At 43.6% G+C, this 288,358-nt stretch overlaps 1 protein-coding gene and 2 pseudogenes across 2 annotated transcripts; 2 read left to right on the forward strand and 1 right to left on the reverse strand.

The window, feature by feature from the left end:
* Positions 1-34,768: 34,768 nt before the first annotated feature.
* MPPED2 (metallophosphoesterase domain containing 2) lies at positions 34,769-205,411 on the reverse strand. Of its 2 annotated transcripts, none has more exons than XM_066583232.1 (7): positions 205,219-205,411; positions 165,343-165,586; positions 150,576-150,757; positions 124,762-124,987; positions 54,386-54,501; positions 41,145-41,258; positions 34,769-36,079 (listed from the first exon to the last, which is right to left on the reverse strand). In XM_066583232.1, the coding sequence occupies exons 2-7, from the start codon at positions 165,468-165,470 to the stop codon at positions 35,961-35,963; spliced, it is 885 nt and encodes a 294-aa protein (XP_066439329.1). In that variant the 5' UTR covers positions 165,471-165,586; positions 205,219-205,411; the 3' UTR covers positions 34,769-35,960. The 2 variants fall into 2 exon arrangements, with proteins under 2 accessions (XP_066439329.1, XP_066439330.1); XM_066583233.1 differs by lacking the exon at positions 205,219-205,411 and adding an exon at positions 203,118-203,204.
* On the forward strand, positions 192,359-198,002 carry LOC136581771 (octapeptide-repeat protein T2-like; annotated as a pseudogene).
* LOC136581772 (RNA-binding protein 25-like) lies at positions 198,893-201,578 on the forward strand (annotated as a pseudogene).
* Positions 205,412-288,358: the final 82,947 nt, after the last annotated feature.

The raw sequence follows: 288,358 nt of genomic DNA on the forward strand, positions 1-288,358 counted from the left end.
ACGCTGAACAGGCAATTTTTCTTAGGGCCACAAGGCTCAGTCATATAATTTTTCTAAACAATTTTTAAAAGTTTCAATGCTCTTAAAAGCGTTGAAACTTTAACTTGAACCCATTTTTCGTTACACTGGGCTGCCTCCAGGCCTAGTTACCACTTAAGCCACATTAACCAAAGCGATTAATGGGTTTCACCTGCCCTCTTGGTTGGCCATGGCCAATTTTTTGGATGTACATTAGTACTGTTGATACAGCAATTGTTGTGGGCCCTCGCCTACAGTGTAATCAAATGAATTTTTAGCCCACCTGCATTACAGCTGACGTTACATCCGCTGTGTTGGGCACGACATTACTACCTCAGCTGTGTTGGGCAATGCAATGGGATATTTTTATGTACCGCCGGTGGGTTCCAGGGAGCCACCCATGCTGTAGGTGCACACGGAGTTTAACCTACATGTGTCCACTTGTAAAGAACCCCAGTCTGACTGGGCCATGCAGTGTGGGCCGAAGCTGACCTGCATTAAGCACGACATTACTACCTCAGCTGTGTTGGGCAATGCAATGGGATATTTTTATGTACCGCCGGTGGCTTCCTGGCACCCACCCATGCTGTGGGTCCACAGGGAATTATAAATGCATCTGTTTCCACTTGTAAAGAACCCCAGTCTGACTGGGGCATGCAGTGTGGGCCGAAGCCCACCTGCATTAAGCATGACATTACTACCTCAGCTGTGATGGGCAATGCAATGGGATATTTTTATGTTCCGCCGGTGGGTTCCAGGGAGCCACCCATGCTGTCGGTCCACAGGGACTTCACAATAGGGAGTTGTACCTGCCTGTGTCTATGAATTAAAAACCGCGGTCTGACTGGGGCATGCAGACACCTAGACAGAATGAATAGTGTGTGGCACATAGGTTCCCCATTGCTATGCCCACGTGTGCAGCTCCTGATGGCGGTGGCACAGGATTCTATTTCTCATTGCTTCTGTACAGCATTGTGGGCTATCGCCCCGCCCCTTTTAAAGAGGGTCGCTGCCTAACCGTGCCAACCCTCTGCAGTGTGTGCCTGCGGTCCCTCGTCATGGCAGACGCACTTCTAAATAGACATGAGTGTGGCGTGGCATGAGGGCAGCTGAAGGCTGCGCAGGGACACTTTGGTGTGCGCTGTGGGGGGGGGGGAGGGGGGGCGGTTGGGCAGCATGTAAGCCAGGAGAAGTGGCAGTGGAGTGTCATGCAGGCAGTGATTGTGCTTTGTTGGAGGTAGTGTGGTGCTTAGCTAAGGTATGCATTGCTTATGAGGGCTTTTCAGAAGTAAAAGTTTTTGGGAGGGGGGGGCCCACTCTTGCCGCTATTGTGGCTTAATAGTGGGACCTGTGAACTTGAGATGCAGCCCAACATGTAGCCCCTCGCCTGCCCTGTCCATTGCTGTGTCGTTCCCATCACTTTCTTGAATTGCCCAGATTTTCACACAAGGAAACCTTAGCGAGCATCGGCGAAATACAAAAATGCTCGGGTCGCCCATTGACTTCAATGGGGTTCGTTATTCGAAACGAACCCTCGAGCATCGCGAAAAGTTCGTTCCGAGTAACGAGCACCCGAGCATTTTGGTGCTCGCTCATCTCTAATCGTTATTATATTTTTCAAATATGTGTTCTCAAAGTCTGACTCCCCCCAAACTATGAGACTGCACTTTCCAGCAGAGCACAGAACACATATGTTCTACATGTGGTCCATGGAACCATTCATATGACGTCAGACACTTTCCATCAACTTTTGGCTGATGCAGCAGTTTCTGCTATTGGCAAAAATGCTTGAATATGGAATATTCATTCACTTTGTAAATACATTATATTATTTATCTCTCGTTATAGTCTGTATTACTGTTTTGAGTTGCAATCATAACTCTGCTGGCTTCAGAGCAGAAATCTTCCAGCATGTCTCAGGCATCTAGTATCTCTATATACAGGAGGTAGACAAAAATATAGAAACACCGCACAAAATGCTTGGAGTTTTATTTATTAGCATTCAGCTGCCCTTTTGACCCCTACTTGGCTGAGAGCTTTCCCACCAAATTTGTATTTACTTCACCTCTTGCCCTGCTCTGAGTGGCTTTGGTAACAACAGTTGAGTGGCTCAAACCCCTAACCAATGGAACCTTGTTTTTCAGGCAGATGTTTACTTCTGCCCGGCACCATCTGTGTCATATTACCTCCACTTAAAATCAGTCTCTATGTGTTTTATTGAAATATGATTTATAATTAGAGATGAGAGAGCATACTCGTTAAAGGGGTTGTCCCGCGCCGAAACGGGTTTGTTTTTTTTTCAACAGCCCCCCCGTTCGGCGCGAGACAACCCCAATGCAGGAGTTAAACAAGAACACCGGACAGCGCTTACCTGAATCCCCGCGCTCCGGTGACTTCTTACTTATCTGCTGAAGATGGCCGCCGGGATCTTCTCCCTCGGTGGACCGCAGGGCTTCTGTGCGGTCCATTGCCGATTTCAGCCTCCTGATTGGCTGGAATCGGCACGTGACGGGGCGGAGCTACACGGAGCTACACGGAGCCCCATTGAGAAAAGAAGAAGACCTGGACTGCGCAAGCGCGTCTAATTTGGCGATTAGACGCTGAAAATTAGACGGCTCCATGGAAACGAGGACGCTAGCAACGGAGCAGGTAAGTGAAAAATTTCTGATAACTTCTGTATGGCTCATATTTAATGCACAATGTACATTACAAAGTGCATTAATATGGCCATACAGAAGTGTATAGACCCACTTTGTTTCGCGGGACAACCCCTTTAAGGCGATTTACTAGAGAGAGAGCATCACCTTTTTCGAGTACCTGCTGGCTCGTTCCTGAATATTCAGGGGAGGGGTGCTGCGGGGGGCGGCGGAGGGGAGCGGGGTAGAGAGTCAGAGAGATCTCTCTCTCCCTCCCGATCCCCTCCGCAACCCCCCGCTCACCCCCATGACCCCCCCGAATCTTCAGGGACGAGCCAGCACGTACTCGAAAAAGGTGATGCTCTCTCGAGTAAATCGCCTTAACGAGTATGCTTGCTCATCTCTATTTATAATCCCAAGTAGCTTGAGGCATGCATTTTCTACAGTGTTTCCATATTTTTGCCCACCCCCTTTGACTTTTTTTTTTGGCTCTACTGGGTTCGGTGGGGTTAGGTATGTTTTATTGAAATATGATTTATAATCCCATGTCAGCTAAGGCATGCATTTCGTAAGGTGTTTCCATATTTTTGCCCACTACTTGTAGCTCACTCTGTTGATTTACATTATAGCCAGTGATGTAGGAGCTGATTATTCTACTACATTATTCAGCTAAGCTGTTATGCCCCATCTACATGGGACGACTGTCGTCCAAACGAGCGCACGAGTGGGTGACGCTGCCGCTAGTTGTTTGCGTTCGGTCAGATCATCGTTGGGAATCGCTAACGTCTTGCTCAGCGCTTCCCATTGTATGTGAAACACTGAATGAGGAGCGTTTAGACGCGGCGAGAAGTGAGCGAACCAGCGATGACTTTTATGCAGGCTGGAACTAAGCAAAAAATGAACAGCAAACGACTATTTCGCGATGGCTCGTGTTTAGACATAACGATTATCATGCATTTTTGTTCGTTTTAAGAAATTTTGCGCGACAATCGTTATGTTAAATAGGCCATTAAGCATGTGTGTTATGAACAAGCTTGTCAACTGTTTCCAGTAACAACCAGCTGACTTATTCGTATGACTATAGGTAACTATTACAATGCAGGCTATCTCCATACTATAGTTCAGGGTTTGGGGGGGGGCCTAGCTGCACCAGATCCCCGGAGTGTTTCTTTAGGAGTTGTCCGGTTACCAGTCAATATTTCCTCAATAGGGCCTACTATGCTTAAATACCAAAAGGAGCTTACTTACCCTTCCTCTACCGCCCCAATCCTGTGCTGCAGCCCTGGCGTTGCCCCAGTATTTGTTGTGGCAGATGATGCCACCACAAGTCACCTGACCATTGCAGACTATCAGAGGCATCAGCTCTTACATTCCGGGCAACATGATGCCAGGAGTTCTGAATGGTGATGCTGAACATCACAAGCCATATAGATGGCATATATCATAACAAATTCATCATAATCCAAGCTGATACATTTCAAAATCCTTTGCTTAATTAAGTTTATTGTCCTACCAGTAACAAGAGAAATAGTTATGTCTATAGGGTTAGGCTAATACTAAAAGCCCAGAGCAACCATATCTGGGTCTATAGGACTTAAACAAAGTTACTTCAATATATTCAAAAAGCAAAAAAAACAGGTTCTAATATGTTCCTCCCCAGTAGGTTCACCAGGAAGCCAACAGTACAAATGTAAAAAAACATCAATATACAAACTTGATACTTATCACAGCAATCCCTGTGATAAATGGATCGCCAGGCAGATTGGATTAAACTCCACCAAGCACCATGGTTAGCCATGCACATTAGACTAAAGTAGGCCAAACCTTACAATTTTGGTAGAACTGGCCAACCATCCAATGTGTGTTAAAGGGTTGTCCAATTACCAGACAACATTGCTGCTATAGCAGTAAGTGTCTTAAAATAAAAAAAGAGCAGTACTCACCGGTACTCAGCCACAGGGATCTAGTACCGTTTTCCTGCTGTCCTGTCGGTGATTGTTGTAGAAGAAGACATTGTAGAAAGTTACCTGACTACTTCTGCCAATCACAGAGAAGTCCCAGCAGTGACACTCCCTTCCCCATTGATTCAGTGTAAGCACTTATCATGTGATAAAAGTCAATTCTGGTACAACCCCTTTAACCCCCCTCTTTTACCTTAGGCTGCCAAAGAAGGAAGCATTACGTTGGACCACCAAGGGATCAATATTAGCCGACCTGCCTACCATAGACCACCAAGGACATTACTTTAGATCACTAAGGAATCATATATTAATACCCCCTCCCATAACTCTGGGCCACCAGAATTGGTTATATTAACCACTACCTTAGACTACCATTTTGTGGCATCCACCTATCACAGGAAAAAAAATGTAATATATATTACACTGATTGGTAGTCTGCCTGTATTCGGCTTGCTAGATAGCTGCATACCCACACCAGAACAGCTCATTGAACTATACCAGAACCAAGCTTATAACATAAATACAGCTCTAGGACCAAGCTAATAATATAATTATAGACACCAAAATCAAGCTCAGTACATGGATACAATACCAAAACCAAGCTCATAACATAAAGACTCACCAGAACCAAGCTCATAACAAGAATATAGTAGCAGAACTAAACGATTGTGTTGAAGGAGTGTAAATCGGCTGATGATGGCGCCTCAGAGCATTAAAGGCACTGGCATTACTGTAGAGGATGCAGTTGCACCTGGGCCCAGGAGCCTTAGGGGGTCCATAAAGCCTCTCCTCTCCATATAGAGATCCCAGTACTATCAATAAAGCATTATAGTTGGGGGCCTTGATACCGATTTTGCATTAGGGCCCAGAAGCTTCAACTTATGCCTCTGATCAGAGAGGAAGAGACAGAGCCAGGAGGAGGATGATTCATATAGCTCCCCAAGACACTATCACATTAAGGAAGCATATCATCTAACGGTGGACAAAGGGGGGCAAGCGTCCGCAATCCACATCTGCCTACTGCTTCCCCTACAATCTGACGCCCGGTGCCTTGTGTGCCAGGCGAAATATTAAGAACTGTAACATTTTTTGTCTTACTTTTTGTTTATCAAACTTGGCTGGGGTCGAATAATCCTAAAACTACATTCTACCTGCCGACTACCTTGGAAGAAAAGGAAGGAATGAGTTAGGGAGGATTAAATTACCCGATGTATCCTTCCTTCATGCTCGGTGATACGAGTATTTTTTTTCGCAGGTCCCTCACGCAGTACATCATAGAGTTTCTGTTACATGCTCATCCATATTTCATAGAAAATACAAACACATCCACCAAGAATATGCCGCATCCTGTAGCTCGAAAGTTCAAAGAGTCAAACCAGTAGCACAATAGCTGACAGCTCACACAATGTCCTCCGAGCATGTGACGGCTTTATTGATGGCATGAATACCAGTTCAAGGCTGGTAGTTTCCATTCCCTCACAAAATAATTTGGCTTTATTCTGCTCTCGCCTTGACCTAAAATACACCATCCTCGCTCTCTGGGCTAAAATCTAAAGAAAATACAGGCAAATATAAATAACTTCTATAAAGCCGAATGACTATTCCCACTGTGTCCTACAGATAGCGTCATGCAGAGGGGAAATTGTTCTATCAGCCGCTGTGTTAGATTCATGACCCTACCGCAACCTTGAATTGGCCTTTAGTTGTTGCTGATGGAAACTGAGGAACAGCCACTGTCGTCGTGATTGCTGCTCTCCAATGAATCAGAACTTGCAGGGCACAGAGCAGCACATTAAACTGGAAACAGGAATATATCACCGTTCTTTTATAGAGATGTATGGCTCTAGCCGCACACATAAATGATTGGGCCATCCGGACTCGCGCTCTCTATTTCTCTCGTTTTTTTTATTCCAAGGTCTATAAATTAAAAATAAGCTAAGGGGTTTGAAATTATGCTGCCTTCCTTCCACCACTTAGATATATCATGGCTCGTGTAAAACATTTATAAGCAATTTTGCCGCTGCCCTTATAGCGCTGACCAGAATACTTCTGTAATCATTAAATATAAGATTTTAGGCCTTAAATCCCCTCAACAGTTTGATGTTTCCACGAGGTGTCACAGAGCTGGTCTAGAACCTACTATGTATGTAGGTCATTGTTTTGGGAGTTAACAGGTCAGCAGGTTTGGAAAATACAATGGATTGTAGGCCAGATATTATGTTATTAGTTATGCTTCTTTAAGGCCTTCCCAATATCTATTGTATATGTATGGAGGTAGTCGTAAAATATGGGATCAGGAATTGAGACAACTTCATACATGATGTGTTACACAGCTTACACCTACATGCAGAGTCTGGGATCAGAGAAAAATCCATTCCTGGCTGTTTAACCACTTAGATGTTACTGGCAATGCTGACCGCGGCATCTAAGTGGCTAGACAGAGGAAGGGGATCTCTCAATCATCTGATTGCCCCAACCCATGGATTGTCAAGATGTCATGGCAGCCTAGTGAAGGCTTGTAAGTGTGCCATTATACTACAGGCCCACCTTTGGCAGGGTGTAATAAGATGACAGACCAGGCACAGTGCACTGCAATACATAAGTATTGCAGTATATTGTACTAGTAATTGAATGATTGAAAGTCCCCTCGTGAAGCTAAACATTTTTTTTTTAAGAAGTCTGAAGGTAGAATCCAGTGCAGGTCTTCCTGGTAGGTTTAAAAGGCTCAGTCACACGGGGTTTTTTACACGCGTTTGTTAGTCGCGTTTGCGGTCTGCATCTATATAGGACCAATGCTTTTCAATGACAGCAGTCACGTGCGAATTTTACATGCGCATGAAATTTGCACGTGCAAAAGATAGAACATATGGGTGGCAATGAACGTGGTCACGCGTTTTTTTTACGTGCGCAGTGCGCACGCAAAAACGCCCGTGTGACTGAGCCCTTAGGCAGTGTGTGTCAGTGAGTTGAGGAATGAGGTCATCACAGGAAGAGCTCCTGACCTGGTGGGAGTAAAGTTTACCCTTCTGCCCAGCTGCGCCCTAGTGGGCAGGTAATTAAACATTTTCCAGGTGTTCTGATCTAAAGTCTGTTTTATCGTGTTTCTGCGGCAACCTGCTGTTACCCCTGTTGTTAGAATAAACTGATTTATTCTTGGAGGACTTTCTAGCCTTTATGTCATTTCTGCCCCTCCCCTACCAGAATATATATATATATTCAAAAACCACATCCATTGCCACCCATATAACTTATCTTTTGTAGGTGCGAATTTTATGTGCATGTAAAAATCGGACATGTAACCGCTGCCCTTGAAAAGCATTGGTTCTATACAGAAGTGGGTCCGCGTTATTCGAGTCGAGCTTTTCCTAACATTCGAGAGCTCTACTCGAGTAACGAACCCCATTGACTACAATGGGAGACTCGAGCATTTTTGTATGTGGAACGCCGGGTGCCGAGCTTTTTTTTTTGTTTCTTTCTTGGTTCGTGGTTTTTTCTCTCTCTCTCTCTCTCTCTCTCTCTCTCTCTCTCTCTCTCTCTCTCTCTCCCCCTCTCTTCCCTCTCTCTCTCTCTCTCTCCCCCTTCCCCAAAACAGGCACATCACAGCGGGGAGGGGACAAAAGCTGGGGTGGGGTCAAACGCGATTTGATGCTCGTTCGAGTAACGAGCACCATCGAGTACGCTAATACTCGAACGAGCATCAAGCTCGCCAGAGTACGTTCGCTCAACTCTACCCCCATCCAACCATGCAACTAAAACTTAACTAAATGATCAATTTCTTGCCCACGGACAGCTAGACATCAGCCCATTCATTGACACCTTAGGCTGTCTATGGTAAGACAGTGCAGGACACAACTTCACTAGCATGCCAATCAGGGCTTCATCCGACTTTAATAATACTTGATTGACATTTTTGGTTAATATTCTACACTATAATAATAATCTTTATTTATATAGCACCAACATATTCAGCAGCGCTTTCAAGACAGGGGGTACAGAAACAAAACCATCTAGTAATCAATTGATTGAAACAAAACCACAGTTACATGTAGTAATCAATTGCTGAGGGTCTTGCTCCAACGAGCTTACATACTACAAATAATGGGATAATGGGGTGATACATAAGGTAAAGGGGCTGGAGATGTGCCGGTATGGCAAGGTGGAGAGTGAGGGATGCTATACACATAAACAAAAGTCAAAATGAGCCGAATAGTGACCGAATCGGTATGACTGCAGGGGCAGTTGATGGCGGCTAGCAGGGATTGCAGTCAGTAGGTCAGGGAGCATGTTATCAGGCGGAGTACAGACGGGTTTGGTTTAGGATATAGACCAAACATTCAGGTGAAATCCTGTTTGAATGTGGAATGATGAACGAGTTTACTGAGATCAACACTTGAGTTTAGATATTTCTGAGCTTGGTAATGACTGTTTTATTAGCAGTAGGCATAATATACAAAGTTTGACTTATTTTCTCTTTTAATAGCATCCGTGAGTCATAAAACTCCTTCCCTCGTTCAGTATGGTGCCTTGGTGACAGATTAATTTTGGATAATCACTACTCAAAATTAAGTGGAAAGAAATTAACAGCTAGGGCTCGCGTAGACGGGTGTATTATGGCTCTGCGCAACCACCGAGTTACAGCCTATGCAGCAGGTTTGTATCTCCTCATGCCTCCAATTTCATATGGAAACTTACAAAGTTGGGCCAATATGGAATCCCCCAAAAATTGATGAATGTGAAGGTCTAGTTCGAAAAAAATAGGTCCTGCTCTATCTTTCTGCATATTGCATAGCAAAAGCCAGCATAGAAATTTATAGGTAGTGCGCAAATTCACGCAGAAATGTGCGATACACTGTGTGATTCCGTGAAAACCAGAACACATTGGGACCTCATTAAATAGCCTTTTAAATCAGAGTTGGAGTATATTGTGCGCAAATGTGAACAGGCCCTGCATATGCGCAAAAAGTACAGTACTATGCACTGATACACACGCAAATCTACCTTGGTCACTGCCCAAGTACACAGCGCTTAGGCATGCGCAAATGCTCATGTGAAGCTGGCCTAAGTGAACAAGTCAGCTAGGATTTGTATGCCGGCATTAGATGAATGACAAACATAAAGTGAACAATTATAATGGCGGTGTAATATTGAAATTAAATAGTTTATAGTGAAAAGACGACCCGATGGGCAAAAACGAATGCCATTTTCAGAATCTACGACCCAGGAATATCCGAAAAATGTTCTAACATCCTAGGCGCCAGAAGTTGGGTTTCCTATTGTTCATCGTTGTATCTAAAAGTGACTTAAAAGGGGAGAGCATTGTCCCACTTCCGTCTTATTGGAGATAAGTGGCCTCCTTCTACTACGATAGGGGCGGATCATCCAAGAAGTAAATTACCGTCGTCTGCAGGGGATCCATATACCGATCCGTGTTGAGGATCCCTGGCAGGGGCGTAACTATAGAGGATGTAGGGGATGCAGTTGCACCCGGGCCCAGGAGTCTTAGGGGGCCCATAAGGCCTCTCTTCTCCATATAAGGAACCCAGTACTATGAGTAAAGCATTATAGTTGGGCGCCCTGTTACAGGTTTTGCACTGGGGCCCAGGAGCTTCAGGTTACACCTCTGATCCCTGATATGAACGTCGGCTCCATGCATGTACGGTAGCAGAAGGAGGCCGCTTACAGTACGCTTGCCTTACTGCAGTCATAGCCGCGGTCTCACGGGGCTTGGAGAGACGTGGAACATGGATTTCTGCTTCTCACATACTACTCTTCAACTTTACAATTGGGTCTCACATTCTTACAGGGGCCACAACACAAAATTGAAATCGCCGATACAGCACACCATTGTGTAGCGCACCCATGCCTTCCTAGCCTCGCGCTATTGTCATTTCAATATAGGTCACCGGCATTCATATATAGCGTTGGATCCGTCTTTTTTTTTTACTATATCCTCTAAGAAGATTCACAATGATATAAATGATTCATCTTGGAAAAAGTCAATGGAAAATAGATTTACACACAACAGCTTTCAGCACACAGCCGGGACGCTATAGAGGCCGGCATGTCGGTTATTGTTAGATCCGGGGTAGAGCTTGCGTGCACAAGTGTCGTTTTATCCATTTTGCCTCCATTTACTTTTTGACAGTTCAACGGAGGAGAGGCGATTGTTCACATGGAGAGAAAATAGGACAAGCTCCGTTGCTCTCCTTTGTCATACATTGTGGTAAAGAATGCCATGTGCACTGAACCCAGGCCTGTTCCTACTGATCAATGATGTCTATGTACACATCTGTCTCTCCTGTGTTCAATAGCGCAAGTCGAAAAGGAATTAAATAGATATAGTGATGGGGAGCCTACTAAGACTCATCAAAGTATATACTTTATTATAAAGTACATAAACACTTCAAAAAGTATAAATGGACCTATAGATTCATGATGACAGAGCCCTCCAACGTTCCTTCATATCTTTATTGAGTTTCGGATGAAAGGGATTTTCCGGGCTTTTACCATTCCCCATTTAGATGGAGCTTTCGGGATGCACCGTCCTTGGGATTCTTGGAGGGGTCGCTGAGGTTGGATCACCACCGATGATATTAATCCTCTATTTGTTGGTTGGGGGATAAATTATTTTGGTAGTAAAACCCCTTTAAGCCACTCCACCACTAACTAAATATCATACATAACAATATGAGGGGGTACCCAAAAGAAGCAGGAATCTTCTGGGGGTCGAGGTGTTACTAGTAGAGGCTTCTGTTGGCAGGTGAATGTCTGCAGAACCCTTCTGAGGCCGAATGCCAGCTGACGTTGATGAGGAAGGTTGCGTTCGGCTACAGTGACTTTTTTTTAACAAGTTGTTCAGTTTTTCATCTATTTTGTGATGGCTGATTCATAAGAACAACGTGTGGGAAATTTTGTTTCCTTTTCTACTGCTCAAAGCAGTAATAAAAAAAGTGCACGGAGCGAGATTGGGTGAATACGGAGGGTGAAGCAAGGGTGGCATGCCTTTTTCGTCAACAATTGTTTAACATTTAGTGTTGCGTGGGCAAACTGGTCACTGGTTCTTCCATCATGGCATCATACTTGCCCACACCGCGCTAAGTGTATATAGACACTGCAAGCCACTAAAGGGCTTGCCTGGGACTTTTACTATTGATGGCCTATTCTCCTATCCAGAGGCGTAACTTGAAGCTTCTGGGCCCCAATGCAAAACCTGTAACACGGCCCCCAACTATAAAGCTTTATTCATAGTACTAGGCTACCTATATGGAGAAAAGAGGTCTTATGGGCCCCCTAAGGCTCCTGAGCCAGGGTGCAACCGCTTCCCCTATAGTCACGCCAGTGCTCCTATCCATTATACTTTTGATTAGATGATCAGTGGAGATCCAGAGCATCAAACCTGCTCAAGTATTGATGACCTATCTTGAGATAAGGTCATCAATAGTAAAAGCTCAAAAAATGACTTTAAACTATAGTTCAAGCACTTGAGTGGCAGTACCAGGTAGAGCCACACATGAATGGATGTCATTGTGCCAGGTGCTGCAGTACACATCACTGCCCTTATATTCTACTGATTGATGGGTGTCTAATCGAGTTGATAGGCCAATAATATAATATCCTAAAGAAACCTATTTCATGATCTTCAGAAGATTTCCGTGTTCTTGCACACATTTAAAAAGTTCCTGTGCGGCGTGTGCGTTAGACAGAGTGATCTGGTTGGCAGGCTAGACCGTCTCTTCTCTGCACGCTTTCTTCTTAAAGGGGTTGTCCCGCGCCGAAACGGGTTTTGTTTTTTTTAAACCCCCCCCCCCGTTCGGCAGCTAGACAACCCCGATGCAGGGACTTAAAAAAAAAAATGCACAGCGCTTACCTGAATCCCCGCGCTCCGGTGACTTCTTACTTACCGGTTGAAGATAGCCGCCGGGATCTTCTCCCTCGGTGAACCGCAGGGCTTCTGTGCGGTCCATTGCCGATTCCAGCCTCCTGATTGGCTGGAATCGGCACGTGACGGGGCGGAGCTGCACGGAGCCGGCATCCTGCACGAGCGGCCCCATTGAGAAAAGAAGAAGACCCGGACTGCGCAAGTGCGGCTAATTTGGCCATTAGACGCCGAAAATTAGTCGGCTCCATGGAAACGAGGATGCTAGCAACGGAGCAGGTAAGTGAAAAACTTCTTATAACTTCTGTATGGCTCATAATTAATGCACAATGTACATTACAAAGTGCATTAATATGGCCATACAGAAGTGTATAGACCCACTTGCTGCCACGGGACAACCCCTTTAAGTCCTCCCCTCTCTTCTCATGCAGAGATTTTGCAGCGCTGCATGAAAAGAGACGTCGGCACTTATAGAGAAAGCCTGTAGTGAAGAAAGACAGTCCAGCCTGCCCCCCTGGACCACTTTACCTAATTTACATACCGCACAGCAACTATTTAAATGGCGATTCTTAAGGTATGGATTTATACAGAAACATGGGAAAATACATTTTCTAACCAGGTGTAAGTGATAATTCTTGCACTGAGCTTAGTTTAGTGTGGTACAAAATTCTGTAAGGCTCCCTTTAATGTTATCCTTTTATACCCCTTGCAAAATATCTCAGTCCACAAATAGAAGGGGTTCAGGCGATAGTCACTTGGTAAGTCTGATTTACACAGGTTGGCCTTTCTTCCCTGCAGCAGGCCTGCTGGCTAACTATTTTAACCTTCTTTGGTGTGCGCACCCAGTGTGCCTTCTGAGGCTGGCCTCACTTACGGTTTTGATATGTGGGAATTGGCACTACTACTGGCCCAAGAGATGCTGCTGCATTATCTTGGTTTGGGAGCACTACTCTCTGCTTTTCTCTGCACCTTTCTCTACTGGTGAATGGCGATCCTGCTCCTCTCATGATCTAAATGTCATGCCACCTCAACTCTGTTGTCTTTGTTAGGCCTTTTCCTCTGCCATCCCTGTGCACCTTCACCTCACAGATAACAGACTCTTCTTACTCAATACTATACTTTCTCAGCCTCAGAAGCAGCGAGAAAGTATCCCTCTTTATGTAAGAGCGTCAGCCAATAAGCAAACATCCAATAGGCATGCTTAGATATACTGCACCAAAATTTGGTGCAACACATTTTTTAAGTCCATCTTTATGGCATATTTCACCCCTTAGTGTGAATCCCCTATATATGCCTGTGCACTGCTGCTTCATTCACCTGGGGGATTCAGTTTGCATCGGTTGAACCCCAGCGATCATACATTTATTGCCTAGGATTGTGTGAAATTGTAGAGATAACTGAAACAGAGGAGCGACTCATTACATTAATCTAATTCAGTACTGCAATTGTAGGCAGACTTCTAACAACCACATACAGGCATTTAAAGGGGTTGTCCCGCGGCAGCAATGGGGTTATACACTTCTGTATGGCCATATTAATGCACTTTGTAATATACATCGTGCATTAAATATGAGCCATACAGAAGTTATTCACTTACCTGCTCCGGTGCTGGCGTCCCCGTCGCCATGGTGCCGTCTAACGCTGTCTTCTCCTTCCATTTAGACGCGCTTGCGCTGTGCGGTCTCCTGCTGTGTTCAATGGAGCCGCTCCGGCGTGCTCACGCCGGAGAGCTGGTCTGCGCATGAAGAAAGGTAGGGTCCAATTAGGGTTGCCACCTGGCTGGTTACTCACTTGTCCGGCTGGTAATTAAATGGAAAGGCCAGTGCCGATATTTATTTTTTATCCGCCAGTGCAACAGGATGTGCAGGATGCAGACGCCAGGAGGAGAGGTCAGGGGGAACAGCTGTAATCATGGGAGTTAGAGAGAGAGAGGGTGAGTGAAATCCTTTATGCTGTGAGGTGGCAAGCTGGCCAGAGGTTCAGGATGGGAGGGCACAAAGAAAGGGACTTAATACTACTGGGGACACTACTGTGTGACACTATTACTACTAGGGACACTATTACTATTGGGGCCACTACTATGGGCACTGTAATTACTGGGGGCCCTATTACTACTGGGGACATGGTTACTATTGGCACCACTACTGAGGACACTGTAACTACTGGGGGTGCTATTACTTTTGGGGCCACTTCTGGGGGCACTATTACTAACTGGGGCCAGTAGTAATTGGGAGACAATTACTAATTGCAGCTATTTTGAATAATAGAGATAAAAACAAAAGTTGTAATAAGCCATGCCCTAAGCCCCACCCCCAAACCACACTTTCTTTTACCTTGGTCAGCATGTTTTTGTGACAAAGGTGGCAACCCTAGGTCCAATCCATGATTGTTGCCCAGTCAGGCCGATAATAACTCCAGTGGTGATTGGAAAGACTATTTTGTCTGACTATGCATTTTAGAGTCATCCTTTGTCAAGTAAGTATACTTAATAGCAATGCCATGAAGAGCTATACATGTGCGCATACGGTAAAAATGATGCGTATTAAAAGGTAAGTGTATGATGAATCATCAGGAAAAGTTGCTCCCGTATGATGGAGAATGAGGTGGCAGAGGCCACTAAAATCGTAAAAGCCTACTGTCATTTTGCTCATGTTATAATTCAGCCCTTATATTAGCAATATTTATACATATATACACTAAATGGTCACTTTATTATAGACACTGGCCCTTTCTTGATTGGTGCTCCCCTGTACGGAAATTAGACCCGTGACCCCGGCATACTGCATAAAATCAAGTAAACAAGTTTTTCGTGGATCCGTTTTAGTGTGAATCCACATTAATTGGGACAATCTAGTGATCTGAGTGACTTCCAATGAGGTCTGGTCATCAGTGCTAGACTAGCCGGGGCTTCACTGCTGACTTTTTGGGATTTTTTCATGCAATTGTAGTGGCCTAGAATTAGTGGGGCCCCTCCATAATGTTATATGTCTGTCTTGTGCTAATTGTCTTGTTAGTGTCTTATATGTAGTGTGCATTTGGTATGTGTATTGTACCTCTGCAGCACTGAATGGGTTAATATCTGGGTTATGTCTGAAAAATGTATCATGTTGTATGTCATGTGACTCTGGTTGATATATGTGTTTGCAAGGATGCTATGCAAGGCAGTCTGCTTCTGTTTTTTCTTGCAAGAGCTAGTTGGCAAGGGAGAGAAGTCAGTGAGTGAGCCACACAGATACTGATAGATCTGTGAGTGGAAAATGGAGGAAGCCAAGCGATTCCTTTCTGCTTGGCCTGTGCCTACTCTACCCGGGATATGTCAGTGCTACCACTAAGCACTTGGAGAGAGAAAGAAGGACCGCTGCTTGAGAGAGAAAGGCACCAAAAGTGTGAGTGCTGACCGGTAGAGTGTTGGAGAGAGAGTCGCCGGGAGCGCAATCAAACAGATAACTAAGACTGTGGATTGTCCGGATTACCCCGAGAAGTCCTCCCTGTCACACCACCTTCTATGAGTGTAATTGTGCCGAACTGCTGTTGTTAATTGGAAGTTGCCAAAGTTTCAGTAAATGGACACTACTAACCGTTCTCGGTTTTGTCCAGAAAGTTTCCCTGTGTGTCGACTGAGGTATTGTTGTCATCCAGATTCACCACAGAGGTGTCACGAGTGACTCTAAGGTAACTCCTAGTTACTTTTCCCTGTGACCTCCTCCAGCAGAAACTTGGACGGGTCCCAAGCCACCCCCAGGAGAGGAGGTGGTAGAGCCACTGTGACATATTTATCCTTATCTACCCCATCTCCTCAGCTGTGGGCCTGCTCCTCAGATGCTGCACAACATACTGAGAATAGAATGATCGAGGAAAGACAACCAGCAATATGGGATCCTGTAGACATGAACAACTCGACAACAAAAGGGATCAGAGGAGGATGTCAACATTTTGACGAAGAAGTGAAACACAGTCAAGAAAATTCCAGCCGACTGCATCTAGCGTTGCCACCTTTGTGACAAAAGGGCTAAATTAAAAGGGGCATGGTTTAGGGTGTGGTTAAGGGTGTGGCTTACCACAACATATGTTTTTCAGCTCCAACTAGTATTTGCCCTCCTCAGTGGCTCCAATAGTAATACTGCCCCAAGTAGTGGCCTCGGTAATTATAGTCACCCCAGTAATAATAGTGCCTTTTAGTTGGCCCAGTAGTAATAGTAACCCTCTTAGTGGCCCCAGCATTAATAGTGTCCCTCTTAGTGAACCTCCGACCTAGCAGCAACCCGACACCAGCAATCATGCATTTAACTCATTCTGTAACTCCAGTCCCTCAGCAGCTGCTACTGTAATTAGACTGTGATCCCTGACCTCTCCCCCCAGCATCTGTGTTCCTGCACGCAGACACCATCCTGTATGCAGCACAAACGCTGGTATCAGAGAGGTCGGGGATCACAGTCTGATTCAAAAAAGAAATTCTAGCTCATAAAATGGGAAAAATTTACAAAAACACTGAACTTTAATTTGATATGCTTCTAAAAAAATAATGTCGTGTAGACGAAAAATGACCATAACGCCCGAATCATCATGCAAGCTTCATTGTTGGTCTACACGACATTATTCTTTTAGAAGCATGTCAAATAAAAGTTTAGTGTTTTCATAACTTTTACCCATTGGATGAGCTGGACTTCATTTTTTTTTGCAATGCGCCTGGTTCCGTCATCTGGTGTTTTTTCTTTTGTATTATCACAGTCTGATTGCAGCAGCAGCGGCCATCGGACTGGAGCTACAGATGGAGTGAGTTAAATGCATGATTGATGGTGTCATGTTGCTGCCTGGACGGCTCGCAGCTGACAATTATTTTTTACCGGCCGGTAAAAAATAAATACCAGAACCAGCCTTCAGACTTAATTACCGGCTGGGCCGGCGACTCACTGGCCAGGTGGCAACCCTACGTACAGTGCTGGTATTCTAACACACAATTTGTGTTCCTTAGCACGAATGGACTGTAACAGAAGATGACTGGTTCCAGCACAACTAATAGAAACGGAAGCAAAACTCCAGGGGTCAAAAGAGTGCAAAAACTGGAGCAGTGGAGAAATATCACCTGTTCAAGTGAATCCAGATTGCTGCTGCATCATGCTGATAGGAGGGGAATTTGCAGCAAGTAGCATGAATTGATGAACCCTTCCTGTCAGCTGTTCAGAGCAGGTCAGTACCTTCATCTAATTTGCTGCAACTACTATACAAGAACCTTTCTGTCCACATGGCCCAATATTTCAGCAGAGCAATTTAGGCACCTATCATGTTTCCCCCCCCCCAAAAGACCCACCCTGAGCAGCCGCTTGGTCAATTCATAAATCCCGCCTCCATTAAGCGATGGCTGTGATTGGATGAGCAATGCTCGAAGGAGCAATCACAGCCAGCGCTTTGTATAGGCGAGATTTGTGAATAGGCTGAGCCAAGGTTCAGACAATTCATAAATCCTGCCTCGATGGTTGTTATTGATTTATCGAGCGCTGTGACTCAGCCAATCAATGCAGTGCTTGCTTGAAGGACCAATCACAGCGATTACTTCGAAGAGGCGGGATTTCTGAACTGACTAAGCTGCGGCTCAGCCAATTCATAAATCCTGCCTCTTCGAAGCGATGGCTGTGATTGGTCCTTTGAGTGCTGCTTAGCCAATTACATTCAGTGCTTTATGGAGGCGGGATTTATAAATCCTGTAACCAGGAAGTGATCCTGTGTGGACAGGTGAGAACTGTGCCGGCCTCTGGAAAGCTGCAGAAAGGACCTGGACCGAGCTGGCTGGGTAAGTAAAATTAGACATTCCCCAAAAATAAGACCTAGTGCCTCTTTTGGGGCATAAATGAACCCTTTCCAATCCACTGTCTGGCATCTTCCTACATTCTGATTGAAGCTAGTACAGCTCCAATGTCAGAAGACGGCCGACAAGGTATTCTTACTGTCTATTGCCACCCACTCTGCTGTCGGAGCCACTCTGGCGCACACACACTGGCTTTAGCCAGCAGATGGCACTGTTGTATAACAGCAAAAAGAGAAAGCCTTTTAGGAACCCCCGAATCCAAAATTGATTTGGAAAAGGTTAATATAAGGCAGTGTCTTATTTTATGGGAAACACAGTAGTAGAATCTATGCTGTGATAAAATGCTGCAGCTCTGAAGACCAAAGGAGTCCAAGGTGCTACTAGATGGGGGTCTCTAATAAAGCGGCCATTCACTGTATAATCATTGTACTGCCCCAGTCATGTACTTGTACCCCCCTCCTGGATCAGAATATTAGTGATTAGTGTCAAACACAGCAATCAGCATTTTGTAAGAGGAGGATGGAGAAGCCTTTAAAATCTTCTTTTTTTTTTACAAATGTGCAAATCCCGTTCTATAAATGTGAAGCGATATTCCGTAGCTTCATCTTACTTATCCGTATTATTAAAACCCACATGAGGACAACCGAGGGTCAAGACTGGAATTATGCGGCTGGCAATCCTCCAGCCTCTGCTAAACATATAGTACTTCACTTGTACGAACCAGAGTATACAAACTCACCCGTGCGGCCGTGAATTATTTAATACGCTGCTATCTGCTGCTCAGTCCTGAACCAGATACATCAAAACAGTCCTTTCAATTGACGGACCCGGTTGGGACTTGGGAATAAATGAATGTAAACAGGATCGGTTATGTAAGAAGAGCTCGTCAACGGAGCCGTTTTTGTGAGTGTCATAAGTAGAAGACGTTATTAACCCCTTCGCCTTTCTAGATGTTTAGTTTGATGCATTACAATAGCTTGAAGCAGATTACTGCATCCCCCAATTAGGGAAGTTTTAAAAATATTTCAATAATTGCCTTTTTTTTTCTGAAGGTTTTTATACCAGAAAAAGTAAGTGAACCCTTTGGAATTACTTGGATTTCTGCATTGATTACTAATAAAATGTGGTCTAATTGTTATCTAATCAGGAACGGCGTGAGCACCCAGCAAACCCAGGGCCCGACTGCTGACGGAATATGTGTCACGGGGGGGCCTAGACTGTTGGGTCAGACACAGCAATAGGGCCCCCCTTATTGTAATTTGAAGGGTGTATCATTAAAAATATATATAAAATGTCCATGCTCGCCTCCTGTGTTGCTTTGCAGCAGCTCTAAATTCGACTTCCACATTGTGCAATCATGTGGCAATCAGATGATCACTGTAATCAATTACAGCATTAGTTGAGGCAGGGGGAGGATGGCAGCGATCATGTGATTGTCACATGATCGCATAATGCGAAAGTGGAAGTCAGTGGCAGACAACGGCGCCCTTTATAGTTGCCGGGGAGCGACACAGGAGGTGAGTATGGACTGTTTGTTATTTTATTATATAAAAAAAGACATTGGGAGCAATTTTCTGAAAGTGGGCATTATTTATGAAAAGGGTTAAAAGGGGGCATTATATCTAAAAGAGGACATTTTTTTTTTTTTAAAAAAGGGCATTATTAGTGAATTGGACCAAAATGGGGTATTTCTGAGTGTGGGCCCTTTTACTATGTGAGGGTCACTTACTGTGTGGTTCCTACTGGGAGCACAAAAATGGGGAGTGTGCTACTAAGTGAGGTACCACAGGGGGCATTATTACTATCTTGGATACTATAGAAGGGGAGGATTGTGTGAAGTGTAGATAGTGTAGGGAGGGTGATTGAAAAGCGAGTAGCCAAAGATGTCTGGGTATCAAATTCCACACAGAGACGTTGTTGTCAGGAGAAGTATTGATGGCGGAGTGGGCCAGATAACGAAGAAAAGGAAAACTAAAGGACTCCAGTCAGAGAGAACATCACTTGTGATCACTCGATATAATGGAGCTGCAATCACTTATACGGTTTAATGCTGATCAGTAGCACCACTCCAGGGATAAGGAAGCCTGGCCCTAACCTAGCAGGTAGGTGAAGGGCCCCTGCCTAAAAGCAGAGTCATCGCCTCGAAAAAGGCAGCTCCACTGTCTTCTTCCTGGGCCCTGAGTGTCCCTATAGGAGCCCAGGAGCCCTATGGAGAGATGAGTCGACACATCAAAGCAATACAAAAATGGAAACAGAAATACAACTGATAGGAAACCGCAAGACTTATCTGGATTAGGAGCAATTCACCCAGCATAGAAGAACACCACTCTCCAACTACTCCTCTATGGATCTGAATCCATAGCAGCAGTAAGCAAAAGGGACGGGTGAGAATATAAGGCTCTCCACACCTGATGATTGGCAGAGCAACTAGAGAACCACACCTCCAACCTTCTCCCAGGAATGACTAATCCAGCATGCATCCATGCAGCATAGATAGACAGCAACCAGCACTATCTGCACATGGTGCATTGACCCTTGTCCTGCATAACAAGGTGACAGGTCTTGGCCTGTGTCGAGGCCACCATGCCAGGATGCTGTCGCGACCAACAAGCTGTGACCCATGTGTCATGACACACTGCAAAGGGGCCCGCTGAGACTTTGTTGTCCATATAAACTTAGAGCCGCCCTGTATCTAAGTCACAATTATAAACAAACACATTCTAACTAATAGCACACAAACAGTTGTACCGTTCATTTCTTTTACTAAGCATATCCATAGTGCAGGGAGAAAAACTAAGTGAACCTCTGTGTTAAAGAGTAAATAAACTTTTTTTTTTACATATCAACAATAAATGGGTTATTAAGAAAACTAGCAATATGCTTTATTACGGAAATCTGCATCTAGTCTGTTGACATTGCCAGCCGAGGTTCCATTCCAGCATTCTCTACCTGCTTCTTCTACTTGCAGGTTTCTCTTGTTGCCAGGTGAAGTCCGTACACCATTTTATAGTCAAGCAAAATGGGTCCTACAGCAGAATAATGACCCAAAGCTCACAGAAAAATGGACAGTCTTAAACTGGTCAACAATGAGTCCGGATCTCAATCGAAGTGAAAATCTTTGGAGAGAACGGAAATCTGCCATTGGGAGAAGGGACCCTGAGCTTGAGAGAATTGCAGTGGAAGAAGCTACCAGTAGATGGGTGCAAGAAGCTGACAGGTGGCTACAGATAAGTTTGGAGACTGTAATGCTAGAGGTTGTGAACCAAGTATTAAGGAAGGTGTCTTTAGTCCTGTCCATGTCATATACTAGGTTTATTCCTTATTTCTCATATATGGTGATAGGGAAACGTTTTCTTTGAATGTATTTGGATGTGCTATAAAATCTTCCAATGATACAAAGTTACTACATCTCTACTTATTACTGAAGGTATGGACTTTTTTATACTAAACAAAGACACTAATAATGTTCACCACAACTGTATCCTGCAAAACCCCTTTAGGTCTATCAGCTGTGTGAGTGAAGCCTATACAGCCGCACACGGAGTTCCAACAGTTCAGTGGTGGATTGGCCATTGACTCCTCCGGTAGTTTTCCTTGTGCCGGTACAGAAATAGACATACCACGTATGCAGTCAGCCCCCTGAGTTAAACTTTTTGCAGGAAAGTAAAGTTCATAAAATAAAAAAAGTACCAGTACTTAAATGTGCCGCTCCTCCTGGCCTCTGCAGTCTGGGGCTGTAGTCCCTCACTGAATTCTGGGTCAGACAAGCACATGGTAACAAGTACACATGATTGCTGCGGTCAATTCTCATAAAATACCTCATCCAGATTGGATGTAATATATTGTCCTAAAAGTACGAATATACACAACAATATACTACTGTGGATAATACAATTCATATATCTATATATAACCTAAAAGTAGGGAAATATGACTCTAACCTACTAATGCAGGAAGACCCTACCAAAAGGCGGAGCACTCACCCTGATGAGGACAACCCTACACCAGGAACCTAGTGTGACCCTGACTTTCCTGAGTTGACAACAAGGATAATGACTGCAAAGAATTCACAACAGTGTATGCAAAGTTAGATATTTCATGAGCACACCATGAACCAGGTGTTACACAAATGCATAAACAGCCAATAGTCAGGAGATGTAATAGCACCCCAGATTACACTTGAAGCCAAATAGATTTACCTGAACTGAGAAGCTTGACCAGAAACACCTTCAGACTAGAAGAATAATCAGCGTCCTCTGCGAGGAGGAGCCAGAATAAATGTATACGGACACGCCTCCCAGCCAACCAATCCATTCACACCCCGGCAGAGAAGTGCTCTTGCAAGCGTCCAGTGCCAAAATGACATTGATCATGCACCGGCATGTAGATCACAGGGATCAGGGCTGATGCCGTGATGTCTCTCACGTCCAGCGAGTCGTAACAGGAGGTCACATTTGGAAACACCTATGGCGCCATAAGGATTTAATGCATTTAAATCTCACATCTAATTGGCAAACCCCACACCATGTAAAGCCATTACCACCCAAAACCATACCCCCTTTTTACCTGCGTAAACTGGTATTGTTTGGTACAAAAGTTGGCAACCCTTGTGCCAGCCTTGATGCCCCCATAGATACTCTATACGTGTACATGAGCCTTTACCGCAGTGCTCCAGATTCCCTTAGTAAGTACAGGATTCTTTCTTTCCTTAGATTGAAAAGTTAAACTTCCACTCTTCCCGGACAGGGGAGTCATTCATCAGAGGGAAGTATGTTTAGATGTGTGAAAGAAGGCCTCCTGCCAGGTCTCCGAACTCCCATTTTCTCGCTCCCGCGGCAGCTGAGGGTGCATTTTCTGGCACTCATCAGAAGCATTAAGTCATAAAAGAGATGGATCTTGCAAAGATGAGAGGGCAGGGGAGAAGTAGAACAAAATCAGTCTCTGTGAAAGACAAACTCAGTACAAAGGGCTCATTAAGAATACAAAGAAAGTCATAGGTTGTAATGGATAGGATTCTGATAGAGAGGAAACATCGTACAATAGACATTACAAGCACAGAAGAGCCACTCTGCCAACCGGTCCACAGCAAATAAAATCTACAAACGGACACGCTCTATTATTTCTCTATGTCGTTAAAGGGACTGCTTGCTATAGACAACCCCTCGCTATGGGCACGCTCCCCTCTTAGATTCGGATCATTCCGCAGAAACTCACTGAGATCAGTTAATATAGCGGATCACGTTCCAAAAACAACCATTTATAGATTCATCAGAGTTTGTCATTTGGCACACTGCGACTTATTTACGAAAACTGTCTAAAAGTTAGGGCTCACACCCACTGGTGGTAAGACTTCCCTGCGATTGGAGAGTGAGTGAAAACGCAGGATTATGAAACCAATGATTTTCAATGGTTTCATTCTCATTAGCGATGTTCTCACTATAACCTCACATCGCAAAGAAGAATCAGTGATATCGCCCATTGTTTTCAATATGGCCGGCAGCAGTGGCGCTAGCCCCATTGAAAACATAGGGAGTACATTGCGCTCCCCTGACACAGCTGTGACAGCTATGGCAAGGGATTCCTTCATCACTGCGAGGATGAAGAAATGCCCTGTCACAGCTGTGGCAGAGATCCACGATGCTATCCCATTGCATTCAATGGGGCCGACGTTGCTGCATCCCCCTTGAAAGCAATGGAATGAAGGCCACCACCACGGTGATGATTTTCGGGGAAGGGCTTGAAATATAAGCCCGTTCCTGAAAATCATGCCTAGCTGTAAAAAAAAGTTAAAAAAAAAACTTTACTCACCTAGAAGAGCTGTCCAGCTCTTCTCTCCGGCCACAGCAGTCTTCTGTCTTCTGGTGGCGGGGGATTAAAAAATCCCCGCCTCCAGAAGGCGCTGCCTCTGATTGGCTGAGCACTGTGGCCAATCAGAGGCAGCGCCGAGCCGTCATTGAATGCAATGGGATAGCATCATGGACCGCTCTCTCAGCTGTGGCAGGGCTTTCCTTCATCCCCGCGGTCCCATATTTAAGCTGCGTTTAGACAAAGCGATTATCGTTCCAAAAATCATTCAAGCGAATGAAAGTGAATGACAATCATTGAGTTTAAATGCAAGCCAATGACTGAACAACAAACGAGAATCATGCGCTTCTCGTTCGGTTTCATAAAAATTATCGTCGGCTTGTTGGCTTCTTGCTGCATTTAAACACTGATTGTTCAGTGTTTCACATAGGGATGTAAATAAGGAAAATGGAAATACATCACTGCAGCGCCACCTATAGGATGGCGGTATTCCTGCAAGTCAATGCCTGATCCTTTATACAGGTCTTTATGACACAATACCTCTGCCGATCGCGGATTCCTCAATAGCAATCCGCCCGTGTGAAACTGACCTGTGAAGTACAGCTGTAGCTTACCTATTAATACATTAAAGGGATATTCCAGGACTTAAAGAAAAATTTCTATTGATGATCAGCAGGGACCTGCTGCTTGGATCCCTGCTGATCAGCTGATTCTCTGGGCCTCTGTTACAGTGATCAGCGCAGAAAGTAGAAAGAGCTGACCATAGCACAGAGGCCAAGGCTGATATTGCAGCCACAGCCCCTGTTGACTTCAATGGAAGCTGTGCTGCATTTACAACCTGGGCCGCTCTAATATGGTTAGTTTTCTGTTTCTGGGCAGTGACAACGGCCCTGGGAATCAGTTGATCGATAGAGAGGCGGGTCCCTGCCAATCATCTATTGATGACCTGTCAGTCACCAATAGAGAAAATAAAAATAGACCCTGAATTCACCTTTAAAGGCGGTTTTACATCCGCGTTGGAACCTTCGGTAGGAGTTTCCATCGCAGATCCGGCTCAAAATACCGTAAGAAAAAGTGCTCATGCAGCGCTTTTTTCTGACTAAAAGCCAGCCAACTGAGCGGTAATCGAGCGGTCCCCATTCTAGTCAATGGAGTCCATTCGGCGCTGTTGCATTCCGACCTAGACAGAGCCATTCAGCCAGGGGATTCCCTTTTTCTGCTCCCCGAATGGGGACTCAGGTGTGAACCATTGCAAGGTAATATTCGGTGCCACAATTTGTTTGCCCTTTCAATAGCTACCAATAGCTTTTTAATGGCTTATGATAAGAGAACTTGTCGCAGAAAGTCAACTTAAGCTTGGCTCCCTCCGTTGTCCGGCCACTGAAACGTGTCGCCCCGCAAGGGTTAGAAGCACCATGATAGATTCCTGATAGAAAGCCCGAAAACTGCAAAGTCCAGGACATGACATCATGATTTATTATATTCAATACGGACCAATCAATACAGAGCGCGGTTTATAATTTCACGTACCGTCAATCATTAACGATGTAATTATGAGTTGGGTCGTTAGCCGACGTACAAACTTTATCAGGTGCTGAAAACAAAGGGTTACGTTGCAAAAATATGATTCCATCAGCGCTATTGAAGGGATTTACGCTCTGCGATGAGGACTGCGCTATGTCCAAGAATGCGGGAGATGCGATGGGCTCAGCTGGCAGCTGAGTGGCATTAGATATAACCAGCTGGAGACACTGTTACCTTCTGAAACGATTCCCGGTTCACCATGGTTCCCCATCCACTTGACGCCCCCCAATAGTCAGCGGCAGACACATTATGGCGAGGGGACGATAGAGTCTCCTAAAGCAGCTGGTCTCTTAAGAAGCTCAGCTTTGCCGGGTCTCACACAATAACCCAGAATCCTCCTAATCCCAAACTTTCTTTCTCCGTATAATAGGCTTTGGCAGGAACAGCGGAGAGATGAATATGGAACAAGTTCGTCAAGCACCTGCCATGTCACTCAATGAGAAAGCCCAGCAAGAGTGGAAGAAAAGGATTTCAATCCGAGATTCTTCAAAGGTAAAAAAGTAAGCTGATGCAGAAGTGGAAATGTTCCGCCGACACGTCTGTAAATAATATCTGTATAAACAGAGTCTTTTCGGAGATCAGCGGCACTACGCATACACCGCTTATCTCTTCCGGTCACTGATCATCTTTGCAGGAAATTCCTTCTACAGTTTCATTTACACACTGGTGATATGTAGTGTAATTGATCATTAAGGGGGTTGTCCCGCGCCAAAACGGGTTGTTTTTTTTTTCAACCCCCCCCCCCCCCACCGTTCGGCGCGAGACAACCCCGATGCAGGGACTTAAAAAAAAAACCGCACAGCGCTTACCTGAATCCTCGCGCTCCGGTGACTTCTTACTTACCGGTTGAAGATGGCCGCCGGATTCTTCTCCCTCGGTGGACCGCAGGGCTTCTGTGCGGTCCATTGCCGATTCCAGCCTCCTGATTGGCTGGAATCGGCACGTGACGGGGCGGAGCTACACGGAGCTACACGGAGCCCCATTGAGAAAAGAAGAAGACCCGGACTGCGCAAGCGCGGCTAATTTGGCCATTAGACGGCGAAAATTAGTCGGCTCCATGGAAACGAGGACGTTAGCAACGGAGCAGGTAAGTGAAAATCTTCTTATAACTTCTGTATGGCTCATAATTAATGCACAATGTACATTACAAAGTGCATTAATATGGCCATACAGAAGTGTATAGACCCACTTGCTGCCGCGGGACAACCCCTTTAAGGGATTCTTCATATGACCATATGTGCAAAAATACTCACCCCAGTGCGACATATTTGCGCACAAACAAGTGGGGTTGATTTGCAGGCATTTATTCGCATAGTACTATACTTTTTTGCGCTTGCAGAACCAGTTCACATAGCGCGATGCACACTTTCGATCGATTAATAGGCTGTTAGCCTAAAGGAGTTCTTCAGTAACGGCAGTGTGTACAGCTGTAGCAAACATTAACTTGACACTTAATGCATGAAATACATAGTTGCCATAAACCTTAAAGGGGACTTTTACTGTTGATGGCCTTACCTAAGGATAGGTCATCAATAGTTGGTCAGCAGTGTTACAGTAGGCATCGTGCCCATTGATTTCAATAGGAGTGAAGCCGTCTGTTGAACTCCCGTCCCTTATCATCAATAATGATGTCTGTCCTCCTGCATGACAGTGGGCTGGATGATCAGCTGATTGGTGGGGATACTGACGGCAGACCTCTACCAATCAACTATTGATGACCCATCCTGAGGAAAGGTTATTAATAGTAAAAGTTCTGGAATATCCCTTTAAACATGACTTTTCCAATGGCTCTTGTTGTGTTAGTGCAGCGTCCCATAGGGTGACCCCGGATACAGGGCGTACGTTGAGGAGTTGGGAGGGCAAGATGCTGGCTTGTCACGGTGGCACCTACCATGCTCCCTCCCGGAGGGACACACGTAGCCTCAGCCAAAGCAGTGCTGTGCCTCTTCCAGACACCCCTAGGATAGGGATGCCCAATAAACTGGAGAGCAGGGATAGCAGATGTCACGGGTGACGCCACCATTCCTTTACCCACCGGAAAGACCCTCGGCGGAAAATAAATGAGCCGCAGACAGAAGTAACGTACCTCAGGTCCCTGGGAATGGTCAGGGCTAGGCAGAATTTAACAGGAACAACTTCTTGTATACAAGGCACAAATGACAATGATTTGCAGTGCAGGTATTAGACAGACTTGAGAGTACCTCCACCCGGTGATCCCAGACTTCAGGATGGCTGGATATGACAAATAAAGAAGCGTACCTCTACTCGGTGATCCACTAGATCTGGACGGCCGCGTAGAAAAAGATGAATAAAGAGTACCTCTGCACTAGGCCTTGGAAGTCGCACTTACTTCTTTGCTCAAGCTCTCACTCTCTTCAATTGGGGCTCACTTCTCTCTCATCTCTGGAACATACACTCTCAGGGAACCTCTCTTCTTCCCCCATTCTTCATCACATGGGAGTTGATGGTACCCCCATGTGGCTGGCACTCTCTCTCAGGAACCCAGAAGAAATGGAACTCCCTTCCCACTCTCAAACACTCACATTTATAGCCTCACTCATACCACGTGACAGGACATAAATTGATAGATTTACAGGCAATCCCTAGGCTTTTGCAGACACTTAACCCATCACACGCTGCAGCTGTACAATACATAAACTGGTATATAAACTGGTCAGTTTCAGATAGTCTGAGATCTTGTATGTAGTCGAGGTCAGGTGGAGGGCTGGCAGGCCACTCCGGAATCGAGCCCACTGGGGTGTTCACCTGTTCCCCAGTCCAAGCCTGCTCAAATAGTGCTCAGGTCTCCCATGTTTACCAGCAACGGATTAATAACTACTCATTTCGGCTTGTTGATATGACGGTGTCAGATATCCTCGCGGTGCGAGGTGGTTTGTATGACTTCACAAGAAGTGACACCGTTAAATAGTCCCCAAGAAATCCTGAGATCTTTCTGCTGAGTCTCTCCCTCTACTCTATAATCAGACGAGACGTATGTGGGTGCAGAAATCACAGTAATGTCTGACAATTGGAAAGAAAGCAATTTCTGGGGAGGTAATTGTGGAGCAGCAATATGTGCAAGTGTGTTTTTCAACACATTTGTTACATTATGTCCCATTAAAATGTCATTGTGACTTCTTGTGGTTTTAGCAAAAACCAGATGATTGTTTTAGAGTTAACCCTTCCCAAAAAAGAAGGATCTCTGGAGGCCGGACCGTTTTAATACCTTAGTGCAGAGGCGTAACTTAAATATTCGGGCCCCCAATGCAAAACCTGTAACAGGGCCCCCAACTATAATGCTTTATTCATAGCACTGGGCTCCCTATATGGAAAAGAGAGGCCTTATGGCCCCCCTAAGGCTCCTGGGCCCGGGTGCAACCGCATCCCCTGCACCCTCTATAGTTACTACGAATGACTGACGGGCGAGAGCTGCCTGTGATGGGCTGAGCACCTCAGCCAATCACATTCAGCTCTTTCAGCAGGCAGGGATTTTAAATCCCCGCCTGTTGATAGATCAGCACCACAGTGCAGGGGACAGCAGGAAAGAACGCGGCTGAGCCCCCGCAGCTGAAGGGAGGTGAGTACCTATTTTTTTTGCATTGGTTTGAGGATATGGATTTTCCTCGATTAGACCGGCTGCACAGAATCCTGACCTGAACCCCAATTCATCTTTGGAATGAACTGGAATGTGAGTTCAGGAAATATGAACATTGCCCATCTTCTTTAAGAGAACTTTCCAGATGTTTGCAGGATGGATGGAGGGAAATATCAGCTGAAATGTATCAGACATTAGTAGAAAGTATACCCTGGAGAGTATCCAATGTCATTAAGGCCAAAGGAGCCCCACTAAGTATTAACATATGGAAATAAATACTGCTTTTTCTTCTGGCTCAGGTGTCCAATTACTTTTGATAGCATAGTGTATACATCATATAATAGTCAGATATAGTCTTATTTCCCGTAGACGTGACGGCTTGTACTGGAAAATCACCTTGCAGTGTGGGTAGGCTTGAAATACATGCAAAAATGCAGACACGTCTCATGCCAAGAATTTAGGGACGTTTTTGACAATGCAATTGGATAAGCTTATAAGAGCCAAAAAATGCAATTAGAAAAAAAATAAAAGCCGAGACAAGAAAATAATATACTAGTACAGCTGTTTTTTAACCCAGCAAATTGTGCTCCATGGTTGATTTCAGCATGGGAATAAGATAATTTTATGCAGAACAACAAATTAATTATTTTTTATTCCTCCCTGCGTAGGCACAACAATTCAGTCATCTGTGATAATGGAAGCCCAATCCTAACTAGCTCCGACACAAATACACATATTTATACAGGATACTGCTGATTCTACACTTGTTAGCGGAGACTTGCTTTTATGCCAGGCTGAGTCACACAGTGTATTTCATTTCCCTGCCCGCGTGTAGTCATAACATGGTTCATAGCTTATTACTCAAGTGCCCCTGAGCAGAGAACGGCAGCCGAGACCAACTGTAAACTGGCGTGACATCCACATCAAACACAAAGGCCTCATGTAGGCAAAGCCAAACGTTGAAGATGCTTTATGTCAATGCACAGTAGGTTCAGTGGGAAGGGCTGAATGAATGACAGGCGAGAGCTGCCTGTGATTGGCTGAGCGCCTCAGCTAATCAGAAGCAGCTCTTTCAGCAGGCGGGGATTTTAATTCCCCGCCTGCTCAAAGAACTGCATTGCAGAGTCGGGACAGTGCAGAGAGGACGCGGCTGAGCCCCGGCAGCTGAAGGAAGGTGAGTATGTGTTTTTTTTTTTTTTCACACTAGCTTGCTTTGTTTTTCAGGGAAGGACTTATATTTAATGCCCTTCCCTAAAAAACAATTAAGGGGTGCCGGTAGACCATTGCCTCCAATGGAGCCGTCAGCAGCAGCCACGGCTCCATTGAAAGCAATGCGCACCTGCATACACACGTGTTTTTGCGTGTATAGGGGTGCGCACCTATGTACGCACAAACACACGCTCGTGTAAAGGTACCCTAAAAGAGAAGGAAGAAGCGGTTAAACACTGCTTCTGTCTTCTCCTCTGGGTTCTCAGCTGTGAGCAAGAGTTGAGTACCCGACCTACTCCTGCTACATTGCAGGAGCAGGAGCTTGAATCTTGCATTGTACTTTTACTATCAGTCGGGATTAAAGCCTAGGACCAAATGCCATAAATTAACTTTACGGGTTAAAATCTGCAACGCAGGTAAATTCATGCTGCAGAATTTTTCCTGCCGGTGTAGTGGCCCAGTACATGCTTTCCTGGCCCCCTCCATAATGTCATACATGTAATGTCTTGTGTTGATGCGCTGTGCAAAATTGTCTTGCCATTCTGTTTTGTGTATTGCACAGCTGCAGCATGTGATGGGTTAAGTATCTGCAAAGCATGGAGACTGTCTGCAAATGTAATAATTCTGTACTGTCACGTGGGGTGAGAGAAGGTATAAATGGGAGTGCATGAGAGCGGGAAAAATCCATATCTTCTGGGTTCCTGTCAAAGAGTTCCAGCTACATGGGGGCACCTTCAGCCCTCATGTAGTGAAGAATGGAGGAGGGAGAGAGATTCTAAGCACACCAACAGAAATGCTGCTACAGGAGTGAGCCCCCCAAAAAGAGAGAGAGCATAAGTTGAGCGTGTGTGTTCTTGTGGCAAGGCCTAGTGCAGTGGTACTCTTATCTGATCAATTCACACCCACGCATCCTACAGTCTGGGATCGCGATGTGGAGGTACTTCAGTCTCCTTGTTCACACTCAAGCATCCATAAGTCAAAGTTCTGCAGAGTGGAGGTAAACATCTTTATTTAATCACACACACATGCAGCTTAAAATCTGGGTCTGTCATGTGGAGATACTTGGTTTCATCTCACTCCTGCACATTCTAAACTTGTCCTTTGTGCCTTGTACTGCTGAAGTTTCAAGTAAAAGTTATTCCAGGACCTGATCGTTTCCAGGGACCTGAGGTACTATACTACTGTCTATGGATTGTTTATTTCCTCGTCGATCTTCATGGCGGTGGGTGCCAGAACGGTGGCGTCACCCATGACAACCCCTTCACCTGTCCTAATGTTTATTGGGCTTCCCTATGCTAAGGGTGTCCGGAAGAAGCCCAACGCTGCCCTGACCTTGGCTGCGTGTGTCCCTCCGGGAGGGAGCGTGATAAGTGCTGCCGTGACAAGCCAACACTTTACCCTCCCAGCTCCTCAGCGTATGTCATGCGTCTGGGGTCACCCTTCAGGACGCTGCACAGAGTGTACATTTCTTGAAATCCCATCCACATCGTACTGTAACATGGTACGCTTGTGTTGGAAAATGCTGCAGAAAATCTGTAGCATTTCCACAACATGTGAACATATGCTAAAAGGTAGGACAAGCTCATGTATGTTACACAGTAGGACATGTAGAGATCATAGAAGTGTTGAGAGCCAATGCAAACAGTGACTCTCGCTCTAAAGGATGCAGCATTATTACTTATTACATGGTCATGCATTTATCTGGACCACATGTAATACTAAATTTCTCCGACATGTTTCAGCTTCTAGACTGAGGACAGATCAGCTTTTCACTAGTGGGTTCTTGTAAAAAGAACATGTTCACATGTCCATGTTTAACAGGTGCGTGCCTGTAAAGATAGGACATGTGTGCACAATAGGGAATGCACGCATTGTCTTCAATGGTAGCCACGGCTGCTGCGAGAGCTGCCTCTGATTGGCTGAGCACAGGGACCAATCAGAGGCAGCTCTCAGCTGTCATTCAATAGCTGAGAGCTGCCTCTGATTGGTCACAGTGCTCAGACAATCAGAGGCAGCCCATTTAGCAGGCAGGGATTTTAAATTCCCTTCCTGCTGAATACTCCTCAGAGCAGTGCAGGACAAGAGCCGGCTGGACGCGGCTGAGCCCCAGCAGCTAAAGAAAGGGGAGTATTTTTTTTTTTTATCACCATCTTTTCTTCTTTTTCAGGGAAGGGCTTATATTTAAAGCCCTTCCCCGAAAAACAATTACAGGATGCCGGCAGCTGAATCCCCCACCGCAGCTGTCATCTGTGACAGCTGTGGTAGGAAATTCTTTATTCCCCGCTGGGATGAAGAATTCCCTTGCTGCATCTGTCACAGATGTGGTAGGTACAGCAGGGAATTCTTTTTCCTCGCGGGGATGAAGGAAACATCTGCCGCATGTAGCAGATGTGTTCTTCATCCACACAGGGACACGACAGCGGCTGACAGGTAAGTATTTTTTTTTTTTTTTACACTAAAATTCTTGCTTTTCAGGGAAAAGCTTATATGTCAAGCCTTCCCTGAAAAACAATTCAGGGGTGCAGGCAGACCATCAATGGAGCCGCCGGCAGCAGCTGCGGCTTCATTGAAAGCAATACACGGACCTGCATTGTGTTCTAGACATGCTCTGTAAGCTGTGCAGTGAGGGGGAGGAGGTGAGCTGTGACCATCACATATTGTGACTAATGGATCTTGTGTTATCTGTGTATATAGCTGTTGCCTTTCATTGATATCCTCTTTGTGATGATAATGCGATGACTGCTGAGAAGTGATGTCTATACAATAGGAAGTGTCAGAATATTATTATGCCCCATTTATAGGGCACGACTGTCAGCTAAACCATCTGCACTGCTAGTTTGTTAGTGCTCGATTTATACAGTGGGTCATTTTCTGACAACGCATTCAAATGAAAGCCCTCAGAACATATTACAATTGATGGCCCACCCTTACAGAGGTTGTCCAACTTCTAGCTGTTTTGCTGCAGGAAGCAGATAACTCTATTCACTTTAATAGTACTCAGCCTGCAGTACCGAACTGGGCCACTGCACAATGTACAAAGCTATCTTCTTCCTGCATAGGATATAAACCATTAATGTTTGATCGATGGATGTCCGACCCCCCAAATGATCCTCAAAATAAAGGAGCTGCAGTAGTGTTGAATCCTCTTCATGGTGGCTGGTGCTTGGTACTGCAGGTCATCCCATTCAGGAGAAGCTCCTGGACAGCTAATACAAGTGACTTGCTATTTCATGGTACTATTTAGTGGTATTTATCATCGTCCATGAAGTTTTTGGAGAACATCGGTATCTGAAAACAAAGTCATGCTCCATATTTAAAAATCTTGCAATTTTATTTGCATAAAAAGGCGCTAGATATATATCACAATAAATGTAAAAGAAACAAATGGTTTTCTAAAGTCCATTAACAAGGTAGCAAAAAAAAAAAAAAAAGAAGAAGAAAAGGAGGACAAGCCCTGGAAAAAGCATTTACAGAGGTCAACGGAAAAGAGCTATTCGCGTCAATATTTTTGTGCTAGCAAGATTGCATTTACACACAGTGCAAAATAAGGAAAGGAAAGAGTTAATGGGGAAGAGGAGGAATTCGAGAATGCTTAAAAAGAAAGAGCTACACAGCCCTTCTCATCGATTGTATTCATTTAATTTAATACATGCCTAAAAACGCACACGAATACTCCGAAGAAAATGACACTTGCAGATGCGTCCCATTCTTCATAATTTAGGTTAGCCGTGTGCAACATTTTGATTATTTTTTTGTTTTTTTTTTGCAGTTGCCTATCCTGCCAATAATAAATCCGACATTTTGTTATAACACAGAAAAAATACTTATATATATAAATCCATATTTAAAAGGAGTCTTGCATTTACATGTTTTAATGTATGGCATACCATTTCTTTACAGCTGTTTCAGCCCCATACATAATAAAGATAAAAAATAATTTAATTAAAAAAAAAACAAGCACAAAAAGTAATGGATTAATAATAACATCAACAACAATAATAGGCGTACAAAAGTTTTTATTAAAAGGGGTTGTGCCCCTGTTCATATGCTCTGTTAGAGCATATGAACTTCATAGAGTGGTTGAGACTAGAGATGAGCGAGTATACTCGCTAAGGCACATTACTCGAGCGAGTAGTGCCTTATCCGAGTATCTCCCCGCTCGTCTCTAAAGATTCGGGGGCCGGCGGGGGGGCGGGGAGCGGCGGGGGAGAGCGGGGAGGAACGGAGGGGAGATCTCTCTCTCCCTCTCTCCCCCCCCCCCGCTCCCCGACGCAACTCACCTGTCACCTGCGCTGGCCCCCGAATCTTTAGGGACGACCGGGGAGATACTCGGCTAAGGCACTACTCGCTCGAGTAATGTGCCTTAGCGAGTATACTCGCTCATCTCTAGTTGAGACCCTTCCCTCTATGTCCCAGAATGGAAAGCCACTCTGTAAGAGCGGCCCGGTGGGCCTTCTACCGTCCTGGCATCACAGGATGACCATTCATGTGACTATGGAACAAGAAAAAACAGTGCTCTAATGTGTAGGGTACCAAAAGATGACTTGAGAAGGTGCCAGCAAAAAAACTCTCTTGGTAGAGTTGTGCACATGGCACAACACGCAGAAAAACTATCAGTAGCAGCCATCTCCATACGGATGCAGAAGGATCTCTGTGTACAAGGGGCAGTCTAGTGAGAAATAAGGATGACCATGGCGCTCCAAACAGTCAAGGCAAAGACAGACGGGACTGAGGAAGGAGTCATTCCAACTCGGAAATGCGTTGCTCGAATAAAGATTGCCTATCTGCCATGGTTCTCCCTATTCCTCACTTAGCTGGCATTCACATGACTGGCCGTCCTGTAGTACTACACTTCCCCTGTAGGGGAAATATGTGGCTGGTTGCGGCTTACCCCAGCAAAATGGTCTTGATTGCTAGAGGAGCCGAGAACGGAACACTAGGTGATCAGTTATTCACACCGGTCCTAGCATTCTTAGAGAGGTTGAGTTTGTAGGCACAACCCCTTTAATTAAAAATATGAACTAAAAATGGGAGAGAAAGAAAAGCAATGGAAAATGCATCTTAAGGTGATAGAAAAAGCACACAAATTCAATAACCGTAAAAAAAAAAAATTTACAATACACACAATACAAATAATATTAGGTTGTGCAAATCCCGGTGGTTTAAAAAAAATAGCTTAATATTTTTTTTTTATTTTTTGTTTTTTATTAATGTAATGTTATGTATAGTTTGGTGACCCTCCTGGGATATGTACAATTTACAACAGCGTTCCGAGGACACAATAATAACTGATAAATTAAAAGTAGAATAAAAAAAAAATCTTTTTTTGTACCAAAACTCAACGGAAGATGAGGAAAAGCGACTTTAAATAGTTACAAAGACCAATAGAGTTGTTTTATTATTAAAATGAAAAAAAAAATGCAGTTTATTATCAGTTTATAGACCCATTTTTTTCCCAATGTGCAAAGGGTCTTCATGATCCTTGGGGATTGGGAAGGTCAAAAATAATGGGAGGGTTGGTTGGTTGAAAGCTGACTGTACACGTTGAGGCATTGACGTACGTTGTGTAACCATCAGTCATAATCCCATAACCTGCAAGAAGAAGGTTATACTGTAATATAGGCAAGTGGTGTGGAACAATTGCACAAGCTCTAAGCCTGAATGCTATAAGCTACGGCATGAAAATAAAGTCGAGCCATAATCCTCTTTGCACAGAGTAAGGAGATTTCATTTTCAGGTTCTTGCAAACACAACATGCAGTCTAAATAAGCGGAAAAATAATCACCACCGTTTGCTTTTACTGAGCTATTGTCAAGTTATTCAAGATATAATGTCCTCCTACCTAGTAAACCGGCAAATCGGCATGTTCAGACCCCCCACTATGGAGAAGACCATATGGCCATGGAGAAGAATAGACCATTCAGTCATAAAGAGTTCTTCTAGATCAACAGTAACTATTCCATATACATGGATGATGTAGTGACCAGCATTCTATGTAAGGAATAACATATGTTCTTCATTCGGGGGTCATATGAGTCTACAGGATATAAGCCATTTTATCAAACTGGTCTTTAACTCTGGCAATAGCTGTCCGTGACATGGACAGAAGATGACTACAGAAGTTAGCTAGTTGAATTAGTATTAATGAAGCTCTTTTTATACTGGTGTTGAGTTCCCTTCCATCCAGTGTCAAAAAACACCCAAACCATAATGGACACCATTACGAGTCAATGTGACCCATCAAGAGTAGAGATGAGCGCGCATACTCGCTAAGGGCAAATACTCGAGCGAGTATTGTTCTTAGCGAGTACCTGCCCGCTCGTGAGAAAAGATTCTGGTGCCGGCGTGGGTGAGCGGTGGGTTGCGGGAGTGAGCAGGAGGGAGTGGGGGGAGGGGAAGTGAGAGAGATCTCCACCCCGTTCCCCCCCCCCCCCGCGCGCGCGCCGCTCCCCACTCCCCACTCCCCGCCGGCACCCGAATCTTTTCTCACGAGTGGGCAGGTACTCGCTAAGGACAATACTCACTCGAGTATTTGCCCTTAGCGAGTATGCTCACTCATCTCTAATCAAGAGTCATTGAGATCCGTTTGAGAATGGATCCAGAATAGTGGTCTTCGCTCTGTTCAGACCAAAAGCCATGATGTTAGTCTGAGCAGAGCTTCTTTCATCTACTCTAGTTACTCACCTATGGAAGAAATATTTATTTCCATGTTAAAGGTTTTTTTTAATTAAATGTACTTAAACTGTGATAGATTTTGCAATATACTGAGCTTTTTATATTCACACGTCTTTACACTGAGCATTTGGTGTTGCGCCACTTAACGAGGTCGGTCAATTGCTGCTGATTGATGTGATATCACTTTGGACAAATTATCACCATATGGGATGACAATTATCTATAGTGGTCAGATAACCTATGTATGTAGTCATCATGTCACACATAAATAGCAAGAACTGGGCAGAAATGCTATGTCACCCAAATGGTTATTGTAACACAAAGCCCTTTTATTTTTACATTTTAAGGCCAGCTCTTTTAGCAACCCCTTAACGGTCTCTACAGACATGCAGTTATTGGGTATAAATTGGCTGGGCCTCCTTAAAGTAGCACTAAAGCTAGAAATAAATAATGAACGTAAACAGATAAAGACTTCCAAAAAGTGAGGGAAATAATATTTTCAACAGGTTCCCAAAACAAGTAGACCATCTAGAAATTCTGCAGAGGACATAGAGGTTAATCTCCTGCTGTTCTGGTCCATCTATAGCTGAAGACCAATTGAAGGCCGGAGATTAGTCAAGGGGTGGGGCCTGACAGTCTTTTTGTTCTACTGCAGATGGGAGAGGCTCCAGCTGCAGACAGTGGTCAGGCATAGAACAGTGAGGAGGCTTACCTCCTTGTACACAGGAAAGACTTATTTAGACTTGATGGGACATTTATTAGCTTCCCTGAATTTTCTTTGCTTAGTGGTCCTTTAACTCAAGATATTTATCTAGTTCATTTCTAACCATGTTCAAGAATAGGAACATGGAGGCTATTCTATTTCAAATGGCTGATCATTGATTGTAGACGAACATGTTTATACCACAACATCAGCACTAACCAAGACATATTGTTTAGTATACTTGTGTTCATAGTTTGGAATAACACATCATATTACAATGGTTTCAACTACAGAATTATTATGATGCAAAAACAATGCAGTTCCTAAAAACTGGACAGCTCATGTTCATGTGCCTCATAGCATAGGAACAAAATAAAGGGAGGACCTCTCTTGGCATCTTCCTGGACACGCCAGGATGAAGAGCCACTGCAAAGAGTTCCCCCCCACCCCCCACTTTGGAGGACCTAGCAGTGCCATGTACTACATGCAGCTGATTGCTAGAAGATCCCCCAGTAGAGAAGGGGTTGTTCAAATGGGCAACTCCTTTATATGGACAAATAAACTCTGCCACATCTACAACCCATATTCCCAAAAAAGTTGGAGCTGTGTAAAATGTAAAGAAAAAAGAATGCAATGATTTGGAAATCTCATATGACCATATTTTATTCACAACAGAGTAGACCACAAATCAGAAGGGAAAGTGAAACATTTTTTCATGTCATTTAAAAAAAATAACTCATTAAGAAATTGATGGCAGCAACACATCTGAAAAAAGTTGGGACGGGGTTAATAAAAGGCTGGAAAAGTAAGCGATACTAATGAAAAACAGATGGAGGGACAATTTTCTACTAACTCACATGACTGTGTATAAAAAAGAGCAGGTTAGAGAGGCAGAGTATCAGAAACAAAAAAGTTCTGAGGTTCACCAATCTGTGAAAAACTAGTCTAGAAATTGTGAAACAACTTCAGAAAAATGTTCCTTAATGTTGCCAATATGGTTAAATTCACTGAAGTTGGGGATCCCTTTCATAGCTTTTGGACTATAATTATAAACTCATTTCTACCCTTTCATTACATGTCTACTTGGGTCTCGTCCATAACCCCTTAATGATACATGACATATAGGTATGTCTTGTACATTCAGTGTTTGTATGGAGGATTATCGGGAGCCGATCCCACTCCATACAATGTGGGTACCGGCTGTTTCTTACAGCCGATACCTGCCGGCAACAACCGGGTTGTTAATCCTTTAAATGCTGCTATCAGAACTGATTGCCTATTAAGCCATGCCTGTGGTGTGGCTTCGTAAAATGCTTGCCAGATCACGATACCATAAAATATTATGCTATTACATTGTACTGCGTGATCGCAAGTTCAAGCTCCCTATGGGGACTAAAAAAAAACGTTTTTATTATTAGAAAAAAAAATATATGGAAATCATAACCGGCTTGTCCCCCAGAATAAAGTTGTGTCACTTTTACCACAGTGTGTACGCCATAGAAACAAGACCCACCCAAAGATGATAGAATTACATTTTTTTCCATTTCACTCAATTTAGAAATTTTTAAAAATTAATCAATACATTATATGGTACATTATATAGCACCATTGAAAAATACAACTCGTCCCGCAAAAAATAAGCCTTTTGCGGGACGAGTTGTGTTTTCCAATGGTACCATATAATGTACTGATACATTTAAAAAAATTTCTAAATGGAGTGAAATGGAAAAAAAATGTAATTCTACCATCTACGTCGATGGATAAGTAAAAGAGTTATGATTTTTTTAAGGGGACAGAAAAAGACAAAAATAAAAAAAAAGGGGGTCCTTAAGGGGGAAATGTTTCTCTTTAGGGCTCCCACCCACTGGCGTTTTTTTTCACTGCGAAATTCGCACGTTTTTTTTTTCTACAGGGGGTCTATGGGACTTGTAAAGCTAAAATCGCGATCGCGCAAAATCGCGATTTACCGCGAAATCGCGATTTTGCGCAATCGCAATTTTAGCTTTACAACTCCCATAGCCCAAAGACCCCTGCAGAAAAAAAAAAAACGCTGCGAATTTCGCAGTAAAAAGACGCTAGTGGGTGGGAGCCCTTAGGATGTTTATGCTTCTGTGATGCAATACTTTTATCAAATGTTCAATGTTGAACGGTTTCAGTACTGCATACTTTATGTTAATTTCTGTTAATTACTTGAAAAACATTAATCTTGTTAATTACTTGAAAAACCTTAATCTTCAATAAAGAAGCAGTTAAATAAAAAAAAAAAAGCTGTATCCTGCAAAACAGAAGCCGTATATCAACATAATCTAAAAATGCCGGCATCTTCTCTGGGCCAAACCTTGATTAAAATGGACTGAGGCAAAATTGAAAACCAGTCTGTGGTCAGATGAATCAAAATTTGGAATTCCTTTTGGCTTCGCAGAAGAAGAGTCCAGGGGCTGAACCGGCCACCTGCAGCACAGACCTTTCAGCAATAGAAAACATTTGGCACATTATGTAACGAAAAATCCGGCAAAGACGACCCAGGACTGTTGAGCAGCTAGAATGCCACATCAGACAACAAAAAGACAACATTCCTCTCCCAAAACTCCAGCAATCATTTTCCTCTAGAGTTGAGCGAACGTACTCTGCCGAGCTTGATGCTCGTTCGAGTATTAGCGTACTCGATGGTGCTGGTTACTCGAACGAGCATCAAATCGTGTTCGACCCCGCCCCAGATTTTGGCTCCTCCCTGCTGTAGCACGCGTCATTGGCAAATTTTTTTGTCTGGCAGGAAGGGGAGAGAGGGAGAGAGAGAGAAAACACGAACCAAGAAAGAATTTTAAGAAAAAGCTTGGCACCCGGCATCCCACATACAAAAATGCTCGAGTCTCCCATTGTAGTCAATGGGGTTCGTTACTCGAGTAGAGCTCTCGAATTTTACGAAAAGCTCGACTCGAATTACACGGACCCGAGAATTTGGGTGCTCGCTCATCTCTATTGTCCTCACTTCCCAGATATTTACAAACTGATATATAAAGAGGGAATCCTATACAATGGTAGACGTAGCTCCGCCTCAACTTTTTTGAGATGTGTTGCTGCCATCAATTTCTACATGAGTTCATTTTTTAAAAATGGAATGGAAAAATGTCTCCCTTTCACCATCTGATATGTTCTATGAATAAAATATGGTTATATGAGATTTCCAAATCATTGCGCCTCCCAACTATTTCGGAATTGGGGTTGTACAAGGAAACAACTGAAAACAGCCATCTGTGCATTGATTGATTTTCGACTTACCTTCATGGATTCCACCAAATACATGTAACTTGGGCCTGACCCTCCTTTGCACCGTATTGAGAAGCTCTACACACCCGACCCTCTGTAACTCTTTAGGGACCCAGTCCCGGAAACCTGATGCACATAAAAAGAGAAGAAAAGACATCATCGTACTTAATATTCCATAAAAAAGGTGGTTCCTCCTTCTAGTCGTCTTTTGCTGGAAACCATAATTCATGTAAAGGTTTATTACAATATCTGTAATAGAACACCGGCCATTAAACGCCAGCAGAGTGCTTTTAAGGAGCCTCCACTCTATCTCTGTCAGAACGTTCCATTTTTGGGGTCTTTCTAAGATAATGAACATTTTCTTTTCCCACCAGTTTGATTTATAAAAGCGAGGGTGATGGAATTAACTTTATTCCTCGGAGTTCCTCTCCGGTTTTTCCCGGCAGTAACCTAATTATTTAGCCGTTCCCTTATCCTCTTCTCTCATTTCTTTTTTTTTTTTGTATTCAGGCTCTTACTTAATTGCATTTTTTTTCTCATTTAGCTGGGAAAATATTAGAAAGGGTGTTTAATATCTCAGCTTTATCATGTACCCAATGATCTGCTGCTTTTATCTATCCTTACGAGTCACAGGTGGACCGCCGCCCTCTGCTGCAGATACCATTACTCCAGAATACTTAACTGCTCTGCAAAAAGGATGTGCTGGGAACGGAAATGGTGTCTCGGAATGAAACATTTTCCTACATCAGTGATGTGATAGGATCTAAAAGAGTTATCGCAAGGATGACACCGATACTCATTAACAGGCTAAAAGCTTCTAATAGTTGATATAATTGGTAATAGTCATTGACTGCCTGACACACTGACAGTTTGACCTTTACACAGTCTCTAGAGACGGAAGATAACGTGAGGAATTTACTGTGTCAGATATTTATACACTAAGATATATTTCAGTAACAGATTCAGATAGATAGATATGAGATAGATAGATATGGGATAGATAGATAGATATGGGATAGATAGATAGATAGATAGATAGATAGATATGGGATAGATAGATAGATAGATAGATAGATAGATAGATAGATAGATAGATAGATAGATAGATAGATAGATAGATATGGGATAGATAGATATGGGATAGATAGATAGATAGATATGGGATAGATAGATAGATAGATAGATAGATAGATAGATATGAGATAGAAAGATATATATGAGATAAATAGATAGATAGATATGAGATAGATAGATGATAGATAGATATGAGATAGACAGATAGATAGATAGATAGATAGAGGATAAAAAGGTAGATATGAGATAGATAGATGATAAATAGGTAGATATGAGATAAATAGATAGATATGAGATAGATATGACATAGATAGATATAGATAGATAGATAGATAGATAGATAGATAGATAGATAGATAGATAGATAGATATGAGATAGATAGATAGATAGATATGTGATAGATAGAGGATAAATAGGTAGATATGACATAGATATGACATAGATAGATATGAGATAGATAGATAGATAGATAGATAGATATGTGATAGATAGAGGATAAGTAGGTAGATATGAGATAAACAGATAGATATGAGATAGATAGAGGATAAATAGGTAGATATGAGATAGATAGATATGATATTATATAGATAGATAGATATGAGATAGATAGATAGATAGATAGATAGATAGATAGATAGATAGATAGATAGATAGATATGTGATAGATAGAGGATAAATAGGTAGATATGAGATAAACAGATAGATATGAGATAGATAGATAGATAGATAGATAGATAGATAGATAGATAGATAGATAGATAGATAGATAGATAGGAGATAGATAGATAGATATGAGATAGATAGATATGAGATAGATAGATAGATAGATATGAGATAGATAGATAGATAGATAGATAGATAGATAGATAGATAGATAGATAGATAGATATGAGATAGATTGATAGATAGATTGATAGATAGATAGATAGATATGTGATAGATAGATAGATAGATAGATAGATAGATAGATATGTGATAGATAGAGAGAGAGAGATAGATATGAGATAGATAGATAGATAGATATGTGATATATAGATATGTGATAGATAGATAGATAGATAGATAGATAGATAGATAGATAGATAGATATGAGATAGATAGATAGATAGATATGAGATAGACCGACCATTTAAGTAACAATTTAACTTTTTCTGCTGATGAAATAACATTTCTTAATGAGTTTACCTGTATGTATTCCTACCTAAATCCACAGTTAAAACTATTCTGCAGCTTCAGCTAAAAACTCAACTCTGCTGTATGTGGACTTTATGGGTCAAGGAGAGAGGACTTTATTAACCAGAGGGCTAAAAGTAGGGGGGAAAAGGGGGATAGATATGTTGTTTTTTTTAGGTTACAATTCAATATTAGGCAAGTATATCGCTACTGCCTAAACTGCCCCTTTAGAAGCCGTTCCTGGTCCTCTTAATGCAATCAACATTGTAGAATCATTCTCTGTTGGACTTATATTCTCAGAATGCAAAATGAGTAAAATTCAGTTAAGGGTCCTTTTAGACGTCCCAATTATCGTTTGAGCGAGCGAACAAGCAAGTGACGTCATCGCTAGCTCGTTCGCTCTCGTGCAGACTGCTTAGACAAGCAGATGCATTGTTGGCTCGTTCAACGACAATTATTCACAATCACTCAGTCTTTCACATTCATATTATAAGCAGATGTGATTCGGTCATTGGTTTGTGTTTAGACCAGGTGATATTCGTCTGAACGATTTTTTGAATAACCCGGATCCGCCTAAAAGCGCTTTGATACAGTAAGAATGCTATATAAAGTCCTGGAAATTTAATTGTTTGTGCCTCCAGTATAAAGTCAGTGAGACCAAACTTACTAAATATCTGTTGGGGTGTATACATAGTGGAAGATTACGATATAGACTCACCTACAGAACTAGGGTTACGATTAAGGTCATTTCATCCGAAATGAGTCAGCTGTCATCACTTGGTGACATTTATGGCTTTTACAAATATTGTATGGAAATTTCCATTCTTTTGACATCACACTGGACACTAGTTTTTTTGTCTACATGCTTGTACCGTTGAATGGAGTGGAGTCCCTGCATGTTGAGTGCAGATTAGAGCTCCGGTTACAGCTAATGCCCCGGTTTTGCTTTGCTCACATATAGAACACATTGACCAGCATGGCAAGAGATGCAAGCGGACAACTTATGGAAGCAGAAAACGGATGCATACAACCCATACGGCTGCAATTCAGACATACAAATTAAAATTAGTCCATTAATCATGGACCAAAATTATGCATGTCAAGAATGAAAAACTACTGTTCTACTATGACAGGCCATCAATGGATGATTGGCGGGCTTTCCCACATAAGATCCCCATGGATCAGCTGATTTTTGATGCCACTGTCAATGTGGTCAGTGCTGGGTGCAGATAGCGCTAAAAACATTGCACCAATCCAGTTTGGTACTGCAGGCACAAGTCCCAAAGGTGTGTCTGCAATACCTACCTGGACCTCTGCACTAGGACAGTGCAATCTGCTTCCTTTGCAGTCTCTGCTGACAGCAGCACTAGGAATCAGCTGATCGTTAGGGATACTGAGTGGCAGACCCCGCCTGAGGATAGGTCATCAATAGAAAAAACGCCCAAAGTCACAGACAACCGCTTTAAAATAGAGGAGTCCCTCATTGAGGACTTCCATCATTTAGCGCAGCTACAAAAACCATCTCTCTATCTGGAGATCTTAGCATGTTCATGCACAGAATAGGCAGCCCATTTTGCTGTGTGTGATGCTTTATGTTACCTGCGGAGGCGCTGCAGGAGAACTTAACAGGTTTTTCTTCAATTCGCAAAGGGTTGGGCAGTGAGGCACCCTGTGGCTCATTATTTGAGAACCCTTCCAGCACATAGATTTGAGCACTGAACTAATTCTTTATCTGAGGGCAATATATGATCCTGGACTCAAATTCCAAAGTACGTTGAGTCTACGGCAGTGTTAAATTCACAGAAAATGTACTGCCAGGAGTGATTGAACTAGAAAGTCTTATGAACATGGCAGCACAAAGGTTAAAATCACAGACTTTCGGAAACTTAAATGAATGCCTAGCAATGAAGTCACCACTAATTGATGGCTCTTAGAGTTTAAGAGCCACTTAGTTCTACAGTTAATGTAGAGAATCCATAAAAGTGAACATCAATTACCTCCCAAACTGCCCAAATAGAAGTGAGAAGAAGGATTAGAGATGGAGCAGGTGAGGCGCGGTACATATATGTAAGTCCATGCAGCACAATGACACACGGTGTCTACTGAGCAGATGGAAGCATCATGCCCACAATTCCATCATTGTAGCGTCTTGACCTGGACTAAACACTGAATGCTTGCTTGCACAGAGGAATCCGACCTTGTGCCTGGCCTGCGACCGCTGGTACCTGTCATTTCTCTTCTCTGTACTGCGGATGGCTGAAGCGGGCCGCCATCAAACATGCCGCCATCAAAGATACGCAGCACAGCAGGTCGTATGTCAGAGCAGAATATGTCCAATTTATTATGGTGATCGCCTCTCAATATATTTAGCACATATTTTGGTCGCCCTTTACACCAGAAAAGCAATTCACTATTTGTAGGTGATTTGTGTAGTGTCCCAGAACATCATCCTGGTCCCCTCCATAAATGTCATACATGTTTGTCCTATGTAGATGCACTGTGCAAGCTTGTCTTGTCATTTCCAGTGTGTGAGTTGCACAGCTGCAGCGCTTGAGAGGTTAATTCTAATAAAATCCAAGTCTGCCTGTAAATGTATCAGTCTGTCATGTATAAACAGTAGTGATTGACAACGGGAAAGAAGTTTCATCAAATGTTCTGGTTCTAGTTCCATCTTGTACATAAGAGTTCTAAAACAGAGCCACATGGAAGCACCTTCAGCTTCCTTGTGGTGAAGATGGAAGAGGCGGAGAGATATCCCATAGCGACTGAATTCTGGATGTGAATGGAGTCAACCCCAAATAAGAGAGCGAGCATTTGTGAGTAATCACTTTCGTTGACAAGGCCAATGCAGAGGTACTAAATACTTTTACAAGTTGTCCTACGTGGCTGTCCAGAGCCAGGAACACTGCGTAGAGGTACGCTCCTTAATTGTCACACCCACGTGTCTCCAGAGTGGGTGCAAATACTGAAAGTCAATAATTGTTGCCAGATTGTCTGTGGAGTGAACCCTACCCCCTTTCCTCCTCTGGAGTGTTCCCTTTCCAGGAGTGGTTCCTGACAGATCACATAGACTGCAGGACCGGTGTCATCCTGTGTTTCCTCCCTGACCGCTCTTTTCTTGCCTGCACTGCATAGACTGTCCCTAGATTGCCTTGTGATAATTGTTTACTGCAGAATTACAAAAGTAAAGTTTATATAGGCCCTAGCCGTTCCTGGGGACCCAAGGTAGTAAAAGACTGTGCCTGTGATTATTCTCCGCCGTGTATCATACCGGTGTGTAGTAACGGTGGCGTCACCTATGGCAACTACTACCCCCATCATTCTGTTTATTGGCATTCCCTATCCTAGGGGTGTCTTTGGTGGCCTGCAATTGTACTCTGGCTTTGGCTGCGTGTCATCCCTCTGGGAAATGAGTCTGGTAAGTGCCGCCATGACAAGCCAACACTTAACCCTCCCAGCTCCCCTTGCATGTCAGTTTTGCTGCCCTATTGTTTTTGCAATGTAATATATATATATATACTAGCTGATATACCCGGCTTCGCCCGAGTTAATTTGGTACTGGTGTTTATCTGGTGTTCACACGGAAAATCTTATGAAGTCGTGGTTACTTTAGAGATATTGAGGAAAAACATATGTTCACCATTTTGCATAGTTCTCTGCGTTACCCAGGAAACACCCCGGGGAGGTAACCATGCGACGTTTCCTTTATATAAAATGACATCAGGAAGTGAGAGAATTAGATTACGTACATAAAATTTGGACGCTAATTCTTTTGCGCATAGAATTGAATAATCGAGTTGGGACCCATTAACTTTTCCTATTTATGACATATTCAATGCTCGTGCCAAATTTCCCGTTTCTATGACACCAGAAAGTGAAAAAATTACATTCCGCACGTAAAATTTTGACGCCAATTCTTTTGCGCTAGAATTGAATAATCGAGTTGGGACCCATTAGCTTTTCCTATCTATGACATAATCAATGCTCGTGCCAAATTTCACGTTTCTATGACACCGAAAAGTGAAAAAATTACGTTACGCACGTAAAATTTTGACGCCAATTCTTTTGCGCATAGAATTGAATAATGGAGTTGGGACCCATTAGCTTTTCCTATTTATGACATAATCAATGCTCATGCCAAATTTCCTGTTTTCTATGACACCGGAAAGTGAGAAAATTAGATTCCGTACGTAAAATTTGGACGCTAATTCTTTTGCGCATAGAATTGAATAATGGAGTTGGGACCCATTAGCTTTTACTATTTATGACATAATCAATGCTTGTGCCAAATTTCCCGTTTCTATGACACCGGAAAGTGAAAAAATTACGTTACGCACGTAACATTTTGACGCCAATTCTTTTGCGCATAGAATTGAATAATGGAGTTGGGACCCATTAGCTTTTCCTATTTATGACATAATCAATGCTCATGCCAAATTTCCTGTTTTCTATGACACCGGAAAGTGAGAAAATTAGATTCCGTACGTAAAATTTGGACGCTAATTCTTTTGCGCATAGAATTGAATAATCGAGTTGGGACCCATTAACTTCTCCTATTTATGACATATCCAATGCCCGTGCCAAATTTTAAGTTTCTAAGGCATTGGGAAGTGACAGATTTAGATTATGTACGTAAAATTTCTACGCCAATTCTTTTGCGCTAGAATTGAATAATCGAGTTGGGACCCAATTACTTTTCCTATTTTGTAGATAATCTATGCTTGTGCCAAAATTCATGTTTCTACGATATCGGGAAGTTGGAGAACTTTTGGCGAGTCAGTCAGTGAGTCAGTGAGGGCTTTCAGCTTTATATATATAGATATATATATATATGTATGTGTGTGTGTGTGTATATATATGTATATATATATTTTTTTTTTAAATTAGTAAGCGGTTAAAAACTGCTTCTGCCTTCTCCTCTGGGTCCTCGGCTGTCACTAACAGGCCAGGACCAAACCTCCTCCTGCAGGAGCTTTCATATATAATAATAATCTTTATTTGTATAGCGCCAACTTATTCCGCAGCGCTTTGACCATTGGTCAAGATTAAAGCCTAGAGCCAAGCGTCGTAAATTTACGATGCTTGGTCCTGAATGGGTTAAATTCCCCTCTTTGTGTTGTAATTCCAGATCTCTGCTTCATGTCACTGAACGAAAACATTATTAACATTTAGATGCTGAAAACCTATTTGGACATAATACTTCTCAAGGCTGAAAGGTTGCTGCAATTGTATCTAGTCTCGGTGAATCAATCCCATGCGAACACGTCCGTAGGGTGTGCCGACACGCAGCTGATCTGCAGTGGGGGAAATATGCAGCAAATCCGCGTCAAAATCCGCACTGTTTCGCTGAATTTAAGTGGTGAGATCTGCACCAAAATCTGCATCAAAACCCACAGCAACCGGTGCGGACTTGCTACAGATTTTGTCCGCTGCAGAAAATGTGCAGCAAATTCGTCACTCGTGAACGCAAGCCTAAATGGTTTTCTCTCTCATTCAATGACAGCAAGCAGAGATGTTGCAAATGCTAATAAAAGTGACAGGAAGCGGAAATGCTATTTTATTAGTTTTCCCCATCATCTAATGATTTTTAAAAAAAGGTGAAAAAAAATAATAAAAAATGCCTTTAGTGCAAAACCCTGACAAACACAGCTCTACTAGACCACACAAACTCGGTTCTGCTACACCTGCAGCAGAGAAACAGGCAACTTCGTTCCAAAAGTATTAAGGATGTGAACCCTCCTTTACCCATAAAAGCTTCCTTTTAATTCAATTTGCGCTAAAACAACTAAAGACTGTTTTTTTGTTTTCTCTTCCCATTAACCCTTTCATTACCGGTGCGCCCCCGCAGGTATAAAATCTCCAATTTTACAGCATGATTTTTATATGAAACATACAATATGAGTATTAACTCCAGCCGACCAGCCGTGCGCAGCCTTATTAACCCCTGCCATGCCGACACAAGACAACGAGAATCCTAGACTAGTCCAAAAAGAGGTTAAATGAAACTCAGCCATGTAGTTTGTCGCAACCTCGCGAAATCTCAATTTACACAGCGGGGATTCTTCAATAAAAGTGTAATTAAGAGAGATTGTGCTTTTAAAACCCCACAAGAAAAACTTGTTACACTACATTGCTTTATGCAGATTGTTTTTAAAAGATAGAAATGGAATCCGGCAATAAGAAGCAGCGTCGGCCTTCTAGGGGGCCCGGGAGGAAGACAGAACGCTGCCGCAAGATCCCCGCGCCGAAGTGATACATCCCAAGATTATTTATGTGTGTATGCAGCATATCTGTGAGCTCAGCATTACCATGGAGATCAGCCTCCCGCAGCCAAATCCAGCTTCCCACTCGCCTGACGGGAGCCGACATGTGGCTCTGCGCACTTCTGTGTCATCTATAGAATGACTGGCGCCGGTGGCTGCTCCCCGGCTTTGGCTAAAGCTCCAAACATTTGGATTTCAAGTCGGTTCTAAGGATTGCAATCTGTCCTACATATTATCGTTCCCTACATTCAGGCATTAAAGTGACCCTCCGGTCTGAGACCAAAGAGGGAGGGAGGTGGTGATGGCGAACTCGATAAGAGCGGCCCGGACGCCCTTCTTGAGCGTTACACTGTTACATGTTATATAACTGTTGGTTCGGGCAGGAGTGTAGCGAAAGGCTCATGGGCTTGGGTGAAAAAGTTTATCTTGGGGCCCCCCAACTTCTCTTAACACAAAGGCTTAACTTGAAGCTCCTGGGCCCCAATGCAAAACCTGTAACAGGGCTCGCAATTATAATGCTTTATTCATAGTACTGGGCTCCCTATATGGAGAAGAGAGGCCTTATGGGCCCCCTAAGGCTCCTGGACCCGGGTGCAACTGCATCCCTGCATCCCCTATAGTTACGCCAATGGGTCTGAGGATTATTTTGAATGCCAGATTGGAGTTGAGAAGGAATTCTTTTTCCTTGAATGGTGAAAATTGGCTTCTACCTTGTTGGGTGTTTTTTTAATTCCTCTGGATCAACATTGGGGGTAATAGGCTGAACTGGATGGAGGTGTGTCTTTTTTTTGGTTTGCCGTTCTTCTCCTTTTCCGTCCCTCAAGTTAGGGGTCCGGTTTTTGGCCCTACAAGATGGTCACTGCAATCTTCAGACTACCTATTAATTCCCCACAGTGCATTGCACAACATCTGTTCTCCGATTGGCCACAACTCTTCATGTGATCAGTACTGGCTAATCCGAGAGCAGTGCATAGTGTATACTAGAAAATCGTCGCAGCCATCTTGGATGGCCAAAAACTGAACCCAAAACCAGCAGATAAGAGGAGCGGCAGAGAAGAACAACTGCAGGTAATATAACCCTGCCCTCCTGTCGTAGGACAAAATATTGTTCTGAAACTGGAGGTTCGCTTTAAAAAGGGAACCTATTATGACCTTTAAGCCCCATGAACTACTTTATGGGGCTCAAAAGTCAGGAACAGGCAGTCTGGAAGTGGTGTTGATACTCATTGAGCGCCCCAATCCAGCACCATGCCCCTGCAAAGTTCACACAGCGGCGCTCTTCTGAGCCCGCTCGGAGCATGCACTCTCCCGTTCATCTCTATGCGCACAGAGCGAGCAGAGAAGTGTCATATTGGGTGCGCGCATAGACTTTGCAGGGTTACAGCACTGGAATGGAGTGCCCAGTGAGTATCATAACAGTTTATAGGGCTCAAAGGTCATGACATGGGAAAAAATACTTTGAACTCACCCAGGGACAGCGAAGGGGATAGTGCTGGGCGACAGAGCAAAAGAGGTCTGAAGAACCGGAGCTCCATGACAGCAGCACTCGTGTACGGGCCGAGGAAGGGAAGAAGCTGATTGGTGGAGGCGGGGGAGCAGAAGCACTTCCCGCTGATGTTCCCCACCAATCAGCGGTACATAAGGGGCGGCAATGCAAAGGTGAGGGAACTAGTAAACAATCGCACCTTTGTTTGCAAGATCATGAATTTGTTTGCGCCATTCTCACTGTAGAGGCGAGATTTGGTATTACAAGTAATATTCCCACTAAATTGGATGGGGACTTTGCCTGTAATACCAAGCCTGGCCACTGTAGCGGGAACAGAGCTGTCTTCTTCCAGCAGAAATGAGCTCAGTGATCGTCATGATCCTGGCTCTTATTTAGGGTTGGTAGTCAGTGCCACATGTGTAGGTTGTAGGGTCTGCACTTAAATATTAAAGCCACTATGTTCAGCACAAAGGATATCAGGCAGATGCAAGGACCATGATAATTTGGATAAGCATTAGAGATGAGCGAGCACGCTCGGATAAGACAGTTACTCGAGCGAGCATAGCTCTTCTCTAGTAACTGCATTCTTGTCCGAGCAGGCTCGGGGCGCGGCGGGGGGGGGGGGGGGGGAGCGGGTGGAGAGTGAGAGAGATTTCTCTTCCCCCCGCACCCCGCTCAACCCCTTTTCCCCGCCCTTTTCCCCGAGCCTGCTCGGATGAGAATGCAGTTACACGAGAAGAGCGATGCTTGCTCAAGTAACTGCCTTATCCGAGCGTGCTCGCTCATCTCTAGTAAACATGCTTTGTAGAGCCACTGTTTTCACAATACTGGAAGAGTCTGTGGGAAGGCAGTGCACAAATGGGGCTTAAAGGGGTTGCCCAGTTGTAAAACCATTGATCTACAAAAACAGGATAGGCTATCAATAGTAGATCACTGGAGTTCCACCACCCAGGACTGATCAGTTGTCCGCCAGGGCAGCAGAGTCATGCACCAGACAGTTTTGTACTCTCTCGTGGCCAGGCTTGGTATTGCATTCAAAGTTCCACATTCAATTAAAGAGAAACTTTACCTGCAATTCCAAGCCTGGCCACTGCAGTGAGAATGGAGCTGTCTGCCTCCTGCAGATAAAGTCACTGATACGGCAAACAGAAAATCGATGGTGTTCCCATGTGGCAGACCCCCACAGATCCACTATTCATAATGTAACCTAATTATAGGTCTATAATGGTTTACAACTAAAGAAGGCCTTTAAGGGAGGTCCATTAGTAGTTCTTTGTAAAGGTACTTTTACATTGGGCGAATATCTTCCGAATAATGGCTGGAAACAGCAATTTCAGGCAATATACGTGCGGCTTCCGACTGGGCATGAAGTGAGAAATCGCTCACGTGTCAGAGTCGCTTGGTTTTCTAACACAACTATAAACCAAGCAACTATCAGCGGGTGTAAACAGCAGATTATGGACGACTCCGACTAGCCCCACCTCCATTCTCTGAAGACTATTGCTCCTGTGTGGAAGCAGAGCAGAGATAGTCTGCTGTGCGACAGCTGTTGGGCACTTATCTGCCCGTCCGTCATCCCATGGAAAGGTACCTTAAAGCCACCCTTAGTAAATATATACATCCCAAAGTGGCTTTTGTGACAGGCCATGCCCCCTTTATACAAAGCCACATCCTCTATTTCCTATAACAGTGCCTCTGAGGGACCCCCTTTCAGTAATAATAATGCCCCTCATGGGCCCATTTAGTAACAATGCCCCATTTCCCCTCATGCCCCACTTAGAAATAATACCTCCCTCGTGCCCCACTTACAAATAATACCTCCCTCATGCCCCATATAATAATGCCCCTCATGGCCCAGGTTTAATTATACCCCTCATAACCCTGCTTAATAACAATGACCCCATTGTCCCTCAGGCCCCACTTAAAAATAATACCCCCTCATGCCCCATTTACTAATAATGTCCCACTTGGTCCAATTTATTAATGACGACCTGCATGCCCCATGTAATTAAAAGATGCTCCCTTGTAGCTGAGAAAATAAAAAAAAACAGCTATACTCACTCCTCCTTATCCCCCTCCACTCCTGGCCTCGGCAGTCCACACAACTGGTTCCCAGCATGCCTCAGGGTAGACAAATCATGTGACAAATACATTCTCCTGTGATCGCTACGGCTATACCGATCATGTGTGAACATGTTTGTCACATGATCTGTCTACCAAGAAGCACTCTCAGGACCAGCTGTGTGGACTGCCGAGGCCAGGAGTAGCAGGAGCAATGTAGAGGTTGGGAAAATCTCTTATTTTTAGAATATACTCCCTGCCACCTGGGACTGCAGGACGGTAACCAGACATCACCGAGTTGATTAGATCATAGAATTGATATGGCACTATGTGAGAAGAAGCCACTATGTAGATCAAATGCAATCTTCTCAACAAGGCAGGTGGCAACAAAAAATATCTGCCCGTCTTACGGCTTTGCGCAACCTTTGTATGGAGCCGTAACGTATACTTCTACGGGGCCTTACTTTACGAAACTCTCTATGCTATGAGTCATGCTCCATCGAATGCTATATTACGGAGCACCATATGGCAGCCCAGAGAGTGCCTATGGCTCCGTAGTTGGAAGCTGCAGGGACCCGGTGCACACAGCCTTGCCATGTGCTTGAGGCTTTAGTACTTCACTCTTAATATGCTTTGTTCTAGACTACATTTTTGCAATGCCTGCATACCCCATTTGCTCCGGCGGTGTAATATTTCACCCCATTCCAATGCGTTACCAGAATTAATTTACATTTAGGAGCTTTTGCCTTGCCACTCATGCTTTACCGGTACCCCACAAAAGAATGGCGGAGGGTGCAGCACATGGGCAGCAGATGGAGCTAGTGCCAGACTTAAAAAGAAGCTCTTAGATTTCAGCCCTTCGACTAAACCCATAAAACCTCAGAATTGGGAGCTGTTACCTGTCAGATAAATACAGTTAATAAAACAAATGACCGAGCTGGAAGAGCTGCAGAACTGCTGTGGATATCCATTTAATTCTCCCTGGCTCCAGTAAATCAGAAAATTTAATTTAAACAACACCTAGGAACTCTCCAGATCTGCTGGGTTTAATTATCATGCCGGGCTCCTGTAAAGGCATCAATTTTTTTTTTTATTCATTGCTTTGTGTGCAAAGGAAAAGCCGGGAAGATTCATGCCGCTTACATTAAAGGCCTCTCCTCTGTGTGTGTAAGGTGACAGCGCGTCTTTAACTTACCGAGGGGAGGTCCGTGAGTCATTAGAATGTCGATGCCCTCTGGGATAAGGTTCCACTTGTCAAGTAAAGACTGGCCTCTAGGAAGATTAAAGCCCCATCCATTAAACCATGGTGTCCTGTTGGAAAGAAGAGTCTTTTATCAGTAATAGGTTGGAAATTGACGATTTGTTACTTGCTATGTAGTAATTTATGTTTGTTTTTGTGCTAAAATAGAAAAAAAAAACCAAAAAATAGTAATTACACTCTTGCAAAAGTAGATGCGCTACAGAATAGGTTGATGCAAAATAAAAATTAATTTTTCAAAATATTTTCAATTTATGATTAGCATTTTTCTGGTGTAAATTCTGCTCAAAAAATTAAGGAAACACTTTGGGTGGATTCACATCTGCGCTCCGAGGTCATAGAATCATAGAATGGTAGAGTTGGAAGGGACCTCCAGGGTCATCGGGTCCGACCCCCTGCTCAGTCCAGGATTCACTAAATCATCCCAGATAGACATTTGTTCAGCCTTTGTTTGAACTCTTCCATTGAAGAAGAATTCACCACCACCTGTGCTAACCTGTTCCACTCATTGATCACCCTCATTTCTGCTTTCCTGATCCGTTTGGGCAGCAGGAGAGGGGAAGCCTTACAGCCGAATGGCTCCGTCTCAGGACTGAACCGAACAGTGCCGAATGGACCCCATTGACTAGAATGGGGTACGTTCTGTTTCCGCTCAGCTAGCCGTTCCGCTCAGTTGGACGTTGCATGAATGCTTTTTCCTCTGGTATTTTGTACCGGACCTGCGATGGAACCTCCGTCAGAGGGTTGCAACACAGATGTGAAACCAGCCTTAAATCACATCAGATCTCAATGAATAAAAGACATGTGCTCAGTGTGAACCTGCTGTCATCTATGAAGAGAACTGGGAGCCACTGGCGGACCTGCCAATTCTGATGTTCTCTGGCAAATGCTGTGCCATCTGCATGGTACTAGAGACTGTCAACACAGGTCCTACTAGAGGATGTTGGATCCCCATGACACCCTCATGGACACTAAGAGTTTGGTCACAAACATGCAGACCAGCAGCAGCCCACTGGAGGGCATTTTGTAGGGCTCTGGCAGAGCTTCCCCGGTCCTGCTGCTGGCTGATGCCCTTCTACGGGCTGTCCAGTTATCCTTGTGTAATGACCCAAGTCCTGGTATCTCCTTCATGCTCTTGAGACTGTGCTGGGAGACACAGCAAACCTTCTTGCAACAGCACGGATGGAGAAGCAGGGCTACTTCTTGGGCTGCAGGTAGTATTTTATGCTACTAGTAGTGACATGGGCAATAAAGGGGAAAAAATTACCAACATAGAGCAGAATCACTGAGGAAAGATGATAAGAGCGTAATAGTCTATGGTCACCACCTGTAAAAACCTCCCCCTTTTTGAGGGCTACCTTGCTGTTGCCTCTCTAGTGCTCCTGTTCTCACTTCGTTTACAAAGAGCAGATGAAACGGATTCACAATGGCTTTTGCCTCCCAGCAAGATAGTTTGATATCCTTGATGTTTAAGTGACTTGGAGTTATACAGTGATTCTAAAGGGTATATACACATGCTGAAATCAGACAGTTTTTTTCTGCTCGGATTCCACCTCTAAAAACTACAACAGAAATCTGTGGCTGAGCCACTAATTTCTGCCACGCATTCTGATGCGGAATAAGCCCTCTTATAGAATGGTAGAGCTGAAAGGGACCTCCAAGGTCATCGGGTCCAACCCGGTGACACTAAATCATGCCAGATGTCTGTCCAGCCTTTGTTTGAAGACTTCCATTGAAGAGAACTCACCACCTCCCGTGGTAACCTGTTCCACTCATTGATCCCCCTCACTGTCTAATATCTAATTTGTGTCTCCTCCCTTTCAGTTTCATCCCATTGTTTCTAGTCTTCCCTTGGCTCAGTTCTTATACAATTCAATGTGGATTCCTGTCAAGAAGACATGTCGTCTCGTTGGCAAGGAATTGTGTTGAAAATTCAGCGCAGAACTTTTTGCCTATTTACAGGGCTACATTTCTGTGTGGATCTGTAGCAAAATAAGCGGCAGAAATTTGTGACTTAGTCACGGATTTTTGCTGCTATTTTTAAAGGAGGAATCCATTCAGAAAAACCTTCTTTGAATTCCGTCATCTGAATATTCGCTGAATGTTCTCAATTTTTTTAAGCATTTTTTTTATACAATGTATCACTTAAAGGGGTTTTCTGGGCATTTGCTATTGATGATCTATTTTCAGGTTAGGTCATCCATCAATAGCTGACCGGCGGGGGCCTCCACTCGGGATTCCTTCTGAACAGCTGATCCTTAGTGCACCCGAGTTGGACTTTAACATCAGTGGTCAGAGTCGGAAGTATAATAGAAGGCTTTACACCCAATTATGACTTATTCTAGAACACCATACATTACCAGGTCCAAATGCACTGGAGACTATGACACTAGTCCACTTTAAATTGAAAAGCAAACTCATTACTGTGCGGATACCTGTCATATCACCAAAAGGGCCTCATAGACTATTTGTAAATTTACCCCAAAAAACTAATGGACCACAGCAGCGAATGTTTGATGGTCACCTTCAGATATGGTTCGTCTGCTGGAGCTCTTTTGTAGCAAAACCCTGATGCTCCATCATAACCCAGGCTGACTGATTCTGATAATAAGTGACAATGCAGAACATTCTGAGAACCCAAAGGACCTGACTATATCAAGCCCTGCTCAGTCACCTTCCTCTGATTAGACATTAATGAGCTGCAGATGGATAGAGTGGGATTATGCAGATGAAAAACAAAAAGTTTTCAGATAGGCTAGTGCGATGTCAGAGCAAAGCATGGGGATTTGTCACGGCTGCTTAAACATTGGTGCAGTGAGTGATCTGACAAGGGTGGAAGAATGTGCGAGGACAATTCCTTGACTCATCTTTAACATGCATGGCTGAGAAAGTTTTCAAGAGTTGCCCCTACTATGAGCTACAGAGCAAATGTTGACTCCTTCTAAAATAATACAGTATATCGTTTACCCATACAACATAAAACAGTCAATGTCATTTTTCTTGCACATGAACAAACTCCAAAATGTAATTTATGATCCTCTCACATCTGCATTAGAATCTCCGGTTGGAGGATCCATCGCAGATACGGTACAAAATACCGGAAGAAGACACAAGCACTGCATGCAAAAATTTGGGAAGCTAAGCAGAATCCGAACAGATTCAAATGGGCTCCATTCGGTGCTGTTCACTTCTGTCATAAGACTTGAAGCAGGAAACCGGAACCCCCGATGCAGATGTGAAACCACCCTAAGTTGAGAAGAACATGAACAAGTTACATATAGAAGATTGCCCTTTTGGTGAAGTATCTATTGCAAGAGTTATACTGGCTTGGTGGCCTAATGGTTGGCAATGCTTTCTTGTAGAACTAGTCTGAATCCAAAAATGGCGCCTCCATGGGGTACCTGGGTTTTATATTTCCACATTATAGTCATACATAGCCTATTACCATGCGTAGAGAGTCAGCTGTCCATCAGTGGCTAGAGAGCGAGGTGGGCTCATGGAATGTCAAGGACTACTTCCTGTAGTCATCTATGTGCTTCTACTGATAAAATCTAAGCGTCTGACAAACTGCTTCACATATACATAAGACAGACACATCGCTGCAATCAGCAAGTCTGTCACTAACTTATGCTACCCTCAGATAAAGCAGCAGAGAGGTGGTGACAGATACCCCTTAACCACTTCCCAACTGAATCGCATAAATACACATCATGCAGTTACAAAGAGTGTATAGAACGGTCTTGGGAACTGAGCTCTCTCCATACCCGGTGGCTACTAACTTTTTCTGACAGCCGCCTACAATGGCTGCCATCAAAGTGAGCTCCAATCAAGGTCATTAACTATTTAGATTCTGCAGTCTAAGCTGACTGTGCATCTAAGGCAACCAGACAGAGGGGAACTTCTCTAGCGCCATGTTTCCATTGGTACAAAAACAAGCCCTCATACAGCTACGTCGATGGAAAAGTTAATTTATGGCTCTTGGAAGGGAAGGATAAAATAAACATAGTGAAAGACGTACCTCCTTTATGCGCAAGACCATTCTATAACAAAAACTCTGCAAGTCTGTGAACATTTAAAATTCCCAACCATTGCCTTGAGGTGAAATTCTTAACTAATCCCTGCAAACTATGGATGCCGCCCACTTATTTTTATCCTAATGTACTAATGGGGACTTTGTTGCCGACCCTTGCAGGACAACAGTAGCCATTTCAAACTCTATCCAGACGAGCCAACTATTATTATATGCTTGTAATATTGAAGAGGTTCTCCGGTTACTAGACAACCCCTTTTTTATAATACCACTACTGGCATTGAAATGATAAACTGAACCATAGCTGCCCCCCCACCCCCCTCGGCCATTAGGATCCAGCACTGAAGCTTACTGTGATCCCAGTGATTGTTGTGACATATGATGTTACAGGAAATCACGTGACCACTGCAGTCAATGAGAGGCTGCAGCATCACGTTCTTGAAATCCTGGCATCATGGCGCTCAGGATGTGAGTGCTGATGTCAGGAGAACTAGCGGTGATGCAGCAGCCACTGATGTCAGCGATCACAACAACCACTGGGAGCACAGCGGGGCTGCATTGCTAGATCCCGGTAGCTGCGGAGGTGTAAGTATGTTTCAATTTATTATTTTAATGTCAGGAGTGCTTCTAAAAAAGGGGTTGCCTGGTAAATGAACTACCCCTTTAGGATTCCAATAATATATAATAAAGTCAGGGTGCTTTTGCATCTGTGTTAGGGGTTCTGTTCTGAATGGAGCAGGAAAGGGGAATCTCTTGGCCGAACAGTTCTGTCTTATGACAGAGCCGAATGGACTCCACTGACTATAATGGGCTCCATTTGGTGTGTCCTCAACTGCCCGGCATTCTACTGTAAGAAGAAGAGCTGCATGCACACTTTTTGTGCTGGATGTGTGACAGAGGTCCAACGGAGATGTAAAACCACCCTCACTCCAATCATTTTATTCATCCAAGTCACTTCAAACCAGACTTGCACTATGCAGAACACAATTCCTCTGTTTTGCCGCCAGTGTTCCTACAAGCTCTAATCATATTACGACTGCTCTTCTGACTCTGACCAAGCAGAATATTAGTGCTTACATAGAATAACTTTTCAGTTTCTGAATAACTTTAATTCTATCAGTCCTTGGTAGCGGAGTAACTAAATTACAGCACTGTCATTCAGGGATCACAAAGCTGTCAATGATCATCCCCGATCCCCCCAAATACCTCGGACAGCTCATTCCCACCGCAGTATCATCATTAGAGAAAGAAGGCAGGGTGCCGTGTGGATGTCACTCTCAATACTCTAAGAGTCAAGTCACATGGCTTTCTTTTACCGCCTCTTGACGTCTTCTCGTAGATCAGAGATATCCGCCGTCCCACAGGGACTTGCCTGACAAATCATGTCAAATGGTCTTGACTTATACAAAAATATGTCTCATTACTCGTTTCAAAGGTGACCACAAGAGGTCAATGCGGTGTCTTTGCGGTGTCTTCTCCGAATATCCTTTGAGGGATGATATAGGATTACTTCGAGAAAATACAGCAGGAGTGCAACTCTACACCCAGAAGGAATGTATATAGAGTAATAATGGGTTATGTGTTAACCCCTTAATGACGTGGCCCTTTTTTTTTCTTCCTTTTATTACTCATAAGTCTTATTTATCCATCAATGTTGTAGTCTGAAGACTTGTCTTTTGTAGGACAAGTTGCATTTTTCAGTTGTACTATAATCACCAAATATGTATTTTTTTTGCTTTGATATTTTTATTAAAAAGTTTTTATTTATGTCTATCAGCTTTTATCTTTTTCTAATAATTGATAAACTTTTTTTTTTTTGCATTTTTTTAGTCCCCATAGGGGACTTGAACTTGTGGTTGTTTGATCGCTCACACAGTATAATATTATACTGTAGTATTCTGACAGACATAGGCATGGTTTCATAGGCGATTAGTCATGGCAGAGCTGGGGGCCTTTAGAAGGCACCTCGAGATCTCATTGCGGTGGAGCGTTTGAGACCCCCGAATTGACAGTGACATTTAAAGAGTAAATAGCCACAATCAGCGTTCACGCTGACCACTGCTATTAAGGGCAAGTGTCAGATGTCAAAGACAGCCGCCACCCACTGTATATAGAGCGGGATTGACTCTAGAGCCTATCCTGCTCCACACAAACTCCATACACCCAGGGTGTAAATGTACTCCCTGGGGAATGAAGGTGTTAAAATAGATTGTTTGCCGACCCTAGGTTAGGTGTGGAATTTTTTTTGCGCCTTCCTAATTATAGCGTAATATATATTGTTTTTTTTCCCCAATAGGCAGTCTGCCTGTTCTTTGCTTGTCCAGAAAGTAGCAAGATAACAGCATACCCAGAACATACTGTACTGGAACCAAGCTCATTACAAATACAGCATCAGAACAAACGTATAACATAAATACTGCACAAACCAACCTCAGTACATAAATACAGCACCAGAACCAAGCTCATAATATAAATACAGTACCAGAATTAGGACTAATTCCCACAGGCGGATTTCCGCCGTCTAATAGTTGCCCTGCACCTATTAGGTTCTATTGAACCTAATAGCGCAATGCTCACGGTACGGAATTCCACCGTCGAATTCCGCCCTGTGAATTCTCCCGTACTCACCTGCGGCATGTTCTATTTGCCACGGGCGTACGCGCGGACGGGTTCCATTGCAGTCAACGGAAGCCGTCCGTCAAGCTATCTTCTGCTGTGGGCGTGTCATATGACGCTGCCAGCACGTCACAAGACACTGCCGGCGCGTCATGCGCTCTACTGCGCATGCGCGCCGGAGTGTCATGCGGGACGTCGGGCAGCGGATCGGGAGGTAAGTATGGGGTCTCTGGGGGGGGGGGGGGCGCCGTGATGGGCTCCACTGCGGTTTTCCGCTTGCGGAGCCCGTCACGCCCGTGGGCATTATTAAGCGCATACCATAAATACAGCAGCAGAACCAAGCTCATAAAATAAAAACAGCACCAGAACAAACATCATAACATAAGTACGGCAACAGAATCAAGCTCATACCAAAAAGACAGCAACAGAACCAAGTTAATAACCTAAAGACAGTAGCAGAATCAAGTGATCGTGTTGCAGGGCTGCTAATGGGCTGACTCTGAACAGCAGAAGGGAGGAGACACAGCCAGGAGGATGGTGACTGATGCAGTTCCACAAGACAATGCCACATGGAGGAAGATGATCATCTGCCCAGGCAGACCTAAGAGGGGTGATCACCCTCTACCTACATCATCCTGGTGCCCTCTGTACAAGCTGGTGGCCGACGCCATGTGCGAAGAAGGCTGGCCATCTTGCCTTCAGTACATCAATTACTATTTCTACATTCAATATGCAAGTTTGGTGGACTGTTGCAATAGTGGTTACGGAGTTTCACTCCTGTCTATGGACTGCAACTACAGTGCAGCAATACCAGACAGCGCCTACGGACAGAGATGGTGGTGGTGTTCCAGGGGAAAAAAAATCTAATTATTTTTCCTAATACTGGATAATCCACTTAATATTCTTATTAATTCTCTTATTTAAAAAAAAAAAAAGACTTCATACGACAGAAAGGAGTTATTCAACTTATTAAAAAACATTTAAAATCTCTGGAAAGGTTAAAAAACAAAAAAGAAAGCCCACTCACCTCTTGTTTCCCGTGGATATCTAGGACCACAGCTCCGACAGTCCATCTGTATACAAGCGGACAGCATGCAATGCTTACATCTAATCAATAGCCACCGTGGTCATGTCCTGTACTGCTAGAGGAGCCAGGTGATACGGCACAAGACCACCATTGTGGCCAGTGATCGGCTGCAGCAGCCATATGTCATCTGCTGGCAGTTTAACCCCTTACATGCCACAATCAATAGCAACTGCAGCTTGTAAACAAATGACAGGAGGAGGGAGTTCTTTCTGTCACCCACTGACACCCCACAATGCAATTGCGAAGTACCAATGGGTTCCCATGGTAGTGAGAAGCCTGACAAAGGTCTCCATGTCTGCCTGTAGAGTCTAATAGGTTGCTGTCATAGGTTTAGTAGAATGCACTACATAAGTATTGCAGTGTACTATTCTAGTGATCGAATATTTACAACTTCAAGTTCTCTTCAGGGACTAAAAAAATAGTGGCAAAAAAATTCAATCAACTTTGATTTAAAGAAAAAAATAATCCAGTCCCCCCCCCCCCCAAAAAAAAAACATTCTAAACTAAGCCCGAACTGCAGGAAAAAAATTTAAAATTAAAGGGGTTGTCCCGAGAAAGCAAGTGGGGTTATACACTTCTGTATGGCCATATTAATGCACTTTGTAATGTACATTGTGCATTAATTATGAGCCATACAGAAGTTATTCACTTACCTGTTCCGTTGCTGGCGTCCTCGTCTCCATGGTGCTGTCTAATTTCAGCGTCTAATCGCCCGATTAGACGTGCTTGCGCAGTCCGGTCTTCTCCCTGGTGAATGGGGCCGCTCGTGCCGGAGAGCTGGTCCTCGTAGCTCCGCCCCGTCACGTGTGCAGATTCCAGCCAATCAGGAGGCTGGAATCGGCAATGGACCGCACAGAGCCCACGGTGCACCATGGAAGAAGACCCGCGGTGCATCGTGGGTGAAGATCCCGGCGGCCATCTTGCTAAGGTAAGGAAGAAGTCGCTGCAGCGCGGGGATTCGGGTAAGTACTATGCGTTTTTGTTTTTTTTTAACACATGCATTGGGTTTGTCTCGCGCCGAACGGGGGGGCTATTGAAAAAAAAAAAACCCGTTTCAGCGCGGGACAACCCCTTTAAGTATTCATCACCTAGGAGCTCTGTCCGGGGCTCCGCTGCAGCTTCTTCCTGGTCCCCAGCATTGGACTTCTTCATCTCTTCTGGCTGGCAATTGAAAAATCCCCACCTCCTGGCTGGCTATGACTGGCTGACACTTAACCAATCAGAGCCAGCGCTCGATGAATGCCTGTGATTGGTTCACCGAGAGCTGGCTGTAATTGGCTAAGCGTTAACCAATCAGAGGCAGCGCTTCCTGGAGGTGGGGATTTTTCAATCCCCGGCCAGAAGAGATGAAGGAGAATAGTGTCGGGGACCCGGGGAGAAGATGCAGCCGGGCTGACAGCGCTTCTAAGGTGATGTATACTTTTTTTTACATTTTTTCCCTGCAGCTAGGGCTTAGGTTATGGCATTGACAGTAGGATTTCCTACTGTCAAAGTTGCATCGCACCGAATGAAAACATGGGCTTCAAAACTTCACGAGTTGTGGGCATATTGCGGGACCCGCGAGGTTCTTGTGTCGGGATGTCGCATGCGACAAAACATCGCATGTGTGAATTAACCCATAGGAAAGCATGGGCTTCACATACATGCGATTTGTAGCATTGTAGAATTGCGACTTTGTTGCCATGTGAAGGAGGCCTAAAAAAGCACAACTCGTCCCACTAAAAACAAGCCCTCATACACCTATGTCAATGAGTTTATGTCAATATAGCAATATGATGATGAAAATCACTTGGTCCTTAAGGCTCACAATAGGTCAGTCACTAAGGGGTTAAACTTGAGTCCCATAAAATAGAAAACCCTTTTATGAGACCCTGGCAGCCCAATGGAAGACCACTGATAATGCATTATGACGAGTCGAGTAACAGCCTGGCTCTGTCACATCCGTATATAGTTTGAGTTTCGTTTCTCTCTGGGAGATGGAATTACCCGCCGGATCGGGAGCACGCCCCGTTGTAGGACCTCAGGATGTCATCTGATTAGGTTTACATTTATAATAAAGACCACGTTTTGTTTACAGTGTGGATTATTCCTTCCATATGTTTCCTAAACCATAGTGATCGTTTAGGGGGGCAAAAGTCCTAGCATTGATTGGGGGACTTAATTACCATATAACTGCTAATCTAGTAGGCGGGTGAAATTCCAAGGGGTGATCTCATGCCCTACTCTCGTGAGGATGAGAATAGGACATGTAGCCGTTCGTTTTAGTCCATGCGAAAATATCTGAATGGCTTAATTGGCTATTAATGAGCTACGGTGGAATACATGGACAGCACACAGACTGAAAGTACAGCCGTCTGAACAGGCCAAAGGCATATGGACGTCATAGAATGAGGCCCCCAATTCACAATCTGACTTTTTTTCTCCAGAAATAGTGCCATTCTAGCCTGTAGGTTGTGTCTGGTATTGCAATTTAGCCATATTTAAAGCGACCCTCCAGTTCTTAGGACAAAACTCTGTCCCTGGACCAAAGGATGAAGAGGTTATCCAGGCAGTGGGGTCGGAGCGGAAGCACTGCTCCGCCCTTGTATAGTGGCCGGCACTTGTAATTGCAAGTGGATCTGTCATTGACATCAGTGGGAGCTGCGCTTGTAATTGCAGGCTGGAGTCCCATTGACTTCAATGAAAGCTTGGATAACCGAAACAGCTTCCGTTATAAAAAGCAAAATTAAACACCCCTTAAAGGGGTTGTCGAAGATGAGAAAAAAAGGTTCTGCTATTTTCAGAAACAGCGCCACTCTTAACTGTAAGAGTTGCCACATTTGCAACTCAGTCCAATTCACTTGAATAGCAATGAGCTGCAATACAAGTCACGGCCCCTGGACAAGAGTGGCGCTGTTTCCTTAAAATAAACAGACTTTTTTTTGGCCATCCTATTTTCCACACTCACGCAGAAACGGAAAAACAGTAATAGGAGATAAATGGAAGCAATTTTTACACGAATCCTTAATGTAATTCAGTATATTTTATGGGTCGTCTTTAAATGGACGAGGAACCTGGATATAATGTTTTATTTGTATATATTATCGCCGCGCTCCAATATTACTTCCTACTGATGAGGACAACGTTTAATCAATAACGTCCCTCTAAAATGACACAGAAGACCACGCGGCGCAGAAATCATTGTCCTATACTGTATAATTGTCAGTAACTGCGGCCATCTCATCCCATCATATAGGCTTATTGGATTCGAATGGGTAAAAGGCTGCATGCAAAGGAACAGCTTGCCTCCCGCCTGATATCCATTGAAAGGAGAGGCAGTAAACATTTATGGCTGGCCGTAAAATTCATTATCACCTTTTCTAAAGAGCCATTTCTATTCAGGACCTCTCCTGTATGCTGAACATGGAGGTGCAGTAAAACAATGCAATCTTCCAGCCTCTCAACTGCGCAGAGACTATACACTGGCTGGAAAGCCTCACTCCCTACACAGCTGCTTCTTAGTATGTATGGCGCAAATGGCAGAGAGAAACAATCACCTTTATCAGGGCGAACAAGATAGGGAGCAGGGGGGGGCATTTCGTTCTTTATGCACCAGATACTTGGTATCCAGGGCATCAAAGACACAAAGCTGTGGAATGCTCTTTGATTTTAGGAAGGTTAATCGGAAACGGGGAAAAAATATAGAAAACCAGCAAAAATTATATTCTAGAAATAGGGTGTAGTCAAGAAGAGGGATCCAGCGCGATATCTCAATACTTATGTCCTATAATGAAATGGTGTACTTGGATAGGAAGGCATGGACGTTCCACACGATGGTATGGCCCACAAGCCATTGAGGTCCCGGAACATGGACTTCAACTTTGTATTGTGGCCCCTGTAAAGGACTAAAACCCAGCTGCAAAATTAAAGAGTAGGAGTAGAAATTTATTTTTCGCATCTCTCCAAGTCCCGAAGGGATCGCGGCTATGACTGAAGTAAGGAAAGCATACTCGACGTGGCCTCCTCCTGCTATGAAAGGGGGAGATCATCCAGGATGTCATCTGCAGGAGATCCAGGTACCGATTTGTGTTGAGTCTCCGTGGAATGAACACAGGGCCAATGATGGATCCATGCATGTATCGTAACAGAAGGAGGCCATGGCGAGTACACTTTCCTTACTTCAGTCATAGCGGCGGTCCCACGGGACTTTGAGAGAAGTGGAAAATGAATATCTGCTCCTTACATGCTACTCTTCAACTTTGCAGTTGGGTTTTACTCTCTTACAGGGGCCACAACACAAAATTGAAATTCATTTTCCGGGGCCCCCTAGGAGTTGTGCTCCATACCATCAAGTAGAGCATCCATGCCTTCCTATTCAAGCACGCTATTGTTATTTCAATACAGGACACCAGTACAGAGATATAGCGCTGGATCGGTCTTTTTGACTATACTATATTATACAAGGGTGAGTCTAAAATTATCCGCACTCCAGTTATATTAAAATTTCTGTTGGCCGCACCAAAAGTTTGTAGGAGATGAGTATTGAAAGAACTCATGGAAGAGCACAAACAGAAGCGTTTAGGCATCTGCAAACAAAATTTGGACTGATACTCTAAAGAAGGTGGAAGTTCCTTAAAAAGAATCACCACCAATCAGTAAGTCATAGCATATCCTAGCAAAATACAACACCTTACTAGAGTGGAAAATTCCCTTATAAAAGGGAAAAAAAGTTTATAGGCGTCTGGTTTAAAAAAACAAGTTAAAAAAAAGAGCCCCCATTCATGACGCTCGTCTATAAGCCAGTGGAGTGCAAACTGGTAACAAATAGCATCCCTCTTACTGACGGAGCTTTATGTGCACTATATATACAGCCCATTCGCTTTCATGGCATTTTTTTTAAATTCCTCATATCCCCTGCAGAGGCGCTGCAGGGAAAACTGATCTCCATTGATCCAGAACCTGGCCATAAGTGATCCCAGCAACAGGGTCACTTGTGATCTGCTTATCATTAGTGGTCCCTTCTAATGAAATGAGATTGTCTTAACTGAACAAGGCCTGTAAAGAAATACTCCTTTACCTTCTATGGCAGATGGTCAGAAGCAGTGGCATAGCTAAAGGTTCATGGGCCTGGGTGCAAAAGTTTATCTTGGGGACCCCCCAACTTCTCTTAACGCAGAGGCGTAACTTGAAGCTCCTGGGCCCCAATGCAAAACCTGTAGCAGAGCCCCCAACTATAATGCTTTATTCATAGTACTGGGCTCCCTATATAGAGAAGAGGGACTTTATGGGCCCACTAAGGTTCCTGGGCCCAGGTGCAACTGCATTCCCTATAGTTACACCAGTGGTCAGAAGTAACACTTGACTGCTGGACTGTCCTGCAAACTGTTTAATACCTATGGAGATATTAAAGTCAGCAAAGGGCCTATATTCAGAAAAAAAGAGAATATTTATAATTCTGCATATAGCCAATGATTGCAAGGGTGCGCTAAGCCTTAAAGGTGACATCTTTGCCAAATGGTTAATATTTTAGGACAAGAATCTAGAGTTCTAGAGCATGGTAAACCAGTGTGCAAGAAACCAGGTGGACAGAGGTGTCAAGTCAGTTTAGTCACGAGGACTAGAAAGACTTCCATATTGTGACAGTCTATGACAAAACCTTTGTTGGTCTTGACATACAATAGAAGCAGATTCCAACCATTGGCAGCTTCTTCCTTTTATTGCTCACTACTCTTGTCTACTATTATAAAGACCCAGGCCACTCTATAATAATAGGAGAATATTGGCTAATCCCGCTGTTGCGTCCCCTCACTGCAGGGGGTGACAGGCAGGGGAAACCACCTCATTCATCAGCCTTGTATTATCCGATTGGGACTGTTTTATTCATAGCATGCAGCGTGTAGATGATAAAACACGATTATTGCACACAATTAATGACATTATGCAGGGTATCACAATTCAGAGCGGCATCACATTCTTCTCCTCTGTGAGGATGAGCACAGATAATAAGGCAAGATAATACGCTTCTCCGCGTACACCTGCTGTATCTAACACCTCTTTTCTCCACATTGTCTACTACTGTTACTATTTCCCATTTAGGCAAAGAATAGTTGGGCGATTCCACCAAAAAACAAAAGTGCAATGAAAAAGGCGCTCCTGGGGTAGACAGTCTACTTTCAGCGCAATGAAAATGCCTATTTACGCTACTACAAACTCAAAAGCAACAACGACCTTACAAAATACATATATCATTACCATACATGGATATGGTAGAGATGATACTTACAGGGCAAATACATCTTCTTCATCCATCATACACATGTATAAAAAGGCATCATGCCCAATGTACATACACCACTATACAGTTGTAATAACAATTATTCAACTTCTATTGCAAAATGGGTTTATTTGCCAAATTTACAAACTTTTGGCTTCCCTAAACCCAACACAAATGTCACTTTTAACAGCTACTGCAGTCTCAAGTCTCAGATGAACACACATTTGTAAATCAGGTGTTGTCTCAAGAGCACCTGATACAACTAATCATGGGCTTCATTGTTTGCATCAGGTGTGCTTCAGATAAAACACACACTTGGACAGGCTAGGACTGACAATTGATTGCATGTGATGGTACCTTTACATGGGCCAATAACTGCCCATTTCAGCTCTACTAACAGACCTCATCCTGACATCTCCATCTCAATATGTGGCACCACCATAACTCCCAGACAGCACACCCGCTGCCTTGGGGTTATATTAGATTCTGATCTCTACTTTACCCCTTATATCCAATCTCTGGCTTGAATAGGTTAGCTGCACCTCAAGAAGATCTCAAGAATCTGCCCTTTTCTCACGCTAAAAACACTCACTGTTGCCCTCATCCACTCTTGGCTTGATTATTGCAACTTGCTGCTGATCAGCCTCCCCCGCACCAGACTCTCCCCCTCCAATCCATCCTGAATGCGGCAGCCAGGCTCATCTTTCTGTCCAGCCGCTACTTGGACGCCTCTGCCCTGTGCTGGTCACTGCATTTGCTGCCCGTTAAATACAGAATTCAATTTAAATTCATTACCTTCATCCATAAAGCTTTCCACAACACCGAACCACTATATCCTGCCTCCCTCATCTCAATCCACCACCCAGCCCACTCCCTGCCTCTGCTAACGAAATCAGACTGAGTGCCCCTTTATTTTGAACCTCTCATTCCCACCTCCAAGACTTCTCCAGAGCAGCATCAGTCCTTTGGAATGCGCTACCCCAAAACTATCCGTGCAATCCAGGACTCACAGAACTTCAGGCGTGCTCTCAAAACCCACCTCTTCAGGGAGACATACCACATCTCCTAAACCCAAACCCCTCTGTGCTCCACCTGATAACATGCTCCCTGACTTACTGACTGCATTCCCTGCTAGTTGCAATCAACCACCCCCTGCAGTCACACAGCAATTCAGCCACCAAACGACTTAAGTCTGACCATTGTCTATGTGTATAGCATCCCTCACTCTTCACCTCGCCATACCGTGCACATGTCCAGCCCCTTTACCTGCTGTATCACCCTATTACTTGTAGTATGTAAGCTCACTGGAGCAGGACCCGCACCCCTACTGTTTCCATCAATTGATTACTATGTAACCATTGTGTACGTTTGTCTTTCTGTATCCCCGTTTTCGTAAGCGCTGCGGAATATATTGGCGCTATAAAAAATAAAGATTATTATATGTTAGCTTTATTTTGTAGCTTAGTATGATTTCACTGATACCAAATTTATATATATTTTTATGTAGTACTATTTAAAAAATGCATTAAAAAAAGTGTGGGATTAATAATGTGATATTTTAATAAACTGGATCTATAAGGATGCAGCAATGCCATTTTAAATTACACTTTTTTATGCAACTGAGAAAAAGTTTTTTCAACTTTACTTTTTATGATAATTAAAAACTCTTCATTTTATTTTTCCTTCATTTTTTTTTTGTCCCCAAAGTGGACTTGAACTTGCGATCGTTTGATTGCTTATACAGTATTATTCAATCCTATAGTATTGCATTATACTGTATTTTAACAAACTTCCTTTTAACCCTTTAGTGACGGAGCTTTTTTGTTTTTTTTTCTATTTTCTCCCCCCCCCCCTTTTAAAAAATCGTAACTACCTTATTTATCCATCGCCGTCGCTGTAAGAGGGCCTGTTTTTTGCAGGACGAGTTGTATTTTTTAATGGTACTATTTAATGTATCACATGATGTACTGAAAAACTTTTTAAAAATTCTAAGTAGAGAGAGATTGAAAAAAAAATGAAATCCAGCCATCTTTCGATGGGTCTCGTTTCTACGGCGCATAAACTGCAACAAAATGACATAATAACTTTATTCTATGGGTCGACTCGGTACGATTACTACGATACCAAACCTATATAGTTTTTTTCCTGAACTACTTGTATTTTTTTTCAAAGATATTTAATTTTTTTCAATTATTTTCTGCCACCACCTTCTGCGCACAATAGCTTTTTCGTTGTGCGAGGGATCATTTTTTGCAGGACGTCCTGGGGTTTGCGTTGGTATAATTTTGGAATACATATGAGTTTTTGATCGCTTTTTACTGCATTTTTTTCTTGGAGACAGGGTGGACAAAAAAGTTTCTGGTGTTTTGGTTTTTCTTCTGACGACGTTCATCGTGCGGGGTAAATAATAGGTTTGTTTTATGATTTAGAATCTTTTATTATAAATATTGCAAAAGGGGGGTGATTTAAACTTTTATTCCCTTTTTTTGCAATTAGTAAAACTTTATTGATCTTGTTTTTACTTTTTTTTTACTAGGGGACCCCAAATAGCAAAGCCTTCATCGCTCCTGCAGTATGATGTAATGCCATAGCATTACAACATACTGCTATCTGACAGGCAGGCTATCAAGGCAGCCCATGGGGATAGCTTGATAGGCATTCTGCCATGACAGCCCTGGGGCCTTTCAGAAGGCCCCCGGCTGCCATGACACCCGCACAGCTCCTCGGGGTCTCATCGCGGGGGGCTGTACGAGACCCCTGAATGCCGTTCGGGGGATTTAAAAGCCGCTGTCAGAATTAACAGCAGCATTTAAAGGGTTAACAGCCCCAATGAGCCGTGTGGTTCATCGCAGCTGTTGCCGCTGGGTGTCAGCTTTAAGACACAGCCGACATTCAGGATGTACGATGGGAGGTCGCCCCGCAATCGCCTTTCATACACGTCCTGCATCTGCAGGACATAAAAGCACCATAGGGCCATCATTAAGGGGTTAAAAGACATGCAACAGGCACTTCTTAATAGGCAAACAATGATGGCGGCCCTGGGGGCCTTCAGAAAGCCCCAGACTGCCATGACACCTCAGTGGTATGCATGGAATTGTAGTGGCCCAAAACACCTATATCCGGCCCCTGCATAATTGTCATGTCTTCCATGTGGATGAACTGTGCAAAGTGTCTTGTCTGCTGTTATGTGTATCGCACAGCTGCAGCATGCAAGAGGTTAATGTCTGAAAGTGGCTGGGATATGTCTGGGAAAGTAACAATTCTGTCTAGTCAGGTGATGTCTACCCTCTATAAGTATGAGTGATTAAGAGCAAAGTGTGGTCTTTTATCATCGTCAACGGTTGAGAGTGGAGTAGGAGTGCCGGCCACATGGGGGTACCTTCAACCCTCATGTGGTGAAGTGATGGAAGAAGAGGTGAGGTATCCAGATTTCCACCATTCCGGGAACCACCTCTGAGGAGTGCAAGGAGTGAAGGAGTCCGCCGTGCAGTGTTCTACATAGCAAGTCCTGAGTGAGTGTCAGTGGGGTATTGTGTCCTCCCCCGGAGTTATTCAGAGTCCAAGAGTGTGTGTGTGTCCAGGAGTGGAACACTACAGATAACTGAGACTGTGTTCTCTTCCCTGACCATCTACTGAAACACTGTTCTTCCTGCACGTGGAGTAAGCTGTATTTCTGCAAGAAGTAAAGTTCCAGTCAGTGCCCATTCCCAGTGATTGAGGTATTCAAAGTTAACTATGTGTGGACTCTCTTATTTAACCGCCGAGGATTTGCCGGTGTGAAAGGATTGGTGGCATTATGCGTGACAACCTAAAGTCCACTACACTTATACAGGTACCAGCTGTCCCAGCGTTTCATGGAAGAGGCCTAGCGGTGTTTTGGTGAAAGTTCTGTGCGTCCCTTCGGGGAGGAGTCACCGTAACAAGTGACACACCTACCTCTGCCAGCTCCCCAGCGTGGGCCTCATGTCTTGATCGCCATGGGGCACCACACAATCTTCTTATGGCGGGCTGTTCAGGACATCTATATCCCAATGATCGGAGCATTTAAATGGCGCTGTCAAAATTTATGTCGACATTTAAAGGGCTATTAGTCGTGATTGAGTCAAAGACAGCCAATACTCACCATGTAAGAAGCTGGCATAGCTCATGAGTTTACTGCATACACAAAATATGCTGGGGACGGCTATATACATCCTATCTGCACAACGCATACACAGTTAGGTTGTATATAGTCATATGGTTGTTGTGTAGGGAATATGGATGGGAAGAGTAGATACAAGTATTAGCATATAAAGGGAAAGAGCTGGTTCGAGGCTCCAAGGTCATCACCGCCGTCCAATCAGGACCAGCCAATCATTCCTACCCATGTGAGGGACCTTCAAGTGCGTCATTGTGAATGCCAACTAGAAGTGGCCTTCGCTCCGTGAAATGGATAAATTACCTTTCGGAATACATATGTATTGCTCTTTATAATAAAAGCCCGCAATTCAGTCCATAGACAACATAGGTATTTTATTATCATAACCTGCTTTGCGCCCATTGCAGTCTTTTTGTCGTCTACTCTGCAGCAAAACAAGACGGCAGAGTCCTGTCATTGTGAGATGTTTGCAATCAGATCTGAACAAAACCCCGCTTTACATGTTTGCTCAAGGTTATTAAAATCTGCTTTTCCTAACAGAACAATACAAGAGAGCGACGGGGGTGTGTGGGGGGAGGGGGGGCAAGATCACCAAGACGCCAGCAGACGCATAATTAAATAACTTCTAAACAATGGTCCCAACATACAGTTCTATAAAGTGCAAGCATTTCAATCACTTTCTTTGTATATTGATCTGCAATTATTTACATATGAATTCTGCTCTTCTTCACTCAAAACCATCTTCAATCTGTCAATAACTGTATAGGCTGAAAACCGCTCATTGTCTGGAAGCGAGCCACTGCTAAATGACTTTTTTATTACAATATTTCAATTTAGCTATTCATTTTTCCAAGCTGATAGCAAGAAAGTGATGGCAACAGACTTTAACCGTGAAGACTCAATCATGATTTGGTTGGCGAGAAAATGAAGCCTACACAAATAGGAATTACAGTGTTTTTGCATTCAAGATGCGAGCTCTACGGGAATGTTTGGTGCGCTTACAATCCCACTGCTTGGTCAAAGGGTGGCAACACAAATTAAACGCATATCTACTGAACCCGCAGACTTCAGAGGGTTATCTATTATGGATTGAGGAGGCCTCATGAGTTTCCTGTGATGTCAGCATTAAGTTCATGCATGGCACCCCTCATGGATGTCACCAACACGCCAGATCAGACGTTACTTACATCCACAATTGACTATTATAGTCATGTATCATATCACGTGGGAAACACAAAAGGGGTTAAGAACAGTAATCAAAATAGAGAAGTAGGAATGCAATCCATAGTAAGATTTAGTGGACCTTGCCTAAAAGCGGGACGATGACCTCAATAGGCGCAGTCTCATGTCTTAAACCTAGGGGGCCTAGTCTGTCCCTAGATAAAGGATGGAGCCGCACACAGAATTAATGGCCACAAGAAATTAGCAAACAAGAGTTGGCTACCCACCCAAACACCATAGACATGGCATAATTCATACAGGGTTAAGATTCAGGCATCTGACAACCCATTGGATGTAGAGAACAGACAAGCCAGAACTGTATTTAGGCATTCAGCAACCCATCAGACAGAACAAGACTCCCAACGTAGACAAAACTAGATCGAAACAAGAGACAGAGGTCCGAGCAGCATAAAGTCAGGAGAATAACTGGTACCCATGCAGGGGCAGGAGCAGAACAAATACACACCCCTGATGCCTGATTGGTCAGCGAAAGGAAAAACCTCCTTCTCGACCAATCAGTCCATAAACCATAGAAGAGGTTGCAGCAGATTAGAGAAAAAGGGTGATATTAATCACTGAGGGATTTCTGAGAAACGGCACCTAATGGCATCTGTTTTGACCATTAACACTGAGAGATTTTCGACAGATACAAGGTGAACAGAAAACGGCTAATTTAGCTTTTTTTTAAGCTTTATTAAAGAAATTTACTGTGCTAGATAAATAATGTAATATTTTGTAGTGCAGGTTATCCTGTCCCAAACTTCTTGGCCATTAATTTTGAAATAATCTTACGTCTTACACCTCAACAGCGCCAAACATTCCCCTAGTGGCAACATTTGCTGCTATTTTTTTTTTCTTTGAGATATCTAAACCCCATCCCCTACTGAGTATACACGCCAATTTTTATTGAGTTCTCCCCCTAGTTACTGCCCTTTGAGCCCCTCTAGTACAATTATGATCACCCTAATTTGGGATGATGACCGTATACTCAATTATGATAGTTTTAATTACTCATACAATATTCTAGTGTTCCTTGTTTGCCTGCAATGCATGTACCCGTTCTGCAGTGTGAACCGACTTGTATATTCTCTCTTCCCTCTGATATGTGAAGAGGTCTGAATTTTCAGCGCAGACTTTATAGTTCAGGGTCGGGTTTCAGGAAACCTTCTCACCTCAGTAATTATAAGTCTATCCTTTGTTCCCCGAGACGTCCTGGGTTCTTAATTCCTATAATTTTCCACCAGGCCGTTCCCCTCCAGGCTGAGAGAAAGGTAACACACCATTCTTTCATTTCCTACACTCCAGAACCTATTTTAAGGTGTTTATTGACACCATGGCGGCGATAGCGACCATTGTTGTGGGAGGTTATACTGCTATTTATCACAACATGTCAGTAAGTCTGTTGTAAACATGTCCTACTAGTTAAAAGAGGCTTAGATTTAATGAGGCTGCAAGGACTCAATGGCTTACAGAAAAAAATCATAAATAAAGTTTCTATGGCAATGTCATGGCGAACGGGCCAGAGCTTTCTTTTTGTAATTAATTTGTCCCTGTTCCTAAAGTCGGGACTGTGTGGATGCAGATTATTTGAACATTATCTCTAACTGTAGGTTTTCTGTCCACGTCTTTATTGTTTTGGATAAAAATTAATTTAACAAAATTGTAGAAACATCATAAAAAAAAATTCAAAATTTAAACAGACAGTAAGTATTCTTTAACCCCTTAAGGACCAGGCTGTTTTGTACCTTAAGGACCAGACACTTTTTAGGGATTTTACCCATGTGGCGGTTTTACTGCTCTATTTTCTTTCCTTTAGCTACCAAAATTATTTTTGCTGCGTTTTTTTTTCCCATGACATATCGGACTATTTTTTTTATATCTTTTTCACTGACTTTTTTTTCCCGTTTTTTAGTTTTATCGTGGGTAAGAAGCTAAAAAAAAATCATTTTTTTAACATTTATAATTTTTTTTTAAATTATTTTTATATTTACACTAAAATAAAGTATGGTAATAGGTTCCTCTATTTGTTTCAGACGTTTTGATATATAGTATGTGTGGTTTTGGTTTACAGGGCGCATACGGCAATGGTTTTTGTTGGCGTCTGCTTTGTATTATTCTCTTTCTTATGTATGTATTGTTGTTTTATTGTGTTACTTTGTTTTACTTATTTATGTAATTGTGTTTTTTACTATCTGTGTCCCCCATGATGTCATATAAGACCTCTGGGGGACATTCTCATTTTTTTTTTCTTTATTTGACACTTTCCCACTGTAGCTGGGGCGTCCATAGGAGCCCTAGTTACAGGGGAAAGCAACCCCTGTGGTGACATTAGTCACCTGCAGAGCTGCCAGGGTCTAGTCTGACCCTCCAGCTCTGCAGTAGCAGGGAATCATAGGAGGTCACATGACCCCCCGAAGCTTCCGTAGTGAAAGTACATGTTACTTTCACTTTCGCCATACAGTGCTCATTGAGCACTGTATATCGGGGAAGCAGAAGGCAGGAAGGGTTAAAAACCCCTCCTGCCTTCTGCTCTGGGTTATCAGCTGTCACTAACAGCTGATAACCCGTTCCTGCCTCTGATTGATTGCAGAGCAGGAGACTTAAAGCACCGCCGTAATTTTACTATCGGCGGTGCTCTAAGCCCAGAACCAGGCGCCGTAAATTTACTGTGGCTGGTCCTAAATGGGTTAAAGATGAGCTGTCATCTCTCCTGACATATCTTTCGTAACACAGACTTGTGTTGCCTATGAAATAATATATATATCAGGCCTCATTCTCACAGATGCATTTGCGCTGCACATTATGTGCTCAAAATCTGCGTGCGTCATACACAGTGAATAGAAGCCATTGATTTCAATTTACTGTGTGAGATTAATATGTAATATTTTATAATAAATTAGACTTTTACGGACACAGCAATGACAATTTTATATTTTAAATTTTTTTTTGAAGTGATGAATGGGAAAAGGATATTTTTCAACTTTTATGAATATTTTTTACAAAGAATTATAAAAATCTTTATTTTACTTAATTTAGTTTTTTTTAGTCCCCATAGGAGACTTGAACTTGTGATTGTTTCATCGTTTATATAGTATAATGCAATACTATAGCATTGCATTATACTGTATTTTTTCCAGCATTCTATTAAAATGTGCTACAGGCACATCATTCATGGTAGCCACGTGGGCCTTTAGTAGGCCCCAGAGTGCCATGACACCCGGACCATACCTCATGATCTCTTTAGGGGAGATATTTTGGGACATCTCAGTCCTGATCAGAACTTTTAATTCCATTGTTAGAAGTGACAGTGGCGCTTTAAAAGGGATAACAGCTGTAATCGGGGTTATCTTCAAATCACGGCTGCTGCGGGCTGGTGTTGGCCATAAAAGATGGGCGATACCCACCATGTATGGAACGGAATCAGCTCTCGAGCGCACTCCATATGACGATACTCAACGTGCAACCATACATGTACAGCACACATCAGGAAGGGGTTAAAGAAAAGCACGATGAGGAAAAAAGAAAAAATTCCTGACCACCACAATATCTATATGCTTATAAAGAGGTGGCTAAGCTTGTGCTTGAATACCCCTTTAAATTCCTATCTGTAGTGATAAGATGACACTGCCGACTCTGCCCCAATCTATACAGAAGAGTGGACAAGAAAGCCTCAGAAAAGAACTGTCACGCCTATTGGAATTGCTGGAGAAACCAGTGTGAAAACTGAAAGAATTCAAGATTTGTTTCTTATGTGAATAGCGACAGAAAATATTAAAAGCTTATGCTTGAATACCTCTTCAAATTCCCCTCTGTAATGATATTGAGATGACACTGCTGACCCCATTCCAATCTACACAGCAAAGTGGACAAGAAGTTCAGAAAATAACTGTAGGCCTATTGGGACTGTTATAAAAGCTAGTGTGAAAACTGAAATATTTCAAGTTTTTATGTGAACAGTGACAAAAAAGGATAAAAAGCACTAATAATTAATACAAAATGCTTACAGTAAAAAGCCAATTTAGATAATAGGCAATTTTCTGATCATACATTCCCTTTGATCATTAATCATAATCAGTAGACATGACATGTATTTAGCAATTGAGCATAATTGACTTGAAAGGGACACTGAACACGAATCGGTCACGGACAGTTGTTACAATTGTTTGTTTCTTCTATGGAATATAAACCAGAATACAAAAAAAACATGAAAAAAGTTAGCGTCACGACAACCGGTAAGGTTTAGCAATCCTACAGAGTGAAAGAAGGGTAAGAGGAGAAGACGGTAATTTAACTGACTGGATATGTGGGGAGAATATTAAGTTTCATACCCCAGTCTGTGTTTGGTCTGCAAAACAGGAAATGAAATATTTTAAACTAATTTAAGGGGCCAGTAATTGAATCTGCCTATTTCAATTTAGACACCTAAGGAATAAAAAAAGAAAACATTTTCTCTGCTGTCAATTTACTTGCAAACATGAGGCTCGCTGCCTTACAGATGCTATGCATTATAGATGTCTGGATGTATCTATGCATTATGGATGGCTCGAAACATTAAACGAGCACATAGCAGGAAAATTTCTTTTACATAGAGGTTATGATTCTTGGGCCATCGAGGTTGCCTTAATTTGCGTGAACGGTCAGAATTTTATGAACTTGTCCACATGAATTAAGACAAGCATGCTAATGGATACCAGGTATATAAGAGGCTGGAACTGCTGGCAAATAGACCTATAGTACATATCTAATATGTTCAGGACTGTTTCAAAAGGAACATTTTAACAAAGTCTACAGGCATATTAGCTCTGTTATGTATCATGAGATATGACTCCAGACAGACCTTCACAACCTGCCCACCTACTGAGTGATATTATTTGAACTCTTCTATAGAGAGTGCCTCTTTTTTTTAAGGAGTTGTTCACTTTTGTGCTTGCTTATTTAAGAATTGAAGGGTGCTTAAAGTAACATAGTATGTTAGACTGAAAAAAAAGACATATGTCCATCCAGTTCACTCTATTAGTATTAGTGTAGTATGTCTCCACTGGAAATTTAGGTTGCCCGGGCTCAACTACAGGTAACGCCCAGGTCATGCCCCAAGCTGGCAAAAGCTCCCGTTTGGCCGGAGACATACTACACTACTACTGCTCAGTACTAGTAGACGGCTCCCAGCTCCAGCAAGACTATAGCCAGGTAGCTTCAGGACACTCCTCCTGAGCGGTTCCAAACCAGAGGGCTGACATTCCGTCACCGGGCTGACACTCAGCTCCAGCATTACCACAGCCAGGAAGCTCCCTCCGGACACTCCTCCCACCCGACCAGTACTCGACCGGAAGGTTGTGGAGGGGTGACACTCAGCTCCGGCATTACTGCAGCCAGGAAGCTCCCTCCAAACACTCCACCTGACCGGTGCCGGACCAGAGGGCTGACACTCTGGCACCAGTCAGCATGCGGAGGGGTGACACTTTGACACCGGTCGGGATAAGGAGAAGGGCTGGGAGCCGCCTATTAGTACTGAGCGGTACTAGTGTAGTATGTCTCTGCCAATCTGGAACTTTTGCCATCTTTGGGCGTGATATGGGCGTTACCTGTAGGTGAGCCCGGCTAACCCATACTTCCAGTGGAGACATACTACACTAATACTCAGCGTATTACCCCCCCAATGTTGATCCAGAGGAAGGAAAAAAAAACAATGAGGTAGAAGCCCATTTGCTTAAATTAGGGCTCCAACCCACTAGCGATAAGTTTTCTTGCGATGCGAGAGTAAGTGAAAACGCATGATTGTGAAACCAATGATTTTCAATGGTTTCATACTCATTTGCGATGTCATCACTAAGCCTCCCAGCGCTAAGAAAAAACTGCGCTATCGCCCATTGCTTTTTATGGGGCCAGTGGCAGCAGCGCCAGCCCCACTGAAAACATAGGGAGTACATCGCGCTCCCCTGCCATAGCTGTCACAACTGTGGCAGAGGTCCATGATGCTATCCCATTGCTTTCAATGGGGCCGGCGCTGCTGCCCCCCCCACCCCAATTGACAGCAATGGGTTGCAGACAACCTCCTTCTAACAGTATGCATGATGGCCCTCTGAAGTCGGAGGCTGTTCTGCATATGTATGCTACAGTATGCCGGACAGCCCTCAGATGGAGAACAGCCTCCATATACAGAACAACCTCCAACATCGGAGTCCAAATAAAGAAGATGGAACAATAACTCTGCTGCGCCACCTATTGGACAGCAGAAATCCTGCAAATCAATGTCCGACCCTTTATACAGGTCCTAACAAAGATCGGGAATTGTAAACCAAGCCAGAATCTATACACAGACAGCTGTTTCGGGGTGTTTGCCCCTCATCAGTGTGCAGTAGGAGAGCACCTAGGTTGTGAGTGAGGAAATTTATAAGGCCATGCATGCTCCTCTGGATAATATGCAAATAAGGATGATGGACAATACCTCTGCAGCGCCATGTGCAGCCTGTTGCAAATACAGACAGCAAACAGACATAAAAATTGGAAGTGTGAATAAGCCCTTAGACGAACATGAAGCACATAGCAGGAAAGCCTAAAAAAAGAGTTGTCTGGATTAGGCTACTCTCACACACAACGTCGGCAAAACGCTGTGATTTTACCGCCATTTTCGGACACGGATTACTGCATTCGACAGCAGCTTTTAAGCCAGCCCATCATTGTGATGGGTGATAAGGTTCAACTAATGCCCGTTTGCCCAACAATTACATGGTGAAACAGGACCAAAGATCAGCCGAGGAACAAGTGAATGCTCATTCATTTTGGCTTGTTCAGTCTCATATGGGGATGAATGATGGTACTTACGACCGTTCGTCCCCGCACGCTGATTTTTGGCCCATTTGAAGCAAAGTAAAACAAGTACCAATCGACATGCATTTGGATCAGCGTTCGCGAGACTGGAGTGAAAACTTTGCCAGCTTATCAACCTTAAAGAATTACAGCATTTTCCAGAAACGTTTGAGCTTCAGAGAGATATGTCAAAAAAAGTTTTGATCATTGGAGGTCCCACTGCTGAGACCCCTGCTGGTCACTAGAGTCCGGGGGATGCAACGCTTATCTGAGCACTGTGTCCTTTTGGCTGCCTTTGCTGTTTTTCAGCTCCTACTGGCAGCTGAAGACAGTCGTATAGAGGTCTTTAGAAGCTCTCCATAGACCTCTACGTAGCCGTCTTCAGCTACTGGGAGGAGCTGAAAAGTAGCGAAGACAGCCAAAGGCGCAACCAGCTTGGGTGAGTGCTGCAACCCCCATGCTCTAGCAATCAGCAAGATCCCCACTGATCAAAAATTTTGACGTCTCTCCGACATGTCAAAAGTTTCTAAAAAGTGAAGTTACTCCTTAAATAGTGTGCCTCATTACAGCCGATTACACATACAGCCGATTATATGGTGCCCATTAATTCAATGCTTAAAGACATGGTTCCCCTTCTAAGATTTACCGGATAGGTCATCAAGAGCAGATCAGTAGGTATCTACGGCCTGGGACTACAGCTAACCATTTTTTTTTTTGTGCGGCCATTGTTTTACTATCTAAAGCTATTTGTTGCTGGAAACCGATAACTCCATGCACTGTGCAGTGCGCCATTGTAGGACTGCAGGCTGAGTCCCATTGAAGGCTAGGTCATCCGATAAAGGCTGGTGAAACACCAGTGTAATATGAACACATTGTCTTGACCCAGGTGTGGGTCTCCTAACCCAAACTCAGAGCCTCATAGGAATCTGTGATGCTCGGTGTTCAGATCAGGAGACCCAGAATCAAGCCGAGACAAAATTCCATATTATGGATGCATAAATGCGTCCGGAATACACTGGTATGTCAATAAGCTTAGAAGTAGGACGACCCCTTTAATTTATTGAGTGTAGTAGGGCAACTGAACACTTGCAGAGGCTTAGCTAAAGCCTCAAGGACCCAAATGCAAAAGTACAGTATTGGCCCCCCCACAACTTTCCCCTGCATCGTTGGATCTCTTAAGAAGTCCAATGATGTAATATTAGCGGACAAGAACATTGCTAGAATCTTAAAAGCATATGTAGAGGCTAAATATAGGGGTCTCCAATGCAAAATCTGTAACATGACTCCTCAACCATCCAAGTGCCATTTATAATACTGGTGCTTTCTTATATGATAGAGGGGTCTTTGGGCCCCCTAAAATTCCAGGACCCGGTAGCAACTGCTACCGCTGAACCACCTACACCCCTGATGGGTTACCTTGCAAATGATAGAGCCCAGTAGTGGCATACATTGTCATCAGCTTAGTTTTCGGTGGCCCTTGTAACAAAAGAAAGTTCTCCAAAGTGGACAACCTTTTTAAAGCAGCTTGAGAACCGTCAAACCATTCCCATCTCGGCTTTTATACTTCTTTGATAAGTAAGACATTTGCATAATAAATTATTAGAAGCTACTAAATGCCCGAACAAGGCGGATTCATCAATACTGCAAATTCAAATAATGACATGATTTATAAACTTGTGGTAGAAGAAGACTAATGATTCCGACAAGTGTTCCTGGCTTAAGTGTCCGGAAGTCTAAGTATATAATGAATGCACTCTAGTTAGGTTCACTCCTATAACGATAAGAGGGTTTACTTCTGCTTGCCCTTTCAACGCATGGTCCTACAGCCATAGAGAGAGCCATCATTCACCGCATGCCCGCACCTAGACTCTTGTTTATCTGCTCAGGAAGGACCAGTCTTCCTCTGGTTACTGATATCTCTGGGAACCAAACCCATTAAGATATTTGTGACCCCTGCCTGTCTGCTGTACAGGAAGGAACCATTAAAAATAGGACAACAATGGCCTTACACACATGAGGCCGGGTCTGATTGTGATTGATGCTTGAGAAAATATACAATGGCGGAGCCTGCATTTCAACAAGGCTTGTCATAGCACAGAAAGAAAAAAAGGAGGGTTTCATTACAAGCGGGGCATTGAACTTTTATCAATATAATCACAGTGAAAAAACAAGATCTAAAGCCAAATCTAGTGCACTTCATTCAAAGCGCCAACCTCTGCTAACCAAGGCACCTGCAAAAAAATACATAGGTTTGGTAAAAATAGGGAATTAAAACGTAAATGTGAAAGAAAAACCATAATACTAAATACTTTTTCCAAGAGGCTTCTATAGAGGCAGTAATAAAAATATATAAACTGGTAGATAAAAGTGCAAAACTATAAAAGGTGATTAGAAATCCTCATATTTTCTATATGGAGACCATTGGACTTCAATTTACGTAAATGTATATTTCTGTACGGTTTTGTGGCCGTTTAGAAGCAAAATTAGGATGAGATTTAATGTTTCTAGTGACTTGTGATACAAAGCTCTAATTCATTGATATAGGACATATATTTTCTGTGGGATTGTACAGGGATCGACCTCACTTACATTCGTCCCTGGTCCCATTGGGGGTCACAATCTAAATTCACCTATATTTTTTGGAGCATGGGAGGGAACTAGAATATCCAGAAGGAAACAATGGAAATGTAGAGAGAAGGTACAAACTCCACGTTGATGTTGCCAATTCGTCGAATTTGGGCAAGGCAACAATGCTAGCCACTGTAAGAAGGTTAAAATGTTTTGTTCTCTGTTATTGTTCATATACCTTTAAATATGAGTCAGGGGTGAGGCAGGGGACTTTGGCGGAAAAGAAAACCAGAAGTGGTGAGCGGTGCTGCTGAGGAGTTAAAGAGCCAGCCATGTGTGCTGGCGCGGGAGTAAGAAGGGAGCAAGTATCGTATGGGCCCTGAAAGAGAACTCCACACTCATGTATAGAGAGGTAACATATTAATTGGGCGATATGTGGGCACGCCATTTCCGCTTTAGAGAAGATGATGGTGTACCTGCTGGAGCAACCAGCCTCTATGCTCCTGCTTAAAGTTAGCATTCCAACATATCAGCCAAGTGCCGTTCCTTAGCGTGTGCCGATACGAGGTCCCTGTGACTAGGTGTTCTTCTGACAGTACGGACACGGGCCCATGGTATCAGGATCTATGATATACCTTTGTTGAAGATGGCTGCATTGAAATCCCAACATACTTGATTGTAAGGAGTTGGCCAAGGCCTCGCGTAACCCCTTAGCCTATGCCTATTCCCAAGAAACTCCATGTTCCTTGCAAAAGTGGTTCTTAATCAACATTCCACCCATAGGTATGGCACCATTTTAAATCCTAAATCTGTTAGAAAAACAGAACGTCAAGCCGACAGGTTCATGACGTAATGTGATAACTTTACCTTGGTCAGTGCACTTCCTAGACAGCAATAAAGTTACTATTCCAACATATCAGCCAAGTGCCGTTCCTTAACCTGTGCCGATACGAGAGGTCCCTGTGACTAGGTGTTCTTCTGACAGTACGGACACGAGCCCATGGTATCTGGATCTACAACAGACTTGTGTTGAAGATGGCTGCATTGAAATCCCAACATACTTGATTGTAAGGAGTTGGCCAAGGCCTCACGTAACCCCCTTAGCCTATGCCTATTCCCAAGGAACCCCAGGTTCCTTGCAAAAGTGGTTCTTCATCAACATTCCACCCATAGGTATGGCCCCATTTTAAATCCTAAATCTGTTAGAAAAACAGAACGTCAAGCCGACAGGTTCATGACGTAATGTGAGAACTTTACCTTGGTCAGTGCACTTCCTAGACAGCAATATTTTAGCAGCTATGCCCATTATCCGCATTAAACCCTGCCCAATCCAACTATTGTAGTAATAGAGTATAAGTAAAATATTATAGACTACTATTAGCGCATCTCTAAACATTTGAGCCCTTGTAACTATTGTCCAATGAATCCTAAAAGCACACCCCAAAATGCATAGAAACGCCCATTTTTATGCAAAACTACATAAATCCCACTTCCTGTTGCAAGATATGTTCGAGTATGGTCTTCAACATATGACCATCATTGGTTTAAATGGGTCAAGTGCATCTTAACTGTTGAGTTAGGCGAGACAATGCATGTTTTAGGCATCCATCCATCTTTCGCATCTCCCGATGTAGTGTTGGTAGGACGCCCTTTCACTTTTTGCCTCAGTACTTCTATTTTCAGGCAATTTTTGGGATAAACATCACACCTTTTATATTCGGCCCTGATCCTGCATCAGTCAAACATGAGATGAATTGCAATGTACGAATTGCTTAGGTACTGTATATACAATGTGCTCTGTTTCTATTGTCCCCCGTATTTTCTATTTTATCACCATTGCTGCAAAGAAAAATATAATTTTTTTTCTCTCATGGTAACAATCATAAAAAAAGAAGATCCTTTTAATTCCGATTATCCAATAACTTTTTTATGGATATAGGCATTTTTCTTTTTATTGCCCAATAAACGCGGCCCGTTTCTACACTATAGGAAAGGATCTTTATTACGGCTGAAACCATTTAGTTCTATTCTTGTGGATGAAAAATGCATTCATGGAACCAAAAGTATAAAATGAAATCTATACTGTAACGTCGTTTGTAAGGCTGAAAAAATGATATGTCCATCCAGTTCAGTTTATTAAAATAGAATGTTGATCCAGAAGAAGACAAAACCCCCAATGAAATAGAAGCCAATTTTTCTTATTTCACTGGAAAAAAAAATTCCTTCCCGACTGCAAATTTGGCAATCAGAATAATCCCCGGATCAACAATACATCTCCAGTCATCTACTGGCTAGAACTTGTGATATTGTTGCACTCAAGAATGGCATTCAGGCCTCTTTTAGAGATAATCAAATCCATACTGTCTATAGCCTTAGACTATAGATAGGATACAATACAAACAATATCAGTGGTATGTGTGAATCCATGAAATCCAGCATACTCTGAATGCTAAGAAACCTCAATAACCAAAAAAATGTATCTAATATAAAACATAGGAGACAGCTGGGAGGGGATATGAGGGGGATGCAGCTGCAGTTTCTGACAGTATAAGAGAAATAGGGGAGGGGGCAGCAAGGCTGACGTCACAGTGTTGATGCCAGACCACATGATTCATCTGTTGGCGCATGCTTAGTGTCATTCGGCGCGGGACGCTGAGGAATGCACATCTCCCTTCTGTCTAATGATTGATTGGCTGGCCGGTCTGTCTATTATCCCAGGCAGCCTATCAGTAACTTTGTTTTGAGACTTATACTGGCTACTCTGTGCAGAGAATGCCTGTTATACAATTCAGTTTCCAGGCTTTGTGAAGTGCTGTTGTGGACTGGTTACTTTTGGTCAGTGTACTATGCAGTCTGGTGTTAAGTGTCAGTTTGTACCCTTATCTCCTTGTGCCATTTGCTCCTTTTTTGTATCTTCAGATTTCCTATGCGTGTTTTCTGGATCTATCCTTTTTGGTTAATCCCTGGTACTCATCTGTCTCCCTTATCTAAGGTGATTTTAGGGAAACCCCAAGTTCCTGTTGTGTGGTCACCCTTTTCAGGGCGGGTGTTTCACTTGTTAGTCAGGATTGTCCACTTTAAGACCCTTCTTCGTCATTTACCCTGGTGTGTATCCTGTCTCCCTGTCCAATGTAGTCTTTGCAATTTTAGTGTCATTCCTGTTGGACGTTACAGGAATGCCATGCATAGCAATTGCTTGCAAAGTCCTGTCTGCCAGAATTGTCCCCTTCAACTCTGATAATCAGTATAAATATTACGGGATTTCTATGTGAAATGTATCTTGGGTTTTTTTTTTATTTTTGGTAAACAAGCTAAAATACTAAGATTAAAATTGAAAAAAAAAATTATTTATTTTTAATCGGATTTTACTTGTAGTCCCAAATCACCAAGCCCCAATACAAAGAATAGAGCACAGCAGTAAGTTCATAAGAGAAAGCCCACTCACGCAGCAAGCTAGGGGAGAAAAATGCAAATAAGGCCTCCTTCCCACGAACGGATTTCCGCCGCGTAATTCGCGGCGAAAATCCGCTGCGTTGCCCGCAGCTATTAGGTTCTATTGAACCTAATAGCACAATGCTCACGATGCGTAATTCCACCGCGGAATTACGCACCGCGATTTCTTCCGTCCTCACCCGCAGCATGCTCTATTTTCTGCGGGTGAGGACGGGCTGTACGCACTGACGGCTTCCATTGCAGTCAATGGAAGCCGTCCGTTCACGCTATCTCCCGCTGTAACCAGCGGGAGATAGCGTGAAAAAACGCTTTCCCGCCCACCGCCGCGCGTCATATGACGCCATATGACGCGGCCGGCCGCGTCACGTGACACGCTCGGTGACGCGTCGGCGGTGGGCGGTGACGGGCGGTGATGCGGCGGCGGTGGGCGGGGAAGCGATTTCACGCTATCTCCCGCAGGTAAGTATAGGGGCTCTGGGGGGCGCCGTGACGGGCTTCACAGTGTAATATTACGCGGCGGAGCCCGTCACGCTCGTGGGAAGGAGGCCTAAGGGAGATGGAACAATACCTCTGCAGGACCACCTATTGGAAGGCAGCATTCCTGCAAGTCAATGTTAGACTCTTTATACAAGCCTTGTAACAATGACTGAGAATTGAAAGCCAAGCCAGAATCCATACACAGACAGCTGTTTCGGGGTGTTTGCCCCTCATCAGTGTATTTTCTTCCATCTCCCTTTTTTGCATATTACCAGAGGAGCATGAATGGTCTTATAAGTCTCCTCACTCACTCACCTTCTAGCTGCTCTCCTTAAGAAGAAAAGATAGCATTCCCGACCCCCACCTCACAGGCCTCTCGCTAACCAAGCCAGAAACCAACTGCACACTGATGAGGGGCAAAACCCCCCAAACAGCTGTCTGTGTATGGACTCTAGCATGGCTTTAAATTCCCAGTCATTGTTACAAGGCTTTTATAAAGAGTCTAACATTGACTTGCAGGAATGCTCCCTTCCAATAGGTGGCACTGCAGAGGTATTGTTCCATCTCCCTTATTTGCATATTACCCAGAGAAGCATGAATGGCCTTATAAGTCTCCTCACTCACTCACCTTCTAGGTGCTCTCCCTAAGGAGAAAATATAGTGTTCCTGACCTAGGGGAGTAAAAGACGTGCATTTAAAGAAATCATCACAAAATCTGTTTGTAGTCTGTGACCATGGAGACACATAGGTCTGCATAGGAGCTGTATACAGGAAAAGGGTAGAAAATTCTTTACAAAGACCTATTTGAAAGTTTCTTCATGGCTTTTCCAGGACCTCAAAATCGAAGTCCTATGCTTAGGACAGACCGTCAAAATCAGATCGGTAGAGGTTTGACTTTGCTGAACAGATGATAGAAGGGGTCGCGGTGCTCCACTGAGCATGCTGTTCCCTTTATTGTTTGCCAGGCACAGTTCTGTATTCTTAGTGGAGTGTGTACCTGTTATTATAGTTCAGTCCCATCTGCTTGGTGGAGCCATGCACCTATTCAGTCAGCTGATTTGGAGAAGGTGCCAGGACTCAGTCCCTTTAAGGATAGGCCACCAATTTTTGCAGTCCTAGAAATCCCCTTTAAGAGACAGGTCTACAATAGGTTTACCAGGAAACGCCTTATAATATAGCTCCTCTCCGCTCCTTTAAGGTGTGTTGTAGTGTCATTGTGCAATTTATGGCTTTGAACACACAGTGCAGAAGCAAAACAAGCAGAATTCGATTTTTGCATTCTGCCCCCTCATCTATGTAGCCTTTTATATACTACTGAAGCTCCAGTGCAGCTTATATTATGTATTTCCCATAAAGAACTGCAAATTCTGGATACTGGAAGCCAGACTAAATGAGCAAACACTACATATATAGTTTCTAGACCACCCAGTGATTTTATTGACTTGTCCGGGTAGCAAATAACTCTGTTTTCGCATTCAATCACAAAGTTAGGGAGTCGGTTCCAGGAAAAAAAGACTCCTCATTCTACCCTCTTCTATGAAGAGCAACTACTTATCACAGATAACCTCCCAGGTCTGCCGCTGAGTAGCACAAGCCCCGCATTATTACACAGACAGTAACCAGAGCTCCCACCGAGGGGGGCGTCGGGCCAGGAAAGGGTTCTTCAGCTAAATACTTTCAGAGATAACACACAAGTCCGTATTAGGCGATAAAACAGAATAAATTCATAGAAAGAAAACTGAAAAGCTAAAAGGAAAAAAACCTAGAAGTAAAAAAAAAAATACAAATACTAAAAAGTATGTAACATTTGCAAAAAATACCTTTTGTTGATATACTTTTGATATGGTAGGCATTTTTCAGATTTTTTTTTTACTACCCTCTGCCTAAATACAGACAGTGCCGGCCTTGGCTTAGATGGCGCCCTGTAAAGAATTACTTTTGGCACACCAGCCCCCCACCCATAAGGGAAAAATAAATACTCTACTGGAACGAAGCTCATAACAAATACAACAACAGAGACATCATCATAACAAAATAATAAACACAGCACCACAACCAAGCTCATAAACAAATACAGCCCCAGAACCAAGCTCATTATATAAATATGGTAGCAAAACTAAGCTATCATGTTGTGGGAATGCCAATAGGCTGATACCGTAGCAGGGCCTTGGAACATCAGAGAAGAGATGGAGGCAAGAGGCGAATAAGTCATGTAGCTTCACAAGATGCTGCGGCACAGAGAAAAAGATTGCTTGGCTAGGCAGACCTAAAGGTGGCAATCTTCCCAACCTACATCCTCCAATCTAACCCTTCTACATCCTCCAATCTACCCAACCTACATCCTCCAATCTACCCAGCCTACATCCAACCAACTACCCAACCTACATCCTCCAATCTACCCAACCTACATCCTCCAATCTACCCAATCTACATCCTCCAATCTACCCAATCTACATCCTCCAATCTACCCAACCTACATCCTCCAATCTACCCAACCTACATCCTCCAATCTACCCAACCTACATCCTCCAATCTACCCAACCTACATCCTCCAATCTACCCAACCAACATCCTACAATCTACCCAACCTACATCCTACAATCTACTTAACCTACATCCTCCAGTCTACCCAACCTACATCCTCCAATCTACCCAACCTGCATCCTCCAATCTATCCAACCTACATCCTCCAATCTACCCAACCTATATCACCCAACCTACATCCTACAATCTACCCAACTTACATCCTCCAGTCTACCCAACCTACATCCTTCAATCTACCCAACCTACATCCTCCAATCTACTCGACCTGCATTCTCCAATCTACCCAACCTACATCCTCCAATCTACCCAACCTACATCCTCCAATCTACCCAATCTACATCCTCCAATCTACCCAACCTACATCCTCCAATCTAACCAACCAACATCCTCCAATCTACCCAACCTACATCCTCCAATCTATCCAATCTACATCCTCCTTACACAAGCTGCTGGCCCGCAGCCTGTGTGGCCGCATGGGTTGCAAATAGCTAAGACCAGCCATGTATACAGATGCATTAAAGATCACCTCTGCAGCAAGAATCTACCATTACTGTATATACAGACATAACTGACATTCAGCAGTCTTAGAAAGCTGTGTGATATCCACTTTGAAGGAGGTGTAATGGTGGACATATTGGTTTTTATTTCACTCAATTAATTATGGAAAGTTAGAACAAAAGTGCAGTTTGACCAGGAATACCTAGATGTTTGCATACTACTGCATTATGCTATCTGAAGGGAAATCCCTTTAATAAACATACTTTCCAGGACGTTCTCTATACTCCCTTCTACATGATGTTGCCCAATCATGTCCACTGTTGCTGAGAACGGTGTGTGCCTGTAAGTATCCATGATGTCAAGGTACAACTTCTGCATGATATGATACACAGCTCATCCTCAATAAAAATCAGTGGGAATGGTTACTCAACTTTGAAAGCATGTTTTACAAGTGGAGTCATTCATGGTATATAGATAGCAAGCCCAATTTTTGGGTCTCCAATCACTGGAACCCCACTGACCCTAAGAACAGGGTGTGCCCCATAATGAGCACAAAGAGGTCATGCAGGCAAGGTCTGTTTCCATTTTAGCCTATAGGTGATACGGGAACAGTACTGTGTCCAGTGAACAGTCGCACTGCTGAATGGTCCACCTATCCCATGGAGACGAGTTCCAAAGCTTCTAGATGCTTCGTGCACCACATAAAAGGTGATTGCTGTTGAGTTAAGAGCCAGCAGGGAGTGTGCACTGGATGGAAGTGTTGCTGGTGCTGAGGCATCAAGGTGCAATGATGTGCAGGGTCCGCAGAGGTTGCTGCAAAGAGAGCAACTACTGCTGGGAGACAGGAATCTGCTGGAAGCTACAGGACTATGGAGCTAAGTTGGACTTGAGAGGCTGATGAGATGCCAGACATCAAAACTTCCCAGAGTACCTAGAGAATGCAGGATTATGCTGCAGAACAACCAGACGAGGACCTGGAGAGGACATCTATTTCCACATTGGGTCGTAAGTGAGACTGACCTCAGGAAATATGTAGCTGTGCACATCATTAGTGACTCATGAGTTAGCCAGCAGGCCTGCTGTATGTTAGCAAAAATCTAAATACTACAAGGACAATAGGGATTTACCTAGGGCTGGACCGGCTAGGAGTGAATTATTGTTGGGACTTTGATCAGGGTTGAGCCTGGACACTCATATACATGCTAAGTTTAAGGAAACTGTTTCTGGATACTCCTCCGTGCCTCGCAGTATTTCTTTATTAATGAGCTATGTTCAGTAATCTGCGGGTTGATGTTCTACTAAACTGTTAAAATTCGAGTCACATTATAGTATTGTGTTTTGCCAGCATTGTCAATATTTCATACGAAGTGTGAAATGGTATTATTTTGCATCACACATTTAGTAATACCTCTAGGACTTAGCGAGTCACACTCAGAATTGAGTAACAGTACCGAGGTCATTTCTGGGCTTTCTTGACATCATATTACAGTTTGTTTACAGCTCTTTGTCGTACAACAAAAGTTGCATATTTTTAGGCCGGCTGCACACGAACGGGTGGGATTCCGGATGTGGGATACAGCAGCGGTATCGAACCCTGTGCCCGGCCGGTGTCTACGCGTACCCGTCATTTCCTGTCTTCTTCTGTACTGCGGACGGTCCAGCCGGTGGACATGCGCAGTACAGATTTTTTATTCAAATATTTAGCTTTCCCGCACCGCCCAATGGTGACAATGCTGGTCCCGCCTCCTTTCTACAATGTCAATTGCAGAAGGACCGTAGGTTGGATAGCTTCCATTGACTTCAATGGAAGCCACCCGTTTACAGCCCACACGAAAATGGAGCATGCTGTAATTTTTTTCCTCCGCGAGTGGAAAATCGCAGACCGCATTCACACCTGCTTTAGGGCTCAGTTCAGGGTTTCCATCTCTGCTCCGTTTTCGGAAAAACAACGGATTCATTTTTCCCCCCATTGATTTCAATGTGGTTTAAAAAACAAGAAACTAAAAAAAAAAAAACGAAAGCAAATGAAAAGGCTTTAGTTAGCTTCCATTTTTTTTAGGTTTCTTGGATGGAAGAATAGCGCAGTCTGTAGCGTTAATTTTTCCGTCCGCCCAAAAAAATGAAATTTGATGGAATGTAAGCAAACTGAAGTTTTTTTTTTTTTTTTGTTTTTTTTTTAATTCCCATTGAATTGAGTGGGAAAAAATGTTTTTTGTTTTTTGCTTTATTTCAGTTTCTCTCCTCCAAAAACGAAGCCGAAATTATGAACTGACCCCAACGCAGCTGTGAAAGCAGCCTTAGTCTGTGACAGATATACCACAAATTTCTGGTATAAACTTTCTTTTCCCGTCTGCCATGTCACGCGCCCCCAGACATTAAATATCTCCATCAAGCGCCGTTCACAGCCCATGCTAAACGCCAGGCCGCCGTATGTATTGCGGCAATGAGCTCTGCAAGACAATAAGATTTCCAAGTCTCCTCGGCTGTTTCAGCAGCAGCATCTGATAAGATGCAGCATGTGTCAGGGCTGCCATGTCTGGCTTGTGTTATTCCCTGGGTGTTACCTCCTAATGATAATTATAAATCTCAAGTACAGAAAAGCAGAAAAGGTCAGACAAAACAGGAGCCCCGTGTACCAGCTACTGGCAGCTTCCTGCGCAGGTCTCACCGCGACGCTTCCCTGAGTGCGTGCGAACAGAAGCCAGATATCGCTGCTGTATATATGTATATATATATATATATATATATATATATATATATATATCTCAACTGTCATAGTCCTTAAAATTATGAAGCAAATGTTTCCGTAAGGCGGTATTCAGGCAGGTGATTGCGTTACGTAAAAGAAAAAAAAATGCCCAATAGTAAAAAAATGTAAAAAAATAAAAAAGCTTCGCCCTTCGTGCTTTTTTTATGGTCCCCATAGTTACAGATCGCATCATGCGAGTGCAATCTGTTTTTTGGGGTTTTTTTTTTAACGCACTCATTGGCTTCAATAGGTGATTTGCATCAGAAAAAAAAAAAAAAAACACAAAAATTGGATATGCTTTTCTTTTTTTAATCCTTCATACAAAGTCCTTTTTTCTGTGCGACTTTGGTTTGATTTATTCTGTCCGAAAACCTCATGAAACAAATCCCCCATGTGAATACAGCCTGATATTCGCACGGACTGATTTGCGGACCCAAAAAATTTGTGTGAAATTGCAGAGAAGTAGAATCCCGTCACTCGAATGTTTCATTCACACCAGCGAATTTTCACTGAATAGTTCAAATTCGAAAAAGTGTGGCACGTCCTATTCCTGCCCAATTCTCGGACATTAGGACATCTATTGCGTTTTGTCCAATATCACTTGCGCCCGATATATCAGGTAGAGCTCCAAAATCGTTGGTGTGCGCTGGTTTCCTAAGGGTATATTCACACGGATGATTTTTTCAGGCGATTTTCGGACTGGAAAAAGTTGACCTCTATAGGGACCTTTGCACCCAAAAATAGAGCACGCTGGTTTTGTTCTCGAATGCGCACAAAAAAGAATACTCAGAGCAAACCAATTCAATGAGTTCTATTCTCTGCGCATGGCGTGCGCAAATACGTTCGTGTGAAGGGGCCCTGAGTAAAAACAAATCTTAACGTGTCCTATTTTGTTGTGTTTTTTACAAGAGAATTGCCCTAGTCTAGGGGTTTGGATAAAAAAAAAAAAAAAAAAAAGCGGACTGCACTCGCAGGATGCAAGTGCGATTTGTTTTTTAACCCTTTCCAATCCATTGTCTGACGTCTTCAGACATTCTAATTGAAGGCTGTACAGCTCCGATGTCGGAAGACGTCCGGCAGGGTATTCTTACTGTATATTACTGTCCGCTCTGTTGTCGGGGGCCTCTCCAGCATGTCCCATACCGCAGTGCTGGCTCTATCCAGAAGATGGCGCCATTGTATAATGGCAGAAAGAGAAAACCCCCTAGAAAACCCTGAATCCAAAATTCGATTCCAAAGGGTTAAATCACATACAAGCATGGGAACCGCAAATTTAAAAAAAAAACATATTTTTTTCTTACTTGAGTAAAAACTGTATACAGAATAATTGAACACTGAGCGTGAAAATCGTTTAAACGCCGGAAAGTCGCAAGAAAAAAAAAATCGTACTAAAAAATAAAGTCACCCATGTGAATACAGCCAAGTGATTTGATAGAGCTGCACAACACTTAATTTAATCCCCATCTGGATTCTGCATCCACTCTACTAGTCGGGACAGGGTCCCCCCATTCTTCACATACGCAAATCAACCTCGTTTACCGCGCAAATATGTTTGCTGAGGTGAGCGTATTTGCGCAGTGAAGTCGCCCTGCCTGCTGTATAGACTGCACTTCCCAAACTACAAATGGAACAGAACAAACTCTGCCCAGACATTAATCCAGCCAGAAATATAGGGGAGAGTTCAGCTCTGAAGCCAACCGAATTGTGAATGCAGCTCTGGACCATAATAACCTAAGATCCATACCAGATAAACTATTCAATGCATATACAAAGTTCCTCCACTGTGTATGTAGAATAATTGTATATGCAAAGTAGCGTTGAAACGTCCGTAGACGCACCCTTTAAGTACCTCTCAGTATTGCGTGAACTCCAAATAAAGGATTACAAAGCGAACGGAGCCGAAATGTCTTCCTTTGCCCCTTGAGTTGCTCGGTCAGGTAGTGGAGGAAACCGATGTCTTAAATAAATGTACCGCTCTTTTATTCTAAAGAGCCTTTGAGACTTGAAATAATTCATGATAAGTGCGAGGTCCGCGCCTATGATCACAGCAGGGGCTTCTGGGAATACTAGGTTCTCCTCTGCGCTGTTAGATGCGCACCCTGCTGCGAGTCACCATGACACGAGGTTTAAAGATCTCCAGCTTTCATCTTCTTAAACAGTGTATTTTGGGTACAGATGAACACATTTGGCCATAAATGTGCCGCCAAGACACCTAGGAAGGCTTTTTTGATTTTACCATTGTCTCCAACTGAGCTGCAGGCTATTCCGTATGCGGCGTGGACCTATGAAGTCTAAATCTGTACAGGTCTGACCTCCGCTCGTCACCCGTCATCATCGGCGGAGACATTTACATAAATATTAGGCTAAAGAGCGCCAACGTCGAAAGCCAAAAATGAACATTTTTAGGTATATTTAAAGGGGTTGCCCGCTATGGACAAAGCTGATTAATTAGAAGGACCGGCTGATTGAAGAGTTTCCCATTTCTGGGGTACTAGAAACAAGCTGTAGTGTGTGCAGAGGCAAGTGTACAGTTTATCTACAGTGCCTCCACAGGGCAAATTAAGTATTACATGGTTTCTACTAAAATCAATCGGCTGTCTGTGTAATGTACGGATATATCGAGCGTCTAGATTAAAGTTGGCTTCTCACGGGTGTATGTGTATTTGCGGATTGAACTATACCTTTTTGCGCACTTTGCGTATTTTACTGTGCTTCCTGCGCCCGCACTGCATATTCGTTTGCGCACGGCAAGCAAAGACGCACCGATTTAAATGGCTAGCTAGTCTTAATGAATTCTAGATGCGCCCTTTTTCAAGCAAAATTACGTAATTTTCACACATTCCCTTGCGTATTGCGCGGCATTTGCTCACCCACCATTGACTTCTATGGGACCTTTGGTGCGCAAATGTGAACAAAAATAGAGCGTGCCGCCTAAGGCCAGCTTCACATGGGCGTATACACTTTGGCACAACATATTTGCGCCGTGGACGAGCTTTTTGTTGCACGTGTGTCTGCGTATTTTACTATACGTTTTCCACGCAAGGCATGTTTTTTTCCGTGCCGATCACAACCACCCCCCCCCCCCATTTAAATGGCTAATTCGTCTAATGAGGTCCAGATGTGTTCGTTTCTCAGCAGTATTATACAGTGTTTATCACAGCCCTTTGCATATTGCGCAGCATTTCCACCCCCCTTTTCCCCCCTCCCATTGACTTCTATGGGGATCTTTGGTTCGCAAATATGCAGAAAAATAGAGCATGTTGTATTTTTTGTGTGTGTGATAGAAATGTGAACGAACCCATTGAAATCAAGGTGTATGGCATATTTGCGCAAATTTTGCAATGAGAAGCCGGCCTAAGAGACACCGTTTCTAATTTGCTCTGAACTGGAGGGGCTGCTTTACTAATTCTGGGTTAGAAGTTCAACTTTTATCAAATGTTAGCAATATCCGATGACCCTTTAAATGTGCCCCGCTACGTTATATAGAAGTTGGTGAAATGCAGACCTGTATTCCCTTCAGGGTCTATAGAAAGCTGGGTGACAACCCTATGACCTATAGTCAGTGCAATGGCAGCCACTAGTGCCTGTCATCTTCAATCAAATATGGTACAGATGCAGCAAAGTTTAACATGACTCTTTGGGCCCTTTTAGATGAGCCGATTCTTGTTTGAGCGAGCGAGTGACGTCATCGCTAATTAGTTTGCTCTCGCTTCTTTCCCTTTCAATTACTTTACAATGGGTTCTGTTGGGATAAAAGAACAATAGCTTTTTAGTTGCTTAAGATAACTTTTTGTAACATGTTAACACAGACAAGTACAAATCTGCTACATCTGTATATTGTAGTTCTCGGAATACCTCTTTAATGTTCTCCCCCATCTACAAGTATCTGATTGGTAGGGGTTCGACCCCCAAAATAGTCAAGAAGGAGAGTCTTGAGTCTCCTATTTGTATAGAGCGGCAACCAAGAAGATGGGCATATTTAAACTCTATGGAATGGCCAGAAATTGCCATAGAGATAGAATGGAGTGGGGGCGCACATGCTTGACTGCCATTCTATCTATGACTCTCCATTCAAGTGAGGGACATGGGACTCCCCTTATTGAGATCGTTGGTGGTCCCAGTGGTCGGACTCCTACTGATTAGACATTTATCTCCTGCCCTATCATAAATCTGGGAACACCCCTTTGTACATAACCATATTATGGCGGTTACAGTGTGAGGTCTACACGGCCAAATCAGGCATCCATAGACTTCTATACAATCCTAATTGATACATAAGCACGCATTGTTTTTTTTCCTGTCATATTCCTTCACACAGGTATATGCGTTTTTGCGCACGCCTCAGCGCAACATATCTGTGCTGTAAATAAGGTTTTTTGCGCACGTATTTTACTAACCTTTTGCACACAAGACACAACCACGCCCCGATTCAAATGAGTTCCAGATGATTCCCCCCCCCCCCTATGGAATTGCACAGCATATTCTGCATTAACTTGTGTACGCATTTGCACCCCCCCCCCCCATAGACTTCTATGGGGACAAAAAAAAGGGAATTGAAATCAATGGGTTCTATTATCTCTGCACTGCGTGTAAAGGAACCCCAACAGTGAAAGAAATTGTACCGTAAGCCAACAGATAACATATTACGAAGTTATCCTCCCCTAGGAGTTTTGCTTCCAGTGAAAAATATCTCTAACATATGGTGCCCCACAGAGCCCAATATGGCGGCACATGGAACTTTTGTACCACTTAACAGCCTCTATGCACACAACAGAGACTTCTTGTAAACTAGAGTATCCCTGTAATACAATGTTCAATGGAGCATGGCCCAAATTTGTATAAAACCTGTTGAAAACAAATGAAACCGTAGAAATCTATGGGGAGCATCCCTATAGATTTCTATGGGGAGCATCCCTATAGATTTCTATGGGGAGCATCCCTATAGATTTCTATGGGGAGCATCCCCATTTATTTCTATGGGGAGCATCCCCATAGATTTCTATAGGTTCTGTAAACTCTCAGCCATATAATACAATAGTGTATTTAAGGTCTCCGAGAATTTACATTTACGGTTCCATTTTTATTCTAAGGGTCGTGCCCTTTAATTTTAATATCTAACTAAATGATAACCAAAAGATTAAGATATAGAATTTCGGAATTTACTCAAGAAAAACCAACAAAAAAAATGGCTTCCTTCAAGACGCCTCTTCGAAATAGTCGGCTAGCCGTAATTGGATGTAAATATAAACTACTTCTGATTAAGCACTACAATCAAATGATCCATCAATTAAGATTTGGGGGGCTGACAAACTGAGGGAAAAGTATGTCTGGAAGATCATTAATGCCAGATGTTGGTGACTTATCTGGAGTGATTTAGACTTGGGCTAATTTAAGCTGGTGCTGTGACATGTGTATCATTACGCTTCAAGGGTAGAATCATTCCTTCACAAAATGACATCTTTCAGGAAAGAAGGCATAAATGTGTCACTTAAATCAAAAATGGAAACCCTTCACTTACAAACTTAATTATGCTCCTCGCTTTAAAAATCCCCCATTTAAAAAATTTCTTTCTGATGACTGCTTTTAATTGTAACTTGCAGCCTCGGAAGCAACCAGCTGAATATATTAGAATAGCAATTTGGATCCGAAACGCTGACAACTGCAGTGTTTAGGAAGGAATATTTATTTGGGGTAGACATAAGGTGGACGGAGAATAAATTATTCTGTGCGTATATATATCTATAGAGATATATATATATATATATCTATCTACACACAGATAGAGCAGAGCCGAAGGAGCTGGGGACGTACTTGGAAAGACGGAAGTCATTGGCCCTGGCTGGAAGATGCAGCTACACCTGTAAAGCTAGAGATAGTAACATAGTAACATAGTTCGTAAGGCCGAATGAAGACAATGTCCATCTAGTCCAGCCTGTCTATCCTCCTGCGTTGTTGATCCAGAGGAAGGCAAAAAACCCCAAGAGCAGGAGCCAATTAGCCCTTTTGGGGAAAAAATTCCTTCCCAACTCCCAAATGGCAATCAGACTAATCCCTGGATCAACCCCTAATAGTTCCTACCTGCCTGTAAACCTGGATTAACAATTAACCTAAGATTTATAACCTATAATATCCTTCCTCTCCAGAAAGACATCAAGTCCCCTTTTAAACTCCTCTATGGATCTTGCCATCACCACTTCCTCGGGCAGAGAGTTCCATAGTCTCACTGCTCTTACAGTAAAGAACCCCTTTCTATGAAATATATTATACATAAATAGTACAGCTATACAGAATTAGGTGGTAAATTATCTAATCATTTGCCACCAGTCAGAGGTTTTCCACACAAGCCACACTCTATTCTCTCCTCCGATGCAGTCAACTATATATTGGTACTGGTATGGAAAGGTCAGTGGTGACATATGAGGATCCAATTGGGGTCTACAGATGTATACACATGGTAAGCTGCATTGATATGTTGTGCCCATCCCAAGGACTAGTATGTATATGCAGAGTTGAGTCACATTATTATGACCACCAGCAGAGTAACCGCCGCGTGCCGCATGGACAGCAGCTAGACCGGCTAGGAGTGACTCAATAAGGTGCTGGTAGGTGGTCTCAGGTATCTGGAGCCATGCTGACTAAAGTGCATCTCACAGTTGGTTGCAGGGCGCATGGAGGTTCCTTACAGCAAAAGCAACAATTGAGGTGGTCCCATGGATGCTTAATGAGGGTCAAGTCTATGGAATTAGAGGACCGGGGAAGTACTTGGAAGTTTTGGTTGTGCTCTTCCAAACACTGTTCGACTTTTCTAGCTGTGTGACATGTTGCATTGTCTTGCTGGAGGATCCCATCTGGCCCAGGAAGACAAACAGTATGTATGGGTGTAGGTAATCTGCAAGGATGGATTCAGAGTGCCTTCCACATGGATGAGCCGCCCAGACAATGCCACGAAAACCATTCACCAGACTATAACACTGGCACCACCAGATTGCGTTCTTCTAGCAATGGTCGCAGAGTGTTTGTTCTCTGATGTTTCTTTCCTGACACACCAACGTCTATCCATTCCATGAAGCAGAAAACGGGACTCATCAACGAAGACAACCCTTTGTCATTCAATGGTGGTCCAATTCTGACACTGCTGTGTAAATTGAAGTCTTTTCTTCTGATGAACCTTTGTTAGCACACATGTAGTGACCATCCATCTGCTTCAGAACCCCGTATGCAGTTGGGTTCGCTTAAATGTTTTAGACACATGTCTAGTGTCCCCATTGTTCATTTTCATGGTGGCCTGCACCAATGTAGCATATCAGTCGGCCCTCGCACAGCTTTGTAGCCGATGTTCACCTCTCACATCAATAGAACATGGTGCATTGCAGTTTCTAGGTCAGTTATTCTCAATGCTGCCATTTGTCCGCTCACAATGTATCCAAGCTAGAGGCGGTACAACAGGGCCCTAGAGCCTCTATGCCCACCCGTATCACATCTTGTATCCAAGCTAGAGGTGGTACAACAGGGTACGAGAGCCTCCATGCCCGCCCATATCACATCTTGTATCCAAGCTAGAGGCGGTACAACAGGGTACTAGAGCCTCCATGCCAACCCGTATCACATCTTATAGCCCAGCTAGAGGCGGTTCAACAGGGTACTAGAGCCTCCATGTCCGCCCGTATCACATCTTATATACAATATTGAGGCAGTACAACAGGGTACTAGAGCCTCCCTTCAAGTGTTTTGTGCAAAAAATGATCTTTTTGCTCTGATATTGTAATCTCTTACTTATAACAATGTTACAATCACTCATAGAAAGTTTAATTTATTCTGACCACTCCTTCTGAAGGGAGGGACTTATATGACAATGAGTGTATATCCAATAGCCATGTTGTGCTAAAGCGAGGGATTCTATTGGTAACATTACATTATGGAGTTGCTATTCGAAACATTCTTTTCTACAGGGTCACCACAGAAAAGTACTCCGGCACCACACTCTTATGAAAGCTGTCTAAATTAAAATCTGTCTTTCTTGCCCCTAGCAACCAATCACAGCCCAGCTTTCATTTCTTATTCTGCTGAAGTCAAGTAAAAGCTGCACTGTGATTGGTCGCTATGGGCAATAAAAATACATTTTCTTTTAGACAGCTTTCAGAAGAGTAGTGTCGGTAACTTTTCTGTGGCCCCAGGTTACTTTTCTGTGGCCCACCCCGCATATTCTGAAAAATCAACTCCAAATTGAAAGCTTCACTTTTACAGAGAAAACGAAAATTCCCCATCAAAATTTCAAAAGCAAAAAAAATCTAAACTAATTAAACACTAAATTAGGACAGTGACACATTTACATATATTAATCCATGATGTGTCATATTAATAGCAGTCATTTCATAAATTAATCTGTGACTGGTAATTCTTGGTTATACATAAACTCTGATCTGGATGACGGTCCCCGAAGAGATGACCGAAAAAAATCTTGTTTAAATGATGTCAATTTAAATAGTAATTATTTTCAGTCCCCATTTAACAGCTGTTGAGTAAGTGGATGACTGACAGATATTAGAAAAGGGAATTGATATGTTCCTTAAACATTACGCAAAGGAAAAGGTCATTACAATAGTAGTAGAGTTCCAGCAAATAAAAGGTTATACTGCAAGCCATTCATTGCAGTAGCATCTTTAAAAGCAGTGATTGGCTGCAGGAGTCATGTGACCAATGAACAGCACATGACCGCTGCAGAAGTTTCTGGGATCGGGCTAAAGGGGACCAGGAAGGCTATACTGGACCATAAGCCCATTTAGACCAATGAGTATTTTTTCTCTAGAATTTAACCCATTTCCTGATGTGAAAGTAATTATATTTTATGCAGTAGAGTCATGTGCATAATATTTGTGCCATGCGCATAGCAAGAAATATGGGATTAAAAGATGCAACTTAGTTAGATTTTACTAACAGGGTCCCAGACGCTGAGCGTGCAGCTTTGTCATAATTAACCTTTGTAATCACACATGCTGCAGACTTTGAATTGTTTAACCTTGTAGGGGATGTGTGGGGTGTAATAAAACAGAAGACCTTGAAAACACCACTTGAGTTTTTCCTCGTGGTCTCTTCCCCGACGCATCGATAAATAATTAGGCATACCTGATTAAGAAGAGTATGATACACCTTGAGTATCACCTAAATTAAGTGATTACTTTAATAACTGATAATAAAATTTGTCTTGGGAAAACCCACTTAGTCATTCCTAAAATAAAAAAAATTGACAATTCTTACCATACACTTTCTGCATCGGTTCCTCACTGGTTTCAATATCTTTGTGTCATTCAACAGGAATCTTCAAGGTTTACTTTCAGAACCTGTTTTGAGTGAACCGGAAGAACCCTGTTTTTGGTTAAACTGTTAAAAGTTCAGTTCGGTATGAGCCCAGACCAAGCGTTTAGACCAGAGACAGGGTTCTAGTGGTTCGGTTCACTCAATACTATCCTGAACATCGATGTATGACACTGTCTAAGAGCTCAGAGTGTTATACAGGACTTTTATGGCTCTTAGATAGGCTTATATACCAGCTTTAGGACTGCTGGTAAACTTCCCGTTCGGTTCAAACTAATTCAGACCGAACCAAACTTTTTGCAAGAGTTTAGCAAAGTGGTCCAATTGAATTTTGCAAAAATTCGCTCTGCACTATTCAGGACATTCAGGAGAATTCTCGCCGAGGGACCCGACCCGAGTGCCTGCAGAGAGCAGCGCGTACTCACCCGCGCCCCGCAGCTCTGGATCTTTCATGTGCTGGCTGCCGGGCAGCCTGCGCATGCGCAGACCGGAGCCGGCGGCCGGTGAGTGATGTGCCTCTGCGAGCCCCGCACAGAAATAGAGCATGCTGCGGTTTGTTAGCCGTGCGAGATTTCGCGCGGACAAACCGCAGCTGTCTGCCTAGGATTGCGTTGCTAACGCAATCCTATGGCAGCTTCCAAGGGTGGAAATTCCGCGGGAAATCCGGCCGCGGAATTTCCACCCGTCTGCAGGCGGCCTAAGTTGTTTGCTTCCAAATTACTTATGTTTGCACCAACAGATGATTGTCTAAATTTTTCGTCATTTTTTTCGCTGCCGCTCATTCAGTCCATTGTTGGTTTTTCCGGGTAGTCTGGAAATGGTCTGCGAACAACCGGCAATTGACGAAGAATGACTTTTATGCCTGTATATAATGAACAACAAATGATAACAAATTGGCATTCAATTGTTGGCCATGTTTACACTGAACGATAATTGTTCATTCCACAAATCTAGAAAGGTAGATCAGCACCTCTGGGTTTTCTTTAAAATAGAAACATCTTTATTCCTCAGTATAAAATGCGACGTTTCGATCCTACTCGGATCTTCATCAGGCATGAGTAGGATCAAAACATCGTATTTTATACTGAGGAATAAAGATGTTTCTATTTTAAAGAAAACCCAGAGGTGCTGATCTACATTTCTAGATTTGTGGAATTGTCTATTTGGATCCCTGGGTCAGGATCCCTCATTTGGATCGCGCACCGGTGGCCGATTTGTGCCTGAAGTTTTTTCTGGACGTGCTGTTATCTACCTATCTCTCTCTTTACAATTATTGTTCATTGTCGCATGATTCAATGAATAGAGATGAGCGAGTATACTCGAGCGAGTAGTGCCTTAGCCGAGTATCTCCCTGCTCGTCTCTAAAGAGTCGGGGCCGGCGCGGGTGACAGGTGAGTTGCGGCGGGGAGCGGGGTGGAGCGGGGAGGGGGGAGAGGGAGAGAGAGATCTCCCCTCCGTTCCTCCCCGCTCTTCCCCGCTGCTCCCTGCCCCCCACTGCCCCCCGAATCTTTAGAGACAAGCGGGGAGATACTCGGCTAAGGCACTACTCGCTCATCTCTATCAATGAACAATAATGAACAATCTGAATGAATGGTTCCTTGTAAAAGGACTCTAAGTGTATGTTCACATCTGCACTACGCTATAAAATTGTGGGGGATCCCATAGAGGTTTTTATCATTTGTGACAGGAAGAATAGCTCAGCATGTAGTACTATTCTCATAAGAAACCTTGATGGAACTCTGATGACTCCCCTTATACGTCAATGGGGTTCACTGGGTGCTGTACAGATTCACTGTACAACAAATGGAAGCCATAGTGCATGTGTGAACAGAGACTAAAACATGCTACATCACGGCAATGTAAAATACTATTGAATGAGACTGAGTTGTAATACCCAACACAGGCCATGCACAGGAGTGGCGTTGTTTCGTAAAGAGTTTATATGTCTACATTTAGGATATATACTGTGCGCCTTCTGACGCAGATTTGCATGTGGAAATTATGTAGCATTGATGTGATGAATGAAGAAAATCTCATCTACATGTTGCGGAAAAAATACAGAGCGTAAATTGTACTGCGGTGCAGATTTTAAATTCACAGCATGTCAATTTATGCTGTGGATTTTCACAGCAGATTTGACCTCTTGGGCCAATAGCTGGCGGTATACAGAGTTTGTGTACTCTTAATAATGGATCCAAGTGCACAAAGTAATTAGAAGCTATGGAAACTTTTGTGCATGCAAAATCAATACAAATATCTTACTACGTTGCTGCAGAAGGAACATTATGTACTTTTTTTAAATCTATTTTTTGCATTGAGTTTTCCTTCTTATGCATTCAGAAAGCCTCATACTTTGTTTGCAGGCTCTTCTATGTTCAAGTTTCTCCCTAGGGAATGTTGCAAGAATGGGTCAGCTGGTCTCTCTCATGAAGGTATACAAGCTCAGCTCCCCTCTCCTTTTTAAGAGGCTGTGTAGCATAACCACACCCACTTAATACTACACAGCTATCTCTTCATCTTGTCTCTAAATAGCTCAGAGAAGAGAATTCACCCAAAGTGAAGATACAGCCATCTGTAATAGTAGCATCCCCCACTCTTCTTTCTGTCCTCCTAATCTCCTCCACTAGCTCCCAGTTCTGTCATACAGCCCTCTGTAATAGCTCAGTGGAAAGGCAGTAAATGCAGGTTCACAGCAGGGGAGCAGGCTAGTTGAAGGGCTGAGAAACAACTAATCAGTTAACTTTGGCTGACAGAACTTGCTAAGATTTCAGTCCTCCAGTCTGCAGTGCCTTGGAAAACAGCACAAGCATAGAAATCAATCAGCAATGTTTAATGAAAACCAATTACAAAAAGTCTTCATTTCCAAAAACATATTAACAAAATAGTACAAAGGTGTACATAGCCTTTAAATACCAATTTCATCTGTCACCAAAAAATAATCAAATACAATAAATATAAAAAAAGTAAAAATAAAACATAAAGGAGATGAAATTGCATATTCAATAATCTTGTTTATGACATTGCCTTCAGCAGCTTGAATTACCGCGCTCTCTTACAACAGTCCTAGGCCTTAAATTCAAAGCATACCTTTAAATTAGCGTGACATTATTTCCCGTCATTAACAAAGAAGAACATAGCGAGCGGAGAACACTTATATTCATGGCTCATTTGCATACTATTTGCATCTTATTTGTACTGATATCTTATTCTCAGCCATGTTCGTTTAATGTTACTTTGCTTACAAAGAAACTGATATTAGGCGCTACTGTGAATTTAATTACATGCTGTAGCCGTGTAATACGTACATATCCATTTAATACCAACAAATACAAAATACCTTCTCAATGGCATCAAATACCAAAATGCAGCACACAATACCCTCCCCCCCCCCCCCCCAGTGCCTTATGGGTGACATCCGCTGCAGTAATTTTTTTTTACTTCTCCATTCGCTCCACACCTTCATGACTTCTCTAGATAATTCTGGACTTTACAAAGTTTGTGGCCCAGGCGTCTGGCTTCCCTGGGCACCACACAATCATCTTAAAATAGCGGTATTCACTGTGCCGCAGCCAGTAAAAGAATTACTCTTTACATGATCAGCGGCCCACTGACTTCTCGAGCAGCTGCCAGGAATCTGTTCAGTTGGACAGAATGGCAGTTCGGGCCTGATTACCATTTAGGACTCTAGAAAAGCTGGTTGACCACTGTGCGCTGTATAAGCAGATATACTAGCTGTCATTCACCTTTCCCAGAGACAGCTAAACAAAATTTCTAGCAACTTAAGCAGAGACAGACATGAGGGCCATGAGAGAGCGAGCACTAGCCATGAGAGAGCAAGCGCTAGCCATGAGAGGGCGAGCACGAGCTAGCCATGAGAGAGCGAGAGTGAGCTAGCCATGAGAGAGCGAGCGTGAGCTAGCCATGAGAGAGCGAGCGTGAGCTAGCCATGAGAGAGCGAGCGTGAGCTAGCCATGAGAGAGCGAGCGTGAGCTAGCCATGAGAGAGCGAGCGTGAGCTAGCCATGAGAGAGCGAGCGTGAGCTAGCTATGAGAGAGCGAGCGTGAGCTAGCCATGAGAGAGCGAGCGTGAGCTAGCCATGAGAGAGCGAGCGTGAGCTAGCCATGAGAGAGCGAGAGTGAGCTAGCCATAAGAGAGCGAGCGCGAACTAGCCATGAGACAGCGAACACCAGCTAGCCATGAAAGAGCACGAGCTAGCCATGAGAGAGCGAGAGTGAGCTGGCAATGAGAGCAAGAGCAAGCTCGCCAGAAGAGCAAGAGCATGCATGAGCAAGCCATGAGAGCAAGAGCAAGCGCGAGCTAGCCATGAGAGCAAGCGCAAGCTAGCCATGAGAGCAAGTGCGAGCTAGCCATGAGAGCAAGAGCAAGGTAGGCATGAGAGCAAGAGCGAGGTAGGCATGAGAGCAAGAGCGAGCGCGAGCCAGCCTTGAGAGAGCACGAGCAAGCTATGAGTGAGCAAGGACAAGCTATCAGAGAGCGAGATAGCTTGATAGAATATGCTTCATTAACCAAATATACATAATGCCGACCATCGCTAACATCTATAGATTCCATTTGCTGTCCCGATTGTACATATGACCTATTAGTGTGCTATTTATATGACACCGTGCAAAACACCGGCAACCCACAGATCCACTAAATTGATTTACAGCGATGTTCCATAAATGACATACCAGGGTGCACGGGGACTTAACAAGCAGGATCACAAAGCAGACTCAAATAAGGGTTGAGCAAGAACTACTGCCAGCAAATGGCAGTAAATTGTCAGACAGTAGCAGTTACATTAATTCGGTCTTCTTCTGAAAGCTTTCTGATGGGCCACCAATAATGCCATGTAATGAATCGGTTCTAATAGATCCAAAGAAAGGTTTATTACAAACTTACAGCAGAAAGTGAAAATAAAGAACTATGTACCGGGTCTCAATGCAAATACACTACTGTGTCAACAAATAGGGCCAAACAGAACGCGTGTTCTTACTCCTACAATAAAGACTTCTACAGTGGAGATTATCCTATTTAGGGCCAATTCACATGAATATATTTTGATCCTTGTGTTGTCCGAGTCTACAACGGACTGAACTCTGACACCCATAGCAGTCAATGTGTGAATACACAAACCAGTTTATTTGAGTGGATACATGTACTCTTCTGGTCCGGATAGTGGATGAGACTCGCCCATTCAAGTCAAATTATATAGAGGCTCCTCCTCCATAGGTACAGAACATGTGCAGGTCCCCAAAGATTTAATAGGATATTTGTCAATCACCCCATAAGGAAAGAAGAGCACAAGTGATGGTCTTCAAAGTCACCTCCAAACGGGGTGGTGTTCTGCTGAGGAGCCCATTAAAAAGTCATAGCCAAGGTCTATCGGCGGACCATCTACTGGGTCATGTCTAGGTGTATCATTCCTGTAAGTGGTTAACGGTAATAGAGACAAAGTATAACCTACGCAGAAAGAAACCCTGTTATACTACAAAGTCATAGTTTGATTACAGGAAAGCAGCTTGGAATTGCCAAAGTATTCAATAAACAGCAAGATACCTGAAATGACTCAAGTAGTTATACAAGATCACGGAAATTCAGCTCTTGCCGGCAGGGAAGCCAAGGTAAGGGAGTGATGCCAGGTCTGAATACAATATGTCCCTGCATTACCATAAAGCATGTTCTGTTTCTGCAAGTTCTCTGGCTAATTCAAGAGAACATAGGAACGTGGTAGCGTCTTGTACTATTAAAAGCCAAGTTATACTTCAAGCGTAAGAGCCTGTAATAGAACAGGAAATAATCACCAATAGTGAAAACAATTGAAAGCAAATTGTGAAAATAGAAAATGGTAAAAATACAGAAAAAAATGGAAAATAGTAAGTAGATAAAATAGTAAATACTGCAAAAAGTGAAGAAAATTCAGAAAAAAAAAAAATCAGTAAAGAGTCTGTCTACCTTGTATAGAATCTAACTATTTCTGTGGTATGATTACTTCCGTGTAACCTGGATAATGGATAGCAGTTTGGATAACGGTTATTACTAGAGATGAGCGAGCGTACTCGTCCGAGCTTGATGCTCGTTCGAGTATTAGGGTACTTGAGATGCTCGTTACTCGAGATGAGCACCACGCGATGTTCGAGTCACTTCCATTTTCTTCCCAGAAAAGTTTGCACCGTTTTCTGGCCAATAGAAACACAGGGAAGGCATTACAACTTCCTCCTGTGAATTTCCAGCCCTATCCCACCCCCCTGCAGTGAGTGGCTGGGGAGATCAGGTGACAACTGAGTATATAAACTGGGGCCAGCCGCTGCTAAAGGGAGAGTGCTAGGCTGTTATCTTCGTCTTCAAGAACCCCAACGGTCCTTCTTAGGGCCACATCTGACCGTGTGCAGTACTGTTAAGGCTGCTTTTAGCAGTTTTGCACTTTTTTTTTTTTTTTGTATATCGGGCGTGCAGACCATAGCGTCCTCAGTCTGCAGTCATTTTACTGAGTATAGGGGCAGTACTGGTGAGGCAGGGACAGTGGTACAGGGAAAGAGATATACTGGCTATATAGGCAGTGGGCTTTTTCAAAAAAATTGGAAAAAAAATCTTTGGGCTGCCTGTGACCATGTTCAGTTTACTGCGTGTCTGCTGGGGGTAGTAGTCGCTCATTAATACCCAGCCTTGCGCATAATTTTTTCTGGCTGCACTGTGCTTTCAATAACCACAGTCATCCTCCAACAGGGAGATCCATATACAGGCTATATAGGCACTGGGCTTTATCCCAAAAATTGGAAAAAATACTATATTTGGGCTGCCTGTGACCGTCTTCAGTTTACTGCGTGTCTGCTGGGGGTAGTAGTCGCTCATTATTACCCAGCCAAGCCTGTGACCGTGTACAGTTTACCGCGTGTCTGCTGGGGGTAGTAGTCGCTCATTATTACCCAGCTAAGCGTTACAGCAGGCTTGCGCATAATTGTTTCCTGGCTCTGCTGTGTCCGTAACCCAGGAGAAGTGGCAGCGGAGTGTCATGGAGGCAGTGATTGTGCTTTGTTGGAGGTAGTGTGGTGCTTAGCTAAGGTATGCATTGCTAATGAGGGTTTTTCAGAAGTAAAAAGTGTTGGGGGGGCACTCTTGCCGCTATTGTGGCTTAATAGTGGGACCTGTGAACTTGAGATGCAGCCCAACATGTAGCCCCTCGCCTGCCCTATCTGTTGCTGTGTCGTTCCCATCACTTTCTTGAATTGCCCAGATTTTCACAAATGAAAACCTTAGCGAGCATCGGCGAAATACAAAAATGCTCGGGTCGCCCATAAACTTAAATAGGGTTCGTTACTCGAAACGAACCCTCGAGTATCACGATAATTTCATCCCCAGTAACGAGCACCCGAGCATTTTGGTGCTCGCTCATCTCTAGTTATTACCTTACTTTTCCAGATTACTCACGCAACAGGAAATATACCTAACTAGAGCTTTCGACTTTCCTGAATCACTGACTAAGGGATAATTCGCAACAGACTTCACACAGACAACAAACTGACCTCTAGTAGTCAATAGGGCTATTCAGATATCTATTTTCAAATGGACCAATATTCAAAAAAATCACAGTGTGCATTATTCTGGTTCGATTTGCGGGCTCACTATGCAATTCAAAGTCAACTGATCCACGAAATATTGATCGCACATGGGGCGGCACACTTGACCATAGCCAGGTAAATTTGTGGTTACACAATCTTGAACATATGGTAGACTACTGAGAGTGTTAAAAAAAAGTGGCTTCATTTGTTGCTACTAGTATTGAGCGAACCAAAGCAGAAGAAACCAGTTTTGGGCCAAACTCTGCTAAAAGTTCAATTCGGCATGAATCCAAACGGAGCTTTTAGCATAGTTCTACCGGAAACAGGTTCTCCTGGTTCAGTTCGCTCAACACTAGTCTTGAACACCAGTGTAGAACACTGTCTTAAGAGTCATAAAAGCCCCGTATAACACTTTGAGAGTGTTATACAGAAATTCTATGGCTCTTAGACAGTGTTATACACCAGTTTTAGGGTTTTTGGTGAACTTCTGATTCGGTTCAAACTAATTTGGACTGAACTGAACTTTTTGCAGAAGTTCAGTGAACTAACTAAACCACACCTTTCAAAAGTTTGCTCTTCACTAGTTGTTTCCAAACTTTCTGAAACGTAAGTAGTTGCAAAAAAAATGTTTAAAAACACCCAGTATATTGACAGAATAAACTTAAAAAGCCAAGACCTATATAATATTACCATATTGTAGACAGATACGCAATCAATAGATAAATCAGGGAAATAGAACAATAGCACATCAACAAATAGATGGTAGACAGATATGAGATAACTGGAAAGATAGCATATCAACATATAGATATGTGGGACTCTCACAGATATGTAAATCAAGAGACTAGGAAACACATTGCAGTGAAACAGTCTTTACTTGAGCAGCGAAGCCGCAGTAGAATCTTTCAAACTTTCAAGTCTTGCAAAACTTGGCACACAGTCTTCCGAACTTTGCAACTCTGTAATGGCCTATCGACCCACATGGGATCTGTTTACAGTCTTCATTTAGCACACAGCAGGCCTATCATGGCTCCAGGGATATAAACGCATAGCACATACTCACAGTCTCTTTGGCTTTCAGGCAACTGACTAGAGCATGCTCTGCTTCCACAGTCAGGAGACTCCTGGATTTCTCCACCGCTCATACTCTTCGGCTTCACCCAACTTCTCTCAGACCTCTGGTAGTTATTTCCACATTTTATAACAATGGCTCACTTGATAAGGTGGAAAGTGGCGAACTTGACTTCACTTAGCGGTTCACTTCCCTACACCAACCGACTTCACTCCACTACATAGTCGAACATTACACTCATGCAATTCATGCCACACCCAACTATTAATTCAATCAGCAGGCTTTCCTGTGGAGTCAGCCATGTCCTACCATTCGTTAACAGACATACAGGCTCTGCCCATTGCGATGACTGGTTATGTCAACCTTCAGAATGGCCACCGGACTGGGATCGAAAACACTCAAGATGTCTACAAGAGGGTCACAACAGTATCTGTAACAATTATTACCCTACTCAGCTGCATGATAAACATTAGCAATTATGCAATAAACTTTAGCTCCTTACTTCTTAAGCATGTTTGCAACTTAATGACCAAATATATATATATATATATATATATTTTTTTTTTCTCATTGAGGCATTCCTAGAGCCATAACATTTTAACTTTTCCATCAACATAGCCGTGTGAGGGCTTGTTTTTTTTTTTTGGGCGGGGGGGGGGGGGGGCAAGTTGTATTTTTAATGGCATCATTTTGAAGTACGTATAATGTATGGTATAATATTTATGATTTTTCTTAAGGAGGATGGGGAATAAAAATAAATTCCACCATTCATTTTTGGATTTCATTTTACAACATTCACTTAACTATGTACATTTTTTTTTTCTTTACGTGAGTCATTACAAATGCGGTGATACCAAATATATGGTAATTTTTTTGTACTTTTTTAGCTGCTAAAAGGGAGGAAAGGTGGGTTTTTGACTTTATTCTTTGGATTTTTTACTTTTTTTTTTTACTTTTACAAAAGTTCACCACTTTTGATTATTTTTATAATATACTAGAATACTTCAGTACTGCAGTGTATTATAAAGCCTATGAAACTCAATAGGCCACCATAGATGGCAGGCCATCTTCAAGCCTCCGGATGCCATAGCAACTCATCAAGACGCCGCAATCAAATCACGGGAGTCTGATGGGTAACAGAGGATTTTTTAAACTTTTACTATTTTTTGAAAAAACTAAAATTAACACTTTTTAAATGACCAACATTTAAAGGGTTAAAACCTGGGACCATCAATTTCACTGGTCCTCTCCATTAAATCTGAAGCCAGGCTGTCAGATACCCGGGCCCACAATCCCCCTGGGATGGGAGACCCATGCAAGGTTTCTGTAAAAAGGCGTATGCATCAGAATAAAGCCTCTTAACAGTCACTGTAAAAAGTCACATGGGCGGTTGTTAAGGAGTTAGTAGCTACGCCATTTATCCAAGTATACAAAGCTAACATTCTGATTACCCTTACAGATATACATATACATTTTTATATACACTATACATATTCTGTCAGCTCTTCAAATTGAGAAAGCGTGCAGACAATGAGCACACGCAGTCTTGCAAGGAGAAAGGTTTCTTCCACGGCCTAACAATTCACCGGAATGACTCTGATAGCTCTACTCAATACTTTTTAACAGCAGGACGGGAACACAAATTTAATAGAATTCGAGGCAGGCTGATATAAAACAACAGGGCTTGCAGAGAAGTAATGATTGAACGATGATTGATCTTGGATGCCTCTTTCAATTCAAGCAAATCTTTGAGGAGGCTGATATAAAACAACAGGGCTTGCAGAGAAGTAATGATTGAACGATGATTGATCTTGGATGCCTCTTTCAATTCAAGCAAATCTTTGAGGAGCTCAGAAAAAAATTGCTATCCTTCATTTCAGCACGTTTAACAAGCAGACCACTTCAAAGAAACTTTAGGGAATTTATTTTATTTTATGGGAAAGGGCATGCTGGTTAAAGTTGACACACAGACACACAAAAAAAAAGAAACACGAACCACAAATATAGACCAGATTGCAGGACGACAAAATGCCTGTGGCGCCAAAAAGGTTAACAGATAAGAAATTGAGCAAGACTTTCCAGCATTCCTATAAATACGGTCTTATTTCAGGGAGCCGGAGGCAGCAGACTGATAGCTTTATAGCCTCGGATACTTCTTAACATGTGCAACCATTTTGACTATGAAGGAAATTCCATGCACCTTGGTGAAGCAATGATGGACAGTTCAACTCAAAATAGATAAGCCAGAAGGATATTAAATTTAATGCTCATGAGGCACTCAGAGGGCAGATTTTATTTACAAGAGTGTTGTATGGTGTAGTAGTCATTTTTTTTAATGCCATCAGATGTTACGACCATATCTGTCTATCATTTATTATATATTACGGGGATCTAACTAGGTTGTGGACTCAGTTAGAAGATACTGAAAAGTAGCCGTCAGAGCTGTTTTAATAATGGAGTGTACTGCTGTTAAAATTGGTTCCTTTTCTCCTTCACCACCACAGTCATCACATCTTCAGACTTCTGTGTGGCTTCCTCAAGGTCTAGCTTCACTTCCGGATCCAGCAGTCATGTGCCTGTCTAAGCATGTGACCACTATAGCCAATCACTGAGCTCAATAGATAGTAAGCTCGGTGACTGGCTGGAGTATTCCCATGCTTGGACAGATAAGAGACCGCTGAACCTGGAAGTGAGTTAAGGCCACAGGGATCGGAGTGTTGGGGACATGCAAGAAAGGAGTAGAACTTGTTTTATTTTCTGTGCTCCACAATACTTTTCAACTGTAGCCATGTCTTGAGGAGACCAATACAGTAGAAAGAAAGGGATACACCGTTTGCGCTATAGTTAACCCTTCCTGACATACACACACAGCAACATACATCCTAATTGCACATACCCCATGAAGTTAGGACGTATATAGAGGTCTACAGCATATGCTATGTATTCAGTGAGGTGAGCCCACTCCATACATGGTGGGTATTAGCTGTCTTTGACAGCCGACACCTGCCTGCAATAGCTGTGATCAGCAATAACTCAGATCGTGGGTGTTAATCCTTTAAATGCCACTATTAATTCTGCCGGCTGCATTTAAACAGTTCAAATGGCCCTGCCATAAAAGGAACTCAAGATTGCTGTATGGATTTCATGGCAGCATGGGGCCTTCAGAAGGACCCTAGGGCTGCCATGATTGTTTATCCATGATTATTTGCCTGCGGCCTGTCTTTGATAGGCAGGCTGTAATACAGTAAAATGCAATACCATAGTATTGCATTATAATGTACAAGCAATTAAACAATTGCAATTTAAAGTCCCATATGAGGACTGTAAAAAAAAAAAAAGGAAAAATTTGTAAAGTGCTAATTGTAGTTATTACAAAAAATAGTAAAAAAGTTTTAAAAAAAAACCTTCGTTTTCCCAGCTGTCTTATCAAAAAACAAGAAACATATAAAAAACTGATAGCGCTGTGTCCATAAAGGTCCAATTTATCTGACATGCTGAATGCTGTCCGAAAAAAAATATTCAATGCTAAATTGCGCTTTTTTGATCACCCTATCTCAAAAAAAATGCAAAAAATTTTTTATTGGTACCAATAAAAACCAGAGGTCTGCCCTCAAAAAACAAGCCCTCATACAGCCCTATTGATGGAAAAATGAAAAAGTTATGATTTTTTAGAAGTGGGAATGCCAGAACTGCAGAATAATGACTGGGACACAGGAGCATCAATGACCCTTAGTCATGAAAGGGTAAAAGAAGACAGAGGTCAAAAAGGTAATCTAATGATCACCTAACATACCAGTGTCATGTACAACTTTAAACAACTAATAAGGAAGAAAAAAAGAGAGAAAAGGTGTCAAGAGATCCCAACTCCATCTAATCTTCCGTGAAAAGTCTTTTTTTCCCTTTTTTTAAACAGACCAAAAACAAACTTTAATATTCGACATGACTTGGTGCCTTTATTTATCAACTATAAAAAAAATCTCAAACGGACGTTTATTTACTTGAATTTAAGTGTGGTCATAGATATTAGATCTACATTGGCCAAATATGGAATGCATATGGGGGCCTCTTGACTCTCCCCTGATGGCAGGTATTCAGGAAAATAAGGATCAAGCAATCAGACTTTAAAGGGGTTGTCTGATTGCAAACCATCAGGGGGTTAACCTCAGGATTAGTCATCAATATTAGATTGGGGGGTCTGTTGCCTAGGACCCATGCTGATCAGCTGTTGTACTGAACCAAAATCTGCAGGAAGCAGACGGCTCAGATTTTACTGTAGTGGCCATGCTTGTTATTGCAGGCCAAATTCCCATTGAGGGAACGTGGTTTGCAATGCCAAACTTGGCTACTACAGTGGGAATGGAACGCTCTGCTTCCAGTGGGATTCATTTCATTAAACAAGTACACCAACCTGGCGAACAGCTGATCAGCGGGGATTCCAGGCAGTGGACTCCCACCTATCTGCTATTCATGACTTATCCTGAGAATAGACCTTCAATAGTTTACAACCGGACAACCCCTTTAACTGACCCCTTATTTTGTTCTCAGGAGATAAGCTGCATTCAGAACGCATCCAATCATGCATGTATATGGAGGGGTTGGGAGAGACAGCGGTTGGCCAACCACTATGCACCATGTATGAGCAGCCCAAGAAGAACCACGTTTGTGTAGACCATCACGAATGATGCTGTAAGCAGGAATTTATATATAGTGCACAGTTTGTAGCCATATTCAGAAAAAAATATGAGAAAACACTATTTCTCCTAACTAGATCATAAACATGTTTGGTTCCCCAAGTGAGTATACTTATTTCAACTGTAGCGAGAGGCATTAACCTCTACCAGACCCCTCCTCTTGCAGAGGCTTGTCCCCTGCAGGACCAAAAATGCAACATGCCGGATGCTTCTCCCCCCCCCCCCCCCCAACATCTGCCATCAGGAAAAAGTCAGGAGGTTCACATACACATAAGATTGTTAGTCGGCCCCACAGAAATCAGTGGGTTTGACCAGTTTAATGCTACAACATTTTACTGGCCCAAACATGTATTAAAAGGAGCCCATTTTTTTATTCCTTTGTTTCATATCAGACTTGAAAATGCAGCGCAGGTATCTGTACAGAAAATATCCTTGGGTTCCAGGAAGCCTACTTCAGACGTGTTGGGAGAAACACCGGAACATAGAAAATGCCTTAAAGGATAAGAAATTGACAATTTGGACCGTCTAGTGGGGCCAAATCCCAGTGATGAAGTGCTTTTAAGTCCACCTTCAAGTACAACCAGACCAGGTAAATATTCTAACTACTAGTTGTATGATCATTGTACTTTGGAATCTCTATTGTTATACCCCACTTCCTCCATTCTTTTATTAGAAAGAAATGTAAAAATTGTCGAAATATCAGCAAAAACAAAATATGAAAATAGACAAAAATAAAAAAAAGCCAATAACTAAGAAATTTAGTCTCCATAGCTTCCAAAGTCCCCCCCCCCCTCCCCCGTTCATTAGCATTCCAGGTTTGACTCCTGCCTGAACTTCGATTACTTTGACTTTCATGCTCCCTGACCTCAGCTATTCCCTTACTTCGCTATTGCCTGCTGTCAGCCCTGAACATCTACCTGGACTTTGTTACTGCCAGCCCTGTCTGACCACTACAATACACTTCACACCATCAGTTACCGCACCTTGGTCCAGTGCAGTGTCAGCACCCACACTACCAAAACTACTTGGATTGGGGACCACATAGCAAAGACCATATCCTACTTGGAGGGGTCAAGGGTAAAACCTGGGGTATCCTAGGTGCTGCCTCCTGAGCCTTATGTCAAGCCGGTGTGTGACGAGGTGGATCCTCATCCACCTATCTGCCATTATTACTGTCATGCTACTTTTGTACAATGTAAGAAGCTAGGCCGTGGCAAGATTTGCCTATTTCTTGACTACCACCTCAAGCACAGTACCGCAACGGTAACCACATAAATGTGTAATCAATCAATACTGTGCTCTTGGTACTCGTTCAGTGGACCACCGAGTCTAGTTTGACCACTTGAACCAATAGAGTTTCTTTACCTTGTAGCTACTTCGTCTGCATGTTGATCTAAGACGGAACAGAAGAGAGTGAACTCCTGTAAATCTTTTCTTCCACAATCTACATAATGAATAATAAATAACGAATGTTTTGCATATTTTCCAAAGAGGTTTTTTGCTTTAGAGATATTAAACGGGTGAGCAGCCGCCTCACCTAAATTAACCTGAAAAGCAGTACTTACTGTTTTCAGCGAGCTTTCAAAAGGACTTTCCATTTGAGGATTCCGAATCTAAGAAACTAACATTCCAAAGCACTCAAATAGCTTTTAGCTTCTCAGTCACATAGTAAAATGTATGTTGAATTACCAAAAGCCATTACGCCTGCCCCTGCCTTCAATGACTTCTACAAGCTATTTAAGAATTAAGCTGAAATGTCTTAAAAGCATTTGGAACCTGGGTGCCAATAACTCAATGGGGTCATATTCATTCTCTACCTAGATGTGACAGTCGAGGCCTTTTACAAAAGGTGTTTCGTAATGTGTCGAAAATAAAAATTGAAGAGAACGCTAGAATTTTCACACCGGGGTTTAAGAGACACCAATGTACAGTGATATGCCTGTTATACAGAACCTGTAAGAAGCTAGTGAAAACAAATGGGAACTGTGAGACACTGACTATCAGCTTAGGAGGCTAGAAACAGTGATGCGGTGCGGTGTCATTTTATGCATGACGGCCAGCCAATCAACTGGCTGAAGGTCAAAAAATTCTTCTCCACCGAGAGCTGAACTCAAGCTCCGAGAACTTAAAGAGCCCCTCCACCAAGCTATATTTTTAACACAAAGACAAAACATGACAATGCTGTTATCGTTCCACCTTGACAAGCTACCTGTCCTACCACTATTAAAGAGATACCTCTAAAAGTATTTTTACATGGGTCAATTATTGCCCAAATTCTTGATGGAAGCAATTTGGGCCATACTCATCCCGTGTACATATGGCTACCAACAGGGTATGAGCAAGAAATCCCTCAGGTGTTGGAGTTGCTTGGTTTTTAGCAAAACTAAAAACTAAGCGACTATCTATCAGGCTGTGTAAACAGGAGCGGCTTAATGTTTGATCAACTCCTGTTTATTGTGAATGGAGGTGGGTGGCTGGAGCTTTATCTGATCACTCCACCTCCATTCACTTGAACGACTATCACTCTTGTGCACAGAAGCGATAGACAGGCGGTGGTCCATGGAAGGGGTTTTGGGCGCTTGCATGACCAACAGTTGTCCCGTGGAAAGGTACCTTAACGCAAACTCATTCCCTATCAAAAGATATGCAAATCAGCAAACACTCAATTGCGCTAAATGCCCCTTTCTTCTGAAATCCTACAAAATATTTTTGAATGGTGTTTTTTATAATATTTTATGTTGTCAATAGCCACAGTCACCATTTTTGCACAGAAATGGTGGCCATGCATGCCTAGTCCAGGTCTCACCTGACTATTTCAGCTGTTTTCTTTGCCTCGCCTTTATACAACCACCTACAAATGGTCAACATAATGGTCAACCCAGTCAAACTTTTGATTCTTGTCCACATTTCTCAAAAAGATAAAAATAGCTATTGGGAATCATTCTTCCCCTACGTCCATTTAGTCCATATGGCTGCCCTAGGCACATCCCTTACAAATGAACGCATGTAAACCATTAAACTAAACCCTTGCTCCCCTTTGGTTTGATTCTAGTCAATGAGCTCAACACTTCAGGACTAAATCTTCACATGCAGGGCTGTAATCTCGGAATTGATGGAGGTCGCAGTGGACCCCCACTGATCAGCAAGTTATCACCTAGTCTGTGGATAGGAGATAACTTGCTGTGGTAGAAATATGCCGTTAAGTTTGAGCATAACTAGTTCTGTTCTTTCAGCCTAATTTTAAAAAATTTACAAAAACATTTCTATCCCACATCTTTCTAGCTAGCAAAGCACGGTAAGATTATAAGATGCCCACCAGCAGTATTATAAATGCAGGTCAACCAGACATTTGGTTTTATTTGTCTGCTTAGCCTAAGGTTAATCATAGCTGTTCATTTGTTCTTTATTGCGGGACATAAATACTTTTTACACCATGTGATTATAGAAGCAGAGTCAATCTTGAGGTTGGTGTGGCATCCTGACCAGTAACACATGTAAAGATTACTGAGGTGTGCCTGTTATGAAGTTCTTACAGGATTTGCATACTTGGCTGTGAACCCAGAAGGCAACATGACATTTCATAAAAAGCAATTTGGTCACAGTGACCTTTACTCTGAAACACATGTTACTCTCTATATACTTTCTGTAAGTTCCCAATCATTGGTTTAATTGCATGTTTCAATTTATCACTTTCTGAGCCTGGAGAACAAAGGTTCAGAGAAACTCAACAATGTGGTTAAAATATAACTTGTAATTGAACCCAGTTCATACACATTTGTTATACCTAAATGGAAAGAGATCGAAAGGACCAACTTACAGAATTAAAGGGATTGTCCGAGTTAAGGAAACCCCTGTCACTGAGTCCATCATACCTTAAAATAACAAATCAGCAGTTACTCACCTCTTCCAGCTTCCCTGCCCATCGGACGCCAATGGCTCTGGTTCCCCTGTAGTGTCACTTTGCAGATGGCAGTCAGCCTGAGCCTGTCTACAAACAAGTTGCAGCAGCCAATGACAGCACTCAATGACCATGGCTGAGCTCTGTCATTGGCTGCTACAGCAGGTTTATGGGATGTCACAGCAGCCTGTAAACAAATACAGCGGAGACCAGTGTCGGATGACAAGCAGGGAAGTGGAGAGAGGTGAGCAACTGCTAACTTAATTTAACGCATGGGGACTTGGTGACGGGGGAGTCCTTAACTCGGACAAACCCTTTAAGGGCTTCAAAATATTTGGGCATTTAGAAAAGCAGAATATGTAAATATAATCGAAAAAAATAGAGTAAACTTATAATATAGAAAATATATTTTTGGACCTCAATGTTATTTGGTTTCTTCAAACCAAAGATGTGTGGGCAACAGAATTAAAGTGTAGGAGCCATAAGGTAAATGTTTCTTCTTCTCAGTGGGAGACGGAGTTGTCAAATCGTCAATGAATACTTGTGTCATGGCTTCCATTATAATGGATCAGTTTTCAAAACTATATTGATGGACCTTTTTTTTTGCCTTAGGCTGGGTTCCCATCTATCTAATTGTGTCCAATCGGTGTTTTGATGCTAGGAGCGGAAATAACTGATGCCATTTGGTTCACTTTTTGAACCGCTCTAATATCAATAGCCAGACAGAAAAGAACTAAAATAAAAAATAAATAAATCTTGTTATTTGTATAGCGCCAAATTATTCCACAGCACTTTCTGGTCATTTATTTATTACCCTTACCCCCCAAAAAATGGGTACTTCTTTAACCGACCCCAGAAGGATGGAAAGCTGAGTCAATCTTGAGCCGGCTACCTGAACCATGCGGGAATTGAACTCGCAAACCTTCAGGTCGTGAGCGAGAACTTGAGCCTGCATTTCTGCTGCCTTAACACTCTGTGCCACACAAGGCTCTGGGCAATATTTTCCTGTCCGGTGCAGAGAAGCATCCAGTATCAAAACTATGGAAGTTCTGGCATCAATATTGCTCCAGCATTTCACTACCATGTAAGTGGAAAAAAAAGCTGAAGAGCTGGACATACAAGAACCCTACCTTATGACGGTGTCCGGCAGGTTTCCAGTATTTTTTACAAGAATATCACACTACACACCAAAATACTGCAATCCATGATGAAAAGCAAAAGACGCAAAAATAAACAAATTTGTTGTAAAACGATTGACCTACAAGTCCGTGATGTGTCAATCATAGTGACATTAGTTCCACGGACCCCATTGATGACACCTCATCATACAGGTGTGACCCCCCAACAGTGACCAAGACTGATGAAGAACTCATTTTATCTTCATTTTAGTGCCGACTGACCTGCAGATGATGGAACTTAGCATATTTTTTGTTGCTCAACAAGCTGGCCAGCCAATCAACTACTATCATGTGAAGTCATCAAACCAGACACAGCAACAGCACTATGCCAAGCCCTCGGGAGGCCAGAGCTTTTTTTAATTGGCACCTGGTCCTTTTTTTTGTTGCATTTAATAAACTGCGGATAGAGGGCTGAAGGGCTAAAAAACAGAAAAAAAACACCAAAACTTTGTTTTCTAATCTCATAAAACCATCCCACTCAATCACATTCTGCATTGATTCAGTCTTTGCTTTCTAGGTTTCAGCAAATATGAGAGACCTCGATATATGCTAACAACGTTACCTTGTGAAGAGACTCAAGTAATCAATGTGAAGTCTTTGAAGAGCACACCTTCTACAACATGAAAGAACCAATAAAAGTCAACGAATCATCATATAAAATGCTCAACAAGAGGACAACTAGCATACATAAATCATTAAAAGCAGGCGTTTGTACAAACTCAGCGAAGAATATTGGTGTGGACAGCAAGTCAGGGAGAACTTTTTTAAAGATGTGCTCTCATCAACCGAGTACTAGAGATGAGCGAGCGTGCTCTGTTGTGGCGTTTTTGCACTGGAGCACCGCTTTTTCCGAGTAACTGACTACTCGGACGAAAAGATTCGGGGGGGCCGTGGTGGAGCGGGGGGTAGCAGTGGGGAACAGGGGGGATCTCTCTCTCTCCCCCCCCCCCACTCCCCTCTGCAACCTCCCGCTCACCCCTGGCGCCCCCCAAATCTTTTCGCCCGAGTAGTCAGTTACTCGGAAAAAGCGGTGCTCCAGTGCAAAAACGCCCTAAACGAGTACGTTCGCTCATCTCTACCGAGTACCATTATAAATTAATCTGGTATCAATACCTCAATGATCCAAATACTTCAAAAATAACCTTATCAAGAAAAGTCCAAAAATACAACCCATAAATGTAGTGTTATATCATAGGGACCAAAACTCTGTATTCATAGTTTGAACCTCCATCCATCAAATAGTTATTCTTGTCAATCCTTAATATATTTCTACATGCAGATCTGAATATTAGATGCTTTAATGGAAGATATAAAAAAAAATTAGAAAAATTTTCTATTTCTCACCCCATTGTACAGATTACGCATAGGCCATACTATACTATAAGAAAAGAACGTTTTTCCCAACCCTTTTCTGCTAAAATTTGGAAGCCTTACTGGCCAATTAAGATTTAGCTTTTATATACGGATACCTAAGGCTAACTTCACATGGGCAAGGACGATATCTGGCCATGAAACACAGCCCGATATTGCCCTCGCCACCCATGTGAAAGCCCCATGGAATGCAAAGTGTTTTCATGTGAAAACAGCCTCACATCACTTTGGGGATGCAAGAATCCTCCGGCGCGGCTGTCACAGCCATGGCAGAGGATCGCAGAGTTCTCCCACTCCTTTCAATGGGGCTGGTGCTGCTAACGCTGGCTAAGTGGAAGCAATGGGGCTGAAATGCGAGATTATGCAGCCAGATAGAGTGTGATTCGATTTGTTTCTCACATCACGGTACTATGAGGGGGAAGAAAAAAATAATCGCTCATGTGTAACAATTTGGTTCATATTTGTACGAGATTTTCTCGCCCATGTGAAGGCAAAAACCCAAACACTCTAGTATGCTACTTGCGTGCCGGACGCAAAACACCACGTCTGGATCAGACGTAATGTCATGTCCTTATAAGGACGAATGTATACATACAAGAAACACATGTGGATAACAATTACATAAGGAAACCCAAAAGTAGGAATATGACCCTAACCTACTAATGCGAAGATACTCTACCTAAAAGCTGAGTGATCGCCCTGATGAGGGCAACCCCACATTCAGGAATCTGACTTTTCCTGTTTGGAAATAGGGAATGTGGCTCCAGTAGATGTTTTACAAATATATTAAAAGGAGATTTGTATAGTGGAAGATGAAAAGCTAGATGTCAAGTATATGAACCACAAATGTTCCTGAGAAAAGATGTGACGACACCCCAGACAAAGTGGATAACCAAACAGACTTATCTGAACTGAGACATAGAACTAGAACATAAGCTGCCAGCTTGATCAGAAGCACCTTCAGACAGAGTATAACTGGTACCCTCTGAGAGGAGGAGCTGCAATAAATGTGTACAAACTAAAGTTCATTGGCCAGCTGGGATAGACACTTCCCAGCTGACCAATCAATCCACACATCAACAGAGAAGTCTCTCCATCGGAGTTCAGCATCAAAATAAACTAAGCATGTGCTGGTTGAGAATCACATGGGCCGGAGTTGATGCTGTGACGTCATCTCATGCTCAATCCTCTGGTTCTAAACTGTGCTCCTGGTCCATGTCAATCAAAGCTTCATTCTAATTTGCATATTTGCAGACAAAACCATATCACACTTAAGAGATTTTAAAAATCAGGGTGGTTGGGAACCATAAGATCATAGCATAATAGAAATTATGAGAACTTCATTCATTAGGGATGTACTCCGACTGCAGCGAGGGAGTGAAAGAGACTTCACATCTTGATCAAATGACCGACAGAACATGAGCTTGTCTGGTTATCGTACCCTTGGCCTTCAACAGACAATCTAAGTAGCCATTTTGATGGATAACATGGTGGTGTTCCACTCATCAGGGGCGTAACTATAGAGGGTGCAGGGGATTCGGTTGCACCTGGGCCCAGGTGCCTTAGGGGGCCCATAAGGCCTCTCTTCTCCATATAGGGAGCCCAGTAATAAGAATAAATCATTATAGCTGGGGGGCCCTGTTACAGGTTTTGCATTGGGGCCCAGAAGCTTCAAGTTATGTCTCTGTGCAGCATGGTTTAAGTATGGGTACGGGTACAGATACAGATAGAGGGGGGGGCCCAGCTCACCTTTTGCATCAGGGCCCCAGAGCCTTTAGTTACGCCCCTGCCACTCATTATCACTAGTATGTCATGAATATTTATTAGCACCTTAGTGCTGTTAGAAATAATTCAACAGTGTACATTGTGAAAAAAATTGTTTCGGCCTGTAAGTTGCAGTCTACTTTGGGTGCGGGCAACATTTACATTTACAGACTTATAGTAGAAGAAGCAAACAGTCTCTCTAGGCCAAAAATAATAAGTGCTGTAATAAACAGGCTGGGTTCACACCTCATTATTGGTACACATCCAGCTTTCCAACATGATACTCTAATGGAAGCAATCTTGGAATCATTGACTGTAATGAATCAAACAGAGCTCAAAGGTGCAAACTTTGTTCTCCTTTTGACCTGGTTTCCACTTGTTTCTGTAATTTTTGGTAGAAGTGATGGGTGGTTCACTATGCTATTGTGTCCTTCAAAAAGGGTTCAAATGGAACCCTATGATGGAAAGCTGTACATACACCAATAACGAGGTGTGAGCCTAACCATAACCTGTAAATGGTGAAACAGTCATGTGGCCTTGCCCCATAAGAACATCCAGTCGTGATAGGTTTGGATGAGATTTGACTAATGGACATTTCAGTTACGAGGCCAAAGTTGGACTGATTGGCACCTTCATAATGGAATAAGAGACACGGGGTCATACATTTTCAACAAGCCTCACCTACTAAAATGTATATGAAAGTATGGCTACCATTAGGTCTACGGGTTATCTGAACATGTAAAAACAAACACAAGGACCATTAAAATTTGATATTATAAACTTTCGGCCGTAAAACCTAAACTCAACACTTGCATTTGCCCCAGATCAACAAGACAAAGAACAGAACAGGAAACCTAATACATTTTATAAGTCCTATCCAAGAAAGTCTGAATAAGCTGCCTAAAAATTAGCTGCCTGCCTACAATCACTCACAGCACATATACTGTATTAATAACAATAGTCCGCCAGGCAGACGGAGGGAAGAGTAATCTCAGCAGCTGATAACAATATTCAAAAGGTTACTCACCATGGTGCGCCGTATACTCTGAATCCCTTCACAGTTACTTCTGAATCTTGCAAGTAAATACTGTTAGTGAGGAGTGATTGCACATTATCAAAGTCTTCAGGTTTCAATTTGGAAACTGAGGGAAAGCGGTAGTAATCCTGTTTAACAAGATCTGCCATGAATTCCTTATCAAAAGTAAGTTCATGATTCCCTGCAATCACTATTTTATATTCGTAGGGTAACGATCCTGCAAGGGAGAAGAAGAAAAAAAAAATTACTTTCATTGAAAATCAAAAACAAGGAAAAAAAAAACAAAAATTTGGTTTCTCTTAATTTTTTTCTCATTTTTTGGAAGAGTTCTCGAGATGGAAATACCCCTTTAAGTTAATGGGATGTTGGTCAACAGTTTTGCCAGTGCATAACTACTGGTAGCCCTAAGTAAGAGCAAGGGAGAGGGGTGTACTCCCATATGTGACTATGACTTCATTTGATGATAATTATTAACTTTTAATCCATGGAATGCTGCTATCGCAAGTGCCATGATGACGGGCCTTCTTTCTAAAGTGCCCGCTAGTCTGTCTATTAAACTGTACCCCAGCTCTGACAGCAGTAGTGTCCAACCAGACACCATTACAGCTGTTAATCAGAGCTCAGGAGACGCTCAATGGGCAGATTAGAAGTGACTTCCCAGAGTGGAGGACACTTCCCGGAGTGACGCAACGGTGATTTAAAGTATTATTGAGAAGATGAAGTATTAAAGTAAGACACAAGTATGAGTATACCCTTCTCTTTTGCCCGTACCTAGCACTGTCCACAGTATTTCATCTGTTATGGTAGGCCCAAGTTCAATGATGGGTTCAGAAACCAGGTCCAATTAGCCCATGATGGTGGGCCTACCTGGTGTGCCAAATGGTTTGGGGCCAACCGGAGTGCACAGGTGCTCCCTGGGAGGAAACAACATTTCTTGATCCCTCATCCGAGTCTTAGCCTCCATAGCACAGCAAAGCAAGTTACATGGGTTCTAAATTTCTACATCAAACTTCAACGTCTAATTTATTACAACTTGTAGCTTTCCTTTATTAACATTCCAACACCGGTAAAACTTCAATGGGGCAGTACTTGCTACATAAACGGGTGAACAGGTAGTTGTGAACAGTAAAGGTCTATAGTGTAAACAAACTCCGGAAGTGAGCAATTCGCTCCGGTTTAGCTCACCAGAAGGAATCTTCAGTTTTTCTTGAAGAGGGTTACCCAGGCACAGGAGTATTGACAGGGAGCAGTTAAACACATCAACCTGCCGTAACTCTTCTCTTCTTGCCTACACAAATTGACTCTGTTCGCTGGCATATCTGCCCCATATCAGTAGGGCAGATTCGTAACTGGAAACCAACGTCCTACTCTCTCCATTGCTAAACCACACTAATATAAAATGGCGCTAGCTCAATTTTCGTTTCCTCCGCATCTTATGTGCCATCCCTTCTTAAAGGCACATATTGTAGTAAAACCTTACAATATTCAAAGAACAAAACAATAATATAGGGAGCCCCAGCATAAACCCTTATACATAAGCAAAACGGCGGACTCACTCTAATGAGACTTTCAGCTGGGACACCCTTCATGTTGCTTACCACACAAATACATGCTGATTGCTAGAAGTCCTCCTACATAGCCACTGTAAGTAGCACTGGGTCGCCCTCACTCACATTAATCAGTGCCCCACGATTTTAATGGATACCAAGAATCTACAGATGCATTTCTCGTTGTAGCATATGGATGGGGTTGCTGAGTGGAAGAGCCTTCAACGGGTCCTAATAAGGTGTAAGCATATTTGCTAATTTATTTTTGAAGTCAAGAAGCCCTTTCCATTCTTTTCTTATCTTGGTCTATAAAAATACATTTTTTAGTTTGGCCCTTGTTGGGTTACTGGATGATGGACCACAAAACTTTTACTAACTTTCCACAAACACACCAAAAAAGTTTTTAGCCCAATCCACCTACAATCATAATGAGATACAGACGGTGTGCAAGCTACTTCGGTAGAGGAAAGGGCCGCTGAACTACTACCTCCTGAAATGTATTCTTCAATCACGCCTAATACAAATGGCTCCAGTGTTCTTCTATTTTCTTTAAGGGTAAAATCTTTAGTTTTCAAGGACATCTCCAGAAAATGTATCTCTCACAAGTGCTGGTTGTCTTTATAATTATATCTGCCAAGGTGTTTGTGGAACACCACCAATATGTACTCTGTGCTATAAGTAGGTGTTGTAATAACTTGACCCAATGTACTGCAAAGAGCCTACGGGCAAAGGATGATTACAGTAACAATCAATACTTCTTGCAATTACATTTGGCCAAGTCCATGTGATGTAGGCTGGAAGCGTGTATAGCAAATACAAATTATCTATTGCTTAGAGTGTGAGGGTGAATACATAGGTCGCAAAGTTGAAAGAAAACATTATATTGCATATATATTGGCAAAGTATCCACTCTAAGAGCGTGTTTGGGCCACTATGGGGCCAAAGTGTAAAAAAGTGGTCCACAAGTAAAGGGTGTTACCTGAATTTGTGCTGGCTTTAGAACTTAAAGGGGTTTTCCAGGCAAATAATATTGATAGGTCATCCATAGTTGATCGGTTGGGGTTTACCTCTCGGACTCCAGCCGATCAGCTACCTGCTGCTAATGTCACAACGCACAGGGATATGGAGCAAAAGCTGGTGCTCCGGCCACTGTGTAGTGGCCATTGCTTGTAAGGTCAGGTGCAGTTGTCATTAAAATCAATGAGAGCTGCGCTTGCAATTACCAGTGCCAGCCACTACACAGGGTTTGGAGCTGCTTCCACTCTGTACCCCTGCACGTTGGTAGGTGCCTGATCAACATATTGGCCGGGGTCCCAAGTGGTGGACGCCAACTTACCAACTATTGACGACCTATTCTGAGGAAAGATCATCAATAGTATTTGCCTGAAAAACCTCTTTAATTAGCAGTCAGGTAGGAGGGCTCAACATAAGAAGTTATGAGCTTCTCAAGAATGACTCCTGACCAAGGAAAGAGACAAACATAGCCAATACCTGTGGGAGCTGGCACACCAAGGTAAAACACTGTATCCCAGGGATGGCGATCTTATTGAGATATCCCCTAAGTTGACACTATATGTAATATTTATAAAATCAAATTAAACATACCTTCAAATACATATATTGCATGAGCCATATAATGAGGACCTAGTGCCCTCTGTGCAGTTCAGGCCTTACAAAAGGACCTAGTAGGAAATGTGGCCACATATAAGCATAAATCTGTGTAGAAGATTCATCAAGATCACTCCATGTAGTAACAAATGTGTCACTGCAGACCCTAATACGTACCATCAGGAAAAAAAAAAATTTGACTTTTTGAACTTTTAGTTTCCACCTTTTCAGGGCACCTGTGGCATATATTTTCTATTCCCCCCTCCCCTTCCCTTCCCGCGCCTGAAAAAAAATTAACTCTAATTACAGATATAGCAAACGACTGTCAATGCCTTACTGAAAAGCAGGGTATCCTGTGCCATATATGGTATGTGTAGCAAAATGATTGAAAGCTTAAGGAAAATATTTTGGCATACATTTGCTTTGTGTATGGATATATTCAATTATATGTAGGAGGCTTTATTTTGTTTTACTATTTCCAACTGGTATAGCAAATAAAAGAAATGTAAAAAGTTAGCGATCTTTTTGCATAAAGTGTTAATGGACACTAATGTCCATTAACCCTTTATCATCTTCATTTGCATGTAAATGGGTCTCTGGGAGCTGTTTGCAGAGCCCAGCATGTGAGCTTGGCTCTGCACACAGCTGCATTGTTCTTTTCGGGACTGCCAGCAGAAAGCAATGTAATCTCCCGCCTCCAGCAGAGAACCCCGTATACAGTCTGTTGAGACATACTTTATCGCTCTGCGGCTTAACGTTGGATTTTAAGTTGACCTTAAAATCATCATTCAAACGAAAAGTGCACGATGGTAGTGTTTACACGCAATGATTATCGCTCATTTGCAATATTTTGAATGAATTTTGAGTGATAATCGTTGCATGTAAATGGGCCTTAAGTTTAACCTGCACCCAAAAAGTTTGGAAGAAGGAGACAACTAAGTAGGCGACAAATAAGAAGGAGGCAACTAAAGAGGAAAAAGAAAGAAGGAGGGAAGAAAAGGTATTAATGTATCTTGACGCCACCAGAAGTGTGGGTGGCGAAAAGATACAGTCTGCTTGACAGGCTGGCCACTCCCCCACGTCAGGTCCTGGCACTCGCTAACAGCGCCTTAGCCGGCGTTGGAGTGTGCTGCGTACCGGACAGTGAGGGAGTGGCGGCACAGCGGCTTTCCCGGCCGCCTGCCTGCATTGTGCAGCGGTGGGGGAGACAGAGTGAGCGGCAGCACTGCTTCCCCATCGGGCTCCCTGCACTAAGCAGCGGCGCTGGACTCTGGGGGACTAGCGGCGGCCGCAGTATTGCGATGCCTCACAGTGAGTAACGGAGGGAGAGGGGGATGCGGAGGCTGGAGGCCAGCAGCGGACAGTGAGGGAGAGGCAGGGATGGCAGAGCCACTTCCCCGTCGGCCTCTCTTCACTCTGCAGTGGCCGCAGACACAGAGGGAGTGGGGGACCTGCGGCCCTGACCGTCACTGAGGGAGGGAGGCAGGGGGACGCGGAGGCTGGAGGGCAGTGGCGGAGGCCCCACAGCCACTTACCCGTCGCCCTCTCTGCACTGTCCAGTGGCCACGGACACACAGGGAGTAGAGGACTTGCGGGGCAGACAGGAGGCAAGAGGCCAGCTGCGAGACTGAAAAGAAAGTACCTTACAGGCTTGAGCCAATCAGAAGCTAGGGGTGTGAGAGAGGCGTTCCTCCTGTCAAACCTCTAGCTTCCGGTGGCATCAAAATACACTAATACCGGAAGAAAAATCCCTAGAAAATAATTTCTTAAAGGGAATGTTTTTTAATGTTGGCATTTTTTTAGATTTTTTTTTCATTTTATATGGCACTATGTATAATAAAAAAAAATCCTAATATCTTGCTGTTTTCATTCCAGTCACTAAGCCTAATAGTCTCTTCTTGTTCTTTAGAGAAAACTTTTCAGTACTCATCTCATTATAATTACAGGCAAGATTACAATAAAAGGTAACACAGGCACAGCCCAGGATCCACCATTCACAATAGGTGATGGTCACAGGTCACCTCAATAACCTCTGCACAGGTCACAGAGCATGCCAGTAACACTCTTCCATAGAAGTCAATGACCATCTCCTGCCTATTGTTCCATGTAGCCGCCTCAAAGAATCTGTGAGTGCCATTAACAGCAGCTAAGAAAAAATGGCCACCTCATAATCCTATACAGAGAATTGAAGAAAAAGAAAACGACAATCAGAAGATAAAAACATTAAAATAAACAGAAAATTGCTGTCTGGTTTTAATTAGCATAACCAGAGGTAATACACTCCCTTTTACAAGACTAAGGCGGCTTGGCAACGTCAATATATTCCAAACATAAAAAGTTGTAAAGAACTTTGCGTCCATCACAAAAAAAAGACACAACATGCTCGATTATTTGTGAATTTTACAGAGTAGCAATTTTCTTTTCCAAGCGGGAAACATTAAAAAGTCTCCCAGGAGTGAAAAATACTTTTAGACTTCAGTTTAGAAGAAGAAAAAAAAAACAGAAGGAAACACAATGATGCAAATTATAGTTAACGCGAAAAAAAACCAAAAAAAACACAAAAACAAGTGAATAAAACCGGTTCCCCCCCAAAATCTGAGCATATATATAAAATTAGAATCTGAGCATTGAGATTGAATATCTGTTGGTGAGTAGAAGAGAATCTTATCCTTTCTCCTTAGTCCTCCATAGCACCATGAAATGTTGTCTCCCGATGTGGAATCTCTGAGGTGTAACACTGCTCCAGTCCCAGGGTTAATCGAGAACGGAGGAGGGGGAATTAGCTCCTGTGAAGAGTGTGTGTTGGGCACAGCAAGATGAGTCTTCCACCTTTTGTTAACACTGTGGCAGACAACAAAACAGCACAAGCACAGCGGAAGTTCAGGCTTTGACCTTTCACTCCCTATGCGTCAGGCTTCATTAATTTTCATGGGGCCTAGCAGCTGAGGCGTTAATGTTAACTGAGTGTTAAGAGACACAGTGGCAGCAGTGCCAGCCCTAGAACCCGCATGCATGTACAGATTTCAACTACATAAAGTTTAATAGAAAAGACGATGCCATTTGCAGCTAATGAAAACAACAGATGGTAGGAATGGTAAAAAACGGGTTTCATCGAAGACCGATAGAGAAGGTGGCCTTTATCCGCCATTTATGCTTATGAGTACCACCAAACCTTCCCACTAATAATTTTAAGTCAAGACCCGTTGATGTCTTTTCTTAGCTGAGGGGGAGAAAGGGACTTGTTATTTGTATAGCACCAACTTATTCAACAGCGCTTTCAGGTAATTTATTTATTACCCCCCAGAAAGCTGGGTACTCATTTTACTGACCTCGGAAGGATGGAAGGCTAAGTCAACCTGGAGCCGGCTACCTGAACAATGTGGGGATTGAACCTGCAACCTTAGGACTGCATACTGCTGCCTTAATACTCTGTACTATACAAGGCCTACTTTCAACTGGATAATGTTGTAATTGAGATGAACTGGAGAAATGAGCCAATAGTTGTGCCAAATTCACAATGTGCAGTAAAATGTGCACCAAATTTGGCACAACACAACTGAGCATGCTCACTACGAACTCACTGATTGGTGAATGACTTGATATAAAAAGTCCACAAGGCTAGGAGGTAGAAGAGAGAGAGGAGCCACAATGGCCCTGGATCTCGAAGAGCCTATCAGTAACCGCAAAGAAATAGACAGTAGAGAAGAGTGTCTCTGACCCCCAGACAACGCTGGCGAATCTCTGGAGTCGGTGAGGCTGTGATTACTGTGCATCAAATTGTAAGTGAGGCCAGCCACAGCTGAGACTTGTGGTGGCACACCATTAGTGATGGGCAATAATTCCCCAGCAGGCCTGTTAGATGGGTTTCTAATTGCCTTTGGAGAAAGAGACTGGACTGTGAGACATTTTTTCAGGGGGAACAGAATTGACCTTAGAGTTGCAAGAGTGTTCACCCCCAAAGGGTATTCTGTTACATAATCTATATTTTATTAGGCTATATCAATATTAGCAAATATATCCTGATATCATACTGAAGGCATTACTACTTTATAGTTGATAGTATGGGATGTCTAGATAATTGAAGGTGAAAGTTTCATTGCATACTTATCACTATTCTGTTTAATAGTATATCAGTCTTCTTATGTAAATATGGTACACTTTGGTTACTCCATCTGCTGCATTGTATTCTGAATCTTGCCTCACCCAGCTTCAATCCACAACACCATGCCTTTTCTGGATTCTGCTTACTGAACCAGGCTCCCAAAGGAAATGGATTCCTTCTCTGCATCTAAAAGGTACTACCCCAACCTTTCCTCTTTTGACTTGTCCCCCATCAAATTAAACCATGCACTCACTCTCTTCCACACAAGCACTTTCTAACTAAACCATAAGACCTTAAACCTTGTTACCACCCCCTACTAACCCTGTTATTGCGGGCCTGTACTATGCTGCACCAGTTTTGACCTTAACTTTCTACAACCATTTCTTGGGTGCAACTGCACTCGTGGGCAGAACCCTGGTAGGGCACAAATATCAGCATCCAGTTAACCAATTGCTACTGGTGCAAGGGCATACATACCATAGAGACAGAAGATGCAGCTGCTATTGGGTCCATTGGCAGGGAGGGTAAGGGCCCAGTGATGTGTTGCTCTAACCCCTTCTCTACTGTTAAAATGGTACCAGTGCAGGACTCCACTTTCTGGAGGAACTGAATTGCTAAAAAAAGGGGGGTTGACAATAGCCTTAAAGGGTCATAGAAAGGAAGTGAATGGGAAAAAAATAGAAGACCCTGTTGCTCTGGGTGCCAATATTCAGCATCTTTATATGGGACCCATTTTGATCTTTGCTATGGGGGCCCCTCTTTTCTTTCTTCAAAAAGAGCTGCATGTAAAACACCCCCACCCAAAAAAAACCAAAAAAAACATAGATACTGCCCACATTCTGGTTTTGAATGCAAATTCTCCAGTGCACATAGCTAAATGAAAGCAGAACTGCTGTGGACGCTTCCTTCCTTCCCTTTTTGGCCACACTAGTCGAAAGTTTCCTCAAGCTTTCCAGTCACACTACAACTACTACCGCCATCCCCAATCCGCAACATCTGTGCTCCTGGGAGATCATGATTTCCAATCAAAATGTTTGCTCATAGCCAGTAATAGCTATACAAACTGGCAGCTATGAAGACATTCTATCCACAAATAAACCCTACGGGGGCGAATTCGGGCCTCGTTTTTGTCTAATAGAATATGACATGGGACCTCATCGACCAGATGCAGCTATAACACGATAAATAATAGCCATCTCAATTTCCAAACTGCTTTCTCCGAACACATCCTGGATCAATTTACATACTACTTTCCTCCAGAAAGCAATGAAATCATAAGTTCCAATTGACTTAGCCCATATTGGAAAGTGACAGAGCAAGCGCTTAGAAATTCAATTACCACAAACAAACGCCATTCGCCCTACTCAGGAGGAGATTTTCAAACAACATTTAGGGCCATCAAATAATATTAGTAAAGAGGAGGAAAAAAACGAGTAATTTCTTTTGCTTAAGCAATATTTTAGCTTTGTAATTGAGCTCATACTCTTTGGATGGCACAAGAATCGTCCAGTGATATAGATTAATCTTTTCCAATCCAATTTGTATCCTGGTTTTCCTAGGGGGCTTACTCTTTTTCTGCTGTTATACAACGGCGCTATCTGCTGGCTAAAGCCAGTACTGCATGAGGTGACACGTTGGATAGGCTCCGACAGCAGAGAGGCAGGCAATATACAGTAAGAGAACCTCGACGGATGTCTACCAACATCGGAGCTGTACAGCCTTAAATCATAATGTCTTCACAGGTCAGACAGTGGATTGGAAAGGGTTAATGGCGGAACACACTTCTGTATAACTGATGGAGGTACAGTGGATAGCTTTCTCTGCTGCTTTGCGGTACCGAGACCATGGCATTAAATTCGACCAGGGGATCATTTGTTTCGGAGTCGTAGGTAGGCTTTCCACACCAGGACTGGAATTCAGTTTGCTGCCCTACTCATATCTGAATGCCCTGGCCACAGCACAGTAACTTCTTAGTAGTATTGAGCAAACCAAAGCGGTAGAACCTTTTTTTGGGTCTAACTTTGCTAAAAGTTCACTTTGGCATGAACCCAAACTGAAGCTTTTGGCAAAGCTCTACCCGGAAACAGGGCTCTACCGGTTTGGTTCACTAAACACTAGTGCTGAACACTGGTGTATAACACTATGAGACATGAAAACCCCCCCTTAAGAGTATTATACAAGAGCTCTTAGTGTTATACACCAGTTTAGGGGTTTTAGTAAACTTCCAGTTTGGTTCGAACCAAACTGTTTGCAATAGCTTGGCGAACAAACCAAACCAAACTTTTCAAAAGTTTGCTCATCACTACTTGTTAGTGCCTCTTCTGCCATATGCCTCCATCCAAGCCAGGCCACTTATATATATGGCATTTACATCCCTTCATGTTCTCATGGGTTTCTTCACTGGCTTCAAAACGTTTGGCTAATTGGCTTTAGTTGACCAGTCTGTATGCGAGTGTCTGATATTGAGAAATTAGGCAATCAACTCTACTGTGGACAGGGATCAATGAGAAGGCATTATCTGTGTGGTATTGCAGCATATATTGGCACTATGTTGAGGGAAATGTCTGCTCTTCCAAATATCCAACGATTGATTACCAATCTTTAAACAAATTTGAGGCTAAAGCTACAAATCCACTTTTGCCATGAGGCATTAAGATAGCAATGTGGTGCTATTACGTTACAACTAATGATAATAGTGACTGGTGGAAATAGCTAAGTGCTCAGCAATTTCCGTTAGTCCTACTGAAACGAATGGAACATCAATCTGACGTCACTGCGAAAGGGTAAAGCAAACCTGCGGTGATGAAAAGGGGACATGAGATCCCCATTCTCAGGATTGGATAGGCTCTCATTGGTGAGACCCCCACTGAATCGAAAGCGCTTTAGATTTTGGAATGACCCCCTTTAAAAGACATAAGCCTCAATACAAATGTCGCATCTGGCTGCTGTTCCATATGGTCAGACTGAAATCTAAGCTAGGTACAAGCTGGCATTGGTTTCAGTTATAATTTATGCCAGTTTCTGGTGTAAATTATAGTAAATCTGATGGGCCCACAAGGCCATGAACTCATTTGGCCTTGTCCCACCAACTTTTAGAGAAGAGCTGGAGTAAGAAGCTCAAAAGTCACAAATTATAATCGTGCACCATAATTTGCATCTTTACAAGTCTTAATAAATATTCCACATGATGCCGTTCTTTTATTATTACACCAATTAGCATAGATATATCTAAATAGGGAAGGTTGAGGTGTGCGAACAGGGGTGGGGTTTGGTTCCACCTTTGATCCACCATAAACGTCAAGTCCAATATGCAAGAAGCTCTTATGTGCATTTGTGTTCAACGATAAGGCCTTGAAAAATGTATTTACATCTTGGACCCTTCTTGGGGCATGATGAAAAATATTATCCACGTTATTTATGTCAAAAACTTACTGACCCTTCAGGATAACCTCTTTTCATAGACCATTAGGGCACACAGAAGCCTATTCAGGGCAATTCAAGTAATTGTGGCTGTTCTGTAATATTGGATAAGGATATGAACAAGTGTGGTTTTCAATGCAGCTCTAATCTAATCCAAGGTAACCTCTTCAAAAAATTCAAAATCAAAAATTCTTAGGGGCTAAACACGCAATAATAATAGTAAACTATAATAGGATACATCCGTATGGAGTAAATTGTATTTCCCAACAATTTTGGCATAATAATAATCCAACAATGCAGTTATATTATATCCAACCTAATAATAGATGCCTTACATTACTGCCGATAGGCTTTCTAAGAATTTGGAGTCTGGACAGTAGACACAAAAACAGAACTTCCCAAGCAGTCTTTGAGATCGTAGAGATACAAGAGGATCCTTGTTTCAAACCGGGTATTTCTTTTTTTTCTTCCAGGCTTTTCCGGGGTTACATAAGGTAATAACAGAATACAACATTCATTCTTTAACTCATTTTCTCTAACACTTTACTGCCTGAACCCTAGTCACTTCATGAGATGCTTCCCCAACGCAAGAGCCAACAACCCATCCTAATCCTACGTTGGGTTCAAACAGTAGCTCAAATATCAGCATAGGAAGTAGATTTTAATACTTGTTATAATGAACACTACTGTAAAAAAACATTCTAGGGAAAAAAATATTCATGGTCTATCCTGCATGACCCCTGAGATCATTGTCCACCAATCATCAGTGTGAAGGGGTAGCGGTGGTCTCCAGAGTGAATGTGTTCAAGGAAATGGGGTCCTGCTGTGAAACCAAGCGCAGAAGCATGTAGGGGCAAGCTGCTGTGCCTAACCATCGATGGAGGCATATCCTCACAATCAGAAGTTGATCGACTTTTCTTAGGGTATATTTTTACCAAAAAACTTCCAAACCTATGTTATTTTTATGCATTTTTGATAACAGCTTTGCTAATCAAGACCACTGTGTGTATTCTTATCACTAAAAGGGTTGCCCAACAAAATAAACCAAAGGATAAGTAAGCAATAGTGATCTGTAGTGACCCAGAATGGTCACTACATAGAAATAATTCTGGAAGTTTGGGGAAAGTTGTATAAATATGACTTTAAACATACTTTTGGAATTTTTGTGTAATGTCTCATCTTGAAGGTGGTGGCTAGTATAGAGTTTTATTTAGAACCGTCTAGAAATACAGCCCAGTGACTCGGCTCTTCCAGCTCTTCCAGCACAAAGCTGATGGGAGGCGCAAAAGTTATACAAGTTGATGCAATGTTCTAGAAAAGTTACAGAAGAGCAGATTGAGGTGTAGTGAAAAGTGAGCAAGACAGCTGGCTAAGGGGACAGTTCTTCACTGTTCCTCACAGCCATTTCTGGATCCAACATCTGGAGGAGAAAGGTGCTTAGTGCAGGTTGCAAATACTCCAGAGCAGTGATGCAAAAAACCCCACACTAGCAGTGTGGAACAGATAGAGGCAGCAGCACTTCCAGCCCAACCTTCAGGACAGGATTTCGGAGACCTGTATTGTAAAGGACCTTGGGAGATATACTGGGTGTGAGATATACTGTAACAGCCACCATGAACAGCACCTCCCACTCTAATGCACTGATCAGTGGGTGTCCAACTGTCGCAATCCCAACAGATTATAAAATCAGGAGTCCTGATGGTGCCCGGACGGAGCAGCCGTCACACATGTACACTCCCACTCCATTCATTTCAATGGGACTGCCAGAGATAGCCAAGTTGAAGTGCTCGTCTATCTTCGTTAGTCCCGTTGAAATAAACAAATCCCACGTGTAACCACTGCTCTATTTAGTTTGAGAACTTCGGGGCCCCCATTCTCAAGTTTTTCTAATTCTGCACAAGTTTTAAAGAGAGGATTAACTTCCTTCAAGAACATGTATGAGCCGGTTTTAAGTAATCTTAATCAATCATCTCATTCACTTGTAATAATATTTCAGTTACTTGCTGTATATTTTAACATGATAAAAATCTATTTCTGCTTCATCTTTAATTATCTATTGAAGGAGCTGTGCAACATGTCACAAAGACTTGATTGTCTGGAACTATGCAAATGTATCCATATGGCCAGGGAAGCTCATTATAAACGAAATTCTTCCCGTGTTGCCTTTATCGCATGCCTCGGTTTCGGAGAATGTGCTCTGAGAAGTTGTCTTTTGTCCAATATTTCAGAAACCAGAGGTGAACTCGGGAACCTCAGCCAGATAATATACCTCTTCACTGGAAGTTTTCCAGCACTACCCACATAATTCTCCAGATTAGTTATCAAAAGGAAGATCCACGTGGAGAAGGGAACATTGAATGAAAACATTCAGCTCCATTCTAATTTACCGTTATGTGAACTCCGGCGCACCATTGCCTAGTCAGCCACCTTTTATCCTGACCTTCCAAAAACAATAAAGGAACATTTGACTGTACTGCAAACTCCTTTATCCAGCCAGTTAAGATACTTAAAGGGGTGGCTCATGAAGATGCTCTAGACAGTTTTTTTTGCAGGAGGCTATAGGGTAAAATATTGCAGTAGTCTAGCTAGGAGATCACATATGGCTTATATGGAGCACATTGGTAATATATTGGAAAAGGAGGCCGGATTCTGAGAGTTTAAAAATTGCAATTTGCATTAAAGGGGGTCGGACTTATTCTCCTTAATCTAAAGTGGCTCAGCCTGAGTAAAAACAACAAACAAGCCTATACTCACTTCTCCCAGCTCCCCGCTGTGTCTAGCGTCACAGCTCTGGGTCTCCCTCATCACGGGCTTCTGCAGCCAATGACAGAGCTCAGCGATTAAGTGCTGAGCTCTATTATTGGCTGCAGCAGCTTGTGACATTCTGTACATAGGCTGCTGCAGCCAGTTAACATTATGTCATGAGGGAAACCAGAAGCTGAGGGGCTGGACATAGCAGGGAGTTGGGAGGGGTGAGAATAAGCTGGTTTGTACATGAGAAGCCTCTTTAGGTAAAAAATGGAAAAAGTTGGACAACCCCTTTAAGCACATTAAAGACTTGTCATTTAAAGGGCTGGACCACCAACAGCTTTGATCACCTACGCATAAGATAGGTGATAAATATATGATGGCTGGGGGTCAGAACACTTAGACCTCTGTTGGACATGAGTATGGAGGTTCTAAGTCCCCCATCTGAATAGATCTGCGACAACGCATTCGCGCTACTATTGCATTCACTGTCTATAGGACTGACCGAGAAAGCCAAGTACAGCATTTGGCTATTTCCGTCAGTCTCACAGACCAGAGCAGTAGTGGATAGGTGATTAATGTTACACTCTGCTATCTCTGTCGTCAGTCCCATAGGAAGTGCATGGATTGGTGGTGTGCATGCGCCAGCAGAAATCCATTCAAAGGAGGGAATGAGGAAACCTTGCATGGCATGCACCTAGCACATGGTGCAATGCTGCTGCTGGCACCATTGAAAACAATGGGCAATGCGAGGGCACGTACAAAGATAGAACATGGCACAGTTTTTTTCTTGCATCGCATCATGGTGCAATGCGATGCAGGAATAAAAAAAAAAAATCGATTATGTGTATGACATCATTCAAACAAATGGGGTTCATGTTTGTGTGTCTCGCAATGCACAAACAATGTGTGAGAATCTCGGCTGCGTGAAACTACTCTAAGGGTGCATTCACACTAAGCATATTCTAGTGCGGATCCCTGTCAAAATCCATATCATTTGGTATGGATTTTGACATGGTCTACAGTGCGGATCCATCGCAGATTTCACCTTTCAATTGAAGGCGCGAAGTCTACTACAAATCTGTTGCAAATTCTGCGCCAATGTTGCAGATTTTGATGCAAAAGCTTTCCGTTGAATTTCAGTGTTGATTTTCCGCAATGAAAAACCTGCACTAATTCCTCTACCATGTGAACGCCCCTTAAGGGTTAATATCACATACATATTTAGCACCTTATTATCGCCACGTCTGTCTTCTATCGGTAGGATAAGCGGGCAGATGTTACGGGAAAACAAAAAGCAGGCGATACACTTTGCCCTTTCGAAATCTTTATGCTTCTCGGAGATTGTATGCAAATGATTACAAGTCATTTTAAATCCTCTGACTGCGTTATCCTGTTCCGTCTCTGCAGGGAGCGGAGAGTAGAAGTAGGAATGAATCAGTTTTCTGCACTCGGATGGCAAGAAATACTTTCCATGTTTAGTGTGCGAAACAAGGGAAGCTGTTTAAATTATCAGCATCCCAGAATTGTATACAAAATACCAACTAGGAGCTGGCAGGAGGTGCGCTCCGCGGGGACATGCTGGGCGCAGAATAAAGAACACTGTGATATACACACATTCCCCTGTATAGCAGCCTCCGTACAATGCATACACATTTCAATCAGGAAGTCCTTCTAGTTTCCTGGCGGAGAATAATGCATGAGCTCAAATTCAAAGTGCCCGAGAATGAGTTCGTGAATGCCCTTGCAAAGTCGGATTTTAATTGCAGCCATGGACATTGCATTGTTAATAAAAGAGGACGGTGCGCGTTATTGTGATCAAATTGCAGCAGGATTAGAATGGAATATAACATAGTGGAGCAAGAAAATAGGGGACAAAGGAGAAAGAATGAAAAGAGAGTGCAAGGGAGAAAGGGAGAAACAAGAGACAAAGGGGTTAAGTAAGAATGTTACAATCTAGAAGGGGAGAAGGGAAGACAAAGAAGAAAGGGAGAGGAAGGAGGAGGTTGTGGGTGAAAGAAATACAATGGGACAATGTACAAAAAAACCAGAAGCGAATGAGTGGAGAGATGTGGGTAAAGCGAGACTAGGAGTTTGGTTGTGAAATGAGAAAATATAGAATTAAGGGAAAAGGTGGGAAATGGGAGCTGGCCATACAAAAACAGGAATGATCAAGAGGAGCCAAGGATGAAATGAGTGAACCAGTGGAGACAATGATTGCGTTCACAAGGAAGGTGTTATGTCTGAGCTGAACGCAGAACACCTTGCCAGATCGGACGTAGCTTACGGGCCTAAATGGATGGATGTACACAATATGCCAATGCAGAAAGCACAATATAACAACAAAGCTAAAAAGTAGGGAAATCGGACCCGAACCTACTGATGCAAAGAGACCCTAACTGAAAGTGGAGCACTCGCCTTGATGAGGGCGACCCTACGTCAAGAACCAGCGGCAGCCCTGAATCTCCCTAGTTGGAAACAGGGAAAATGGTAGCTACAATGAACAACGATATGTGTAGCGTTAGGGCTCATGCCCACGGCCGTGAATATTGCAACAGCGCCCCCCAAATCCCCCATACTTACCACTCTGGATCCGCCGTACGTGTCCTGCATGGAGGGCCGGCACGCATGCGCAGTACAATGCATGACATGCTGGCAGTTCTGCTGCCATACAGCGAAAGTATAGAGTGACGGCCAGCTTCCATTGACTGCAATGGAAGCCGGCCACGCGTATTCCTGTGGCATTTAAAACAAGCCGCGGTTTATTTCACGCTGCAGAATTCCGCAGCATGAACATTGAGAACCTGATAGCTGTGGGGCAATGCCATGGATTCCCGCCACGTAGAACGCAGCATAAATCCAGCCATGGGCTTTAGCCCTTAATGTTACACAAGTACGCAATGATTCAAATAAAATAAAAATAAATCTTGTTATTTGTATAGCACCAACTTATTCCACAGAGCTTTCAGGTTATTTACTTATTACCCCCCACCAAGCTGGGGACTCATTTTACCGACCTCGGAAGGATGAAAGGCTGAGTCAACCTTGAGCCGGCTACCTGAACAAAGCGGGGATTGAACTTGCAACCTTCAGGTCGTGAGCGAGAGCTTAGGACTACAATTCTGCTGCCTTAACACTCTTCACCACATGATTCGCTACAGACTTAGATGTGAAATCAATATAAAAGATAGCAAGAGACAGATGTTACAACACTGTAGATAGCATAAACGGCCCAACAGACTTATCTGAATTGGGAGACAGGACAGGGGTCACTGACTTGACCAGAAACATCTTCAAACAAGAAGTATAGTGGATGAGCTAGAAGTAATCAAGGCCAAGATAAAAGGAGCCTAGGAATGGTATAAAGTGAGTATACTATAAGGAGAGGTTTTAAGTAATGGCAGGCATTAATGAAATAAAAACAGAGTGAAGAAGAAACAAAAAATAAGAGAAGAAGAAGAAAGTGAAGGCCAAGGAGAAAAAAACGAACAAAAGATCAAAAGAGAGGACAATACAGGAGAGTATGATAGAACAAAGGCAACCAATAAAAAAGTGTAAAGAACAAGCAAAACCTATAGACGGATACATTGGAATGATATATCAAAAGGAGAGAAGTCCAATCTTGATCAACAAAAACATCAAGGAGACAAACTCAAAAAAACAAACAGAAGGAGGAGGACAGGAAAACAGGCAACCTAAAAATAAATTAGGCCAGAAATAACAGAGAGGAGGTAAGAACTCAAGATGGACAGGAAGGTGCACTTGATGGACAAAGAGAAGATACAGGAAGATAAGCACAAAGTGAGAACAATATATTTAGGTCCTAAGGGGTCACAATCTTAAAGGAAAAAATGTGTAAACATGAGGAGAAGGTAAGGATGAGTGACAAACTGTAGCAAAAGGATAACTAAAGAAAGAAGATGAGATGAGCCAGTGATGGTCCAAAGAAAAGACATTTCATGAGTAATGTCAAGGAGGAACATAGGAGGATCAATGAGTGGCTGAGTGAAGACCATAATGATAGCATAGAAGACAAAGACAAGTGCAAAGATAGTGAATGAATGCATGACTGACAGTGGCCAAGACAGGAGGCATTAAAGACTGTGAAGAAATGGCTGAAAGTAAGAGAAAAAAAAGAACGACATGGAAAGCACTAGACAAAATAATACAGTAGAAGGAGGTCAACGATTCAGCATGGAGTGATCAAGACTGGATCTATATCAATAAGAACCAAAGCCATCTGAGGTTTCCATCCCGTAGACCTAAATGTAGACATATGGCCCGATTCACATGACCGAGTTACGCCGCACTACAAGGTCCGAGCTCTAGAAAACCAATGTACTAAAAGAAGTCTGTAGGGTCAGATTGAACTTCCAAGTTTCTCTTAGGGAGGCAGAGTCAGATTGTGTCCCTCTTACATTTGTCTAGAATCCAAGGGGAAAAAATTGGCATGACTTCAAGGGTTAGTACCTCCACAATATGTTACATTAGAGTGGCACAGCGTGCCTACTGCTTTGTAGTACAAAGAACCATGTGGGTTCGCCTTTTGCATTAACCCTTAAAGAGACAAGAAGAGATTTTAAATGTGTTGTACAAGAGTAGAATGAATTAAAGTTCCTGCAGGAAGCATTACTCATCCAGCAAATGCAGCACCGATGGTGCCCGCTGGTCTTTATTTACTTTTTCTGCAGCAATGATGTGCCGTACCTGCAAGCATCACCACTGCAGCAGTCATTGGCCTCAGCAGTGATGCTTGCATGTATAGCGAATGACCACTGGGATTAGTAATTGACTGCAGTAACCACATGGATGAACGGCACATCATCGCTACAGAGAAATAATTATTTTAGAAAAGCCCCTTTAAGATTTAGGGCAATTGACTGTAATCACAAAAGGAAGACAAAAAAAAAAAATAGAGAGGTAAAGCTGACTGCCTCAACTCTAAAAACAATGTCAATGGAAAATAAATCTTATACTCATATACACTATCCTACCAAAAGTAATTGGACACCTGAGCAAGAATCAAAAGTAGCATTTATTTCCATATGTTAGTACTTAGTGGGGCTCCTTTGGCCCTAACAACATCGAATATTCTCCGTGGCATAGTTTCTACTAATGTCTGATACACTTCCCTCCATTCATCCTGCAAATGTCAAGCAAGTTCTCACAATGAAGACGGATGTTGTTCATATTTCCTAACCTGACGTTCCAGTTCTTCCCAAAGATGTTCAACAGGGTTCAGGTCGGGACTCTGTGCAGCCAGTCCAACCGTGGAACATTCATATCCTCAAATCAACGTAAAAGGGCATTGAATTTGTGACAAGGCAAGTTGTCTTGTTGGAGGTACTGAACGCCATTCATGAAGTTTTGCCACATTCTCGGTGGCACATTGTCTAGAATATCAGGGTACATCTCTGTGTTCAGGGTTCTCGTCACTACAACCAACGGACTAAGACCATGCCACGTAAACCATCCTCAGGCCATAGCAGTACATAACTGTTCACAACACACTAAGGCAGAAGATGTTCCCAGGCGTTCTGCACACCCAGATGCGTCCATCTGACCTGAAGATGGAGTATTGTGATTTGTTACTCCATAGAACGTTCTTCTATTACTCAACTGTCCAATGATGATGCTCTTTGCACCATTGTAGAGGTGAGGTGACACAACCCGTATATCCAATAGGGTGCAGTTCCCGTCACAAACTACACCTGACACCTCCAAGTGTCTACATCTTATGTAGCATGGTTTAGAACATGTAACATGCTAATAAGACACAATCCATTCTACTGATATGGGTGTCCAAATACTTTGAGTTGATACACTATCTTACCCAAACGTTCGAATGGAAAGACCTTCGAAGACTTCAGAAGTGCTTGCTACACTTGTAGCCATCATATATACAACCACCCCTATCATTATACCCAAGCCAAAGCACACGGCCCTTCAAAGATGTTGTTGGAAGAAAGGGAAAAAAGACTAAAGACACATTGTATGCTAAAAATGTAGGATGGTTAAGAACAAGGTCAAATGGGAGAAGGATATCACATAAGACAAAGGCAAGAAAGAGGGAAGACATAACAAATAGCTAGGGAGGAAAGCAAATCAAGGGGAATGACAAGACTAAGCGCTGAGGAGAGCAACAGTGGAGGAGTGGATGAGGAAAATGAGGACAAGAAGAATAAGGAAGAGAAGAAAGAAAGGTAGAAGGACAGAAGATGGGAAGCACAATGAAGACGATGGGAAAGAGATAATGATAGAAAAGCAGAACGAAGGTGCTAAGAGAGTGGAAGAAAGATGACCGGGAAAAGAGGGGGAAGGGAGACGGGCCGCCAGACTGAAAGCATAAAAGAAATAAAAGTGACTAACGGCCTGAAATTGAATTACACAGCCTGCTAATCTTTATGACTGCATGCTTTCTATGTGCTACCCTCACACTCTCCAAACTCGGCGGGTCTCACCCATGAAAACTCACTGGGTGGGATTAAATCAAATGCATACCACATCGAAAGCATTGGGAAAGAAGTGTACAGTAACAGCTGAATGGTCATACTTATTAGCCGTTGTAATGGAGGCAGAGACACACAGATGTGGCGACGGCGGAGAGAGAAAAGAAGAAATGTGCACAGACTTGCAGCATATTTTATCGGTGTTGTCACTGGACAGAGTACACAAGGCGTTTAGCCGATGATGGAACCACCTTCCAAGTTTTCAGCTGTGGCGTCCACCAGCTTTGAACGCAATGACCTGAAGTCTACACTACATCCACAGTTGGACTTAAAGGAAAATGCCCCCTTTTTAAACAATTTTATGGGTCCCAAAGACATTTTTACGGTCTTCCTAAAAGCGGTCAGACATTGGTCATGTCTGTAATTCAAAAACTCTATGTTCCAACGGAGCTTTGCTTTTCAATCCCAAGCCGATTTTAAGGTTTTCCATCAGTAAATACAAACATCACTAGAGGATGAATGCTTGCCCTGCCCTAGTCCTGCTCACCCAGTTGGATAAGAGTCATCATCCCAACATCCAGGCTATATCGTTGCAGACAATTGCCCAAATTGAAAGAAATCAACTAACTTTTTGTACAAGACAATTGTTTTTTTAGCGTCTGGATGCAAAGGTTTCCATTCGCCGACACTACGCATAGATGGGGGATTCCCATCCTAGTTATTTAAAAGGGTTATCCCAGCCTCTAGCTGTTTTGCTGCAGGAAGCAGACAGCTCCGTATATTGTACAAGTGGCCAGGGTTGGTACTGCAGTCTAAATTGTGTTCACTTCAATAGGACTTGGCCTGAAGTACCAACTCAAGCCACTGTAGAATGTACAGAGCTGTCTGCTTCCTGCAGCAAAACAGCTAGAAGTGGCACAACCGCTTTAAGGCATATTTACAGGATAGATGTTGGTATGATAGAAGTTGGCACTGCAAGCCATCTACAGAACTCCCGTTCTTCCTGGGGCGGCTGTTGGTGCATCCAAGTGGATGCATAAATAGAGAGAAGGCTTTCTACATTGGCTTCTATGCAAGTCAAGGAAATAACAGAGCATGTTTGTTTGGCTAAATCCCATGGACGTGAATGGGGGGTTGTGGGGTGGAAGAGCTGCCACTTCTTCATTGATTGGCTGCATCACTGGGGACAGACTCGAGTTCCAATTCTTGGACCGGCATCTATTAGATATATATGGCTTGGTTCTCGTTAACATCGGTGCATTGGGTTCTTTATGGGAGCAGGAAAACGGCACCCAGTGGCTGAACAGAAACATCAGATGACACAACCAAATGGTGCCAAATGAACCCATTGACTCTAATGGGAGCCGTTCGAATTTTGGCTGGCCGGCTAGTATTTTAGTGGACTTTAGAACTGCAGAACATCATAATATACACCACAGACCTAAAAAATCCCAATTGGGCTGCTTCTGCATCATTCTGCGTAAGCAGGCCGGCATTCATCTGTTCATCTATGGACGGCCCGTTTACAACGAATGGAGACAGGCGGCCTGGAACGATTCCCAGCCCGTCCATATAAAAGCACAGGAACGATCACTGCTGGGACAGTTGTTGGGCGCCGAAGTGCCCGAAATCAGTTGTCCTGTGTATAGGGGCTTAAGGGATTATAGATTTAATTAAAACGAATACTAGAAGTCATCTTGGGAGTTCTGCAACCTGCGTTTATGGTCACGTAGTTCCTTGATGACCTCTAATATGCTTATCATTTACAGCAAGGGGGGTCATTATCCTATATACACATTACACACGATCTGCTCTCACAGGGCAAGATTACAGGTTTGCAAATTTCCTTGGTGTGAACCTCAATCTACGCAGGAAGTCAGTAATACTCCAGTCAATTAGTAGAACCGAATACCTAAAAAAAAAAAAAAATTCCCATTTGAGACTGCAGCTTGGGGAGAAGTGAACTGTAAGATGATCCTGACACGGTGAAGACGCGTTCTCCGGCGTTCGGGTCACAACAGATCAAATGCAAACAATTATTTAAACTAACTGTGTTTAAAGCATTTAACAATTGCCAAGGTCAAGTGACTGCGGAGTTACAAGGCCCAAGGGGCATGTTCATATGAAAACAATGCAAATAAATTATCCTGCAGACCTTTCTAGTCACTAAGTGGCCACAAAGGTCAATCTCTACGCGGTCTGGAAACTTTTATGCAAAACCAATATAGATTATTTATCTGGCATGAAGACCATTTAGGATGTAGCCTAATTCCAACGGCCTGGCTTTATCATGCAGGTCACAGTTCTATAATTCATCTACCGTCTAAAGGCTCGGGCAGTAACCATATCCTGTTTTGGGTCCATATTGACCTTCTGTGTGGTTTTGTCTTGATTGCTTGTAGGGGGAGTAAAAAATCTCATCTAATGGCAAGTTAAGTACTTACATTTGACCCCCTGCCAGGGACACTCTGCATGCTGTGCATCGTGGAAATATCATAAGCTCTTAGACGTCCGCATTGATATAATCAGAAAAGCGCAAACTGCTATTGGGTACTGCCTCCAAAAAATGTATTAAAATTAGTGGCAAAGATATAATAGTGCAATTTTGCATCCTACGGTCAGATTCCACATGGTGGTAGTTTACTAGCAACCTCCTACCCACCACAACTCTGACCACTCCAAACACTGCCTGTCCTCTAGTGTTCCATGCATGGCCGGCCTTAGTTATGTGTGGCCCGTGTGGTTGCACAAAAGTGCTGGCCACCAGCTTCTAAGGTTGGGCACTGGGCGAATGTAGGCTGGGGAAGATCGCTCCCCTTTGCATCCGCCAGCTTACATGATCTTCTTCCATGTGACAGTGTCTCGTGGTGCTACATGAATCACCTGCCTCTGTCTCCTCCCCTCTGATGTCAGCCCATCATCACCTCTGCAACACAACCGCTAAGCTCTGCTTCATTATTTATATTATCAGCTTAGTTCTGGTGCTGTATTTATGCTATGAACTTGGTTCTGGTGCTGTATTTATGTTTTGAGTTTCAAGTGAATAAAACCAATCCCAGCGCTACAGAGATTACAGCCATTAATATAAGGAAGTAAATGAACTTACTTTACGGGGGGGGGGGGGGGGGGGGGCGTTTAGAACACCCCCTTTAATACTGGTCTATAGAATGTCACAATGATGCTCTCAAGAGGTCCTTAAAGAGGGTGTTCTCAATGGAGACCCAGCTGTAAAGTAAGTTCATTAACTTCTTTATATAAAAAATAAATAAATCTTGCTATTTGTAAAGCGCCAATTTATTCGGCAGCGCTTTCAAATAAAAATTTATTTTATTACCTCCCACCAAGCTGGGTACTGATTTTACCAACCTCAGAAGGATGGAAGGCTGAGTTGACCTTGAGTCGGCTCCCTGAACCAAGCGGGGATGTTCAATCTTGCAACCTTCAGGTTGTGAGCGAGAGCTTAGGACTGCATTTCTGCGCCACACGGGGCTCTCTTATATCAATGGCTGTAATGTCTGGAGTGCTGGGTTTCGTTTTACACACTTCAAATTCTACACTTTACGTAACCGAGGCATACTCTGGGATCCCGTTGATGCTCTCCACCAGTGGATGTCTTTGTGACTAGGGAATCTTGTGGCCACCTCCAATCTAACAGGCTACTAAGAACTTCAAATGTGATGGTCTGCCCTTTTTCGAATAGCCCGGTCACACCAGGTAAGTCTCCTCCATATTGTCCACACTTTGATTTTCTTTTACTTTCACCTCTGCCCTTGTTCTTAATAATGTTTTGAGCTTGGATCTGGTACAGTATTTATTCTCCGAGTTGTTCTGGGGTGGGTATGCTGCTATCTTTCTGCTTTCTACAGAATACACACAGATTGCCTATCACTGCAATGTACAGTACATCCTTTTTTTTCTTATGATGGGGGTGGCAAAAAAATATTCAGCACAGAGTGCCATGTAACCTAAGGTCGGCACTGGTTCCCAGTAACCCATGGCTCTATAGCAGGTGCCAATAATGCATCACATGTCAATAACGAATAGACCATGTTCAGGACCATGAAGCCATTCTTGTCATGGACACTGAACCAACTTGTCTGTAATAAGTAGCTGTAAGAAGTGTTTTATCACAGCCATCGATCAATATATCATGTCGGCAAAGTGAAAGGTTTGACACCAACTGGGTTGCAATTATAAAGCAGTAGGTGGAAGGACACGGAACCCGACATAAGAACAGAGATAAATTGTGGATGAGCGAGGATGATATTGCATCCCATGCTGAGTTACCTTGTTGGTGCGGCTTTATACGTTTTCTACTCAACAGAAGTAATCAAAAAAATATATTTGTATCCATAACATTTTCACATGTGTAATAACAGTCATGAAAATAATGTTATGGGACTACTATATACTATACAAGTGTAACTCCTCATGCACGTGGCAGGGAGCCTACAGGGAGGCCCTATGGCTCCGTAATAGAGAGTCATGGACACTCTTTGCCACCGTATGGCACCATATTGAGGAGGTATTGATCAAATCTACATAACATCACATCAATGGGGCATAGCAATTTTTTTCGGCTAGATTACATATAACAAAAAAGGCCTCTGTATGAAAGCAGAGGTACAATAGGCTCCATACATTTCTAGGGGTTCTGCATTATGGCACTGTACAACACGGTGCCTTAAACGGTTCGATAAAGTCTTCACCCAAGCACCACTGGATGAGACACCTTGTGCATAAGCAGCATTGAGTGGAGACCTCAGCTATGAAAGGAACAGTCTTGGTTTTCCGAGGCTGCATATATGTGAATACTCAACTTTGAAACCAATGGAGCTTTCGAGAAGGACTAATACCGGCACAGGTTTCGTGGGAGTCCAGTGACCAGACTCCCACCAATTCATGGTGGTATATCACAAGAACCATGCAGTTGTTCTTCTCTGCTGTCCATTTGATTCGCTGCTTGTTATCCTGGTTTTCAGCCGTTCAAGATGGCCGTTGCAATTTTCTATTTTGCTAATCCACATTGTGCACTGCTCTCCATTTGGCCAGTGCTGATCATGTGAACAGCAGTGGCCAATCAGAGAGCAGATGGGTAGTCTAACACTACCAATGCACTATGAGGATTAGGTAGTCAGAAGACTACATCAGCCATCTCCGAAAGCCAAAAACGGGACCCAAAACCGGCAAATCTGACAGACAGAAGGGGAGGAACAAGTGCAAGTTATATACCACCTGCCTCCTCTGGTCCCAGGACAGAACTCTGTCCCAAAACCATAAGGTCGCTTTAAATACTGTTTAGTGGTGGCACTTGTATAACGCAGCCGTTCTAATCATTTACGTGGTTCGGGGTCATCATAAGAGCAAAACGGTGAAAATGATACAGTGCCGGGTATGATGGATGCAAACGCGTCTGACGAACATCATTGACTATAATGAGGTCCATTGGGTTGCCATCATGGCGTTCCATCATGTTCCACAATTTTAAAAAAAATACATGTAGCAAAATTGGTGACCGACTCTCCAATGTAGAGGTGAGCAATCTGCCATAAATTACATGGAGCTCAGACCTGCCCCTGACAATTCCCTAAATGGCATTATATCCAATCTGGTGGTTTTCTATAATTCACCTTCAACCTTTTTTTTTCCCAACCAGTACGGTAATTAATTTTACCAATCAAGAAGCAGCTCACCCCTGTGACATCTGCTGCTTCCAACACCAGATTTCTGCTGGCGTCCGTCTCCTATAGTAGCAGGCATGAAAGCAGAATTGATATTTCCTTCGCGTAATTCTGCTTTAATAGCAAATTCATCAGTGTTGTTAGAGGAGCAACACAGATAGAGTCAAGTGCTTACATTTAATTAGGAGACAATAAGTGCGATGGCCACATGGAGGTTAATTGGGGTCACCGGGCAGCAACAGATCCTTACCTAACCAGTCATTAAACTTCTTAACCTCGGAAGGCAGTCCCAGCTCTGTGAAATCGCCTGTGTGCAGAAGGATGTCCCCGTATGGCATCTGGATACCATCTGTCCTGGAGTGTGTGTCAGAGACGCAGACAAAACGCGTGTGGCCGGCTGGTTTTGGAGTGTCATAAGGGATGGGGTCTACCCTAGAGCGGAGATAATTAAATGAGTGTTAGAACTTGGAGACAAGAGATAGAACAGCTGAAAAGGCAGAAAGCAAAGATCAAACGCAAATCGCAACAGGCACATTTCAGTAGTAGCTTCATGCAGAATGAACAGTATTATTTCAACCCAGTAGACTAAATCTATTCGAAAGTCATGTTAACAAAATACAATAAAATATGTACTTTTAAGTCATCTTGGGGAAGCAAGAGAAATATAACCCGTAGCTCGAACTAATGTAATGAATGGGCAGCTATGGAGTTATAGGAAGATGAGGTCACCATGACTAACGGACGTGACGTCACTATGGACAACATGTCCTACTGATTGCACATTGTTGACAATCCTACCATTGGCAACCTTCATTTAAGATTAAGACTATAATATTATATATATATATATATATATATATATATATATATATATATATATATATATATATACACACACATATCTATCTATCTATATATACACACATATATATATCTCAAAATTCCTTTTAATATAATACTCCTGAGCGGCAAATCCTTTGCAATCAACTATTGATAACCAATCGTGGGGACAGGTAATCGATAGTGTAGTCCCGGAAAAATCTTTTCATATTTGTAGCCATAAAATTAAAACTTTTGTCCTCAAAATACTCTTTATAATATAGAAGATACACTATCCTACCAAAAGTAATTGGACACCTGAGCAAGAATCAAAAGTAGTATTTATTTACATATGTTAATACTTAGTGGGGCTCCTTTGGCTCCAATGACATTGGATACTCTCCATGGTATACTTTCTACTAACATCTGATACACTTCAGCTGGTATTTCCCTCCATTCATCCTGTAAATGTCTGGTGAGTGCTCCTAAAGAAGATAAATTGGCCTTTCTACAGTGGTGCAAGAAGCGTCGTCTTTGGATAGTTGAGCGATGGAAGAACGTTCTATGGAGTGATGAATTGCGCAACTCTATTTCAAATCAGATGGATGTACCTGGGTGTGGAGGACGTCTAACCTTCTACCTAAGTGTGTCGTGCTAACAGTTAATTACGGTGAAGGTTCTGTAATGGTCTGGGGATGTTTTATATGGCATGGTCTCGGTGCGTTTGTTGTAGCGGCAAGAACCATGAACACGGAGGCATAACCTGACATTCTAGACAATAATATGCTGCTCACAATGTGGCAATACTCTGGAAATGGTCGGCCATACTTACAACAAGACAACGCACGTTATCACACATCCAATGCTGTTTTACATTGGTTTGAGGATATAGATGTTCCATGATTGACTGGCTGCACAGAGTGCCGACCTGAACCTACTGGACAACTTTGGGATGAACTGGAACCTAAGGTAAGGAAATATGAACGGCGTCATCTTCTTCAGAGAACCCGCTAGCAGGGTGAATGGAGGGAAATATCAGTTGAAGTATATCAGACGTTAGTAGAACGTATACCACGGAGAGTGTCCAATGACAAGTTGGTCAAAGAAGCCCCACTAAGTATTAACATATGGAAATAAACACTACTATTGATTCTTGCTCAGGTCTGCAATTACTTTTGGTAGGATAGTGTATATAGCGCACCACGCTATGAACTGCTTGTATGTAGATTTCTTCCTGCAGATTGGAGCATACAAGAGGTGAATACATGGGAGGAATCTGCTGTGGGATGTTCATGGTTATTAGCTTTGAGGAAGGGGTTAGGGTGCAACAGAAACAACCAGTGGCAGCTCTATTCGGACTACTGCGGGCAAAACTCAAAACTAGATTCCCCCAGTTGCATTCCGGACCCAAACCCAATGTGGTTGGCTCCTAGGTTTTGAAGCTGGCTTCTAGGCCTGACTATTTTGTCCAGGCTAGTGTTACATATAATCTACTTTATTCCCATTCTCCTAGGATATGGCACAGGTACTAAAGTTTATTGCTACTTTATTCTACTTCACCAGCATTATTCTTTATAGAAAGTCATCTGCATTTATTAGGATTTTGGAAAATATGAAAGAAATGCATAATTGCATTTTGTGCTCAGAGAAAGCTATTGGGACTTCATTAAACTGCTTTTAATCTCCAGCATCCGACTTTTGTATTTGTTATTATGCAAGGCTCAAGTTAACTCGGTGCTAGAGAAGCCAATGGTTACAGAACACAGGAGCATGGATCACATTTCACTGCGGCGAACCAAACATCTGCACTGAGATCTGTCACAGACACATGAAACTATTCTGGTGGAAGCCGCTTAGGAAATGTACAAAAATGAATTCCGAGAGATTTATGGGAAAGAGTAATATGCAGCATATATTTACATATATTTATACACAAACAGGCAGCAAGAAGGATCGGAGGAGGAAAAGGAGACAACTCCAGTGCAGAATTAAGGAGTCCTTTGGGCACGGTTGGTTGTTGACTACAACGGGTTGACCATGCAGCCTACGGAGAAAGTCAAGTGGAGCCAATAGGTGGTAAAGTAGAACGCTTTTTTTTATCGTACCGCTATATGGAAGCAGTGAATGTATCTCAGCAGATTGGCACTTTGTGAGAACAAGAAATTTTGCTAACAACTAGAGATGAGCGAACGTACTCGTTTAGGGCGATTTCGCACTCGAGCACCGCTTTTTTTCGAGTAACTGACTACTCAGGTGAAAAGATTCGGGGGGCGCCGGGGGTGAGCGGGGGGTTGCAGAGTTGAGTGGGGGTGGGGGGAGAGAGAGAGAGCTCCCCCCTGTTCCCCACTGCTACCCCCCGCTCCACCATGCCGCCCCCCGGCGCCCCCGAATCTTTTCGCCCGAGTAGTCAGTTACTCGACAAAAGCGGTGCTCGATTGCGAAATAGCCCTAAACGAGTACGTTCGCTCATCTCTACTAACAACCCTTTCGATTGCCGTACCGATGATCAACCAGCTGCCCAACAAACAGATAAAACCAAGAAACGAGATATATAAAATAAAAAAAATGGCTGTGCTCAGATTGGTGCAAATCAACAGTAAGGCTAAAAAGAAGAAACAAAGGGGCAATAACCTTGTGTGGTGAGAACTGTCTCAATTCGGGGCAGGTCACCATATCGCCAGCCTGGCAGGCCTGAAGCCTCATGTCCAGGGGCGGATGGATTTGTGGGAGATTGCAGATGTAATGGATGTTAGCCGATGCACTGTGGATCATCCGCACAGAAAAAAAAAATCCACAACCCCACCTCCCAGCCTTTCCCCACCTCCCTAATTGATTTTAACCTTTAAAACTGCAGTGCATCCGCAATTGTATTTGCGGATTCACTGCGGATCATCTACACCCATTGACTTTCACTGAGCCAGTCTGCACAGAATCCACACTGAAATGGAACATGCTGCGATTTGTTTTCCGCACCAATCGGTCCGCAAATCTAATCCGCATGCTTAAATCCAGTTGCGGATGCCAATGCTTCCCTGTGGGCACCTTGAATTGCGGATCTATCGTGCGTGTGACCCTTGCGGATTCCGCAAATGAAATCCGCCCGTGGACATGAGGCCTTATGTGAACCTTTTCTTCTTGTATAAACATTTAGATAGTGGGAGGATACCACATCGCTTCACGACATCCACTCAAGGGATGCGCCAACTTCCCACACCATGACCACACAAGACCGGGATTGAAAACAAGAGCAAAACAGAAAAAAAAAACTAAAAAGACAGGGGATCAGGGATGACCTCCAATATAGGTCGGCATGTGATAGTGAGTAAAATGTATAAACCACACTTACTTCATTAGGGGAAGGCGGGGGGGACCTTCGCTCTTATGCCTCAATAAGCCCCTAAGTAAGGCACACCTGGATCTAGGGTGTTATAGAGGAATAAGGGCAAAGGTTAGCCCCCCTCATCCCCTAATGAAGTGTTTTATACCCTTTACTCCCTATCACATGCTGATTTGTATTGGAAGCAATCCCCGAGCACCTGTTTTCTTTCATTTTTTTCTGTTTTGCTCTTATAACCCAGAAATAGCGAAGTACCCTTATGACATTTTCATTTTAGGTGGATCTCTTCTTCAAGCTCCAGGGCTTTACTTCTTCAACACAAATCACTGATCCTCCATGTTTTCTGTTGGAACACTCCCACTTAGGTTAACAGGTACGAGCATTAAATGGTTATTCCGGCCTTCTTTCACTGATGACCCCTGGATAGGCCATCAGTAGTTGATAGACTATCAGTGGATCGCCCGAACTGCTGTCACTGCAACAGGTAGGACATGTGTCATCAGTGGGCAGTGCCGGCTTCACTCCCGCTGAAATCAATGGAAGCACAGTCCCTATACTTTCTGCTCAGGACACGATGTAATGTGACGTGTCAACAAGGGTCCTGAGGAGACGCACCGTTGACCAGGGAGCTGCCTTTGTTTTGGCCAATTCAAAAAACGATACAGTGTTGAGTAAACTTTTGAAAGTTTCAGTTCAGACTCCTTACCAAAACTCAACCGGAACCTCACCAGTACCCCTGAAACTAAGAACAATACTTAGCACTGCTGCCTTTCAGCATGAGGGTCCTAGGTTCAAATCTGGCCAAGGACAACATCTGTATGAGTATATGTGTGGGTTTCTACAGACAGACTCCATAGAGATGTTGCCCTTTGAAACCTAGAACCCCTGTGCTGAAAGGCAACAGTACTAACCCTTGAGCCACCATGCTTTGTCTTTCTCCCTCCTCCTCCCCAAGGAGAGGAGGAGGATAAGAAGGTAGAGAAGGAGAGGTGATGGAGTTTTAGTGAGTTGCAATTCAGGACAAACGAAAGTTTTAGCGAATTCGACCGAAATAGGGATCAACTGTTTCGGTTCGCTCAACACTAAAGATATACTTTCATATGAAATATTTCCATCTTCGGTATCTTAAAGGGCTTGCCCAGTTTAGAAAAAAAACATTAGGGCATATTGAGTTACAGATGTAGCAAAGTTGAACTTGACACTTACCGCATTAAGTTCTGTGCCGCAGTTTATTCACTTTTACATCAGCTTTACTTGTGTTAAGGTAACTTGTTGCAGCGAGTTATCACACTTTAGTTAAACTTTGCTACATCTATAATATAGAGGCCGTCCCTAATTTGGGATTTCCAGCTGTCTCCGTGGACTTCTCAATACGTCCATCAATTACAAAAGACAGCCTATTGATTTTACAGCGCAGCATACAACGCCTCTTTTCTTCCGTGTTTATGGGGGCTCCTTCGGACGATCATATGCGTTTTTGCACACACCTCAGTGCAACATATCTGCGAGATGTACGAGGCTTTAAATGGCTATTTAGCCTAATGTGCTTTTTTTTTTTTTTTGCACGGAATTGTGCATCTGTGTGCACCGCCCATAGACTTCTATGGTGACCCTTGCGCACAAAAATAGAGCAAGTCCAAAAAAAGGGTATGGCAGCAAACCCATTGAAATCAAAGAGCTCTATGGCCTGCGCATTGTGTGCGTAAATTATTCTGCGTATTTATGCACCAATGTCCCCATAGAAGTCAATGTGGGGGGTGCAATACGCAAGAAAGACTGGGTAACTGCACTGCAAAAAGAATACATCTGGAACTAATTAGCTATTTCAATCGGGGTCTTTGTTTGCCGCGGGCAAATAAACATGCCCTGCATGGCCAAAAATACGCTGATGCGCTTGCAAGAAAGCATTTTTCGCTCCACAAAAACGCAGCATCCAGGCGCGCAAAAATACACTTACGCTCGTCTGAAGCCGTCCTAATAGAAAGGGATCGGCCAAAGCGGACATCCCCTTCAAATCTAAAGTCTTTCACATTTTATTTGGAATATACATTATACTCTAAATTATTCCACATCTCACTTCAAAGACCGAGACCACCGGCAAAGACCGCCAAAGAGCCGCTCCTGTGATTTAGCACTTTACCCCTTTTATGTATTTAGAGCGCTCTCTACCAGGGAGCAGAAGCCATTTGGTCAGAGATAAGTATGGCTACCGTGGCTCATTAGGTCCAAGGCAATCAATATAACAATTCTTGCGTGATCGATACTTCAGTTCTCAGGATGAAAGAGCAGTTACATTTCATTACGAGGAAATCACAAATGTGCATCAGGTTTCTGCACTAATGGAATCATTTCCCAGCGGAGCCCTTTACATTAGTGCAGGCGTGAAATCCGGTATATTTACACTCCTATTTTTAAATATAAGGGGTAAGACAATGCTAATTAACCAAAAATATCACGGGCCAAGTGGAAAAGACTATCGGGCCTTATTCACATATCAAGTGGGATTTTGGTAAGTGGAAAGCGGACTGATTTCACTGCAAATTGATGTGCATTTTTCATAGTTTTTGTTCAGTACTTGCGTTTTTAAAATGCGTCATCCGAATGCAATCTGTTTTTCATGTGCATAAAAAAAAAGTAAAAACTAAAACTCCCATTAAAAGTCAATGGGTACGCAAAAAAAAGGAATATTTTCCGCTGTAGATCAGCACCAAAAATCTGTATCAAAATCTGTGTCGTTTGGTATAAATTTTGAAGTGGACCCACAGCAGATTTCAACTCTTCAATTGAACGGGTTAAGTCTGTTGTTCAAAACAGCATCAAAATCCACACCAATGGTGCAAATTGTGCTGCGGATTCTTCCTCTGCTGAACATACCACTAAAGCGTACCCGAGTTTTCCACAACATATACCAGGTTCTCCTTGCCCTCTCATTAATTACTGCTGTTTGCACCCGTTTCATGTCAGCAGGTTCTGATTTTCAGGTGGTCTTCCCCATTTTTCTGTTGCCGTATTTGCAATCCACTTTCAGGCAGGGAGAATGTCACAAACCTAACATTCTGGCTGTAGTTCACTGTCCTGCACTTCCTTTCCCTCACTTCCCATGCTGAATTGTGCTGCGTCTGCTCCAATCATCAGTATCTGAGTTCCTGCCCTTCTGCTTCCCCAAGATTCAGACATACTGGCCAAGTGGCTAGTTAACCTAATATAATGTGCACATGCACACACACACATGCTGTAACAGCAGGAGAGACAAATTATGGAAACTGCAGACACTGTGTAAACATATCGGTCAGCCTGTTAGTGCAGGGGAGCTACATTTGAAGATAGTCCCTCTCCCACAGCTAAGAAACCTGTCTAGCGGCCCACTTACTACAGAAGCTTAATGCCTAACAGCAGACAGTGGATTGCAGAAAAGCTGCAAGGGAGACCTCTAGTGGTAGCCACTTCAAACTTGATTTACAGTGGTAAAACAGCACCATTTTTAATGAAAGTATATTACAAGATTGATGACACACACACAGGCTATTGCGGAAGCATAAAGTTGTCTGAAAAGTTTGTGCCTGTTGAAAAGGTTTTCTTTAATGCAATATCAAAAATATCGCCCTAATCTCCCAGTATTTTCTTGCATTCTTCCAAGAAATCATTCCTTTGTGTTCCTATTTTACAAAAATTAATTTTGCATGTACGACTTTTATGATACAAGACTACACGACTTTAATATTAAATCTGATGGTTGCAATAACCACAGCTGTATGGAATCGTGCAAGAAGCGGTATTCCAATATAAACTGCTGGGCCTCCAAGGTAAAATAAAACCTTTGGTTTGGAGAAGTCCAGACTTCCTTATAAGACTGAATAAGGAAATTAGAGAGAGAATGAAGAAAGACGGAGAAAAGCTATGACGTTGGAGAAATGCAAACTCCATAACAAAGTCACAGCACCGCTGCCAGTCTGCGTCGGAGGGGATTTATATGGTGGCTGCACGCTTCTATGGGTTCTTTGTACAACTGATAGTAATGTAACACATTCAAGGACGGCTTGCTTTACCGTTATCCTCAACTTCCTTCTAGAAACCTTCTTTGCTTTCAACCTGCTGCGTTCTGTTATTTACCAGCCGGGCAAACAAGAATAAGCCACTATATATACACTAATAAAGCCGCGCTAATTATATTTACCGACAAGGCGGCCTCTTCTATATTATATTGTGTTTATTGGGGCAGTTTAATTCCTTGTATAAATATATACAGCTTGGAACTAAAATCTCTTCCTGGGATTTTTATTAGAAGGGTTTCTAAAGGGCATCCAGAGCAATTTAGGGGAGAGTCAGGTTGATGCTCAACTGTGTAAACTCGGCTTCCAAGACCGGACAGAAGGCAGTGACCTGTGCAATGTGCGTAGAGAGAGTCAACACTGCTTGTTTTCCTTTTTGTGAAATATATGGTAGGGTTGGATTTTTATCCGTTGGATTATAGGATCCTCCAGATCCACGTGGTGCCAAAAGTGTCTGGCAGTCACCACTGTCACTAGGCAGGTTAACCCTTTCCAATCCAATTTGTATCTTGGTTTTCCTAGGGGGCTTACTCTTTTTCTGCCGTTAACAATGGCGGCATCTGCTGGCTAAAGCTGCATGAGGTGACACGTTGGATAGGCTCCGACAGCAGAGAGGCTGGCAATATACAGTAAGAAAGCCTCAACGGACGTCTTCCAACATCGGAGCTGTACAGCCTTAAATCATGATGTCGTCAGACAGTGGATTGGAAAGGGTTAATGCAGTACTAAGTGAAAATAGTCATTGACCTGTCTCTTATTAATGGTTTGATTATGTCCAGGCTATTTTTATTGATGAGCCAGGATAGGTCATAGTAACATAATAACATAGTATGTAAGGCTGAATGAAGACAATGTCCATCTAGTTCAGCCTGTCTATCCTCCTATGTTGTTGATCCAGAGGAAGGCAAAAAAAAACAAGAGGCAGGAGCCAATTAGCCCATTTGGGGAAAAATTCCTTCTAGACTCCCTAATGGCAATCAGAGTAATCCCTGGATCAACCCCTAATAGTTCCTACCTGCCTGTATACCCGGATTAACAATTAACCTAAGATTTATATCCTGTAATATCCTTCCGCTCCAGAAAGACATCAAGTCCCCTTTAAACTTCTCTATGGATTTTGCCATCACCGCATCATCAGGCAGAGAGTTCCACAGTCTCACTGCTCTTACAGTAAAGAACCCTTTTCTGTGTTGGCGATGAAACTTGCTTTCTTCTAGATGTCATCGATAAGTGATCAACTGGGGTCCACTGATTGGGACCCCAGCCGAACAGTTGCTCAGTAGCCCACTATGACTGGCAAAACACAGGACACGAAGAGGAAACAGATCACTCCGACCCCTGTGTAGTGTCCGGCGATGTAAATAAAATCAGTTGGAGGTGCCCCTGAATTTAACAGCACTGGCCTCTACGCAGGGGTCGGTGCTATCAGCATCCACTCCATGCCCGCTGTTTTGATAATGACCATGGGTGCCCAAGCAGTTGTTTGGCCAGGGTCCTGAGCGGCGTGCTTGCCCCTCCTCAGTGTGCAGTATTTTTCTGGCTTAGTCTGTGAGGGGCCTATGACGTGGGTCAGAAGCGGTGTTGTGTCTCCTTAAGGAGAGCACCCAAACAGTCTGTCTGTGCATGGTTTCTGGCTTGGTTTAATATTTCCAATCATTGAGGACCTGTTATAAATTCACTTTGAATTGAAGGAATTCTGCCATCCAATAGATGGCGCTGTAGAGGTATTTTTCCATTTTTCTTATTTGCATAAAAATGGATGACTTATCTTTAGGATATATTATCAATATCAGATTGAAAGGGGTCCATTTTCCAAAACCCCTGTCAATTAACTTTTTGAAGGAGCCTACACTCAACTGAACTTTTGTTCAGTTGAGTGTAGCCGCCTCTTCACTGTATACCAGGTATAGCATCATACATAGTAAAGTGGATATGCCTGGTCTTGCAGCTCAATTCCATTTACTTGGATGGGACTGAACTGCAAAAATGCCATGTGACCGATGACCGTGGTGTCACAGGCTCGAAGAAGAGGCGCTCGCTTGAGTGCTGCAACCTCCTTCAAATATATGATTGGCAGGGGTAAGGGGAATTAGGATAGATCATCAATATCCATGTCTCAGAAAAGCCTTAAAAATGTATTAACTAAGCTTCTTTTACATAGCAACATGGTATGTTGAGCCTATTCCCACCCCCAATGTTGATCCAAAGAAAGGCAAAAAAAACCCAATGAGGTAGAAACCAATTTTCTTCATCTAAGGGGAAAAAAAGTCCTTCCCGACTCCAATCTGGCAATTGGAATAATCCCCGGATCACCGACCCTTCTAAAGTAATCAGTGACTATAATATGTTATATTGTATCACTCCTTTGTACCCGCTGAAGCTCTGATATGTCCTTCTTGAGTACCAGTGCCCAAAACTGTCCACAATATTCCATGTGTGGTCTGACCAGTGACTTGTAAAGAGGAAAAACAATGTTCTTGTCATGCGCCCCTAGACTTCCTTTGATGGACCCCATGATCCTATTTGCCTGGCAGCAGCTGCCTGACACTGGTTGCTCTAGTTAAGTTTACAGCTAACTAAAACCCCCAAGTCCTTTTCCATGTCCGTGTTCCCCAGTGGTTTCCCATTTAGTGTGTAATGATGACATGTATTTCCTCTGCCCGAGTGCAGAACCTTACATTTATCAGGGTTAAACCTCATTTGCCCCTTTTCTGCCCATTTTTATATTTTTCAGAGGCCATTTTTCTAAAAGTGACAACAGATCTTCTTTAGAAGATGAAGATCTTTAAATAAATTCCCCTCTGCTACATCTATAGATACCCCAGAGGTATATGAACAAGTAGGATGACAATACACAACCCTTCCACCTGTATTCTGGAGGACATCTCTCCATTGACAGGCACGGTCATGGGCATTATGTCCGCCCTGTTGTTGGAATTAATTTGTGTCAATCCATAGAACACATGTTAAGCGCCATAAACCTCCTTTCTTTAAGAACCTAGTTAGGAGATCTACGCCGAGACATACACACGGCACACGGTTTTCTGGCAGGGTAAGAGACATCATATCTGTAGAGGTGAAATTTCCCATTGACATTCCTGACAGCGAATGTGCTGCAATGCATTGCAGATCTCGTGAAAGGCAACAGGTTCATTTCCACAAGAGGCAGGTGAATATATTTACTGCTCTCAGCAGACAGCGCCGCAGCCATCCTTGACAGCGATGGAAACAGACAGATGCTGAAACGGAATCGATCTTTATAATGGCGAGCAGGCTGCAGTTATCTTCCTGACTTCAAGGCTAGCATCAAAAATAACACCCAATCTCCTTCCAGTCGTCTGAAGAAAGTGGCTAATATAAAATCGAGATGATACATGTTACCTAGGGGGTCATTTATAATTACCCTGCTTTAGGTAGAGATGTATTAGCTTGATGACCATTATAGACATAGGACCCGATTTATTACAAGGGTTTTCCAGGACTAAACTATTGATGGTAGGATAGGTCATCAATAGTTGATCGGTGGGGTTCCGCCACTCAGGATCTAACCAAGAGCGGTACTACGACTGCATCAGTCCATACAAGGCACAGCGTCATACCTCGTATAGCAACTGTGCTTGGTTTAGCAGCGAAAGGCCTCTCAGGCAAGACCGTCAATCAAAATACCACAGGGAAGACCGCTGTACCCTCTGGGGCTACTGGTCACAGGAGTACGGGTACAGGAAACCATAAGGGCGAAGAACTGGTTGCAGAGCTTGCCTGGCGCCTTACACCAAGAGAGCCGACACTCCTATTGACTCATTGACTTAACATAAGCACACCATATGAGGTAAACGCTCAGCTTGTCCTCTCGGTTTACTCCGCTTTATCTCTACAGCATCACAATACTTCTGCTGTGTCCACTGCCTTATATCTGCCTGCCGAAGGCTTACTAACTACGTCATTTTAGAGCAGGGGCCCCTCCGCCTTGCATTTTTTTGGCCATACATTCAGCACCTGGAGGCGCTATACAATTTTGAAGTGACCGTAACAACGAAAAACTAAAATATATTCATGTCATATACCTCTTAACTTTCAAATCAACCGTTCAACTTATACATTCTTATAAGGTCCACCAGACCCCATCAGAGCAGCTCAATCCCATTCACTTGAATGGGACTAAGCTGCTTTCATGCCTTTTGACCACTGAACAGGACGTCAAATGCCCCAGAAGAGGCCATTGTGCTCACCTGAGTGCCGTAGCCTCTTCAATCTGTTGATCAGCAAGGGTCCCGAGTAGCAGACCTACACCGATCAACTATTGATAACCAACTATCAATAGTTTAGTCCTGGAAAACCCCTTTAAGACAGGCGTTTCCCACGTCTGTCTTAATGTGAAGTACACTGGCGTAAGATGCACCCAATTTATTTAAAAAACGCATGTCCCCCCCCCCAAAAAAAATGGGGGTTCCCATGGCAAAAAACTAAATCTACACCATCAGTTCGCAACACATTTGTGGCTACAATGTGATGTAAATTAAGAGTAAATCTGTCAAGTCGTAGGAGGCCACGCCACTTCCACATTTTGGAAAAGTGCCATGTGGGGCCTAAAAATTAAAAAAGTTGCAAATAATTGTGCAAAAAAGGCACATACCAAAATTTGCAACCTCTTTTGTGCCAGAAATCGGTCTAAAGTGTCTTGATTAATTCTCCAATAGTTTATAGGGTATTACAAAAATGCTGCACAATGCTATGGCAGAGACCCAACCCACTGTTCATCGTGACTATTGTGTCTCAGAAAGAAAATATAATAAAGTATGGCAATAGGGGACATAAAGAATAGAAGGTAGGTATGTATATACTGCATATCATGTATGTGCCAAAATTTCTTCAATCCAGAGTCAGTGATATGTAAAATATTATCAGATATAATGGGTCATTCAGAAATAGCAGAGGCCTTCTGCACATCTTAGATCTATTTTCCACATCAGATATAGGAGTCTTTATAGATTTTGGGCGGCTGCAGGTTATGCTTGCAGCAGAATAGTGATAAGCTCTTGGAAGTACCAACCTTTCTGTACAGACACACGCTCATGTATATACAATAAAGCAAGCAATTACATCCCCTGTAACACTGTTCAACATGTTGGCCTCAATGATACATAATACCTATAAGCAGTAGTATCGTGCAGGCAAAGAAGTGGCAAACTTTAGTAACTTTGGTATAGTACATATTACTTTAGGCTCATGCCTCTATACTTTCTGTAAGGCTAATATGACTGATCTCTGAACGTGATCTAGCTTACTAGAATACGATGAAATCGCTACTCAAAGATGAATGTTCTGGGACACGTCTGCAAGTGAAGAACACGCATGTTGATTAGCTGGAGTTGGATTTTCTGTTACACAGGCTGGGAACAGCTTATGGAGATGAAGGATCGTTAGTACGATTGTTGGTCCCCATAGACCTTCTCTACATCTCCCTTTACATGAGGTCAGATGTACAGACTGACGATCAGCGAGCATTTTTATGCTTGCTCAAACTGAATGATCAAAGGGTAAACGAGTTTTCAGAAGAACGTTCGGGCCTAAAAATCAGCCCATGTGACCTATATTTCTGAAGAAGAGATAACCTAAAATCCATAGAATATCAATAGATTTATGAGCTGCTTTATTGTACCATCCTCAAATATTTTATGCTACCTCTAAAGGGCCAATCATCTGCCCAAACGTTCCTCTGAACTCTTGTTTACCAGTCAATTGGGCTATGAAGGACAGATGACCAGCCAACAAATGAGTGAATGCTTGTCTGTTCTATGATCATTGATGGTCTGTACATCTCATGTGAACAGGGAAATGTATAGTTGGTCTATATGGATGAATGATCATAAGCCAATTCTTGACCCACATAAAAGAATGCCGATTCAGCCATTCTAAGAGGGCCCTAAGAAATTATTTTCAAAACATGACTACACACACCGAAATGTACTTCAGTCAACTGATGTTAAGGTGTGATTGGCCATAGGGGACACTCTACAAGAAGCTCTGAGCATGAAATGACCGCTGTCGAGAGTTTGCCCATGTTTTGGCATACAGTAACAAGGAGCAACCATAAGGCCTCATGTCCACGGGGAAAATCAGATCCGCTGCAGATTCTCAATGTAGAATCTGCAGCGGGTCCCTCCTGCCCCGCGGACATGAGCGCCGAAAATAAGAATTTAAAAGTATTTACCATCCGGCGCGGGCGGAGAAGATCAGCTGTTCCTCACGGCCGGATCTTCATTTTCGGCCGGCGGATGAATTCCTGACGCCGGGCACATCCGCCGAGCCGAAGCAAGGAAGATGCGGCCGTGAGGAACAGCTGACCTTCCCCGCCCGCGCCGGATGGTAAATACTTTAAATTCCTATTTTAGGTCTCCCGCGGATCCGGACGGCTTCCATAGGCTTCAATAGAAGCCCGCGGGAGCCGTCCCCGCGGGAGACCCGCACGAAAATGGAGCATGGTCCGGATTTTTCCATGCTCCATTTTTTTTTAAATGCCTTTTATTGACGATCCGCGGGTATTTATCTACCCGCGGGTGGTCAATGCATCCCTATGGGATGCGGATCCGCATGCGGGAGATCCGCTGCGGATCTTAAATCATATTTTGCCCGTGGACATGAGCCCTTAGTCCAATGATTTCTGCAAGCCCCTCCAAGACCCATGTGCCTCTATTTTCTAAACCTGCAATTTGAGTTAAATATCTATTTAGGACAGGACTAGCCCATCGAGGTATCTACAAGCATCTACACAAGGTACTCCTGACTATTAAAATATGAAAAGTTCTACTTACATGTGGACATGAGGAGGCTGGAATCTGCTTTGGTTGATGTTATAGTGTGTGAACGCCTGGGTGGGATTGGAACTATATTCGTCCACCGTTACTGTCACTTTGCCTTGCGAGGGAATACCATGAGCCATCCTTCCTTCTTATAGACATGAGCAAATCACAGCGTACAGGAACAACAGAGGGAAGCAAGCATCATGTGTCCACCAACTACAAGTCCCGGTGATAGGGTCATCAACACTGCTGGAATCTAAAACAGATAGGAAAAAATGTTGTTACTCAAGCTGATATTTGATTGCCATTCATTTATGACCTGTTTCATTGGATGTTGAATCAAACTACATAATCAAACCAAACTAAAGCAACTTCTATAGTGAGAACCGTGTCAGGACAAAGGATGTTCTCAACAGGTTACACCCTGAGTGAAGAACCGAAAAACATACAGTTATAGAGTTAAAAGCCAAACACAAACCATCGTTCGTTGTCCGAAGCTATATGGAAAAACAACATGGTGGTCTAATTTATAGCTACTTATGACTTTTTTAGGTCACATGTTTCTGAGAACTCAAGTTATGGTGACTAAATAGGGTATTGACAAACAACCCTACCACATCTAGAACCCATATTGCAAATCATCTGAAATGGCCTAAAACCCTGTATAGTGTTATCAGAATCCTACACTGTACAGATGCAGAAATGATTGTTTAGTCAAGTGCTGAAGAAATGGAAGGCGACAAGATGGACATAGATGGATAACAATATGAAGAGGTACTCCCAATTTAGGAGCCAAGAGAACAATCTAAAAACAAACAATATCAGGGTAACGGGCTTAGGTTCAAAGACGGTGGATAGTCACAGGTCTGGGTCACAAACGAAGGTCCAGAATTGGAGTCACAGGCCATTGTCAGGCTCACAAGTAGACAATCAAAGGTATAACTATTGCAGTCAGGATGGTATTGAATACTCTGGTATCTGTTGGGTCTTAAGGGTTCATTCACACGGGTGTATCTGCTCTGTGAAATATTGCCACAAAGCAACTTAAAGGGAACCTGTCACGTTCCCATAGCACTATAAACTAAGTTATGGTGCCATTAGGGGAGGTGACAGGGAGTCGGGTGATGTATTTTTCATACCTGTCCCCTCCTGCGTTCCAGCGGCGTCCCCCTCTAAAGTTAGTGCTCGGCACGAAAATCTGACTTTTTCCTGAGTTCTGTGCACACTCTCCCATAGACGGGACTCTAAAAAGAGTTGGATTTTTGTGCCAGGTGAAGGGGACACCGCTGGATTGTAGGAGCAGGTGAGCATGAATAATACATCACACGACTCCTTGTCACCTTCCCTAACAGCAGCATAACTTAGTTTATATAGGGAAGTGACCGGTTCCCTTTAAAGGAACACTAAACACAAAAAAAAATTAAACGCTATCCCAACACTTCCTCCCTTCATCTCCTTTGATCATGTCGCTCCTCATCCCCCATCCCGCCCCCCCCCCCCTCTCTTCCTCGCTGTGCTGAATCTGGCTGCAATAAATATGGCTGCAGCAGGAGCCTCTCCCCACTGCTCAGTCTGTGTAGGACAAAAAAAAATATTTATGCTCTACCCCTTGGTTAAACCTTATTACATGGTTAGGCCTTCCTCCCTGGCCCAAAGTGCATTTTGATTTTTTAGTTAAGTGGTCCCTTAAGGGTGCATTCACACAAGCGAGTTTTCAATGGGTCTATTTACATGTGCAAATTTTCTCTCGCAGCCATGCTGAGAGATAGAAAAATCGTAACGTTTTCTATTTTTCTTGGAGTCCGCAGAAATCTAGCCAGTTGAGAAGAAAAAAGAAAAAAAAAAAAATCGCATTGCACTCACATGTACATTAGAGATGAGCGAACGTACTCATCCAAGCTTGATACTCGTTCGAGTACCACGCGATGTTCGAGTTACTTTCACTTTCATCTCTGAGACGTTAGCGCGCTTTTCTGGCCAATTGAAAGACAGGGAAGGCATTACAACTTCCCCCTGCGACGTTCAAGCCCTATACCACCCCCCTGCAGTGAGTGGCTGGCGAGATCAGGTGTCACCCGAGTATATAAATCGGCCCCTCCCGCGGCTCGCCACAGATGCATTCTGACAGAGATCAGGGAAAGTGTTGTTGGTGCCGGAGCTGCTATAGGGAGAGTGTTAGGATTGATTTTAGGCTTCAAGAACCCCAACGATCCTTCTTAGGGCCACATCTGACCGTGTGCAGTACTGTTGAGGCTGCTTTTTGCAGTGTTGCACATTTTTTTTTTTGTATATCGGCCATGCAGAGCATTGCGTCCTCAGTCTGCAGTAATTTTACATAGTATAGGGCCAGTAGTGCTGAGGCAGGGACAGTGAAAAAGGTGAAAGACATACACTGTCTATATAGGCAGTGGGCTTTTCCAAAAAAAATTGGGATAAAAAACATTCTATTTGGGCTGCCTGTGACCGTCCTGAGTGTACTGCGTCTCTGCTGGGGGTAGTAGTCCTAATTAATATGCAGCCAGCTAAGTGTTACAGCAGGCTTGCGCAAAATTCTTTCCTGGCTCTGCGTTGCCCGTTACATCACCGCTGTCATCCTGTCCAGAGGGAAAGTCTGCAGTTATTTTACATAGTCCAGGGCCAGTAGTGGTGAGGCAGGGACAGTGAAACAGATATACTGTCTATATAGGCAGTGGGGTTTTCCAAAAAAAATTTGGGAAAAAACATTCTATTTGGGCTGCCTGTGACCGTCCTGAGTGTACTGCGTCTCTGCTGGGGGTAGTAGTCCTAATTAATACGCAGCCAGCTAAGTGTTACAGCAGGCTTGCGCAAAATTCTTTCCTGGCTCTGCGTTGCCCGTTACATCACCGCTGTCATCCTGTCCAGAGGGAAACAGTCTGCAGTCATTTTACATAGTATAGGGCCAGTAGTGCTGAGGCAGGGACAGTGAAAAAGGTGAAAGACGTATACTGTCTATATAGGCAGTGGGCTTTTCCAAAAAAATTTGGGGAAAAAACTTTCTATTTGGGCTGCCTGTGACCGTCCTCAGTGTACTGCGTCTGTGCTGGGGGTAGTAGTCCTAATTAATACGCAGCCAGCTAAGTGTTACAGCAGGCTTGCGCAAAATTCTTTCCTGGCTCTGCTGTGCGTTCCGTAAGCGAAGTCAGCCTCCAACCACAGACCAATAAGCGTCACATTTAATTACAGCGTTCTGTTTCTGCACTACTGGTAATACACCATGCTGAGGGGTAGGGGTAGGCCTAGAGAACGTGGACGCGGGCGAGGACGCGGAGGCCCAAGTCAGGGTGTGGGCACAGGCCGAGCTCCTGATCCAGGTGTATCGCAGCCGACTGCTGCGGGATTAGGAGAGAGGCACGTTTCTGGCGTCCCCACATTCATCTCACAATGAATGGGTCCACGCGGTACACCTTTATTAGAAAATGAGCAGTGTGAGCAGGTCCTGTCGTGGATGGCAGAAAATGCATCCAGCAATCTATCGACCACCCAGAGTTCTGCGCGGTCCACTGCTGCAACTCTGAATCCTCTGGCTGCTGCTCCTCCTTCCTCCCAGCCTCCTCACTCCATTACAATGACACATTCTGAGAAGCAGGCAGACTGCCAGGAACTGTTCTCGGGCCCCTGCCAAGAATGGGCAGCAATGGTTCCGAATCCTCTCCCACCTGGAGGAGTTTGTCGTGACCGATGCCCAACCTTTGGAAAGTTCCCGGGGTCCGGGGGATGAGGCTTGGGACTTCCGGCAACTGTCTCAAGAGCTTTCAGTGGGTGGACGATGACGATGAGACACAGTTGTCTATCACTCAGGTAGTAGTAATTGGAGTAAGTCCGAGGGAGGAGCGCACAGAGGATTCGGAGGAAGAGCAGCAGGACGATAAGGTGACTGACCCCACCTGGTTTGCTACGCCTACTGAGGACAGGTCTTCAGAGGGGGAGGCAAGTGCAGCAGGAGGGCAGGTTGGAAGAGGCAGTGCGGTGGCCAGTGGTAGAGGCAGGGCCAGACCGAATAATCCACCAACTGTTTCCCAAAGCGCCCCCTCGCGCCATGCCACCCTGCAGAGGCCGAGGTGGTCAAAGGTCTGGCAGTTTTTCACTGAGAGTGCAGACGACCGACGAACAGTGGTGTGCAACCTTTGTCGCGCCAAGATCAGCCGGGGAGCCACCACCACCAGCCTCACCACCAGCATGCGCAGACATATGATGGCCAAGAACCCCACAAGGTGGGACGAAGGCCGTTCACCGCCTCCGGTTTGCATCGCTGCCTCTCCCCCTGTGCCCCAACCTGCCACTGAGATCCAACCCCCCTCTCAGGACACAGGCACTACCGTCTCCTGGCCTGCACCCACACCCTCACCTCCGCTGTCCTCGGCACCATCCACCAATGTCTCTCAGCGCACCGTCCAGCTGTCGCTAGCGCACGTGTTGGAGCGCAAGCGCAAGTACGCCGCCACGCACCCGCGCGCTCAAGCGTTAAACGTGCACATAGCCAAATTTATCAGCCTGGAGATGCTGCCGTATAGGGTTGTGGAAACGGAGGCTTTCAAAGGTATGATGGCGGCGGCGGTCCCGCGCTACTCAGTTCCCAGTCGCCACTACTTTTCCCGATGTGCCGTCCCAGCCCTGCACGACCACGTCTCCCGCAACATTGTACGCGCCCTCACCAACGCGGTTACTGGCAAGGTCCACTTAACAACGGACACGTGGACAAGCACAGGCGGGCAGGGCCACTATATCTCCCTGACGGCACATTGGGTGAATTTAGTGGAGGCTGGGACAGAGTCAGAGCCTGGGACCGCTCACGTCCTACCCACCCCCAGAATTGCGGGCCCCAGCTCGGTGGTGGTATCTGCGGCGGTGTATGCTTCCTCCACTAAACCACCCTCCTCCTCCTCCTACGCAACCCCTGTCTCGCAATCAAGATGTGTCAGCAGCAGCACGTCGCCAGCAGTCGGTGTTGCGCGGCACGGCAGCACAGCGGTGGGCAAGCGTCAGCAGGCTGTGCTGAAACTACTCAGCTTAGGAGATAAGAGGCACACGGCCCATGAACTGCTGCAGGGTCTGACAGAGCAGACCGACCGCTGGCTTGCGCCGCTGAGCCTCCAACCGGGCATGGTCGTGTGTGACAACGGCCGTAACCTGGTGGCGGCTCTGCAGCTCGGCAGCCTCACGCACGTGCCATGCCTGGCCCACGTCTTTAATTTGGTGGTTCAGCGCTTTCTGAAAAGCTACCCACGCTTGTCAGACCTGCTCGGAAAGGTGCGCCGGCTCTGCGCACATTTCCGCAAGTCCCACACGGACGCTGCCACCCTGCGCACCCTGCAACATCGGTTTAATCTGCCAGTGCACCGACTGCTGTGCGACGTGCCCACACGGTGTAACTCTACGCTCCACATGTTGGCCAGGCTCTATGAGCAGCGTAGAGCTATAGTGGAATACCAACTCCAACATGGGCGGCGCAGTGGGAGTCAGCCTCCTCAATTCTTTACAGAAGAGTGGGCCTGGTTGACAGACATCTGCCAGGTCCTTGGAAACTTTGAGGAGTCTACCCAGATGGTGAGCGGCGATGCTGCAATCATTAGCGTCACCATTCCTCTGCTATGCCTCTTGAGAAGTTCCCTGCAAAGCATAAAGGCAGACGCTTTGCGCTCGGAAACGGAGGCGGGGGAAGACAGTATGTCGCTGGATAGTCAGAGCACCCTCCTGTCTATATCTCAGCGCATTGAGGAGGAGGAGGAGGAGCATGAGGAGGATGAGGAGGAGGGGGAAGAGACAGCTTGGCCCACTGCTGAGGGTACCCATGCTGCTTGCCTGTCATCCTTTCAGTGTGTATGGCCGGAGGAGGAGGAGGAGGAGGAGGAGGAGGAGGAGGAGGATCCTGAAAGTGATCTTCCTAGTGAGGACAGCCATGTGTTGCGTACTGGTACCCTGGCACACATGGCTGACTTCATGTTAGGATGCCTTTCTCGTGACCCTCGCGTTACACGCATTCTGGCCACTACGGATTACTGGGTGTACACACTGCTCGACCCACGGTATAAGGAGAACCTTTCCACTCTCATACCCGAAGAGGAAAGGGGTTCGAGAGTGATGCTATACCACAGGACCCTGGCGGACAAACTGATGGTAAAATTCCCATCTGACAGCGCTAGTGGCCGAAGGCGCAGTTCCGAGGGCCAGGTAGCAGGGGAGGCGCAGACATCAGGGAGCATGTACAGCACAGGCAGGGGAACACTCTCTAAGGCCTTTGACAGCTTTCTGGCTCCCCAGCAAGACTGTGTCACCGCTCCCCAGTCAAGGCTGAGTCGGCGGGAGCACTGTAAAAGGATGGTGAGGGAGTACGTAGCCGATCGCACGACCGTCCTCCGTGACACCTCTGCCCCCTACAACTACTGGGTGTCGAAGCTGGACATGTGGCCTGAACTCACGCTGTATGCCCTGGAGGTGCTTGCTTGTCCTGCGGCTACCGTCTTGTCAGAGAGGGTGTTTAGTGCAGCTGGGGGAATCATCACGGATAAGTGTACCCGCCTGTCAACCGACAGTGCCGACAGGCTTACACTCATCAAGATGAACAAAGCCTGGATTTCCCCAGACTTCTCTTCTCCACCAGCGGACAGCAGCGATACCTAAACAATACGTAGGCTGCACCCGCGGATGGAAGCATCGTTCTCTATCACCATCAAAAACGGGGACCTTTTAGCTTCATCAATCTGTGTATTCTATTCTTCCTCCTCCTCCTGCTCCTCCTCTTGAAACCTCACGTAATCACGCCGAACGGGTAATTTTTCTTAGGCCCACAGGCTCAGTCATATAATTTTTGGAAACAATTTTTATACGTTTCAATGCTCGTTAAAGCGTTGAAACTTGCACCTGAACCAATTTTTATTTTAACTGGGCTGCCTCCAGGCCTAGTTACAAATTAAGCCACATTAACCAAAGCGATTAATGGGTTTCACCTGCCCTCTTGCTTGGGCATGGGCAATTTTTCTGAGGTACATTAGTACTGTTGGTACACCAATTTTTTGGGGCCCTCGCCTACAGTGTAATCCAATTAATTTTTTGCCCACCTGTATTTAATCAGACGTTAGCTCTGCTGTCCAGGGCACTGCAATGGGATATATTTTTGTACCGCCAGTGGGTTCCAGGGAGCCACCCATGCTGTGTGTCCACAGGGACTTCACATTAGGGATTTGTACCTGCCAGTGTCTATGTATTAAAAACCCCGGTCTGACTGGGGCATGCAGTGTGGGCCGAAGACCACCTGCATTTAATCGGACGTTACCTCAGCTGTGCTGGGCACTGCAATGGGATATATTTATGTACCGCCGGTGGCTTCCTGGCAACCACCCATGCTGTCGGTCCACATGGAGTTGTAACTGCATGTGTCCACTTCTAAAGAATCCCAGTCTGACTGGAAAATGCAGTATGGGCCGAAGCCCACCTGCATTTAACATGACATTACATCAGCTGTGCTGGGCACTGCAATGCGATATATTTATGTACCGCCGGTGGGTTCCAGGGAGCCACCCATGCTGTGTGTCCACAGGGACTTCACATTAGGGATTTGTACCTGCCAGTGTCTATGTATTAAAAACCCCGGTCTGACTGGGGCATGCAGTGTGGGCCGAAGACCACCTGCATTTAATCGGACGTTACCTCAGCTGTGCTGGGCACTGCAATGGGATATATTTATGTACCGCCGGTGGCTTCCTGGCACCCACCCATGCTGTCGGTCCACATGGAGTTGTAACTGCATGTGTCCACTTCTAAAGAATCCCAGTCTGACTGGAACATGCAGTATGGGCCGAAGCCCACCTGCATTTAACATGACATTACATCAGCTATGCTGGGCACTGCAATGGGATATATTTATGTACCGCCGGTGGCTTCCTGGCACCCACCCATGCTGTGGGTCCACAGGGAGTTGTAACTGCATGTGTCTACTTCTAAAGAACCCCAGTCTGACTGGGGCATGCAGTGTGGGCCGAAGCCCACCTGCATTTAACATGACATTACCTCAGCTGTGATGGGCAATGCAATGGGATATATTTATGTACCGCCGGTGGCTTCCTGGCACCTACCCATGCTGTGGGTCCACACGGAGTTGTAACTGCATGTGTCCACTTCTAAAGAACCCGTCTGACTGGGGCATGCAGTGTGGGCCGAAGCCCACCTGCATTTAACATGACATTACCTCAGCTGTGATGGGCACTGCAATGGGATACATTTATGTACAGCCGGTGGGTTCCAGGGAGCCACCCATGCTGTGGGTGCACACGGAATTCCCATTGCGGAGTTGTACCTGCCTGTGACTATTTATTAAAAAAAGCGGTCTGACTGGGGCATGCAGACACCTTGACAGAATGAATAGTGTGTGGCACATAGGTTCCCCATTGCTATGCCCACGTGTGCAGCTCCTGATGGAGGTGGCACAGGATTGGATTTCTCATTGCTTCTGTACAGCATTGTGGGCTATCGCCCTGCCCCTTTTAAAGAGGGTCGCTGCCTAGCCGTGCCAACCCTCCGCAGTGTGTGCCTGCGGTTCCTCCTCATGGCAGACGCACTTATAAATAGACATGAGGGGGGTGTGGCATGAGGGCAGCTGAAGGCTGCGCAGGGACACTTTGGTGTGCGCTGTGGACACTGGGTCGTGCGGGGGGGTTGGGCAGCATGTAACCCAGGAGAAGTGGCAGCGGAGTGTCATGCAGGCAGTGATTGTGCTTTGTTGGAGGTAGTGTGGTGCTTAGCTAAGGTATGCATTGCTAATGAGGGCTTTTCAGAAGTAAAAGTTGTTGGGAGGGGGGTGGCCCCACTCTTACCGGTATTGTGGCTTAATAGTGGGACCTGGGAACTTGAGATGCAGCCCAACATGTAGCCCCTCGCCTGCCCTATCCGTTGCTGTGTCGTTCCCATCACTTTCTTGAATTGCCCAGATTTTCACAAATGGAAACCTTAGCAAGCATCGGCGATATACAAAAATGTTCAGGTCGCCCATTGACTTCAATGGGGTTCGTTATTCGAAACGAACCCTCGAGCATCGCGAAATTTTCGTCCCGAGTAAAGAGCACCCGAGCATTTTGGTGCTCGCTCATCTCTAATGTACATACAATACTATTTTTTTATTTTTTCTATTAAAAATACATGCAATTTTCAGGCGGGTGGAAATGGCACATTTAGCAATACGGTGAAATGCGATTTCCGCGCAAATCATAATGCATTCGTAGTGAACAGCGCAATTTTACAAGCGCAAAATCGGTTTCTCAGACCGATATTAGGCTTGCCCATTAAGTGTCTACAAAAGTAAAGCTTCATTCTAAACAACAAGGGCACATAGTGACAAAGCAGCTACTTCTTGCCGGTTTATGAAGATGCATTATCAGAAATTAAAGAAATCTTCCCCGGGGACGAGTTTACGTTAAGCAGCCTATAAAAATAAAAAACTAAATAAAAACTCTGTAAGTAACGCAATTTATAAGTGACACAAATTTTGCATTCCTCTTCAACCTGAAACACAAGCAGCTCTAATTACAGATATTGAGACATAAGAGAGAAGTCCGACTGCCATCAGTCCAATTACCAGTCACACAAAAGGTCAAATGTTTTTATTCATGTGCACACGGCCCGCCAGTGAACTGGCTAATAATCAGAATGATGGCATTTATAAAGTCAATTATTCTACATTACACATTTCTGATGGGCCCAGTGACAACACGGAAAAATACCTATAAAAATGAAGAAGTGATAATAGCGGCGAATGCTTTTAAAAATGTAAACACTGCGGGACAAAGGGAGTAATTTTAATGAGACGAGCCCAGACAGCTGTATTATAAAGCAGCGAGGCGGAAAGAAATTTTAACATTTCTAAACAAAAAAAAAATTCTTATAGTAAAATTTTCAGTGAATGTTGGAATGTTGGAGGTGGGGGGGGGGAGTTTCTCTTTAAACAAAAGTTAACAGTAGAGTATAGGTTTACTGTAATATATTCGCTTACAAGGGTTTTTTCAAGTTATTTCTTTTATATAGTTTTGGACTCCCCAGTCGGCAGTCCCGACGGGTGATGTGACCCAGCTAGCAGGCCTGCTTACGTCCAGTAAACCGGCCAGGTTGGCTTCTAATGTAGAAGCCCTGAGGTAGGTTTACAGGTCGTGACTGATGACATTCCTGTCAGCCTCCTAATGGCTACAGGGGTCACGTGGGTAATCATCCCATGTGACTGATGTAAACCTGATGAGGATTGGAGTGGTGGCAAGCAGTGGCAGGGAAACTGCGTGTAGCAGGTGGTAAGTGTATGTTCTTCCTTCCCTCACTGCCAGCAACGTTAAAATTATCAGAAAACCCCTTTAAGAGTTTATCCTCCTAAAATAAAGCTGTATGTGAAAAAAAAGCAGAGGGAGTCCCTCGTCTGTGACCCTCTTTATGATCCAGGGCAATGAGCCACAATACTACATGTCCACCTGCAGCTCTTGCTGAAATATTTGGCTTGGTGCAACTTCCTTCAGCATGAAAATGTCGTAATCAGGGGTCTCAGCAGCTGCAATTGTGGATCAGCTGGTACGCAAGGAGTTATCTATAGTCTATAAGAAAGGCGCTTAAATGGGGTTTCCAAGGGGGAAAAAAAATCTATGGGCTGAGAAAAGTCCAAAATTAAAAATAAGGAATACTCACCGGCTAAATGGTCACCCAACCCAGTGCAGCCATTGCAGTCCTGGAAGCAGCCACAGCAGTCATGTGCCATTTATTGTTCACATGACCGCTGCAGCCAATCACTGGCCTCAACGGTCATGTGCCATTCACAACAGTATTACCATTGAAGCTAGTAACATAGTATGTAAGGCTGAAAAAAAAAAACATGTGTCCATCTAGTTCAGCCTATTATCCTGCAATGTTGATCCAGAGGAGAGCAAAAAAAAAAAAACAGCCACGAGGGCTGTAGTGGTCACATGACAATACCACATGACCACTGCAGATGCTTCTGAGACTGGACCAGGGAACCATTTAATCAGTTATTGCTGCTTATTTTACCCCATTTCCTGCCAGTATAATTTTTTTGGTGTCAAAAAACCCACTAAAGGGACTTATGGGCTCCATCGGAGCTAACACGCTAAGTCCAGCTTCTATGCCCAGTTCTCCTACTGTGCACTGTAAAATCTGCTTCTGAATGCATCCAACAGACTACCTGTGCATGAGCATAGAATAAGAGAAGTACGATAATGGAACAGAGCAAGAAAACATCCAAGAAGGAACAACAATGCATTCAACATAAGACTTCATACCGAGAGATCAATGGAAATTAACAGCAATGATACAACAATGGCACACTGGCATGAAGCCTGCATGACAAAGCTGTACGATATGCACGTACTGCTGTACAACCTTCAACAGTCTTCATGTGTATGAAGATATTCTCCCTAAGCAGCAATGCATCTAGGAGAGAATACCTCCATACATATGGCATCCGAAGGAGCATGCCAGCATTTTTCTGTTACGTTTGTACAAAATTGGAGACAGACAAGGGCTCATGCACCTCTATGGAATTCCTACTATGCCTCTGTACAAAATTCAGTAATATGGCCATCAAGTTCTAAGGATGTCACACAACGCAACTAAGCTGATCATCCAGTGGCAATTGCAAACTGAAGAAGACAATTCCAGCCCAGAGGACCCCTTCCAATTGTGAAATGGCCAAAAATAAACAATCCTGAAGGACTAGTTTTCCCAACTTTAGGTTTACATACACATTAGTGAAAAGTTGGCTGAACTCACCAGCAGAGATGGCAGCCCTCTCTCACATGTTGGGGAAATGGGGATCGATCATGTTTTATTTTAGCATGCCTGATCCTCCATGGGAGATAAGTCACTACAAGAAGCATCTAACAGAGGCTTAAAGTGGGCAAATTCTTGTTTGACTGACAGTTACTATCAGAGGCGTAACTTGAAGCTTCTGGGCCCCAATGCAAAACCTGGAATGGGGCCCCCAACTATAATGCTTTATTCATAGTACTGGGCTCCCTATATGGAGAAGAGAGGCCTTAAAGGGGTTGTCTCGCGAAAGCAAGTGGGGTTAAGCACTTCTGTATGGCCATATTAATGCACTTTGTAATATACATCGTGCATTAAATATGAGCCATACAGAAGTTATTCACTTACCTTCCCTGCGCTGGCGTCCCCGTCTCCATGGTGCCGTCTAATTTCAGCATCTAATCGCCCGATTAGACGCGCTTGCGCAGATGGGTCTTCTGCCTTCGGCTCGGTCTGGCACGATTGGCGTTCTGGCTCCGCCCCCTTCGACGCGTCATCGCGTAGCTCCGCCCCGTCACCTGTGCCGATTCCAGCCAATCAGGAGGCTGGAATCGGCACACGTGGCAGGGCGGAGCTACGCGATGACGCTTAGAAGGGGCGGAGCCAGAACGCCGCTGCTGCCGGACAGACCTGAAGGCAGAAGACCCTTCTGCGCAAGCGCGTCTAATTGGGCGATTAGACGCTGAAGTTAGACGGAGCCATGGAGACGGTGACGCCAGCGCAGGGAAGGTAAGTGAATAACTTCTGTATGGCTCATATTTAATGCACGATGTATATTACAAAGTGCATTAATATGGCCATACAGAAGTGCTTAACCCCACTTGCTTTCGCGAGACAACCCCTTTAAGGGCCCCCTAAGGGTCCTGAGCCCTGGTGCAACCGCATCCCCTGCACCCTCTATAGTTACGCCCCTGGTTACTATATTCCTTCCGATTTCCCCATACACATAAAGCTGCTTAGTTAGGCCAATCGTGTATGTCTTCTCAATGGAGAGAGGAGAACAAGCGTCTGTTTATCTCCCTTAAGAGCAAAGGATTGGACATGTTGAAATTCATCATGCCTGATCCTCCCTATTCCACTCCGATATCTGAAAATCTTGGCCAATCCTTTTTCCTTAGTCATGTGATTTCAATTCTGACCAGCCCAGATCTGTTAGAGTTATTATGTCTGAAACTAGTCAATTTCTCAGTCTGTGTGATGCCCTTACATGAATGCTACCACAGAAACCCCCTAGAGGGGAACATAAGCACTCCTATCAAATTATTAATGATCACACATATCCTTTCACATGGTTATAATAGAGGAGATCACAGCTCATCCTTCTGACTATATACTTATATCTATAGCTTATTTAGGTGAATATAGAAGGTAATGACAAATAAACTGCCCCTATAATAGTAAAGCCTCAGCTAATGCTGTGCTGATGCATCATGGGATAAATGTGAAACAGAGTAAAAAAAATCTCTGCCTCAAGATGGATATGCATCAGACAGGGGGCTGCACTGCATGGAAGTGGCTGCAATACACAGAAGAGACCTCTAGAGTCTGACGGGTAATTAGGTAAGGGGTGCAGGGATGGAAAAATGTGTTTTCACCAGAAAGGCCCTTCAAGTTCTGACTGGTGGTGCATCAGCTGTTGTCTAGAGGTACAACATGCATGACTATCACCAATTTTAAGTTTCTATTAAAATACCCAATTTAGCATGAGCTAGCAGTAAGAAAAATGGAAAAAAATTGACAAATCCTTGTTTTGTTCTCCATCCCCCTTCCATGATACCAGCAGTGTGATCGCATCGTCCCGAAGGCCCTCAATCTTGTACCTATATACACAAGTAGTAGAATTTTCATGTCTCAGTGGGAAATCTCCATCACATTATTCTCTCAAATCAGCAGAAAAAAAATCTTCATTTTTGGGAACATAAATTGATTTAAATTGGGAAAATTTTATTTTTTGCACATTTCTTCTTTACGAGTGCCAGTATCTCCTACGTACAACCATAGGAGGAGATTAGTAAAAGCAAAGCAAAAAGCCAGAATTTGTACGCATGAGATATTGATTTTTGGAGGTCTGAGATATAAGGAGGCACGGCATCTACCAGCAATGGATGAGAAGAAGACCGAAGCAGATAAAAAGCACAAATAACAGAACTGCACTTTTTTGTATTTTAAGGTGCCATTAAATTTACAGATTACAGATTTCCCTCTTTTGGTTGAAAGTAGTGTTTTTGTGTCAGCCAGCAAACATGGGCGTTTTGTATGACAATCCGTGGTGTAGAGTCAACACAAGTGGTGCAATTCTGATAACCATATTCTATTCCACAAGTATTATATATATTATATTCTATTATTCTATAAACTGGTTCTTTATGGTGGTAATTAGCTAAATACAATGTACTACTGTTCTTATAGGACTTTGTAATGGCCTGTACTCAGGATAGGTCATTAATAGTTGATCATCAGGACTCTGCTGCTCAGAATCCCCACCAAGCCCGTCATCAGTGTAGACAGCGTTGTCAACTTGTACTACAGCCACAGCTCCATTGAATTCAATGGGAGGTGTATGCAGTACCAAATTAGTCCACTGCACTTTGGACAGCGCTATCTGCTTCCAGCGCTGTCCGCACTGACAACGGGCCTGGCAATTAGCAGGAATCCTGAGCAGCAGACCTCCACCGATCAACTACTGATGACCTAGTCAGAGTTGGTCATCAATACTAAAAATCTCGGACAACCCCTTTAAGGTGACTTATGGTTGAATTACTGCAAAGCAACTACAATGTTTTTCTAAGGGAAATAAGACTACAGGAGACCTTGCTGCTGCAGCATAAAGTCTAAAATAGTCGTATTTTTGACAATAGTTGAAGGGTTGTCCACAATCTAGTTTCCCCTATATAGATAAAACTGGGCGTATGTATGCCCAGACTAAAAATAATGGTGAAGCTCCAAATTAGGCCTGCATTATTGGTTATAACACTACGAGTGACATGCTATTATTTTTAGAGTTGCCTAGAATAATCGAATCTAGGTAGCACAATTCAAAAACACACTGAAAGAAATACATAGAAAGACAGGAAGGACCTCCTGGATTGCTTCCTAAAACCTGGTTGTAATTAGCCAAGATCTAATGTACAAATCCTCGTGTGGTGCAGAGTGTTAGGGCAGCAGAAATGTGGTCCTAAGCTCTCGCTCACGACCTGAAGGTTGCGAGTTTAATCCCCGCTGACTCAAAGTTGACCCAGCCTTCCATCCTTCTGAGGTCGAGAAATTGAGTACCCAGCATGCTGTGGGGTAAAAGATGACTGGGGAAGGCAATGGCATACCTCCCTGCAAGAACAGTCTGCCAACGTTACAATGTCATGCCACCCAATGAGTCAGTCATGACTCGGTGCTTGCCCCAGGGGACTTTACCTTACCAATGTACAAATACAGCCATTTTTGAAGTCAAGAATCGAAGCTGGACTCCTTGCAGATGGTTGGTCAAGTTTGAACCCAGCAACAGTGCTAACCACCGAGCTACTGTGCTGCCATTGCTCTCCTGCCCCAATTGGTCCTACTTATGAAGGGAGTGATTTGGTTAAACGGGTTATCTCACTCTAGCTAGTGATGGCCTTCCCCTAAGGAGAGGTCAGCAATAACAGATTGTCAAGGGTCCACTGCCCGGAACCCCTAGCCATTTCCTTGGGTCGATGTCTCTTCGTATGTTGCCAGAATCAGATAGCCATGTACATTGAATCTAGGTCATCAATAGCCAGAAGTGGGGCAACTCGTTTAACATATTTTTCAGCAGTTTAATGGGGTTGTCTCGTCAAGATTGCCCCTTCTCTCAACTCTTAAGGAACCACCACCCCGGCCAGTGATCAGTTATTACCAGGTAAGCCACAGCCGACCATACAATGATGGTATTACATGCTAACCAAGCAATACGAGGATGGGATAGGTCCATCAAGGCAGCTCTTACTTAGCTTTCTCTGTCATACAATTGGGGACCCTCTTAGATGACATTCATATGCAACTCAAGAGAAGATAAGTTGTTTTGAGCGTGGCTTCAAGAAGCTTTTTAAGAATCATTGAACGGGACGCCATATTTTTCTCAGACAATGAAGTGGTTCGGGCACAACTGTGGATTAATCTTTTTTACTAAAGCAAATAGGGTTTTCTAAGGAGAGGCTCCCATTTGGAATGCTCTTAGATCAAATCCATATTTGTTGTCGCTGTTTACCAAGATTATAAAGGTACTGTTTTAAATGCGAGGATTACACAAGATCAAACATTCGAATACCAACGTCTCCTCGTAATCTCTTGTCAAATATCTCCATACAATAACAGCAGCAAGACTGTAAAAAGGCAGACAGCCTCTACAAGGGATCTGCACAGGAAATTACTGGTTTACCTAAAGGGAACTTAAAACTTCTATTCAGGAGGATATAATGAGAAACCGAAATGTTAATGCATGTTGGAAAGAGCAATGTAATAAATGTAGCTTCTTTTTTTTCTGCGTTCACTTTGATTCAGTGCACTGTAGGAAAAAAAAGTTCCTGTTGCTGTTGGGAAACCATCAACAAGCAGGCTAACTGCTGTTGATGGATCTTATTACTCTGAGGGCCCATTCACATGGGCATATGCGAATTGCGCCTGTAAATCTTGGGGGCAACTCGCCTGGACAGCACACAGTGCTCCGTCTGCGCGCCATCCGATACCCGCGGGCAGTGGACAATGAATTCTAGTTTGTGATACCATGCTGTGATTTCTTTCAGACACACCGTCGGTCCGTCTGAAAAAACACATATGTGAATCGCCTAACTGGCTATAATGATGTGTTGTCTGTGAAATACACAGATGGAAAATACACCATTGTGAATGGACCCTTGTATGTCTCTACTTAGTACCTTAAGAGCACAAGGGGTACTTAAGGTGTATTGTCCTTAATGAGCTGGAGATCAGATTGATTCATTAATAATGTTAATGGGGTTTTCTGAGACTGTGCTATTAGGATAAGTCATCAGTAGTTGATCGGCAGCCACTCTGGATCCCCACCAATCAGCTGTTTGAAGTTACAGTGGCACCTTATAAAGCAAGTGCCGCTATCACTTTAGTTGACCCCGGGCACAGCAACGTACATCATAGAGCAGCTGCGCCTGGTATTGCAGCTCAGTTCCATTCAGGTGAATGGGACTAAGTGCTAACAGGCCATATGACCAATGCATGTGATGTCACATGCCCGAGAAGAGGTGTGAACCCGCAGCCTCTTCAATCAACTGATTGGCAGGGGTCCCGAATGGCGGACTCCGGATGATCAACCAGTGATAGCCTATTCTGGGGATAGATCATCAATAGTTCAGTCCCAAAAACCCTCCTTTAAAAAGGAGAATTTGGCAAAGCATTGAGCAAACTATGAATCCTCTAGGCTAGGATTTAAAAGGGTTATCTCACTACAACAACCTCTTTTTAAATGAAGCTAGGCTGGAACAGCAGAATGTGGGACCGGCAACAGATTTAGTAATGTACAGACGACTGTAATACATGGCCTGGACAAGTCTGCTGGAGATGAAGGAGTTTCACAGAGGCAGTCAAGGTCCAATTACTAAATTCACCACTGACTCTTTTGGACCGGCAGACTAATAAGCTTAAAATTAAATTTTAATTTTAAGCTTATTAGTCTGCCGGTCCAAAAGAGTCAGTGCTGGAGATGAAGCAGCTCTTTGTTATCAGCTCTTCACTTTGGCTAATATAGGGGTATCCCAAGCAGGGACCTCCTTCTTACCATTGTGATTGACTTTGAAGAAGTTGGCCCATGAAAAAAAATAATCACCCATCCAAAATAACCACCATGTTTGGCTATTTCCATTAGTTCCATAGACATTAAATACAGTATAATGCATGTGAGTGACCACCACTCCACTTCTCCAGAAAGTGGGCTTGGGATTCCCACCAATTGGTAGGGGGTTCTAGTGGTCTTGTGGACTGATTGTAAATGTTTTTCATAGGCCATTGGCTTGAATCTGCTTGTCAACCTGGCAGCAACTGTTTGTGCTGGAGTCAGTAGGAGAGAAAAACAAAATCTAGCAGAGTCAGCAACCAAGTCACCGGTTAACCCTTTACAATCCAAGTCAGATAACCCAATCTATAGTGAACGATGTACATGGAGTCTGTGATTTCAATTATATCACCGTAAGGAGAATGATGTTACTGCTGTTGAGCTAAAGAACTAGCAAAATAAAGTTAGAATTGTTTTAATCTAAAGTCTGCTTCCTGAAGTGCCTCCCACCACCTACAACTACTGCACTGAGGAACCACACAACACTAGAAGAGAGCCAGGACTACTACCCACCCCTGTTATTGCTTAGTTCTTCCATTCTTGTATTTATTATTTTTGTTTGGAATGGGTCCCTACCCATATACGGACTGGTGTCATGACAAACTAACATCTTCCCTTACCCGACTCCGTGGGTAGCAAGCCATAACAGCCGCCTATTTTGTTATTTTTATTATTTTATTTATTGTATTTACCACTGGCTGTAGCTCAGCCCAGTACACCACTATTTTTATCATCTGTCAGGAGGAGCAGTAGAGCCCCGTGACTGCCATCTTATTGTTACCCCACTGCTTAAACACCTCCTAGGTCTGGGTCGCTGCACATGCTGCCCAACAAAATTGATAATCTGTCTGGGTAATGAGAGGCCTTGCATGGTCTATCAGAAAGATAAACTCTTTGTAGTCACTCTTTGTTCTGGCTAACAGGGTCTTCTACTAACTCAAAATTCCCTATTAAAATATTTAAACCAAACAAGGCCTTAAAAGGGTTGTCCAGTTTGTAAACTAGTTATGGCCCATCCTCAGAACAGGTCATCAACAGTACATTGCAGGGGGTCTATCACCTGGGACTCCCTCTGAACAAATGCTCACCAGCCCAGCGTGTTTGTGCATTGAGCTGATTTTACAAGAAGCAGACAGCTCCATTCTTACTTTAGTGGCCAGGCTTGGTATTGCAAGCCAAGTTTCCATTCCTTTCAATGGCCTGCAATACTAAGACTGGCCACTGAAGTAAAAATAGAGCTTTCCGTTTCCTGCATAAATCAGCTCAATGCACCAGTCTAGGGATGACAGACCCCATTCGATCTACTTCTACTATTGATGACCTTTCCTGAAGACTGGTCATCAATAATTTACAACTGGACAACCAATTTTCTCAATATTCGCTGTACTATCTGTATATATTTTTACTATAGATATTATTGAAGAATTATTACAGCCTTGGGATTGGTGACTTTACAGGTTATAGGCATTCGATTTGTCTTTTGTTGTCCTGAATAGAGAAATGTATAAAGGTTACACTGACGGGATGTGGAAGATGACGAGTATGTTGTCATGACAAAACCCTCTCTACAATGCCAACTTCTTGTTCAAGTCATACAATACTATTGTCGCTGCCAATTACTCAGGCGCAGAATGTCACTTATTTTCTTTTACATAGTTTGGATATGTGATGTCAAGTGCTGATATGGGAAAATAGCAAATCTGGTTGTTCTTACCCTTCCTTGGCCCCAGAGCTGTAGACCCGTTGTTCTCAGGTTTCCGTTGACAGTAGAAGTCAAGTGACCACTGCCAATCAGAAACCGGTACCACAGCATAACGTTCAGAACTCCTGACATCATGGCCCCCAGGATGTGAGTGCTGATGTGACATGTGACTGCTACGGAGATAGCAGTGACAACCTATAGCCAGTTCTATACCCTCGTTCCAATGATTCATTGATCTGCCCTACATATTTCTCACATGCATAATATACGGTGCCAATTGATTTTCATTGAACCACTCAAACTGTTTTTTTGATTTTTTTTTTTTGTTTAAGTAGCATGTCCTATTTTGGCACTTAATACCCACCAATGCAGGCAATGGGGATTTAACATACGCAGCAAATATGCATATCCAGACGTATTAGCAGTGTACTGCGTATTTTATGCACGTGAAAAATACCCGCGTAATAAGTGGGGCAGATATGCTGGTGTGAGTGAGCCTAAGACTCTGTTCACATCGGTGCCTTTATCTTCCATCGTTCTGCTCTGCCAGAAATAGGAGCCGTACAATGAAAAGCAAGGAAGTGAGGGGGGGGAAAAGACGCCCGATGGACCATAGTAGAGTTTGTTGGCATCGTACCGGATAGAAAGAACTGTACTATTTTGTCCAGGATTTTGGACCAGATCTGCAATAAAGGCAAACAAAGCCTCCAACACAAATGTGAACACTACTGTATTTAATATGTGTGACTCATGTGGTCACTCAGGGCTCCGGTCACCAGCTTGTAGGCTTGGATGATTACCCCCTTAGGTTCACCTCGCCAGATGATTGTCGCTGTGCAGCATCATCTTGTGGAGTTACATGAATCATCCTCCTCCTGGCTCTGTCTTCTTCCCTCTGATGTTTTAAGGCACTACTGTCACTTGCTTGCTTCTGGGGCTGCATTTATATCAGCAGCTTGGTTCTGCAACTGCATTTGTATCAGCAGCTCGCTTCTGGGGCTGCATTTATGTCAGCTGCTTGCTTCTGGGGCTGCATTTATGGCAGCAGCTTGCTTCTGCGGCTGCATTTATGTCAGCAGCTTGCTTCTGCGGCTGCATTTATGTCAGCAGCTCGCTTCTGGGGCTGCACTTATATTAGCAGCTTGCTTCTGGGGCTGCGTTTATGTCAGTAGCTTGCTTCTGGGGCTGCATTATGTCAGCAGCTTGCTTCTGGGGCTGCATTTATGTCAGCAGCTCGCTTCTGGGGCTGCACTTACGCCAGCAGCTCGCTTCTGGGGCTGCATTTACGGCAGCAACTCGCTTCTGGGGCTGCATTTACGGCAGCAGCTCGCTTCTGGGGCTGCATTTACGGCAGCAGCTCGCTTCTGGGGCTGCCCTTATGCTAGCAGCTCGCTTCTGGGGCTGCATTTACGGCAGCAGCTCGCTTCTGGGGCTGCATTTACGGCAGCAGCTTGCTTCTGGGGCTGCATTTACGGCAGCAGCTCGCTTCTGGGGCTGCATTTACGGCAGCAGCTCGCTTCTGGGGCTGCATTTACGGCAGCAGCTCGCTTCTGGGGCCGCATTTATGCAGAATACCGGAAGACTGCAATCAGTGCAACATATATAATTGTTCTTATGGTGCCAAAAAATAAACTCCACACAGGGTGCCGTCTAACCTACAGTCAGCAGTGTATTTAGCTCACAGAGCATTGTCTACACTGGATACATCGGCAGCCACTTCCTAACTGGCAGCAGAACTAGGTGTGTGCGGGTTTACCACCTCTGAATCTAGACGACTGCTTTCATTCACTGACAACAAACTAATATCTTGAAAACGATGAGGAATTGAAGCACGAAGTATATTAGAAAGCCGTAGAGCTCTCCATTATACGGGATATTTACACAAAAGCGGAAAAGCCCATTTAATATTAAACCGGCACTACAAACAGGCAATGAAGCCATTTATCACCGAGTCTGACGGAGTCACAGCGTCTGATGGTTAATCTTCAACAACTGGCCATTCTAGGGCAGATGGTAAAACGCTGGTCAGTTACTTTATGATTTTACAACCCAGGCCATGCGGCCGTCCATATGTTACACAACCCGTCCAGATGAGGTGCAGCAGCCCAACATATCAATGAACTGGTTAAACCATACTGCATACAGGGGTTAAACGAGGACACTGCCATAGCGCCGAATTCCACAATCGCAGGCAGATTCTCTATCCTGAAGCACTGAGGCTTGTGATTTATATTATTATATAATGCAGACGCACCAGAGAGGAGTTTGTCATCTGGCACAACTCCTGTTATCAAAGGGCTAAGGCTCTACTCACACGGGTGAGAGTGATATCAGTCCGGACTAATAACGCACTTATAAACTTGGAATTTTGGATGTGAGTCTGATACGTTTTTGCGTAACAAAACGCATCAACTTGCATCCACGTACTGCGATTTTTACATAAAGATCGCCGGCGCTTCCAATAGATTCCAATGTTAAACCGTCTGTAAATCGCTTGGCGAGTGCGATGCAATTTAAAAAAAGATCCTATAGGAAATAACGTGAATTCCTTACGAGGAATCGGCCCAAAATAGGCTTCGTAGCGATTTTTCAATCGATGCTGCGAGAGTGAAAAGTCACTCATGTGAATTGGAAATCAATGTGTTATTAAGACGCACGAGTTGTATGTCCGCGTTGCATCTCTCCATTTTCTAATTCCGCGTTTTTATTTTCTTGCGGAAAAAAAAATAAAAATTTAATAAAGGAAGTAGGCCCAATTTCTTTTGTAGCAATGATGAGTGAAAAACAAAGTTCACATAGCCTGTTTCCCTGAAAATAAGACATACCCTGAAAATAAGACATAGCATGATTTTTCCAGAATTTTTTGAGGATGCAAAATGATTTTTCAGGCTTTTTGAGGATGCTTGAAATATAAGCCCTACTCCAAAATTAAGCCCTGCTAACAGTTAATTAAAAAAGTCAATTTAAATAGTGTCCAGGCAGCTATACATGTAAAAAAGTTATACCTTTTGGAACAAAAATTAATATAAGACACTGTCTTATTTCGGTAGATTTCGTCCACATGCAGTCAGTTTCTTTTGCGCACCCTGTTCCGTGAATGACTGACCGTTGTCTGAGAGGTTGGACCACAATAGGATACACTGTAATTTTTTTTTTTTTTTTCATTTATTTATTTTTTTACAGTCCATGTAATAATAAAGTCGGTGTAGCCCTGTGATTGACGGCCCGATATCACTCTTGCCAGTGTAGAGGGGCCCTTGGGCTGTATTTAAACAGATATATACACAAACAAGTTTCCCTAATTAAACAAAGTTTGTACACACATATAATAATAATACTTAAAAATTTATTTGTGTTTGGAAAGCTTGTTTAATCAGGAAAACACACACACGTGTATATATATATTTACACACACACAGTTTTCTACACAAATATAAATATATTCTTTACTATATATGTAATAAATAAACACATTATATTTATTATTTTATATATATTAAAACCTGTTTAATCCGGGCCTATGTACGATAGCAGGGAGTGAAGAACAGAGAGCACACAGAGCTCGGAGCAAGTATTCAATCACATGCCTGTCTGCACAGTAGTCCTTTGATTACTAATTTCTTGTGATGCTCAATGCCAACGACCCTTTAACCCCTCCATGTCTGGCTAGTCAGCAGATCATTACCTTCAAGTATAACAAAAAAAAACTACTTAAAAAAAGTTGCAAAAAAAATTCTATCAGATGAGAGAACCAATCTACACAGATGGGAAGCCAAGGCAGCACTCGGATTACGGTAGATCAGTAATATTGGCAGCAGTCATCTCTTTTATATGATCGTTTCATAATCCAGAATGTTTGATAATCTGGTATTTGACCGGTCCCGTTAATCTGGATTAAAAGGATTTATACTGGATCTATTATTGCCGATATCTGGGATTACTGATTAAAGCCTCACGTATAATATAATGTGTAAGGACCCATAGGCTCTGTGTACCAGTGTATGCCGCCTTTGTTCCGAGCCATATTCTATATAGCGCCATTATATGGCATTCATGATTATCTTTCATGCCGATGCTCATGGTAACTGTTAAAAATATCTATACACATCGGTGTAAATTTGGAAGGATATGGGGTACAGTTTGGGATTCGGTTTTCTATGGGCACTGTATTTAGGATCCATACCCCACAAACCCCGACTAATCGCCATATGAACGAGGCCTAATTCATTCATTTTAATAATGCTTATATTTACCTACAATGTCTTTGTTACTGCCGATCATCAGGGTTGCCAACCATCCAGAAATTCCTGTACAGTCTGTAAAAATAGGGCGTCCGTGAAAAAAAAAAAATAGATGCGTCCGTAAATTTATCGCGGCTGTTGATAACTGAGCAGGTCGTTTTAATTATCAGCATTTTACAGCCGACCGTAAATGCTGGTAACGAGTTCATATCAGTGTCTGATCTATAAACATGTATCACTTAGAATCTCTAGCATTCACTACGGTTTTCCAGAATGTCCGTAAAAACGTTGGCTGCCCGTGATTTTTTGATAAGGGGTCCAAAAAAAAATAAAAAAATTCCGGCTGCCAGAAATTGATTTGTTACACTTCATAAAGCGACATTCTGCCACAATGTTTGCATCGGCTCTCTGCACTGTTTATATCATTTCCAGAGAGGATTTCATGAATGTCTTCAATACTAACAACTTGTAACAATCATCGGCTATTTATAAATATGCAACAAATATGGTTACATTTCATATTGCCACTTTTAGGAAGGCTCTAGGCCATGCATTAGAATATAGTGTCCCAAAGCATAGATTTTCCAGCTTTTTCCCCATATGAAAATTGATATTCTCTGACATGACAAGGATTGTATTATATTTGATGCTTACTACTTTTAAAGTGCTCACTAGTAATTTAATCATGATTATATCTACATTTTTTGTAAACTTTTATACCAGCCATTTAATGGATTCTGATTATTGAACTCTATATATATATATATATATATATATATATATATATATATATATATATATATATATATATATATATATATATATATATTTATTTATATTATATATTTTTATTTTATTTTTTTTTTCTATTTTTTTTATGTACCTTCTCTCAAATGTTGCCATTTTTACCTGAATCATGTCCCACTTTCCCCCTATTACTTCCTATCCTATTATGTTTTTATACAATATCATGTAGTATATCCCCACCAAGTACCGAGGAAAAGGTTCCTATACCTTGACACACGTTTACAAGTTGGTTCTTATCAATAAACTATGGCTAAAACATACTTGACAGTCATCTTTGTCTGAAGGCTGCGCCATATTCACCCCTCCCAAAAAGTTTCTTTTTCCTTCTTGTCTGCGGCTGCCAAGCCTGGTGATTAGGACTATATGTATAATATTAGTACATACTATAAAAAGCATACGAGGTAATACGTGGGCGACATAATAAATGGAGCACCTGACAATGTTGTATTTGAAACAGAAAATGTAAAATCTAAGAAAAATCATGGAATACAATGAATTTTTTGCTGCTAATTCTTCATAGCGGGAAATCCACAATGGAGATGAACACAATCAGGAAGGTTAATGCAATGCAACTATAAGCCAGAGCTTCACAAATGCAAAGCTGTATATACCGTAGATAGCAATGCCATGCAAACACACTGATGTAGCAGAGCCGAGCAAATTGTAGAGTTGGGCCAAATCACAAACTCCGTTCAGCTATAGATATAACAGGCTGAACTAGATGGACATTGTCTTCCTTCGGCCTTACATACTATGTTACTATGAATAGGAACAGCAAAGTTTAACTCTTTGAGCAAAAACAATGTCTGCAGTCCTATCAAAACTCACAAAGATCACATCTGGGGTGATGTCAAACTTTTTTTTTTTTTTTAAATCACAGTTTTTGATGCAATTTTTTTTTTGGAGTCCAAGTCAGAATAGGATCCAGTAGGAAGAATTATGAGTTTTTCCTTTATGTCTCATTCCCTATGAATCCACTTCTGGTTTTGGCTTCAAAAACATCCACAAAAACCTACCCATATGGGCCAAATAAATAAACTCTATTATTTCTGCTCCTCCAGGTCGCTTTCAGATGAGAGTATTTGACCTCCATATTTTGCCTGTGTTTTAATATAGAGCTAATGCATAATCTATATGTATCTATTCACATGACCTATTTTTACCTCCGTATTGCTATTTTCTGTTGGGCAAATACGGATCAGTAGAGAATAAAATATATAGGGAGGCAAATACTGCTGAAACACGTTTGTAATGTCATCTATAACCTGTCCATATTATGGATCCATATTACAAACAGGTTACAAGCCGCTCGTCTGAAACCGGCCAAATGCTGTACCTCCTGACAACTGACCATCTACATTTCATCTAATCCCAGATATTATCTCCAGACCCGAAGCCACAGTACTTAACTCTTTCAGTTCTAGATTTTATAATACATATTGGAAGAAATTCTATTATATACATACATATTTATACATATTAAGTTACATTATATATATATATATATATATATATATATATATATATATATATATATACCGGTATATATATATATATAATTCGCATCGCTTAGTTTTATTTTTCCAATTTTAACAAAAATCCACACTTATTCTTCCCCAAAATGTATCCAACAAGACACTGTCCCTTGCAAAAAAAAGAAGCACTGCAACCCCCCCCCCCCCCAAAAAAAAAAGTGTCCTATCAGCAGCTGCTTTTCTTAATTTTCCTCTCAATGACCGTTTTCTATAAGACAACACCTGCTTTCTTCCGCAGCCCGGCTCACAGCGATGCTCATTTACAACTAGATTCTTGCTGCGGTGAGAAATGACACAATTATTCCATCCTGGGAGGTAAATACCTATGTGAAATACACAAATGCAAGGTTCTTATAAGCCGCCGAAGTAACCAGACAGATGTTAATGAATGGAGCAGAGAAAGAGAAACCTCATAATAACGATGAAAAGTGCAAAACACGGCACTGTATGTAAACATCCTGTTACGACGACACAAAACAAACTACACAGCACAAAAGTTTAGAACAAGGCCTCGGCTTCCGTACATTACAGATAAAGCACAAATTACAGTTAGATACACACTTATTGGGGTATCAGAATGGGTTTATATTGCATGGGACTGTCAGTAAAGCTACTATGCAATAGTATCAAAAAGGACAATGACAAATTCAGCTCTCCGGCTGTACTGTACATCGGCTGTAGGTAACAAGCCTCAGAAATCACACTGAAGTCTAGACAGCAAACTAATAGACTGTAGGCAATTCTATAGCAAACTTTATCTATCTACCTGGTGGCCACTGACAGATATTTCTAGTTGTCAATGTTTCTATTTGGATATAAAACAATAGATGGAGATGAATGTTTTAGATGGAGCAGCATATATCAGATCTAGAGAAGCAGAGGTTATATGTGTGTTTACATGCATTCTATGCCACTGATTTAGTAATTGCAGAGCCAATTTTGCAATGTGTGACTAGTCCAGAAGCCTTCAGACAAATATATGTGTGTCTCTATTTAGTACTTTTAGTTGCACAGCACAGATGATCGTGTAATTTGCCAGTGTGTTATCGGTGGTTTACCATAAAACAACGGATAAATGTAACAAGTTATCTTAACTCATATTGCCTACATCTGGATATCAATGGGCCAAAACAGTGGAGGGAGCGAACCAGAGCCAGTGCGGACCAGAACAAGAGTGAACCAGAGCAAGAGAGCGCACACCAAAACCAGAGCAAGAGAGCGCAAACCAGAGCAAGCGAGAGCAAACCAGAGTGAGTGCGGACCAGAAGAAGATTGAACCAGAGCAAGAGCAAACCGGAGCAAGAGAGAGCAAACCAGAGCAAGAGAGGAAGCGAGAGACCGAGCACGAACCAGAAACAGAATACTAACCAGAGCGTAACAGAGTGTGAACCAGAGTGCAAAAGAGAGCAAGCAAAAGAGAACCAGAGAGAAAGCGAGAGAGAGAGAACCACAGAAAGAGACAGAGAGAACCACAGAAATAGACAGAGAGAAAGCAAGAGAAGCACAGAGAGAGAGAAACAAACAGAACGAGAGAGAAAGAACGAGATCAGCACAGAGCGAGAGAGAGAGAACAAGAGCAGCACAGAGGGAGAGAGAGAACGAGAGCAGCACAGAGCGAGAGAGAGAACGAGAGCAGCACAGAGCGAGAGACAGAACGAAAGCAGCACAGAGCGAGAGAGAGAACGAGAGCAGCACAGAACGAGAGAGAGAACGAGAGCAGCTCAGAGCGAGCGAGAGAGAGAACGAGAGCAGCTCAGAGCGAGCGAGATAGAAAACGAGAGCAGCTCAGAGCGAGCGAGAGAGAGAACGAGAGCAGCTCAGAGCGAGCGAGAGAGAGAACGAGAGCAGCTCAGAGAGAGAGAGAGAACGAGAGCAGCTCAGAGCAAGAGAGAGAACGAGAGCAGCTCAGAGCGAGAGAGAGAACGAGAGCAGCTCAGAGCGAGAGAGAGAACGAGAGCAGCTCAGAGCGAGAGAGAGAACGAGAGCAGCTCAGAGCGAGAGAGAGAACGAGAGCAGCTCAGAACGAGAGAGAGAGAACGAGAGCAGCTCAGAGTGAGAGAGAGAACTAGAGCAGCTCAGAGCGAGAGAGAGAACGAGAGCAGCAAAGAGAGATAGAGAGAACGAGAGCAGCAAAGAGCGAGAGAGAAAGAGAATGAGAGCAGCACAGAGCCAGAGCGACAACGAAAGCAACTCAGACGCGGAGAGAGAACGAGGGCAGCTCAGAGCAAGAGAGAGAGAGAATGAGAGCAGCTCAGAGAGAGAAAGAGAACGAGAGCAGCTCAGAGCGAGAGAGAGAACGAAAGCCGCAAAGAGCGAGAGAGAGAACGAGAGCAGCAAAGAGCGAGAGAGAGAACGAGAGCAGCAAAGAGCGAGAGAGAGAACGAGAGCAGCAAAGAGCGAGAGAGAGAACGAGAGCAGCAAAGAGCGAGAGAGAGAACGAGAGCAGCAAAGAGCGAGAGAGAGAACGAGAGCAGCAAAGAGCGAGAGAGAGAGAACGAGAGCAGCACAGAGTGAGAGAGAGAGAAAGAGCAGCACAGACCGAGAGGGAGAACGAGAGCAGCACGTAGCGAAAGAGAGAACGAGAGCAGCACAGAGCGAGAGAGAACGAGAGCAGCACAGAGCGAGAGAGAACGAGAGCAGCACAGAGAGAGAGAACGAGAGCAGCACAGAGAGGGAGAGACAGACGGGAGCAGCACAGAGCGAGAGGGAGAGAAAACGAGAGCAGCAAAGAGAGAGAGGGAGAGAGAACGAGAGCAGCTCAGAGCAAGAGAGAGAAAGAAGAAGAGCAGCTCAGAGAGAGAGAACAAGAGCAGCTCAGAGCGAGAGAGAGAGAACGAGAGCAGCTCAGAGTGAGAGAGAGAGAGAACGAGAGCAGCAAAGAGCGAGAGAGAGAGAACGAGAGCAGCAAAGAGCGAGAGAGAGAGAACGAGAGCAGCACACAGCAAGAGAGAGAACGAGAGCAGCACAGAGCGAGAGAGAAAACGAGAGCAGCACAGAGTGAGAGAGAGAGAACGAGAGCAGCACAGAGTGAGAGAGAGAGAACGAGAGCAGCACAGAGTGAGAGAGAGAACGAGAGCAGCACAGAGAGAGAGAGAACGAGAGCAGCACAGAGAGAGAGAGAACGAGAGCAGCACAGAGAGAACGAGAGCAGCACACAGAGAGAGAGAACGAGAGCAGCACACAGAGAGAGAGAATGAGAGCAGCACACAGAGAGAGAGAACGAGAGCAGCACAGAGAGGGAGAGAGAGACAGGAGCAGCACAGAGCGAGAGGGAGAGAAAACGAGAGCAGCAAAGAGAGAGAGAGAGAGAACGAGAGCAGCAAAGAGAGAGAGGGATATAGAACGAGAGCAGCACAAAGAGAGAAAGAACGAGAGCAGCACAGAGAGGGAGAGAGACGGGAGCAGCACAGAACGCGAGAGATAGAGACAGAAGCAGCACAGAGCGAGAGGGAGAGAAAACGAGAGCAGCAAAGAGAGAGAGGGGAAAAAACGAGAGCAGTACACAGAGAGAGGGAGAGCAGCACAGAGCTAGAGAGAGAGAACGAGAGCAGCACAGAGCAAGAGAGAGAGAGAGAACGAGAGCAGCACAGAGTGAAAGAGAACGAGAGCTGCACACGGCGAGAGAGAGAATAGAGAGCAGCAAAGAGCAAGAGAAAGAGAGCAGCATACGAGTGAGAGTGAACAGAGAGCAGCAGAGAGAGAAAGAACAGAGAGCAGCATTGAGAGTGAGAGAGGGAACGAGAAAAGCGCAGAGAGCGAGAGAGGGAACGAGAAAAGCGCAGAGAGCGAGAGAGGGAACGAGAAAAGTGCAGAGAGCGAGAGAGGGAACGAGAAAAGCGCAGAGAGCAAGAGAGGGAATGAGAAAAGCGCAGAGAGCGAGAGAGGGAACGAGAAAAGCTGAGAGAGCGAGAGAGGGAACGAGAAAAGCGCATAGAGAGAGGGAGGGAATGAGAAAAGCACAGAGAGCGAGAAAGGGAACAAGAGAAGTGTGAGAGAATAATAGAAGCACTGAGGGGGAAAAGGCGCACAAGAGATAAAAAGTAAGAGCCAGAGAGAAAAGCACAGAGAACCAGAGAGAGAAAAAAGCACAGAGAACCAGAGAGAGAGAAAAGCACAGAGAACCAGAGAGAGGGAACGAGAAAAGCACAGAGAGTGAGAGAGAGAACGAGAGATCCACACAGAGCGCAAGAGATCGAGATCCACGCAGAGCGCAAGAGATCGAGATCCACGCAGAGCGCAAGAGATTGAGATCCACGCAGAGCGCAAGAGATCGACAGAGAGCAAAAGACAGAGATCCACAGAGAGCGAGAGAGAGAATGAGTGAACGACAGAGAATGAGAGCGAGAATGAGTGAACGACAGAGAACGAGAGTGACAATGAGCGAACAACAGAAAACAAGAGCGAGAATGAGCGAACGGCAGGGAACAAGAGCGAGAATGAGCGAATGACAGGGGACAAGAGCGAGAATGAACGAACGACAGGGAACAAGAGGAAGAATGAGCGAACGACAGGGAACAAGAGCGAGAATGAGCGAACGACAGGGAACAAGAGCGAGAATGAGCGAACGACAGGGAAGAAGAGCGAGAATGAGCGAACGACAGGGAACAAGAGCGAGAATGAGCGAACGACAGGGAACAAGAGCGAGAATGAGCGAACGACAGGGAACAAGAGCGAGAATGAGCGAACGACAGAGAACAAGAGCGAGAATGAGCGAACAACAGAGAACAAGAGCGAGAATGAGCGAATGACAGGGGACAAGAGCGAGAATGAGCGAACGACAGAGAACAAGAGCGAGAATAAGTGAACAGCAGACAACAAGAGCAAGAATGAGTGAACAGCAGACAACAAGAGCGAGAATAAGTGAACCCAGGGAACAAGAGCGAGAATGAGTGAACAACAGGGAACAAGAGAGAAAATGAGAGAACCACAGAGAGCGTGTCAGAGAGCAACAGAGAGCATGCCATAGAACCACAGAGAGCGCCAGAGAGAGGTCCACAGAGAGCAAGAGAGAGAACGAGTCAACCACAGAGTCAGAGAGACAGAGAGAGAGAGAGAAAAACACAGAGAGAGACACACAGAGAGAAAGAGAGACAGAGAGACAGAGAGAGAGAGAGAGAGAAAGACAGAGAAAGACAGAGAAACAACCAGAGAACTGCAGAGACAGAGAGAACCGCAGAGAAGGAACCAGAGAACAGCAGAGGTAGAGAAAGAAACACAGAGAGTGAAAGAGAGTACAGAGAGTAAGAGATATAGCAAAAGAAAAGCAGAGAACCACAGAAGGCGAGAGAGAACCACAGAGGGCGAGAGAGAACCACAGAGGGCAAGAGAGAACCACAGAGGGCAAGAGAGAACCACAGAGGGCGAGTGAGAGACAACCACAGAACCACAGAGAGCGAGAACTAGAAACGCAGAGAGAGAAAATCCCAAAGAAAGAGAGAGCACAAGCGAGAGAAAGTGAATGACATAACGAGAGAACCAAAAAGTGCAAGCAAGAAAATGAGCAAGCTCGCAACACGACCCCCATAGACAGCGCACAAGAGAAGACCATAGAAAGTGCGCAAAAGAGAGCCCAATAGAGAGTGCGCAAAAGAGAGCCCAATAGAGAGTGCGCAAAAGAGAGCAAGACAACCCCCATAGACAGCTCGCAAGACAAACCCTATAGACAGCGCGCAAGACAACCCCCATAGACAGCGCGCAAGACAACCCCCATAGACAGCGCGCAAGACAACCCCCATAGACAGCGCCAAGACAACCCCCATAGACAGCGCCAAGACAACCCCCATAGACAGCGCCAAGACAACCCCCATAGACAGCGCGCAAGACAACCCCATAGACAGCGCGCAAGACAACCCCCATAGACAGCGCGCAAGACAACCCCCATAGACATCGCACAAGACAACCCCCATAGACAGCGCGCAAGACAACCCCCATAGACAGCGCGCAAGACAACCCCCATAGACAGCGCGCAAGACAACCCCCATAGACAGCGCGCAAGACAACCCCCATAGACAGCGCGCAAGACAACCCCCATAGACAGCGCGCAAGACAACCCCCATAGACAGCGCCAAGACAACCCCCAGAGACAGCGCCAAGACAACCCCCATAGACAGCGTGCAAGACAACCCCCATAGACAGCACGCAAGACAACCCCCATAGACAGCGCGCAAGACAACCCCCATAGACAGCGTGCAAGACAACCCCTATAGATAGCGCGCAAGACAACCCCCATAGACAGCGCACAAGACAACCCCCATAGACAGCGCACAAGACAAACCCCATAGACAGCGCGCAAGACAAACCCCATAGACAGCGCGCAAGACAAACCCCATAGACAGCGCCCAAGACAACCCCCATAGACAGCGCACAAGACAACCCCCATAGACAGCTCACAAGACAACCCCCATAGACAGCGCACAAGACAACCCCATAGAGCGCGCACAAGACAACCCCATACACAGCGCACAAGAGAACCCCATACACAGCGCACAAGAGAACCCCATAGAGTGCGCAAGAGAACCCCATAGAGAGTGCGCAAGAGAGAGCAAGATAATCGCATAGAGCGTGCAGAGAACCCCATAGAGCGCACAGAGAACTGCAGAGAGAGAACCACAAAGAGTAAAAGAGAAAACCACAGAGAGAGAAAAAGAGAACTACAGAGAGTGAGAAAAGCAGAGAACTACAGAGAGCAAGAAATAGAGCGGGAGAATCAGAAAAGCACAAAGAGAGAGAGAACCACAGAGAGTGAGAAAACTAGAGAACCATAGAGAGTGAGAGCGAACCACAAAAGCACACAGAGAGTGAGAACCGCAAAGAGAGAGAGAGAAAGAAGGAGAGAAACACAAAAAGAGAGAGAGAGAGAACCACAAAGAGAGACAGAGAGAGAACCAAAGAGTGAGCGCAAGACTAACCCACGGAGCGAGCGCAAGACTAACCCACTGAGCGAGCGCAAGACTAACCCATGGAGCGAGCGCAAGACTAACCCACGGAGCGAGCGCAAGACTAACCCATGGAGCGAGCGCAAGACTAACCCATGGAGCGAGTGCAAGACGACCCCATGGAGCGAGTGCAAGACGACCCCATGGAGCGCGCGCAAGATGGACCCATAGAGAGAACCAGAAAAGCACAAAGCGAGAGAGAAAGAACCACAGAGAGCAAAAAATAGACCTAGAGAGAGAGAAGCAAAAAAAGTGAGAGAGACAATAAGAGAAGCATAAAAAGTGAGAACTACAGAGAGCACAAAGAGTGAGAACCTCAGAGAGAGCGAACGAGAATGAGAGCGAGAACGAGAGAGAGAGAGAGAACGAGAGAAAATGAGAGAGAGAGAACGAGAACGAGAATGGGAGAGAGAGAGAACGGGAAATAGAGAGAACAAGAGAGAGAGAACGAAAGAGAGAGAACGAGAGAGAGAGAACGAGAGAGAGAGAACGAGAGAGAGAACAAAAGAGAGAGAACGAGAGAGAGAGAACGAGAGAGAGAGAACGAGAGAGAGAGAACGAGAGAGAGAGAACCCCAGAGAGCGAGCGAACTAGAGAGTGAGAAAGAGAGAAAACCACAGAGAGTGAGAGCAAGAGAACCATAGAGTGAGATAGAACCAGAAAAGTACAGAGAGAACCACAGAGAACGAGAGAGAACCACAAAGAAAGACAGAGCACAGATGAGAGCAAAAGAACCACAGACAGTGGGAGAGAGAGAACGAGAGAGAGAGCACGAGACAGAGAGCATGAGACAGAGAGAGCACGAGACAGGAAGAATGTGAGAGAGAGAACGTGAGAGAAAGAACGAGAGAGAAAGAGAGAACAAGAATGTGAGAGAACCCCAGAGAGCGAGCGAACTAGAGAGTGAGAAAGAGAGAGTGAGAACCACAGAGAGAGAAAGAGAACAACATAGAGGTGAAAGAGAAAACCACAGAGAGCAAGAGAACCACAGAGAGAGAAAACCAGAAAAGCACAGACAGAACCACAGAGAACGAGAGACAACCACAAAGAAAGAGAGAGCACAGACGAGAGCAAAAGAACCACAGACAGTGGGAGAGAGAGAGAACGAGGGAACCCAGAGAGCGAGAGAGAGAACCAGAGAACCCAGAGAGCGCACAAGAGAACCAGAGAACCCAGAAAGCGTGCGAGAGAACCAGAGAACCCAGAGAGCACGCAAGAGAACCAGAGAACCCAGAGAGGGCCTGAGAGAACCAGAGAACCCAGAGAGTAAAATAGAGAACAAGAGAACTCAGAGAGCGAGAGAGAAAATGAGAGAACCCAGAGAGCAAGAGAGAACTGCAGAGAGAGAGGGAGAACCAGAGAATAGTTGAAAGAGAGAGAGAGAGAAAACCACAACGAGTGAAAGAGACAACCACAGGAGTGAAAGAGAGAACTAAAAAGCAAGAAAAAACAGAAAACCACAGAGAGCAAGAGAAAAAAAACACAGAAAAGTAGAGCGAAAAAGAAAGAACCAGAGAACAGCAAAAAGAGAGAGAGAGTACCACACAGAGAGAACAGCAGAGAGAGACAGAGAACCACAGAGAGGGAGAGAGAAAACCAGAGGGCGAAAGAGAAAACCATAGAAAGCAAGAAAAAGAGAGAACCACAGAGAACAAGAGAACCCCAGAGAGTGAAAGAGAGAACCAGAAAAGCACAGAGAGAGTACAAGCGAGATCCAAAGAACCTCAGAGAGCGAGAGCACCCAAGAGAGCGAGAGCACCCAAGAGAGCGAGGGAAAGTGAGCAAGGGAACCCCAGAGAGCGAGAGAAAGAAAACGAGAGCAAGAGAGCAAAAACAAGCGACAGAGCAAAAATGAGCAAGAGAAAATGAGCGAAAATGAGCGAGACCGAAAACAAGCGAGAGAGTGAAAACGAGCAAGAGAAAGTGCGCAAAAACGAGCGAGAGAGCGAGCAAAAACGAGCGAGAGAGTGAGCGAAAACGAGCGAGAGAGAGAGCGAAAACGAATAAGAGAGCGAGAATGAGCACGGGAGTAAAAAAGAGCGAAAATGAGCGAGAGACCGAAAACAAGCGAGAGAGTGAGCAAAAACAAGCGAGAGAGCAAGCAAAAACGAGCGAGAGAGCGAAAACGAGCGCGAGGGAGTGCGAGAGAGTAAAGATGAGAGAGAGCAAAAATGAGAGAGATAGAGTGCGAGACAGCAAAAACGAGCGAGAGAGCGAAAACGAGCGAGAGAGCAAAAACGAGCGAGAAAGCAAAAATGAAGGAAAACGAGAGAGAGAGAACGAGAGAAAGAAAACGAGAGAGAGAGCGAGAGAAAGAAAATGAAAGAGCACGAGAGAAAGAAAACGAGAGAGCGCGAGAGAAAGAAAATGAGAGAGAGCAAGCGAGAGAAAATGAGAGAGAGCACGAGAGAGAGAACGAGAGAGAGAATGAGAACGACAACTAGAGAGAACGAGAATGAGAGAGAACACGAGAGAGAGAGAACGAGAAAGAGAGACAAAGAGAGAACGAGAGAGAGAGAGAGAAAGAGACAGAAAGATATCGAGAACGAGAGAGAACGAGAATGAGAATGAGAGAATGACAGCGAGAGAGAGAACGAGAAAGAGAGAAAAAGATAGAGAACGAGAGAGAACGAGAATGAGAACGAGAGAACGTGATAGAGAGAGCAAGCGAGAAAAAGAGAGAACGAGAGAGAACAAGAGAGAACGAGTGAGAAAGAGAGAGAACGAGAGAGAGAGAAAGAGAGAAAACGAGAGAGAGAACGAAAAAAAGAGAAAACGAGAGAAAAAGTGAGAACGAGAGAAAGAACGAGAGAGAGAACAAGAGAAGGAGAGAAAGAGAGCGAACGAGAGAGGAAGAGAGCGAACGAGAGAAAGAGAGCGAACGAGAGAAAGAGAGCAAACGAGAGAAAGAGAGCAAACGAGAGAAAGAGAGCAAACGAGAGAAAGAGAGCAAACGAGAGAACGAGAGAAAAAGAGAGAATGAGAATGAGAGAGAACGAGAGAGAGCAAGAACGAAAGAACGAGAGAAAAAGAGAGAATGAGAGAAAAAGAGAGAACGAGAGAAAAAGAGAGAACGAGAGAAAAAGAGAGAACGAGGTGAAAGGAGAGAACGAGGTAAAAAGAGAGAACAAGAGAAAAAGAGAGAACAAGAGAAAGAGAGAGAACAAGGGAAAGAGAGAGAATGAGAGAGAACGAGAGAGAATGAGAGAGAACGAGAGAGAACGAGAGAGAGAGTGAGCGAAAAAGAGAAAACGAGAAAAAGAGGGAGAAGAAGAGAAAGAGAGAGAACGAGAGAAAGAGAGAACGAGGGAGAGAGAGAGAATGAGGGAGAGAGAGAGAACAAGAGAAAGAGAGAGCATGAGAGAGAGCACGAAAGAAAGAGAACGAGAGAACAAGAGAGAGTGAACGAGAGAGAGCGAACGAGAGAAAGAAAGCGAACGAGAGAAAGAGAGCGAACGAGAGAAAGAGAGCAAACGAGAGAGAGAAAGAGAATGAGAGAGAGAGAACGAGAGAAAGAATGAGAGAGAAAGAGAACGAGACAAAGAGAGATTGAGAAAGAGAGAGAACGAGAGAAAGAACGAGAAAAAGAGAGTGAACGAGAAAGAGAGAACAAGAAAGAGAGAGAACGAGAGATAGAGAGAGAATGAGAGAGAACAGAGAGAACGAGAGAGAGAATGAGAGAACGAGAGAGAGAATGAGAGAAAGAGAGAGAACGAGAGAGAGAGAGAGAGCGCGAGAGAGAGAACGAGAGAAAGCAAGCAAGAATGAAGAGAACGAGACAGAAATTGCACTCACATATAACCACTGTATATACTTGTATAGAGGCGATATAGTCTATAGAAAAGAGAATGATAAACTTTGAAGTGCTGGATTTCTTATATATAATTTTGGGGTTTCTTTATAATACAATAACCTTCTACACTTACCCTAGGTTAAACATTACATGCACAGTACATACACCCACAATGATATCAATCCACATTTTTCCTATCATCCCCAATTAAAAAGGCTCCTGAAATTGTCTGCATGCATTATGTATAGGAGAGCAGTAATATCTGTCCATTATGAATATTGTATAGGAATATATTTTTTATAACACACCAATTTAAAAAAATCATACAAAAGTGCAGAACAAAAGGCTTCCCATCCACATCAGTATACACTGGACTTTAGTACAACAGCTGTCCCAGCTGCCGAAACGCATAATACCATGCAATGGTAAGAGGGGGGAAAGTGGCCGTCCCGTTGTCATAACTGTGGGTTTTAATCAAACTGTTATTAATTTCTAAGCATTTGGAAAGTCCATGAAGCAATTTCTGCATTAGCGAAACGCGCTACATCATATGTATCACACTTTAATTGTGGATCTGGGAAACACTAGCTGCAGATAATTGGCAGGAATTTAGCCTTCCACGCTGCAATTCAACCATCCAAGAAATGAACCGATATAATACATCTGCAAAGTAAACCGGCATTGCCTCAATATACTGCGCTCACTAGCAATTTCCTTCCTAGTATACAGTTGATGCCAGTCTTACCAACCCTCTAAGCAGGCGCCCCATATTCACCAATGTAAGTGCACCAAAACTCCCACAAATACAGCACCCAGACCTCATATGGATACAGAATTCTATACAGTCATTTGTAATTACAGCAATCAAATAGCAAAAGGCGAAAACATGGCATGCAAGTAAAGCAAAACTAGCAAGTCAAAACACCATTACAAATACACAATGTAATAAAAACATATACAATGCAATAAAAACATATCATACACTAAAAAAATACATTAACTCCTGGGTGAATCATCCTAGTTTATTAGTACATGGCATGCAAATGTAACAAGATGAAAACTGATGTTTTTTAAAGGGTCCATGCTGCTAGAATCTATACCTCCCCTGCCCAGCAATGGTTTAAGAGTTTGAAAAGTCTGCTGCTCACTACCTATTGAAGTCCATGTTGGACTGGATGCTGATCGCTGATGGTCTCCCCTGTAGAAAGCCAGAGATCTCCCTGCTGGCTGATCCTCAGTGTCTCCTCTCACTCCTCTCTCTCTCTTTCTCTGGCTGACACACTCCCTGTCTCCTGCTCCCCCCTCCCCTCCGCCTTATTCTGGGATTGATTGATTACAATCAGTGACCAAAGGCTGTGACATGGGCATGCACTTGGCTCACAACTGCACAGTGAAATACAGAGTCTGGGTCTACGACAGATGAAGGGGGGGTTTGCATGAAAGATATTAATATTTCACTGCACCAGGGATATGACAGGTTGAGCGATTATTAGGGGGCAAGCTATTAAAAGGCGGCATGGCAGGGAGAGGGGGGGGGGGGTCTTTTTTATAATAACTGCAAGCAGTACAGGAGTCTATGGGTATATTCACGAGGGCGTTTTTTATTACAGTCCTTAAAAAAAAAAAAAAAGACGATTTTTTTAGAGATTTTCACGCAATTTTTTAATGCGTTTTTGTGATTTTTTCTACAAAATTTTTCTCCGGTTTTACATCCCATTTTTACGCGCATTAAAAAAAAAAAAAAAAAAAAGCATGATGGCCCAATTATGTAATTAAGGGTTCTGCACACTCTTTTACGGTTACCATGGCTACATTCGATAAAAATGCAAGAGCAATCCGTTTTTTTTCTAAATCGCACCCATAGACTTGAATGGGCGATTTTTTTTATCCAAAAATTGCAATAAAATAGTTCATACTGCAATCTTTTATTTTTTGCTCAGACTGTTCATCCGATTAAAAAAAAACGCGTGTGAACAGAACTGTTTAAAATAGTACACTTTATTTCTGTCCGAAAATCTGATCATTCATGTGAATACACCCCTAACCTGTAGAAAAATCCTTCGACTCAATATTAAAAAAAAAAAAAAATATTCTGTAAATAAATTATACAAAACACTGCAAAATATTTTTTTTCGAAACACCCAAATAACTAATTTTTATGTTAAAATTGATGTTAGAATTATTTTTTTGCCTTTTTGGAAGCATAATTAAGAATAAAATGATCAAAAAAATATGTGTCCTTTGCAAATATTTAGATTCTAATTAATTTATATTTACAAAGTTCAAATCAATGAACCGAAAATAGAAAATATTACCCAAAAATTTTTCAAAAATATTTTGGAACTTTGATGGCGAATCCCCCCAGCCTAGACAGGGTTAAAGATAATAATAAAAAAAAAAACATGCAAGGGTTTAAAAGATCAAAGCCTATGTCTTCCAACCTACCCTACCTTAGTCTTACAACACAGTGGTCGCTGTAAAGACTTGTTAACCCCTTCCATACCTTGTCTTTGCAATCAAACTTATGCAGAATAAATGAGCCATAAATTGCAAATAAAATAGTTTTTTTTTTGTCCACATTTTAAATGCCTGGTTTTGGCGACTTACTTATTTTCTGTTGTAATACACAAATCCCTCTTCCCCTTGCTAAGGCCTCGGATCACCAAGGGGATTATTATATATATATAAGAGTGCATGCATACAGTACAGTATATGTGGTGTATGTGCCCTGTGCATGCAGGAGGAGGGGGGATGTGTCTGTATATGACTGCCCAGCCTCCATCACAATAGACATCTCCCTGGGAATATTATTCAGTGTGTGCCCCCCACCTCCTCCCTTCCCTTGGCCTGATGTGACATTGCAATGCCCCCCAGACCTTGCAAAATGCATCTAATGCCTACTGATTCTACCTGGAAGAAGAAGAGGGACAGAAAGGAAAGAGAGAGAGAGGGGGAATGAGAAAGAGAAGGAAGGAAGGAAGGAAGGAAGGAAGAGGGGGAGGGAGAGGGCAGATCATGTCGCTCTCCAATTAATTAGCAAAGGAAAATCATGCAACCTACTACAAGCCCAATGAGTGCCCCCTTGCTCTGCCCCCCTGCCCTGTGCTGTGATGTGGGGGTTGGGGGGCACAGCCCCTGTCTGCCCTGCTGCTAGCTATGACAAGGCACCTCTAACCCAAAGGCTTTGTGTGTTGTTTCTATCTGATTTACATCCCCTTTGCTATAATGTGGGTGAGGATGAGGAGTCTTTACCTTGCTGCTTGTGTCCCTGGCTGGGCTGCCTTCAGTGCAATGCTGGGAGCAAGTCCATGGAGGCTGAGGGTCGGGAGGTGCTGTCAGAAGGAGCAGACAGGGTGAAACCTTCGACCCTGAGGGTCCCCCGGCTGCTCTAGAGTGGAAATGAGAGACTCAGGCTGGAAAATGAGAGCAGCCTCGATCTGAGGAGGGAGCAGAGAGTGCAGAGAGCAGGGGCTGCCACTGGGTCAGGGAGCAGAGAGAAGCAGCACCGGGGTCACCCCTTCTGCTGTGTGCTCTCCCTCATCCTGCAGAGCCGCTTCTTGCCACATTCTTTATTTGTTTAGACTTCACTTGATACTTTGTTGCAGCAGTGACATGGAATGGATACATTCACACTGCAGTCCCACAGCATGCAATGTACTATGGAACACAACATGGGGAACCAGTGCTGGTCTGTGACATCTGTCAGTCACAGCTGGACACATCTTTATACAGGGTGCTTCAAAAAGACCCAGCCAGCGCTATATCTCTATACTGGGGTTCTAAATGGAAATAACAATAGCGTATTAGAATAGGATGTGCTATAGGATGGTATGGCGCATGGACCCCTGGACTTTGATTTTGTATTGTGGCCCCTGTAAGAGAGTAAAACCTAATTGCAAGTCCAGTTGTGCTCTTTTACCTGCACTATTATGCAGTGTTTCATGCATCTCCGAGCGTATTTTGCGTGCATTTGTGCCTCCTCATTGATTTCTATGGGGACTTTTGGTGCACAAATGCGCAGGACAATAGAGCCTGAAATTGGAATTAATGGGTTCTATTCTTGCGTATTGCACACACAAATATGCTTGTGTGAAGGGGGCCTAAGGCTGCCTGTCTACGGGCGTTGCGGTATCCTGCGGCGGATCTCCGCCGGGGGAGCTGCCGCCCGGGAGTAGGAGCCGACAGACGGATCTCTGCCAGTCAGCCTATCTGATAGATAGGCTGACTGCGGAGAATCGCGGCAAATCGCAGCATGCTGCGATTTGCTGGCCGTGAGCGGAGAATCGCAATGATTCTCTGCTCGTGGACAGGGTGGCTGTGCTCTCCATAGCAAAGCTATGGAGAGCTTTCACTGCGTTCCCCACGGCTGGATTATCACTGCGGGGAACACACACAACATTCTTGGACCGACTGGCATCTGCATGCGCCTGTAAGACTCGCACGAAAATAGAACCCACTGCTATTTTCTCCGTCTTGCTGCAAAATGGCCCATATAAATACACCCATTGCAAATAATGCGCAAAACGCGCAGAATTTCATCACCCATGTGAATGTAGCCTTAGCCTGAGCTCACACGGCCGTAAGCGCAAAAAGCTGCAGGGGTCCTGCAGCGTTTTACAGCGTTTTTACAGCTGTGGTGTCGGTCGTGACCCTACATACTGCTGCCTATGGGGGCGAAATTTGTATATATTGTGTATTTCAGCAACGTTGCCAATGTAATTGCGTATGGACGTGCATATATGTGCACCCATAGAGAATAATGCAGTAATCATACATCCGTGTGAGCCGGCCTTAGACAGTTTTTTTTTTGCTTTTGTTGATGCTTATAAAAGAAATGGCGTACATTTCCTGCGTTTTTTGAGTAGCGTTTTTCTGGAGACTTTTTTCCACATGAAGAAACCTATAAAAAATGAACAAAAAAAAAAGAGCGCCAAATCTAGAGCATGCTACACTTGAAAAGAACGCCATGGACCCGGAAAATGCAATCAGCGTGAACTGAAATACCACAGTAAAAAGCGTGCAGTGCGTTTCATATTTCCGACTGACCTACTAACATCTGGCTGCAGTGTTTATTGACTCGAAGACACAGGTAAAAGGCCGTGATAAACCTGCTCCCCGGGAGGTTCCTGCCCTCCCTGCACTCACCTTAGGAAACCTGCGGTACAGTCAGACAGGTGGACCGCCGCAGTCAGACCTGTGAAAGCACCTAAACGACTGCTAGTGGGACTGATGGCACAGCCAATTGTTTTCCTGTTAATCGAGCAAGCAACAGATGATAGATATATCGGGGCACACTTACAAATGTGTTTATGCAGGCTTCAAGCATAAAAAAGTTGCAAATTTTTGCACAAGTGGGTATCTGCACCAATATTTTCCACTTTTTTTTGGCCGCTTTTAAAAAAAAAAAAAATTTAAGCATACAGAGTAATGTCCTCAGGAGGATGTGGAGACATCTTCAACTTGTTGTCTTCACCTGTCCAAATTTCTCCTTTTAAAAGCAGGTTCCTAAATTTTACAACAAGCAGCACACCTGCCGTGGTTGCGGTTGCATAATAAGTTTTTTGGCAGCTCTACAGCTGCTCCTTGGAGCAGGTCCGTACTTGAGTGTTCTGTTCAGCTTGCAGAATTTCTCCTAGTAATATTTATTACATTCCTTTTACAACAAGCAGCCCATCTGCTATCATTCTTTGCACAATTTTTGATCTAGGACCCTATTTGGGCTTTCTTTTGTTTTCAGTGACACCCCTGTGCTACAATTGACTCCTACACCCCTGTACAAGCGTGATATTGGGCCAATTTCACATCTTAGGGTTTCTTCACATGACTGTGTTTGTGCAGGTATTTCCGCATGTAAAATCTGCGCACACTAAGGGCTCCTGCACACTGGCGAGAGCGATACCGGCATGTGATTGATGCCCCAAAATAGCTCTCGCAATTCTTCTGAAGGCCTGGATGCGAGGTGTTTCTGCGGGGAAGCAGCCTCCCATCCCAGCAGGGCTGAAGGAATCTCCTACCATGGCTGTCACAGCCACGGCAGGAGATAGTGATCTTCTGCCATTGTTTCCAATGGGGCAGGTGGCAGCAGCGCCAGCACCATTGAAATCAATGGGACACGATCGCGATCCTCTGCCACTGCTATGACAGCAGTGGCAGGGGACTCTCGGCGACAAGGATTTTCGGGTGGGGGCTTGAAATATAAGCCCTACCCTGAAAATAATCAATAACTGTAGAAAAATAAGAATACATTGCCATAGTAGCGCTGTCATGTCCGGCCCGTCTTCTTGCAGGTCCCTGACTCTCCTCTTCTGCTGCTCTTCTGACCGGGGATTGAAAAATCCCCGCCTCCTGAAGCGCTGCCTCCGATTGGCTGAGCACTGTGACCAATCAGAGGCAGCGCTCAGCTGTCATTCAATGCTGAGCGCTGCCTCTGATTAGTCACAGCACTCAGCCAATCAGAGGCAGCACTTCAATCCCTGGCCAGGAGAGAAGCAGAAGAAGAGTTATGTATTCTTATGTTTTATTTTTTTTCTACAGTTATTGATTATTTTCGGGGTGAGATTATATGTCAAGCCCCCTCCCAAAAATCCTCTTCATGGAGAGTCCCCTGCCACTGCTGTCACAGCAGTGGCACAGGATCATGATCCTCACCCATTGCTTTCAATGGGGCTGGCGCTGCAGCCGGCAGCCCCATTGGTAACAATGAGCGAGATCGCAAAAAGAATAGACATGGCACAATTTTGTTTTAACGCTGCATTGTATGGGGCCATTGGAAGCCATTGGCTTCATAAGTTTACGATTTCTTGCAGTCTCGCCAGTGTGAAGCCAGAGGAAAAAACCTATTAATGTCAATGGGTTTGTTCTCATGAGCGCGTTTTGCTCTATTTTCCCTCATTTTGCACAGCAAAGCCTGTAGAAGTCTCCGGGAGTTGTGCAAATATGCAAGAGAAAGCGTGAAACGCTGCGCAAAATGATGGAAAAAAAACATCTGGAGCCAAGCCTTTTAATCCATGGAGAGGGGTGTGAACTGTGTGCGGACTGGCCCTGCGTGCACAAAAAGTACGGTATTATGCGCAGACACGAGCGCAAATAATAATAATAATCTTTATTTGTATAGCGCCAACTTATTCCGCAGCGCTTTATGTACCTAACCCAACCTTGTTCGTGCACAAATATGCTGCAGCGAGTGTTTTTGCGCATACGTCATCTGAAGGAGGTAAACTAAAGCGCCCATCCACAACAGAAATTCATAGCTCAGGGCTTCTTCACATGGCCGTGTTTGCGCGAGTATTTGCACGCATTAAACACAGAAAATAGATCTTACTGATTTCAATTGGCTTGTTCTCATAAGCCCGTTTTACGTGCACATGGAAAAAAATAGGACTTTCTCTATTTTCCTGCAGAGAAGTCTATGGCAGGGGAGAAATTACGCCAGGGGAGGGTGTGACACTGCGCAAAACACAGGAAAAAGAAGACAGCTAGGTTTAATAGCCATTAGATTCCACAGAAAGAGTGTCGCGCGTGTGAACTGCGTGCGCAAAAATTACAATTATAAGCATGACACATGCAACATCCTGATTATGTTCCTCTTCAAACCTCGTTCATGCGCAAATATGCTACGCTGAGGCGAGGGCGCAAATGCCCGAGTGAATGGGTTTGAGGCAGTTGTAATACAAATCCATGCTTACGACTCCTTCAAATGGGCACGTTTTTGCGCGCACAAGATGTATGCATGCAACACACAGAAGGTAGACCCCATTGATTTCAATGGTTGCATGTACATTTCCGTATTTTGCATTTCGCACACACAAAAAAATGAAAAGGCAATATGCTCTATTTTGTGCGCAATTGCGCACCAAAGAGCCCCATAGAAGTTGATGGGGATGCGAAAATGCGCACAGAATATGAAACGAGATGCACGAAATACAGTGCAGAACCTTTTAAATCATGGCGGGCGTGAACATGCCCTGCGAGCATAAAATGCGCCAATGCGTGTGAGAAAGTGCCTCATTCATGGTGCAAATGCATAGCACTTAGGCAACGCAAAAACGCGTCCACCGACATGAAGGAGCCCTGTTCACATCAGCATCCTGTCAAAGTGCCAGCTGGACGGAAACTAAGCAGACCCCATTAAATTAAATTGGGTCCGTTTGGTGCCATTCCGTTCCTTCATATGATGGTTCAGCTCAGCCAGTGAATGCCGTTTTCCTGCCCCCATAACGGAACCCTAAAGCGCTAATGTGCGTGAGCCCTTACAGACAGTTGGAAAAGAAAAGCAGCCTAGATATGAGGGACATGGCAGATATCCAAATCAGCAGCGTGCCTAAATGCCATTGATTTGCCATGGATTTCACTCGCTGCAAATCAGATTTCTCAGATTTTAATGGGAATTTCAGGCCATTAGGTGTGAACATGGATTTAGGAGTTATCGCTGAGAGAAACACATCCGCCGGGGCCAACAGTCCAGAAACAAAGGCTAAGGACGTTCATCGCATCTGAAATGCGTAAGCTGAATTGTCTCTTGCAAATCCGGCTTCATGGGGGTTTTTCCATTTTTCAATACAGAAGTACTAATATTATTCCATTAGGTAACAGACAGCAAACAGTTTTCGACTCAAGAAATCCAATATCCTTCCACAAGTATTCGGACCCCCCTATCAGTAGAATCGATCATGTCTTTTTAGCAGGTCACGTGTCCTAAACCATTGTACATAAGATGAAGACCCTTGGAGGTATCAGCCATAGTTGTGACGGAACTGCACTTTATTGGATATGGAGATTATTCCGCTGCACACAAGCCGTCCATCATGAAGCAAAATTCATCTATAGTGGTGAAAGGAGCGTGGTCATTGGACAGTTGAACAATGGAAGAATGTTCTATGGAGTGATGAATTACATTACTCCATCTTCAGATCAGATGGTGGTACCTGGGTGTGGAGGATGCCGGGGATGCCTTTTACCTGAATGTGTTGTACCAACAGTTAGGTTATGGTCCAGGGAAGTCTTACGTGCCATGATCTTGGTCCGTTGGTTGTAGTGACAAGAACGATGAACACGGAAGTGTACCCTGACCTTCTAGATAATAATGTGCTGCTGACAATGTGGTAATGCTCTGGGAATGGCCGGCCATACTTCCAGCAAGACGACGCGCCTTGTCTCAAATCCAACACTGTTTTATGTTAATTTGGGGACATGGACGTTCCCAGATTCGACCAGCTGCACAGAGTCCGATGTCATAGGAGGCCCAACTAAGTATTGACATATGTAACTAAATGCTACTACTGATTCTTGCACAGGTGTGCAATCAAAATACTAATGACCACCTGGCCATGAGTGAGTGAGTTACATGCTCCACCCATGATCACATGACGGTGACATCATGAAAGGTCATGCAACATGCCGAGCCTGGCAGCAGCCCTGTGCTTACAGGACCTGTGATGATCTCACCGTCATGTGATCATTCACCTAGGCTCTGTGTCCGTGAGTGAGTTACATGCTCCGCCCCTGAAGTCATCACAGGTACTTAATCCCTATGCAAATTACGGGCAGACTACATTACCTACAAACCCCCGTGGCCTCAGTTGCTATGGAATACTAACTACCACTTGTCTGTAAATGAGTGACTGTGTGAGTTAGATGTGAAGATGCCACCGTCATGGAATCAGTCGCCGGGGGTCTGAGCTCCACCCCTGATCACATGACAGTGACATCATCACAGGTCCTTCACTTTATTAAAAACCTGCAAAACTAGACAGCAACTATGTGCTTACAGGGGATTCTTTCATCCTTGCGGGTAGTCCCCTCGTCACTGAACACTGTGACAGTGCTGTCACAGTGTTCAGTGATGAGGGGACCTTTGTGGAGCAGCTGCGCTTCTACAAGCACAGCTGCTCCGGTGAAGGGGCAAAGTTTCATGCGCTACGCATAGGAAACTTTGCCCATTCATGCGTTCTCTGCTTATGCGAGGAGCGCATTTTTCTTTTGCGCACATAGGCATGCAAAAAAACACGCTCGTCTGACCGAGGCCTAATGAGGAATCATAAAATGTCCATTAATACTGTGATACAGATCAGAAAAAGCATCATCATAAGACTTCCAAATAACACCGCCAGACGGTTGTCTAAATAGCAGCATCCAATCAATAAACTTGGGAGTATTACAGCAGCCTGTGCATCTGCCTATCTGTAGGTTGGAGCAACAGTTGGCTGCTTTATGGGGATCAGTGGCGTCCCTTTAAATGTGTTTTCCAGGCATTTAACCCTTCTCACTACTGATGACCTATCCTCAGGTTAGGTCATCAGTAGATCCGCAGGGTTCTGCCACCTATGACCCCCCCCACCACCACCACCCTCCCGGCGATCACCTGATCTAAGCTCCTGCACTGACTGCAACGGGCCGTATCTTGACTGCCCCATCTGCATTGGGGTCAGAGCCAGGAGTGCAATAGAAGGTATAGCTCTCATTGATTTCAGTGGGAGCAAAGCCTTCTACTACACGTCCGGTTCTGACCTAATGTGGACCTCCGGTTCACTGCAGTGAGTGCGGGGGACTGAGATCAGATGATTGCGATCCCCGCTGATCAACTACTAATAACATATCCTGAGGAGAGGACATCAATACTGCAAGGGCCTAAATATCCCTTTAAGTATATCCCTTTAAGCATTTAGGCCATGGCCAACTTGAATGGAAATGCTCATCAGAAATCTGCAGGCTTAGGGCTCCTTCAGACGACCATATTTGTGCAAATCAACTACTAATAACATATCCTGAGGAGAGGACATCAATACTGCAAGGGCCTAAATATCCCTTTAAGTATATCCCTTTAAGCATTTAGGCCATGGCCAACTTGAATGGAAATGCTCATCAGAAATCTGCAGGCTTAGGGCTCCTTCAGACGACCATATTTGTGCAAAATTTGCCCATGCAATACGCGGAGAGTTGAACCCATTGACTTGTTCCCATCTCCATATTTTGCGAGCGCATATCACACACGGAAAAAAATTGCGCTTTCTCTATTTTCCAGCATATTTCTGCACCAGGGGTCCAATAGAAGTCTATGGGAGGTGCGCAAACATGCAAAACGCTGCGCAATTCGCTGAAAAAAAAAGAACACGTCTGGACCTCAATAACCTTTTAAATCATGGGGAGGAGGGATGTAGCGTGTACATGTGCGCAAAAAGTAATGTACTATGCGCTGATACATACGCAAATCTCATCCACCTCAATCACTGCAGAAATATGTCGCAATGCGTTCTATTCTCTGCGTGTTGCATGCACGAATTTTGTATGCGCAAATACGCTGGCGTGACGGGGGCCTAAGACGCAGATCCCTAAAGACATGTTGAATTCGGATTTAACACGGAATTCGCGGCAATTGCACTTCCAATTTGCGTCCCATAGAGTGGATTTGTGCATGCAACAAGTGACGTGTTCCATCGTGTCGCACATTATCGCTCCAGGATATCTGCATGCGGATTAGCCCTACCGAATGCTTCGAATCTAAGTGCGAATCCGTGACCGCTACAACGCAAGCGCAGGGATTTCGCAAACACATTCGCGTGGAAATACGTGTAGGATTTTTTCTGATGAGGTTTCTGCTCCTCTGAACGTACTAGGACACCAAATCACGAAGAAACAGGAAAATCGCAACAGGAGGGCATCTGATTGTGTGATGGGGGAGGGGATGTCATCCAGAGTGGCGCTACTTATATTGGAGACAATAAAATACAAGTAGTTTTATGATCTCGGAAGATTGCTAAATTTGACAATTCCTGTAGATTGCGCCCTCCTGCTACCTTTATTCTGTTTCTCCTACGTTTATGGCATGTCTGCAAGCAAAAAGTGTCACAGCAGAAATGATACCTTTCTCATCACATATAAGATATGAACATCCAGCGTAATAAAATAACAACCCACAAAAGCTTGTTAAATAATATAATAAAACTTCAGATCATTGCATCGCATGCTTCAATGTGCGGAATAAGATGAAAGCATATAATGATCATACACAGCGGTGAAAATGTAATTTTCCAAACATCTTCAATAGACTATCACCACAGGAATAATATTATTATATCATATAGCAAGCAAATGTATACCGTTATTAGCCGATGGAAACAATGTACTAGTTGAGGAGCTGAATGCACGCTCTTGGGGTAATCCTCTGGAGGTTTAGGAGTTGCAGCAAAAATGTGAGTATATATATATTTATATTTTTATATATTTATTTCTACATATTTATGTATATTTCTACATATTAAGGGCGGCTTCAGACGACCGTATATCAGATGGGTTTTCACGCTATATACGGTGTCTCTCTCTGCAGGGGAAAGAGTCTGGAAGAGCCGGGAGCAGTGCACTGAGCCTCCGCCCCCTCTCCGCCCCTCACCACTATTTGCAATGGGAGGGGGCAGGACGGGGCAATGGGACATCAGTTCTGAGACTTAGCCCCGCCCATGTGCCGCCCCCTCCCATTGCAGATAGTGCCGAGGGGCGGAGAGGAGGCTCAGTGCACTGCGCCCGGCTCTTCCAGCCTCCTCCCCTTGCAGAGAGGGACACCGTATATCAGCCAGGCGTGAAAACCCGGCCAATATACGGTCGTTTGAATAAGCCCTTATATTTATACATTTACGATATAGATAGATAGATAGATAGATAGATAGATAGATAGATAGATAGATAGATAGATAGATAAATAGTAGATAGATAAATAGATAGATATGAGATAGATAGATAGATAGATAGATAGATAGATAGATAGATAGATAGATAGATAGATAGATAGATAGATAGATAGATAGATAGATAGATAGATAGATAGATAATTAGGGCGACCCTGAGTCTCCTTAGTTGGAAGACAAGGATAGTATTTACTACAACAGCAATATGTACTAATAAACCAAATACTGAATTAGCAATGAGTCGAGAGAAATGTTACAACACTCCAAATACCATTTACACCAAATAGACTTATTCAAAAGTGGACAGTAGCTGCTAACTTGACCAGAAACACCTTTAGTCCATTAAGGACCAAGCATTGTAGATTTATAGCGCTTGGTCCTGGGCTTTAATCCTGGCCAATAGTAAAAATATGGTGTGGGATTAAAGTTCCTGCAAGGAGTGCTATGTAGTGAAGAGAGAAAGTGGAAATGTCACTTTTGCTATTTGACCTAACAATCACGTGATCAACGGGTGCCCCTTACCACAGCAGAGCTGCAGGGTCCTATCAGACCCAGATCAGCTCTGTTAGTGACTACAGTTACTGGATATTTTTCCCTGTAACTGGGGCTCCTATGGATGCTGCTCCTATGGACAACCTAGCTACAGTGAAAAAATGTGAAATTAAAAAAAAGGCAAATGTGCATGACCCCCAGAGGTACTATATGTCGTCATGGGGGACACAGATGCTAAAAAAAGTTGTTACAAAAATAAATAAAAAAAAAAAGTACAGAATAAAGTAAAAATATATGTAAAGAAAAAAATGACTGACTGCAGACGCCAACCCAAACCGTCCCCATACGTGCCCTTATATACAATTTATATATCCAAACGTCCAAAAGATAATGAGGAACCCACTCCTGTACTTTATTGTAGTGTAAATATACAAATTTTAAAAATACACAACTATAAATTTAAAACAATCCTTTTTTTTTTTTTTTTTTTTTGCTTTTTACCGGGAAAAAAATTCATTTAAATTTAAAAAAAAAAAATAGTCCTGTGCGTCACGGGAAAAAAAGGAAAAAAATTATTTTGATATTTTACTGCAGTAAGCAGACAGCTCTGTACATTGTGCAGTGGCCCTGGTTGATACTGCAGATTCCTATTCACTTCAATAGGATTGCGCCTGCAGTACCAACCCGGGCCACTGCACAATGTACAGAGCTGTCTGTTTCCTGCAGCAAAACAGCTAGAAGTGGGACAACCCCTTTACAGTAATTCACTAGGACTTTATCACATCTCTACTCCATTACAGAATACCCTGCTTCTTCTGCCAACTTTTTCATAGTCTGCAATTTCTTTTTTTTTAGGTCTCATTTAAACAGATGTATTTGCGCTCTGCATTAGCGCTCCTTCAGATGAACGTATTTGCGCCACGCATTGAGCACGCAACACGCAGTGAATAGAACCCATTGATGTCAATGGGTTCGCTTACATTTAGATATTTTCTCATTGCACAAAAAATGCAATGGGAAGCACCCACTCGCGTGCATATATGAACAGGCCCCGAAAAAGTATGCGTTGATACTCATGCAAATCAACCTTGCCCACTGCGAAAATGCGTTGTGCTGAGGCAAGTGTATTTGTGCATACTCTCATCTGAAGGCGTCCTTATGCGTATACTTTTTACGTACGCAATACGAAGAGCTGCAACCTCATTGATTTGCATTGGGGTTATTCAGGCATGCGTTATTTATGCGCAAACAGCCATTAAAGTCAATGGGATTGCGGGAACATACAGTGAATATGCGCAATACACGCCTATCGACTGCATATTTGTGTATTAACCCTTTTCAATCCACTGTCTGACATCTGAAGACATTCTGATTGAAGGCTGTACAGCTGCGATGTCAGAAGATGTCTGGCAGGGTATTCTTACTGTAGATTACTGGCCGCTCAGTTGTTGGTGGCCTCTCCAGCATGTCCCATATGCAGTACTGGCTCTAGCCAGCAGATGGCGCCCTTGTATAATGGCAGAAAGAGAAAGCCCCCTAGGAAACCCTATATCCAAAATTGGATTACAAAGGGGTAAACCAGTGGGGATTTCTTGTGTTTTGTGTTTTTTTTACATGCATGAAAAACACAATGAACATGTGCGCAAAAATACTACAGCCAGCAGAAAGACCAACTTTCTTCAGGTCTTTTTGTCATTTTTGAGGGCCCTCCAGTTCTTGGCAATGTCACTGTCGTGCCATATGTAATCCACTTCTTGGTGACGTCTTCACTGTGCTCCATGTTATGTGTAATGCCTTGGTCCCCTTCTCCTGACTGATACCTTCCAATAGTCAGATCCCTTTGATGTGCTGTGCGCTCTTCACGGACCAACTAAGAAAATGTCAGGAAAATCCTACTCAGTAGTGTCGCAGTACAACATCCTGGTCCTCTCCATAATTGTCATACATGTATTGCCTTATGTGGATGCACTGTGCAAAGCTGTCATGTAATTTTCTGTATGTGTGTTGCACAGCTGTGGCGTCTGAAGGGTTAGCCGTAATAAAATCAGTGCCTGCCAGCTCTGCCTACTGATTGTATGTATGCTACTGTGTCATGTTGTGTAAGTGAGGTTATAAATGGGAGAGATTGAGAGCGGGAGGGGGTTTGGGGCCATCTTCAGTAGAAGTGTGTGCTACACAGAGCCGCATGGAAGTACCTTTAGCTTCCATGTAGGTGAAGATGGAGGAAGAAGAGCGATTTCCCGTAGCGTCTGGCGAGTGGATGTGAAAGGAGTGTGTCCCTTCCAAAGAGAGAGCACACTACCCCAGTTTGCTAAAACATGTACCTATTCACAATACAGGCGTTTTCCTGTGCGTCCGTCCATCATTAGGATCACCGCACAGAGGTACATAATTGTGACAGCCATGCGGATGCTGTGCGTGGTGTATTTAGGCTAAGCTGTTTTCTTGAGTAAATTGTCTGCCAGAGTGTTTATGGAGTGACCCCTACCCCCATTTCTCCTCCGGAGTGCTCCTAATTCCAGGATCGGTAACATATAGATAACATAGACTATAGGGCCGTATTGTTCCTGTGTATCCTCCCTACCTATGAGCTCAAGCCTGTCATTGCTACAAGTATGTTGTACCTGTAATTGCCTGTTATACAAAGTTTATTCCAAGTAAAAGTTATACCAGGCCTTAACTGTTCCTGAGGACCACACACAAGTCTCCGTGTTATTACTTCGCTACATAGAATAACGGTGGCATCACGAGTGATATCGACCACAACCCCCTTCATTGGCCAAAGGAGTGTTGAAGCTTGGCTTGCAATCTACACTGGCCTTGGTTGCATGTCATCCCTATGAGACCAGAGCATGGTAATACCACCGTGACACGTCAGCACTTATCACTCCCGGCTCTTTACGTTAGCCAGGTGCCCAGTGTCACCCCTCTGGGATGTTGCAGTAGGATCCTCCCTTAGATCACAACATGTTTTTGCAGTCCTAATGTAAAATTACCTATTAGCATGTTTTTGGAAGCCCATAAGCAGAACATACAAACTCCATGCAGATGATGTTCTTCTTAGTCAGATTTGAACCAAGGGCTCCAGCACTGCAAAACAACAGTGCTAACCACTGAGCCACCACACTGCCCATATTACAAGGTAGCAAATTAAATGTGACTTGAGGTTTTTGAACTGCAAAGAGGGCAGCTAAGGTTGAGCCATAAATGTCACATTTCCTCTGCGGCAGACTGAGCAGTGCGCTGGCAATGAAGCACAATAATACTATATCATATAGAGAATTCGTCGTGTCTGCTCGCTGGCTAAAATCTTGTATTACATTTTTTTGTTTAGATGCAACATCATTGCTTTCAGCAGTAAGACTAAAATAACAAAAGGATATAAAAATGTTTTTTTTGTCAGCCCGACGCATCTCCATGTGACAGTAAATCTATTGTGTCTAACAAGTGCGAATATATGGAAGTGATTGCTGTTTAAATATACTATTAATTACTTGCGATGCGCGCGATGCAGTGTAACCCAGCAAGTAAATAAATTAGGTTTGACCTTGATCAATAAAACAGGGCAGGCTTATCACAAGGTCTGCCAACTAGGTTCCCATTAAACAGTCCGCTCTGATTTATCATTTTATAAGTCACCGTATTTAACATAGGATGCGCTTGACGGCAAACGTGACCCAAAACGCAGAACGTCTCCGAAAGCGAGCGGAAAAGTTGGAACAATAACACAAATGTATAATAAACAATAGTAATAGAAGGTGTCCATGGAAATCCATACGCAGGGGCAGGAAAGATCTTTCCAGCATGGTACGAGGGTATGTGTGTGTTTGGAGCATGCATGTTCCTGCACTAAAATAACCGAAAGGAATCCATTTAAGACCAATTAGCATAAAAGGGACTTATTATTTGTATAGTGACAAATTATTCCACAGCGCTTTTAGGTAATTTATTTATCACCAACCACCAAGCTGGGTTCTCATTTTACTGACCTCGAAAAGATGGAAGGCTGGGTCGGCCTTGAGCTGACTATCCGAATGAGGGGATTGAACCTGCAACCTTCAGGTCATGAGCTAGAGCTTAGGACTGCATACTGCTGCCTTAAGGACTCAGTCAGATGGGCCTTTGTTTTTTGCGCAAAAAGCATTGTGCACAGAAATTTACATAGCCGAATAGGGAGTCACGCTGAAAAAAACGCACTGAAGCGCGCTCAGCCATTCATTGAATTCAATGAATTTCTGAGCGCTGCCTCTGATTCGCTGAGCGCAGGGACCAATCACAGGCAGCGCTCAGCTATCATTCAATGGCTGAGCGCTGCCTCTGATTGGTCACAGTGCTTAGCTAATCAGAGGCAGCCCATTCATTAGGCGGGGATTTAGAGCAGTTCAGGAGGACAAGCGGCTGGACATGCCTGAGCCCCGGCAGCGGCGGAGAGGTGGGTATAGATTTTTTTATTTTTTTACACATTCTAGGGACGATTTTCAGGGAAGGGCTTATATTTAAAGCCCTTCCCCCGAAAATCCCTGCAGGGCTTGCTTGGGAGAACATTGCGATCCTGTGCCACAGCAGTGACAGGGGAATTCTTCATCCCCTTGGGGAATCCTCTTGTCACTGGACACTGTGACAATGCTGTCACAGTGTTCAGTGATGAGGGGACTCCCCGCAGAGATGAAGAAATCCTAAGCCACAGCTGTCATACCTTTGCCAGAGGATCGCGATCTTCACTATATGTTCTCAATGGGGTCAGCACTGCCGTCACCGGCCCCATTAACCACAAGGAAGAAATCCAGAGGGGACAAGTATGGAGAACATGGTGGCCCGGGCCAGATTAAGGCGGCCCAGAGTATGGAGCAGTTGATTATCATGGGGCCTCCCCAAGGTGTTGCCCCTTCCATATTAATGCTTGCTAGTGCGGGAACTTTGCAGTGCATCGTGCCAAATTTTTAGACCACATCCTTTTACACTAACCCACGCCCACTGTTGCTCCTTACAGTAATAGTGCTCGCTATTGACCCCTTCATAGTAATAGTATATCTGTAAATAGTCAGTTACATAGTTACATTGATTACATTGCATTTACCTCCAGTGATCACAGGTGGCGTCATCACTGATTGATGTTCTCAATCCCTTTTCTTTTGTATTCGCACCCAGACCGCCACAATGACTCCTCCTGACCACAAATTGTCTTTGCAGAATTTGACGCACAGAAATCTTTGACTCCTTACTGTTCCATCACCCTCTCTACATATTATTATCCCGAAAGGGATTAAAAAACATCACCACAAATACAAGCAACATATATATATATATATATATATATATATATATATATATATATATATATATATATATATATATATATATATATATATATATATGGAATATTTGGATAAGATAGGCTATCAAAAGTAGATCAGCAGAGGTCCCCTTCCTGAGATTCCATCAATCAGCTGTTCTCATGGCTGGTATGCTAATGTACTGACCTGATTTCTGCAGGAAGCAGACAGCTCCATCTGCATTGTAGTGGCCATACTTGGTATTACAAACAAAGTTCCGATTCACTTTTGATAAATGTTTTTGGCTGGCGTATTCCAGTTGAAAACATTTATCACCTATCCACTAGGCATGACCAGTGATAGGAGGAGCCTGAATGGAGCAGAGGTCTGAAATGCACAGGGCTCATCTCTTTCTGTCATTTCCATTTGATTCATACACTTCCTAGCTATAACCATGTGGCTGAAGATAGGTCCTCAATATTTTAGTCCCAGAAAACCTTTTTTAATAGAAATAGCTCTGGAGTAAGATGCCATAAATCTATTAACCTCTTAAGGACCAAGCACAGTAAATTCATGGTGCTTGGTTTTGGCTTTAATCCTGGTCAATAGTAAAAATATGGCGCGTCATTAAAGCTCCTGCTCCTGCAATGTAGCAGGAGCCGGTCAGGTGCTCGGCTATTAGTCACAGCTGAGGACCCGGAGGAGAAAGCAGAAGCAGGTTTTAACCACTTCTGCCTTCTCTTTTGCAGGTTAAATAGTGCTCAATAAGCACTATTTAGTGCGAAGAGAAAGCGGAAGTGTTACAGCTGTAGTGTACCAAAGTCAACGTGTGGAAGTTTCTGGATGTTTCTGAATAGTCTATGTAGTCTTGTGCTTATATGTATTGTCAATGTGTTCCATGTGAGTGAATATGACGTGTATTGCATAGCTGCAGTACTGAATGAGTTACAGTCTGGGTTATGTCTGGAAAAGTATCTTTTTGTATGTCATGTGATCTTGTTATATATATGCGGATGCAAGGTGCATGAGTGGGGCTTTTGAGTTTTTGCATGGTCTGATGGTCTGTCCTGCGAGGAGTCGTCCGCGCACAAGCACCCTCAGTCTGTGTGTAGTGGATATAGAGGAGGCAGAGAGGATAGAAGACATATGCTATGAACCCCCCTCTTCTTCCCTGTATGAAGAGCTAGAAGTGTGACAAGTCGCAAGAAGTGTGAGTTCCCACTGTGCAGTGTGAAGTGCAAGTCTACTACTCCACAAGTGTGTGCTGGTAGAGAGTCGTCAAGGTGTTTGTGAGAAAGTGTCCAGGACCAGAGGACCACAGATAACTTGGCCTGGGTAAGTCACTCTGTTCTCCCGTGTTTCCTCCCTGTCACACCACGCATTCTTCTGTACTACCTATCCTGCCGGTAGATGATAAGCTTGGATTGTATTGAAGTTGTTACCAGTTGTGTTTGAGTGAACGGCTTTACCAACCGTTCCTGTTTCTGCCTTTAAAACGTCTACCCAGCATATGGACTCTTTATTCTTTTACTGACAGATCACCACAGAGGAAGGAACGCTGGCGTCACCTGTGACAAAATTGGACCAAAAGAAAACCCTCCACAGGTTAACCTAGCTTTTATAGCCTGCTCGCAGCCTCTTGGACGTGTCCCTGGTTACCCTCCAGGTGGCAGACAGTAGAGTCACCGTGACAAGGCCCAAACTCTACTCCGCTGTCTCCTAGGCTGGGGCCTGCTCCTGAGACGCTGCACTTCCACTATTTAGCCCAGCGATCACGTGAACACAGGGTGCCTCTTGCCACAGCAGAGCTGCAGGTTCATAGTAGCTCTGTTAGAGACTACTGTCACACTAGTGGATGTTTTCCCCTGTAACTGGGGCTCCTATAGATGCTACTCCTATGGATGCCCCGGCTACAGTGGAGAAGTGTGAAATTAAAAAAAGCCAATGTGAATGACAACCAGAGGTCTTATATGACATCATGGGAGACATAGATGTAAAAAAAATACCTGCAAAATTTTTTCAAAAAAAACTACAGAACAAAATAAAAATAAATTTATTAAAAATATAATTATCGACTGCCACCAACCAAAACAGTTGCCGTATGCGCCCTACAATCCGAGACTATACATATTATATATCAAAATGTCCGAAACCAAATGAGAAACCCATTTCTGTACTATAAATTGTTTTTTTAATTTTTTAAAATTTTTTACCCCCAATTAAACTAAAAACGAGAAAAAAAAAGTCAGTAAAAAAGATATTAAAAACATTAAACATTTAAAAATATTAAAGTATTATAGAAGTGATCAAGCGGTAAATAAGTTCAGGTGAGCTAGTGAAATCTTCAAAAACTCTTCTAAAATGCAAATCAGTAGGATTCTCAGCAAATCCTGATCCTGACGAGTAATTATTACCATCTCAGTACACAACAAGTGATGTATACTATTACATGATGCATACAATTATTAGTAATTGCCCCTTTCACTATTATACATGTTGTGCTGCCATTTCGAACTTTATCTACTTGCATTGTCATTTCTTTTAATAACGTGGAAGAAAATCACAAGATGTATCCATAAAGGCCTAAAGAAGCCATTCAATCACCTGGCATTACCGGTGGCAGAAGCAATCTCTTTATCCTGCCCTTAATTATTGTAAAGTGACCTCCGTTCAGAGAGTGCCCTTTGCCGGCCTGTGAGAAATCTCTCAGGAGAGCAGCTGGCTTCAAGTACCTTTTCACTTTGTCAACATGTCTTCTCTAGAAATAAAACTCAGACTGTCACTTATTGCCCCTGTGTAAGCCGAAGTCCCAACAGGCAGATCTTCAAATCACAAAATGGACAAAAATATCCTGGAAATTTTAAAGGGGAACCAAAAGGCACACCACAGATAATGTGTTTCAGCACTTTAGACCACACAATTTGTAGCATTGTGACTTTGTATGATGCGAGCCATTGTATAGAGAAATAAAAACGTATAAAAACACTGCTCTTAAATCCAAGGGTTTTTGGAGGTTCTGAAAGAATAATAATTTCATATAAAGGTTAAAAAAATTGCAAAATAGGGGTCAAGAATGGATATTCACTTCAAAGGGACTTGTGAGAAATGATATTTGTAAGGGGAACATGTCATAAGAAAAGGACCTATGTGTAATGATTTTATGTTAAATATATTTAAGAATTTTTGCTTTTTTTTCCTTTTTTTAATTTTTGATGTGACAGTCCATATCTAAAAAATATCTAAATATCCTGCAGTTTTCACACTGACCACTAGGCCTAATAATAGTCTCCCACTTCCTGTTCTGTAGAGAAAACTTAGCAGCAGTCATCTCAATATCATTCACAATAGGCGATGGACCCAGCTCACCTCCCATATACCATTCTGTTAGTCGCTGACCATTGTTCAAGCTTTTCTAGATCTTTTTGAATCCTCTCCCTCTCTTCCCTAGTGTTTGCTATCCCTCCTAACTTTGTGTCGTCGGCAAATGTGATCAGTTTCCCATCAATTCCCTTCTACAGCTCATTTATAAAAATGTTGAACACCACTGGGCCTAGGACAAAGCCTTGTGGTCCTCACTTGACACATTCTTCCAGTTGGATGTGCAGCCATTTATGACCACTCTTTGAGTACGATCACTCAGACAGTTCTGAATCCACGTAACAGTTGCCTTGTCAATCCCATATTTGGCCATTTTTTTAATAAGTATAATGCAACCAACTGAACCACGGAGTGGGTGGACAGTGGAGCTGATTGATATCATGGCGCCCCTGCTGCTCCCATTGCAAATGGACAGTGGCATGCAACTGAAAAATAATCTAGTTTTTAGCTATTAGTGCTACCCACGGATTCGGACGGGGTAAGATGTAAGGTTGTCACGTTTGTGACGCATACAGGCCGAAACCTGTGCAGACAAAGTAATAAGACTGAGAAAATAAAACAAAACTTTTCCTTTTTCCTGAAGCGTAGTGTGGTACCTCAGTGCAGCTATTGCACTGGTGGGAAAGGACTCCAGGAGGCAGGATGAATGATGAAATCAAGAGACACATTAACGTTACTTTATCTTGAGGTAGACTTTACTTAGGCAATTCATCAATTTGAACAAGTGCAAGCATGAAGTGCAGAAACCATATCTGAACACTGATGGGCTCTTTAATAGTAAGTAAGCACAGGAATCCTTTCTGTCCTCTATGCTTTGCCCTTCTGCTTTTCTCTCTTTCTTTTTTTACTTTATATTTAATATGTTTTTATTGAAATTTTAACATATTTATACATATAAACAAAGGAAAAAAAACAACATACAGCAGATCACGCAGGACCGCAACATTGGCTCAAAAATTTAGGAAAGACAAATATATTAGTAATCAGAGCAACTGGAGCCTCTGCTAAAAAATGTTGCCGCTACATTCTTAATGACTGTATGTATAGAATAGTATAACATGACACCAGCGCCTCTGGACTAGCACTTCCTCCTACTTTCAATTGATTCTACAATTACAAATAACTGAGGTCATAAAACATAAACTAAGGCTAGAGCCTTCTACGGAAACTAGTAAAGAGAAAGAACATAGAGACACACATAGGATGCAGAGAAAGAGAAAGAAGGGAGGGGGGTCTTTTATTACTTTAGGTATGAAGCTTTTCTTTTAGCTAGTTTCTGTGACTTTAGGCCATTTCTTATTCTTCTACTTCTGACTCTTCTCTCGCGCTGAAAGTCCTGCTTTATCTTAGCTCTCTTACTTTCTCTCTCTTGGGTGCTCACACTTTTTCTCCTTCCCACCACACTAATTTCTCCCATACTCACTCTTCTGCTGCTAGCACTCCATGATTCTTCTCTTCTGGGCTCTCCTGGTCTCTCTAGTTTCCACCTGCTCTCCACCTTTCATACTAACTCCTATCAACCAACCTGTGCGGAGGACCTGTCTACCAATTACAGACCGCCTTTCTCCTGGCTACCCAACCCATACCTCTAACTTAGATTATGGTTTCTTATACAAAGCGTTGTAGACTAACAATAAAATTGAACATTCTTAAAGTGACATATACATCAATAAAGCATCCACATTATTATGGAGTGTACACTCCTGTACACTACAATAGTATGAGATACTTTGTCAAATGCTTTACTAAAGTCAAGATACACTATATGCACCACATCCCCCTGATCAACCCAGTCGGTGATTCTGTCATAGAAGGAAATTAGGTTAGTCTGGCATGACTTGTTTGTTACAAACCCATGCTGGCTCTGGTTAATTACTCCATTTTCATCCAAGTACTTGCATAAATGCTGTTTAATAATTTGATCAAAGATCTTTCCTGGTATAAAAGCCAGGCTCACAGGCCTGTAGTTTCCTGGATCCACCTTGGCCTTTTCTAATCTTCTGAGACTTCTCTTGTTCTCCATGATTTTTTAAAATATTAAGTCGAGTGGTTCAGCAATTACCTCCGCTGCTTCCTTTAGCATCCTAGGATGTAATTCATCCGGACCTTGAGACTTGAGTTCATTAAAGTTTCCTAAGTGTTCCCTCGCCATCTCTCTGCTTATAGATAGCCTGCATTTTTTATTCCCCCGATAGCACAGGAAAGATCAGCTGATGTTACATTTACTTTCTGAGAGAAAACAGATACAAAATAGGAATTTAAAAGTTCGGCCTTCTCAACATCATTTTTAACCAATTCACAATTTTAATCCTGTAAACATCCTATAACATATTTGACTTTTCTTTTGCTTTTTGACATATCCCCCAAATCCCTTTTTTATTGCTTTTAGCCCCTCTTGCAAGCCTCAATTCATTATTAGCTTTAGCTTTTCTGACACTTGCCCTGCAGTTTCTGCAGACTGCATTATATTCTTCTTTAGATATTCCCCCCTCTTTCCATTTAATAAACATACTTTTCTTCCTTTTTAGCATGTATTTAAGTTCTGGTCTCTTTAAATGCTTCACATTCTTCCTTCTTTTAGGGATTATTAATGATTGTACTTTGCAAATCTCATATCACAATATTTCCCAACCTTCTTGGACATTTCTGTCCTTAAGAACATCCAGCCATTGGATTCTTTCTACCCTCTTTCTGAGTTCATTGAAATCTGCCTTTCTGAACTCCAACCTTGAGGTCTGAGTTTTCTCAGGTCTTCCTCCCCTTGTTATCTAAAATTCAAGGATACCATGATCACTGCCTCCTATGGTCCCATCTACCCTTACTTCCTCAACCATTTCCTCCCTGTGGATAAAAGCCCATTTAGACACAACGTTTATCGCTCAAAAGCCATCTTTTGAGCAATAATTGCTGCGTATAAACGCGCAGCCATCGTGCTTGAAGTGAGCAATGTGTCTTATCAGGACTGCACGCTGAGTGCTCAGTGGGATAGTGCTGATAGTATGATTTCAGCTGCTATCCCGTTTGAGAACAAAGGAGCTGAATGCAGATAACAGACCTCCAGATGTTATCTGCATTCAGCGAAAGGCTTAATTTGCTCGCTAATAAACTCTTAAGTAGCTGAGTAGCTACTGAGTAGCTACTTAAGAGTTTATGCAAAATGATTGCTCAAAACTGTCTCTCAAACTAACGTTTGAGTGAATTTTGAGAGATCGTCATTGCGTCTAAATGGGCCTTAAAGGGGTTGTCTCGCGAAATCAAGTGGGGTTATACACTTCTGTATGGCCATATTAATGCACTTTGTAATATACATCGTGCATTAAATATGAGCCATACAGAAGTTATTCTCTTACCTGCTCCGTTGCTAGCGTCCCCGTCTCCATGGATCCGTCTAAAATCGCCGGCGGCTTGCTTTTTTAGACGCGCTTGCGCAGTCCGTTCTTCTGCTCTGAGCACGAGCCGCTTCAGCTCTTCTGCGCATGCGCAGACGAGCTGTAACTTCTCGGGAGCACGCTGGAGCGGCCATTCTGCTACCATCCTCTGTTAGAGAATGGTGCAGAAACTTGAGCAGCCCAGCAGCCCAGCCGAAAATCATTGGAAATCCCAAGCTTCCCATATGGTGCCAGCAGGAGGATCAAACTTGAGTATTGCTCCAAATCCTCTCATTTAAAGGAAGCAAAGGACTTTAGTACAAGATCCGTTCCTGTCATGTCAATGCAAAAGAAAGTCTAGCTACAAAGCAAATTGCTGAGAATAAGCACAAAAAAGTGGAAAGTCAAGGTGCCAGACCTAAAGTCAGACAGACTGCTTAGAGTGATGAGGAAGCAGAGGTGCAAGGAGCTGGTGCTCCAGCAGGTCTAGGTGCTGGTAATCCAAGGTCCAAGTCTGCTGAAAAGATAATCTGAAAGCATTGCTGACCTGATAAAATGGCTGTCTGTGTAGCAGAGTGAAGCAGAAATAAGACAAATGGAGGAATTCAGGAGAAACCGTGTAGAACTGCAAAGGAGGAACGTTGGACAAAACTGTTCCAAACGCTACATACACAGCAAACAGTTCCACCTGCTTATTCTCCACCTGTGACTGTGTCTCCTTGGAAAGACCCCAACGTGACAAAACTTACTCCACAAGATGATACAGAGGCAAATTTAACTACCTTTGTAAGTACCATTCAGTAGCATAAAGAACAATGGGTGAGAAGACTATGCAGAGGAACTGTCCAAAGCTGGATGGCTCAATAGGGAGAGCCACCGACTAGAGTACAGCAGGTTGTGGGGTTGAGCCCTGAGACTGTGAATGCTTTGCTGGATTCTGGCAGTAAACGGAGTCTAGTAATGGAGGACTTTACATGTAACCCAGAAGACAGAGTTTCGCAATGTACCCATTACTTGTGTTCATGGAGATACAAATATTAAACTGCAGTTGGATGAAAAATGTTTTACAATGCCAGCAGTAGTTGTTCCTGAACTACGAGATTCAAGTACTTGCTAATGTGAGAAGGCCAGTTGTCTGCTGTGACTACTAACGCTCAAACAAAGACAAAGGATAAAGCTGAAACCCTGGAAGAAATGTTTTCATTTCATGAGGACATCATGGAGTCACCAAAGACAAAGCATCCTAGTGTTTACGAGCTGTGAAAGCATCACAGCTCACACATTATTTGCTGAAACACTTGCTCAGGAGGTATCACTGGCCATTGGAACATCCATTAGCACCAGAACCATCCGTAAGGAACTCCATGCAAAGAGTTGGTTGAGCAGCTGCACACAAGCCTAATATCACAGCAGTGAATGCACAGAGGAGTCTGCGATGGTGCTTGGAGCGTTAATCTTGGACTAAATGAGTGGAAGTGCTATGGACAGATGAATCACAGTACTCCATCTTCTGATCGGATAGCCACATTTGGGTGTGGTGGCTGCCTGGAGAGTGGTTTCTACATGACTGCATCATCCCACCAGTGAAGTTTGGAGAAAGTTCTGTTATGGTGTGAAGGTGTTTCTGCTGGGAAGTCTAGGACCATTGGTTATAGTGAAGTCCACCCTCAATGCCAATGGGTACAGAGATATTCTGGACAAAGTGTCATTACCTATCCTGTGGCAATACTTTGATACATCTCAGTGTCTCTACCAACATGACCGAGCACCATGTCGTACAGAACGCAGTGTCGAGGTTTGGTTTGAGGAGCAGAATGTCTGCAAGTTTCAGTAACTGGCCCGAGTTCAAATGTCAATCCCATCAAGCATCTTTGGGATGAACTAGAATGCCGTATCAGTAGGTGCCCAACATGCCCATCATCCCCTGCATCATTATCTAAAGCTCTTGTTAAGAAGTGGAGGCAAATCCCTCTGCACAGCTATCAGAATTTGGTGGAAAGCATGCCTATGAGGGTTAGTGCAGTCATTGAGGCCAAAGGCAGCCCAACACTGTGTTGAATGATGTGAATAAAATCGAATTTCATCACCCTGTAGGTGTGTTCCAATACTTTTATCAACATAGTGTATACATAGATAACACCAGGATCCGCTATTCTCAATATGCATTGGAAACAGCTCACCTCCTCCCCCACCATGATTAGGTCAGAGAGCATACCCACAATGCTCTCCCATAGAATTTAATAGGTCAGCTCTTGTCCATTGTCTATATCCTCTAAAAGCTGTTAATTGCAGGTCAAGCAAGAGGGCCGCCCCCTTAGTTATGTACAGACAATGGAACAAAAAAAATCTACAATCAGAACATTTATTAAACAAATTAGAAAAATACTAAATTTTTTACTATGCGGTTTTCATAAGCAAAAAACATATGTGATACCTTCCCCTTAAAGGGGTTGTCCCGCGCCGAAATGTTTTTGTTTTTTTTTCAACAGCCCCCCCCCGTTCGGTGCGAGACAAACCCGATGCAGGGACTTAAAAAAAAAACCGCACAGCGCTTACCTTAATCCCCGCGCTCCGGTGACTTCTTACTTACCGGTTGAAGATGGCCGCCGGGATCTTCTCCCTCGGTGGACCGCAGGGCTTCTGTGCGGTCCATTGCCGATTCCAGCCTCCTGATTGGCTGGAATCGGCACGTGACGGGACGGAGCTACAAGGAGCCGCTCTCCGGCACGAGCGGCCCCATTCAGAAAAGCAGAAGACCGGACTGCGCAAGCGCGTCTAATCTGGCGATTAGACGCTGAAAATTAGACGGCACCATGGAGACGGGGACGCTAGCAACGGAACAGGTAAGTGAATAATTTCTGATAACTTCTGTATGGCTCATAATTAATGCACAATGTACATTACAAAGTGCATTAATATGGCCATACAGAAGTGTATAACCCCACTTGCTTTCGCGGGACAACCCCTTTAAGGGTGACATGAGTTGATCACTTTATGATCCAATGGTCTTGACTAGAGATGAGCGAGCATACTTGCTAAGGGCAATTACTCTATCGAGCATTGCCCTTAGCGAGTACCTGACCGCTCGGAAGACAAGGTTCGGCTGCCGGCAGTGGGCGGGGAGCAGCAGGGGAGAGCGGGGAGGAACGGAGGGGAGCTTTCTTTCTCCCTCTCCCCCCCCCCTCCGCTCCCCCCTGCTCACTGCCGCAACTCACCTCTTACCCGCGCCGGCAGCCGAACCCTTCTTCCGAGCGGGCAGGTACTCGCTAAGGACAATGCTCGATCGAGTAATTGTCCTTAGCGAGTATGCTCGCTCATCTCTAGTCTTGACAACATGTAAGTGTCAGTATATATTTTTCACAACCAAGAAGTTGTCAGCTTATGGGAAGTGAGGAAAATTTGAGATACGAATTGGAGATACAAGACGATGCAAGAGAGAAGCCATTGAAATATTATACAATATACATAAAAATTGTGCAAAAAAAGTCAAACAGCCCAGGCCCAAATCTGCAGTTCATATTACCCATCACTGTGCCTCCATGATACGTAAATAGGTAGCAACAGCAATAGCGCCCCCTTCAGGTTTAGGAGACAAAATGCCTTCCTCCCCATAGAAATAGTATTTGAAATTCTGGGCATTCGGAGCCCTTACACAGCGAATAACATTTCACTCATATATTTATGTTTCCGCAGAGAAACATCCATTTTAAATGTAATTTTCCTTTAATGCTACTTGGGGCTTTCTGCTTTACTAGACAAACAATCCCTCCTCTGATTTATATGTGTTCTTTTACATTTCTGTTCTATACATTTCTATTTTTGGCCTTTTTTCTTCCACCATAGCCATGATAACTTGAACTAGAGCCAGAAACGGTCTTGGCTAACGAAGAAATGTTCCCTCGTGCTAATAGCTACGTAATTGTGTCCTTTACGCCAGCACCAAACATGGCATTCTGCAAGAGACGTGCCAAGAAATGGGGCCGAGCAATTTAACAGAGACATTATGTCACCATCTAACTTGTGCGCTTGATTTATGGAAAAAATAATGGGGCCATTTTACAGAAATGTGTTTCTACCATGTATCTACCCTGAAGCAAGAGACAAAGTATGACATTGTTAGCCACAAGCACATGTGCAAGATATACTGTAGCTATAGCTAACTAGAATACACACACATATAAGTATATATATATATATATATATATATATAATAGCCTTATGTTGTGCAGAGTGTTAAGGCAGCAGAAAAGCAGTCCTAACCTCTTGCTCATGACCTGAAGGTTCAGGTGGCCTGCTGAAGGTCGACTCAGCCTTCCATCCTTCCGGGGTCAGTAAATTGAGTACCCAGCTTGGTGGGGGAGAGGTGGGGGGGAATGAGTAAATTACTTGAAAGCGCTGTGCAATAAGTTGGTGCTATACAAATATATATATATAGCACATTACATACATATATATGTATCAGGGACCAGGGTGTGTATTTTACATTTTCCATCTGGCCCTCAGGTCACATGACCAGCACTCAGGCAACACTAGAAATGGGACCATTTAAAAAAGGTTTTACGACGCTTTCAGTTTAAAATTTTTGCACAAATGGGAATTTCCAAAAAGGGGGTTCTGCTTGTAGGGAGGGGGCATGACCACCTGGGAGCAACAGATTTATGTATAATTTACATAAGAAGCTGGCACAAATTGTACCAGAAATGTATGCCAGGTCGCAGCTGGCATACTCTTCAGAGTAGGCTTAAAAAAGGAGTCAGTGCAACGAGCTGAACGATGACTCATGTAGTAGTCAGATTTCACAAAGATGATTAGTGACAGCAAATGTACCAGTTTAACGTGACGCCAGTGCCTCTGTATAGTATAGTGCAACAGTGAAATAAAGAGTCCAGACCAAAGAGCTTTAGTAAAATTGGAGGCAATCAGTTTTTACTGTCTCTTGCACGATGACAGGTTAGGAATCACTTGACAGTTCTAGCAGGCAGTAGAAACTTCAACAGTTCTTCTCTCTCACATGAAACAACAGATTAGGTTTCCTGAACTCTCTCTCTTAGAGAATAAGACTGCCAGACTAAGTTATAATGTTGCTGCGGTGAGCAGTTATTTGTGGAGGAATGGAGGAACTAGCATGACTTCCCTGTGCAGCGCTCAAACGGGGTGTGTCAATGTTGGGGAGACCATGGGTTATCAGAATGGTTGTCACGGGTGGCTCTGCAATCTTTCCCAGCAATGGCAGTGAAGGGCCTGCCTGGCTCTGCTGCACATGGCGGCAAAAGGGTCGATACAGTAAACACAATTCAACGGTGGTTTGTCACGTGACGCCAGTGCCTCTTCAGGAACTTTGAAGTTAAAGACAAAATAAATGAGACGAGTCCTGATAGCTTAAGTTTGCAAACTGGATGTACGCAGTTTACTAGCTTTTGAAAAAGTGTAACAATCACAACAATGGCAGACTTGCAGATTCTGACAGAAGTATTCACTTGAGATACACACGGTAACGTTGCTTCACAAATCCAGTTCAGTACATTTAACACTTTACTCTTCAACGCTCTCTCTATTTGTTTCTAGAGGTTACCTAACAATACTATCATAGCCCTAGTTATTTGTTGGGGTGTTTGTTTAGAAGACTTTACAGTAGTAACTGAAGCTGGTTTAAAGATGGGCCTCTCTTACTTTCCCTGAATATATTTGAGCAGCGTTCAGTGTAACTCACGGTTAGATGAAAAGGTCCCAGTTTGTTTCTCCATGCTGTGGGTTGATTCGGAAGCTTATTTAATCCTGGCTTCCTACTCCAGCCATCGTTCTCTCTCTCTCTGGTATGTCTGCGGAAAACCTTGCTGCACGTCCTCTTCCGACAACACATTCTCTCTTCACCTCCTCCTAACCAGGACTCTCCTTCTCTTCCTGTCTGTTTTCTGCACTTTCAGCTACTCTTCCTCCTAACATCCTGTCTTGCCCTGAGCTTTTTCCCAACTCTTCAGACTCTCGCCCTTCCCCCTCCACCAATGAGTGTCTGTGTCACAAGAAGCCAATCAACAGCCAGCTGTTGCCAAGCAGTTAGTTCAGCTTGTTGAAAGGCAGGGCTTTCCAACGTACGACACCTTCTATGTCTCTGTATGAGCACATAGCTTGGTGTTCACAAGAGAATGATTATGTGGCTATTCTAGAGGACCCTCCGGGCCACTACACGTGTAATACCACTGATTTCTGGCTACTCAGGGATGAATTACACTCACAGTTGAGCTGACCACTCTCCGAACAGCCTCCACGGGGTCTGCGCTGGCTCCAGTTCCTTCCTGCAGGGATGAAAAAGACTCCGCTCCGGCCACTGTCGAATCGGGGTGCTGCGCTCCTGCACTACTCCAATTCTCTCCAGCTCCTCTCCCAGCTTCCTCTTCTCTTGCTTTTCATCCTCCAACTCTTCACTTCCTCTCCTTTCAGGACTTTCTCCTCTTTTCCTGACTCACTTCCACCCTGCCTAGAAAGGTGAGGGGCACTGCTCCAGACGATGAATGGAATGATGAGCGACTCCAGATACACCCAAGATCCACAAATAATGTGGAGAGCAGTCAGCCGGGGACACCAGAAGATCCAAAGGCGTTCCAGGAGTTTATGCAAAGAAGAACAAAGAAAAACAGGTCGCACTCAGTAGGTGAAATAGAAATAAATGCATTGAAGGCACATCATCATGTAAAGGTGCTACATGCAATGCCAAGAAATGTGAACAAATCACCTACTAATTTAGGGGGACTCCTCCATGGACCCCCCACCTAGTGCACCAAAGATGGAACTCAATCAGCCACAGAGATGTGTCCAAAGTTCCAATTTATTCAGTCACAGGTCAGGTTAACAGCAACACGTTTCAGCTTGAAATCAGCCTTTTTCAAGCTTCTTCTTTCCGCCCCGCCTAACTCACTTTCCTGGGCTTTACTCAACTCCTCCCACTCCACCAAACAGAAAATTAGCTGCCAGCAGCCAATCAGGTAATTAGCTGTTGCTAGGCAGACTAGATTTATCCCGTGGTTCAGGGAGTGTCTTTCTCCTGCAGGGTGCCACCTATGTCCCCCTAAGGGCTGATAGCCAGGTTCCTGGGACTTGTTAACTCTTTTGACTACCCTTTTGGACCCTCCGGGTCACTACATGTGAGGATGTGGTTTCTTTACACAACCGTATTTGCGTGTGTTTCTGTGCACATAAAATATACGAGTGCTAAACACAGAAAACAGAACCCATTGATTTCAATGGGTTCATTATCATGAGCACATTTTGCGCACATGGAAAAAAGTCAGACTGGCTATATTTTCCTGCATTTTGGCAATCGGCTGAGAGCTGCCTCTGATTGGTCACAGTGCTCAGCCAATCAGAGGCAGCCCTTTCAGCAGGCGCAAATTTTTTTAGGCATGCGTTTTTGCGCACATAAATTCGCACATAAAAACGCCCATCTGACTGAGTCCTTAGACAGTTCAGCTATTGAAGAACGTTCTATGGAGTGATGAATCACGGTACTCCAACTTCAGATGGATGGATGTACCAGGGTGTGGAGTGTGTGCTTGAGTGTGTTGTGCCAACAGTTAAATACGGTGAAGGTTACATTATGATCTGGGGAACGTTTTACATGGCATGGTCTTGGTCCGTTGGTTGTGGTGACATGAACCACGAACAAGAAGGTGAATCTTGACATCCTAGACAATAATGTTCTGCCAGCAATGTGGAAATACTCTGGGAATGGAATACTTCCAACAAGACAACGCACCTTGTCACAAACCCAACTCTGTTTTAGGTTGGTTTGAGGATATAGGATGTTCCACGGTTGGACAGAGTCCCAATCTGAACCCTATTGAACATCTGTGGGACGAACTGTAATATTGGGTCAGGAAATATGAACAGCATCCATCTTCATAAAAAGAACTCACCAGATGTTTGCAGGATGAATGAAGGGAAATACCAGCTGAACTGTATCAGACGTTAGTCTGATTAGACATTAGAAAGTATACCACAGAATATCCAATGTCATTAGGGCCAAAGGAGCCCCACTAAGAATTAACATACATAAATAAATACTACTTTGATTCTTGCTGAGGTGTCCGATTACTTTTCATAGCATAGTGTAATAATAATCATTCTAATAATGAAAAATCCGAGCCAACAGGAACATGATAAAAAATTATGAGGACCTATAGACACTAAAACAGCTAATGGGGTTGGCCAGGATTTAAAAAATGGGTGTTTGTTTTCCAGTAACAGTGCCACACTTGTCCAAAGTTTGTCTTTGGTATTGCAGCTCATCCCTGTACATGGCAATATAATTCTATCATACACAATATTAGACCCTTCTGGGATCCTTCCCTATTATTTACTATAAACTATGTAAAACCATGAACAGTATTTGCAGGTGACACTCATTGGTCCAATTGCATTGCTCTAACTCCTTTGCAGCCATGCTGGTAAAGAAATGCGTGACCCTTTCTGGGTTATACATACAGTTGGTCATGTAAAACTAAAAGATCAGAGGGAGCCAAAGACAGCTGGAAAAATTGGAGCCAGGCTTGTAATTCCTGCCAGTCCACCAGCTAATGCAGAGGGAATGTAGATGATAGATCGTAAGTAACGCGTTTCACCATCCACTGTACATCATACAGAACACGGCAGAGCTGACAACAAATAGATAATGTGCGCCATTAATGTTACAGAGAATAGATGCAACCTGCAACACATTTGTAAGGATAATCAATTACAAGGGCTAGAGTATAAACATAAAACACATTGCCATACCAAATACTACAAAAGTAATGCAGATGGAGCTTGGGGAATGATCTATTGATATTAGGGTGTTTGAAAGTGGAATATGTGTTTGTTACAGTTTGTGCTATATTTGAACAATTTATGGGAAGACATATTGCACCCTCAGACAACTTTGTATATTGATGATGCGTTCACGCCGCCTTCTAACACATTTACATTAAGCGTAAAACAGCACACCACTTTAGACATTAGGGGGATAAATCACAAAGTAGTGAGTAATTCCTCCATGATAGCATTTCCAGAAAAGTCCCCTCAAAGACCTTGACTATAGTTTTCAATCCATGGCTTCTGTATTTCTGTACTTCTGTATTTGTATATTCCTATGGTAACAGTAATTAGTGCCCTTTTACGGCTATGCCTGTCTTATTCAATACACTTGACTATACTCCAAAACCTCCATCTCCATAATGGGGCCTCATACTCAGTCTTCCATAGATGGAATCCCAGGGGTAGCACCCCTATTGGGAAATTGATCAATCCCCAGACTATAAAACATATGACCCATACAAACCTAATGGTCTATTTACATAGTGTGGCGGGAAGGTAAGTGTGGTTGTAGAAAAGAGGTATGTTTCTCCCAGATTCATCTCCCATGTGGAGTAACAGGGGTAGAGTCCACCTGCTGGCTGAATAATTAGGTAAGCCAATGGATGGATATTTAAGGAGCAGCTACTGTGTTTCCCCGATAATAAGAACTACCCCGATTTACAGGGGGACTTCAAAAATAAGCCCTAGCTAGACTACATAAAAAAAAGCAATACTCACCTAGTAGATGGCGTTCGGGTCCCTCGCGTTGGGCTGTGGGATGAATTACATCATTGAATGGCTGTGATTGGTTAATCGAGCACTGGCTCTGATTGGCTGATGTGGCGCTCGATTAACCAATCAGAGAATTAGCTTGCTGGAGGCGTATTCCAGCCCTAGTACCAGGAAGAAATGCTCTGTCGGCAGCAGCACTGCATCGTGAGGGACTCGAACGCCAGCCACTAGGCAAATATTATAAGACCCCCTGAAAATACTGTGCCTCTTTTGGGGCAAAAAATAATATAAGGCAGTGTCTTATTTTTGGGGAAACATGGTAATAGTTCAGTAACTGCTCTACCTGGGGAACATAAAAAGCTGGTCTGTGTGAGCTAAAAATCCTGTTTATACATATTTTTTTTACAAATATGGGTAACATGAGAGTGAACAAAACATCAGAAAAAACTAGAAGATTTTTCTAATATGAAAAATTGGGGTGAGATTTTACTACTGGCTGGAGAGACCTCTGCATGTCTATGCCTTTATTAAGATTGTGTGTTTTTGAAATAAGATGTTGCTCTTATTAGGCTCTCTTCATAACTGTGTCAGAAGCTACATCAGGGTTTCCATTACAGATGCAGACGTTTATGACTGAAAAATAGCCTGCATATAGCTGTAAGAAGGGAACCCAAGTTTCAGTTTGTGCTGTAACGAGCTCTGTAATGGTTCCTATAGTTATGTAATCTGGATGGTATAAGGGAGACCTTTACAAGCCATCCTAAATCACTGCAGTTTATATATTTCTCTATAGAGTGTTGTATGTAACTTCTCATTGGCTGCAGAGGTCAGGTGGGAGATCTAGAGGACCTGAGATCATAGAAAGCTGCAAGATGGAGAGCAAATACCTTAGTACTGAGACTAAAGAGAGACTGCATTGCCAGGAGAGAGAGCTGCAAAAGAGTGAGGATTCGGTTTGGGCAGCTGTGTGAGATATGTCCTGGAGAAACTGTGCCTATTAGAAAGGGATAGTTGCACAAGAAAGAAGGCAGCCAGTGTTTGAGTAGCGCAGCTCCATAGAGCGCCAGAAACAACATCACTGAGGGAGCAAAGCTGCAGGGACTACAGCTCAAGAGACTGCTACAAAGGATTTACATCATCCTGCAATACTGCAAATTGAGGTACCTCCAAAAGACGTACAAAGATACGTCATCTACATTATGGTATCACAACCACTGGATATCTGTAAGTGAGGTGGATCCTCAGGAAAAGTCCTGACATGTGCGCACAGGTACTTCATTAGAAACAGAATTCAGCGGCAACATAAATTTGGTGCATCAAATTGGCAAAACTTTATTCTTCCATCTTCTTAAAATGCAACGTTTCGACTGACAATGCTTGAGAAAGACTGCTTGTCAGTCGAAACGTTGATGGGTTGAAACGTTTGATGGAACTACCACATGTTCTACAGTTGAAGTGACTTGCTGATCTTCATGATTCATAGAAGATTGTTACCATACTGCACTCAGGTTAGAGTTAAGCATACGCTTGGTTACAGTCAGTAATAAAGGCGCACTAAAGGGCATCATAGTCCACAAAGTCAGTCAAGTGTGCACACACTTAGTTATTTGAGACCAGTCTCATATGTCTGACAGCTTTGTGGGTACTTCTTGCCGCCATCTACTTTGGGACCAAGTCCCTGCAGGAATTGGAGCCTCCCTCTCCTTCCATGCAGTCTGTGTCTTTTGGCCTTGGTCATCAGGCCCTTTTTTACATCTGCTGGTTCGGTGCCATGCCATGGCTGTTCACCAGTATCTTCTTGCGCTATTCCCCCAGCTTGGGGACTGCACACTGGTCGCTGCCACATACTTTGTGGTCTCTCTTCTGCCCCCTCTGGCAGTCGTGGGCTGTTTTTCATCTGTGTGCTACAAAACAGCACACACTGATTCATCCACTCAGTACTTGGGAACTGGGCTTGTAATGCAGCTCCAGCCCTTTTATAGTGCAGTCTGTGGCGCCAAACTTTCATGGACTCTGGGCAGGGGGAGAGCTTAGCCCTCTTCACATTCCCCTTACATGGGGCTAATTCTTTTATCATGCTCCCAGATCATGTGATTGGTCCAAAACAGAACCAATTTGCATAACTTATTTGTCTGACTATACCTGAAAATTGCGGAATGCTGCAACAAAATATTCATGATGTTGCATTTTCTCTTCTGATGGGGTATTTTCTCTGTGATGTAACATATTAATGATTGCAGTTGATTAGAGATGAGCGAACGTACTCGTAATGAGTACTTACGCACCCGAGTACCGCCATTTTTGAGTACTTCAGTACTCGGGCGTAAAGATTCGGGGGGCGCCGGGGGCGGGGAGAGGCGCGGCGGTGCGGGGGGGGGGGAGCAGCGGGGAACAGGGGGGAGCCCTCTATCTCTCCCTCTCCCCCCCACTCCCCACTGCTACCCCCCGTGCCGCCACGGCGCCCCCCGAATCTTTACGCGCGAGTACTGCTGTACTCGAAAATGGCGGTGCTCGGGCGCGTAAGTACTCGTAACGAGGGGGAAAAAAGGGGGGGGGTCAGCACTACCCATTGGAAATATATCCCAATAGAAATGTATAAGTGCACGCTAAACCATGGCTGCAACATACAGTAAAGGCAGAAACCAAAATTGGCAGCAGCACGCAAAATAAATTCACTATCAGAGGTATACAAACCTATAATCTAACCACATTAAATAATGCAAGGTTCTTAGTATATAATTTGATCAAATTACATTGGCCCATCTACCAACGTCCAGGTGACCAAGCTCTCAGATGGGTCCTAACATTAATACCAGGTGGATATCTTAACCTGGGAAAGCTGAGTTCCTACCTCTCAAAATGCTCCTCTCTTGGGACTAAGCCTGCAAATAAAACCGGGGAGGGTAGGATACTATATAGATGTTCCAATAGGAGGGACAGGAGGTAGATGGGCGGCAGGTGTGCACGACCCAGTGAAGGCAGCCAAAGCTTCACAATATTTGTATAGAAAGGGAAAAAAGGGGGGGGGGTCAGCACTACCCATTGAAAATATATCCCAATAGAAATGTATAGGTGCACGCTAAACCATGGCTGCAACATACAGTTTTTCCCTTTCTATACAAATATTGTGAAGCTTTGGCTGCCTTCACTGGGTCGTGCACACCTGCCGCCCATCTACCTCCTGTCCCTCCTATTGGAACATCTATATAGTATCCTACCCTCCCCGGTTTTATTTGCAGGCTTAGTCCCAAGAGAGGAGCATTTTGAGAGGTAGGAACTCAGCTTTCCCAGGTTAAGATATCCACCTGGTATTAATGTTAGGACCCATCTGAGAGCTTGGTCACCTGGACGTTGGTAGATGGGCCAATGTAATTTGATCAAATTATATACTAAGAACCTTGCATTATTTAATGTGGTTAGATTATAGGTTAGTACTCGTAACGAGTACGTTCGCTCATCTCTACAGTTGATTCATTGGCCATGGGATCATTCATTAAGAAAATCCCACCAATATGACCACATATCAAAATGGGTAATCAGAGAGTTCTGGATGGATCCCACTTTTGGCCTACTATACTCCACTATTGGCCATCGCGAACGTTTGTGTACATTTTTCAACCAATGGTCATCGAAAATGGCTAAAAATTGGCCATTTCAGGTAACTTTTCTGCCATATGTGTACACACAAGTCTTCAAATGGTTCACAGACTTTATGGTTTCATCTACATCTAAGGTTTAGTATGAAAATGTAGTCCATGGATGGAGATTCACCACGTGTGCTAAATACCAGCAAAAAGAGTATTGCAGGAAGGGAGTAACCCGCCCTGACCTTGCCAGACTCCAAATAGGATTTCTACAAGGTCTGAGCTGTCTTATGGTGTCTGATCAATCTGATACTCTTGAAGCGCTCAGTTCTGATGCTCGGAGATCTGAATGGATTTCTCACTCTTTGTTGTGATGCCAGGACACATATTTCAAAGATATCCATCTAAATGTCAAAATGAATAAAATAGATTTGTGTCCTCAAAACACGGATTTGTAGTTAATCCTAAACAATACCGTCGGTCGGCAAATATATAAGAGGAGCGGGCCTTGCATAAGTGTTTATGGTAAGCCGGAATGATTTACAGAAGACAGAATTGGGTGAAATGTGCACAGAAAAATGACATGCTACATGTGCCATCTGCTTTGGAGATCGGATACGTAGTGCACCCTTGTGGGTAGCATAAATCTTTTTGGAAGACCGTAACGACAAAAAGATTATACAGCAGTCACTTCTACGGCAAGGCAGAATCATTTGCTCCTTATGCATATGATACAGCGTGTAGAATCTCCCTAGAGCGATGATGTCTTGTGTGACCACCGTGTACAGGTAAAGTCCCGTGGTGTCCCTTGACATCACATTTTCTTGGCAGTCTGTTTTTGCAGGGTGGTTTGCCATTGCCTTCCCCAGTCAACTTCTACCCCCCTAGCAAGCTGGGTACTCATTGTACCGACCTCAGAAGGATGGAAGGCTGAATCCTTGAGCTGGCTACCTAAACCATGTGGAGATTGAACCGGCAACCTTCAGGTTGTGAGCAAGAGCTTAGGACTGCATTTCTGCTGCCCTAACTCTCTGAGCCTTAAAAAGGTAACTAAATAAGGAGCTGCTACCTTCTCCAGATTAATGATCAGAGAGGATGAGGGTGATATTACATGTGCACTAGTGGCCGCTGCTAGAGCGCATGTTTTCCAGATAATTCTTGGGCTGCACTTGCAGGTGCAGCCCGACAATTAGCACTACCTAATGGCTAACAAAAATACATGATGTTACAGCAGGCTCTCAAATTTATCCAAAATCTAAGGAATTATATATATATACACATAAAAGGACAGAAGGGAACTCAGTCTTTCCGTTCCTTAATTGTGTGGTGATGAGATCCCATCATTGCTTTGAGAATTTGGGACATTGAGTTCTGCTGTGTGTTGGGGATAGCCGTGCTGCTATGGCACTTCCTGCTTCCCTGCTGGTCAGGACTAGATATGACGTCATAACCAGCAGCAAAGCAGAAAGCGCAGCCACAGTGCAGCTCTCCCATTTTGTAAATGGGAGTGAAGCCTGCGTCGGCAGTTCCTCCCTTGTCTGCTTATGTCAGTGTCCACTTATGGCAACATCCAACCCGCTGCACAGGGGGACGGAAGATCAGCTGATGGATGGGGGATCTGGAGCGGTGGACCCCGTCCATCAAGTACTTATGACATCCAGAGGACTCTAGCGGTGCCCTACGGACCCCACTGACTTATTATAGCGTCCAGCCGAGATGTTGGTTATTTTGACAGTAAAGTAACACTGAATGCAGCACTATTTTACCCATCCAAAAATATGGAATCTATATCAAAGCTGACACAAGCATGAACAGAACCTGACACTGCTATGGGATCAATTTGGGTGGCAATGTTACAACTCTATACATCTCGGAGCTTGTATGGACCTATGATATGGCCTTGAGCATGAGCTCTTAGTAAGATGTGCTACGTCTTTGGCTCCAAGGTATGAGAATCACCTCATCAGGGCCACTGGCGCACTGCAGAATAAAAAAAAAAGTATATATATATATATATATATATATATATATATATATATATATTCTGATAGGTGGTCTGCCTGTATTCTGTTTGTCCGAAAGGCTGTAAGATAGCATTATATATACCACACCAGAACAGCTTAGTGAATAATTGCTGTGCTGGAACTAAACTCAAGCTCATAACATAAGATTACGCTGTAACCAAGCTCAGTACATAGCTACAGCACTAGAAACAAGCTGATATAAATACAGAACTAGAACCAAGCTGATAACATAAATACAGTACCAGAACTAGAGATGAGCGAGTATACTCGCTAAGGCACATTAATCGAGCGAGTAGTGCCTTAGCCGAGTATCTCCCCGTTCGTCTCTAAAGATTCGGGGGCCGTCGGGGGGCGGCGGGGGAGAGCGAGGAGGAACGGAAGGGAGATCTCTCTCTCCCTCTCTCCACCCTGCTCCCTGCCGCAACTCACCTGTCACCAGCGCCGGTCCCGGAATCTTTAGAGAAGAGCGGGGAGATACTACTCGCTTGAGTAATGTCCCTTAGCGAGTATACTCACTCATCTCTAACCGGAACCCATCTTATAACATAAATATAGCACAAAAAGCAAGCTCATAACTCAAATACAGCCCAGGAACCAAGCCCATAGCATAAATACAGTACCAGATCTAAGCAATTGAGTTGCAAGGGCATCGATGGGCTGCCAGGACATCAGAGGTGAGAAGATAGAGCTAGGAGGATGATGATTCATTTTAGCTTGACAAGACTGCTCAGAGGAAGAAGATCATCAGGTTGGGAGAACCTATGGGGGAGTCATGCCCCCCCTGGCCTAGGTGCTACCCCCCCCCCCCACTTGGTGCTACCCCCCCATTCCCTGTACAAGACGGTGGCTGAAGCCCTGTGCAATACCACAAGTTGCACATAGCTAAGGCCTGCCATGCATCTAATGTAGCTCTTCGATAAAGTGTGGTTACCAGATTTTATTATTATATTATCGTGTTAAAATGTCACAAATTAGCCGAATCTATCTTGTATTTAGTACCTTGATCTTCCTCTATTAAGTCAATTTTATTCATTCATACGGTTAATTACCTAAGACCACAGAGACGTCTTCTCTAATACTAGCGTTATCTTATTTGCAGATGACAGATCTTCATCAATAGGTCGTGAACGGTTTTTCTTTTCCTAAGGCGAGAGGAAGTCCCCGCTATAACACAATATTCCGCCGCTGACTTGTCTTGGGCAACACAAACTGAAAAGGTTAAACAATAAAAAAGAGGAGCAAAAAAATATATGTATTTCTTCCACCGGCTGCCAATCCAATTCCCACTTACGCGACTGAATTGTTATGTGGGAAAGGAGAGCTTGTATTTGATATATGGACTTGTGTGGCGGAAAGTTCAGTGGAGCCAGAGGTCACGGTATTGCGGGACTATTAAAGTGAAAGTAGAAAAATAGTTTCTGATAAGCTGGTATGTGTGATAGGGGGAGGAATAGCAGCTGACAGCTCTGGGATTACAGCCGATGATATGATATTACCGTGTTCAGGAGCTTTATCACTTACAAGAGAAACTTGAACTGTGCATTGACTAAAAAATTGATACAATATGAAAATGGACCGTATGTAGAGGCAATTATGGGAGCTGAAACGCGATATCATTTTATTTTATTGCTACGCACTATTAGCTCTTTACGTGTAATTGGTGAAAGGGTTATGAGACTTGTGAAAAAAAATTTAAAACATATTAAAAAAACATTTAAAAAAAACACTTCTCACCTCTCTAGTCCCCACTGATACAGTGCAGACTTTCTGGCAGAACCCAATCTTTGTTTGCAAGTGGTGAGCACATATGATCTGCAGCCAATCGGTGGTTTCAATGGCCATGTGCCATACCACTGGCATTACCACTCAACGATGGGAGCCATGATTATGGTTGGTCTTAGATATGTGCAACCTGTGCAGTCAAACAGGGGGTCGGCCACAAGGGGGGCAGAGCAGATGTAGGTCCCCGTGGCCAGATAATCTTCTTCCTCTGTGTGACGTTGTCTTGTGTAGCTACATGAATTATCCTCTTTCTGGTCTTGCGCCCTTCTCTCTGATGTTCCGAGGCACCCTTTCCAGTTCATCAGTGCCCCCGCAACATAATCACTAAGATCTGCTACTGTATTTATGTTTTGAGCTTGGTTCTGAGGCTGTATTCATGTAATGAGCTGGGTTCTGGTGCTGTATTTATATAATGAGCTTGCGTCTAATGCTGTATTTATGGTATGGCCTTGGTTCTTGTACTGTATTTATGATATGAGCTTGGTTCTGGTATTGCATCTGTGTACTGAGATTGGTTTGTGCTGTATTTATGTTATGAGCTTGGCTCTGGTACTGTATTTATTCACTGAGCTGTTCTGCTGGGCATCAGCACTCGCATCCTGAGCACCATGATGCTAGGAGTTTGGGCACATGACACTGCAGCCTCTGATTGGCTGCAGCGGTCAACAGACTTCAAGTGACATCATCAGCAGCAGCAAAAGCAGGGCTATGGCTGGGCTGCAGCACTGGATCATGGTGGCTGGGAACAGGTAAGTACTGCTCGTTTTATTTTAGCACAGTGGGCTACCACTTTAAAGGCTTATTCATTCAGGCATAATTCTCATCCAGGTGATGTCCATGCAGTCAACTGACTGCACAAGAATTCATTACAGCCAGTGGGGTCATATAGACATGCATGACCTGTTCTGGGCCAATTTCTTGGATGACAATCTCTTATTCAAGTGAAAGATGACATGCGTGTGCGCTCTGTTTTCTCGGATCACTGCTAAGCAACGCTACAAAAGAATTGTGCCTCCTTACATCTTTTTTGCATGTAAGAAACATGAATGACACACAGAAGTAAAAAGATGGACAAACGCAATGTAGACAGATGACACATGGGCATACGTACATATGGATTACAGTCTTTCCATATTTTGCAGATCGAAATTGGACATGCTCTTCTGAAAGGCCTTAGGCTTGACTCAAAGTTACAGTAAAAGACATTAATTCCAGCTACATCTAAGGTAATGCTAGTTTTAGTTGCCCATAAATTGTTCCAATTAGTCCAAATACAGTTAAAACCAAAAGAGATGGGACTTTGCTAAATGTAGATCTAGACATGTAGGTATGTTGATGGCCTTTTACATGGGCAGATGATTGGGAATGAACATTTGTCCGGAGGTTTGGTCACCTGATTATGGCCCCATGTGAAGGTTCCAATGATTAGCCGAGAATCGAGCAAATGCTAATTTGTTGGGTGATCGCATTTTTTCCGCGGCACCAAAAATCATCTGCTGTTGGTCATACATTACCCTGTGTAGGCAACAATGGAACTGTATGTTCCTGAATGATCACGCTAACGATCATTTGGGCACGTGCAGTAGCGCTAATCACTCCATGAGCAATGATCGGCTTGCAACTTGACGATTTTGGGCTCATTAGCAACATAAAATCAGCCAGTGCTAAAGGAGTTTTTACTATTGTACTGTATAGCGCACCACTGTATGAGGTGGTGGACGTTCTCCCAAAGGCCCTTTGGGAGAGGGTCCACCACCTGTATGATTACTGGGGTTATTGTCAACAGTACACATTTTCAATACAGTTGATGACAATTTCTGTACAGGTTTAGACTGGTATGAGTAAATTGAGAACTTGGCTAAGTCAAGGGCTTTGATGAGTAATCAACGACAGGGCGCTGAGCAAGAAATCGCTTACTTGTCGGAGTAAAAGTAAAAACCAAGTCACTATTGGCTCGTGAAAACAAGAGCCACTCAATGATTGAGTGACTCCTGTTTACTGTGAATGAAGGCAGGCGGGCTGGAATGATCCCTATCCTCTCTGTTTCCATTCACTTCAACGACTATAGCTCCTGTGTAAGCACAGGAATGATAATCAGGCCGCGGTCTACAGGATGGCTGTCAGGCACGTGAAAGAAGCTATAAGATTTCCTATCCTGCTCTTCTCTTAGTCTTTCGCTGTCTTTCCTTTAGCTCATACTACCGTGTTTCCCCGAAAATAAGACACCCCTGAAAATAAGGCACCCCCTGAAATTTGCAGAAGTCCCAAATATAAGGCACCCCCCGATAGTAAGGCATAGTAAAGTGTGCAGGCAAGTCAAGAGGCCTGTCCCCTGCTGCCATCCCCATTGTCTCCTACCTCCAGATGTATAGGTAGATCTGCAGACAGTCTGCTGTTATCCTGTCCCTGCTGTGCTGTACGAGTGTGCTGTTGTGAGCTCCCCTTGCTGGCTGGAAAAGTCCATACTGTACATTGTGTTCCTGCTGTACATGTCTGCTGTGATGAGCTCCCCCTGGTGGCCGGAAGCTGCAATACCATCCCTGCTTACAAGTGGTACAGGACCTTCTGTCTGCAGACAGGTACGTTACTTTACAGCCCTTATTTTTTATGGCTCTGTGTGTGAGTCAGGCACCCTGTGTTTGATTCTTAAGGCTGGGTTCTCACAGAGCGTATTTCCAGCAGAAATGTTGCGGTTTGGCCACAGCAATAAACAGCGAGATTTCCGCCAGGAAAGCGCTGCTTCAAAACCCACGGCACTCAGCCGCTTGTTTTGAAGCGACCTGGCTGCACGCTTTTCCGTTTCTGTGGCCGGTGAATCCGCACCACAACACCGGCTTCTCCCAGCTTTGCCGTGACAGATTTGCTGTCCCATGTGGACGAGATTTCTGAGAAATTTCGTCCACAAAGCTGGCCAATTGAGGGATTAGCGGCCACAGACGGATTTGCCGCGGCGAAATAAGACACCACCTGAAAATAAGACGTAGCGCATATTTGGGAGAAAAAAGTAATATAAGACGCGTCTTATTTTCGGGGAAACAGGGTAGGTGATATACCCATGCGTTGTACGGTGCTATAAGCGCAGGGATTGGTTATTGAAAATTGGGCTTTCAAAGTTATTTCCTTCTTCTACATAATACCATGTGTCACTTCGCCATTTTGCTGAGGTCCTAAATAACTCGTTTTTGTCAAAAATTTGATTATTGGGCATTGCACAACTGGCACATCAACCTTGCGCAATCATCTTCAGTAATATTTCTTTTAGCTAAACTGTTAATTAATGTCATTAGTTGCTCCATAACTGCCACCAGTGGACACTGTTGGCAAAGTCACTGACATTACACAGGGGGTCTTTTACTTTTCCGCTTAGAATTGAATAATCAAGTTGCGACCCCTATACTTTTCTTAATTACGAGCTAAAGAATGGTCATGCCAAATTTCATGCCAGATTTGTGCGGTTCAGATGTGTGTTATTAGTTACATTACATGGGGGGGGTCACTTACTTTCAAATTTAAAAATCAAGTTTACTTTTCCTATATAGGACCTATTTACCTCAGCAGTATAAGAAATTGCAACCAATCACAGCGCAGCTTTCATGATACCTCATCAGTATAAGAAATTAAAGCTGAGTTGTGATTGGTTGCTATTGGCAACAAAAATTACATGGAAAGTCAATGAGTTTTCGATTTTTTTTAATTACACAAGTATTTTTCGCCTGGTGCTGACGAACGCTCATGCAAAATTTCATTCAAATTGGACCAAAACTGTGGATTTGTATACGACACAAACAGATTTTGCGTTTTATATATAAGATTGTTGTTTCAATCACAAGAATGCAAGACCATTTACAGAAGTCTCATGAGAACTAGTTCCAATATGCCTGAGAGAAGTCCTGCCTTTAAAGAGACGTCATTGTTCTTGTTGAGTTTTTAAGCAATGATAATAAATGAATTATAATAAATTATAATTATTACAAGTGAGGCATGTTCTAGCCTCGTTTCAAATGTCTTTGTAAAAAAAAAATTGCGTCTTGACCAATTAATTAGATGACTCACACTCAAAGTATGTGTGATTTGTAAGCTTCCTTGATGCTCGAGCATTAATTCATAATTTGGCCACCTGGAAACATACCAACTAGCAAACACTTTGCTAACACACTTATGTGCCTGACAGTCATAACATGTAGAGGGACCATTCAGCATCCGATCACCATCAGATGAATGACACAAACCAGACATGATTTGGACCAAACATAGACAACACCAGATAAACAGATAGATGCCCAAACAGCATGCATGCACACAGCAAAATAACTGTCGCCAATATGAGGGTGGGGCCGGAATAAATACACACCAGTTATAGCTGATTGGCTAGCTAGGGGAAACATCTCCCTGTTGGCCAATCACACCACAGGATACACTGGAGCAAGGAAGACAAGAGGGGAACATAAAACACTGAGGAATTGCCAACAGACAACTCCCAAGGGAACTTCTGCAGGGACAGGATACACCGAGGGAATCCCAATGGACAACTCCTAAGGGAACCTCTGTGATTACAGACGACTCAGAGGGATTTCTGATGGACAACACCTAAAGGATCTTATGCTGTGACAGGAAAGAGGCATTCAACAGTACTTCAGGTGAGATCACATGGACAAGGCTGATGTGGATATGCCACTTTGGTTCTACTCCCTGATTGTGTCTGGCACGCCGCAACACCTTGGTTCAAGTGATCCCTTTATAGTCCAATTTATGTTGTAGTCCGACTCTTTATCCTAATTAACACTGAGTTCCATGTTGCATTTTTGGGGTGTAAACCACTGCATGCCCCTAATCTCAATGGATCTCATTGACTGGTCAAGTGATAAATGGTCACTTAATGAAGAGCACTGGTTCAGGAAGGATAAGAGACAAGCCTTGCTATAATCAGTGGTTTTCCATGCGAGCGTCTAGCTGCATGACATCAGAGAAGGCTGTTTGCAGAAATGCAATTTGACTTGTGCTTCTCATAAGCCTGAATCTACGATCCCACAGGGATGATACTGTTCAATTTTTATGCCTATACTTTTATTTCCATTTCTGTCTCAGACATCCTGTGCTCTGAACACACCAAAACAATTGTCCTTGATACACTCTATAAAAGATGAGGATATTAACTCATAACTTGCTGAACTGAATTCATGCCAGCATGGGCTCAGCTGTGAAAGGTTCTTCCATCCCCACAACCAAAAATCGATGGAAGATATAATTCACTAAGTTGTCTTCTTCTGTAAGTTTATTGAAAATTCTGTTTTTCTGTTCTTAATTATTTGGATTTATAGAGAAACTGGATGACAACCAAAAGAGCTCAAATAGCTCCCATAAGACTCGTCATCCAGCTTTTTTAGACACCTGAAAAATAAGCCTAGCTTTGCTACATTTAGGAGTACATATAAGGCCGCTAATGCCATAATGTTTGTCATTTAGACACAGCTGCATACTTTTTCTGGTTGTATTGATCTTCAATTGCGGCCTTTATTATACTCCAAAATTGAAATCCCAGTTCTGCAGTGTAGTAGAAACTGTTGACAAGCTTGTTGACAGACACACCCCTAAATGTATCTATCTTTATCCATCGGGGCCGACTTTCGGACACTTTATGGATCAGCCCTCTCCACATGATTCTGTTTTGTATGACCTTCTTTCAGTTCGATCATTTGTATGTTGGTGTCGGCTTTGATAATAATAAGCCAGCGTGTTCTTTGGCGGTCAGGTCTTCTTTTGCCGCTGACCACTCCAAGCATTCTCGATGTTCCTAATGAATTAGCTCGCATTATGTGGCCAGACTTTGAGTCTGTTTTGTAATTTTGCCCTCCAATGAAAACTTTGGCTGGATGCGGTCTACGACTGCTTTGTTCATGATCTTGGGAGTCCAAGGAATTCGTAGGAGTTTCCTCCAGCACCAAAGTTCGAAGGCATCAATCTTCCTCCGGTCCGTTTTCTTCTGTGTCCAACTTTCGCAGCCGTAAGTTGTGATTTGGAAGATGGTTGAGTTGACTATCTGGCATTTCATTGTAATACTTCTGTCTTTGTTTTTCCAGATCTTATCCTTACTCAACATTGCGTGATTTGTCATTATATTTTGGGTCCTGATTAGAGATGAGCGAGCACCAAAATGCTCGGGTGCTCGTTACTCGGGACGAAATTATCGCGATGCTCGAGGGTTCGTTTCGAGTAACGAACCCCATTGCAGGGTGGCAGCGTCCGTGTGGGACTTGCGGAAATGTGCGCAGAGCCGGCTCACCTTTCCGAGCAGGTCTGACAAGCGTGGGTAGCTTTTCAGAAAGCGCTGAACCACCAAATTAAAGACGTGGGCCAGGCATGGCATGTGCGTGAGGCTGCCGAGCTGCAGAGCCGCCACCAGGTTACGGCCGTTGTCACACACGACCATGCCCGGTTGGAGGCTCAGCGGCGTAAGCCAGCGGTCGGTCTGCTCTGTCAGACCCTGCAGCAGTTCGTGGGCCATGTGCCTCTTCTCTCCTAAGCTGAGTAGTTTCAGCACGGCCTGCTGACGCTTGCCCACCGCTGTGCTGCCGTGTCGCGCGACACCGACTGCTGGCGACGTGCTGCTGCTGACACATCTTGATTGCGAGACAGAGGTTGCGTAGGAGGAGGAGGAGGGTGGTTTAGTGGAGGAAGCATACACTGCCGCAGATACCACCACCGAGCTGGGGCCCGCAATTCTGGGGGTGGGTAGGACGTGAGCGGTCCCAGGCTCTGACTCCGTCCCAGCCTCCACTAAATTCACCCAATGTGCCGTCAGGGAGATATAGTGGCCCTGCCCGCCTGTGCTTGTCCACGTGTCCGTTGTTAAGTGGACCTTGGCAGTAACCGCGTTGGTGAGGGCGCGTACAATGTTGCGGGAGACGTGGTCGTGCAGGGCTGGGACGGCACATCGGGAAAAGTAGTGGCGACTGGGAACTGAGTAGCGCGGGGCCGCCGCCGCCATCATACCTTTGAAAGCCTCCGTTTCCACAACCCTATACGGCAGCATCTCCAGGCTGATAAATTTGGCTATGTGCACGTTTAACGCTTGAGCGTGCGGGTGCGTGGCGGCATACTTGCGCTTGCGCTCCAACACTTGCGCTAGCGACGGCTGGACGGTGCGCTGACAGACATTGGTGGATGAGGCCGAGCACAGCAGAGGTGAGGGTGTGGGTGCAGGCCAGGAGACGGTAGTGCCTGTGTCCTGAGAGGGGGGTTGGATCTCAGTGGCAGGTTGGGGCACAGGGGGAGAGGCAGCGGTGCAAACCGGAGGCGGTGAACGGCCTTCGTCCCACCTTGTGGGGTGCTTGGCCATCATATGTCTGCGCATGCTGGTGGTGGTGAGGCTGGTGGTGGTGGCTCCACGGCTGATCTTGGCGCGACACAGGTTGCACACTACTGTTCGTCGGTCGTCTGCACTCTCAGTGAAAAACTGCCAGACCTTTGAGCACCTCGGCCTCTGCAGGGTGGCATGGCGCGAGGGGGCGCTTTGGGAAACAGTTGGTGGATTATTCGGTCTGGCCCTGCCTCTACCCCTGGCCACCGCACTGCCTCTTCCAACCTGCCCTGCTGCTGCCCTTGCCTCCCCCTCTGAAGACCTGTCCTCAGTAGGCGTAGCAAACCAGGTGGGGTCAGTCACCTCATCGTCCTGCTGCTCTTCCTCCGAATCCTCTGTGCGCTCCCCTCTCGGACTTACTGCCCTTACTACTACCTCACTGATAGACAACTGTGTCTCACCGTCATCGTCCTCCTCACCCACTGAAAGCTCTTGAGACAGTTGCCGGAAGTCCCCAGCCTCATCCCCCGGACCCCGGGAACTTTCCAAAGGTTGGGCATCGGTCACGACAAACTCCTCCGGTGGGAGAGGAACCATTGCTGGCCATTCTGGGCAGGGGCCCGGGAACAGTTCCTGGGAGTCTGCCTGCTCCTCAGAATGTGTCATTGTAATGCTGTGAGGAGGCTGGGAGGAAGGAGGAGCAGCAGTCAGAGGATTCAGAGTTGCAGCAGTGGACGGCGCAGAATTCTGGGTGGTCGATAGATTGCTGGATGCACTTTCTGCCATCCACGACAGGACCTGCTCACACTGCTCATTTTCTAATAAAGGTCTACCGCGTGGACCCATTAATTGTGAGATGAATGTGGGGACGCCAGAAACGTGCCTCTCTCCTAATCCCGCAGCAGTCGGCTGCGATACACCTGCATCAGGAGCTCGGCCTGTGCCCACACCCTGACTTGGGCCTCCGCGTCCTCAGCCGTGTTAACGTCCTTTAGGCCTACCCCTACCCCTCAGCATGGTGTATTACCAGTAGTGCAGAAGCAGAACGCTGTAATTAAATGTGCCGCTTATTGGCCTGTGGTTGGAGGCTGACTTCGCTTACGGAACGCACAGCAGAGGCAGGAATGAATTTTGCGCAAGCCTGCTGTAACACTTAGCTGGCTGCGTATGAATTAGGACAACTACCCCCAGCAGAGACCCAGTACACTGAGGACGGTCACAGGCAGCCCAAATAGATTTTTTTTCCCAAATGTTTTTGGAAAGGCCCACTGCCCATATACACTAAATATGTCTTCTGTCCCTGCCTCACCACTACTGGCCCTGGACAATGTAAAATTACTGCAGGACGCAATGCTCTGCACGGCCGATATACAAAAAAAAATGTGCAACACTGCAAAAAGCCGCCTCCACACTACTGCACACGGTTAGATGTGGCCCTAAGAAGGACCGTTGGGGTTCTTGAAGCCTAAAATAACTCCTAACGCTCTCCCTATAGCAGCTCCGGCACCAGCAGCACTTTCCCTGAACTATGTCAGAATGCATCTGTGGGGAGCAGCGGGAGGGGCCGATTTATATACTCGGGTGACACCTGATCTCGCCAGCCACTCACTGCAGGGGGTGGTATAGGGCTTGAACGTCGCAGGGGGAAGTTGTAATGCCTTCCCTGTCTTTCTATTGGCCAGAAAAGCGCGCTAACGTCTCAGAGATGAAAGTGAAAGTAACTCGAATATCGCGTGGTACTCGTCTCGAGTAACAAGCATCTCAAACACGCTAATACTCGAACGAGCATCAAGCTCGGACGAGTACGTTCGCTCATCTGTAGTCCTGATTCTCCTTTGTGGTCGATTTTCAATCCGATGAAGATGAAGTCTTGAACTGCTTAGATATCTTCATTGTTGATTTTGATTTTTCCTGTACTGTTACTGGCTGTTGTCATGATCTTAGTTTTCTTGATACTTGAGTATAGGCCGGCTTTATAATTTCCTTTTTTAACTTATAGCAAGTTTCAGTTGAGCTAATATAATGCAGTCGAAAAGTTACATTGACAACTTAAGTACCTTTTCTTCTTTCCACTGATTACAGATGCTGATGACAGGTAAGCTAGCTTCATACTATTAAATTGTGGATATGCACTGTTAATATACAGACATTTATCCAACTTTTTGCCACATCAGATTAATGTGTGCTACGTGATGTAAAGTTCAGACTCCCCAGAATGTAAATCCTTAGAGCCAGCTGTGCAAAGATTTTAAAGGGACCGTATTGTTAAAAAAACATCTATTATTTCAGTTCAGTTTTGATGCTAAATATATATTTTTTTAATTTCTATGTCATTCTCATTGTAAAAAAATCCTTAAAGTATGGATCTTCAATAGTAAATGACTGGAAAACCCCTTTTAACATTACATTTCACTACTTGTTTCATAACACCGAACAAATGGCAGTTTCAGAAATTGTCCTTTTTGGCAATTAAACTTACTTAACTGTAATTGTCCTTTAAAGGGGTTTTCCGGGCACAAAATGGAAATTCTGAAAATGTTGAAATCTAGGAGGTACAGCTAAGTAGTGGCAACCTGTACCGCTCTGGACCCTCTTCTGTGTCCCGTGCAGCCGCTGATCTGCCGCTGTTTACATGCATCACTTCTGCAGTATATGCAACAACAGACTGTTACCTACGACTTCCAGCACCTATAGAGTTTGTATACCGGCCAGCATTGTAGCTCCGCCCCCAGCTCAAAGGTCCTACAACTTACTGCCATCAACCTCCCTCTCACTCAGAGTGCCAGAGAAAGCTGCTGAAGCCGAAAGACAGACAGGAGCTTCCAGCACTCTGAACTGCACAGGAGCAATATAGCACAGTGCTTGCTCTCTTGTTCTCCCATCATGCACTGCTCACAGGAAGTTGGAGGCTATGGACAGGGGAGGAAGTAGGAAATGCGGACAACATATCAGAGGAAGTGGAGATATTTTTTTAGACGAAGGGTCACATGACATAAAAATTAAAGAAAGTAGCTAGACCAGATACAGTGAACCTATTACAAAGTGACTTATTGTGATGATGTGCATTATTGTTAACGAGCGGAGCATTGACAACTCAACAGTTTCTCAGTTCTTGGCTGTTTTCTTCCTCAACGCACCCCCTGACTGCTCAACAGCAGAAACTCATGGTTCTTCTCCATCTTTTTACGCTGCTCACTCTTCGCCTCCCCCTAGCTCTCCTCCGCTAGCACACACAGAACTCTGGCTCGTCTTCAGTCCTACATACGGGAACACTTATCAAGCACCTAACCTTTGGTTAGTGGCTCTCTGCATTGGACTTTGGTTTAGTTTCATCTCACAGCAGCTGATCTCTTGTTATCTCTGTCTCTGGCGTCCACGTCGGCAGGCTCACACCAACCACTGGCTGTCTCAACTCTTGGTAACGCATGGAAGTGCTCACCATTTCTCGGCTCGCCATGACTGTCACTTTACTTTCCGCACACACCTTGACAACTCCCTCCTTTTCTCTGCATCCAGGTAATGCCGAAGAGGAAGACTCCCTTTCCTTCTATGTACTATAGGATCTCATATGCTCCGGCTTCTGAACATTCCCCAGCATGGGAAGTCAACAAAATTTGCAGCTTGCATCTCTCTCAGTTCTTAGTAATGGTGTCCACTACTTTAAATACTGTTTGCTGTCACATTCTATGTAATATGGCGCCATCCAGTGCTTATATTGTCCTGATGTTTGCAGGAGGATGGGCTTAAGCTGCTTTCATTCCCCTAATATGGAACCAATCTTCTGGGCAGAGACACTGCCTGCATCATTAGGGTGGCATGGCCTTCCTTTGCTACTTCATGCACCTGACATTCTCTCTCACTGCTGTATTACTAACAAGGGTCGTGGTTTACGCCATCGGCCTTAGAAGCCGCAGCGACTGCTCAGTCTTTCAGTGGAAGGAGCAAGGAGCTTTCCCTCCACCATCTTACATGTCCTCCCTCTTTTTCCATTGCTGTCCCAGTAATGCATAGTAGTCGTAAGGGACTGTGTTGCTGCTGCCATCCACCAGTCGCCAGTTGCACCATCTTGCCCACTGCGCCAAAAATATAGGATACAGATGTAAATTGCAAAACTTGTAATAGAACCCCATACTACCATGGTCACCTTCAACAGTTTTGCTCTTCCTAAGGCCCAATGTCCACGGGCGGACCTGATTTGGGGGAATCCGCAAATCAAGCCGCCCATAGGGATACATGGGCGTCCACAAGTGAAGTATAGCATGCAGATTTGATTTGCAGACCTTTTCGTCCAGAAAAAAAATCACAGCATGCTTCATTTCACTGCGGATCCTGCATGGACAGCTTCCATTGAAGTTCAATCCGCAGGAAAGCAGGAGTTTAAAATAAAAGCCAAATATACTGAGCATGTGCAGCGGCGTGACGGTCGGCGCTTCCGCACACATCCGCAGTGAAGAAAAGAGAATACCCACAGAAGACTTGGGTGGGTAAGTAGAGGTCCCGTAGTGTCTTCTGCCATGGGCATGGTCGGATTCACACCTATGTCTGAGGTTCTGCTTTTATTCAAAGAGCAGGAAAGGGGAATTCCCAATGGCCGAACATCTCCGCCTTATGACGGAACTGAAAAGTGCTGAATGGATCCCATTGGCTATAATGGGCTTTGTTGGCTTTCCGCCCAGACGGCCGGCTTTTAGATGAATTTACGATATTTTGCGCCAGATCTGCGACTTAACCTCCAACCAGTGGTTCCTATGCAGATGTGAAACCAACCTTAGACCGTGGTCAGGCAAGCTATAGTTATTCTGTGCGCTTATGTGCACATAAAAAAATTGCGTCTATAAGAACCATTGGTTTCCTATGCAGTGTTCACATATCCGTTTTCTAGAGGCGCAAAATACTCGCACCTGCAAAAGATAGGACATGCGTGCCAATAACGTGTGCCGGTAATGTCTGTGCTGCACGTAAAGACATTATGTGATATTCCGTTAATCCCCTGTTCCGTTGAGTGACAGCTGAGCACTGCCTGTGATTGGTCACAGCACTCAGTCAATTAGAGGCAGCGCTCTCTGGAGGCGGGGATTTCTCAATCCCCAGCCACCAAAATACAGATGAAGACTGCCAGGGACGGGGAGAAGAGCTGGACAGCGGTTCTAGGTGAGTCAATTTTTTTTTTATAACAGCAAGGGATGATTTTGGGGCTAGGCCTTATATTTCAAGCACAGTGTTCAGTGATGAAGGGACCTCCGTGGAGCAGCTGCGCCCCTACAAGCACAGGCTCCAGTAGCACAGAGCTTCAGTCCCGTGCTGTTTGCACATCCGTGGAGCGCATTTTTTTAGCGCATATAGGCACACGAAAAAACACGCTTGTCTGACCGAGCCCTCTGGCTGCTTTCATACCTGCATTACATCTCAGTTAAGATGTTCTGCCTCTCTGCTTTGTTTTTGAAGGAGAGAAGCGGATATAGAACAGAAAAAAAATCAGTTTTTTTCCTATTCATTTCAATGGAACTTTAAATAAATGGAAAGCAAAAGAAAAGTCTTCAGTTTGCTTCCATTCCGTCAGGTTTCCGTTTTTTAGACAGAAATATAACGTTATTCTTCCATCCAAAAAAAACCAGACCTAACGAAACAGAAGGAACTGAAGCCGTTCCGTTCTTTTTTAACCCCATTAAAATCAATGGGGAAAAACTGAATCCGTTTTATTTCGGTTTCTATCCTCCAAAAATAGAGCATTGGTACGGAAACCCTGAACTGACCCTAACGCAGCTGTGAAACAGCCTTACCCGGGTAGATCAGGGGCGTAACTATAGAGGGTGCAGGGGATGCAGTTGCACCCAGGCCCAGGAGCCTTAGGGGGCCCATAAGGCCTCTCTTCGCCATATAGGGAGCCCAGTACTATGAATAAAGCATTATAGTTGGGGGGCCTTTTACAGGTTTTGCATTGGGGCCCAGAAGCTTCAAGTTATGTCTCTGTGCAGCATGGTTTAGGTATGGGTACAGGTACAGATAAGGATAGAGGGGGGCAGCTCACGTTTTGCATCAGGGCCCCTGAGCCTTTAGTTACGCCCCTGGGGTAGTTATACCCATGCACAGCAGACACTAAGAAAACAGTGGTGCCCAAGCGGTTACAAAACCCATTCTCTGCCAACAATGACAAGAATGTATCGGTCCCAGCTCAGCAGTCATACTCTCCTTAAAACAATGTAGTAATAATACGCAGGGCTCCAGACACAAAGCAGCAGAGACCAGAGGGATGCCAGACTCCGAGGCTCTGTCTGTACACATCACATCTATTAGGTCTCCATTGTTGGCCCATTAAAAGCTACGAGAGACGATGACAAATCTCCACTTGCCTAGGACCAACAAGGCAATTCAATTTCAGCTCTATATTTTGCACCGAGCAATCTACTCTGCAGGGATCACCAGTTCTATGTGTGCAGCTGCACACGACATGCAAGAGATAATAGCGGCTCTTGGCTTGCTGATATGTACTTAGTATATAACTGCTATTTAAAGTACGTTCAGAACTGGACACTAATTGCTCTGGTAGCTATGCGTCTTCCACTGTCTCCAATGTGCAGAGGTGAAATACTCCATTATCCGCAGCTAATGGCACCTATAATTTGGTGTGTGTATTCTTAGTATTATATTGCATTACAGTGAAGCAGCAGCAGAGTCGGTTGCCTTGTGATTACAGAACAACTCCTTGAACTCCGAGATGTCGTGCTACTATACAGACATTAAAAGAGTTGCAGAAAATACATTTTTGATTATCTACCCTTCTTCTGAAACTTTCTATTAGCTGATCACAAGACAAAGGGGAATAGTAAAGAATATTCTGCTACAACTCCCTTTACAGTTGTGGATAGTGGGTTATGCAACAGATAGCCCCTATGGAAGAAGTATAACGGCCCATTGTTTTCCCTCTACTAATTTGATGAGATTGCTACTATAGTCTGTCTTGTTCACCACATTCACTTACAGTTGATGTGATATTTTTTTAATATATATATAAAGATTACTCAGGAAAATAGATTATCAAACTAATTAGCATACTTAAATAATAGAGATGAGCGAACCTACTCGTTTTGAGTAATTACTCGATCGAGCACCGCGATTTTCGAGTACTTCCGTACTCGGGTGAAAAGATTCGGGGGGCGGGGGGAGGCGTGGCGGAGCGGGGGGTAGCAGCGGGGAACAGGGGGGAGCCCTCTCTCTCTCCCTCTCCCCCCCACTCCCTGCTGCAACCCCCCACTCACCCACGGTGCCCCCCGAATCTTTTCGCCCGAGTACGGAAGTACTCGAAAATCGCGGCGCTCGGGCGAAAAAGGGGGGTGGCCGAGTACGCTCACTCCTCTCTATTAAATAACCCTCTGTTTTAGTAAATATACGTATAGCGCATAAAATAAAAAATCTTGGGCGTCCACTCCATGTTGTGCTGTTCCACTGCTATTCATCCTGCAAAAATATGAATATTTTGATAACTTAGTGCTATCATTTTCCTTGTCATAGGGCGTGTCCTTACACAGACAGCACTGATTGGACAGTGGCACAATGTGTAGGACACACCCAGTTCTAAAAGTAGTTATGAGCGCACTTTTTGAAAGTTTGGTTGGGCCATTTGGCCGAATTTCGGCAAAAAGTTTGGTTTGGTCTAAAATCGTTCAAACTGAACCAGAACTTCACCTCTAAAGCATGTGTATAACACTAAGAGCCATGAAGCCCGATATAGTACTCTTAGAATACCTAGGAGTGTATTTAAGAACTTATGAGCTGTTTTTAAGGCAAAGGTCGTGAAGAAAAAGAGGAAAAAAGAAAGAAAAAGAAGGAAGGACTAAAATTATTTCTCCTTCTTCTTTCTTTCCCTTCTTTTTTCTTCTTCTGTTTCCTTCTTCTTCCTTCTCTTTAATCTATGCACCCCAAACATGGGTGTTATGTCTTGCTCAGTTGAGCAGATATTGCATTTTGGGGGTTCCCACTGTTCTATGAGCCCGCTATTTGGACCATTAGAAGCTTTTGGATTCCCTGAGCTCGACCATACATCTGACGTTGCCGAGAAAATGGATTATACCAGAGAAATCTTAAATTATAACATTTTTTTTAAACTGTAAACACCTTCATGTACACTGCTGAGATTGGAGCCAGTGAGGCTGCCCCCAGTGTATAGCAGTTGCATGAGTCACTTAAAAAGTTATTTTCAGGATTTTGACTGTTTGTTTATCCCAATAACAACAGAACTGGCTTCAGGGTGCTTTAAGATGGAAGGAATATCATTCCCAAAATTGGTCAAACGAGTGAAAGTGAATGACCATCGTTCGATCTAAGCTCGAACCAACGACTGAATGAATATCGTTCTCGCTCATTATTCATTTTATACAGACATAAAAATCATTGTTGGCTCGTTTACTTCTCATTCAGTTTAAACACTGATCATTCATAGTGAATGTGAAACACTGAACGATTCCCGTTGAATGAGTCAACAATAAATCTTCACGAGAGTGGATGAGTTAGCGATGACGTCACTAGATGTCGCTCGCTCATGCAAATGAGAATCAGTCTAAAAGCAGCCATAGACCTTCAGTGGGAATCCACACATTAGTATCTGCTGTGACCACTTTAGCAGGGGACAAGGGACCACACACATGTTAGTGGCATGCTCCGGACAGTACAGGAGGAAGAATAGAATCAGAGAGTCTCATTCAAGGCTAGAAAAGCAATGAATACAATACATTCCCATGTGCACAAAGAAAGCCAAAGGCAATGGGATGAAACTGAAAGGGAGGAGACACAGATTAGATATTAGGAAAATCTTTTTGACAATGAAGGAGATCAATGAGTGGAACAGGTTACCACGGGAGGTGGTGAATTCTGCTTCAGTGGAAGTCTTCAAACAAAGGATGGACAGACATCTGTCTGGGATGATTTAGTGAATCCTGCACTGAGCAGGGGGCTGGACCTGATGACCCTGGAGGTTCCTTCCAACTCTACCATTCTATGATTCTATACTAATGAACCGGGCTGGTAAGAATATGCAAAAGCAATAACATCATACTTCCAAAACAGACACGAGGTGAATACAAGAATATCATTCCATAACAAATAGATTGATATCTAGCTAGCTTTTTTTCAATACCTATGACCATTTTCAAGTTATAGATGATGTCACATTGAGTATTATTAAAATTATGTTGAATTACATGGTATGGAAAACGCATGTATTTTCAGTTACCAGAAGATGCCATTAACAATCCAGGACAGAATTGAGCTCATCCTTTTAACCAGGAACAGAAGTTCACATTAGATGGCTGAGGCTTTCAATCAAGAACACCCAGAAGGAGCCATTGAGTGCATAAATTGCCAGGAAACTGATTCAGAAGTTCAGGGGAACTGATAGTGTCCAGGACAAGCTGAAAACTGGTCTAAGCAGTGTTTTCAATCTCTAGGTGTCGACAGCTGTGCAAGCTGATTTCACGGAGAGTTTTTGGCCCTGACTTTTGAATCACCCTGTATATTGTGGTAGTGCCTAGTAGTAGAGCATTACTATACAGTGATATCCATAGTGGATCTACCATTTTCACAACACAGTGGACCAGGAGTGGATACCAATCACAACCTTGATACAAATTTCACAATCACTTCATCAAACAGAATTTAGAGAGCCTCTTGTGGTGCAGAGTGCTAAGGCAGCAGAAATGCAGTCCTAAGCTCTCGCTCATGACCTGAGGGTTGTGGGTTCAATACCTGCTTGGTTCAAGTAGCTGACTCAAGGTCTGTAAAATGAGTACCCAGCTTGGTGGGGGGTATTATATAAATTACTGCAAAGTGCTATGGAATAAGTTGGTGCTATACAAATAATAAGATATACTTTACTAATTTTTAATTTGAAGTCTGGAGTGAAGCGCAATTGGCCAGTAGATAGACTACAGATATATTAAAACATGGAAAATAGTACAAAATGCTAAAAAACAGTAAAATAATAAAAGGGAAATTCTGTATGTTGTTAAATGTAATTATGATAGATAGATAGATAGATAGATAGATGATGGGTAGATAATTGTAATATATATCTTCTGTACACAGACACATATAGACACTTTATATAGTGTTGACTCCGAAAAATATAAATGTGTGGTGACAAGCACTTTGTACCTACAAGCAAATTACATACCGCAAATATAAGGACAATAGATATTATGTTGCTTCCTGTAAATTGCTGGCAACATAGATTATATTCATAGTTGGAGCAGTGAAGGTGGATGACCCCTATTGTCACAGTTCCCTTGAAATCTGATAGTCTGATGAAAAGTGCCATTTAGATAAAAGGCCGGGGATAATAGCAGAGGCTGCGATGAAGGAGGGTGAAATTCTATACTTTACTATTTCTGCTTCTATGTAAACTCTGACAAGTTCCTCTTGTGTGGAATGTTATATAACTGTGCCATGTAGTTACGGGTCAGACTGAGGCCATCTCTCAATTTGCTGGGCTTCCCTGACATCTGCCGAAATAAACCTCACAATCCACAACTGCTGATTAGATGACAGAGGTTCCTCTCTAGGCCAATGCGACTAGACAGCGAGGTTGCAGATGGATCATTGATTATGTTGTCTTTCAATAAAATATTTAATAGAATTGTCTGTCCCCAAAGCTTCTGGCCTTCTAATACATTGCAGGTTCTACAACAAATTATACGAGGCACCCAAAAGAAACGGGAGTCTACTGGTGAGGGGGTTTTAGTAGTAGAGGCTTCTGCTGCTAGATGAATGTCTACGGAACCCTCTGAGCCGGTGCACCGCCAAGGTTGTTGGGGAAGGTTGCGTTCGACTCCAGTGAATTTTTTTCAACAAGTTGTTCAGTTTTTCACGTTTTTTGTGATAGCTGATTTATAGGAACAACGTGCAGCTGTGAAATTTTGTCTTCTTTTCCACCGCTCAAAGCACTAGAAAACAAAAAGCTGCATAGAGCGAGATTGGGTGAATACGTGGGGTGAGGCAGGGGTGTCATACCGTTTTGCATCGAAAATTGCTTAACACTAAGCACTGTGGCGGCAAACAAGTGACTGGTTCTTCCATCATGGCAACACACCTGCCCACGGAGTGCGAAGCGGTAAGCAATTTTTAATGAAAACCGGCATGACACCCTAGCCTCACCTTCCGCATTCACCCGATCTCGCTCCGTATGATTTTTTTTTTTATGAGTGCTTTAAGCGGTAGAAAAGGAAACTAAAATTTCACATCTGCACATTGCTTGTATGAATCGGCCTTCACAAAATATGCAAAAAACTGAACAACCTGTTGAAAAAAATCACTGGAGCCAAACGCATCCTTCCCCAGCAACGTTGGCTAGCATCAACTCTCAGAAGGGTTCCTCAGACATTCACCTAGCAAAACAAGCCTTTAGTAGTGGCAACCCGACCATCAGAAGAAGACTCTTTTTCCTGTTGGGTACCTCCTATATTGCAGGAAAAAGACAGAAGAGCTGAGTGCGGAATACAAATCTATAGGCAACATGTTCTCTTTTAGGAAGCAGAACTTCCATCGTACTTAACTGTTGGCACAACAGACTCAAGTTCTCTCAAAGAAAATGCATCAAGGGTGCAAAGATCATCATCATTGGACAGGTAAGCAATGGAAGAAGGTTCTGTAGAGTGATGAATCACACTACTCTATCTTCAAATCATACCGATGTACTTGGGTGTGGAGGAGGCCTGGGAAACAACTTAAGTTGTGCCAATGGTTAAACACAGTGGAGGTCCCGTTACAATCTGGGGATGTTTTACATGGCATGGTCTCGGTCCATTGGTTGTAGTGGCAAGAACCATGAACACAGAGGTGAACCCTGACATTCTAGACAATAAGGTGCTGCTGACAATATGGCAATACTCTGGGAATGATCAGCAACACTTCCAACAAGACAACACTGTTTTATATTGGTTTATGGATGTTCCATGATTGGACTCACGTTCTGATCTGAACCCTATTGAACATCTTTGGGAGGAACTGGAATATCGGGTCAGGAAACATGAGCGTTATCCATCTTCTTTCAGAATAATTCAACAGACATTCACAGGATGAATGGAGGGAAAATACCAGCTGAAGTGAATCAGGCCAGGGGCGTAACTATAGAGGATGCAGGGGATGCAGTTGCACCCGGGCCCAGGACCCATGGGGGGCCATAAGGCCTATTTTCTCCATATAAGGAGCCTAGTAGTATGAATAAAGCATTATAGTTGGGGGCCCTGTTACAAATTTTGTATTGGGGCCCCGAATCTTCAAGTTACGCCTCTGAATCAGACGTTAGTAGAAAGTATGCCACGGTGAATATATAATCACCTTTATTTATATAGCATGTGCATATTACGTAGCACTCTGCATCGTTTGGGGCTCACAATCAATATTCGCCTATTTATATGTCCTTAGGGCCAAAAGGGACCGCACTAAGAATTAACATATATAAATAAATAGTACTTTTGATTCTTGCTCAGGTGTCAAATTACTTTTTGGTAGGATAGCATAGATAGTTTGCAGGTCCCACCGAAGTTTGCTTGGCTGACATTATTCTAATGTGTCTGGCCAGCTTTAGACGAAGGACTCTGAATTTACCAAGGTAAGTCCAAGAGAAGAGTGGAGCTGGTGAGTGAAGCCTTGTTACAGGGTACACTAGAACAAATGAGCTGTTCTGGCAGGTACAATGCTACCTTTTCTTCGCTTCTTTGCTGAATACATCTATAAAAAAAAATTGTATTTCAGTTTGCAATTTAGTTTCAATCATGTAATAGACATCGACTTGACATTTTGTTTACTGCCTACTTTATCTCATCACTCTTAGTATCCCACCTCTACTCTGTCACTCAGGAACATGGTGATACCTTCTAAACAGGCTGAAATAATATTACAAAATACATTACATAACCAATGTTATGCGGTTTCATTTAAAACATTAAGTTTGAAAGAACATCCAGTAATAGAATGAATCATATGGAAGATAATGTAACTAAACTTCTTCATATCTTATATAATCTGACCAGATGATAATATCTCCCTGTGTGAAATCATCCAACCCAAGGCTAAGAGACAGTCCTAGTATCTGCTCTCTTCTTAGTCCAAGAGTAATGGCTTCTGAATAGAGGATCCCTCTTTATTAAAGGGGAACTGTCAGGTCTCCATGCTTCCTTATCTGAGGGGAAGATGTTGAGATTGGGGATATATAGGTTTCTATGATTTAATTCACTATTTTCATATAAAACTTGTTTAACTGCAACTAGGAATCAGAGCCGTGAGTCCTGCTTACCCCACCCACATACTGCTGATTGACAGCTACTTCTTTATAAGTTTGTAAGCAGGAAAAGCTGTCAATCAGCCGTATGTGGATGGGGCAAGGAGGACTTACAGGCTTTGACTATAGTTCCTCGCCATTGATAAATAGTATTTTTTAACTGAAAGTACTTAATGAAATCATAGAAAGCTTCATAATCCCAATCTCAGCATTTCCACCTATGTTCTATGCTAACCACATATATTGTAGGACAGAAGCAGTGGTGGCAGTTGTAACAACTGAGGACCCCCTTGCCACTATAAGCACTGTTGTCACTATGCTGCCCTCCTTTCCTCTGCACCCACAGTGAAACTCCAGCCAGTAGCTTCACTCACTCACAATTTCCTCATTCGCAGATATATCTTCACTCCACTGCTGCTGCCTGAGCTGTCCTACTACTTTTCCCACCCAGCTCATCCTGCACTAAAAACAGGAGGCTGCGAAAAGAAGTCAGGCAGCAGCACTGGAGTGAAGATATCACTGTGAAAGAGGAAACTTTGTTTGTGAGTGAAGCAGCTGGCCAGAGATGTGTTGGGAATGGGGAGTACCACAATTACTATGGAGCCACGGCAAGAATGTAGAAGATGAATGGACCACTATAAGAGTGTGGAAGGTGGGGGGCTATTATAGGAGTGTTGGGGTGAAGGGGTTACTGCAAAGTTGTGGAAGCTGGGGGGGGGGGGACTATAAGAGTGTGAAGGCTAAATGGGCTATTTTAGGAATTTGAGGGCTTTAGGAGTTACTACAAGAGTGTGGAGGCTATAGAGGCCACAATAATAGCAGGCGGAGGCAGAGGGGGCATTATAACAGTGTGGGAGCATGGACGGGCACTATAGCAGTATGGGGGGGTGGAGTGATATTTATATTTTTTTAGGGGGAGGAAGTGGCCATTATTACCTTGTTTGTGAGGTGCAAAGGAAAATTATTTTTGTGTGGGGCACAAAGGAAGGCACTATTAATGTGCAGGGGGAACTGAGAGGAGGTGGTAGTGACAGGATGAGGAGCAGGCATCACCTGTGATCATTGGAGTCACTGCACTGTAATCACTATTACTATGTAGAGCTGGTATCTGAGTATTATATAGTTACTGTATTATCTAGAGGTAGAACAGAGTCACTGTCACAAGTCCTTCTTGTTAGAAAAGGTTTCTCACAGATTTACTGACTTTAATATATAAATGTATTTATTTATGGCAGGTGGTAATGCTGGTGCTTTGGAGCTTGTGTCATTGTGCCCCTAATTGTTTAAGACGCTAACAAAGTCCCTTGTTGCTAGTACTTCATCAATGAATGACTTAAGAGACCAAGTGATGCAGTGAAAAGTCTTGGGTGGACCTCAGCTGCAGCCATGAAGAGCAGTGATGCAGGCAGGTAACTAGCTGGATCTTTGCACCAGGGCCCATGAGCTTTTAGCTATGTCCCTGCATAGAAGTCCTCACAGATCCTTTTTAACTAAGAATCCATAAGGTATATGGAAACACAGTGCATGAATCAAGAAGTTAGAGGGTTCCGAACTATGAGGTCAACCTACAAGTACCAGAAGACAAATCCAAAAAAAACAAGGCATTAATAAAGTTCACATGTGAGGATATGGTTAAGGCCAAGTTCAGAGTCAATGTAAGAAAGCAGTAAACTAGCTCATAAAAATATCTGTAGCATTTTATCCATTGACAGAAGACCACTGTATTCACTCTGGCACAAATTATCGTAATGAACAGAACCCATCCTGCTCGAATGGAGACCTTATTGGTCTCTGTTTGAGCAAAGGAAGCCTATGGTTCCTTTATAGGTTTCTGTCTGGGTGCTAGTTTCCGTGATCCAGATGGAAACCTGTGACATAACCCAAGGACAGCAGTACACCTGTCAAACCGTAATGTAGGTTCCCTAATGTGAGCTCAGGGAGGACAGAGACCTTCCATGGAGCAGAAGGGCATGCCACATGTTGCCAGTCCTTTATGGTCCAGTTAACAACCTCACAAGCCCAGATGAGGTGCTATAGCTAGTGTTGTGGTATTAAAAAAGGCGCCTTGTTGCGTCTTCTGCCAACAATGAAGTCACCATGATCTCATGACAGCTCAATGGTGAGCACTGTGGCTTTGCATTACCGAGACAAGAGCAACATCTACATGAAGTTTGTATGTTCTCTCTCTGTATCTTGTATGAGGACCATTATTTACTTCTATACCCCAAAGCATGTATTAAATTAGTTAGCCACTATATAAAATCAGCCCTATATTGTATGTGCCTGAAATTAAGAAATCTGATAATAATTAGCCGGTAAAGTAGGGATCCCCAGAGTTGAACCATCACAACGTTTGTCTGCCAATCTACAGCTTTTTTTCTTATATGGAATAGAAAGATTGAAGACATTGTCTAGGACAATTTCCCATTAGTACCTTCAAGTCCAATCGAAAAACAACGACACCTCTTATTATTCATTAGTGTCCTGTCAGGATACATCAGCTGCTGTCACACCTTACTTAATTTACAAGTCTGAACACATAACGAGGACAGCGGGGTTCTTCTGTCTGAGATCATATAAGCAGGAGGCCGCAATATTAATATAACTCAACAGTTTACTTTCTCGAAATTGTGTTCATGACCTTTACTTTAATGTAATTTGATGGCTGTACAGTGTTAAGTAACTCTATAAAATAATTATAGTTATTTTTTGACGTTTAGCATCGTTCTGACTGTGGCAAGATGTAACAGCGGAGGATAGAAGACTATTAGAAAAGACATTTAAAGGGCAGAATGGATAAAAAAAACATTTAAAGATACTATACAATCAATTTAATACAGAACATGGAAAGAAGTCCAACCGTTCAACCTTTGGAAAAGTTTTTAGCTCTTTTTATAGTTGTCTTAGTATCAAAAATACAGTATTTGCTAAAAGTCCTGTGCGTGAGCTCCATATTTAGTGGTAAGGACCACATCTAGTGGGATCACAAAAGCCTTTCTCCACGGGCATGTAATTAAACGGCATGTGTCATCAGAAAATGACCTATTACTAGTGATGAGCAAGCATACTTGCTAAGGGAAATTGCTCAAGCAGTGCCCTTAGCGAGTACCTGCCCACTCGAGAGACAAGGTTCGGGTGCCGGCGGCGCGCAGGGAGCTGCGGGGGAGAGTGGGGAGGAATGGAGGGGAGATCTCTCTCCCCCCCGGCTCCCCCTGCTCACTGCCGCTACTCACCGATCCCCCGCGCTGGCACCTGAACCTTGCCTCTCGAGTGGGCAGGTACTCGCTAAGGGCAATGCTCGCTCGAGTAATTGCCCTTAGCGAGTATGCTTGCTCATCTCTACCTATTACGTAAATTACATTTTTGTGTTAAACATATATATTTTAAGCGTTTTTGGTGACTTTTTTTATTTGGTGACAATCTATACATTTTAAAAAATCCTAAAATCTTGCATTTTTCATATTGACGACAGGGCCTAATAGTAGTTTGCCACTTCCTGATCTATAGAGAAAGCTTTGCAGCAGTCATCTTACTAACATCACTAGCACTGAAAGGTCACACCTATATGTGGGTAACACAGGATCCACCATTCACAACTGGGATAAAGGGCCATTTACACACACAGATATGTTTCAAAAGATTGAAAGATCAGTGATCGTTTTGCATAAAGTACTAAAAAGCACTAATTGCTATTAGTACTTTATTAGCTTCATTTGCATGCAAATGAGCTTCTGGGAGCTGTTACAGAACTCAGCAGGAGATCTGAGCTTTGTAATTAGCTTCATTGTTCAGCCATGGGCTCCCCGTGAAGATTTCAGCACCATGGACAGCAGACACAGCATGCAGTCCTGCTTATCAGCTGTTCTGCCATCAGGGTTGAAAACTGAGATCAGCTGTAACAAAGTTATCAGCTGTAAAAAGCTCTCCCCGGGCAGAACACAGCATGCTGTCCTGCTTATCAGCTTTTCTGCTGAACAACAGTTTTCAAACAGAACTGAAAACCGTCATTCGGCCGAGCAGTGAAAGATGGGCACATTTAGACACAACGATTATCGCTCAAAAGACAGCTTTTGAGCAAATTTTGAGTGAAAATCGTTGTGTCTAAATGGGCCTTGTTTCTCTATCTGGTGTTAAATAAAAAAAAATGGTGATACTTTTCCTATCTCAGGATTGATCAGATCATGATCTAAGGTCTAAAAACACTGACATGCCAAAAGTCATGGGACAGAGACTAATGTCATGTAGGACTGCCTCTAGCCAGGCAAAGTGCAGCAACTTGATGTGGAATTAATTCCACGAGTGGATGGAATCTGGTTGGAGGGATGTTGAGCTGTCTGGATAGTCACCCACAGCTTCTTGGTAATTGTAGTTTCAGGATCTCAAGTGTGAATAGATCTCTATCCACCACATTGCATACATGCTCAATTGAGCTAATGACAAGCGAATGTGCAGGTCACACTATTCACCATAATGCTTCTCAAACTAATTCTGGACAACCTGGATACAATGACATGGTACATTATCCTCTTGAAATATCACATCATTATGGGGGCATATGAAGTCCATGAAAGACTGTAAATGGTCACCAAGCAGTGAAGCGTAGCAGGCACCAGTCAATGATGTGTTTAGGTGGACCAGTGGACCCAACCCATGCCATAAGAAGACACCCTGCACCAGTAGGGAACCACCGCCAGCCTGCACAGTGCCTTGTTGACAACTAGGGTCCATTGCTACATGTGGTCTGCATCACACACGAACCCTACAAAAAAACATAAACAATTGGCACCATGAGTAATAAGACCATGCCACATGTTGCCAGTCCTCTAGGGTCCAGTTAACAACCTCACAAGCCTAGGTGAGGTGTTTTAGCTTTCAAATCACTCTTACTTTAGCTGTGGGCTGTAATGGGCTTCTGCGCTTCCTCTCTGGATGCAGTTCAGCGGGGTTGCGTGCGGCACTTGCGTTCCCATACCATCTCTTAAGCAGCCTCCCCTGTGCTTTCATCCCTAGAGGAGACAAGGCTTCTATCAGCAGAGACATAGCCACGGCATAGCCCCGGAAGGAGCATCAGCCCATCACTCCTGCACTCCTTCTCCGACCACCAACAACACACTTCTCCTTCAACTCTCTTACTCACAACTCCTCACCCTTCTTCCAAACTACCAATCAGAACATGCTCACAGGACAGGGAGACAAACAAACTGACTTAAAGACAAACAGACTTACAAAGGATGGAGGGACCCTTCTCTGGGTCACTACACAGACAGTCCAACAGTATGGACCAGGGTGATAATTTCTCTGAGATATCCCCTCCTCACAAATCTCTCTACCATTTCATTTGGTTTTTCCTTGTAATCAGCAATATTGGAACATTCCTGCCCTCATCAATTGGCCTTTAGGAATGCCTTTCTTCAAAGAATGGGGATGGTTGCTGTCCCAGTGTAGAAAATTATTTGTTGCAGTGGGTTTTCGAAACATGGTTGTCTCCAGAAGGCCTGTCTCTGTTCGTGTGATTTGAAGATCCAAGAAGGTCAAAGTGCAAGGTTTGATCTCAGCAGTAAAGAAAAGGCCAAGGTTGTTAATATTTAGATGCCCCACAAATTTATAATAATACCAATGTCAAGAAAATCTGATGTGATAGTAGTCACACTCTGATCATGTAACGTTATTGGCACCACAGACCCTTAAAGGATATCGCTTCTGGTCAATATACGCTGACTGCATACTGAAAAATTAAAAGATAATACAATATGTGCTAAGCATCCATGCATCAGAAAACATTAATAGATGATTTTCAATAATTGATTGGTTTTAAGATACAATGCTTATGCAGCGTCCGAGGAGCAGGCCACGGCCTAGGAGACAGCGGGGTAGAGTTTAGGCCTTGTCACGGTGGCTCTACCGTCTCCCACCCAGAGGGTAACCGGTAACACGTCCATGGGCCGAGGGCAGGTTAATAAACGTGAAACCCAATAATGGATTACCTTAGTCTCTTATGTCACGCGTGACGCCACTATTTCTTGTGCCATGGGGAATTCCTGGATGGCAGAGTAAACTCACCCTCGCGTGGCCTCCGTGCAGGAATTCCTAGTTGTCGAAGTAAATCCACATGGACGGGCGACTGGTTGCTTTACTTAAAGTAATTTGATTACAACTTTGAAAAGCATGCCAGCAGGAAAACAGTGTAAAAACATCAAAGTGGTGTGACAGGGAGGACACACGGGTGTACAGGAGAAACCATAGTCTTATTATCTGTAGGTCCTGATCTCGGCAACATGCTCTCTTCTCTCCAACAGTCTACTGGTCAACATTCACGTTTGATAACACCGGGTGCACTTCATGGCGGTTCCTCACTCTCTCTCTCACTCCTAGCACAGGAAGGGTACATCCATATCTCCTGGATACGGCAGTCCCAGGGCAGGCGGTAGACTCCTTTCCGCTTCTTCCATTCTGGGCCGCACAGACTGAAGGTGCCTTTGTGGTCCTCTTGCAGAACTCTTCTCTTCTCCCTTGCAAGCCCAGAACAGAACAACCTCTTGCACACACCTTGCATTCACATATATCACACAAGGTCACGTGACGAACAAACAGATACATTTTCCAGGCAGTCAGCTCACATTCCAGACAATGAACCCTTTCAGTGCTGCAGCTATGCAATACACATCATTCATGCAACACAGAAGACACTGAAATTACATAGACAAATGGATGCATACACTTATGGAGGGGCCCTGTTGTACCGGCCCACTACACTTAGCTCTAGGGACCCGTACCTCTGGAATGATAACAGAGATAATAATATCAGACAGTCACGATACAGAAAGATTTGTGTCTGACAAGAGTCTCACTGCTGACAAGAGACCGCTGTTCCAACAGATACCTCAAGCAGGACAATAACCGGCGCCTTTACAAAGGTGGAGCCGGAACAAATGTACTTCCATCACAACTAATTGGCCAGCTGGCGCTACAACAAACCACAATAGATTCCAACTATAGAAATATACTTTACTATATTATACACACTACCAAAAAATATAAAGACAAATAATTAGGAAGAAGGGAAGTCACATCCGGGGCCACATGAAGTATGTATATACAATCAAACAGTACTAGGAAATAATGGGCTAGCAACCCAAATATAAAAGTTCATGCATGCAATCATACAATGACATACTGGGACAATGATTGGCAACCTGGTATAGGTATAGAATAATATAACACTATGCAATAAATCAGTCTGGTTGTGTATTTATACAATTCTGCAATAGTTTCAATAAATAATCAGCAGCCTGATTGTTCCAGCATGTGTACTTAATCCTACAATTACTAGACACTAAGTAACTAACAATCTAGTTGTAAAAGGGTGCTATTATATGTGTTCTAGTGGCTGCAGCTAGCACATGTTTTTCTAATAATTGCCCTGCTGCACTTGCAGGTGCAGCCCAACAATAAGAACTAATACGTGAATGTTAACAATGCTCATGTATTAGCGGCCTCACATCCCTGTTAGGTGAGGGCTCTTTCACACAAGCGTATATCGGCCGGCTGATATACGCTACGATCTGATGCATTGGATTCCATTGCATCAGATCACATGGCTGTATTCCCGCAGCGTAAAAGTGCCCGGCTGAGCCAATATAGCGCCAGGCACTTTTACGCCAGCCATAAAGATAGTCCTGGAACTATCTTTCCGTCTGGAATACATCGGCCGTTGCATGGGCTTCTATGGGAACCAATGACAGCGGCCGGAGAAGGGAGGTGGGAGGGAGTTTAGCAGCGTGACTGCTAAACTCTCTCCCTCTTCTCTCCTGCTCTCCGGCTGTTTGCAATGGAAGGGAGTGGGGTGGAGCTAAGCTCCACCCCATCCCATTGCTGGATGCGGACAAGGGGCGGGAGCTTAGATCCGCCCCATCCCGCCCCCTCCCATTGCAAACAGCCGGAGGCAAGGAGAGAGCAGGTGAGCCGGCAAGGGGGAGGGAAGGAGGAGACAGCTAAGCTGTCCCCCCACACTTAACAGCATTGTGGCCTTGGCGTACAAACGCCATGGCTGTAACTTTCTATCTGAACAGGTGCACGAATGTTGGATTTGTGCGCCCATTCACGCGTTTTTACTGTGCCGACGGGCACATGTAAAAACTCCTACAGCCATGTGAAAGAGCCATTTCTGACAGTTTTTTCCATCCTTAGTTTCTGGAGTGATGTTCACTGTCCAGCATAGTTTTGGGATATTCTGTTTGCGTTCTGTGTGAACGTCACGCTGCGTCCGTGCTGAGGCGAGGTGCGCCGGTGGATGTGACAGCAGGTTTTTACCTTGGTCTTACCTACTTATTGTTATATTTAATTCTCTCAATCTGAAAAATTTGATAGTCTGGTAGAATTAATAATCCTTTCTAGTGTTGCCGAATATTACACAATGTGTTAACGTCCTCGTTAGCGAACATTAAACAGGAATTACAAAGCATTTACCCAACTTGTGTAATATAATGCAAAAATCTGAAATATTTTGCAAAACTTTCCATTTCGGTCCCGCGGTTCTATTTTACCCTTCTCAGCGGTTTCCCCCCAGTAGATACAGAAGCTGCGTGTCGTCCCCATTTGTTTGCCTAGAAATACAATATCATTTAACCCGTATGAAAGGGTCTGTTACTGTAGCGGCCCGGCTGAATCCATCTTCACAGGGGCAGCTCATACAAAGTCGGAGATTTCCAAAGGTCTCTTTGCATTGTGTAAATAGAAAAGAAGAGAAAATAGGGGTAAACTGATGCGAAAAAATAATTGATGATTTCGAAAAATCTACAGTGCAATTGAAAATACAGGAGTCTATTGTTTTCTACAAAGGCGGCTGCTTCCTCTGAGGCTCGGGGATCGGTGCCAGAAGCCCTCTTGAATTTCTCAAAGAATAAAGCTTCAGATCATCTGCATTCAGTCCCAGAGCCATGGCCCTGGAACCAATAATTGCCTCTGACAGGATTTAATTACCTTCTTCAAGACCTTTTCTCTGTTTGACTGGGGACCTCCTTCTGCCTCCGATCAAAACAGACAGTAATAATAGGCCGGGGCAGCACAGCCAATCACAAGTCAAGCCAGAAGAGTGACCTTGCTGAGTAGCAGCTGATTGGTCATGTCAGTCTTGTCAACGGCGTCACTTAGTTATCAGACAAGAAGGAATAGGAGAAGGCAAAGCGTGATAACAGGACAATTGATCTGATCTTCAAATAATACACAAATGTGCTGATAGATATAAAAAACAAAATACAGACAATGGAGAGTCTGGAAAAGCATTTATTTCATACCTTGCATCCATTCTAATAAGGCATATTCAGTATTTCATGCAATTGGAAAATGACAAAAAGAGGGGTTTTCTATAAAAAAATTAAGAGCTAAAAAGGTTTTACCACCAAATGTATTTATTCCCTATCCATATGATAGGCAATGAATGTCTAATTGCCGGCGGTCTGACTGCTGGGACCTACAGCGATCCGGAAATTTGCAGCCCCCAATACCCATGGAGAGAAAGAGATAGAGTTAAGAAATTGGGGTCCCTCAAGATGGAGTTGAGGTCCCTTCAGGTGACACCAGCAGTGACAAACAGACAGGATACAGCAATACGTTTGTTAAGGTTGGCTTTAAGGCCGCTTTCACATGGCCAAGAAAATCAAGCAAGATTTGGTCGTTGCGAGACACACAAATATGAATCCCATGAGCGATGCAAGAAAAAAACTGCGGCATGTCCTATCTTTGGGCATTCCCTTGGAACGCCTCGCTTATTGTATTCAATGGGCCTGGCAAAGCATTGCAAAGGCATGTGAGGTGCACCCAAGTACGATGCCATGCAAGTCTTTCCTTTGAAAACAATGAGAAAAAAACACTCCGGTTCACAGTGTATCTATCTATCTATCTATCTATCTATCTATCTGTCTGTCTATCTATCTATCTCATATCTATCATCTATCTATCTATCTATCTATCTATCTATCTATCTATCTATCTATCTATCTATCTATCTCATATCTATCATCTATCTATCTGTCTATCTCTCTCATATCTATCTATCTATCTCATATCTATCTATCATCTATCTATCTATCTCATATCTATCTATCTATCTATCTATCTATCTATCTCATATCTATCTATCTATCTATCTATCTATCTCATATCTAATTATCTATCTATCTATTATCTATCTATCTATCTATCTATCTCATATGTATCTATTAGAGATGAGCGAGCGTACTCGGATAAGCACTACTCGTCCGAGTAATTGGCTTTATCCGAGTATCGCTGTGCTCGGGGCTAAAGATTCGGGTGCCGCTGCGGCTGACAGGTGAGTCGCAGCGGGGAGCAGGGGAGAGCGGGCGGGAGAGAAGGAGAGAAAGATCTTACCTCCGTTCCTCCCCGCTCTCCTCTGCAGCTCCCCGCTCCGTGCCGGCACCTGAATCTTCAGACCCGAGCACAGCGATACTCGGATAAAGCCAATTACTCGGACGAGTAGTGCTTATCCGAGTACGCTCGCTCATCTCTAGTATCTATCATCTATCTATCTATCTATCATCTATCTATCTCATATCTATCATCTATCTATCTGTCATCTATCTATCTATCTCATATCTATCTCTATCTATCTATCTATCTATCTATCTCATATCTATCTATCTATCCTTTATCTATCTATCTATCTATCTATCTATCATCTATCTATCTATCTATCATCTATCTCATATCTATCTATCTCTCTTACTATCTATCTCCTATCTATCTATCTATCTATCTATCTATCTATCTATCTATCTATCTATCTCCTATCTATCTATCTATCTATCTATCTATCTATCTATCTCATATCTATCTATATCTCTATCTATCTATCTCTCTATCTCTCTATCTATCTATCTCCTATCTATCTACCTATCTATCTATCTATCTATCTATCTCCTATCTATCTATCTATCTATCTATCTATCTATCTATCCTATATCTATCTATCTATCATCTATCTCATATCTATCTATCTATCTATCTATCTATCTATCTATCTATATATCTCATATCTATCTATCTATCTATCTATCATCTATCTCATATCTATCTATCTATCTATCTATATATCTCATATCTATCTTTCTATCTATCATCTATCTATCTATCTATCTCCTATCTATCTATCTCCTATCTATCTATCTATCATCTATCTATCTATCTATCTCATATCTATCTATCTATCTATCTATCTATCTATCTATCTATCTATCTATCTCATATCTATCTATCTATCTATCTATCTCATATCCTTCTATCTATCTATCTATCTATCTATCTATCTATCTATCTATCTATCTATCTATCTATCTATCCTTCTTTCTCACATATTCCTCTTACAACCTTCATATATCCATTTATCCTTCTTTGTTCTCACTTTTTCTTTATATTCTTAGGCCCCCTGCAGATGGGCGGAAATTCCGCGGTGGGATTTCCCATGGAATTTCCGCCCTTGGAAGCTGCCATAGGATTGCATCAGCAAACGCAATCCTAGGCAGACGGCTGCGGTTTGTCCGCTCGAGATCTTGCACGGCAAACAAACCGCAGCATGTTCCAATTCTGTGTGCCGGCTCCGGTCTGCGCATGCGCCGGTTGCCCGGCAGCTGGCACATGAAAGATCCAGAGCTGCAGGGCGCGGTTGAGTACGCGCTGCTCTCTGTAGGCGCTCGGGTAGGCTCCCGCGGCGAGAATTCTCACTGCCGGATCCGACCCGGCCGTCTGCAGATAGCCTTATGCTTCCTTAGAGAAAATCTTAACCCCTTAATGACCAGCCTAAAAATGTTAAAGGGACAGTTCCTCTAAAATACAATCTATGTGCTAACCTTTGTCTGAATGGAAATGCATGCTATATACAGCCCTGGTAAAGCTTGGTGGTGAGTGGCACCTCTGCCTACAGGGCAAGTGTAGAGACTTTGTTTGCACTTTGTATGTAGAGAACCTGCAGACGACACTTCCTAATATTCTTTGTGTTAATAAAATATATAAGACTTATTTATTTCAGTACCATGGACAGCTTGGAAACTGATTAGAGTCTTCTCTTTGTCTACACATAATGCCTTGTTATTTATGTGGATGTTATCACCTAACGTCATTCAAATTCCCTTAAAGGGAATGTGTCATCAGAAAATTGCCTATTGTATAATTATTAGGGCTCCCACCCACTGGCGTTTTTTCCTCCACTGTGATGCGATTCTAAAGTTAAAGTCTCGCATCGTAGTGAGAGAAAAACGCAGGCAGATATCCCAAAATCGCTGGGATATCGCTGCGACATCGCCAGTCTTTTCAATGGGGCCAGCGGCAGCAGCGCTAGCCCCATTGAACAGATATGGAGAATGCCGCAGACTTCTGCCACAGCTGTGACAGCTGTGGCAGGAGTTTCCTTCATCCCCGCGGTCCCCGCGGGGATGAAGGAACCCTCTGTCACAGCTGTGACAGCTGTCACAGCTGTGGCAGAAGTCAGTGGCATGCTATCCCATTGCTTTCAATGGGATCGACACTGCTGCCGATCCTATTGAAAACAGTGGTTTCTGACAAGCCCCGCAGAATGATTATCAGAGAAGGACTTGAAATATAAGCCCTTCCCCGATAATCATCAAAAAGTGGTGAAAAAAATAATAAAAAAGGGCTGTGCAGATTGGCTGAGGGCTCAGCCAATAGCAGCTACTGCTTAGCTATTGGCTGAGCGCTCAGCCAATGACAGATAGCTCTTAGCTATTCATTCATGACTAGCTAAGATATTGCTATTCATGTATGAATAGCTAAGAGCTATCTGCCATTGGCTGAGCGCTCAGCCAATAGCTAAGCACTAGCTGCTATTGGCTGAGCCCTCAGCCAATCCGCACAGCCCTTTCAGGAGGCGGGGATTTTTATATCCCTGTCAGCTGAAAGAGCTCAGTAGCAGTGTCGGGGAGCCAGCCGGAGGAGGACGCGGCTGACAGCAGGAGAGGTGATTAACTTTTTAAATATTTTTTTAACCACTTTTTGATGATTATCGGGGAAGGGCTTATATTTCAAGCTCTTCTCCGATAATCATTCTGCAGGGCTTGTCAGAAGCCAGTGCTTTCAATGGGATTGGCAGCAGTGCCGATCCCATTGAAAGCAATGGGATAGCATGCCGCTGACTTCTGCCACAGCTGTGACAGCTGTCACAGCTGTGGCAGAAGTCCGCGACATTCTCCATATCTTTTCAATGGGGCTAGCGCTGCTGCCGCTGGCCCCATTGAAGAGACTGTCGCAGCGATATCGCAGCGATTTTCTCGCACTGCTCTGCGAGAGTTTTCACTTACTCTCGCAGCGCAGTGGAGAAAAAAACGCTAGCGGGTGGGAGCCCTTAGTTTTATATTAGCCCCATTTTTTGTGTTTTTTTCATTTTCAATGCCATGATCTATATAATGGGAAATTCCTAAAATCCTGAATCCTGGATTTTTTACACTGACCATGGAGCCTAATAATAGTCTGAGACTTCCTGTTCTCCAGGAAAAAAAACGCAGCAGTTACCTCATTATCATCACAGAAAGGATTGCAATGAGAGGTGAAGCCTATATATAGGTAACACAGGATTCACCATTCATAATAGGTGATGGTCACAGCTCACCTCCCCCTCTCCCTGCAAGTCACCTGTGCACATTTCACAGAGCGTGCTCACAGCATTCTCCCATAGAAGTCAGCTCCTGTCCATTGTATGAATGACCCATGAGGCTGCTTTAAAGCATAGCTCTGTATAAAAGGAAAGATGACCACCCCCATATTCATGTGCAGCCAATATACTAAAACAAATCTACAATCAGAAAACAAAAACAGATTGGAAAAATGGAAAATATTTCACTATGTAGTTTTAATTAGTAAATTAATACAGGTGATACATTCTCTTTAATCCATAAGAGACTGTTTGTAGTAATGTTCTACTAATTGACCATAGATTTCTGTGCAGAAGTAGCAAATACAACCCAGGAGAGAAACAAGAAAAAGGAGGCAAAATAGCTCATATATTATAAAATTATAGCTTTTTATATATTTTATAGCTATTGGCCCTAATGTTTCTTAAAGGGGTTGCACAACTACCAACTATTGATGACCCATCATTAGGATAGGCTATAAATATGAAACATGGGTGGACTTTATTTGTATAGCAGCAACTTATTCTGCAGTGCTTTCAGGTAATTTTCTTATTATTCCCCAGCAAGCTGGGTAGTCATTTTACAGACCTCAGAAGGATAGAAGACTTGAGCTGGCTACCTAAACCATTCAGGGATTGAACTCATAACATTCAGGTCATGAGCAAGAGCTTAGGACTGCGTATGGCTGCTTTAACACTCTGCGCCACTAATCAGCAATGGGACTCCCACTGATTAGTTGTTCACTGGGCTTGCTGTTCTAGTGTACAGAACTGCAGAGTTTCTGAAAGCTGACGGTTCCATATATTGTGTAGTGGCCTGGAGTGGTACTGCAGGCTAAGTCCCATTCACTGTAGTGGGACTCAACCTGCAGTACCATTCCGGGCTACTGCTCAATGCATGGAACTGTTTGTTTCTGGAAACACAGCAGCTCTATACCTTATAACAGCAGCCCAGAGGAACAGCTGATCCGCAGAGGTCCTGGTTGGCAGACTTCAATTGATTAGCTATTAACCCTTTCCAATCCACTGTCTGACGTCTGAAGACATTCTGATTAAAAGTTGTACAGCTCCGATGTCAGAAGACTTCCGGCAAGGTATACTTACTGTATATTGCCAGCCGTTCTGTTGTCGGGGGCCTCTCCAGCATGTCCCATATTGCAATACTGGTTCTAGCCAGCAGATGGCGCCATTGTATAATGGCAGAAAGAGAAAGCCCCCTAGGAAACCCTGAATCCAAAATTGGATTGCAAAGGGTTAATGCCCTTTCGTGAAGATGGGTCATCAATAGTCACAAATAGTACAACACTTTTCAAGGCTGTTAGTGAAATATTGGAAAATTTTAGTTCTCAAGCTCTAAATTCCAAAGATACTATAAGTGAATGAATCAAGTCTTTATCTGCAGAACTTTCAGGATAATGGAGACAAGAAACGCTTTGGTAATATAATGTTATTTGTGAAATTGTATGTAGGAAGGCAAAAAAAGAAAACTGTATCATTTCACAGACATAAGATACACTAATTTTACTCCACATGCCAAGGACATCTTCAAATGCATTGAAGCAGTCACTGTTCTTTATGCTTTTAGCGCAAACTAAGAGGCAATGACAAAGTTTTAATGTGAAAATAATGTATCTCTTGGAATCTGTTTGCTCGCATTCCTGACAAAAGTTGAAATAATGGAAGGGTGCAATATTTAAAAAAAAATATCCACCATATAAACGTCACATAGAAAACACCTTCTATCCAATACAAGGGAAGCAATATGAGAATATTATATTAAAGAGACACAAAAAATACAGGGTGGAACACAAAATAGGAAAATAGCAGAAAATTTCTCTTTGCTGATGAATTTCCAAATATCCTGCCACCATAGATTGGTGTGAGAAAATATGTAGATACACTGCCATTGCAGCCATTTTGGCTGTAGAGGGGTCCAAGGGGGGAGAAGGTCCTGCCTGCCATCCCATCATCCATTCCTGAACCTTTAGCAGTAAAGAGCTATGTGAGGCTACAAAGGGGGACCTGATAACTGTGAGGTCATAGAAAGGGACCATATTACTGTGAGAATACAAAGGGTGGAGCTATTCTTTGAGGGCCACAAACTGGGGCTAAATACTGTGGGGTCACAAAGTGAAACTAATTACTGGACATTCTTCTATAGTAGGAAACGTTACTGTGTAGGAGACAGTGAGAGGGGTATTGGAGGGCAGAAACATTTTGGGGAGAATGCGTAGAGATGAGTTGTGGCTGGAAGAAGTCTTCATGGTGGTCTGGACCCAGATAGAGAAAAAAAGAAGATAACTTCAGGGGACACGGTGTATTGTTATTTATATGAGGGGCACAGTGTATTATTATTATTAACTTCATGGTGTGCATAAAAATGTTATTTCAAGGGGCGCAGTGTAGATGATAATTTATTTGTGGGGACACAGTGTAGAATATATTTTATTTTTTGGGTTATAGTGTGTATTATCATTAATTTCTGGGGGCATAGTGTAGATTATTATTCATTTCAGGGGGTACAGTGAGTAGCATTAGTTTCAGGTGATGTACTGTGTGGTGCTATTATTTTTAGATGGCCAAAGATGTCTAAGTTGCAAACTCTTTAAAAGCAAGAATTAGCTGGAAAACCATGAAGGTCTGTACCAGATGGAGAAGAAAAGTAAAGCCTGGTTTAGACACAACGATTATTGCGCAAAAAATCTTTTGAGCGATTTTTGAGCGATAATCGTTGTGTGCTTTTTACAGCACAAGGTGATCACTTAAACATTGAGCTCTGAGCAGGGGATGCAGAAGACAAGCAGCTTGTCTTCTGCATCCAGCTGTTCTCTGCTTGGAGCACCCAGCTGTTATACAGCCGAGCGCTCCAAGCGGGGGATGCAGAAGACAAGCGGAGTGGCCCCGCTTGTCTTCTGCCTCCAGCTGTTCACTGCTTGGAGCACCCAGCTGTTATACAGCCGAGCACTCTGAGCAGATGATGCAGAAGACAATCGGGGTGGTCTCACTTATCTTCTGCCTACACCTGTTCTCTGCTCGGAGCACCTGGCTGTTATACAGCCGAGCGCTCTGAGCGGGGGATGAAGAACAGAGCTGGACAGCTGTGTTCATCATACCCCGCCTGTCTTCAGGGAGTGGGATACAGCTGAAACAATAGTATCAGCTGTATCCTGCTGTGCATTCCTTATAACTGATTGCTGATCTCTCAGCATGCTGAAAGACAACGATAAGCGACGGCTTAACGAAAACTGCACAATGTCAGTGCAGTTACACACAACGATTAGCGCTCAAACGTTTTTCATATCGTAAAAACCGCTATAGCACATGATGAGTTGCCAATAAGTACAGTAAGTATGCCGAAGCATTATTGGCAACTCAATATACAACACGACTTGACCTAAGTCATCACCTTGATCTATTTCTCATGTTTTTCAAACCATTGCTGACCAATTTTTGCAGTGTGACCTTGTGCATTATCTTGTTGAAAAACGTCACTGCGATTAAAGGGGTTGTCCAGTATTAGAAAAACATGGCTGCTTTCTTGCAAACACAGCGCTACCCTTGCCCATAGGGTTGTGTATGGTATTGCAGCTTAGCTCCATTGAAGTGAATGGGACCTGATCTGCAATACTAGATACAACCCATGGACAAGGGTGGTGCAGAGTTTGGAAAAAAGCGGCCCAAAATATTGCTGCAATGAGGGGGTGCATTTGGTCTGCAATACTGTATAGGTAGGTGGTACAGCTGTAACACTGACCCATTAGCTGACTATATCAATAGCAAAGCACATCATGGAGGTCTATGCTATTTGCATAACATGGCCATTCTCATTTACTGTGAATCATTGGCATGCTATGTAAATAGCATAGCCATGCTTTACTATCGCCATAGCATACCATTGTAATCACTGTCATCAATGTTAGGTCTGTAAGTGTCAAAATGACTTCTAAATGAATGCAGGACCCAAGATTTCCCACCAGAAGATTGCCCAGAACATCACGCCATCTCCAACGGCTTGTCTTTTCCTATAGTGAATTCTAGTGCACACGTACCTGGCCATCTACATGACGTGAAAGAAAGTGTGCTTTATTAGACTAGACCACTTTCTTCCGTTGCATCTAATCCGCACATGTCCATGGTAGACTCTTTTGTTGGTGGACAGCGGTCAACAAAGCTACTCTGGTTGGTCTGCAGCTACACAGCAAGCTACAATGCCTTATGTGGTCTGACACCTTTCTATCATAACCACCAGTAATGTTTTCAGTAATTTGTATAGTGGTAGCTCTTTTGTGGAATTGGGCCAGATGGGCTAGCCTTTGATCCCCATGTGCATCAGAGAGCCTTGGGTGCCCATGACCTTGTCAACGGTTCACCAGTTTTGCTACCTTGGACCAATTTTGGTAGGTATTGTACAAACCACTGCATACAGGGAAGACCCTATAAAACCTACCATCTTTGAGATGTTCTCACTCAGTCATCTATTCACCACAATTTGGCCCTTTTAAAGTCACTCAGGTTTTACCGGCTTCGAGCAGATCAACTTTCAAGAGCTTTATCATGAGATAATCCATGTTACTCATTTCATCTGTCAGTGTTTTAATATTATGACTAGAGATGAGCGAGCACTCAATAGCTCGAGTCCGCATTATTTAAGTCAAGCTTTTCGTAAAATTGGAGAGCTCTACTCGAGTAACGAACCCCATTGACTACAATGGGAGACTCGAGCATTTTTGTATGTGGGACGTCGAGTTTTTTTTTTTTCCCTAGGTTCGTCTCTCTCTCTCTTTCTCTTTCTCTCTCTTCTCTGCCTACCAGACAAAAAATTTGCCAATGCCGCGCTCTGCGTCACGGCGGGGAGGGACCAAAACAGGCACATCACAGCAGGGAGGAGCCAAGAACTTGGGCGCGGTCGAAAACGGATTGATGCTTGTTCGAGTAACGAGCACCATCGAGTACGCTAATACTCGAACGAGCATCAAGCTCGGCAGAGTATGTTCGCTCAACTCTAATTATGACTGATCAATCTATACAGTGTTTGGTTCCTAGTACATGATGATAGGGTTGCTCCCCGGCCAGAGGTCACATGTCAGCTAATTATTTTTACTGGCCATTAATATGGCCAGGAAAAAATAAATATCAGCCTCTAGAGGTAAATTACTATTCGGGTTGGTAGTTTACCGGCCAGGTGGCAACCCTACGTGTATTAAAAGGAACCACACGGCAGAGTTCCCTGCATCCAAGAACCTGAGAAACAGGCATAGCTACAGTGGTGCACAGGTATCAGCCACACTCAGCCCTGGTGCTATAGTGGGGTCCAAAGGCTCCTCTGCCACATAAGACGCCAGTATTATAAATGGTATATGGGGTCCTGTGAGAGATCTTGCCCAAGAATCTTAAAGGGGTTTTCCGGGACCAAAGTATTGCAGACCTATGATGGGTTATCCATATAAGATTGTGAGGGTCAATTACTGGCACTCCCTCCGATCAGTTGTTTGAATTGATTATGCTTCTTTAGGCTATGAAGTTACGTTCATCTGTCACATGGCCTATTTTGATGCTCAGTCCCTTTTAAGTGAAGGGGATTGAGCTGCAATAACAGGCACAGCCGCTACGCAATGTATGGTGCAGTACCTGGTATATAGTGAAGAGATCGCCCCTTCAAACAGCTCATTTTCAGGCGTGCCAGTAGTCAGACCCATGCCAATCTGATCTTTATGACCTACTCTTATCTAGATCATTTACCTTTTACCCATACCTTTTAACATTGTCTTACATTATTCCAGTTGATACTTGACAACAGGCTGCACCAGAGTCCTAGTCATTTGGACCACTCTTCTCCATACCTTCTGGATAGGTCATCAATATAAGATTGTGGACGGTGAATTCCTGACAGCCCCTCTGATGAGTTGTTTGAAGGGGTGCTGATTCTTTTTTAGCCTATGACATTCCATTCATCGGTCACATGATCTATATGCCACTCAGTTCCAGTGCTACGCAATGTATGACGCTATGGCTGGTATACAGAAATTGACCCTTCAAACACCTCATCGGTGAGGGTACCAGTAAGCAGACCCATGCCAATCAGATATTGATTACCTAATCTGACCTACATCAGTATTGATGACCTACAACAATATTATATTCCTGGAAAAAAAAACCTTAAGTTTACGCCTCTACTTAAGTCTTGAATTGTAAAGGGTCGGGAGATTCCAAGCTGGGAAACCTAGTTTTACTTAGACCAGTGGCACACTGTAATATGGAAGTGCATCCTGGCCGGAACGTCGAATACCATAGGAATGTATGGGGCGCACTTCCACATTACGGATGCAAAAAGGAGGCCAAAATATGGCAGTGTGTCACCGGCCTTATTCTGGTCTTCAAACTCGCACATCATGAAGCCACTCTCAATGACCCTTTAAATCAGTGGATAGCCATGGTTAGCTGGATGCTCCCCTTAAAATTTATGTGAAGTCACTAGATTTTTTATACACCTAATATGGTCATTCAGAGCCATTTAGACTCGCCAGATATTACATAGATGGGCATCCGGGATCTAGGATCCCCACTTATTTCTGTAAGAAGGTGTTCCAGCACTTGAAAAAAAGAGCTGGATCACCTTTATTCACGACTTGTGGGTTTTAGTAACTCCCGTTGCGTTTTTACCAAGTAGAAAGAATCTTTTTTAAAGGGATTGTCTTAGGTTACGCAATAGGTCTACTCTTGTCCAAAAACAGTGTCACGTTGGCCACTGGGCTGTGTCTAGAATTGCAGCTCACCCCATTCAAGTGAATGAGGCTAAGCTGCAATACTAGACATGTTGTTAGTAACACATTGTCCATATATAAAAGGTATGAATGCGGTAAATTGTAATTCGAGCTTGAAATACAATTAAAAAGATGGGACCATTTAGGAAACGATGCAGGTAGCATCCACATGGCAAAGGCTGCAATTAAAACGGGGACATAGCTCCCTACGGAGGAAAAAAGGGATTTGTTATTTATTGAATTCAGTACCAGTTTCTGCCAGAACAAGGAGAATAGATTTGATTTCTCCCATGCGTTTCCGCTCATGCTGACCTCTGGCTGGAGTCGAGCACCTAAGCCAATTGTAAAGTTTCCAGGCAAATCTATTGATTGTCTGCAGGAAAGATTGGATGCTGGGTTATTATGAGGCACAAGCAACCGGCTGGAAGAAAAAATGACTCTTGATGATTTTGTTTGTGTTGAGAAATTTGTCACTTTATCAACAGCATAAAAACAGAATATTCCAGAAGAACACAATGTCCAAGAAAAAAATGACCTGAAGCCCTCGGACCCCAATGCAAAATCTGTAACAGCGTACCCACCTACTACGTGGCATTGTTGGTGTCATTGTATGTGGCAGGGAGACCTTTGGCCCCCCCAAGATCTACATGTGACTGCCAACTCTGCATGTCCTATAACTATGCCACTGAGACCAGGGACGTAACTATAGAGGGTGCAGGGGATGCGGTTGCACCCGGGCCCAGGAGCCTTAGGGGGCCCATAAGGCCTCTCTTCTCCATATAGGGAGCCCAGTACTATGAATAAAGCATTATAGTTGGGGGATCTGTTACAGGTTTTTCATTGGGACCCAGAAGCTTCAAGTTATGTCTCTGTGCAGCATGGTTTAGGTATGGGTACGGGTACAGATACGGATAGAGGGGGGGCCCAGCTCACGTTTTGCATCAGGGCCCCTGAGATTTTAGTTACGCCGCTGACTGAGACCCCTAGTGATCCTGAGGACGGGGGTCCTGTGTCCTCCCTCCTCCTCACTGCAGGCTTACTGCATCTCCTGCAGTGAGAAGAAGACTGGAGCTGCAGTCCATCCACTTTCAATTGTCAGAGATAGCCAAGTAAAGAGTGCTTAGCAATTTCCGTCAGTCTCAATGAAATGACTGGAGTGGCAGCTGTGCATGCACCGCCAGCACTCCATTCACTGAGACATTACTGCGGGTGGGAGAAGCAACCCTGTAGTGCCAAGAAGAGGAGGTCAGGGGACCCCGTTCTCAGGATCAGTAGGGGTCTTAACATTAAGACCCCATCAATCATAAAGCTATCCTCCATTCTATGGGTAACTTCAGATTTTGGGATAACCCCTTTAATGTAAACATTTTGATTGTTGATGTAACATTTTAGCATATTTAAAATTAGTATTTTCTATTTCTTTTTTCATCCAATAATTTATTATTATTTTATATTCTGCTGCGCTTTACCCCTCTACACAGCTGGAGAGGACATAGGGAGGAATCAGTCAAGGCCAGATGACCCCACAATCCAGCTTTGTGTCAACTGTCACCTTCTTCCCTTTGACTGAGTAACATGTGACTTTTGTTATCATGAAAGCTGCTTATCTTGGCTAGGGCAGCAAAATGAATTTGTAAATTTTTCATTAACCCCTTAAGGGTCAGGGTGTTTTGTCTAAAAAGGACCAGACACTTTTTTAGGGATTTTACCCATGTGGTGGTTTTGCAGCCCTATTGCTTCATTTTTCTTCCGCTAGTGGGGTTATTTTTTTATATCTTTTTTCACAGTTTTTTTCACATTTTGTAGTTTTATTTGGATTTTTTAAATTTCTAGTTGTTTTTTTAAACGTTAGTATTAGAGATGACGAGTATACTCGGTAAGGCACATTACTCGAGCGAGTAGTGCCTTAGCCGAGTATCTCCCCACTCGTCTCTAAAGATTCAGGGGCCGGCGGGGGGCGGGGAGCGGCGGGGGAGAGCAGGGAGGAACGGAGGAGAGATCTCTCTCTCCCTCTCTCCCCCCCGCTCCCCGCCACAACTCACCTGTCACCCGCGCCGGCCCCCGAATCTTTAGAGACGAGCAGGGAGATACTCAGCTAAGGCACTACTCGCTCATCTCTAGTTAGTATATTTACGCTAACATAAAGTACAAAAATGGGTTCTGCATTTTCTTCCAGATGTTTTAATATATGATTGGTATACTCTCAGATTACGTGTCGTAGGTGGGGTCGGTTCAGGTTGGTTCCAGCGGTGGGTCATTTTCTTTTTTAACTATATTTTTATTTTATTCTGTATTTTTTTTTTACTTATTTTTGTAAATAATTTTTTAACATTGACTTTTTTTCTAAATTTTACATGTTTCCACTGGGAAAACAACTCCATGTAGCAATAGTGGTCACTAACAGAGATGATCTGGGTCTCTAAGGACCAAGCAGCTCTGCCATGGCAGGGGGCACACTATGGTCACGTGATCGCCGGGTTGAATAGCGGAAGTGACACTTTTGCTTTCTTCATTCACTACATAGCGGTCATTGCGAAGCTCTCTTTTGTATTAATTAATAGACATATACAATACAGGATGATTCAAACCTCAGGGCCACACAGCCACCGCTAGGGTTGTCAGCACTTGTGCCAAGCATTCAAAGTGAAAGCCTTGCCGACGGCTTACGAGCTTTTTATCCGCTTCTCGCTCAGCGCTTCACCTCCTATGGAAAGCACTGAGCGGGGAGCATTTACACGGAACGACAAACCAATGAGCCAACAAGGTTTTTTAAGCTGACTAAAAAAGTCTGCTTAAACAACTACGAACGACAAATGAGCGGTTTTTGTTTTTTCGCATTTACACTGGACGATTATTATCACTCAAAGTCTTTCTTTTGAACACATTTTGAGCAATAATACCAATAGTTACGTGTAAATGGGCCTTTAGATGGATGGAGGAAACATTTTTGTCCTAGGTGCTGCTTATGGGCCATCTTGGATTTAGTCCAAGAAACTTCAATGAAAAGGGGGTCATGGGATACATGATTTAGGAGCAGAATTTCATCAGAAATTGATAAGTGCAGTTAATATTTTCAATGCCTACAACAAGTTTTGAGTTACAGATGATGTCATGTTCAGTTTTAATAGAGTTGTTACTGTAAATTATGTGGTATGGAAAGTCACATGTCTCTTCAGGTACCAGAAGATGCCGTTAACAATCCAGGACAAAATTGAGATTCATTTTGATAGCCAGCTAGAGAATTTATGGCCCTGACTTTTGAATCACCCTGTAT

This window comes from Eleutherodactylus coqui, chromosome 11 (assembly GCF_035609145.1).
Source record: "Eleutherodactylus coqui strain aEleCoq1 chromosome 11, aEleCoq1.hap1, whole genome shotgun sequence".
Classification (NCBI taxonomy): Eukaryota; Metazoa; Chordata; class Amphibia; order Anura; family Eleutherodactylidae; genus Eleutherodactylus; species Eleutherodactylus coqui.

What these genes read in the sequence shown, in the direction of transcription:
- MPPED2 (XM_066583232.1), bottom strand. Translation starts at nt 165,470, where the DNA reads ATGGCTCATGGTATTCCCTCGCAAGGCAAAGTGACAGTAACGGTGGAC. An exon ending in AGAGTATACGGCGCACCATG is followed by an intron (nt 54,502 to 124,761) that starts GTGAGTAACCTT and finishes TCTTTCCAACAG; the next exon opens with GACACCATGGTTTAATGGAT. An exon ending in ATTTGGTGGAATCCATGAAG is followed by an intron (nt 36,080 to 41,144) that starts GTAAGTCGAAAA and finishes TTCTTCTTGCAG; the next exon opens with GTTATGGGATTATGACTGAT.